The 288,358-nt window shown below is 41.2% G+C and overlaps 3 protein-coding genes, 2 long non-coding RNA genes and 1 other non-coding gene across 11 annotated transcripts; 3 read left to right on the forward strand and 3 right to left on the reverse strand.

Moving 5' to 3' along the window:
• Nucleotides 1–62,020: 62,020 nt before the first annotated feature.
• LOC138931505 (uncharacterized) lies at nucleotides 62,021–70,410 on the reverse strand. The gene is made up of 5 exons (XM_070292324.1): nucleotides 69,262–70,410; nucleotides 66,239–66,608; nucleotides 64,651–64,868; nucleotides 64,360–64,533; nucleotides 62,021–63,522 (listed from the first exon to the last, which is right to left on the reverse strand). The coding sequence occupies exon 1, from the start codon at nucleotides 70,408–70,410 to the stop codon at nucleotides 69,727–69,729; it is 684 nt and encodes a 227-aa protein (XP_070148425.1). The 3' UTR covers nucleotides 62,021–63,522; nucleotides 64,360–64,533; nucleotides 64,651–64,868; nucleotides 66,239–66,608; nucleotides 69,262–69,726.
• Nucleotides 70,202–169,141, forward strand: ZDHHC17 (zinc finger DHHC-type palmitoyltransferase 17). Of its 2 annotated transcripts, XM_069584076.1 has the most exons (17): nucleotides 70,202–70,501; nucleotides 96,285–96,388; nucleotides 99,315–99,437; nucleotides 120,772–120,849; nucleotides 121,415–121,559; nucleotides 126,588–126,652; nucleotides 127,302–127,464; nucleotides 134,274–134,399; nucleotides 149,427–149,569; nucleotides 150,927–151,027; nucleotides 155,854–155,978; nucleotides 157,270–157,332; nucleotides 159,858–159,951; nucleotides 161,026–161,109; nucleotides 162,303–162,460; nucleotides 163,436–163,530; nucleotides 166,313–169,141. In XM_069584076.1, the coding sequence occupies exons 1-17, from the start codon at nucleotides 70,409–70,411 to the stop codon at nucleotides 166,449–166,451; spliced, it is 1,899 nt and encodes a 632-aa protein (XP_069440177.1). In that variant the 5' UTR covers nucleotides 70,202–70,408; the 3' UTR covers nucleotides 166,452–169,141. The 2 variants fall into 2 exon arrangements, with proteins under 2 accessions (XP_069440177.1, XP_069440179.1); XM_069584078.1 differs by lacking the exon at nucleotides 161,026–161,109.
• On the reverse strand, nucleotides 83,297–83,368 carry TRNAH-GUG (transfer RNA histidin (anticodon GUG)). Its single transcript has one exon. It is a non-coding gene; the product is annotated as a tRNA-His (tRNA).
• Nucleotides 169,142–174,872: 5,731 nt separating the features above from the next.
• Nucleotides 174,873–195,610, reverse strand: CSRP2 (cysteine and glycine rich protein 2). Of its 5 annotated transcripts, XM_069584081.1 has the most exons (8): nucleotides 195,428–195,495; nucleotides 194,745–194,883; nucleotides 188,522–188,621; nucleotides 184,113–184,225; nucleotides 181,301–181,469; nucleotides 176,988–177,117; nucleotides 176,243–176,336; nucleotides 174,873–175,180 (listed from the first exon to the last, which is right to left on the reverse strand). In XM_069584081.1, the coding sequence occupies exons 4-8, from the start codon at nucleotides 184,222–184,224 to the stop codon at nucleotides 175,104–175,106; spliced, it is 582 nt and encodes a 193-aa protein (XP_069440182.1). In that variant the 5' UTR covers nucleotide 184,225; nucleotides 188,522–188,621; nucleotides 194,745–194,883; nucleotides 195,428–195,495; the 3' UTR covers nucleotides 174,873–175,103. The 5 variants fall into 5 exon arrangements, with proteins under 5 accessions (XP_069440182.1, XP_069440181.1, XP_069440180.1 ...); XM_069584080.1 differs by lacking the exon at nucleotides 188,522–188,621 and having other exon boundaries at nucleotides 195,428–195,496; XM_069584079.1 differs by lacking the exons at nucleotides 188,522–188,621; nucleotides 194,745–194,883 and having other exon boundaries at nucleotides 195,428–195,610.
• LOC138437212 (uncharacterized) lies at nucleotides 194,678–201,694 on the forward strand. The gene is made up of 2 exons (XR_011255823.1): nucleotides 194,678–195,143; nucleotides 199,268–201,694. It is a non-coding gene; the product is annotated as an uncharacterized lncRNA (long non-coding RNA).
• An 873-nt stretch (nucleotides 201,695–202,567) lies between these two features.
• On the forward strand, nucleotides 202,568–217,113 carry LOC138931515 (uncharacterized). The gene is made up of 2 exons (XR_011446588.1): nucleotides 202,568–203,150; nucleotides 208,780–217,113. It is a non-coding gene; the product is annotated as an uncharacterized lncRNA (long non-coding RNA).
• Nucleotides 217,114–288,358: the final 71,245 nt, after the last annotated feature.

The raw sequence follows: 288,358 nt of genomic DNA on the forward strand, positions 1-288,358 counted from the left end.
TTCACTCGCCTCCAGTTGCACAAGTGAGACCTGGGTAGCATTCTCCTAGCTGAGTGGGACTTCATAGCCAGCGCAGGCAGTGAGGCTATAGAGTGCTTGGACCTGAAGACTGTAATTCCTGTACGCATATGTATATGTATATGTATATGTATATGTGTGTGTGTACAAATATATACATATGTATACATACAGATACATATATAATGTTGGGAGACCCGGGTTCAATCCCTGGATCTGGAAGATCCCTTGGAGAGGGCATGGCAGCCCACTCCAGTATTCTTGTCTTGAGAATCCCCATAGAGGTGCCTGGTGGCTACAGTCCATGGGGTCGCGAAGAGTCGGACACGACTGAGCAACCAAGCACAAGACAGCCTATATATACATTTTTGTATTGCTGCACTTGTTGCTTGTGTGATTGTAGTTCCCTGACCAGGGATGGAACCTACATAAAAAGGCAGTTTTAGCCACTGGACTGCAAGCAAAGTCTAGCCCTGTGATTCTGAATCTCATAAGAAATGATCAGGAGTCCAAGCTGTGCTCCCTCAAACCAGATCCAATCTTTTTGTCTGAAAAAAAAAAAAAAATCCTTCCATCTCTTTAGCTTTCTCGGGCAAAGTATAATTTTCAAAAATTTAAAAATTCATCTTCCATACATAGAATAGACATGTCAAAGATTTACTCAAATCATTAACAAAAGAAACACTAAGATGGTAATGCTGATTTAAAGAGCATTTGAGTCAATGAGTATTTAAAAACATTAGAAAAAAGAATTTTGGAATAAGATTTGTTAGAATAGATATAAAACTGGTTAATAGCCTACAAGGCAATAAAACCATAGATGTGAGATAATCCTTCCTCTAGATAGAAATCATTTACATCTCTCCTAGAGGGGAAAAAAAGCTATAGGTTTAGATGCAATTTCCCAGAATCTGGGATTTTAATCAATACTAGATGGTGAATGAAAAGTGTATTCCCTTAGAGGCTTAAATAATCCTTGGGTGGCCTGTTAAAGGTTAGCAATGAAAAGACATGCTGCCTTTCCTTTGCTTTATTTCTAAGTTTTGGATATTTTTTTTTTCTTAATGCCTCATTTTAAAAATTTTAAAGTAGCCCAGGTGCAGGGATTTAGCATCCTAGGCTATGTAACTCAACTGCATAAGATAACTAATTTCTTGACACATCTGCTCTAAGGCTGCGATAACCTACTTCACAAGAATGCCGGTCGTGGTTAAGGTATCGTTCCAAGTGTCGCGGAGCGGTGCCAGAACGACACAGACGTGATCCCGCTGGCATGTCAACATTTTCCCTTTAAATCTTGTTGGAAAGAGACACTTTTGGAGATTGTACTCAGCTGGAACAAATGTTACCACTGAGCCTGGCCCCAAGTAAAGATGAGAGCATTTGTTGAGTTTGGAGAAGTTGGGAGGGGCCGGATCACCCAGGTCCTTAATCACCATAGTAGGGCGTTTGGATTTTGTTCAAAGTGCAGCTGGAAACTGAGGAAGGGTCTGAGGCAGGAGGAGGAGTGTAGTGAAGACTTGAGTTTTTAAAGGCTCATTCGTGTGGTTTTCCTTACGTCCTGCAGCTTGTTCATCATAGAATCCCAAATGCAGCCCGGCGTCTTGTATGCAAAGGATTACAGTAGATTGCTTCAGCTAGGAGGCTGAGTAGTTAAAGGGTAACGTTAAGCTGTAGGTTCAAACACCATGGAGGTCAGTTATCTTGGGGGCCGTTTCAGGGTCACAGATGGCTACTTTGTAATCGTGACAGTTGTAGTAACACCATCTATTTGTTTTGCAAATACCTTTTACCAGAGTGAAGTCTGGATAATTCTGTTTATAATCCAGTATAAATCTGTCATCACTGCTAGAGATTAATTGCAAAGAAATATGCACTGTGGTTCATCAGTTATCACTGTTGTAATATCACTGTTACATAAAAGAAGATAACATATGTTTAGGGAATTTTACTGCTAGTAAGTATGAAGCTTAAAAGATGATTATATTGAGAACTATCAATGGAATAGTCTGTTTATATAAAACAAACCAATCTGGTTTTTTTTTTTTTTTTGAAAGGAACACTTCCAGGAATTAACTACTCCTCCAAGAAAGTGCGAGCATAGAGTTTTGGTTAAGAACATGACCCTGGAGCCAAAAACACACCTGACTTTTACTCCCAACATTGCCTCTCGTTAACTGTGCTCTCTTGGGTGAGGTATTTCTTCAATTCTGATTTTTGGAAAATAATACCCACGTCTGGAGCTGTTGTGAGGATCGAATGAAATTCTGTCTTTCCTTGAGTCTTCTCAGCATCGAAACTCTTTCTGTCACAGATGTTCCTGCTTAGGAATTTGGGTTGGGACAAAGATGTGCCCTATAAGTGATGGAAGTGCTCAGAACTTGGTACCCTGGGTTTCCTTGCAGCAAGAGCATAAGCATCAACCTTGGGTGTCATCACTCAGCTGTAGTTCGGGTTTGGTGCCGGAGCAAACGGCATGGGCGGGGAGGGGCTGGGAGATCTCTCTGGGGGCACCACAGCAGTGGCCGCGGTTGCAGCGGTGGGTTTTGATCCGGCAGCGACTGTGTGTGGGAGCGCCGGCTGCAGGAAAGCTGGCTCCAGGAAGTGGCGTCAGCGCAAACCGAACCATCTAGTGCTTTGCCACAGTGACAGCAGGTCCTCATCAGCCCACTTCCGTGGTATGACTCCTAGAAATTCACCCAAAAACCCGATTCTTCAAGTTTTCAGGCAATTCTGTGAGCAACTAATAATGCTTGATTAAACTCTTTGGTAGAGTAATCCATCCAGAGTTAGCTCCAGTTCCTGGCTACCAAGAACTGTGGTTGGTTTACATTCTACACCTGTCCTCAGTACGGTGATTAGCAGAGAGTACACAACAAACAGGGCTATTTGTAGCAGTTAGGGGCTTCCCTGGTGGCCCAGGCGGTAAAGAATCTGCCTGTAACGTGGAGACCCAGGTTCGATCCCTGTGTCAGGAAGATCCCCCTGGAGAAGGGAATGGCAACCTGCTCCAGGATTCTTGCCTGGAGAATTCCATGGACAGAGGAGCCTGGCAGGCTACAGTAATGGGGTCACAAAGAGTCGGACACGACTGAGTAACTAACAGTTCCACTTTCTCATCAGCAGTGTGCTATGTTATAATGAAGTTTTAGTGATTTTGCTCCACACTTAAGAGATGTATTTAATATTGCCTTTATTGGTATATCTTTTTGAAATGATCTATATTCTGAATTATATCTTGATGACTCTAACACTCTTTACTAGACTATAAGCTTCTTGAAGGCAGAGATTGTCTTGTTCAGAACTGGATTATTTTCTGGCACAGTGCTTAGCACAGGCAAACTCTTAGTAAATATTTGCGGAGGAGGTACCTCATGAGCTTATCAATAAAACAGAGGTACCATCGCAGGGTTCTCAGGATACCAATGCTGAAGCTGAAACTCCAATCCTTCGGCCACCTGATGCAAAAGCTGACTCACTGGAAAAGACCCTGATGCTGGGAAAGATTGAAGGCAGGAGGAGAAGGGGACGACAGAGGATGAGAGGGTTGGATGGCATCACTGACTCAATGGACATGATTTTGAGCAAACTCTGCGAGATGGTGAAGGACAGAGAGGCCTGGCATGCTGTGTTTCATGGGGTTACGAAGAGTTGAACATGACTGAGCCACCACTGAACAACCACCATCTCAGGGATTGGACATATCTCTAGGTGGCATTATCTCAGCGAGACAGTTTAATCTAGGATTCTTTCTCAACTCTAGGAACTCAAAATTGCACTTAGCTGAAGTCGATTATGCTCTTGGATGTAGACTCAAACTAAACAAACTCACGAGACTGATGCATAAACCATATTTATTTCCACTAAGAAATAGAACTGAAATTCTGCTCACATATTCATTTAGTGCATTTTAAGCATTCACCGTGTGTCAGGTATTGCTCTATCTTTGTATAAACAGTGAATAAAACAGACAAGAGGGCTTCCCTGGTGGTCTAGTGGTTAAGAATCCGCCTGCCAATGCAGGGGCCCCAGGTCCAGTCCCTGGTCTGTGGGGATCCCACACGCTGTGGAACAGCTAAGCCTGGGAACCACACCTGTTGGCGCCCAAGCCCCCTAGAGCCTGTGCTCTGCAGCAAGAGAAGCCACAGCGATGAGAGGCCCGTGACCACGGCCAGAGAGGAGCCCTGCTCGCTGGAGCTAGAGAACGTTCTCAAGCAGCAACCAAGACCCAGCACAGATGAAAACAAATAAACTTTCTTTAAAAAAAAAAAAACCAACGCCATTCTCCCATATCATCCCGCCCTCGCCCTCTCCCACAGAGTCCAAAAGACTGTTCAATACACCTGTGTCTCTTTTGCTGTTTCGCATACAGGGTTATCGTTACCTCCTTTCTAAATTCCATATGTATGTGTTAGTACACTGTATTGGTGTTTTTCTTTCTGGCTTACTTCACTCTGTATAATCGGCTCCAGTTTCATCCATCTCATTAGAACTGATTCAAATGTATTCTTTTTAATGGCTGAGTAATACTCCATTGTGTATATGTACCACAGCTTTCTTGTCCATTCATCTGCTGATGGACATCTAGGTTGCTTCCATGTCCTGGCTACTATAGATAGTGCTGAGATATGAATCGCCAGTCCAGGTTTGATGCGTGAGACAGGGTGCTTGGGGCTGGTGCACTCAGATGACCCAGAGGGATAGGATGGGGAGGGAGGTGGGAGGGGGGTTCAGGATGGGGGACACATGTACACTCATGGTGGATTTAAGTCAATGTATGGCAAAACCAATACAATATTGTAAAGTAAAATAAATTAATTAAATGTAAAAAAAACAGACAAGAATATTGCTGTCACGCAATTTGCACAACTATGTCCACAAATAGATACATAGTTGTGGATAGCGGTAACTGTTATAAAGAAAAACAGAGGCTAAAAGGACAAAAATTGTTAGGAGGGAGTGTATGCTGTTTTAAACTGGATAAAGGGAAGGAGTCCCTCAGGATGGGACATTTCAACAGAAACCTAAATGAAGTGGGGGGGAGAAAATGCCAGAAATAGGAAGTATTATATTTAAAGACTCTGAGACAGAGATAATCTTGGGAGTGTGTTAGGCAGCCTCTGAGATGGTTCTCAATGATCTCCAGCCAGTGGTATTCAGTTTTATGAAATTCCCTGGGCTGAACGTGTAACTAGATTCTAACAAGCAGAATGTCACAGAGGTGATGGAACATCACTGCCAATATTAGATTGCAAGGAACAGCGGTTTTTTCTGGCTCTCGTTGTCTCCCTATGCAAAAAAGAGTGAATATGGGAGGCCTAAGATGACTATCTCTAGAAAGGCCAGCTTGTGAGACTGGCCCTTGGCTGGCATCTGGGCACTTGGCTGGTAAACATTTCCCTCCAAGGATGTAAAACTTTCCTTAATTGATAAGGGGTGCTCCCTACACCTAGACTGTTTTTGTAAATAATATGTTTATGCTGAACTCCTGCCTTCCTCCTGGGAGACTGGGATTTTAGTAGACCCTAAGCAGAAGGTGCTTGTGTGACCAAGCCCGTAAAATCTCTGGGTGCTGGATCTTTAGTGGGCTTCTCCAGGCAGAAACGCTGCACAGACACTCTGATACATGGCCTTTGCTGAGAGAAGAGGGGAGCCGTGGGGTCCCCTGGGAGAGGGTGAGCACATAAGGCTCTCATATGGGTTCCCCAGACTCTGTGCCTTTTCCCTGTATGACCTGGCTGTGTGTCCTCAGAATCTCGGTGTCAGTGCAACCGCACGCACGCCTCATTTCGTTGCACTTTGTCTCATTGTGCTTTATTCTACTGCACTCTGCACATAATGCAGTTTTTAAAAACAAATCGAAGGTTTGTAGCCAACCCGTGTCGAGCGAGTCCATTGGTGCCTCTCTCCCAACAGCACGTGCTCACCTCCTATCCCTGTGTCTCAGTTTGGTAATCTTGCAACGCTTCAAACCTTTTCACTATGATTATATTTGTTATGGTGATCTCTGACCAGTGGTCTTTGATGTTACTGTCATAATTGTGTTGGGGATGCCAAAAAACCGTGCCCACATAAGATGGCAAATGTAACCAATAAATGCTGTGTATATTCAGACTGCACCGCCAGCCACTGTTCCTCTGTCTCTCCCCCCCTCTTCAGGCCTCCCTATTCCATGAGAGTATTCAACAGCAGTATTGAAATTAGGCCACTAATAACCCGACAACAGCCTCTAAATGTTCAAGTGAAAGGAAGTGTACACATCTCTTCACTTTAAATCAAAAGCTAAAAATGATTAAACTTAGTGAGGAAGACACAGTCAAAGCCAAGAGGCTGAAAGCTAGGCTTCCTGCACCAAACAGTTAGGCAAGCTGTGAACGCAAAGGAGAAGTTCTTTTAAGAAGTTAAAACTGCTGCTCCAGTGAAGTTACAAATGATAAGAAAATGGAACAGTCTTATCGCTGATATGAAGAAAGCTTTAGTGGTCTGGATAAAAAAAGTCAAAACAGCCACAACATCCCCTTAAGCCAAAGCCTACTTCAGAGTAAGGTCCTAACTCTCTTCAGTTCCGTGTAGGCTGAGAGGGGTGAGGAAGCTACACAAGAAAAGCCTGAAGCCAGTAGAGGTTGATTCTTGAGGTTTAAGGAAAGCCACTGTCTCCGTAACATAGAAGTACAAGGTGAAGCAAGTGCTGATGTAGAAGCTGCAGCAAGTTATCCAGAAGATCTAGCCAAGATCATTCATGAAGGTGGTTACACTAAACAACATATTTTACATGTGGACAAAACAGTCTTGTATCAGAGGATGAGGCCATCTAGGACTCTCACAGGTAGAGAGAAGTCAGTGACTAACACTGCAGCGTCAAAGGACAGACTGAGGCTCGTGCAGCCGGTGACTTCAAATTGAAGCCAGTGCTCATTTGCCATTCCCCAAATCCTAGGGCCCCGAAGAACTGTGCCAAGACCACTGCGCTTGTTCTCTGTAAATGCAGCAACAGAGCTGGGTGATCGCACATCTGTTTACAACATGATTTACTGAAAACTTTAAGTCCACTCTTGCGACCTACTGGGTAGGAAAGAAAAAAGATTCCTTTCAAAATATTGTTGCTTATTGACAATGAACCTTTTCACACAAGAGCTGCAAAGGAGATGGTGAGATTACTGTTGAAAGGGAAAGTCACTCAGTTGTGTCTGACTCTTTGTGACCCCGCGGACTATGTAGTCCAGGGAATCCTCCAGGCCAGAATACTGGAGTGAGTAGCCTTTGCCTTCTCCAGGGGATCTTCCCAATCCAAGGATCAAACTGGAGTCTCCAGCAATGCAGGTGGATTCTTTACCCTCTGAGCCACCAGGGAACCCCGGACTACAGTATAGTGTAAACATAACTTTTATATGCACTGGGAAACCAAAAGATCAGTGTGACTCACTTGACTGTGGTGAACCAAGTCCACAGCATCTCCGAGTAGATGGTGAGTCTTATGAGCACTTCGAGCTTATCTCTGAATGTGGGGGTGGTCTTGGAGATCCCCAGCACCCTCACACCAATGAAGAAAGCTACCACAAGCTGTCCTATGGAGGTCCTTGTGACAAGGAGCTGAGGGAGGCCCCTGGCCTATGGTCAGCAAGGAGGAGCTGAGACTTTTGGTCCCGCAGCCTGTAAGGAACAGAGGTCCACCCGAGTGAGCCTGGAGCAAACCCTCCCTGAGCTGAGTCTTCGTTTCCTTCTCCAGAGGATCTCTCTGACCCAGGGATTGAACTGGCAGCTCCTGCCTTGCAGACGAATTCTTTACTGCTGAACCACCAGGGAAGCACATGAGTTGAGCCTTCTGATGAAGATCCCATCATGGCCAACATCTTGACTGCAGCCTTGTGAAAGACCTTGAGCCAGAGGCACAACCTAAACTCTATTTGGGTTCCTGGCCTACTGAAACTATCAGATAATAAATGCTTGTTGGGAATCCCCTGGTGGTCCAGTGGTTAGGACTTGGTGCTTTCAATGCTGGGTCCCGGGTTCAATCCTTGGTTGGGGAACTAAGATTCTGCAGGCTGTGCAGAACAGTCACAAAATAGGAAAATTTGCTGTTTTTAGCCTTTAGGTTTTGGGGCTTCCCTGGTGGCTCAGACAGTAAAGAATCTTCCAGCAATGCAGGAAACCCAGGTTCAATCCCTGGGTTGGGAAGATCCCCTGGAAAAAGGAGTGGCTTCCCACTTCAGAATTCCAGACAGAGAATTCCACGGACAGAGTAACCTGGCGGGCTTTAGTCCGTGGTGTTGCAAAGAGTCAGACACGACTGAGCGACTAAGTGCATGGGCATGCATGCGTGCACTAGATAGCTAGTACATCCGGTATGGCTGGGAGACAGGGAGCAGGGAGAGTGTGGTAGGTGATGCCTCAGGGAAGGAGGCAGGCCTCAGACCACACAGGGCACTCTGGTCCATGGTGGGGATTTAGGATTCTATTCCATTGGAGGATTTGGGACGGGGAAATCTGATCAGCGCACTGTGTCCTGCCTGCCAGTGCTTTTCCACCTTGGCTGCATTTTGGAATCACCAAGGTGCTCTTTAGAAAAACCTGCGGCGAGCCCCACCCTCAGAGATTCTGGCTCAGTGGGCCTCAGGAGAGGCTCCAGTCTCACTATTTTTCAAACGCTCCGGAGGGAATTCTGATGGACAGCTTGTGCTGAGAACCAGGTATGCTTTAGGGCAGCAAGGCTATGTGGGAAGCCAGTGAGGATCACTTGCTAAGTAGGGAATCAGAACAAAGGGAGTGAGTTGCACACTTTTTTTTTTGTCTTTATTGAATTTGTTGCAATATTGCTTCTGTTGTTTATGCTCTGGTTTTTTGGCCAGGAGGCACATGGGATTTAGCTCCCTGACCAGGGATGGAACCTGCACACCCTGCATTGCAAGGGGAAGTCTTCGCAGCTGTACTGCCAGGGAACTCCCACGTATTTCAAATGTCTCATTATTGATGCATATTAGGTAGAGCTGGTGTGTCTAGAATAACACTCTCTCTTCTGCTCAGTGCTGGAGAAGGGGCCACAGTTGCTCAGCCCTTGAATTGTCCCTTCCTGTGAGAGCTGTCATCCATCTGTTCTGTCCACATGAAGCATATTGTGGATTAGGCTTCAGGTTTAAGACTTCCCTGGTGGCTCAGACGATAAACTGTCTGCCTACAATGCAGGAGACCCAGCTTCGATCCCTGGGTTGGGAAGATCTCCTGGAGAAGGAAATGGCAACCCACTCCAGTACTCTTGCCTGGAAAATTCCGTGGACTGAGGAGCCTGGTAGGCTACAGTCCGTGGGGTCGCAAAGAGTCGGACACGACTGAGCGACTTCAATGCCAATGTCAAAGAGACCAATTCAACATAGCAAAAGTAAATTGACATGACAAAGAGTTTTTTTGTCTTTCTGTTGAAGACGAAGACAAAAGAAGAGAAAGGAACTTTTCATGCTACCTGGCCCCACTCTAAAAAGAATGGATCTAATAATCTGTATTATATGGCTCTGTAATTGATGTGTATATAAGAGAACACATTAGGAGACATGTCAAGATGATCCACTGGCTTCTTAAAACTCATCCCCCATAGTGAGAAGCCCAAATATTAACACACCAAGTCAAACAAGACAGAAAACCACTTCCATGGAGCTATAGCAATTTTGGATTTTTATGTTTCTCATAGTTTCTGTCAGTTATCCTTTATATTGGACTTCCCAGGTGGCGCTAGTGGTAAAGAATCCACCTGCCAATGCAGGAGACTTGAGAGACACGGGTTCAATCCCTGGGTCAGGAAGATCTCCTGGAGAAGGAAATGGCAACTCCCTCCAGTATTCTTGCCTGGGAAATCCCAAGGACAGACAAGCTTGGTGTGCTACAGTCCACAGGGTCACAAAGAGTTGCACACGACTGCAGCAAATCAGCACACACCCTTTATATTCTTGGCTAAAGAATCTTAAGTTCCGATCAGGACAATAACAATCTTGATGAAAATATAATTAAAAATTTAAATGAAATTTTATTTAATTGAAATGTAAAACCTTGATTTATAATGTTTCATATTAAAAACCTATGGCAAGGATTCCCAGGTAGCTCAGGGGTAAAGAGTCCGTCTGCCAATGTAGGGGACGCTGGTTCGATCCCTGATCCAGGAAGGTCTACATGCCGTGGAGGAACTAAGCCTGCGGGTCACAGCTATTGAGTCTGCACTCCAGAGCCCGGGAACCACAGCTACTGAGCCCACACGCGTAGCTCCTGGAGTCCACACACCCAAGTCTGAGCTCTGCAACAAGAGAAGCCCAGAAAAGGCCGCACAGCAATGAAGTCCTCACACAGCCAACAATAATAGACTTTTAGGCTTTTTGAGGTAGGGATGAAGAGAATTATGTTTGCTTCTCTCCCCTGTTTGTTGGGGGCCTGAACAGAAAGGGGGTTCACTTGGGAGAAAGTGTTGACAGCATTTGTAGGACCAGAGAGAATGCTCTTATACACACGTTAAAAAGAAACAAAGATGACAAGTTCAAAAGCATTAAACCCCAAATCATTTGTTCAGTCAATTCATTCAGCATTGAGTGTACTGTATTAACATGCCAGCACTGTTCTTGATGCTACGCTATAGCAGTGAAGAGTTTGCACAGGGTTCTTCACCTTTCTCTGCACGGAGTGTGTGTGTGTGTGTGTGTGTGATAATAAAAGTCAGGTGGTAATAAATGCCATTATGATAACCAAACAAGATGGCGTGACTGCGAGGTGGGACTGGAAGGGTAGGGGACGGCCACTGTCAGTTGAGTGGCCTGTCAGATATCAGACTTACCCAGAAAGCAACTGTTTGACCCAGAGAACCTTAATAATTTTTTTTTTTAACTAATTGCCAATCTTGGATATTTGGGAGATTTCACATAAAAACCAGATTTTTATATTCTCTTGAAAAATCAAAAGATATAATTAGGCTGAGTGGGTATTTCTGCGTGGCAATAGTGTTCCTTTCAACAGACACTGTTTTTTCCTTCATAAGCCCTCCTTTTTCGACAGAGCTGCTGCTCCTATTGGTATTACTTATCTGTTTCTGAATTCTGAGGAATTTTCAACCGCTGGGCTAGTCAAAGAACAGGGGTCAAAATGTGCCATGGAATGGATCCAAGTCATTTAGAAATAGCATATATTCATTTATTCTCTTTATGTCTTTTATTACACTTTCCTATCGAATTACTGTGTGACTTCTCCCCTGATTGGACCCAGACGGACACAAAATGAGATGTTGATACCTATGGGAAAAAATACAAAACCCACTTGCACAACTACAGTGAGAAGATCGATCACAAACTGGTTAATAGCTGTCATCAGTTTAACAGTATTTAAAATTAGCCCTTGTTCAACAAAATGTATATGCCTTGAGAAGCTTATAGCTCATACATGAAAGAAACTTGATTGAGGTTTTCCCAAATTTGACAGCAGTCCTAAAAATTTATACATATAATTTACAAATTAATGTATAAATATCACTAATAAAGAATTATAAAACTGAAAGAAACTTTTAAAACTATAATAAAAATAAACTTTGCTCAACTATGTTTGGAGAGAGATCAAATTACTTCTCACTTCTCTCCAATTGAAAAAGTATGAAATATTATATGAAGAGATGATTAAATAGTGTGCAGTCAAAAAAGGTATGATAGAATAACAGGTGCATCAAGCAGATAACTAAAATTAGTAAGAATATTATATTTTTTGTATAATATTTGCAGTATTTTTCAGCTTTTAAAAGCTTATAATGTGTTGTGGTATCCTTTCTCATTAAAAGTAGGCATTTGCTAACATTTTATTCATAATTGTGTATTCTTTTGCTTAAAGAACATCCCCCAGTTGTATAAGGTTGTCCACAAGCCTACATTAGCTCCAGCTTGCCCACTGCCCCCCGCAGTCTGTGTGCTCAGAGGATGCTTATCCCCACTCCCTTGAGAAATTTTATTGATAAGGTGATTTGTATCTATGAATAAATAGTATAGAACAGAAGGAAAAAGCTGACCTCTAGTCTTGTTTTTCCTTTTTTTGAGGATGACTGCTTTACAGCATTGTGTTAGTCTCTGCTAACAACACAGTGAGTCAGCTCTGTGTTCACACGTATGCCCTCCCCCCGAGCCTCCCTCCCCCGATCCTACCTATGACCTCTAGTGCTGATGAATTTTAGTTCCCAGTTTCTAAGATCCTAAAGACTTCCTCCCTGTGAAAGTGTCCTCACCAAAAGTAAAAGAGGAAAGTCAGGTAAATTCTGCCAGATGCCAGGCAGTCCAGCTTTTGCACACAAATGTTAAACGCTGGAGGGGCTAAGCCGGCGCCGGGCTTTACATGCAGTGTGGTTCCATGATGGGGTGACTGTACGCCTCACACCCCTACAAAGGTCAGAACAAACATTTTCAAAGTCTCAGAATCCCGATTTTTTTGATGCCTGAAATTTGAGACATCGGAAGATGTCATCATCAAAGAGACAAAGCTTTTATTTCTGCAATGAATATTAAAGCAACAGGTAAGAAGACGCAGATTACTCTCAGGGAATGTAGCCTATTAACTCTAGTTTGAAAATGACAAATAACTACAACTGTATTCTTTTCTTTACAGCTTTTTAACTTTGCTGAGAAATAAATGACAAATACAATAGTGTATATGCAAAGTCTACAGTGTGATGATTTGATGTACATTGACATTGTGGAGCAGTTACCAAGATCAAGATAAGCAACATAGCTGTCACCTCATGTAGTTAAAGCAATTAAGTGTGTGTGTGTGTGTGTGTGTGTGTGTGTGTGTGTGGTGAAATGATTAAAATCTACTCTCAGTAACTTTCAAGTATACAGAAGCATATTAAATGCCATAGTCATCATGCTGCTGCTGGTGCTGCTAAGTCGCATCAGTTGTGTCTGACTCTGTGCGACCCCATAGACGGCAGCCCACCAGGCTCCCCCATCCCTGGGATTCTCCAGGCAAGCACACTGGAGTGGGTTGCCATTTCCTTCTCCAATGCATGAGTGAAGAGTGAAAGTGAAGTTGCTCAGTCGTGTCTGACTTTGAGATCCCATGGACTGCAGCCCACCAGGCTCCTCCGTCCCTTCTTTTCATAACAAAATTTGTTTTGAACTGTCAGCTCATTTCCTACTCCCTGCAGCCCTGGCAAACAGCATCCTAATTCTATGTTTCTATGAAATCAGTGTTTGATTGAGGGGAGAAAAAGGAAGGATCAGGGAGTCTCTTTTCTGTGTCCAAAGGGCCAGTGAGGACATTGGAGCTGATCCATTTCTTCATCCAAGTTCTGCCTGAAGTCTGGTTGGGGAAGCCTGCTAAAGTACAGGGAACATTTTTAATAAGAAAAGAATGCATATGTGTATTCATTATGAATAGAAATAGCCATAAATATGCAAAGGGAGAAAGAAATCCATTAGGAAATGCTTATTGCCAATCCTCTAAGGAACATGAGATGGAAAATTCTAATGAGCTTACCATAAAACTTCCCTGGCTCAGAGATGTGACTTTTCTGAGTTCCTTCATATTTCATTGTATCTCTGGTAAAGGTAAGAAGATCTCTCTACTCTTTGTTCGTTATTTCTATTTGCAAGGAAGTAAATTGGTTGCATTTTCTTTTGAGAGACTGCAGTGTTGTTTTCTAATTGTCATTCTTGAGAAAAGACATGTAACTTGTCCCTTTATATTTGACAACTGTTTTCTTGTGGAGAACAGATACTTATGGAGAAAACGTCTAATCCTGAGATAGCAAATAAACCTCTCATTTCTGTAATTATGGAAATATTCCAAGCTACAATATTCACGTCTTGTACTGTCACTGTACTTTCTGAGACAAAGTTTTGCATAAGTAATAAAGACAGAGGGCCAATCCCTCAGTAATAAATTTTTATCTGACTGTGAGTATCATTTTATGGCTGAAAAGGCTTGCAGTAATCGTCCAGTTTAAGCTCAAAGAGATGGAGGCCCATGAAAGTCTAAATATTTATCCATTGGTAGCAAAACTGAAATTAGAACTAACTTAATCGATTCCTAGCCCAGGGGTTTTTTCCATCACCCCAAGTTACTTCATGTATTTGCCTCATTGTTCAAAAGACCATGATGGTTGCTGCTCTTGTTGTTGTTGGGTAGGTAGGTCACGTCCGACTCTTTGTGACCCCATGGACTGTCGAGTGCCAGTCTCCTAAGTCCTCCACTATCTCCCACTTGCTCCGATTCACATCCATTGAGGTGCTGATCCAACCTAACCATCTCACCCTCTGCTGCCCCTTCTCCTTTTGCCTTCAATTCTTCCCAACGTCAGGGTGTCACAAGTGGCCTGCAGATGGCGACTCATTGCAGGCAGACAGAAGTTTGAGTTTTGTGTCTTGGGTCAGTACAACTTAGTCTGACAAGATGATGTTAACTATCCAACACCCCCTTTTCATCTTTTACTCAACCATTTAGTGTGCCAAAACTATTTGTGAGGTCTTCATTATCTTCAGTCAACTCCCAGGTGTCCTTTTCATTTGTTTGTCTTTTAGCTTTTAAAATCTTACACCTAGAAATGGAAAGCAGGATCAGCATGGAAGCCAGAGTGTTATAGAAACAATAAAAACTGCAGACGGAGAGCACTGACTTTAGACTGTCTCCAGAGGATGGTCTGTATTTGCATCAACAATGTCCACCTTTTTTTTTTTGGTTGTTTACTGGGGAGAGGTTGAGTTTGGCAAAGTCCTTCATCTTGAGCATGTTCAGTAATGATTTGATTGACTACAGTAAGTGGCAGTGGAAGATGCTAAAAGGCCTTCTTTCCCACATGCAAGTACCCAGTGGATAAATGTATAGGTTGCGTTCTGCTCAAGGGGATCAGGCCTGACAGGTTGCAAATGAAAGTGAAAGTCGCCAGTCACATCTGTCTCTTTGTGACCCCTTGGGCTATACAGTCCATGGAATGCTCCAGGCCAGAAGACTGGAGTGGGTAGCCTTTCCCTTCTCTGGGGAATCTTCCTAAGCCAGGGATGGAACCCAGGTCTCCCGCGTTGCAGGTGGATTCTTTGCCAGCTGAGCCACCAGGGAAGCCCGTGCGAATGGAGGCTGACACCAACTCTGTGCTCTTGTCACCAAGCTCTATGCCCTGGAGGGACTGCAGCAGCTGAGAGAAGAGACATCAAAGTTTCTCCAAGGCTCAGTATTAGCCTTCATTTTAGTATCGTCCTGATTCTGTAGGCTCCTGTGTAAGAGTGAATACTTCCAGGACCAGATTGCTATACACAAAACATTGAAGAAACCAAGAAACATACTGAATCACAATATGTATCCCCCTGCAAACCTAATCCCCAAACATGTCTCATTTATTATTCACTCTTTTTTTTTTTTTTTTGCCACATCATGTGGCATGCAGAGTCTTAGATCCCCTACCAGGGATAGAACTCATGCACCCTGCATTCGGGACATGGAGTCTTAACCACTGGACTGCCAAATAAGCCCCTTTTTATATTCATTATTTATTGGTTTAAACTAAATATCAAAGAGTTCATATAAGGCAGTAACCACATTTGTATAATGAGGAAAGATCTTTCAGTCAAAAATCAGGTCTTAATTATGGAAATCATATGAGTAAAATATTATTAATGTAATGAGTGTGGGGAAACCTTTGATTCTGGTTCATATTTTATGTGACACCAAAGAAATCATGCTGAAAACAAGAGAGAAGAAATGCTCTAGACGTAGTCAGTCCTTCAGCCGCTGGTCAACTATCTTGCATCACCAGAGAACCCATACCCAATTAATCATATACGTATGCAACAAATATGGAAATATGAGGATTTAATGGAATGAGAGATTGCCCATTGGGATTAAGATCTTTTAGGAGATTTTTAGATTAGGAAAAAGAACCCTAATGCTTTTCTAATTGCATTTTGATTTTACCCAGCAACATGCCACTCAGTGGTGATTGGTTGAAACACTGAAGATTTTGTTTTTCCTAATGCCTGTTGCCCTAGAGCGTAAACCCTTGCCTTTTCTTCTGTTGTTCTCTATGGCTGGAAATCTTTCCCCGTCTCTACAACCTAAAATCTCAGCTGTCAGTTCCTCTAACCAGCTGTCTTTGACTCTTCTAAAATGAGTTAATCAGTGTCTCTAATCCTACCTTCACACTGTATTCATGAGTATGCTTTAGCTCTTGGCAATGTAAAAATTAACAAACAGAAATCTCAATTACAGTAGATTTCAGAGAGCAGAAGAGGGAGCTCCCATCACCTACGGTGACAGCAGAGCCCAACAGAAGAAACACTTCCTCTTCCTGCCTGGTAAGAGATCAGCCAATGAGAAATGGCCACAGCTCAGCCAAGGAAAAGCCACCGCACTTCAAAGTGTAAATTCCTCCAACGGACTGTTTCCTGTAGCTCACCCGACTTCCTTTTCCCCTTTACAAAGGAGTCCTCCCCTCTGTGCTAGAAGGGATTTGCATATGGCTCACCATGACTGCAGATGCCCAAATTGCAATTGTTTGTTGATCCTGAAAAAACTCATTTTTGCTGGAGAAATAAGTGGCAGTCTATTTTGTTTTAGATCAAAGCACTATAGCGGTTTGTTTATGACTTGCTACCTACGAGATTATGAATTTTCATTGTTGTTGGATGAATGGATGCTTTGGCAGTGCTAAGAGAAAATATTTTCATGTAGTTTGATGTTTTCGGAAATGTTGGTAGCTAAAATAAAAAATAAGAGAGTAAATTAGTATCTTTTTGGTTGTGCTCATACTATATGAAGAAACTATAGAGAAAAATATTAGTGTGGGGAGGGCAGTCTGTAGGACTGAGCTCTTAACCTGTGAATGATGCCATCTCCAGGTATACAGTGTCAGAACTGAGCTGAATTACAGGACACCAGGCTGATGTTTGAGAATTGCTTGGCAGTGCTGGGAATACCCCAGGCATTGGAATGTGAGGCAGAATCCTTTGTGAAAATCAAAGTTACAACATGTGTTACAACAGGGAAATGTGTGGAACTTAGAGAAGATAAAGGGACATTGTTGAAAACTGAAGCAAAATCTAATGAGATTTTATAAGGATATCATCATTAGGACTTAGTACCTAACAGTCTTCATTTTGAACTGTAGTATTGGAAAAGACTCTTGAGAGTCCCTTGGACTGCAAGATCAAACCAGTCAAGCCTACAGACAATCAACCCTGAATACTCATTGGAAGGACTGATGCTGAAGCTGAAACCCCAATACTTTGGCCACCTGATGTGAAGAGCTGACTCATTAGAGAAGACCCTGATGCTGGGAAAGATTGAAGGCAGGAGAAGGGGACAATAGAGGATGAGATGGTTGGATGGCATCACTAACTTAATGGACATGAGTTTGAGCAGGCTCTGGGAGTTGGTGATGGACAGGGAGGCCTGGCGTGCTACAGTCCATGGGGTTGCAAACAGTCGGACACAACTGAGTGACTGAACTGAATATTCTTAATTAATATGTAAATTGTCAGAGTGAAAATGGCATTATTGTATATTTGCCCACATCACGGCACAAAATTTTAGGGATCAATAAATTAGATAAACTTAACAAGATTTATGGGCTTCCTTGGTGGCTCCGACAGTAAAGAATCCGCCTGCGATGCAGGAGACCGGGGTTCGATCCCTGAGTTGGGAAGATCCTCTGGAGAAGGGAATGGCTACCCACTCCAGTATTCTTGACTGGACAACTCCATGGACAGAGGAGCCTGGAGGGCTACAGCCATGGGGTCGCAAAGAGTCAGGCATGACTGAGTGATTAACACTTTCAACAAAATTCTAAATGTTTTATCAATTAAGGTTTAAAGGCGGCTTTACAACATGAAAGCTTTCCAACTTTCTGCAAGATGTAATGCACTATTAAAGTACCCAAAAAAAGGAAAGTAATGGGAAAAGACATGGACAACATCATCGAAGAAGAACAATTAATTTTAAAAGCTTGAAGAAATAAACGTAGCACTTCTCTGTAAGCAAACTGCATGTAAAGGAAAAGTCATGGACTCTATTTGACCTGCTGCTGCTGCTGCTAAGTCACTTCAGTCATGTCCGACTCTGTGCGACCCCAGAGATGGCAGCCCACCAGGCTCCCCATCCCTGGGATTCTCCAGGCAAGAACACTGGAGTGGGTTGCCATTTCCTTCTCCAATGCATGAAAGTGAAAAGTGAAAGTGAAGTCGCTCAGTCGTCTCTGACTCCTAGCGACCCCATGGACTGCAGCTTACCAGGCTCCTACATCCATGGGATTTTCCAGGCAAGCGTACTGGAGTGGGGTGCCATTGCCTTCTCCGCTATTTGACCTAGATGTAACTTTTACATGAGAAAGAAAGCACAGTTATCCGCAAACTAAACGTCTAGTTTCCTTTTGAGAATAAGTTGAGAGAAATCATGTCGTAGATGAGACCAGTTGTGACAGGCAGGCTGGCTGGGCATTTAGCTAGACAACATTTCTCAGTCTCTTTTGCACTTAGATGTAGCTGGTGACTGAGTTCTAGCCGGTAACTGAGTTGAGGTGAGGCATACCTCCAGGACTGGCCCATAAGACTTTCTCATGTCCTTTTCCCTTCTGGCTTGATGGAGGTGAACACGGCAGCCTCGGAAGACGTGAGCTGAAGATGAAGGAGCCACACGATGGGCTAGCAATTAGAGGAGGGCCCTCTGTCATCAGGAACACTTATTCTGGACTTCCGTGTGCAAGAAATAAATGTCCATTGTGTTTGAGTACATTTTGAGGTTTGTTATGGCAGCTAGTGTTACCTTAGCCAATACAACAGGGGTCTGTAAATTATTTCTTAGTGATGTTGGCACACTTAAACCTGGGTTAACCTAATGCCTCCCCCACAAAAACCACTGCCATAGCCTGCCTTTATGCTGCCCTTCAATACAATCCATCCCCAGTATGCATACAGGTCTCTGGTAAGAGTGTATTGAATAGGGTATGTAATGCCATGAGCTCTTGCACCTCAATTCCTTATCTATTAAATGAGGATCATAAGCCTTACCCTGTGGGCTGCCCAGGTGGCACCGTTGGTAAGGAGTCCACCTGCCAAAGCAGGAGACACAGGAGACACGGGTTCAATCCCTGGGTCAGGAAATGGCAATGCACCCCAGTATTCTTGCCTAGGAAATCCCATGGACAGAGGAGCCTGGTGGGCTACAGTCCATGCGGTCGCAAAGAGTTGGCTGTGCTGAGCTCATGCATGTGTCCACAGCTCACCAGGGCGCTGTCCTAGGCAGAGTAAACATTCCACTGGGGACAGATGCATTCAGATACAGGAAGCTGATCTCTTCTAGGACCAAGATGGTTCACCAGACATAACCCTTACCTCAGAGACTGCTGTGAAGATTAAGAGGTGGTATATGAAAATCTCTCAGCGGTGTTTAATATTTAATGTTAGCTCTTATTAAGATCTTCTGGGGGGAAATGTTTTTGTACTTGTGTGTTTCCCCCTTTTCTTTTTGTATTTCTCCTTTCAGATTCTCCTCTTTTTAGATTCCACATTAGAGTCTCTGTGAATTATCTCTCAGGGAACTCCACGTGTTCGTGCCAAACACAGGCTGTGTGTGCGTCCATCCTCTCGTGCTAGTCCAAGAGACATCTCCCAAGCTCTCTAGGCCTTCCTCCAATCCCAGCAAAAGGAATGGTCTTGATTCAGCTGAAGCATCAAGTTCCATTGGTGCTTAGATCCACAGCTCCAGAAATGAATATAGAATGAATTAGGGCTCAATCCCTGGGTCAGGGAGGTCCCCGGGGAAGGGAATGGCAACCTGCTCCAGTCATGTTGCCTAGAGAATTCCATGGACAGAGGAGCCTGGTGGGCTGTAGTCCATGGGGTTGCAAAGAGTCAGATGGAATTTGTCGATGAACACTTTAACTTGCAACCTAGTGGTGGTTACTGAGGCTTTGGTAAGTAGGCGTTATAGGATACCAGATTTGGGATGTCTTGCTGTCTCCACCTGGAAGACTGCCATTCATAAATATCCAATTTCATCCTCAGTGACCTCAACCTCAAAATACCTAATTTTGGTTTTTTAAAAAAATAGCTACTACCAACTGAATATTAGCTGTGAGTCACGAACTGCTATAACAATTTTGAGATTTTCTTTATTGCTTGAGATAAACGGGAGTGTTTCCTAGCATTCTTGGTCTACATCACTGCTATTGATCCAGGTGTTTAGGTCAAAATCCTGAAGGCATCCTAGATTTCTTCAGTTCAGTTCAGTTCAGTTCAGTTCAGTCGCTCAGTCGTGTCCAACTCTTTGCGACCCCATGAGTCGTAGCATGCCAGGCCTCCCTGTCCATCACCATCTCCCGGAGGTCACTCAGACTCACATCCATCGAGTCGGTGATGCCATCCAGCCATCTCATCCTCTGTCGTCCCCTTCTCCTCCTGCCCCCAATCCCTCCCAGCATCAGAATCTTTTCCAATGAGTCAACTCTTCGCATGAGGTGGCTAAAGTACTGGAGTTTCAGCTTTAGCGTCATTACTTCCAAAGAAATCCCAGGGCTGATCTTCTTTAGAATGGACTGGTTGGATCTCCTTGCAGTCCAAGGGACTCTCAAGAGTCTTCTCCAACACCACAGTTCACAAGCATCAATTCTTCAGCACTCAGTTTTCTTCACAGTCCAACTCTCACATCCATACATGACCACAGGAAAAACCATAGCCTTGACTAGACGGACCTTAGTCGGCAAAGTAATGTCTCTTCTTTTGAATATGCTATCTAGGTTGGTCATAACTTTTCTTCCAAGGAGTAAGTGTCTTTTAATTTCATGGCTACAGTCACCATCTGCAGTGATTTTGGAGCCCAAAATAATAAAGTCTGACACTGTTTCCACTGTTTTCCCATCTATTTCCCATGAAATGATGGGACCGGATGCCATGATCTTCGTTTTCTGAATGTTGAGCTTTAAGCCAACTTTTTCACTCTCCTCTTTCACTTTCATCAAGAGGCTTTTTAGTTCCTCTTCACTTTCTGCCATAAGGGTGGTGTCATCTGCATATATGAGGTTATTGATATTTCTCCCAGCAATCTTGATTCCAGCTTGTGCTTCTTCCAGTCCAGCGTTTCTCATGATGTTCTCTGTATGTAAGTTAAATAAGCAGGGTGACAGTATCAGTCCTTTTCCTATTTGGAACCAGTCTGTTGTTCCATGTCCAGTTCTAACAGTTGCTTCCTAACCTGCATATAGGTTTCTCAAGAGGCAGGTCAGGTGGTCTGGTATTCCCATGTCTTTCAGAATTTTCCACAGTTTATTGTGATCCACACAGTCAAAGGCTTTGGCATAGTCAATAAAGCAGAAATAGATGTTTTTCTGGAACTCTCTTGCTTTTTCCATGATCCAGTGGATGTTGGCAATTTGATCTCTGGTTCTTCTGCCTTTTCTAAAACCAGCTTGAACATCTGGAAGTTCACAGTTCATGTATTGCTGAAGCCTGGCTTGGAGAATTTTCAGCATTACTTTACTAGCGTGTGAGATGAGTGCAATTGTGCAGTAGCTTGAGCACTCTTTGGCATTGCCTTTCTTTGGGATTGGAATGAAAACTGACCTTTTCTGGTCCTGTGGCCACTGCTGAGTTTTCCAAATTTGCTGGCAAATTGAGTGCAGCACTTTCATAGCATCATCTTTCAGGATTTGAAATAGCTCAACTGGAATTCCATCACCTCCACTAGCTTTGTTCATAGTGATGCTTTAGAGTCCTTACTTTTATTATACCTTATATCCAGCAGCAAATCCTATAAGCTCTACTTACAAAATATATAATTTCACTGTTTCTTACTTTTTCACAGTCACCACTCTAGTCTAAGGCTTTGTGTATATCTCTTACCTAAGCTACTGCTATAACCCTTAACACTGCTTCTTCCATTTGCCCCCTAGAGTGCATGTTTATACATGTCTTTATTTTTGGATGCACAGGTTGTCGTTGCTGGGCCTGGGCTTTCTCAGGTTGCGGCGAGCGCGTGAGGGTCACTCTTAGCTGTTCTGCACGGGCTTCCCATTGCAGTGCCTTCTGCTGTCGCAGGGCACAGGCTCTGGGCAAGAGGGCTCTGTAGTTGCAGCAACATAGGCGCGCTTAGGCGCTCAGTGGCACGTGAAATCTTCCCATGCAGGGACGCAACCCGTGTCCCCTGTACTGGCGGAGGGATTCCGCCCCACTGCACCACCAAGGAGGTCCCCCAGTCTCTTTCGAATTGAGTAAAGAGCGTCTGTTTCCTGTGACTGGTACATGTCCCTGCGTGCGTACATGCTCAGTCATGACTGACTCTGCCATCCTATGGACTGTAGCCCGCCAGGCTCCCCTGTCCTTGGGATTCTCCAGGCAAGAATATTGGAGTGGGTTGCCGTGCCCTTCTCCCCTGCATCTCTTATGTCTCCTGCTTTGGCGGCAGGTTCTTTACCACTGTGCCAACCTGGGAAGCCTGCTGCTGCCAAGTCGCATCAGTAGTGTCTGACTCTGTGCGACCCCATAGACGGCAGCCCACCAGGCTCCCCTGTCCCTGGGATTCTCCAGGCGAGAACACTGGAGTGGGTTGCCATTTCCTTCTCCAATGCATGAGAGTGAAAAGTGAAAGTGAAGTCACTCAGTCGTGTCCGACTCTGCGACCCCATGGACTGTAGTCTACCAGGCTCCGCCGTCCATGGGATTTTCCAGGCAAGAGTACTGGAGTGGGGTGCCATCGCCTTCTCCTTGGGAAGCCTGATACACTTCTAATCACATTTAATATCAGTCTTAACAAGGTCCTTATAAAACTTAACAAAGTCCTTGACAAGGCCCACAAGCCTGGATGATCTGAGCTGGAGCGACCTTCGCTGACTCTTCTGAGGTCACACAGCATTTGTGCACTGCGCTCTTCCTTGACCTCACTGAGCCTGGCCCTACTTCCGGCTTTTGTGTCTGCTGTTCTTATTTCCCTAGACCTGTGGCCCGGCTCATTCACTTTTGTCCATGTCTCTACTCCAATACTGCTTCTTCAGAGAGATCTTCTCTGACTGCCTACCTAAAATAGTACTCTCGGTCACTCTGATTCCTTTATTTTCCTTCATCTTTCTTCATTATACTTAATATCTATCATTTTAATATATATTTGGTTAAAGTGCATCATTGCAAAATAAACTCTCCGTTTTGTTAATTCTCTATCCTCAGACAGTCAGACAAGTCTCAGCACATAGCAGGTGCTTCATATGTACTTTTTCAATGGATCCCCATTTGAAATACAATTTCAGATACAATTTGAAACCTTATAGTATCTCTCTGGGAGTTGCTCTAGCCTGGTGGGATGATTCCAGCTCTGTCATCAGACAAATCTGGGCTCAAATACTGAACTTACCTCTTACTGCTCAATCTGATTCCTTGTCCATAAAATCAAAACAACAACAACAAAAAAACCGCACAAAATCTTCCTTGCCAAAATTAGTGACTGTTGGAGATAATACATGTAAAGAACCTGGCACAAGTTATGAAACATAACCAAAGAACAACCAAACCACCACAGGAAAGCAAGAATCTATCTCTTCCCCATCTTGGACTGCACGGAGATCAAACCAGTCCATCCTAAAGGAAATCAGCCCTGAATATTCACTGGAAGGACTGATGCTGAAGCTGAAGCTCCAGTACTTTGGCCACCTGATGCACTCAAAACAGCTTTATAAAGATAAGACATTTGCATTTAGACTGAGAAGCTTCATTATTGTCTTCTCTCATAATGAAGGCAAATTAGTCAAAACAGCTTTGTTTTGGGAGCTTGCTATTCTGATGCTTTGTGCTAACTTTAGTTACTGTCTTTCTTAAATAATGTTGACTTGCTAACACTCGATAGTTTCTAGGGTGCAGGGCAATAGGCATTTTGTATATTCTGATAGAAGTATTAATATAAATGGAAACAATCTTCTTGGGAGCTGCTTGGCTTTAGAGAGTTCTTGAAAAGTTCATATTTTGATTTCAGTAATTCCACTTACAGGAACATACTCAAGGGAAATAATCAAGGTCCGTGTAACTAAGTCTTGTCTATAGTGATACAAATAACTTCTCTCTGGTTGGCCGAAAACCATATTCTTCCCAACTACCCAACCTCTCCAACCCTCCCATTCCTATCAGTTCAGTTCAGTCTCTCAGTCATGTCTGACTCTTTGTGACCCCATGGACTGCAGCACGCCAGGCTTCCCTGTCCATCACCAACTCCCAGAGCTTACTCAAACTCATGTCCATTGAGTCGGTGATGCCATCCAACCATCTCTTCCTCTGTCACCCCCTTCTCCTGCCTTCAATCTTTCCCAGCATCAGGGTCTATTCCAAGGAGTCAGTTCTTTGCATCAGGGGGCCAAAGTATTGGAGTTTCAGCTTCAACATCAGTCCTTCCAATGAATATTCAGGACTGATTTCCTTTAGGACTGACTGGTTTGATCTCAAGGGTCTCTCAAGAGTCTTCCCCAACACCACGGTTCAAAAGCATCAATTCTTCAGTGCTCAGCTTTCTTTATAGTCCAACTCTCACATCCATACATGACTACTGGAAAAACCATAGTGAAGAAGGTTGAGCGCTGAAGAATTGATGCTTTGAACTGTGGTGTTGGAGAAGACTCTTGAGAGTCCCTTGCACTGCAAGGAGATCCAACCAGTCCATTCTGAAGGAGATCAACCCTGGGATTTCTTTGGAAGGAATGATGCTAAAGCTGAAGCTCCAGTACTTTGGCCACCTCATGCGAAGAGCTGACCCATTGGAAAAGACTTTGATGCTGGGAGGGATTGGGGGCAGGAGAAGAAGGGGATGACCGAGATGGCTGGACGGCATCACTGATTCAATGGACGCGAGTCTGAGTGAACTCCGGGAGTTGGTAATGGACAGGGAGGCCTGGCATGCTGCAGTTCATGGGGTCACAAAGAGTCAGACACGACTGAGCGACTGAACTGAACTGAACTGAACTTGATATCCCTATGGATAAAGCAAATTTTGCAGTCTTTTGTTAAATTCACTTCAATATTCTTTTACTTCGTAAAAATGTCTGGTTCTCTGACTTCAGATTGGTTGTAACTTTTTTATAATTTCCTCATTAAAAACATGTAATAATCTTTGACATCTCATCAGTTTGTATCTATATGAGAGTCTTGACTTTACCTTTTTTTGAAAATGATTCTTAACAACTAGATAAGCTTTTGAAAGATGGAAGTTCTATATTTTCTAGTTTCACTTTCTCACTTTCAAATTATCCATTTAAATCTATCTTCTGCACTGCACCCCAAACCAATATACAAATATCTTGCACTCATCAATGCTATAGTGAAACCATTCTGAACAAGATCAATCAGAGCGAATGCTTTTCAGTCTCATCTTGCTGTAATTTACTGCATCGATAGTGTTAAATCCAAGTGATATTTACTCAGGGGAAGGACAAAGGCTCTATCTCATGGCCTTATTTATGCAACCCGAACTCTTCCAACCATAGAAGTTCCTGACTATGGTTTCAGTATTTTATAGAATTCTTTCTTTCTTCTTCCTTTTTAAATCCTGGAGGACGAAGCCAGAATGAAACAGTGCAGATGTCTGTACAATCACAAGGGTCCTTGTTTCTGTGTCTGTAAAAGTGCCTCATCCTGGTAAGGAGAACTGCCCCAGCTATGCAGGTGTCAACCCTAAAATTTTATACTTCTGAAAAATAATGTAGTCTTTCCCCCATAACCTTTTACAATTTTGTAAAAAAATTCTGTTAGTTTTAATGCCCTTTTTTCAGACAAAACAGTGCTTCCCTGGTGGTTCAATTGGTAAAGAATCTGCTCACAATGCGGGAGACCCAGGTTTGATCAGGAAGATCCCCTGGAGAAGGGAATAGCTACCTGCTCCAGTATTCTTGCCTGGAGAATTCCAAGGACAGAGGAGCCTGGCGGTCTATGATCCATGGAGTCACAGTCAGACACAATTGAGCAACATTTTTTTTTTTTTAGATGAAATATCCCAGAGCTTAGTATTCAGATTTCTTCACTATCTATATTCACTCAGTGTAAGCAGATAAGGTAGGGGCCCCTGAAGAAAAAGAATCAGACATAGATTTCTCGATATATGAGAAACCATTTTTGGCCTAAACCTTGTTGTGATCTAAGCCTGCCACAATGTTTACACTTAAACAGATCTCAATAGTAATCATCCTCAGGGAGTAAAAGAAAAAAAAATTATCACACAACAAGTAACAATAGCAAAGGTAAAAAATCAGTTGTAAGCTCCCAGATTGGTTTCAGTAGTGAAGATTAGCCTGAAGCACTTTCTTTAGCTGATCTGCAGGAGTTAATCCTTCTCAGGAATTCAACCACCAGGTCAACAGGAACCTAACCTGATGAACTTTTCTGACCTTCCTGGCTTCAATCAGCTAAAGCCCTGTTGACCTTTGCCCCAAATTAATGCTGAATTCTTCTCCGCTCAAGCCCCCTCACGAATGTGCACGTTCAGTTCAGTTCAGTTGCTCAGTCATGTCCGACTCTTTGTGATCCCATGCACTGCAGCACACCAGGCTTCCCTGTCCATCACCAACTCTTGGAGCTTACTCAAACTCGTCTCCATTGAATCGGTGATGCCATCCAATCATCTCGTCCTCTGTTGGCCCCTTCTCCTCCCACCTTAAATCTTTCTCAGCGTCAGGGTATTTTCCTTGAAGAAGTCAGTTCTTCGCATCAGGTGGCCAAAGTATTGGAGTTTTAGCTTCACCATCAGTCCTTCCAATGAATATTCAGGACTGATCTCCTTTAGGATGGACTGGTTCGATCTCCTTGCAGTCCAAGGGACTCTCAAGAGTCTTCTCCAACACCACAGTTCAAAAGCATCAATTCTCCGGCGCTCAGCTTTCTTTATAGTCCAACTCTCACATCCATACACAACTACTGAAAAAACCATAGCTTTGACTAGATGGACCTTTGCTGGCAAAGTAACAGCTCTGCTTTTTAATATGCTGTCTAGGTTGGTTATAACTTTTCTTCCAAGGAGTAAGCTTCTTTTAATTTCATGGCTGCAGTCACCATCTGCACTGATTTTCGAGCCCCAAAATTAAAATCTCTGACTGTTTCCACGGTTTCCCCATCTATTTTCCATGAAGTGATGGGACCAGATGCCATGATCTTCGTTTTCTGAATGTTGAGTTTTAAGCCAACTTTTTCAGTCTCTCCTTTCACTTTCATCCAGAGGCTCTTTAGTTCTTCTTTGCTTTCTTCCATAAGGGTGGTGTCATCTGCATATCTGAGATTATTAATATTTCTCCCAGCAATCTTGATTCCAGCCTGTGCTTCATCCAGTCCAGCGTTTCTCATTGCTCAGGTCAAAACCATCTTCATCTCCACTCTCACACCTTTCTCTTACATTCAGTCCATCAGCACATCTTGCTGGCGCTAACCTCAAAGTGTGTCAAGACTCACACCACACCTCAGCGCTGCCATCACCCTGTTTCAAGCTTCCACTGTCTCTTGCCTCTAGCCAGCTAATCTCTTCACTTTTGTACTTTCCTCCTACATCTATTCTCAACACAGCGGTGAGGACAATCTTTATTAAAAAAAACAAGTCAGATCATGCGATCCCTTTGCTCAAAATCCTGTGAGGACTGTCCATCTCTTTCAGAGTTAAAGTCAGAGCCCTTAGGCTTTCAGGCCGCATGTAATCTGCCCTGATCTCCCAGTAGAATCTGAACCTCCCCTCTCACTTCCTCTTCCTGATCTCTCCTGCCTCCTTGCTTGCCACTTAGTATAATACTAAGCACACTCTCACTTAGAGGTGTTTGCACCCCTGATCTCTCTGGAAGCTCTGTGCTCAGGCATCTGCCTGGCTTTCTCTCTACCTTCTTCCAGGCCTTTGTTCAGATACCATTTCTCATTGAAACCTTCCTTGACCTTCATTTCTCACGGAAACCTTCCTTTCTCATTGAAACCTTCCTTGTAATTATATAAATTACAGCTGCCCCCAAGCTCTACTTTCTGGCCTCTCTGTCTTATCCTTTGCTTTTCATTTCTTCATAGTACTTATTAACATCACCTGACATTCCATGTATTTTACTATTTACTTTCTATCTCTCCCAGGGAAGGCTATTTACAATACAAAGTTGGCTATGCTTCTCTCACTGAAAGGCAGCATAACCTTATGTTTATGATTCCAGGTTCTAGAGTCAGACTGCCTGGACTGAGTACTGGGTCTATCACTCAAGATTCTGTGCCTCTTTGCTGTTATTGTTTTAGTTGTGTCCGGCTCTTTTGTGACCCCATGGACTGTAGCGTGCCAGACTCCTCTGTCCATGGGGTTTTCCAGGCAAGAATACTGGAGTGGGCTGTCATTTCCTTCTCCAGGAGATCTTCCTGACCCAGGGATCGAACTCATGACTCCTGCATTGCAGGGGGGTTCTTTAGCACTGAGCCACCAGGGAAACCTCCCCTTGCTCACCTATAAAATGAGGATAGTAAAAGTACGTTTCTCACAGCCTTGTAATAAGTTTGAAATAGGACAATTGCATATAAAGTGCTTAGAACAGTGCCTGGCACAGGGAAAATGTACAAATGATAATTAATAATAAAATTAATGATAAAAATGATAAATAATGATAAACCCTGCCTTGGTTCCACGGCATGAAGGATAGGGCAGAGATTTGGCAGTGTTTCCTTTTTGTTTCCCTTTTTATTCTTTTCAAGTGGCTGGTATTAATTTGGTAATTAGGGTGGATAAGTGCGTATTGACTCGAACAGCTTCATCCACCCTTAATACTTGGGCTCTAGTGTCTAGAGACTTTTCACACAGAAATGTGGCTTCCCTGCTCCTTGGGGCAAATGGCAGAACACAGCTAACAGCAGCTCCTGAGTTTTATACACTTACAATCCAGGCAATGAGAGGTGGCCTTAAATCTTTGGGGTCTCCAGTTCATTGGCCCATTAGCCCAACACAGGCCAGATGTCCACCCCCAGTCTAATCAATTATTGCGTAGACATGGAGCCGTGAAGACATAAAGGCATGGAGTCATCATGGGGCAGCTCCTACTGGCATAATAGGGATGAAATGGGCAGAAGCAATTTCTGAAATAAAGGAAAGAGGAGAAAGAAATGTCACAGGTATCCACTGCAATGGTACGATATTATGGTGGAAAATACTTGAAGTTTTCCAGTGTTTATCAGATTTCATTCAAATTTGGCAAGATGTACCCATAACAGTTTTGTATATTTCAACTTCTTCAAATATACCCCTTAGCATGAGTATTCTAATTTCTTGAATGTTTTGCAGGTCAAATCCTGCTCTTTGAGAAAGATATACAACTGATTCAATAAGTTGGGTTTTTTGTTTGTTTATTTTTTCTCTTTATTCCTTTCTTCTGTATTAAGATTAGATGAAAACTGAAGCTACATCAGTAATTGTATGATTTGGAAGCTGATGTTTCTATATATTTTCGCTAATTAATGAACTTTAAAAATCTGAATTTTGGGTAAATATAAATTAAGATTTACTAATACCTTTATGAGTCCATGCATTTGATGTCCAAGCCAGCTGGGCAAGTGTTGCAAAAGTATTGCAATTAAACAAAAACAAAAGTCAAACTACTTTCTCCCCTCTTAGAAAGTTTATAGACAATAAGTTATACTATTATATATATTATATGTTTCACCTTGCTCAACATGTACTTGTGTGTTCCTCCAAAAAGACTACCAGACTGGGAGTTATCAGTCTCAGGATCTGGAAGCTACACTCTGTGACACTAGACAAGTTCCAATTGCTCTGGCTTCAGTTTTGTTTGTAAAATAAATTGATTCGAATAAGTCTAAGGGTCCTCCTGACTTCAAAAATCTCATTTTACTAATGGTAGATCTCAGAGCAGGTGGGTAAACACTTATTTACAGGACTAATCTTACTCTAAAAGCATGAGAGTAAAAATAGGAAAGAATCTTGAACTCCAAGATACAAACTGTTATCAAAGCAGAACTCAGTTCATTTGAAGTCGCTGCAGTTGGGAGAACAGTGCCTTAGCAGAATCCAGAGAGAGCCATCAGAGAAGGATTATACAGGATCTGGAAGGTCTGCAGGGCTGCCCAGGTGGCTCAGGGGGAGAGAACCAGCCTACCATACCACAAACACAGAGGAGTGGGTTTGATCCGAGCGTCGGGAAAATCCTTTGGAGGGGAAAATGGCAAGCCACGCCAGTATTTTTGCCTGGGAAGCCCCGTGGACAGAGCTTCCTGGCACACTTGGAGTTGCAAGTAGACACGACTGAGCACAAGCACACACGGGGCTCTGGACTCAAGGGATTATGGCTTGTGTTTCAATGTGGGCGGCAGATTGCGATTGGGCTATTTTGTGAAATAAAACTTTAGGTTTGGTGGGCACAGTGAGGTGAGATGAGTCTTCATAAATAAACGATGGTTTGATGAGGGAGACTGTTGTCTCAGATAAACTGATTTGCAGTGATTTCCTGAAGCAAACAGCGGAGTTGTTTATTGACTTATGGTTTTATCTTCTCTGAGCAAAGTTTCCTGGAACAAGTATCTGTCATGTTGACACAGGTGGTCTCAGTTTTTAGTTATATCATACTGATGCAGGTGGCCGCAGCTCTCAGGAACTTTGTAAGTTGATGAACAAAGTAGCTGGTAACAGAGAAATGTTTGATGAAAACTCTACTCCTGGCTCTTGAGTTTCATATTCATGTGTTCAACTTCCTCCTTGACAGTTCTTCTTGAATGTATTATATAGTTCTCAAATTCCATGCAAAATAAATAAACTGCAAAGAAACCTCTCCTTGATATTCCTCATTTCAAGAAATGGCATCACTACTTACACAGCTCGGTCAAAACCCGAGGGGCCTCGTTTGTCCTCATACCTCCCACGTAAGTCTTGTTGGTTGGAACTCCGGAATACGTACCAAATTCAACCACTTAAAATCATCAGTGTTACAACTAATGCAAGCCATCATTATGTCTGGCCCAGGCACAGATTCATTACATAAAATGTCATGCCAGTCCTTCCTTTTACAAGAAATACGCATGTTGATTCCCATGTCAGGGGCCCTTGTACTCGTCTCTCCTGTGGAGACCACTGTTCCTCCAGACTTTCCCATAGCTCCTTTTCACTGATGAGATCCTTATTATTGGGAGCCTTTATTTCCTTAGAGATGACTTTTCTGAATCACCCTAACTAAAGTTGTCCTCTCCCTGCCGATTCACATTGCCATATTTTAATTATTTATTTTATTTGCCATATCCTTCTCCAGGGGATCTTCCCGACCCAGGGATTGAACCCAGGTCTCCCGCATTGTAGGCAGCTGCTTTACCATCTGAGCCATCAGGGAAGTCTATTTATTTTATAGTAGTTAGCAATTTCTGAAACTTTATTTTTCTACACTTTGTTTCCTATTTCTTGTCTGTCTGTATCCACTGAACATAAATTCCATCAGAGTAGAGATCCTACCTCCTAGATACCAGGCCTTGTATGCCCACTACCTTGAACAGAACTTGGCATATAGTAGAGTCTCAAGAAATAATTTAAAACGATTCAGGAAAACATTTCCAGCAAAAGAACAGATGAATAAATGGAAGTATGTATTAATATATTAATTATTTTAAAAGTAATGATCATTTAGTGATAATATAGTCAAAGATGCTAAGTGTGTAATTGCTCTGCATTAATAGTGTAACATATTTAGTTAGTCTCATCACTTAAATTATGTTTGTCTCCACGTTTCATTCAGTGAATCCCAATGTTAAGCAATGACATTTGTTTCGTGATAGAACTGAGTACCATCTGATTCATAATTGGTATTTTTACTAGACTACTTAAACAGGCAAGAAAAGGAGAACGGTTAGTGATGAGAGGTTCAGAGAACATCTGAATGGCTAAGTAGCGCAGAGCTAAAATCAAAATCACTAGGAAAGCTTGACTTAAAACTTAAAAACTTCTCTGACTTAATAGTACTCATGTGTTTCTTTATGGAGTAGCTAAACGTTAAAACAACTTTCTGGGGTTTTGCAAATATATTTAAAATGCTATTTCTTTATATCATAATAGCAAAATTAAATTAAATAGCAAAGTTCATTAAAAACAAAATATACTAATTTTTAAATATACTCTATTCATGAAACATAAGGAAAGCTGGTTTTCACTTGATGGGGAGGGGGTAGGTTTAAGGCAATACTCTGGGAAGTAACCCCCAGCTATGGTCTAATGTTACTGAGTTACATGAGTCAAAAAGCATTGTATCATAGTATGAGGAAGCAAATGTTAGTGTGAGCTTAGGAAATAATAATAAAGATGAGTCTGAAAGAGCTGATGGAGAATTCTGGAAACTTGTCTACTTCATAGATGCTTCCATAGATTGAGAGCATATGTTTTAAACCACAAAATCAGACCAGAAACTCCTTAACAAATATGAATTGAGCATCTACTCTCTACCTGGCACTGAGCTGGTGATGAAAACATTAAAATTAACGGGGTGGGGGGAAAGCTATATTCCTTGCCTTTCAAGTTTGTGTGTGTGTGTTCAGTCGCTAAGTTGTGTCAGACTCTGCGGCCCCATGGACTGTAGCCTGCCAGGCTCCCCTGTCCATGGGATTTCCCAGGAAAGACTACTGGAGCAGACTGCCAAAATTTCCTTCTCCAGGGGATCTTCCCGACCCCCATATCCATCCCTCATCACCTGTGTCTCCTGCATTGTCTGGTGGGTTCTTTACCACTGAGCCACCTGGGAAGTTCCCTTCAAATTCTTATTAAGTGACCTACAGAGATGAAGATATAAATGGGGTCCAAGTCACCTAAGGCTCTTGTCCCAACCTCAGAGGTTTGCACTCTATTCTGAAGACAACGAAAAGCTGTTGGAGGATTTAAGTGGCAGAGTGGTACAACTAGCTTTCCATTTTACAAAGAATAATAGATCTGTCAAAATTTTAGAGGATGTTTGTGGTTAGGAGGTTGGTAGTGGAGGTTAGAGGCAAAGAAAGGGAGAAACCCTTTAGAAGACTGCAGCAGCAAACCAAGCAAAAAGTTAAAGGTGGCCTTTAACTAAGGTAGCTGCACTAGAGATGGAGAAAGACAGGCCAAAATCCTACTCAGTTCAGTTCAGTTCAGTCGCTCAGTCGTGTTCAACTCTTTGTGACCCCATGAATCGTAGCACGCCAGGCCTCTCTGTTCATCAACATCTCCCCGAGTTCACTCAGACTCACATCCATCAAGTCCATGATGCCATCCAGCCATCTCATCCTCTGTCATCCTCTTCTCCTCCTGCCCCCAATCCCTCCCAGCATCAGAGTCTTTTCCAATGAGTCAACTCTTCTCATGAGGTGGCCAAAGTACTGGAGTTTCAGCTTCAGTATCATTCCCTCCAAAGAAATCCCAGGGCTGATGTCCTTCAGAATGGACTGGTTGGATCTCCTTGCAGTCCAAGGGACTCTCAAGAGTCTTCTCCAACACCACAGTCCAAAAGCATCAATTCTTTGGCGCTCAGCCTTCTTCACAGTCCAACTCTCACATCCATACATGACTACTGGAAAAAACATAGCCTTGACTAGACGGACCTTAGTCATCAAAGTAATGTCTCTGCTTTTGAATATGCTATCTAGGTTGGTCATAACTTTTCTTCCAAGGAGTAAGCATCTTTTACTTTCATGGCTGCATTCACCATCTGCAGTGATTTTGGAGCCCCCCAAAATAAAGTCTGACACTGTTTCCACTGTTTCCCTATCTATTTCCCATGAAGTGATGGGACCAGATGCCATGATCTTCATTTTCTGAATGTTGATCTTTAAGCCAACTTTTCCACTCTCCTCTTTCACTTTCATCAAGAGAGCTTTTTAGCTCCTCTTCACTTTCTGCCATAAGGGTGGTGTCTGAGGTTCTTGCTATTTCTCCCGGCAATCTTGATTCCAGCTTGTGTTTCTTCCAGTCCAGCATTTCTCATGATGTACTCTGCATAGAAGTTAAATAAGCAGGGTGACAATATACAGACTTGACGTACTCCTCTTCCTATTTGGAACCAGTCTGTTGTTCCATGTCCAGTTCTAACAGTTGCTTCCTGACCTGCATACAGATTTCTCAAGAGGCAGGTTAGGTGTTCTGGTATTCCCATGTCTTTCAGAATTTTCCACAGTTTATTGTGATCCACACAGTCAAAGGCTTTGACATAGTCAATAAAGCAGAAATAGATGTTTTTCTGGAATTCTCTTGCTTTTTCCATGATCCAGAGGATGTTGGCAATTTGATCTCTGGTTCCTCTGCCTTTTCGAAAACCAGCTTGAACATCAGGGAGTTCATGGTTCACGTGTTGCTGAAGCGTGGCTTGGAGAATTTTGAGCATTATTTTACTAGCATGTGAGATGAGTGCAATTGTGTGGTAGTTTGAGCATTCTTTGGCATTGCCTTTTTTGGGGATTGGAATGAAAACTGACCTTTTCCAGTCCTGTGGCCACTGCTGAGTTTTCCAAATTTGCTGGCATATTGAGTGCAGCACTTTCACAGCATCATGTTTCAGGATTTGAAACAGGATATGGAATTAACAGTGTTACCCATTGCCAACGGGTTGGTGACTTCTCAGTGGGTCCTTTGCCCAGAGTTGCAATTATCAAGTAAAAAAAGCAAAAACCAGTTTCAGAATGAAAGAGCAGAAGCTTCGTTCCTTCATCAGGGAATGAAGAAGGGAGAGCTCATACTAGAAAAACACCTCTTCCCCAAGATGAGAGGAATAAGGGACTTTTAAGAGATAGGGGGAGGCAGACAAGTTATCAGCATTCTAGAAAAGGGGCAGAGAGTTCCAGGGGCAGAGGAAGTCCACTGGGGCGGGTGCAGCCTTCCATGCTTCTCCATACACGGCAGGATCTGCGCCTAGCCATCTATACGAATCCTCGCCTTTGGCAGAGATCTTAGCATAGTGATGAAGCAAAGGCAGATTTCAGCACCTTCAGGGCTCATCTGTACAGGTGTTCCTGCGGTCAAGTCAGAACCAGTCCAGGTCAGTTGACCACAGCATATCTCTTAAGGTACAGCTGTGAAACATCGTTGACAACTACCAGGAGCCTTGGAAACACATACATAGATAAATCAAGCCAGACCCTTTAGCTCGCAGGGGCTGGTATGGGTGACAGAGTAACTCAGTGAATGGTTTCATAAAAGAAAGTGCAGAAATACAGAAAGGAAGGAGTCAGGGTTGAGACTGGTTTGACAAAGAGAAAATGAAAAGCTTGTCAAAAAGATATGTTTTATTTTATTTTTTTGAAGTTTTATACCATGTATGTTTTTGATGTAATGTTTATTCCAAACAAGCATTTTAAAGAAATCTCGATTGTATTAATTTTTTCCCCCAAATTTACTACTGTAAATTGTGTTTGAGATTAGAAGTCAGCAAACAGTGAGAAGGGAACTTTTCTTAATTACAAGCTTCCTTATCATTCTATTTAAGATTTTGGAGTAAATTAATGAACATGTTTACAAAAAGACTGGTAAAGCTACCTGTATTTTATGTTTGTACACCAAGTAAACTCTTTGTGGTTGGCAAATACTTAATTCTCAAGATTTTAAAAAATGCTCTGGAAAAAAAAATGCTCTGAATGTGAGTCATAGGTAGTAGTGATGAGGCCATGCACACTGGTTTATACAGACAAACTCGAAATTATTCATATTAGAAATCTCTTTAAATTATCATATTCTAAGACATGATATGTCTCAGATGACCATTATATCTACTACTGCAGGCAGGAATCCCTTTGAACAAATGGAGTAGCCATCATGGTCAATGAAAGAGTCCAAAATGCAGTACTTGGATGCAGTCTCAAAAATGACAGAATGATCTCCATTTATTTCCAAGGCAGACCATTCAATATCATGGTTATCCAAGTCTATGCCTGAACCAGTAATGCTGAAGAAGCTGAAGTTGAACAGTTCTATGAAGACCTATAAGACCTTTTAGAACTAACACCCCAAAAAGATGTCCTTTTCATTATAGGGGACTGGAATGCAAAAGTAGGAAGTCAAGAAACACCTGGAGTAACAGGCAAATTTGGCCTTGGAATACAGAATGAAGCAGGGCAAAGGCTAATAGAGCTTTTTCAAGAGAATGCACTGGTCATAGCAAACACCCTCTTCCAACAAGAGAAGACTCCACACATGAACATCACCAGATGGTCAACACCCAAATCAGATTGGTTATATTCTTTGCAGCCAAAGATGGAGAAGCTCTATACAGTCAACAAAAACAAGACCAGGAGCTGACTGTGGCTCAGATCATGAACTACTTATTGCCAAATTCAGACTTAAATTGAAGAAAGTGGGGAAAACCACTAGACTGTTCAGGTATGACCTGAATCAAATCCCTTACGATTATACAGTGGAAGTGAGAAATAGATTTAAGGGATTAGATCTGATAGACAGAGTGCCTGATGAACTATGGACAGAGGTTTGTGACATTGTACAGGAGACAGGGATCAGGACCATCCCCATGGAAAAGAAATGCAAAAAAGCAAAATGGCTGTCTGGGGAGGCCTTACAAATAGCTGTGAAAAGAAGAGAAGCAAAAAGCAAAGGAGAAAAGGAAAGATATACCCATTTGAATGCAGAGTCCCAAAGAATAGCAAGAAGAGATAAGAAAGCCTTCCTCAGGGATCAGTGCAAAGAAATAGAGGAAAACAACAGAATGAGAAAGACTAGAGATCTCTTCAAGAAGATTAGAGATACCAAGGGAATATTTCATGCAAAGGTGAGCTCAGTAAAGGACAGAAATGGTATGGACCTAACAGAAGCAGAAGATATTCAGAAGAGGTGGGAAGAACACACAGAAGAACTGTGCAAAAAAGATCTTCACAACCCGGATAAGCATGATGGTGTGATCACACACTCAGAGCCAGACATTCTGGAATACGAAGTCAAGTGGGCCTTAGAAAGCATCAGTACAAACAAAGCTAGTGGAGGTGATGGAATTCCAGTTGAGCTATTTCAAATCCTAAAAGATGATGCTGTGAAAGTGATGCACTCAATATGCCAGCAAATTTGGAAAACTCAGGAGTGGCCACAGGATTGGAAAAGGTCAGTTTTCATTCCAATCCCCAAAAAAGGCAATGCCAAAGAATGCTCAATTGCACTCATCTCAAACGCTAGTAAAGTGCCGGGGGCCAGCATGAGGAACTCCGCCCATGGCAAAGGTCATGAGGAAGGAGGCTTGGCATACGCAAAGGCGTGATCAAGCCTCAGGAAACCCCCTGTTCCCGAGCATCTAACCCCCAAACCAGAGTCTGTTTTATGCTCTCATGTACACCTCTGACTTTACGGGGGGCTCTCCCCCATAACCGTTTCTCTCGGAGGAGTAAACTTGCAGCTCCAAGGCAATAAAAATTTCTGGGCGTGACAAGAGTGTTTCAGCTTACAGACTGCTCTGAAGGTTATCTAGCCCGCCTGTATAGGTTCGTCCGGCCACATGTGATTGTTTACAGCCTCCCAATCTGAGAGGCATGAGATGTTTTAGACTTACTAAAGGCAAATTCTTTTGGGGAGTTAGAAATTATTAGTATAGTGGGTTGGTTAGGAATTATATTGGTGAAGGGTTTTTCATTTGTTGTGTCAATAATTGCTGCTAATTCCCTGCTCTGGGTGGGACAAGGATGTCTCAGGTCAAACCTCTCTGCTGACTAGCTTGTGTGACAGGATTATCCATACTCCTGCCACTACGCACATGATTGTTTACTACCTCTTAACCAAAACAGCACAGAGAGTTTTGGAGTATTTTGAGAGTCTTAATTAGCATAGGGCTTTTTCTTCTTGTTGAATCAATGATTGCCGCCAGGCCTCCATATCCTTAGGCACCTGGGAATATATTAATCAATGTACTTGGAATATAGTAAAGGAAATATAGTAGTTTTTGTTGTTAGCAATACTAGACTTTTTGAGTTAATGGATTTTCTCTTTTGTAATAGATCACTGTACTTTGTTATTAATCACTGTGTCCTTGCTATGTAAAAATGTAACTTTATCACTATCTTAAGACTAAATAGATCTTAAGGGGAGCACTGGTGAAAGAATTTTCATTTGTTGGGCTGATGTTTGCTGCTAAATCTCCATATTCCCTGCCCTTATAATGAATATAACTAGCATATAGGAAGAAATAAGTATTAACCTTTAAGCATATAGGAGAAATAAGTATTAACCTTTAAGACTAATCATGTTAACCTTGGGTTAAATAAATTCCTTTCTTGATTGTAACTCACTACACCCTCACCCTATAGGAATGTAACTTTATTTGGAGGGTGGTGCCTGGTTTAAGAAAAAACACCCTTGGAAAAATAAGTTTTTGGTTATCAGAAAGAAAGGATCATAAAATCCCTAAGACCCTTTTATTGGAAGCACCTGATTTTGATAAAAGTCAGGACTTCTGACCCCCACATGACTCTGTGTTCATCCCTATATGTAACAAAAGGTATATAAGCAAACCCCAAAATAAAGAAATCAGATCAGTTTCCAGAAAGACTGATACCCCCATATCGGTCTTTCTTGCTCCTCGTTTTTCTGGCTGAATTCCCATCTGGAGCATGGATGCTATTCCACGTAGACCAAGTTATTCAGCCTCTCTTTCTCCACTAATCTTCCAGTTACACTATCCGTTTCTACTCTGTCTCTATATCTGTAATTAAATATGTATTTTTCCAAAGACGCCGACTCCATCCCCACCTTCGAATTCCCTGGATCCACCAGGGCTGGACCCTGGCAGTAAAGTAATGCTCAAAATTCTCCCCAGGCTTCAGCAATACGTGAACCTTGAACTTCCAGATGTTCAAGCTGGTTTTAGAAAAGGCAGAGGAACCAGAGATCAAATTGCCAACATCCACTGGATCATAGAAAAAGCAAGAGAGTTCCAGAAAAACATCTACTTCTGCTTTATTGACTATGCCAAAGCATTTGACTGTGTGGATCACAACAAACTATGGAAAATTCTGAAAGAGATGGGAATACCAGACCATGTGACCGGCCTCTTGAGAAATCTGTATGCAGGTCAGGAAGCAAAAGTTAGAACTGGACATGGAACAACAGACTGGTTCCAAATCAGGAAAGGAATACGTCAAGGCTGTATATTGTCACCCTGCTTATTTAACTTATATGCAGAGTACATCATGAGAAACACTAGGCTGGAAGAAGCACAAGCTGGAATCAAGATTGCCAGGAGAACTATCAATAACCTCAGATATGCAGATGACACCACCCTTATGACAGAAAGCGAACAAGAACTAAAGAGCCTCTTGATGAAAGTGAAAGAGGAGAGTGAAAAGGTTGGCTTAAAGCTCAACATTCAGAAAACGAAGATCATGGCATCTGGTCGCATCACTTCATGGGAAATAGATGGGGAAACAGTGGAAACAGTGTCAGACTTTATTTTGGGGGCTCCAAAATCACTGCAGATGGTGATTCCAGCCATGAGATTAAAAGATGCTTACTCCTTGGAAGGAAAGTTATGACCAACCTAGATAGCTTATTAAAAAGCAGAGACGTTACTTTGCCAACAAAGGTCCGTCTAGTCAAGGCTATGGTTTTTCCAGTGGTCATGTATGGATGTGAGAGTTGGACTGTGAAGAAAGCTGAGCGCTGAAGAACTGATGCTTGTGAACTGTGGTGTTGGAGAAGACTCTTGAGAGTCCTTTGGACTGCAAGGAGATCCCACCAGTCCATCCTAAAGGAAATCTGTCCTGAACATTCATTGGAAGGACTGATGTTAAAGCTGAAGCTCCAATACCTTGGCCACTTGATGTGAAGAACTGACTCATCTGAAAAGACCCTGATGCTGGGAAAGATTGAAGACAGGAGGAGAAGGGGACAACGGAGGATGAGATGGCTGGATGGCATCACCGACTCAATGGACATGAGTTTGAGCACACTCCGGGAGTTGGTGACGGACAGGGAGGCCTGGCGTGCTGCAGCCCATGGGGTTGCAAACAGTCAGACACGACTGAGCGACTGACCTGAAGAACATAATCTTCATATTTGCATTGTGTGCATGCATGTCCAACCCTTTGTGCTGCTGTGGACTATAGCCTGCCAGGCTCCTCTGTCCATGAGATCCCCAGGGAAGAATGCTGGAGTTGGTTGCCATGGCCTCCTGCAGGATCTTCCTGATCCGGGGATTGAACCCATGTCTCTTAAGTCTCCTGCATTGGCAGGCGGGTTCTTTACCACTAGTGCCAGCAGGAAGCCCTGAGACTGAGCCACTGAACTGAACTGAACTGAAGGAGTTGCCTTCCTTATGGATGTTGGCATGTCCAAAATCTGCAGTATGGGCCGACAGGCTCGAGACCCAGGAGAGAGGATGGTGCACATAAAGCCTAAGGACAGTCTGTTGGAGAATTTTCTCTTGCTCAGGGAGGCTAGTCTTTTTGTTCTATTCAGGCCTTCAGCTGATTGGATGAGACCCTCCCACATTATGGAAGGTAATCTGTGTTCATGCATGTAAACATTAATTGCATTCAAAAACACTCTCCAATTTGACACATAAAATTAACCATCACAACAGAGTTCAGGGATTAGGATTTGGACATTTTGGTGCATGGCAATTATTCTGCCTACCAGAAGTGTCTCTCTTGATATCCACATTCTGACCTGTGTGCTAACTACTTAATCTCTGAAAACAAGCTATCCCAGTCTCTGCTTATAAGGAACTCACATTTGCAGAAGAGGACATATAAATTGATAAGTACAATACATAGAGTAGGTGTAATGATACAGCTATGCACAGTATGTCGTGGTGATACAGAAGAGAGGCATGCAGTTCAGCTTGGGGGTGGGAAGTGCAGGTGGAGAAGGTGGGGGTAACGAAGAAAGCTTTCTAAAAGGGACGATGTTTAAGCTGAATTGTTAAAAATATGTGGGAGTTTAAAAAGGGAAAAGGCGTTGCAGGCAGAGGAGGCAACCTGAGCACAGAGAAGTAACGATTCCACTGATTCTATCCTCAACTAGTAACTTTCCCATTTTAATTTGTAATAACTTGAAATTCTTTTTTCTGTAAGGAAAGAGCATGTTGTCCAGAGAACTCAAGGCCCCAGCTCTCCTGGAAATCATATTTCTAAGTGTAAATGAATACAGTGGCATTTAGCTGTGAATACATGTCTTTGTGGTGTGGTGGGCATTACTGGATACTGACTAAACCACCATCTGGCCTCTGTTTCCTCCTAACAAATCCAATTTTAGTTCAGAGAGGTGGTGGCAGTATACTCAGGGAAGGTGAGTCCCTCCGTAGTCCCAGGGGACAATTCGTGAGTGTTCTAACTCAGTGGGAATATCCATTCCTTTTTGTTGTGATTGCTTTAAGGAAGTCATATGACATAGCTGTGGCCACTGAGGAACAAAAGAGAAAAGAGAAGTTAGATGGGGCACTTCTGGAAAAGATTTTCCTTCCTCACGGAAAGAGAGATACATGAGAGCAGCTCTTAGCTCTTCTATCTTGCTTGCTTTTTGACTTTGTTGTTTGAGACTGTGAGGGTTGGAGCTGAGGCAGCTATTTTGTTACCATGAAGAACACGTTAGGACATACCAGACATGCCAACAGCAAGATGAAGAGAGCCTGGAACCTAAGTGACATCACTGAGCAGCTGGACTAAAGGTGCTGGATGGAGGCCAGATCAGACTGCATGCTGGGTGCCTTTTAGAGGTTGTCTTGCAGGATATTCAAACTGCGCTATCTAGATTTATGCCTTCTACATTATTTATGAAAGAATATTTGTCTTTGTAGCTTTTCATAGTCTAATGGGCCAGACTCCAGGAGAATGTAAGGAAACGAAAGAGAAGTCCATCCTGAGAGAAGATTTATTTATTTCAAACAGTTTCTAAGGCCTTTCTATAAAGGACTAAGCTTTGTACTTATAAAGTGAGAGAAATCACCTCACCTAACGTTCTATCTGCCTTTCTCCTCCAATTTTTGGAACTCTCTTGTTCTGATCATTTCTTAGATATTAAGGAAACTCTTTTGCTTGTAGAATTCTTGTACATGACCGTTATATTAGAAAGATTTCAACTGTATACAAAATTGCTGTTTTTAAGGACATACAGAGATGTTTAAATTTAGAAACAATATGGTTCATTCTTCCTTTTGATCATAAATTTTGATTTATATTTCTGCACAACAAATGACATCTTCCCTGAGAGTCTCTAAAAAGTATGAGGTTTATGTACACACATCTTTACAATCATGAATTTCACTGGTGTGAGTTAACACATTGACAAATAGAGAATAAATAAAAGAACTAGAGAATATATTTCAAACTAAAACGAGTATTCCATTCGGCACCTCTTGTTATTTTTTAAACTGTTTTACTACCGTTAAAGTACAGTAAGTGGGCTGAGCTGTTACTGTGCATGCTTGCATTACGTATTGATTTATAGCACATGTAAGTAGCAATTATCCTCACTGCTGTGAAGTGCTTGTGCTCTGCTCACTCGACATGCAAACACTTCAAATTACAGTACATTAAGATGTCAATGACAAAAGGGAACATTCTAAAAATAAACTGATTTTTAAGCATTTGATAAAATGACTAACTCTTTCTTTGCCAGGGAGCACATAGTCCACATTTCTTCAGATGCTTCTTAGAAACTCCTGTGAAACAAAGAGACACACTTCTAATTATTCTTCCTTGGTGGGTTAGTTTCAAGAAATAGCGTCTCCCTGATTCTTTGGCATTCGTTATTGTAGAGTTAGACTTGCTTTACAGACAAGGATAAAACTTGGATAACAAGGACAAATGAATGTATACGTTGCTGATTTTCCTGACAACCTTTTCATTTCCATGTCTGGTTAAAGCCAGACATTGATCTCATATCTTTAAGCAGAAACTTCGTGATTCCCAGTTCTCATTCATGATATGAAGTAAACGTTCAAAAAGCACCACTTCTATGTGTCCACAGTGTCACTTTACCATGGCTTTGCCCCCATGATAGCACATTTTCTCTGAAGTGTCTGTGTATGAGTAAAACATTTCACTACCATTTTTAGAGTCTTCTGAAGCCTAATAGATTTGACAAAACACTCCCTTTTCTGGATGACTTATGAAAATATTGTTTAAGGCAAGCCTGATCCCTGCTGAGCTCAACGTTTTGGATTACCTTACTCAGAGAAGAGCTTTAGGAATTTGTTCTTTCAACAAATATTTATTGAGTGTCTGTGATGGGATGGATACTAGAGCTACATCAATGACCAAGACTAAGCTGGTTCTCTGTTTTGCATTTCAGACAAGGAGGGGACAATTTCAGACAATTTCAGCCTGGAGGGGAGGGGATGGGGATGAGCCATGTGTAAGGGAAAGAAAACAACTTGTGTTAACTAAGGGCCTCTGTGCCAGCTCATGTACTGATTACTATCCATGTATGCTCACACATAGTTTCCTCACGGAAACTCTATGCAGAATGTATTTTTATAATTATCCACATTTCACCAATGATACACTGGGACTTAGAGGAATTTCTAACTTGCCAAGACTGAAGAGCTTATTTATAAGCAGCAGAGCTAGGAATTCAACCCCAGCTTCCCTGAATTCAAACTCTTCCACTCAAACACTATGCCAAAATGCCTCTCTATAATCTCGAGGGGATATCTACCAATAAAAGAAAACAGACTTTGTTTTTTCTTACTTGAAAATAAGATGTTTCCTTCATATTTGAGTTGACGTACTTTCTCTATGCACGTGGCAACCTGATTGGCTGTCTTTGGGCTTAAGTGTTATTCTGTCTCACTGTTAGCAAGTGGGTTGTCATTTTAAAATAAGCCAACCAGAGAGGCCTCTGGTATGCAGATGAGATACATGCATACATATAAAATTATACACACACATACACATTTAGTGTGTGTGTGTAACTGGTGGCTCAGATGGTAAAGAATCTGCCTAAAATGTGGGAGACCCAGGTTCAATCCCTGGGTCAGGAAGATCCCCTGGAGAAGGAAATGGCAGCCCACTCCAGTATTCTTGCCTGGAGAATCCCATGGACAGAGGAGCCTGGCGGGCTACAGTCGATAGGGTTGCAAAGAGTCAGACACAACTTCGGAAAATGTCAACAGTATGTGTAAATGAAAGGAGAAGTTTTGAAAAGATATAAAAACAAACAAAAAATCAAATGAAATGCTAGAAGTGAAAAATCTGATGTAAATTACAAAGAACAAAGGCAATCTGGAGATTGCCTTTAAGTGGAGAAAATAGTCACTGAACTTGAAGACATTTAGGTCACTAGACATCACTCAAATGAAAACACAAAAAGAAAAGAGAGATTAAAATAAAAAAACATTACAACAACTAAGTCCTATGGAACAATACCAATTATCTAAAACATATAACTGGAGCCCAAGAAAGAGAGATGAGAAAGTAGAATAATTTCTAATAAATTTTCCAAAAAATTTAAAAGACATCAGCTTATAGAACCAAGAAACTCAGTAAACTACAAGCAACATAAATACAAAGAAAACACATATATGTATATTATAGTCTAACTACAGACATCTTGGAATGTGAAGTCAAATGGGCCTTAGAAAGCATCACTATGAACAAAGCTAGTGGAGGTTATGGAATTCCAGTTGAGCTGTTTCAAATCTTGGAAGATGATGCTGTGAAAGTGCTGCACTCAATATGCCAGCAAATTTGGAAAACCCAGCAGTGGCCACAGGACTGGAAAAGGTCAGTTTTCATTCCAATCCCAAAGAAAGGAAATGCCAAAGAATGCTCAAACTACCACACAATTGCACTCATCTCACGTGCTAGTAAAGTAATGCTCAAAATTCTCCAAGCCACGCTTCAGCAATACGTGAACTGTGAACTCCCTGATGTTCAAGCTGGTTTTAGAAAAAGCAGAGGAACCAGAGATCAAACTGCCAACATCCGCTGGATCATGGAAAAAGCAAGAGAGTTCCAGAAAAACATCTATTTCTGCTTTATTGACTATGCCAAAGCCTTTGACTGTGTGGATCATAATAAACTGTGGAAAATTCTGAAAGAGATGGGACTACCAGACTACCTAACCTGCTTCTTGAGAAATCTGTATTGAAGCAACAGTTAGAACTGGACATGAAACAACAGACTGGTTCCAAATAGGAAGAGGAGTACGTCAAGGCTGTATATTGTTACTCTGCTTATTTAACTTCTATGCAGAGAACATCATGAGAAACGCTGGACTGGAAGAAGCACAAACTGGAATCAAGATTGCCGGGAGAAATATCAATAACCTCAGATATGCAGATGACACCACCCTTATGGCAGAAAGTGAAGAGGAACTAAAAAGCCTCTTAATGAAAGTGAAAGAGGAGAGCAAAAAAGTTGGCTTAAAGCTCAACATTCAGAAAACAAAGATCATGGCATCTGGTCCCATCACTTCATGGGAAATAGATGGGGAAACAGTAGAAACAGTGTCAGACTTCATATTTTGGGGCTCCAAAATCACTACAGATGGTGACTGCAGCCATGAAATTAAAAGACGCTTACTCTTTGGAAGAAAAGTTATGACCAACCTAGATAGTATATTCAAAAGCAGAGACATTACTTTGCCGACTAAGGTCCGTCTCGTCAAGGCTTTGGTTTTTCCTGTGGTCATGTATGGATGTGAGAGTTGGACTGTGAAGAAAGTTGAGCGCCGAAGAATTGATGCTTTTGAACTGTGGTGCTGGAGAAGACTCTTGAGAGTCCCTTGGGCTGCAAGGAAATCCAACCAGTCCATTCTGAAGGAGATCAACCCTGGGATTTCTTTGGAAGGAATGATGCTAAAGCTGAAACTCCAATACTTTGGCCACCTCATGCGAAGAGTTGACTCATTGGAAAAGACTCTGATGCTGGGAGGGATTGGGGGCAGGAGGAGAAGGGGACGACCGAGGATGAGATGGCTGGATGGCATCACGGACTCGATGTATGTGAGTCTGAGTGAAGTCTGGGAGATGGTGATGGACAGGGAGGCCTGGCGTGCTGCGATTCATGGGGTCACAAAGAGTCGGACACGACTGAGCGACTGAACTGAACTGACAGTATTTTTTAAGTGCTTAAAGAGAAAAAGTCACCCAGATGATTTTTTAAAAAGAAATACAAAGTAAAAACATTTTTAGATAGAAGATGAGAGAATTTGCTGACAACTGATCTAAACTACAAGAAATAGTAAAATAAATTCTTTTGTCTAATTGGAAATAATATCAGATAAAAGCCAGACCAGCAGGAAAGCTTATTATATTAAAAAAATTTTTCCTTACTTTATATATGTATATATAAAATGTATACTTCATAGATAGATAGATACAAATTATAGTAACTTGCAAAAACTGCCAAGAAAATATTATGGAAAATAGGGTCCCATTTCTAAGGACAAGAAATAGCCACACAGTAAATTTACAAAATGGCTTCCCTGGTTCCGTGGTTAAAACTCTGCCTACCAGTGCAGGAGATTTGGGTTCACTCCTGAGTCAAGAAGATCCCCTGGAGGAGGAAATGGCAATCCACTCCAGTTTGCCTGGAACCGTGCCTGGAAAATTCCACGGATGTAAGAGCCCCGCAGGCTACAGTCCATGGAGTCACGAAAGAGTCAAACACAACTTAGCAACTAAACAACAATAACAATTTACAGAATGCTAGGAAGAGTGGTATGGAGTCATTATGAATGCAACTTGGGTGTTGAGGGAGCACCCTCAGCCCAGAACCCTGAATTCCAGAAAGGATTGGCTCAAACCCTCCATTTGCAAGCCTTAAGTTCTTCTATGCTCCGCATGGTAGCGTCTATCTCTTTACTTCTGCTGTGACAATGACTCAAGCTGGGCCATTGCCCACACTCTCTGTTCCTCTCTCCCATTCCAAAATTACCTTGTACAAAAGGCTGTATCCAGCAACAGAAATTTTACTGAAGATAGGAGGCTGCATATCCCACTTCAAAAAACTGAAAATTTAGACCATTCCTGCTCTGAAATGTTCCTTGTGTATCCTGCTGCCAAGGTTTTCTCACTGGCGTCCTCACCCATGTACCACTCAGCCTTCCACCATCACGTAAGCTTCTCTCTTTGTCCTGACACCTTTCTCATCCTTTTCTATTTTCTTTTCTGTTCTCTCTCAAGAGCTGAATCAAAATTTTCTGATGTTCTCATGCAGACAAGCTTAACCACTTTTCTCATTGCTTTGACTCCTGTCCAATCTCACATTCATCCCAGAACAGCTTTGTTGCATAACTCCAGGGGCCCCACTTACTTTGTCGTCCATGTAAATGGCGTTCCCTAAAGTTGTGCAGTGCAGGGCAGAGCAGCAGTATGTGGCAGCCCGACCTTCACTTTATTAAGGTAGTTTCTTAACCAAAGGCTGTTCTGGTGTCAGCTGTTTCGCTAATAATCTCCCACCTACATTACATAAAAGACCTACAAAATTTTTTCAGAAGATTGAACAAGTGGAAAGCTATGCTATACACTGGATGGGAAGTCTAATGTAAAAATGTCCAAGTGTCATCAGTTCTAATTAAGATATCAACAGGTTCTTCCTTTTTTGAAATATGACATAATGTTTATGCATTTGAATAACTGAACAGGAGAGAAGAGCAAAACAATTAATCTTCTGGAAACAATGAGAACAAACATTAGACCCTATAATGATTCACTAACACGTGTAACTGTCATCTGTATAGTCACCAAATTAGCCAGTTTCCCATAGAGATAACTGGTTACTTTTGTGGACATCATAGCTCAGTTGGTAAAGAATCTGCCTGCAATACAGGAGACCCCGGTTCAATTCCTGCGTCGGGAAGTTCCCCTGGAGAAGGGATAGGCTACCCAGGCAGTCCAGTAGTCTTGGGCTTCCCTTGTGGTTCAGCCAGTAAAGAATCTGCCTGCAATGAAGGAGACCTGGGTTCAACCTGGGAAGATTCCCTGGAGAAAGGAAAGTCTACTGGAGAATTCCATGGACCCAAAGAGTTGGATGCAACTGAGCGACTTCACTTACTTAACTTTGTGGACATCCAAAGCATCTCTTTTCCCTTCTTTCAATAACGTCTTCCCCTTCTTCAGCTACAGGTCATCACCACCCAACTATGCATCCCATATGGTTTTGTGAAGCTGCCAATCATAGGACCCCACTCCCTGGCCTAACAGTGGACACAGGCAGGACCAAGCAGAGTGTAATATCTTCTTGACCATGATGGTTGGTCCAGGGATAGGTAAGTGAGTCAAGCCACTTGGAATTTTCCCTGGAAACATTCAAAATGAAGCTGAAAAAATCTCTCCTCTTCTGGGAAAGATAACTGGGATGATATAAGCTCCAAACTGCTGGCAGACAGGCTTTTCTGCCAGTGGAAAAAAAGCCCATCTGTTATAGGAGAGAACGAAGCCAAGTAGAAGTAAGTCAACATGAGCGGCGGAGTGAACAAGAAAGAAAATCCTGATGGTACTGACTCCCAGTTTGAATTTGTGAAGCTCCAGAACCTATCTGGTTCCTGAAGGTCTTCTGTCAAATCTCAACATTTTCCTAGTATATTTCTAACAACATATTTCTAATAATACAGACATAGCTATAGAGATATAACTGTGGGGAATATTTGGCCTTCCTCTGCCCACCTCTCTCCTGGTTACCCCACCCAGAGGAGGAAAGGAAGAGATACCACCCCGATTAGTTAGGACCCCAGACACATTGAGGATTATGACTTATTATTGGATGATTTCACTGTTAGCTAGGGATGGCGATTACGGTGGGGATGGCATGGTGGTGACAAGAGGGCTCATCTTTGTAATAAGAGCACAGCAGTAGCACTGCTCCTGGGTGTGCCGGAAAGTGCCCGGATGTTCTGAAGTTATCCTAGTTATGATTTTCCTCTGCAGGCGAGGTGGGGCTCAGTGTCTGGGAAAGGAGATGGTATAGCACTCATAGCTGGTATGGAATAATAGAATCCGAGCAGACAAACTGCATGAGTTATTCTACACAAACTCTAAGGGAGTTTTACAAAGTGTAGAACTCCCCTTTCCTGGGAACACTGGGACTTCTTACTGGGGAAGAATCTGGGCATTCTATCTTAGCTTTAAGCTGAATCCAGTTGCATATTTCTCAGGGTTATCATTGAACTCAGGTGACGTGTGTGCATTCAGTTGTGTCCGACTCTTTGTAACCCCAAGGATTGTAGCCCACCAGGCTCCTCTGTCCATGGAATGTTCCAGGCAAAACTATTGGAGTGGGTTGCCATTTCCTACTCTAGGGATCTTCCTGACCCAGGGATCTCTTGCATGGGTCTCCTACATTGGCAAGCAGATTCTTTACCACTGCACCGTCTGGGAAGCCCGTCTCCTAGGTTATGCAAGGATAAGACCTCCCAAGTGTGCCCCTCTGTTGAGAGCATCCCATTCTAAGTCTTCCTTTTCTGCCATCCTCTCATTCATGTCACCTGACCTTTCTCCCCTCTCCTTTAGGGAGCCACTCTCTCCTGAGTCTTTCTTCTGTCTTGGATATTTATTCACTGATTCATCTATTTATTCAAATCTATATTTAATAAGTACCTACCATGTGTCAATTATTGTTCCAGTTGTTCCCAGGTGCTTTTAGGTTGGTAGGAAGACAGACATGGAATCACTTTAATACATAATTGTTAAACCCAGCCCCATTTAGAAAGGCCATGATCTGGTTGGCCTAGCAACCTTGTCTCAGTACCTTAGTGTTTCTTACCTTTTCTTTCCTGTGGTACTTACCAAGTTCCCTCTCAGGGGTGTCATCAGTTCAGTTCAGTCACTCAGTCGTGTCCGACTCTTTGTGACCCCATGAGCTACAGCACGCCAGGCCTCCCTGTCCATCACCAACTCCGGGAGTCTACTTAAATTCATGTCCGTTGAGTCGGTGATGCCATCCAACCATCTCATCCTCTGTCATCCCCTTCTCCTCTTGCCCTCAATTTTTCCCAGCATCAGGGTCTTTTCCAATGAAAGACCTCTCGCATCAGGTGGCGAAAGTATTGGGGTTTCAGCTTCAACATCAGGCCTACCAGTGAACACCCAGGACTGATCTCCTTTAGGATGGACTGGCTGGATCTCCTTGAAGTCCAAGGGACTCTCAAGAGTCTTCTCCAACACCACAGTTCAAAACCATCAATTCTTCAGTGCTTAGATTTCTTTATAGTCCAACTCTCACCTCCATACATGACCACTGGAAAAACCATAGCCTTGACTAGATGCACCTTTGTTGGCAAAGTAATGTCTCTGCTTTTTAATATGCTGTCTAGGTTGATCATAACTTTCCTTCCAAGAAGTAAGCATCTTTTAATTTCACAGCTGCAATCATCATCTGCAGTGATTTTGGAGCCCTGAAAAATAAAGTCAGCCACTGTTTTCACTGTTTCCCCATCTATTTCCCATGAACTGATGGGACCAGATGCCATGATCTTAGTTTTCTGAATGTTGAGCTTTAAGCCAACTTTTTCACTTTCATCAAGAGGCTCTTTAGTTCTTCTTTGCTTTCTGACACAAGGGTGGTGTCATCTGCATATTTGAGGTTATTGATATTTCTCCCAGCAATCTTGATTCCAGCTTGTGCTTCTTCCAGTCCAGCATTTCTCACGATGTACTCTGCATATAAGTTAAATAAGTAAGGTAACAATATACAGCCTTGACACACTCCTTTCCCTCTTTGGGACCAGTCTGTTGTTCCGTGTCCAGTTCTAACTGTTGCTTCCTGACCTGCATATAGGTTTCTCAAGAGGCAGGTCAGGTGGTCTGGTATTCCCATCTCTTTCAGAATTTCCCACAGTTTATTGTGATCCACAGAGTCAAAGGCTTTGGCATAGACAATAAAGGAGTGTCACAGGGACACTTAATTCAGTCTTCTAGTCAGAGGCAAATTCTAGTAACTCAAACACTTCTCATATCTCTGCTTAGAAAGCAAAGGAAGAACAATTGTCCACAACTATAACATAGTGCCTTCCTCTATAGACGCACCATAACACCAGAACCCTGGCCATAATTCTACGGAACCTGGCTTTCTCTAGGGCAAGGATAGGAAGTTGGGAGAATTCAGCAATGCTGATCTTGTGTTCAAGCTGGTTTTAGAGAAGGCAGAAAAAACAGAGATCAAATTGCCAACATCTTCTGGATCATCAAATAGCAAGAGAGTTCCAAAAAAACATCTATTTCTTCTTTATTGACTATGTCAAAGCCTTTGACTGTGTGGATCACAATAAACTGTGGAAAATTCTGAAAGACATGGGAATACCAGACCACCTGACCTGCCTCTTGAGAAACCTATATGCAAGCCAGGAAGCAACAGTTAGACCTGGACATGGAACAACAGATTGATTCCAAATAGGAAGAGGAGTACGTCAAGGCTGTATATTGTCACCCTGCTTATTTAACTTATATGCAGAGTACGTCATGAGAAACAGTGGGCTGGATGAAGCACAAGCTGGAATCAAGATTGTTGGGAGAAATATCAATAATCTCAGATATGCAGATGACACCACCCTTATGGCAGAAAGCAAAGAAGAACTAAAGAGCCTCTTGATGAAAGTGAAAGAGGAGAGTGAAAGAGGAGAGTGAAAAAGTTGGCTTAAAGCCTAAGATTCAGAAAACGAAGATCATGGCATCCAGTCCCATCACTTCAAGGAAAGTAGATGGGGAAACAGAGGAAACAGTGGCTGACTTTATTTTGGGGGGCTCCAAAATCACTGCAGATGATGATTGCAGCCATGAAATTAAAAGACTCTTACTCCTTGGAAGGAAAGTTATGACCAACCTAGACAACATATTAAAAAGCAGAGACATTACTTTGCCAACAAAGGTCCATCTAGTCAAGGCTATGGTTTTTTCAGTAGTCATGTATGGATGTGAGAGTTGGACTGTGAAGAAGGCTGAGCACCAAAGAATTGATGGTTTTGAACTGTGGTGTTGGAGAAGACTCTTGAGAGTCCCTTGGACTGCAAGGAGATCCAACCAGTCCATCCTGAAGGAGACCAGTCCTGGGGGTTCATTGGAAGGACTGATGTTGAAGCTGAAACTCCAATACTTTGGCTATCTGATGCAAGAGCTGACTCATTGGAAAAGACTCTGATGCTGGGAAAGATTGAAGGTGGGAGGAGAAGGGGACGACAGAGGATGAGGTGATTGGATGGCATCACCGACTCAATGGACCTGAGTTTGAGTAAACTCCGGGAGTTGGTGATGGACAGGGAGGCCTGGCATGCTGCGATCCATGGGGTCGCAAAGAGTCCAACACGATTGAGCGACCTAACTGAACTGAACTGCTCTTGCAAAATAATTCCTACTGCCCTATCAGAGATAGCAATGGCAGGGTGATAGGAAGACACGTGAACTTGAAGATAAATGATATCAGTGACTACTGCTGGCTGTTGAGAGTATAATTCCATGCAATAAAGTTGCTCTCATAAAACTGAATTCAGCAGTTCATTTATATTAGTACTATTAAATCTTTGGGTTTCCCTGGTGGCTTGGTAGTAGAGAATCCACCTGCCAGTGTAGGAGACATCAGTTTAATCCCTGGGTCAGGAAGATTCCCCTGGAGAAGGAAATGGCAACCCATTCCAGTATTATTGCCTGGGAAATCCCATGGACGGAGTGGTTTGGCGGGCTACAGTCCACAAGGTGGCAAAAGAATAAGACACAACTTAGCAACTGAACACATATAATCTGTATAGATTAAAAAATGCCTAATCTTTAAATTTAAGTTTCATATGCTTTTATTTACTTTCCTCTAATACTTCAATTGATTATCATCCTAAAATACCACCTGCTCTGACAGTGGCAAAGAGGCATGGTTTAATTACTGTTTAATTTTATAGCACAGTTTAATTGTAGTTTCACAGTTTAATCCATCGTTTTATGGATTGTGCAGTAATGGAAAATTGTGACTGAATTTAAATATATATGTTTTATTATAAAAGTAGTATATGCTTGTTGGACAAATAGAAAGAGTCGACAAATAAAAAGAAATCATCCTATTCTTTGTTCTCCAATCCCACTTCCCGGAAGTTACACCATTTGATATGTGTCGTTCCAGGGGTTTAAGCATGTACAGTTGTTTCCCACAATGAGCTTATGCCTGTACACACACACTCTCTTATCCTTACCTTCTTTCTAACAATCTGTCCATGTCATACAGATATTTCATAGTATGGATGTGCTGTAATGCATTTAACTAATAATATTTATCTATTGAAATACAATTAAAATACAATTTCACTATTACAACCACTGCTACAAGTAACTCTAATATATATTCTTGCATGCTTATGTATCTACAAGGCTGTTGCTGCTGCTAAGTCACTTCAGTCGTGTCCAACTCTGTGCGACCCCAGAGACGGCAGCCCACCAGGCTCCCCCGTCCCCGGGATTTTCCAGGCAAGAACGCTGGAGTGGGTTGCCATTTCCTTCTCCAATGCATGAAAGTGAAAAGTGAAAGTGAAGTCACTCAGTTGTGCCCAACTCGTAGCGACCCCATGAAGTGCAGCCTACCAGGCTCCTCTGTCCATGGGATTTTCCAGGCAAGAGTACTGGAGTGGGGTGCCATTGCCTTTTCTGATCCACAAGGCAAATTTCTAGAAATGGAATTGCTGGGTCAAAGAGTAGATGTACTTGATATTTAGACAGATACCATGAAAATGCCATCTAAAAAGGCTAGGCTAGCCTGAGCTCTTACAAAGAGCATGTGTCTATGAGCATGTGCTTTAAATCTTTGTCAATCTGGTAGTGAAACATGATAAAATGTTGTTATTTCACTATGCACTGCTTTAATCACGAATGAGATCTAGCACTTCTCATGTATTTATTAACAATTTGTTTTTCTTTTTCTCTGACTTCTATTCTTTTTGAGACTGAATCTTTATATTGCAGACGATTTCCAAGAAAGAGTGCACATGTTATTGAGTTTCATATTTAAAAAGCCTGAAAATTTTAAAGCTTATTATTAAAATTAGAATTATACGGGTGCCAGGGTCATGTATAATAACATGATGATTTTGGTTTGAGGAAAAGCTCCCCAGTCCATCTGGATCTTCACACTGCATCGGTTTACTTGCATCCACCAGACCCAGGAATGATAGCCTCAGACATTCACATCCTCTTTAAAAAGCTGCACAATGATGCTTTTATGGTTTACTGTAACTATTAGGCTCAAAAATATGAGCCGTAGAGGATGGGCTGGCTCAGGGCCAAAAGCACAGAAAACAGTTTTTTGGACGTTATGTAAGATGGAGGTAAGAAACAGCGTGATTATGCCACGTGTGAAATTAAAAGGAGGGATTGGCCCGGATCTCAAGTGCAACTGGGAGAGACACAGGAGGCAGTAGGCAAATGCAAAGGAGAAAGTCACCAGCGCTGGTGTGGGTTCCAGCACTGTTGCCACACAAAGATTAAGCGAAGGACCTATTTACTTTTGTTTCAATTCAAGGTAGGTATATCTCCAACATAGGGAATCCCCGAGTAGGACAAACCAGCTGCTTTCATTTTAGCTTGTTTGGTGGTGGTGAGTTTTGATTCCAAGTGCAGGAGCCTGACTCAAACTGCTGCTGCTGCTGCTGCTAAGTCACTTCAGTCGTGTCCGACTCTTCGCGACCCCATGGACTGCAGCCCACCAGGTTCCTCTGTCCATGGGAGTTTCCAGGCAAGAATACTGGAGTGGGGTGCCATTGCCTTCTCCGTGACTCAAATAAGTTTGGGCTAGTTCGGGCTAAAAGAATTCCTGGGTTTATGTAAAAGAAAGTTGAGGGATTAACCATTTTTAAGCATCAGTGAGTTCAGGGCTTACTCTAGAAGGCTATTGGAGAAGGAAATGGCAACTCACTCCAGTATTCTTGCCTGGGAAACCCCATGGACAGAGGAACGTGGTGGGCTACAGTCCATGGGGTTGCAAAGAGTGAGACACGAATAAGCAGCTAAAAAACAACACCTAGAGGGCTATATCTTATCCTCCAACTCTTGCCTGCTGTTCTCTGCTTAGGTTCCTTCTCAGGCGGGCTCTCCCCGAGTATAAGGTAGAAGAGATGGCGGCAGCAGTATTGGGCTTCACTAGAAAGCACCTCAGAGGACAGTGGCAGCCACTCCAGTGCTCTTGCCCGGAAAATCCCAAGGACGGAGGAGCCTGGTCAGTTGCAGCCCATGGGGTTGCTGAGAGTCGGACACGACTGAGCGACTTCACTTTCACTTTTCACTTTCATGCATTGGAGAAGGAAATGGCACCCCACTCCAGTGTTTCTTGCCTGAAGAATCCCAGAGACGGGGGAGCCTAGTGGGAGGCTGTCTATGGGGTCACACAGAGTCGGACACGACTGAAGCGACTTAGCAGCAACAGCAGCAGAAAGCACCTAACGAGGCCAGGTGACTTCCTAAGTACTGAGAATATAAAGACGGATAAGACATCATCCCTATTCTTTTATTTCACTCAATAAAAATTTATTATTAAGGTCATTTCCAGAGAATTCACCTCTATCTTGTTTACTTAAACTAATTCATTTTCTTGGAGGATTTTTGTTTTCTACTACATAGAACCATTACAGTACATTCCAGAATATACTTAACTTTTTATGTTTTCACAAAAGCATATTTCCCAGTTTATTTCATTTGCACTTGCCCAATAATGCATGTTTTAAAGTTAGATTTAGAAAAGGCAGAGGAGCCAGAGGTCAAATTGCCAACATCTGTTGGATCATCGAAAAAGCAACAGAGTCCCAGAAAAACATCTACTTCTGCTTTATGGATTACGCCAAAGCCTTTGACAGTGTGGGTCACAACAAACTGTGGAAAATTCTGAAAGAGATGGGAATACCAGACCATCTGACCTGCCTCTTGAGATATCTGTATGCAGGTCAGGAAGCAACAGTTAGAACTGGACATGAAACAACAGACTGGTTCCAAATCAGGAAAGGAGTACATCAAGGCTATATATTGTCACCTTGCTTATTTAACTTATATGCAAAGTACATCATGAGAAACACTGGACTGGATGAAGCACAAGCTGGAATCAAGATTGCCAGGAGAAATATCAATAACCTCAGATATGCAGATGACACCACCCTTATGGCAGAAAGTGAAGAAGAACTAAAGAGCCTCTTGATGAAAGTGAAAGAGGAGAGTGAAAAAGTTGGCTTAAAACTCAACATTCAGAAAACGAAGATCATGGCATCTGGTCCCATCACTTCATGGGAAATAGATGGAGAAACAATGAAAACAGTGAGAGACTTTATTTTTTTGGGCTCCAAAATCACTGCAGATGGTGACTGCAGCCATGAAATTAAAAGACGCTTACTCCTTGGAAGAAAAGCTATGACCAACCTAGCCAGCATATTAAAAAGCAGAGATATTACTTTGCAAACAAAGGTCCGCCTAGTTAAAGCTATGGTTTTTCCAGTGGTCATGTATGGATGTGAGAGTTGGACTGTGAAGAAGGCTGAGCGCCAAAGAATTGATGCTTTTGAACTGTGGTGTTGGAGAAGACTCTTGAGAGTCCCTTGGACTGCAAGGAGATCCAACCAGTCCATTCTAAAGGAGATCAGTCCTGGGTGTTCATTGGAAGGACTGATGCTAAAGCTGAAACTCCAATACTTTGGCCACCTCATGCGAAGAGTTGACTCATTGGAAAAGGCCCTGATGCTGGGAGGGATTGGGGGCAGGAGGAGAAGGGGACGACAGAGGATGAGATGGCTGGGTGGCATCACCGACTCGATGGACGTGAGTTTGAGTGAACTTCGGGAGTTGGTGATGGATAGGGAGGCCTGGTGTGCTGTTATTTATGGGGTTGCAAAGAGTCGGACACGACTGAGCGACTGAACTGAACTGAATCCTAACTGGCTGTTAATTTAATATGCATTTTTTTCATATTTATATACTTTTACTTTTTTAGAGCAATTTTAGGTTCACAGCAAAATGAAGGAGAAGGTACAGAGATTTCCCATAAATCTCCTGTGCTCATACATTATAGTCTCCCTCATTACCACCATCCCTCTTTAGGATGGTATACTTGTTACAACTGACGAAGCTACATTGACATACATCACCACCCAAAGTCCACAGTTTGCACTGCTGTTCATTCTTGGTAGTGTACAGTCTATGGGTTGGACAAATGTTAATGACATGTATCCACTGTGATAGTATCAGAGAGTATTTTCAATGCCTTAAAAATTCTCGAGGCTTTGCCGATTTTTTTCTCACCTGTACCCATCCCACAAGCCTGAGCAACCACTGATCTTTTTATTGTCTCCATAGTTTTGCTTTTTTTAGAATGTCATATAGTTAGAATCTTACAATATGTAGCCTTTTAAAATTAGCTTCTTTCACTTAGTAATATGCATATAAGTTTCCCTAATGTCTTTTAATGGCTTGTTAGCTCATTTCTTTTTAGCACTGAATAGTATTCCATTGTCTGTATGTATACAAGTTGTCCATTTCCTACTGCAGGACATCTTGCTTGCTTCTAAGTTTTGGCAATTATGAATGGTTTCTGTAAACACCCATATGAAGGGTTTTATGCGTAGACATAAATTTTCAACTCTTTTGGATAACTACCAGCAAGCATGATTGCTGGATCTTATGGTAAGGGTATCATTCATTTTGGAAAAAATGGCCAAACTATTTTCCAAAGTGACTGTGCCATTTTGTATTCCCACCAGCAAGGTATGAGAGTGCCTACTCCTCCACATCACTGCTGGCATTAGGTGATGTCAGTGTTCACGATTTTGACCATTCTAATAAGTATATAGTGAAATCACATCCTTGTTGTAATTTGCACTTCCCTAACGACATATGATGTGGAGCAGCTTTTCATAAGTATATTTGTCATCTGTATATCTTCTTGGGTAATGTGTCTATTCAGATCTGTGGCCTATTTTTAAATCATGTTATTTGTTTTCTTGTTGAATTTTAAGAGTTCTTGGTTTAATTTGGGTAATAGTCTTTGAACAGATGTGTCTTTTGCTAATATTTCTTCCTAGTCTGATGCTGGTATTCTCATATTTATGACATTACTTTTCACAGAGCAGAAGTTTTTTAATTTTAATAATTTTGGCTTATCCATTATTTCTTTAATGTATCATCCTTTGGTGGTGTATTTAAAAAGTCATCAGCATAAGAAAGGTCATCTAAGTTTTCTCTGTGCTATCTTCTAGAAGTTTTTATAGTTTCCATTCAGATCTGTCATCCATTTTCAGTTAAATTTTGTGAAGAGTATAAGGTCTATGTCTAGATTCACTATTATTTTTGTACATGTGGATATCCAGTTGTTCCAGTACCATTTGTTGAAAACCCTTTTTTTACTCTGTTGTAATGCCTTTGCTCATTTGTCAGATAAATCAACTATATACTTCTGGCTCTGTTTCTGAGCTTTCTATTTTGTTCCATTGATCTACTTGTCTAGCCTTTCACCAGTAACATTGTCTTGACTACTATAGCTTTATAGTTAGTCTTAAATTGGGTAGTGTCATTCTTGACCTTTGTACTTTTCTTTCAATATTGTATTGACTATTTTATCTTTTGTCTCTCCATATATACTTCAGAATCATTTTGTCAACATTCAGAAAATAACTGATGCTGAAGCTGAAGCTCCAATACTTTTGTTACCTGATGCAATAAGTCAACTCATTGGAAAAGACCCTGATGCTGGGAAAGATTGAAAGCAGGAGGAAAGGGCGGGTGACAGAGGATAAGATGGTTGGATGGCATCATTGACTCAATGGACATGAGTTTGAGCAAACTCTGGGAGATAGTGAAGCGCAAGGAAGCCTGGAGTGCTGCAGTCCATGGGGTGACAAAGAGTCGGATGTAACTTAGCGAATGAACATCAACACAAATGACTTTCTGGGATTTTGATTGGGATTGCATTGGATTTATATATCAATTTGGGAAAAACAATATTGAGTCTTCCTACCTAGGAGCATGAAATCTTTTCCCATTTATTTAGTTCTTTAATTTTGTTCTTCAGAGGGTTGCCATTTTCCTAATATAGGACTTGCACATATTTGTTATGTTTATGCCTAGTTATTTGTTATGTTTATGCCTAGTTATTTCATGTTTGTAAACAGCACTGTGTTTTGAATTTCAAATTCTACTTGTTTCACTGCAGGCATATAGGAAGGCAACTGATTCATGTGTATTAATCTTGTGTCCTGCAACCTTGTTATAATCAGTTATTAGCTCCAGGAGGTTTCTTTTTGTAAAATCTCTGACAATCATGCCATCTGCAAACAAAGACAGTTTAATTTCTTCCTTCCCAAGATGTACACATTTTAGTTCATTTTCTTGTTTTATGGAATTAGCCAGTATCTCCAATATAGCGTTGCAAAGGAGCAATAAGAGGGGATATCTTTCCCTTATTTCTGATTTTAGTGTGAAAGCTTCTAGTTTCTCACCACTAAGTATGATGTTATCTATATCATACTTTTTTTTTAGTTTTTAAAATCAAGTTGAGGAAGTTCTCCCTTTATTGCTAATTTACTGAGAGTTTTTATGTTGAATGGGTATTGGATTTCGTCAAGTGCCTCTTCCTCATTTATTGATATGATCTTATTTCTCTTTTTTAGCCTTTTGATGTGATGGATTATGTTAATTGACTTCCATTGAATCACCTGAGTGGTTGGGATAATTCCCACTTGGTTGTAGGGCATACTTCTTTTTATACATTGTTGGATTCAATTTGCTAGTATTTTGTTGAGAATTTTGGCACTGGCATTCATGAGAGAAATTGCTCTGAATCCTTCCGTTCTTGTGTTAATAACATCTTTGTCTTATCCTGATATTAGAGTAATGCTAGTGAATTAGAACTAGAATGAGTTAGGAAGTATTTTTTCTGCTTCTGTCCTCTAAAAAAGATTGTAGAGAATCAGTGTAACTTTCTCCTTAAATGTTAGGTCAAGGTACACTTTTAAAGTACAGTTTGAAACCCTAAAGACTCTACCAGAAAATTACTAGAGCTAATCAATGAATATAGTAAAGTTGCAGGATATAAAATCAACACACAGAAATCCTTTGCATTCCTATGCACTAACAATGAGAAAACAGAAAGAGAAATTAAGGAAACAATTCCATTCACCATTGCAACAAAAGAATAAAATACTATTCTACCTAAAAATATATCTACCTAAAGAAACAAAAGACCTATATATAGAAAACTATAAAACACTGATGAAAGAAATCAAAGAGGACACAAATACATGGAGAAATATACCGTGTTCATGGATCAAAAGAATCAATATAGTGAAAATGAGTATACTACCCAAAGCAATCTACAGATTCAATGCAATCCCTATCAAGCTACCAACTGTATTTTTCAGAGAACTAGAACAAATAATTTCACAATTTGTATGGAAATACAAAAAACCTCAAATAGCCAAAGCAGTCTTGAGAAAGAAGAATGGAACTGGAGGAATCAACCTGCCTGACTTCAGGCTCTACTACAAAGCCACAGTCATCAAGACAGTATGGTACTGGCACAAAGATAGAAATATAGATCAATGGAACTAAATAGAAAGCCCAGAGATGAATCCACACACCTATGAACACCTTATCTTTGACAAAGGAGGCAAGAATATACAATGGAGAAAAGATAATCTCTTTAACAACTGGTGCTAGGAAAACTGGTCAACCACTTGTAAAAGAATGAAACTAGATCACTTTCTAACACCATACACAAAAATAAACTCAAAATGGATTAAAGATCTAAACATAAGACTAGAAACTATAAAACTCCTAGAGGAAAACATAGGAAAAACACTCTCCGACATAAACCACAGCAGAATCCTCTATGACCCACCTCCCAGAATACTGGAAATAAAAGCGAAAATAAATGGGACTTAATTAAAATTAAAAGCTTCTGCAAAACAAAGGAAACTATAAGCAAGGTGAAAAGACAGCCTTCAGAATGGGATAAAATAATAGCAAACAAAGCAACGGACAAAGAATTAATCTCAAAAATATACAAGCAACTTATGCAGCTCAATTCCAGAAAAATAAACGACCCAATCAAAAAGTGGGCCAAAGAACTAAACAGACATTTCTCCAAGGAAGACATACAGATGGCTAACAAACATATGAAAAGATGCTCAACATCACTCATTATCAGAGAAATGCAAATCAAAACCACAATGAGGTACCATTTCATGCCAGTCAGAATGGCTGCTATTCAAAAGTCAACAAGCAATAAATGCTGGAAAGGGTGTGGAGAAAAGGGAACCCTCTTACACTGTTGGTGGGAATGCAAACTAGTACAGCCACTACGGAGAATAGTGTGGAGGCTCCTTAAAAAACTGGAAATAGAACTGCCATAAGACCCAGCAATCCCACTGCTGGGCATACACACCGAGGAAACCAGAATTGAAAGAGACACATGTACTCCCAATGTTCATCACAGCACTGTTTATATAATAGCCAGGACATGGAAGCAACCTAGATGTCCATCGGCAGACAAATGGATAAGAAAGCTGTGGTACATATACACAATGGAATATTACTCAGCCATTAAAAAGAATACATTTGAATCAGTTCTAATGAGGTGGATGAAACTGGAGCCTATTATACAGAGTGAAGTAAGCCAGAAAGAAAAATACTAATACAGTATACTAAATATATATGGAATACAGTATACTCATATATATGGAATTTAGAAAGATGGTAATGATAACCCTGTATGTGAGACAGCAAAAGAGACACAGATGTATAGAGCGGTTTTTTGGACTCTGTGGGAGAGGTGGAGGGTGGGATGATGTGGGAGAATGGCACTGAACCATATAAGTTATCACATGTGAAACTAATCGCCAGTCCAGGTTTGATGCAGGGTGCTCGGGGCTGGTGCAGCGGGATGACCCAGAGGGATGGGATGGGGAGGGGGGTTCAGGATGGGGAACACATGTACACCCATGGCAGATTCATGTCAATGTATGGCAAAACCAATACAATATTGTAAAGTAAAATAATTAAATAATTAATTAAAAAAAAAAAGTACAGTTTGCATTTGTAAGTTATGTGGTAGCTTATGGTGAAGCAGCTTGAATCCTAAGCACGGTGTCTGGAATTATCATGATGGGGAAAGGAAATGCTGGATCACATAGAAACCCACCTTTGCTTTGTTTCAGAGCACTCCTTTGCTGATTTCTATTGATACAACATTTACTGAAAACCTAGTACATGACAGCAAGCATTGCTCTAGGTGCTTGATAATTAATTAGTTAATTACACATGCACATTTATACACATATATACATATACGTCAGAGAAGGCAATGGCACCCCACTCTTGTATTCTTGCCTGGAAAATCCCATGGATGGAGAAGCCTGGTGGGCTGCAGTCCATGGGGTCGCGAAGAGTCAGACACAACTGACTGACTTCACTTTCATGCACTGGAGAAGGAAATGGCAACCCACTCCAGTGTTCTCGCCTGGAGAATCCCAGGGACAGGGGAGCCTGGTGGGCTGCCATCTCTGGGGTGGCACAGAGTCAGACACGACTGAAGCAACTTAGCAGCAGCAGCATACATATATGTGAATAAATAAGTGTCTACCATTTGTTTAAAATTAAAATTCTTTGTTTTGACATAATTTAAGATCTTTGCTGTGGTAACTGAACACAAAATTGCTACATATCCTTTACCCAGATTCCCCAAACATTAACATTTTATTATTTTCTCCTTGAGACTTTGTCATAACATTCCATTATACTTAAATATTTCAGCATAAATTTCCTAAAACCAAGAACATTTTTTTATATAATCATAAGGCAATGGTTAAAATCAGGAAGGTAACATTGATACAAAAGTACTGTCTACTATACAGATTGTATTCAAATTTTGCCAGTTGTTCCAGCAGCAACATATGTTGTCTGCTAATGCAACGTAAGATTCTGGGTCACATATTGCATTCAATTTTTATTTAACTCAGAATAATTCCTCACTCTTCCTTTGTCCTTTATGACAGTGACATTTTCAAGGAGTACAGGCCGCATATTTTGTAGAATGTCCCTCACTTTGGGTTTGTCAGATGTTTCTGCTTCATGATTAGATTCAGGATATGACTTTTGGTAGGAATATCACAGGAGTGACATTGGCTTCTCAGTGCATCATTTCAGGAGACACACAATACCAATTTATCCCATGTTCCTATTTTTAAAGTACTTAGCATCTAGCATTTGTGACAGGACACAGAGAAATAATCCTGGTATAGTCTGATCATCACAATAAGTCAGATGGACATGAATGTAGACACATTCATTCATCCTTCATACTTGCTTGGCTTACCACTTTGCTCCAGCCATTTCTGCTGGAGCCAACTCTGCTCTGCCACGGTCTGTGTCAAGTGCTTGGGACATCTCTTGCTACTGCAGTAGGAACTCTCTGCCGCCACCACCTGGGATGCCTACAGAAGCCCAGCCAGCTATTTTAGCACAGGCACAGACTGGGGGGTGGAAGGAGCTGACACTGAAGGGTAGAGCCAGAGAATCCATCATCAGCTCCTGCACGTCAGGCACTCCTGACAATTCCGAGGGACAATGTACACAGCTCTCCAAAGGCTCTCATCAGGACAAAGCTCCAGGCACCCAGAGTGACGACCAGCTCAAAACCTATGCCTGCAGACAACAGAAAGACATGGGGACGGGGGCTGGGGTGGGGGAGGGAGAGGGTTGGATGCTCTGAGAGAGTGGCACTGACATATATACAGTGCCATGTGCAAAATCACACATAGAAAGTCAAACGTTTGTCTATGAACCAAGTAAGGATGGCCCTTGAACGGCCTGAAGACAATGGCAGTTGTAAGACCTGTAGATTGACTTATTTTTGTTAAGGACTCATGAAGACTTTCTGCCCAGGTGGCACAGTGTTTAAGAATCTGCCTGCCAGTGCAAGAGACTCAAGAGTCATGGGTTCGATGCCTGGGTTGGGAAGATCCCCTGGAGAAGGAAACGGTAACCAGCTCCAGTATTCTTGCCTGGAAAATTCCATGGACAGAGGAGCCTAGTGGGCTACATGAGCATACATGCAGGGCAGGGCATGAAGACGTAAAGAAAGGATAGACTCATGTTACCAACACTTTACTCCAGGCAGGCTATGAAAATCAGAAAGCCTCCAAGGCGGTACTTAAAGGGATGCTTATTTTTTGTATCCACAAAGCAAACTGTGCTGATAATCAGATCCAGGACTGAGTTGGAAGGACACAGAGCTACACAGAAGGCTGAATATACTGTCTCGACAAGTTTTCTATGCTAAAGGCAGGGCCCTATAAGGGGAAAAAGTAGAATCCTGAGACTCTGAACAGTAGCATTTCGGTGAGCAAGCCTGAGAAATTGTCAAAATGTCTTATGAAATCTGTGTTGGTACAAATAGCTTCCTCTGCTTTGCTTAAGAATAGCCTCCCTTTTCTGAAGACCCTAGAGTAAACCTGTATGAAGCAACAGGCACAGAAACAAAGATCTGTAAGACCTGGTTAACATTTATTTACCTGAAGGAACAGAGGAGTGAATCCTGAAACTGCCAGATCAGGGAAGGCAAAGAAGGACAGCAGAGAACTCACTGAGGTTGAAAACCATCTGGAGTTTCACGATGTGGCAGGACACATGAGCTAAGTCTAATATATTGCTAGGATGGCTCCTTAGACCTTGGATAGGGTGAAGACCTATAGGAAATGAAGGACAGACTCTAGAAGTGCCTTGACTGCCTTGAGGAAGGTGTCTGAAGGCTCAGAGAGGTTAGAATGTAAGAAAAATTTATAATATTATCCCTGAGAACTCACCATCTGACTGTGTTCTCTGTAAGAGTCCGGTGGCTGCACCCACCTCAAACGCAGTAAGAAAGTCAGTGGTGAGGATACCATTGACATCTCCAAGAAGCCCAGTGGCAGTTATCCATTACAGGTGACAGTGAAGAGATGCTGCTGCGGGACTGGGTTCCTTAACATTATCTGGATTGACAGGAATCCAAAACAGCGGAGGCCTGGTGGTAGCACTTAACCTACAGAAGGAAAGTGGACACAATTGTGATAATGGGCTGCAAGGCCAGAATGACCACAGAATATCTTCATCCACAGAGCTCTGTAATAATGACTAATGGACCCTCAGTCAGTTAGTTCAGTCAGTTGTGTCCGACTCTTTGCAACCCCATGAATTGCAGCACGCCAGGCCTCCCTGTCCATCACCATCTCCCAGAGTTCACTCAGACTCACGTCCATCGAGTCAGTGATGCCATCCAGCCATCTCATCCTCTGTCGTCCCCTTCTCCTCCTGCCCCCAGTCCCTCCCAGCATCAGAGTCTTTTCCAATGAGTCAACTCTTTGCATGAGGTGGCCAAAGTGCTGGAGCTTCAGCTTCAGTATCATTCCCTCCAAAGAAATCCCAGGGCTGATCTCCTTCAGAATGGACTGGCTGGATCTCCTTGCAGTCCAAGGGACTCTCAAGAGTCTTCTCCAACACCACAGTTCAAAAGCATCAGTTCTTTGGCGCTCAGCTTTCTTCATAGTCCACGCATACATGACCACTGGAAAAACCATAGCCTTGACTAGACAGACCTTTGTTGGCAAAGTAATGTCTCTGCTTTTGAATATGCTATCTAGGTTGGTCATAACTTTTCTTCCAAGGAGTAAGCGTCTTTTAATTTCATGGCTACAGTCACCATCTGCAATGATTTTGGAGCCCCCCAAAATAAAGTCTACTGTTTCCCCATCTATTTCCCATGAAGTGATGGGACCAGATGCCATGATCTTTGTTTTCTGAATGTTGAGCTTTAAGCCAGCTTTTTCACTCTCCTCTTTCACTTTCATCAAGACCCTAGTGAGTCTCAAAGCAAGTTAAAGAGCATCCACTAGGGCGTTACTTGATCTGTATGTGTAATCACAAAAAAAGTCAACAGCTGGTTAACATTTCCTACTGTCGGGGATCTTCCCAGCCCAGGAATGGAACCTGTGTCTCCTGCATTGGCAGGCAGATTCTCTACTGCTGAGCTGCCAAGGAAGCCCATATACTTACTGAGAATTATTTTAATTTTATTTAACCTAGGATAAACTAGATGACTTCTCAAAGTCCTTTAAAGGTTAAAGTTATTAGTCAAGAACTAGAGTCATCATTTATCACCATCAGGATTTTTCTTTTTTCCCCCAAACTGGGATCCCTGGACTACGCTGAGAAAGTCCTGAACTCTCTAATATTTATGCAAACTCGTGTGTATGTATGTTTGGAAATCTGTAGTTCCCACTGTCTTCTCATAATTGACTAATCTAAAGGCAAGTATCACAAAAGTTGAATTTGAGATGAATCTCAGGGGATGAAATTAGGAAAAAAGTCTTGCAGTGAATGAGGTAACCAATCGTAGAAATAACCCAAACTTACCAATGAGGGCTGGAGGTGTCAGGGAACTCTCAGGTTCCCAAATCTGAGAACAGTCTCTAGAACAGCGGTTCCCAATCTTTTTGGCACCAGGGTCCAGTTTCGTGGAAGACAATTTTTCCACCGACCAGGGTAGGGGGGATGATTCAAGCACATGACATTTATTGTGCCCTTTACTTCTATTATTATTACATCAGCTCCATCTCAGATCATCAGGCATTAGATTAGAGATTGGGGACCCCTGCTCTAGTATCTAATTATATTAGCAGATCAAAAGCTGAGTGAGGATGGAGGAAAACTTTCAGCTGTGGGGGATTTCTGAAATGTCCAGATGGTCAGTTAAAACTGCACTACAGATTTTCTCCCTTAGTACCTGTTAAAAAAAAAAAAAGGTCTAGAAAATTCACCAATTTAGCAATCAAAAAATGAAAGTGGCATATCCTAAAGTTAAAAAGAGAGAGAGAGAAATAAAAAATAGACGGGACACAAAGGAGCGTAATATTCTGAAACAAAGCAGAGAAGAATGAATGAGCTTACTTCTTAACTGTGCCCTTTCATCCACCTACCTAACTCAAGCTACACTGATAAAGATAGCAAATATCTGAGATTCACACTAATTGGCAGAGAAACCAACCTAGTTTGGTTTTGTGTTTCATTTTGTGACTGTACATTACTAGAAATAGCTGCAAGAAAGTCTGGTGAGGTAGAGAAAGTGAACCACGGAGCTGAGGTTTACAACGAAAGTGAAAGTTCCAGGACTTTAAGATGGGGAGACAATCTGACGTCTCAGGGCATTTCCTTATGGGGAAGAGATAAGAGATATGAGCTAGAATAAACTTTCAGCAAAGATAAAATAACCCAGGTTTTCTCATGCAGGCTGTACTTTGCCTCAACAGGGCTTTTGTCTCCACCACCATTTCCTCAAGGAAAGGAAAAAGTAAACAAAAGAAGAAATACTCTGTCCTCAAATAGGAACTAAGAGTAGAAACGAAGCTGGACTCAGATATGTAGGGAAGAAAGTAAAGACGACAGAAACAGGATTCAAACCCAGGTGGTCTGACTAGCCTGGGAAATCTGGAGAGAAGAATGTTTCCTAAATAATATAAATCAGCTGAACCAACTTTAGCTCAATTTCTAACTCTCAGTCTGATTCTTAGGTATAAATAAGTCAATGAGAGAGGAGCCCCGAGTTGCTGATCTAATACCTTGCAAGCGTGTTTGCGTGTGTGCCAAGTTTCTTGTGTCTGACTCTTTGGTGACCCCATGGACTGGAGCCCGCCAGGCTCCTCTGTCCATGGAATTCTCCAGGCAAGAATACTGGAGTGGGTTGCCATGCCTTCCCCAGGGGATCTTTGCTACCCAGGGATCGAACCTGCAGCTCCTGCAGCTCCTGCGTTACAGGCAGGTTCTTTACCGCTGAGCCACCGTGGAAGCCTGATCTGATACCTTAGGGGACATAAACTAATCAGGATACATCCATGCAGCGATGGGCCAGGAGCTTGGGGAAGAGGTCAGCGGCAGCACTGCCAGGGAGCATTGTGAAAGCAGCCCGGTCACAGTCTGGGCCTGTAAGTTACCACACATCCAAACTGTCCTAATGAAAATCCTCATGTGTGTGTGTGTGTTAAGTTATTCAGCCGCATCCGATGCTTTGGGACCCCATGGACTGTAGCCCACCAGGCTCCTCAGTCCTTGGAATTCCCCAGGCAGGAATACTGGAGCAGGTTGTCATTTCCTTCTCCAGGGGATCTCCCAGATCCAGGGATCAAACTCACATCTCCTGTGTTGCAGGCAGAGTCTCAGACTCACATCTCCTGTGTTGCAGGCAGAGTCTTTACCGTCTGAGCCACCAGGGAAGCCCTCATGTAAGTTTGCTTTTTTAATATCCTTCTGAACAGGAAACCTGGCAGGGGTCCAGCATAGTGAATCAGAGCACCATTAGCACTGAGGTAACTGGGACCTGGGACTCTCTACCAGATTGCTTGCATTTGTACCTGGACAAAAGTCTCCTCGAGCAGCAGGATATAAACCATAAGGGGCTAAAATTAACTACACGTGCAGCTAGGGCAACTGTCAAAAATAAGACACAAACAGGGCATAAACCAACTGCCATTTTGGTGGTGTGGGGAGCAGAGTATTTTGTATCATCCCTACACACAGTACCACCAAGGGGGTGAGCAGACCACCTAAACACCCCATCCCCCAGCCATCCCACCAATCAGCCCAACACTTACTCCATTTAAGGAACCAGCCTGATCTCCTAGAAGAGCAAGGGCACCTGTTACTTGAATTCACTTCCTCCTGCTGTGAGTCCCGATAAAGCTTTGCCTGAAGCCTGGCCTCTTATCAATTTCCATTTATTAAAGGGTCCAAGAACTCTAGTCAGTAACTGCACCGCATCCCCAAGTTAAACACATGTCAAATTTCACAGACTCCTTTCCTTCTCTAATTCGATCTTATCTACACCAATGGGACAAGATGAAAACTGAATTGTTGTAGCGAAAATTATTTCTGTCCATGTGAAAATGTGTCTGAAAGCAGTTTGGAGCACCGAAAGCAGGACCCTAATTCTGTTTAACTCTGCATAATGGGTGGAGGAGTCAGAACCAAAATTTTTGGTTTGGGCCAGGATCAAAAGAATGAAAATCAGCTCAGACCAAAATGAGAAAAAGCAACTGTGCTGGGAGAACAGACACTGATAAAACCAGCCACAAAGTTAACAGAGATGCCATTTCCCCCCCACCCCCACCCCCAGCCATGCAGCGTCTGTAAAATGCTATTTTCACCCCGCTCTGAGCGATACTTTTCTCTTGCCAATGATGCCCAGACACTTTGCTTTTTTATTACTATACTACCCAATTACTAAGCCGCCCTCTCCCACTGACAGCATCCAATCCCCGGTTACCCCTCTTTTCCAAATCCCGCCTCAGAAACAGCGTCCAATCCAGAACCGATCCCCGCTCATCCAGACCCTACAGACCTCCTCTGGCGGGAACCTAAACCTCACAGAAGATGCTTTCTCCTACCTTTCTGAGCGGTATCCAAGCTTCCTTGGAGTGCCCTCCCTCCTGATTACAAATAAATCTGATACTGTCGGATTGCAGGCTTCTTCCTGATTTGGCTTTAACACAAAACAGGTTAGTATCAGGATCCCTATGAAATAATGCTTGTTGCTAAATCGTTCTCTGAGTAGTTTAGATTTTCGATTTTTAATAGCTAATAAATAAATACTTTCTATAACGGTGCCATCAGCACATTTCTAAAACCCAATCCCCGCTACCAACCATGGAGCCCTGATATCCGTTAAAAAAAATGTATTTTCCTCTGGTTCGCATTTCAGCGAATTCAGCTTAAATAACTTCAGTTCTGAATTCCTGGATTACATTAAAATGTAGCAGAAGGGGGCGTGCGGATTTTGAGGGCGTTCATTTTAAATGTGGTTATTCGTAATTTAAGACAGGGCAGTTTGGGATCATCTTAAAAAGGCTTCTTCAGGAAGAAATCCCAAGCTTTATCCGTGTTTTCCGGGGTCCCCCCGGAGGCATAAACTGCGGGACGATCTTTCTGAGGGCGGAGGAAGGGGTGCGTTTTTCTTTTTCCAGGAGCGATGCACATCTGGATTCAAGCCTGAGCGTCCCAAAGCTAGTACGCGGAGCGGGGTGATGGCTGCACCCCAGGTCGCTGAGGACGGGCCCCGGGGGTCTCGGATCGGGGCAGCGGGATTTGCTGGCGTGGGCTGTCCCGACTGCCCGGGCCCCCGAGTCCCGGCTGCACGGCTCCGAGCCCTGCCCTCGTGGCTGCGCCGCCGCAAGGTTTTCCACGTGAAGGACCGGGTTACCCCCTCGCTGGGCGGCCGAATCCCCCCGGCAGCCAGAGGCGCACGGCTGCGGGAGGCCAGGGCCCGCCCCCGCGCGGCGGCGCCCACGCCCAGAGCCTCGGGCCCGCCGGCCCCGGCGCAGTGCAGCAGAGCGCGCTCCCGCGCGGGCCGGCCCCACACGCGCGCGCGCGCGCAGGGCCCCGCGCGCTCCGAGGGGGAGGGGGCAGAGGGGGCGGCACGGGGGGAAGGGGAGGAGGCGGCGGCGACCGCGTCGCCTCCGGCGGGGCTCGCGCTCGCCCTCGCGCTCGCCCTCCGCCTCGCCCGAGCCCCGCGAGGGTGAAACGCTTTCTCCCGGCATGCAGCGGGAGGAGGGATTTAACACCAAGATGGCGGACGGCCCGGATGAGTACGAGAGCGAAGCGGGCTGCGTGCCCCTTCTCCATCCAGAGGTGAGGAGCGGCTCCGGGCGCAGTCCTCGGCCCGCGGTCCCCCCGGCCCTTCGCCCCCGGCCGCGCGGCTGGGCGGCGGCCTGCGCGTGTGGGGTAGTGGAGCGTGCCGGAGTTGGGGAGGGCGGGCAGGCAGGTCCAGGCCCGAGCGGGCTGTGAGCGGATAACGGGGGAGGAGATAGCGGGGCGGGCCCGGCCGGGGCGTGCTCCGGGACGCCGGCCCCGGCTGTGCCTGGAGGGCAGGGGTGGAGGTGTTGACGGGTCTCCGCTGGCGCTGCGCTCCTCGCCGGTCCGCTGGAGACCGGGCCCTGGTGCTGGTTTGGAACCGCAGCTTGAGCGCCTAGTTCTGCTCCAGCCTCCCCGCGGGGGTGGGGGGAGAAGGAAGCGCGTTTGGTTTTGATTTCTTCAGTTTCCCTTCACCAGAGTGAACGACCGTGTCTGTTCCTCCCATTTGGCTCTCTGGAGATGTGTAGGGTATGAACACAGTTTCTTGGCCAAAGTGATGTCCTTCGTGTTGTGCCATAGGCAGCACCTCGGGGCACCTTGTGTCGGATGTCCGTATTTTAGCGTTTATCCTTAAACGATTAAAAAGAGAGGTCGAAACTTTTGGGAATAGACCCACGCTCACAGTAGCTTGTCTAAGTATCTTGTTTTTAAGGGGGACAGGAGCCAGAAAAGGATAGTGCAACACGTTTTCCCATCACATGAGTGTCTTCCCTGGAAGTAAACAGCGCTCCGCTCCAGGATCAGTAGCATTCTGTACGTGTTTACTTCTTAGTTCATAACTGAGGGAGTGCTCATTCAGGCCTGGAAGCGATTCTTGATGCCTCCCGGTGTTAAATGGTCCACAGTGATGTGCGGAGGGCAGCAGCAAAGCTTCCTGAAAAACTCGTACAGTTTTTATGAGCCTTGTAAGGGATGAAGACAATCTCTGTGTTGTGGTAGGGTGAACAAACATGGAAGCCTCTAACTGGTTAGCATGTATTAGAATGATTCTGTTTATTTCTGCAGTTGAGATTATACCCGGTGTACTGTTTGTTGTTTAGTGGTTAAGTCGGTACAAACTTTTTTGCAGCCCTTTGTACTGTAGACCGCCAGGCTTCTCTGGCCATGGGATTCTTCAGGCAAGAATACTGGAGTGGGTTGCCATCCCCGTTCTCCAGGGGATCTTCCCCCACCTAGAGATCGACCCACGTCTCCTGCATTGGCAGGTGGATTCTTTACCACTGAGCCAGGAGGGAAGCCCATAGCATGCTTATATTACTTAGTAAAATATAAATACAAGCACTTACCCATGTTATATACTAATACTCGTCACCTTCTCATTTGTCACTTTGACTTATCAAAAACAGTGGCACAGTTCCTTAGGCGCATACCTGGGCCACTCTAAGTGAAAAGGCTACTCTGGATTTCTAACAAACAGAGCTGTACAATAAAACTAAACGTTCTTTTTTGACCAAATGGTAAAAAAATTCTCAGAATTGGCATTGGAGATTTCTCTCTTTTAGTTCACGCTTCAGGCCCTAAAACTGTATCAAGAAATAGACAAAGTTTTCAGAAGACGCGCTGAAAATGTTGCTAAGGAATATTTCTAATCACCTATTCCTGTGAAAGTATTTTTAAATACATAAATACTGATTCTGTGTATTTTAACATAACTTTTCTCTCTTCATAAACTTTTGCTTTGTGAAGTACTTCATTGTTTGGTACTTTAGGAATAATTTCAACAGGCGACTAATCCAGAGATTGCTTGGTGTGATGGAATGGCCTGTAGGCTTGAAATTCAGAGACCAGGCTTCAGGTTACCATTTGATAAACTCTTAACTAGAAAATCAACTGCCTCATCAGTGAAAGTGAAAGTTGAAATACATGACAGTTACCATTCCTTTTTACTTGGCAAACATGGGGTTCGCTTAGTTCAGATATTTTGAGTCTTAAGCTCATAACTGTTAATACCGGAGCTATGCATTTTTCCTGTGGTTAGTTTTGCACTCACAGCTGGTATGCGAAGAGCTGACACATTGGAAAAGACCCTGATGCTGGGAAAGACTGTAGGCAAAAGAAGAAGGGGGCGACAGAGGATGAGGTGGTTGAATGGCACCACCCACTCAATGGGCATGAGTCTGAGCAAACTCCAGAAGGTAGTGAAGGACGGGGAAGCTTGGCATGCTGCAGTTCATGGGGTTATAAAGAGTTGGACATGACTTAGGGACTAAACAGTAGACCTGGGATAATTCTGTGTTTGTTCTTGGGCAAGCTACTTCTCTGAGTTTTAGGTTCATGATTTTTAATAATGGGATGAAGAAATATAAGCTATAATAAGGATTAAGTGAGATAATGTATCCTTTTTTGTTGGTAAAGTAAGCAGTGTCTTCATTCTTCCTTGGAAAGAAACTGAACAAACCTTTATTTGCTTTGGTGAGCAAATAGGATAATAGTAGCTTTAACTTGCTTAGCATGGACTTTTGGCTAGACAAACTTGGGTTCCAATTCTGGATTTGTAGTAATGAGCCAAGTGACCTGAGACAGGTTCTTAGCCTCTTAAAGCCTCAGTTTGTTCATCAGAAAATGGAAATGCTGCCTAGTTCATTTGGCTTTAAGGGATCAGGTTGTGTTGAGCTTTGTTGAGCTTGAAGAACTGGCACATTGTAGCTGCTCAGCTAATGTTTCTCCTTTCTCCAACCAGAAGGAGAATGGTGTTATATATTTATTTTGATTTTGATAAATGGTTTAGAAACTTGTTTGGGTTTTAATTTAATGGAATAGGATCTTGCAGGAACAAGTTTATTTTACTTTTTATGTTCAAATTTAGCACTGTGTCACAAAAATTGTTTCTCACTATTTGTTGAATAGATCATTTGTGAGGTAAAGACATTATCTATTCCTTAAATCTGTTAATATGCAGACTGCTCACTGTTAAAACCTTTCTTAGGGGATTATGTAACTAGATGAACAATGAACCCTCCTTTTTAGAAGTATTTGCTGTGAGAGAACCTTACTTTTCAGTTAATTAAATAATCCATTCATTTAGTAAGTCATTTAATTATCTGTTTATCTTGAGACTTCAGGATATTTGTGATAAAGTCAGTGTGAAACAGTATAGGCTACTGGTTAAAAGCCAAGACTAGTGACAAATGGAAAATCTAGATTCTGCCTCTTACTATCATCATGGTCAAATTACATTTTATGCTTTTGTGAAATTAGGTTCATAGTACCTACCTCTAAGTAGAATAACGTTTATAAAGCAGTCATGGCAGATCTAGGCACATAGACTGCTGACCAAATCTAAAGGGCCTTGGGCCCTGACATAAAGTGAGTACTGATGCTGTTGACTTTTGTTTTCTGATGAGATAGACTTTTAATGGAAAAAATTAGAGGCTATTTGGAAAAAGATAAACTGATTATCAGGGGAATTAGGCTGCTAATCCCAGCTTTTCTCCTTTAGGCCAGTAGACATTTGAATTATACTTTGTTTCTTTGCTTTTAAGATGAAGAGGCTAGACTGTGTGCTGTCTTCAGATTTCCTCAGACTTCAATGTTCTGATGTATGCTGCAAGTTTTCGAGGTTGATGGGCTTGATCATCTCTCCGCTAGATGCACAGCTCTGTGCTAGGTTTTATGGGTGAAAATGTAATGGATAGCTTCTGCTGTCCAGAAGTTAATGACCTAGTTGGGAAGATAGGCGAAACCAAGTAACTGCTGAAAGGAGAAGTGTAGTCAGTAAGTTTGGATTCCCGTTATCTAGACTGGTTAGAAGTAAAACTTAAGTGGATGGATACCATGTGTTGGTCTCTAGATCCAGCTGACTTGCTGTCTGTCACCAGCCTTCCGTCTCACTTGCTAATACATCCTCAGTAAGCCACCCCTGCTCTTTCATATAATGAGGCCATGATACTCCCTTCAGAGTATCATTATTAGGCTCTCCGTTTGAGCAAGAGCTGACTTAGAGCTTTGAACTGGATTGCCTAGATGATGTAGAACTTTCATCTCTTGATTGCTTCCTTTTTTTTCCCCTCAATTTCAAAACTTCGATTACTGCCTTTTCTCTAGTGTCTCATTTTTTTTAATGCTGTTTTTTTGCTTCACATTACATTTGTGTATATTTGTGTCTCATTTTACACAAATGTAATGTGAAGCAAAAAAAGTTAGCATTAAAAAAAATTGAGACACTAGAGAAACGGCAGTAATCGAAGTTTTGAAATTGAGGGGAAAAAAAAGGAAGCAATCAAGAGATGAAAGTTCTACATCATCTAGGCAATCCAGTTCAAAGCTCTAAGTCAGCTCTTGCTCAAACGGAGAGCCGTTATAATTGCCTCACGTTACATTTGTGTATATTTGTGTCTCATTTTTGGAGAAGGCGATGGCACCCCACTCCAGTACTCTTGCCTGGAAAATCCCGTGGATGGAGGAGCCTGGTGGGCTGCAGTCCATGGGATCGCAGAGAGTCGGACGCGACTGAGCGACTTCACTTTCACTTTTCACTTTCATGCATTGGAGAGGGAAATGGCAACCCACTCCAGTGTTCTTGCCTGGAGAATCCCAGGGACGGGGGAGCCTGGTGGGCTGCCATCTATAGGGTCACACAGAGTCGGACACGACTGAAGCGACTTAGCAGCAGCAGTGTTTCATTTTTTCTTTGTTTAGAGTATTAAACTGAAGTACTGAAAATTGCTTTTCTTTTTCTAATAGGTTGCTGGCACGTTCTTTCCCTTCAAAACAGGTCTTTCTGTCAGTCTTTAGGATCTGATCCCTTTTTTTATTCAACAAAAATTCAGCTATAGGCCATATACTTATAATTTAGATTTAAAAATACTATACCTCAAGCATAGTAACCACTGATTCAATATATATAAAATGAAAATGCAATTAATCGGTGACCTCATGAACTGTGGCAAAGCCAAAATTGAAAATTACTGATCTGTAGAACAAAAAAATTACATTTGATTGTGAGAAGGGCCATCTTACTGTTTTGATCACTGTTTTTGTTTAATTTGTGAGACTTACCCACAAAATTTTTATTAAGAGTGGACTGTTCAGTAGGTACATATAGGAGTGTATAGGTTGCAAGTGGTTCCGTTCAAATCCTAGTTTTCCACTTGCTACCCATGTGACTCTGGGCAAGTTCCAGAGTACTGTGTTCCAGTTTCCCAGACTAAAATGGGGACATAATAGCCCCTATATCATGAAGTTGCTGTGAAAATTAAATGAGAAAACGTATGTAAAGTTCTGTGTCTGGCACTTGGTAACACAATGCATGTTAGCTGTTAATGTTGTGATAAGTTAGTAATGTCCCAGGCAAGAGTAGTATTCATGTATTAGATATTGAGACAACTGACTAAGTAGCTAAGATAAAGAAAATTGGTTGTCTGGGGTTTGAAGAGAGGATGGGCAGGCAGCTTTTTATTATAAACATTTGCTTGCACTATTTAATTTTCTTAAGGGCTTCCCATTCTTTCATAGCTCAGTTGGTAAAGAATCTACCTGCAATCCAGGGGTCCTGGGTTTGATCCTTGGGTTGGGAAGATCTCCTGGAGAAGGAAATGGCAACCCATTCCAATATTCTTGCCTGGAGAATCCCATGGACAGAGGAGCCTGGCAGGCTACAGTCCATGGGCTCAAAAGGAGTTAGACATGACTTAGCAACTAAACCAACACCAAAGGCTTCTCAGGTGGCTCAATAGTAAAGAATCTGCCTGCCAAGCAGGGGACATGGGCTTCAGTCCCTGGGTTGGGAAGATCCCCTATAAAAGGAAATGGCAACCCACTCCAGTATTCTTGCTGGGAAATCCCATGGACAGAGGAGCATGGTGGGCTATAGTCCATGGGGTCACAAAAGAGCTGGACATGACTTAGTGACTAAACAACAGTTTTCTTAAAGATGTGTGCTTTGATCTAAGAGTGTTTATTGAAAAGCTAAGTATGGTCTTCATGCTTTGATAGGCCACAGAGTAAGTCATTATAAAATAACAAAAGATGAATTGGTGGCCTTCAGGTCCCTCTGGAGAGATGAAGGTGCACCTGTGTGTGTGTATTTTGTTAACATTTTTAAATGCATTGTGGACCTCCTTTCCTCTAGAGAGTATCTTTAAGGGTGTCTTAGGGTTGGTTAGTCAGTTAAGGCATCTTGATGTAGTGTGCCTTTAACAGAACTCCCAACAGGCATGTAATGCTTAAGGATGTTATGATTAGATTCTGTTACAGATAGGTAATTTAAGAATAAAATATCAAATAGATTAAACTGTGGAATTTGAAAAATTGATTGAAGGCAGTATTTGTATTTACAAAATATGCAGGTAAAATTCTCACCCAGTGCAATAACTATACATTTGTAGGATGATACTGTTAAATTCTCCTTAGCTATAAGCAGCTAATTTGAAAGTAGAGTGAAACTTGAGCTTTCTGTGAGATATTATGAAAAACTTAATTTCCTGAATTATAGAGGGTTAACAAAATATTTTTTGTTTTAGTCTCAGTTGTTGAAGATTTGTCAAGTGAGTTACTTTGACTTTTTAGGGTTAATACATATTAAATATGATAGAATCTTTCTTTGATAAATCAGAATATTATAGTGTCTTAGGCTCATTTTTCTGATTATCAACAATTATTGTTGAGATGGAAACAGTAGGGATGAGTATACCTGCAGGGTTTTTTTGTATATATATCAGATAACTTATGTTTTTTTCTCAGTTGTTTTATACTAGGAACAATCAACTGAGAAATAATAACTAATGGTTGAGAAGTTACTGTACCCTCGTTCAGTTTTTTAGAATAACTTTCTAATTATGAACATCTATTAATTTATGGAAGATTTGCTGAAGGATGAACCAGATTGGTGGCCAGAACTATTCTCATTCTCGTGAAGATAAATGAATGGATGAGTGAGTGAGTGAAGGAACACACTGTTCTGTGCCTGAAGGAGTTGCTTGTCGTGTTAGTTAGAGTCCTTGGACTGCGAATGTCACCAGCCTTCTTAAAATCTCCTTGGGCAAGAAAGGGGGTTTCCTCATTCACAGAGCCCACACGTGGGCTGGGCTCAAGGGTAGCTGGAACGTGAGCCGAGGATGTCACCAAGACGGTCTTCTCTCTCGTCTCATCCCTGCCTTTCAGCTTCATTTTCTCCTTATGCAGAGTAGGTTCTGTGTTCTCTGCAGTGGGGACATGGATGCCAGCATCATGTCTACAACCTCGGCTGACCATCAGAGAGGGACTGCATGTCTTTCCTCCTTCCACGCTGGAAAGGGGAAGCAGGGCCTCCTGACTTAGTTTGTGTGCCCACTCCTGTGACCACGGGAGAGAGCGTAAACTTGGCCAAGGTTTCTTGCTTGGAATCGGAGGAGGAAGAGTTTCCTTTAAGAAGGAGTGCTGCAGGGAAACTGTTTCTGTGCTCTGCACGCTTAATGTGAAGAACTGTCTCTTTGCTTCGTTCCAGTCTTCTCGTTTTCTACGTACTTCGGGACTCTAATTACACTGCACTCATTGTTAACAGGAAATGTTCTAGTTGAGCTACTGAATAGCATTCTGCATGAATAATCCAGACTATGACTGGGAAACATTCTCTGTAAAGGCCGGATAGAAAGTATTTTCAAGTTTGTGGACCGTGTAGTCTCTGGAGCAGCGACTCAGCTCAGTGGTGATTGTATGGAAGCAGTTGTAGGCAATATGGGATTGAATGAGTGTGCTGTGTTTCAATAAAACTTTATATATAAACTTAGGTGCTGGGCCAGATTTGAATTATAGGCTCTATTTGCCAGCCCCGATCTAGATAATATGTAAGAACTCCAAGAAATTTATGTTAAAATATATAGTTCAGTGCATTAAACCGCATTCACTGCTGGTATGCAATAATTTCATCTCCCATCAGCCCGGGAGATGGGTTGGGTAAAATAAGAATGTATGTGTCTGTGTGTGTGTGTTTATTAGAACCTTATGGAGGACTTATGCTTCCATATACACATTTCAAAGTTTCTAATTTAGTATTTGGGTTTGTGGTATGTATGTTTTGAAAAACTTTCAGAGGTGATACTGTAAACAGTCCCATACTTTATCCTACCCTCTCTGATACACACTTGATATGTGGGAAAAGTTTTATTGTTTGTTTTTCTTTTTTGCACAAGAAGGAAGAAGGATGCTAATTTGAGATTTAAGGTATAAGGCATTGTATTGTGTGCTTTTTTTGTTATTTCCTCAGTCTTCTGATAATCACAAGTGTAATTGCTAACAGTTATCAAATTATAACTGTGAGCTGGCCACTGTCCTAAGCAGTTTTGCATATATGTTCATTCATTTAATTCCCACACCTTCTTACAAAGGAGAGGATCGAGGCATAGAGAGGGTAACTTGGTGGTAAGTAGCAGAACTGAACTTGAATTCAGGGCTTCCCTGGTGGCTCAGAGGTTAAAGTGTCTGCCTGCAATGCAGGAGACCTGGGTTCCTCTCTGGGTTGGGAAGATCCCCTAGAGAAGGAAATGGCAACCCACTCCAGCATTCTTGCATGGAGAATCCCATGGACAGAGGACCCTGGTGGACTAGAGTCCACGGGGTCACAAAGAGTTGGACACGACTGAGTGACTTCACTTTCACTTTTAAGCTGCTTAAATCCAGTTGCCCCTTTAGTATTGTGCAGCAGCTTGTGATAGTGATGATACAGTTGATTTAATAGCTGGCTGTGATAGCAAATATCCTTGATATTATAAAAAATTTTTTTAATAGATTAATTTTTAGAATAGTTTCCGGTTCGCAGCAACATAGAGCAGAAAGTACAGAGAATTCCCATATACCAGGGGTCAACAACTTGCACTGGAGGTGGCATGTTTGTTACAGTCATTGAACCTGCATTGACCCATCATTATCATCCAAAATCTGTACTTTACTTCCGGTTCTCTTCTAGGTTTTAATATGGGTTTTGACAAATGAATAATGACATGTATCTACTATTACAGTATCATACAGAATAGTTCCATTACCCTAAAAATGCTCTGTGTTCTGTCTACTCATCCCTCTCTCTCTCTGCTAACTCTGGCAACCTCTGATCTTTTTGCTGTTTCCATAGTTATCCCTTTATCATAATGTCATGTACAGTTGATCCTTGAACACATGGGCTTGAACTTTGTGAATCTACTTACGCATGGATTTTTTTTCAGTATTAAATACTACAGTACCATGTGCATCTTGTGTGTGCATCACAAGCTGGAATCAAGATTTCTGGGAGAAATATCAACCTCAGATATGCAGATAATGCTACCCTAATGGCAAAAAGCAAAGAGAGATTAAACAACTTCTTGATGAAGGTGGAAGAGGAGAGTGAAAAAGCTGGCTTAAAACTCAACATTCAGAGACTTAAGATCATGGCATCCGGTGCCTTCACTTCATGGCAAAATGCATGGGGAAACAGTGGAAACAGCGGTAGATATTATTTTCCTGGTCTCCAAAATCACTGCAGATGGTGACCACATCTATGATGTTAAAAGACTCTTGCTCCTTGGAAGAAAAACTGTGACAAAACTAGACAGTGTATTAAAAAGCAGAGACATTACTTTGTTGACAAAGGTCCGTCTAGTCAAAACTGTGGTTTTTCCAGTAGTCATGTACAGATGTGAGAGTTGGGCCATAAAGAAGGTTGAGCACTGAAGAATTGATGCTTTCGAACTGTGGTGCTGGAGAAGACTCTTGGAGAGTCCCTTGGACAGCAAGGAGATCAAACCAGTCAATCCTAAAGGAAATCAATCCTGAATATTAACTGGAAGGACTGATGCTGAAGCTGAAGCTCCAATACTTCGGCCCTCTGATCGAATAGCCAACCATTGGAAAAGACCCTGATGCTAGGAAAGATGGAGGGCAGGAGAAGGGGTAACAGAATTGAGATGGTTGGATGGCATCATCAACTCAATGGACATGAGTTTGAGGAAAGTCTGGGAGATGGTGATGGACAGGGCAGCTTGGTATGTTGTAGTCCACTGGGTGGCAGAGTCAGACATGATTTAATGACTGAACAGTGGACAACAATGTGCATATTACAGTCAACAGTGTCTTTGATTCTGAGGAATCCTACCTCTAAGTAAAGTTTAGAGTAGCACGTGGCACGGAGTTAGGTGTTACTTGTTTTACGGTCTTCCCTTTCTTTCTGCTGTTCAGGATTATGAGAGAGAGAATTGTTCAGTGTTGTTGAATCTGTTTGTGCCTTGGAGATTTTATCTCCCTGCACTGTAATTATAAATATGCATTAGTCTTCATTCATAATTCTGTAATTTTTATAACCATGAATAAAATGTAGACATTATTTTCTAAGGAAGTTTTGCTTTCGATTTAACACTTGATATAATATTTGTTATTTTCTTACTTGTCTCCTTTTTCCTGAGGATAACTGAATGTTATTGCTTAGTTGCAGAGTCCAACTCTGCAATCCCGTGGACTGTAGCCCACCCGGTTCCTTTGACTGTGGGATTTCCCAGGCAAGAATACTGAAGTGGGTTGCCGTTCCCTCCTCCAGCGGACCTCCCTGACTCTGTACCCGTGACTTTTACATCTCCTGCGTCGGCAGATGGACTCTTTACCTCTGCGCTCCCCAGGAAACCCTACTGGTATCATACAGTGCTATAAAATTCACACTTTTTTCTGAAGACACGTTTGCCATAGTTTCATCTTAGCACATAATGACCTTTCCCATTATAAAGTGTCTAGATCTGCCTTATCCATTCTGGCAGCCACCAATGGCCTGTGGCTATTTAAACTGATTAAAATGAGTAAAATAAAAATTTGAGTTTTTCAGTTATATTAGTCACATTTTCAGTGTTTTATTAGCCATGTGTGGCTAGTGACTACTATTATAGATAGCACAGAAATATAGAATGTATCAGTAATTGCAGAAAGTTCTGTGGGACAACACTGGTCTGTATAGTTTTTGTTTTAATTTATATCCTTTAAAGCTGTTTTTTTTAACCACATAGCTATTTTTATTGAGGCATATTGTATTTATAAATTACACATTTTAAACGTTTTAAGTTAATGATTTTCTTTGAATTAAAAAATTTTTACGTGGACATAATTATAGATTCACATGTCGTTGCAAGAAAAAATGCAGAGAGATTCTGTGTACCCTTTTATATAGGTTTTTCAAATGGTAACACCTTGCAAAATTATCATATCGAATCCGAGAAGTTGATATAGAATCATTGAAGTTACAGGATATTTTTATCACCAGAAAGATCTTTCATATTGCCTTTGTATACCCATACCAACCTATTCTCCCATTTCTATAATTTTGTAATGTAAAGAATGTTTTTTAAATGAAATCCCTGTGAGACTGGCTTTTTTCATTTAGCATAACAGTTTGGAGATTCATCCAGGTTTTAGCATGTATCAGTAGTTCATTGCTTCTTACTGGGTAGGATGTGGATATACATCCGCATTGTTTCCAGTTTGGGGTTATTATAAATAAAGCTGCTTTAAGTGTTTGTGTAAAGATCCCGTGTAAACGTTGAGTTTTTCATTTCCCTAGGATAAATACGTAAGAGTACTGTTACTGGGCCATATGATAGTTGTATGTTAAAATTTTTAAGAAACTGTCAGACTGTTTTCTGGAGTGGCTGTACGTTTTACATTCCAACCAACTCAGTGGTGTATGAGTAATCTGATCTCTCTGCCTCCTTTCCAGCATTTGGTGTGGTCACTTTTTAATTTTAGCCCATTTTAATAGGTATGTGATGGTAAGTCATTATGTTGTTAATTTACGTTTCCCTAACAGCTAACGATGCTGACTTTGTTTTCAAAGTGCTTATTTGCCATCTGTATCTTCCTGAGTTAAGTATTTCTTTGTGTGAGTTTGCTAGAGCCACCATGACAAAATATCACGTATGAAATGTCCTAAATGATGGGAATTTATTTTCTCCTTTATTTAGTTCTGGAAGCAAGGAATCCAGGAACAAGGTTGGCAGGTGTGGTTTCTTCTGAGGTGTCACTCTGCTTAGCAGATGGCAGCCCTCTTGCTGTGTCCCCCGCGTGTCTGTTTCTGAGTGTATACGTATCTCTGGTGTCGGCATGTCCAGATTTTCTCCCTGGAGTAGGAAATACCTATTCCAGTATCCTCCCTGGAGAGTCTCATGGGCAGCGGAGCCTGGCATGTCCGTGGGATCATGGACAGAGGAGCCTACAGTTCACGGTATCGCAGAGTCGGGTGCGACTGACGGGACGCCAGTCACGCTGGATTAGGGCCCGCCTTGATGACGTCATTTTAACTTGACCTGTTCGGGCTTCCGCAGATGGATTTGGGGGGACACAGTTCAGCCGTAACAGTGTCCCTTTCCAGTTTTTTTAAAATTGTTTTACTGTTGAGTTTTGAGAAGTTTGTTTTTTGTTTTTAATACCCTAGGCCCTAGTCTTTTGTTACGGTTTGCAAATATTTTTTCTCAGCCTGAAGCTTGTTTGTGAAAGTTGATTAAACTTGACAGTGGAAGTCACTCAGTCGTGTCCGACTCTTTGTGACCCCATGGACTGTAGCCCACGAGGGATTCTCCAGGCAAGAATACTGGAGTGGGTTGCCATTCCCTTCTCCAGGGGATCTGCCTGACCCAGGCATTGCAACCGTGGTCTCCTGCATTGCAGGCAGATCCTTTACCATCTGAACCGCCAGGGTAGCCATAACTGGGTCTTTCTGAGACCATGAAGTGAAAGTGAAAGTGAAGTCGCTCAGTCGTGTCCGACTCTTTGCGACCTCATGGACTGTAGCCTACGAGGCTCCTCCGTCCATGGGATTTTCCAGGCAAGAGTACTGGAGTGGGTTGCCGCTTCCTTCTCTAGGGGATCTTCCCAACCCAGGGATCGAACCCAGGTCTCCTGCATCACAAGCAGACGCTTTACCATCTGAGCCACCAGGGAAGACTCACTGAGACCATATATATATTTAAATTCTGATTAATTTCAGTTTATAAATTTTTCCTTTTATGGATTGTGCTTTTGATGTTAAGTTCTCTTTGCCTAGCAATAGATCCAAGAGTTTTTTTTTTTTTTTCCTTTTTCTTGTTCAGACAGTTTATGGTTTTACTTGTAACATTTATGTTTAAGTTCAGGATCAATTTTGAGTTTTTTTTTGTATGAAATGTGAAAATTAGGTTGAACATTCCCACCCTCCCCTGCCCCCCCGCCACGCCCCATAAATGTCCAGCTGCTCTAGCACCATTTATTGAAAAGTTTATCATCCTTCCATTGAATTGCTTTTATGTTATTGTCAGAAATCAGGAGAGCATATTTGTATGTTTTCATTTCTGGGTTCTGGATCCTGTTTCATTGATGTATGTGTCTGTCTGTCACCCAGCACTACACAGTCTTGATTGTTGGAGCTAGGCACTAGGTCTTGAACAGGCTGCTGCTTTGTGCAGTTCCTTTTTTAATTTTTGAAATTATCTTAGCTGTTTTAGCTGCCTTGCCATATAAATTTTGGGTATGCACTCAGTGGTGTCCGGCTCGCTGCGACCCCATAGACTGTAGCCCACCAGGCTCCTCTGTCCATGGGGTTTTCCTGGCAGGAATACCGGAGTGGGTTGCTGTTTCCTCCTCCAGGGAATCTTCCCAACTCAGAGACTCCCACCTGGGAAGCCCTGCATATAAGTTTTATTAATAGAATAGTGTTATATATACATACAGAACATCTTGCTGGGATTTTGATAGAACTTGCCTTAAATTTATCTATCCGTGTGGGGGAAATTGACGTCTTAACCGTTTCTAGTCTTCCAGTCCATAAATATGGTACGTCTGCCTATTTATTTAGATCTTCTTTGATTTCTCATCAGTGTTCTGTGTTTTTTAGTACAGAAGTACTGCATATGTTCGTCTACGATAATTTCTGTCCTCTCATGCCCACTTCCGGCGTCTCTCCAGCAGTTCTCTGTTCCTACTTCTACCTCATCAGTTTCTGACTCTACCAGATCATTTCTGCTAGCAGTCATTTCACCCATCCTAAAAAAAATCTGAAAACCCAAACTGTGTTTTCCTTTGATTCCACTTCTTTTCTGCCTACTGCCCTACTTCTTTGCTGTTCCTTGTATCAAAACTCCAAAGATTTGCCTGTACTTGCTGTCCCTCTTTCCTTCCATCTTCTCCTTAATCAGTTGTGGTCTGGTGTGTGCCCCTACCTTGTCAAAGTAACAGGAAATCTATATTGCTACATCCAGTGGTTGACTTGGTGACTATTCAGCAGGATCGATATTCTAGATGAATTTTTTTTCAGTTTGCTTCAGGGAAATGCAGATGAAAACAAGATACAATTTCTTACCCATCAGATTCCTCCAAAATTAACCTGGTCAGTCTAAGTATAGTGTAGTCACGTGGTAATTCCAGTCTTAAGTTTTTGAGGAATCTCCATACTATTTTCCATAAGTGATTGTTTCAGTTTACAGTCCCATCAACAGTGTGCAAGGGTCTCCTTTTTTCCCATCGTCTCCGACGTTTGTTATATCTTGTCTTTTTAATAGTAGTCATTTTAAGAGAAAATGTAAAGGGAAGAGTATAAAATAAATGAATACTGTGATTACAGACGACATAAAGATATATAAATATTTGGGCAAATAAAGATTATATAGCACTGTTGAAGGAAGTTTACAAAATTAGGTTATATTAAAAGCTGCTGCTGCTAAGTCGCTTCAGTCGTGTCTGACTCTGTGCGACCCCATAGATGGCAGCCTACTAGGCTCCCCCGTCCCTGGGGTTCTCCAGGCAAGAACACTGGAGTGGGTTGCCATTTCCTTCTCCAATGCATGGAAGTGAAAAGTGAAAGTGAAGTCGCTCAGTCGTGTCCAACTCTTCATGACCCCATGGACTGCAGCCCACCAGGCTCCTCTGTCCATGGGATTCTCCAGGCGAGAGTGCTGGAGTGGGGTGCCATTGCCTTCTCTGCATTAAAAGCTAACACATTTTAAAAACACATGAAAGTGAAAGAAAGTCAGAGTTGCTCAGTTGTGTCTGACTCTTTGCGACCCCATAGATTATACAGTCTGTGGAATTCTCAAGGCCAGAATACTGGAGTGGGTAGCCTTTTTCCCTTCTCCAGGGGATCTTCCCATCCCAGGGATTGAACCCAGGTCTCCCACATTGCAGGTGATTCTTTACCAGCTGAGCCAACAAGGAAAGCCCAAGAATACTGGAGCAGGTAGCATATCCCTTCCCCAGCAGATCTTCTTGACCCAGGAATTGAACCAGGGTCTCCTGCATTGTAGGCGGATTCTTTACCAGCTGAGCTATGAGGAAAGCCCTAAAACAAAACACATACTCATCAGGGTCATCAAGAATAAGGAAAGTTTGAGAGATTGTCATACCCAAGAACAGCCTAGGGAGCCGTGACAACTTTAATGTGACACCCTAGACAGAATCCTGGGACAGAAAAAGGACATTGCCTAAAAATTAAGACAATCTGAATAAAATATGGACCTCAATTAATGGTAATGTTGATTGAATTAGAACAACTGTACCATAGTAATGTTAGGTGTTAGTAATAGTGGAAACTGGGTGTGTGGAAGAAATATGGGGACTCTTCGTTGGTTTTGTAAATCTTAAACTATCCTAAATAAAAATCCTAAAAATAAAGTTGCTTTTTTTTAAGAGAGGGAGAAAAATACACGTATAGGCATTTGTTTATCAAATGTCTGTGGAAGGAAAAAAATGCAGATTTATGTATATTGTCATATACATGTGTTTAAATATAGATTAATGCTAGAAGGAAATGAAGTGAAAATCAGCTTTTTATAGAAGCTGATAAATATTCTCCTCGTGTAAAATCTGTTGGAAGCAAGCAAAGCAAGTTTGAGACAGTGGTGGTTCTGCAGCGTAAAGAGAACTTAAACCTCCAGTTGGTCTGTTTTCAAAAGTGAAAGTCGTTTTCTCTTAACCGGGGGTCAGGGGCCACAGCGGATCACACTATGTAAGAGGCCTCTAACTGAAGAATTGATGTGAGCTCTTTCCATTGTACTACCAAATCATTTTTGTCCAGTCTTCCCTTAAAGAGGGTGCATCAAATGGATGAGTGAGAAATTCTGTCTTGAGTGGCACTGTTAATTAGATATATTTTTAGAAGAAAGTTATTTTATAATTTTGTGGTGGCTATTACTTTTCTTTATCCTTCACTGTTCACTTGTTTGTATGTTTTATGCTTGTGCTGTCCTTTCATTGTTTAATCTTTTAAAAAAAATCCTTATGATACTCCTAGAATTTCGTTCATCACTACCTAGGTTCTAAGAAGGTCTCACATTTGGCTCATCAGTTTTGGTTAGGCGTTAAAAATAAGTCAATTATGCATAGAGATGTTCTTTCCTTGGTGCTTCTTGTCAGTAACCCTCGGTATTGTTCTATACATCTTATAGAAATAAATTTGAGCAGCTCCAGATTATATAATTAAATACAGTTGGCTTCTTGATTCAGGTCACCCCGTTACGGTGACACCCGACAGCAGACATTTGCACAGTGCAGCTCATCAGCGTACAGTGAAGCCCTGGCGTTCGCACATGGTGAGGCCCTGCTGGTTTCCTAGTGCACCCACGTATATGAGTTAGTGCCCCAAAGGCAGGCAGGGAACACGCGTGTTGTAGGTAACATGTATGTGCCGTAGGAGTTCATTGAATTGATTCTCTGCTCCAGTTCTCTCTCTCTCTTTCTCTCTCTTAGTTTGGAAATACATTGATAGTAACTGAGAATTATAGTGTCTTTTCATAGTGTATTTGCCATTGTGTTTTGCCCTCTTTGAATTATCTTCGTATTCTTTGCCCATTTTTCAAATGTGTTGTTACTTATGCTTTTCTCAGAGCTTTTTTTTTTAACCATTAGAACGATTATTACTGATATTCTTACATTTAAATCTTTAATCCGATTGGAAGTTGTCTAATGTGAGGAATGAGATGGAAATCTTAGAGGAGGACTCCTTAGGCAGACTGAGGCCTGGTCCTGAGGCCTGATCGCCACTTATCTGGGAAGCCTGGGGAGTTGGTCTGCAGCTCCCCTGGTCTTGCATTGATCACTCAGGAAAGCCCTAGAGCTCTTTTGAACAAGTTACTGCTTGGACCTGGTAAGCAGCAAACACATGGTCGTGTGTCCAGGATGGGAGCGTCCAGAAGGGCAGCGAGACGCCCTGCGAACAGGCGGGTGCGTGCTTCTCTCACTCGGAGAGTGGTGTCGCCATCTCCCTGGGTGTTCTCAGGGAGTATGTTCCTGACCGGGAAGCTTCCCCCTGGGAGCATGCTGCTCTGAATTCTGCTTTGTGTGGCACTGCCTTTTCAGACAGGTTTCAGCATCATCTGCCATTAAACAGACTATATCCTTGGCTGTATTTGTTGGCGTTTTCCTGTCACAGACATCACCGTTTTGTGTTGGAGCTTGTTGAATTTCTTTTTTAAAAATCCTAAATGGCTGGTTTGTCCGCTTATACCATTTACTCAGTCAGATGTTCTAGGGGATCCCAGGTGGCACAGTAGTGAAGAATCTGCCTGCCGTTGCAGAAGACACGAGAGACATGGGTTCGGTCCCTGGGTTGGGAAGATCCCCTTGAGAAGGAAATAGCGACCCAATCCAGTATTCTTGCCCAGAAAATTCCGTGAACAGAGGAGCCTAATGGGATCGCAAAGAGTTGGGGATGACTGAGCGTGCATGCACAACCGTTTGCTGAATAACACGCCTTTCCTTCCTGATCCCAGGTCTCACTCTTCCAGCTTTCCCCACTGCCCTGGTACTGCAGCGCTCCTAGTTTCCACTGGCTTGCTTTCTGATCTGTTGTAATTAATGATAGGACAAGTCCCTGCCCTTACGTTCTTTCTGAGCATTCCTGAACTTACTCTTTGCATGTTCATTCTTTCAGAGACGCTCTACCATTGAACCAGTTCTGGGAGCACCTTTTCTTAAAGAGCACTTATAAAAGCATCTGTATCTGGGGGGTGATAAAGTACTGTGCCACAGAGGATTCTTTGGTCAGTGCTGCCTCCATCTGTCTTTTAAATGAATTTAATAGGTCTAGCATTCTTTAAAAGTTAACTAGATTGCACACACTTAATAATTCGTTTGTTAGCTATCCACCCAGGCATGTGGATAAACACATATTATGGAGTCTGTTGTACAGTGTCACGAACCTCCATCCATAGTTCCTCCGGCACTCTATCAGATCTGATCCCTTGAATCTGTTTGTCACTTCCATTGTATAATCATAAGGGGTTTGATTTAGGTCGTATCTGAATGGTCTGGTGGTTTTCCCTACTTTCTTCAGTTTGAGTCTGAATTTGGCAATAAGGAGTTCATGATCTGAGCCACAGTCAGCTCCTGGTCTTGTTTTTGCTGACTGTATAGAGCTTCTCCATCTTTGGCTGCAAAGAATATAATCAATCTGATTTCGGTGTTGACTATCTGGTGATGTCCATGTGTAGCGTCTTCTCTTGTGTTATTGGAAGAGGGTGTTTGCTATGACCAGTGCATTCTCTCGGCAAAACTCTGTTAGCCTTTGACCTGCTTTGTTTTATACTCCAAGGCCAAATTTGCCTGTTACTCCAGATGTCTCTTGACTTCCTACTTCTGCATTCCAGTCCCCTATAATGAAAAGGACATCTTTTGGGGGTGTTATTTCTAGAAGATCTTGTACGTCTTCATAGAACTGTTCAGTTTCAGCTCCTTCAGCATTACTGGTCGGGGCATAGGCTTGGATTGCTGTGATATTGAATGGTTTGCCTTGGAAACGAACAGAGATCATTCTGTTGTTTTTGAGATTGCGTCCAATTTCTGCATTTTGGACTCTTTTGTTGACAATGAAGAATTGAACGTGGAACAACAGACTTGTTCCAGATTGGGAAAGGAGTACATCAAGGCTGTGTATTGTCACCATGCTTATTTAACTTATATGCAGAGTACATCACGAGAAATGCTGAGCTGGAAGAAGTACAAGCTGGAATCAAGATTGCTGGTAGAAATATCAATAACCTCAGATATGCAGATGACACCACCCTTACGGCAGAAAGTGAAGAAGAACTAAAGAGCCTCTTGATGAAAGTGAAAGAGGAGAGTGAAAAAGCTGGCTTAAAACTCAACATTCAGAAAACTAATATCATGGCATCTGGTCCCATCACTTCATGGCAGATAGATGGGGAAACAATGGAAACAGTGACAGGCATTATTTTTGGGGCTCCAAAATCACTGCAGATGGTGACTGCAGGCATGAAATTAAAAGATGCTTGCTCCTTGGAAGAAAAGCTATGACCAACCTAGACAGCATATTAAAAAGCAGAGACATTACTTTGTTGATAAAGGTCCGTCTAGTCAAAGCTATGGTTTTTCCAGTAGTCATATATGGATGTGAGAGTTGGACTGTAAAGAAATCTGAGCAGTGAAGAATTGATACTTTTGAACTGTGGTGTTGGAGAAGACTCTTGAGAGTCCCTTGGACAGCAAGGAGATTCAGCCAGTCAATCCTAAAGGAAATCAGTCCTGGATATTCATTGGAAGGACTGATGTTGAAGCTGAAACTCCAATACTTTGGCCACCTGATGTGTAGAACTGACTCCTTGGAAAAGACCCTGATCCTGGGGAAGATAGAAGGCAGGAGGAAAAGGGGATGACAGAGGATGAGATGGTTGGATGGTACCACCAGCTCAATGGACATGAATTTGAGTAAACTCTGGGAATTGGTGATGGACGGGGAAGCCTGGCGTGCTGCAGTCCATGGGGTCGCAAAGAGTCAGACATGACTGAGCGACTGAACTGAACAGATGGAGCCTATTGGGGCTTCCCATGTGGCTTAGTGGTAAAGAATTCACTTGCCACTGCAGGATACTCCGGTTCATTCCCTGGGTCAGGAAGATCCCTTGGAGAAGGAAATGGCAACCCATTCCCCTATTCTTGCCTGGATAATCCCACGGACAGAGGCGCCGGGTGGATTATAATCCATGGGGTTGCAAAGAGTCAGACCCAGCTGAGCATGCACATGTGGAGTCCTGTCGTCTTGATGTGCAGGCTGGTGTCTGTTATATCCTACTGATTTCTCTTAGCAGCAGTGTATGGCAGCTGAGCTTGTCACAGTTCTCGTTCCTGTCAGCTCTTTCAGCAGCAAGGTTTGGAGATGCTTTCTCTCCTGCCAGTTCTGTTCAGCAGTCCTAGGACTATAAAAAACCTTTGTCTGTCAATTTAGGTACCTTTAAGACTCTTTTTAGTGTCTGTAATTGCTTTATTCCAATATGTAAAATAATTTCATTGTGTGTTAGCCTTAGAAGGGATCTTGGAGGACTTCTGATCTAGTTTTTTTAAAAGCAGCTGAATCTTTTTTTATTAAAGACATACTATGTAAATTCCCATATATCTAAAGAGGCTAAATAATAAAGTGCTTTGTTTAAGAAGGGAGTGAGTTGAGTGGAGCTGAACCCATCGCGCTCTTGGGTGCCCTGGTGTGGTCCTTGAGGGCCCTCGGTGAACTCTGGGCTCATCTCACTCACTTGCTGTCTCTGCTGACAAGGGACCTGAGCCCTGCCGTAGTTAATTGCCTTGCTGGGCTGCAGCCTAGATAGGAGAGTGGCAGGCTTTCAGTTCAGCAGTCTCCCAGTCAAGGGCTTTTTTGTTATACTGTGCTGCTTCTAGCGGAGTAAGTGTGCTCTCAAAAGCTGCGATGACCCACGTGTGTATTCTGAAATCAGTACTACTTTCCTTGGCAGAGAAACCAATTAAATTCCTTCTTGGTTTTCATTCAAATCAAGGAAAAATTATAAGATTCTAAAGTGTTATTAAATATCTGTATGTTGAAAATTTATCTGATATATAATAACACATTTATAATTAAAAATTAATATTATCTATACATTTATAATCAAGATTGCCATGAGAAATATCAATAACCTCAGATGTACAGATGACACCACCCTTATGGCCGAAAGTGAAGGGGGACTAAAAAGCCTCTTGATGAAAGTGAAAGGGGAGAGTGAAAAAGTTGGCTTAAAGCTCAACATTCAGAAAACTAAGATCATGGCATCTGGTCCCATCAGTTCATGGGAAATAGATGGGGAAACAGTGGAAACAGTATCAGACTTTATGTTTTGGGGCTCGAAAATCACTGCAGATGGTGACTGCAGCCATGAAATTAAAAGACGCTTACTCCTTGGAAGAAAAGTTATGACCAACCTAGATAGCATATTCAAAAGCAGAGACATTACTTTGCCAACAAAGGTCCGTCTAGTCAAGGCTATGGTTTTTCCAGTGGGCATGTATGGATGTGAGATTTGTACTGTGAAGAAGGCTGAGGGCCAGAAAATTGATGCTTTTGAACTGTGGTGTTGGAGAAGACTCTTGAGAGTCCCTTGGACTGCAAGGAGCTCCAACCAGTCCATTCTGAAGGAGATTAGCCCTGGGTGTTCTTTGGAAGGACTGATGCTGAAGCTGAAACTTCAGTTCTTTGGCCACTTCATGCAAAGAGTTGACTCATTGGAAAAGACTCTGATGCTGGGAGGGATTGGGGGCCGGAGGAGAAGGGGACGACAGAGGATGAGATGGCTGGATGGCATCACTGACTCGATCGATGTGAGTCTGAGTGAACTCCGGGAGTTGGTGATGGGCAGGGAGGCCTGGCGTGCTGCGATTCATGGGGTCGCAAAGAGTCAGACACGACTGAGCGACTGAACTAAACTGATACATTTATGGGTGATATTTGTTTACGTTAGCATATTATTTTTTATTTTATATTTTTAAAGTTTAAAAATCACAGCTGTTGCTCCTGGACCTAGTGATAGTGGTGTTTATCTTGATAGAGGACGTTGTCATGTCAGATTGGCAGGGTACTAGTTCCAGAAATGAGTCAGTTTCCAGTGTGATTTAAAATGAGAAAAATAATTTAAATTCTATATTATTACTTTTTTTTTTTTTTTAAGTAAAACAGGTTGGAGAGTTGGTTGAACACCCTTTCCTCTACCTCTTTAGTGGGAGTAGCTCTACCTCTTAAGAATTGCTCTAGGGATATATGTAAAACCATCTTTGAAAAAATCTTATTTCCTTTACTAAAAAGTAGGAAATTAAATAAAAATCAGATAACTATGATAAAACAAATACTGGTTACAGGTTTAACTTTTAAATGTTACTGGAAAAAAGTCTGATTTCTGGTATATTAGAATATCACATTTGGCACTGTCAGTGGGATAAAATGGACAGAAGATAAACTGAGAATACAGTTTAATCATATATAAAAACAGGTCTCTGGGGTTTTTATAAAAATGAAATTAAAATCACATGAAAGTATTACAGTAGTAAGCCTTAAAAAGATATTTATTTTATTTAATGAATATTTGTTATTTGCCTGTAAAAGAACATGTTTGTCCTTAGTAAGAGAAAGAACAGCAGTTTGCCCTAGCAGATTTTCATGTGTACATAGGTTTTAAAGTTATATTATTACTTTTTGGTCCTTGTGTTGTCTGTCTTTAGGTCTTAGCTTAGCTCTTGCTTCTACTCTCTGCCTTTGCATCTCATCTCCTTTGTCCTTCCACTCTGGTTTGTAGAGGCCTGGAGAGCATCAGACCTTGCTGGGTGTGTGCATCTTGCTTGGCGATGCTGATCCAAGCCGCCGTGGTTGGTTGCTGCTCAGGCGCTAAGTTGTGTCCCCCTCTGTGACCTTAAGCAACCGTAAGCGACACAACTTAGCGACTGAACCGTGAACTGTAAAGCACGCCAGGCTCCTCTGTCCTCCACTGACTCCTCGAGTTTGCTCAGATTCGTGTCCATTCAGTTGGTGGTGCTATCTAACCCATCGTATCCTCTGCCACCCCCTTCTCCTTTTGCCTTCAATCTTTCCCAGCGTCAGGGGCTTTTCCAGTGAGTTGGCTCTTCATATCAAGTGGCCAAAGTATTGGAGCTTCAGCAACAGTCCTTCCAATGAATATTCAGGGTTGATTTCCTTTAGGATTGACTGGTTCTATCTCCTTGCAGTCCAAGGGACTCTCAAGAGTCTTTTCCAGCACCGCAGTTTGAAAGCATCAGTTCGGCACTCAGCCTCCGTAATGGTCCAAGACTCATATCCCTACATGACTGCTGGAAAAATCATAGCTTTGACTATACCAACCTCTGTCGGCAAAGTGATGTCTCTGCTTTTTAATATGCTGTCTAGGTTTGTCATAGCTTTCCTTCCAGGCAGCAAGCGTCTTTTAATTTCATGGCTGCAGTCACCGTGTGCAGTGATTTTGGAGCCCAAGAAAATAAAATGCTACCAGTTTTCCCCCATCTGTTTGCCGTGAAGTGATGAGACTGGATGGCTTGGTCTTAGATTTTTGCATGTTGAGCTTTAAGCCAGCTTTTTCACACTCTTCTTTCACCCTCATCAGGAGGCTCTTTAGTTCCTCTTTGCTTTCTGACATCAGAGTGGTATTATCTGCATATCTGAGATTGTTGATATTTCTCCTGGGAAGTCTTGATTCCAGCTTGTGATTCATCTGGCTTGTGATACAGCTTGATGTTCTTGGTTCACATACTGCTGAAGTTTAGCTTGAGGGATTTTGAGCATAACCTTGCTAGCTTGTGCAGTGAGTACAATTGTATGGTAGTTTGAATGTTGTTTGGCATTTCCTTCCCTTGGGATTGGAATGAAAACTGATCTTTTCCAGTCCTGTGGCCACAGCTGATTTTTCCAGATTTGGTGACCAGTTTGAACACAGCAGTTTAACAGCAGAACCCCGTGGACAGTGTCAAAGAGCCGCAGTGGAGCCTGGTACAAAGGAACAGCAGTGAGCAATACTACTAGTGATGTCTGTATTTAAAAGTTTGATGTGTGGGTAGTCTTTTTTTGATTTTTAAAAGATAATTCATTCTGATTTTTAAGATTTTGATTATGGAATATTTGACACCCTCTTAAACTTTGCACTGGCCTTACCCTGTCCTGGCTTGTGGGTCCCAGTACACTGTAGAGGGTTTTGTTTCTTGCAGGCTTTCAGTACATGTTTTGTTGAATGTATTGTCCTGTTCTGCTTGTAAACTATGGCCGGGTTTTATTTTCCTTCAGATGTCTTACACTCCTATAGAACAGTCAAATTCAGAAGTTTAAAAAGTTTAAAAAAGTTTAAAAAGTTTAAAAAGTTATTTTCCCTGTGGTAGGGGAGAATAATACAAAAATATTTAGAAAAAAGGAAAATCAGTGTTACTGATCCGAGAAGTGTCTTTGTCTTATCTTGTGTCACTGGATATAGAGCACCGAGAAGTTGAGAACTGGAATTCAGTGGAGAAATTGAATAGAAAAGGTTAAAAAAAATTAAACCGGTTAAGTCATGTATTGGTTAGCTCCACCAGTTATTCAGACTGTTGCTTACACCCAGCATCGTGTACCTGCGTGTGTTCACATTTAACCAGTTGTACTTTAATGGAGTCCAAAAACAATCTCTCAAAAAAAAAAAAAATCACTTAATAAACTGTATGTAGTATGTATGTTGTGGATCTTGGCTTAAGACTGATGTCTATCTTCTTTTTCTGCAAATATGTATTTGTGATTGTTATGGTTGTATTTTAATATTGGTGATAGCATTTTCTTAAGGAACTAAGCTTTCTTTGTTGAAAGGTTATGTTAAGCAGAATTTAGTTTTGTGAAACTTTTAAATTTTTTGTTGTTGAAAATATTCAGTAATATTATTGATACTCTTCTAAATGTATGGCCCAGACAAATCAGTTTTGGAATTTTTCACAAGTTGAATGGCTAAAGTGAGCTGAAGATAATAGCCTTTTTTCCTCCAATGAACTACCATTAAATTTGTATTACTAAATTTCAGTGGCCAAGAAAAAATGAATTATTCTAAGGATTTAATTCTTTCCAAATATCTTGTTATACCTTATCTTTTCATTTGCATGTGTGTGCACCTATAAGAGAAAAATATCAGAATCATAGAGATTTGAATGGATGATAGAGCCAAATGTGCTCAATTTTTCTGTTTTCATATAGAAGTAATTGGATCTTAGTGCTGTATGCTGAAGAAATTGACTATGCATAGCAAATTTTGTATTTTAAATAGAAAGTTGCACATAGTATATAAGCTTTAAATGGATATATTGATAATATTCTATAAGGCTGTTTAAATTTTTATTTAAAAATTAGTTTCTTTAAGGATGTTGACATTTTAGGATTGCTTAAGTGAATTTATAGGTGGTGTGGTAGTAAAGAATCTGCCTGTCAAAGCAGGAGGTGCAGGAGACAAGGGTTCAATCCCTGCAACAGAAGGAGCCCCTGGAGTAGGAACTGGCAGCCCACTCCAGTATTCTTGCCTGGAAAATCCCATGGACAGAGGCGCCTAATGGCCTACTGTCTGGGGTCACAAAGAGTCAGACATGACTAAGTGACTGAGTGCTCCCGCTTTTCTGTCTTCACCTGCTAGATGCTTAACAAGCTCTCAGCATGAAGGAGTATAAGGAAAGGCGATATCTGAGATTAATAAAATACTGTCCTGGCTTCCTTTTTTAGGACCTTAGTTTTTATTTGGCAGGTGATGAAAGTTTTGATGTAGAGCTGGAGGTTATGCTGGAATAATAGAAAAATTGGTCAGAGAGAGTGAGAGTTGATTTAATGAAGAAGTAGAGTTCTGTGGAGGTAAAGATAAATTGCAGTGACTAATTTGTCACTAATTTAAAGTCTTACAGCTGTTTATTTAGAGTTTGTGTAAGGGGTATATCTGTTTGAACATGCTTTTTCTCTGAAGAGTATGGACTTCAGCATAAAGTTAATATTTTAAATTATGAACATTCTTCAAACAGCACAGAAGCAGTAGTAAAATACTGAAGTATTTTCTGTACTTTTCTCATTTCTTCTGTGTAATTTTTTTTTCTTTAACAGGAAATCAAACCTCAGAGCCATTATAACCATGGATATGGTGAACCCCTGGGACGGAAAACTCATATTGACGATTATAGCACATGGGACATAGTTAAGGCAACACAGTAAGTTTTTTGTTGGAGTTGTCTTCTTCTTTGACATCTGTTTCTGGGTGAGGTCCAGTTGATAAGCCTTTCAAGTAGACTTTTCCAAGGAACCACCATGTAGTTGAAGTAATGACTCCTCATTGGGAATGAGGCTTTGTGAGAACTCCTGTCCTGTTCTGCTCACTGTGATACCAGTACCAGGAATATAACATTTTTTTCAAGGTTGCTGGAAGCAGAGGATGGGACTGTGGTATTTTTTAAAGATTTTTGTTTATTTATTATTTCTAGCCTTGCCAGGTCTTCGTTGCTGGGTGAGGGCTTTCTCTAGTTGTGACAGTGGGGGGTCCTCTCTGCCTGTGACAGTGGGGGGTCCTCTCTAGCTGTGGCGGTGGGGTCCTGTCTAGCTGTGACAGGTGGGGGGTCCTCTCTGGCTGTGACCGTGGGGGGTCCTCTCTGGCTGTGACCGTGGGGGGTCCTCTCTGCCTGTGGCAGGTGGGGGTCCTCTCTGGCTGTGACCGTGGGGGTTCTCTCTGCCTGTGACAGGTGGGGGGTCCTCTCTAGCTGTGACCGTGGGGGTCCTCTCTGGCTGTGGCAGGTGGGGGGTCCTCTCTGGCTGTGACCGTGGGGGGTCCTGTCTAGCTGTGACCGTGGGGGTCCTCTCTGGCTGTGGCAGGTGGGGGGTCCTCTCTGGCTGTGACCGTGGGGGGTCCTCTCTGGCTGTGGCAGGTGGGGGGTCCTCTCTGGCTGTGACCGTGGGGGGTTCTCTCTGGCTGTGACAGTGGGCATCCTCTGGCTGGGGTCCCCGGCTTCTCATCATGGTGGTGCCTCTTGCTGTGTAGCGCAGGCACTGGAGCCTGCAGTCTTCAGGAGTTGTGGGCCATGGGCGTCGTTGCCCTGCAGCACGTGGGATCTTCCCAGACCAGGGATTGAACCCCTGTCCCGTGTATTGGCAGGCTGTTTCTTACCATTGGACCGCCAGGGAAGTGTGGGAGTATGGTATTTTAAAGTCCTCTGTTCTTCCTGAAAGTCTTCCTGTTTTTCTTGACCAAAGATACCTTCGGTAGCTGAAAGTGTTGTTAACTGTTTTCCCCCTAGATTCTGAAAAATTTGATGTTGTTTAGTTGCTGAGTCGTTTCTGACTCTTGTGATGCCATAGATGGTAGCCCACGAGGCTCCTCTGTCCACAGGATTTTTCAGGCAAAAATACTGGAGTGGGTTGCCATCTCCTTCTCCAGGGGATCTTCCCGACCCAGGGATTGAACCCGCATCCCCTGCATTACAGGTGGATTCTTTACCAGTGAGAAGAACTGTTTGGAAAAGCCCCAAACGTTGATAGCGCCAGTTTTTTCATTGCTTTCATGGAGAGGCAAACTCCCTGAAGTCCTCAGTCCACTGCCACCCTGCCTCACACAGTCAGAAAGCAAAGCACACCCTGCTGGCTCTCTTCACCAGGCCAGTTACACTGCTCTGCATTAACTCTTCCTTTCAAACCTTGCTGCTATTAATATATTCTTTCTCTCCTTTGTCATTAACCTCACACTCTAATGCATGCTTTCCACCAGCAAACGTACTCCAGCATCTCTCCTCTTAAGGAAAAAACCTCCTTTCTTTATTCCTCAAATACCCTCTATGTGTGCGGTCTATGATTTCTACCTTTTAAAACATTTATTTAAATTTTGAAATGTTTTAATCCTCCAGATAAATATAGAGAAGAATATAACTGTCAGATTAAGCAGGTGCTAACATTTTGCTGTAATGCTGCAGGTTGCTCAGCATCCTTTTTTCCTTCTCTCCCCAAGGAAACTTCTCTTGAAATTACTATGAATCATTCTCATGAACATTCCTGTGTGTGTGTGTGTGTGTGTGTGTGTCTGTGTGTCTGTGTGTGTGTGTGTGTGTGTACATACGCAGCACGGAGCCAGCACGGAGCCAGGGTAGGCGAGCATTAAAGCAGTGAAGACTGGTAAATGTTAGTGAAGATCAGTTGCTTTCTCTGTTAACTGTGATGTGGATGTAGTTTTAATATTTGCTGCAAATGTTCGATTGTTGTGTCACCTTTCCCCCAGCCTCACCCTGTGGTATGCCTTCCCCATTTTGGAGGCCATTCTGATTAATATGGTCAAAGCTCATTTAAGTTTGTTTTGTGTCACATATTTCCAAGGATCCAGTATTTTGTTTTGGATAAAGTTGATGGTTTTTGAGACTCCATGTGGATTCTTGGTGATTTGTTGTATTATTCTTTGATTTTTGCTTATGCATAAACATTTCCATGTTTTAGCATTTTGAGAAATATATATGCAGTCACACAGTGACCTAAACAGAAAGAGAGGAAAAGGTTAAGCTCTGTGCATGCATCTTTCTTCTTTATTAAATTAACTTCTTTTCTCAAGCTCTTCTAGTAAACTTTCTCTTATGTCTCATTGACTTAAACTCACAAGACCCACCCTACTTCCCACTTGCACACTTTTTTAAAATTTGCCTTTAGGAATACCAAAGCTAAATTTCTAAATAAAGTATCTTACAGGTGTAAGACATCCTTTTTTTTGATGTTGTTCTAAATCAATGATAAATTCTTTGTTATTGCTTCTTTATGACAATATTTTAACATGATTGTATGTATTTTTAATAAGCTGCCTTCAGTGTTTTGTGGAATAGTGGTGATGTTAGTAAAAACAAACAACTGATAGATATTTTTATTTATAGTGTCCTGTTCTCTCCTACTTTATGAGTTATTGCATTCTTAGAGAAGAGAAATTAAAAATTATAAAACGGGTTAGTAAAAGCTGTTGGAATATTGATATTTCTAAAGTAACACTTTATATTGAGAAAGCCTTTTTAGTTTCCAGGTATCAAAATGGAGCATCAGTTTCTTCTAGAAATGTTATTTTCAGCTTTAAATTTCTTGTCAAATAGTGTTAACAATCACGTTTTCCTTCTTTTTAAGATATGGAATTTATGAACGCTGCCGAGAATTGGTGGAAGCAGGTTATGATGTAAGGCAGCCAGACAAAGAGAATGTTACACTCCTTCACTGGGCTGCCATCAATAACAGAATAGACTTAGTCAAGTAAGTGTTTCTTTATTTTTAAGTAATTATTTGTTACTACAAAATTATTGAGAATAATTATAAAATATATAATTTCTAAAATTCATAGCTTTTAAAATGTAGTTTCTGTATACTTTTTTTTTGAGAAAAAATTGTTTTTAATGTATGTCGAATGTTTATTATGTGATGGATATGTTGCTTAGTGCTTTTCTGTGTGTATTTTAGATCTTAATTCTTGAAATAACCTATGTGGAAAATAACAATTTTTACTACTGTCCTAATGATTTGGAAACTGATGCATAAAGAGGTTAAATATACTACCAAGTGACATTTGGCTGTTAAAGGTTGGCGTCTGGACTTCTAACTGAGGCAGTCTAACCTGTAGCTCACATTCTAAATATGAATGCTATGGAGAAAAGGAATGAGGCGTTACAAAGATAGTAGGTAATAACCTAACTTCATATCAGCATAAATGAAGAATACCTTATATACTCAGTATACATTATTTTTATTACTTATTTTTCTGCTTGTTCAGTAATAATAAGATAAGAGTCAGAATGATAATGAAGTCTTAGTAAATGTGGCTTAATAGTCTCTGGCAGTTTGGGCCTAAGATCTTTAGATAGAGACATGAACCTGAAATGAACTGCTTGCAGGTGTGCCTTTCAAGCGCAACATGCAGAGTCTAGAGATAAATAGGATGTTAATATCAAGTAAAAGAATTTGCCCTTAGAGTACTAAAAAAAGGTTAAGCAAGTAGTAATTAAAGCGTTGAACTCCGTGAATCACATTCTTCTGGAGAGCATGTTTCCATCTTATTTGCTCTTTTCCCCCTTCTTAAACCTTTAACTTTTCCTCTGCCTGCATGGGGTCTCTTGATGTCTAAATTCTGTTATTGTTTGTCAGAAAATGTTTTCATTTCATCTTCATTTGTGAAGGATATTTTCAGATGGCATAGAAATTTAGGTTGGCCATTTTTGTTTTATTTTTGTTGTTTACTCATTGAGAGCATCATTCCACTGTTTTCTGGCTTCTGTTACTAGTGATAAATCAGTCCAAGTATTACACTTTTAAAGGCTTTGCTTTTTTTTTTCTGACTGCTTTTTTTTTTTCTTTCTGGTTTTCTGCAATTTCGTGATGACATTTCTAAGTGTGGATTTCTGTTATTTACTCTGAGATTGCAAGAAATTCTTGATTCTGTGGATTGATGTTTTCATCGGTTCTGGAAAATCTCAGTCATTATTTCTTCAAACAGGGCTTCCCAGGTGGCACTAGTGGTAAAGAACCCACTTGCAAGTGCAAGAGACACAAAAGACACGGGTTCGATCCCTGAGTCGGGAAGATTCCCTGGAGGAGGAAATGGCAACCCACTCCAGTATTCTTGCCTGGAGAATTCCATGGACAGAGAAGCCTGGTGGGCTACAGTCCGTGGGGTCACGAGGAGTTGGGACATGACTGATGTGACTTCCCATGTATGCATTTCTTCAAACACTGCTTCTGCCCCGTTCTCTTTTTGTCTCTTCCTAGAACGCCAGTTAAACGCATGTCTGGCCTTTTCATCGTATACAGTGTCTCTTAACCTCTCCTCTGTGTGCACCATCCTTTTTTCTCTGCTTCGTTCTGGAAACTTCTTCTGACTTACCTTCCGGTTCTTTTGTGCTCTATGTGTTGTCTGCTGTTAAATCTATTCGGTGACTTTCTAATTTTGTTTTTTAGTTCTAGAATTTTAATTTTCTTTTAGCTTGTATTATTTGATTCTTTTGTTGCTGAAATTTTCCATCTTGTCTTACATACTTAAAAATATAGTTATATATAATCTGTCTGAGAAGACAGCATTGGGAGCCCATGTGGGTCTGTATCTGTTGTATTATTCTTTTGTGTGCCTGTTTTATCTTTGAATGTGTACTAGATATTATGTTTGAAAACTTAGTTGTGGAATAATTTGAGGCCTGGTGGTTCAGTGGGTAAAGCGTCTGCCTCCAATGCAGGAGACCCAGGTTCGATCCCTGGGTTGGGAAGATCCCCTGGAGAAGGAAATGGCAACCTACTCCAGTACTCTTGCCTGGAAAATCCTATGGACTGAGAAGGCTGGTAGTCTACTATCCATAGGGTCGCAAAGAGTTGGACACAACTGAGCGACTTCACTTCAAGGTGAGAAAATACCATTTGTTTTTATTAAGCCCAACTTTAAGGCTTTAGATTTTCTGGAGCACTTAGGTGGCTGACGACTATGCTAGAGCAAGGTTTAATTCTGGTTCTTAACTACTTCTATAGTTACGCTTTTGGGGTCCCAACCCTTCTTTTGCTTTGTCTGCTGAGGTTGCCTCTGGGCCAAGTCTCCTGCCTCAGCAAATTGTCTCTAGGGCAGATGGTGCCCAAGCAGTTTTCTAACTTTTCCCAGTTTTAACCTTCTCCTGAATCTTAATCTCCTGGTAAAGGTGAATGCTCTTAATCTTAGGTTTTATTTTTAGGAAATATTTCTTATATTTTGTTGAGCTTTTTAAAGTTTTCTTTGAGTTGGTTCAAATTACCTAGCCTTCTGTAGGCTCTGTATTTTTAAAAAATTACTGTTATTTTAATCACAATCAGTTCAGTTCAGTCGCTCAGTCGTGTCCGACTCTTGTGACCCCATGAACTGCAGCACACCAGGCCTCCCGGTCCATCACCAACTTCCAGAGTCCACCCAAACCCATGTGCATTGAGTCGGTGATGCCATCCAACCATCTCATCCTCTGTTGCCCTTTTCTCCTGCCCCCACTCCCTCCCAGCACCAGGGTCTTTTCAAATGAGTCAGCTTTTCCCATCAGGTGGCCCAAGTATTGGAGTTTCAGCTTCAACATCAGCCCTTCCAATGAACACCAGGACTGATCTCCTTTAGGATGGACTGGTTGGATCTCCTTGCAGTCCAAGGGACTCTCAAGAGTCTTCTTCAACATCACAGTTCAAAAGCATCAATTCTTCGGTGCTCAGCCTTCTTCACAGTCCAACTCTCACATCCATACATGACCACTGGAAAAACCATAGCCTTGACTAGATGGACCTTTGTTGGCACAGTAACGTCTCTGCTTTTTAATATGCTGTCTAGGTTGGTCATAACTTCCTTCCAAGGAGCAAGTCTTTTAATTTCATGGCTGCATCACCATCTGCAGGGATTTTGGAGCCCCCAAAATAAAATCTGACACTGTTTCCCCATCTATTTGCCATGAAGTGATGGGACCAGATGCCATGATCTTAGTTAAGCAATTAAAAAAATTAAATAGTACTTAAAGTCTTATGATGAAAACAGCAGCCCCTCCCTACCCTTTAGTTCTATACCCCAGAGGTAACTATTTTCAATACTTCAGATGTTTCTTTCATTATTGTATTTTATATTTTTATGTTGTTACTTTTATGTAGAAAGTTATCTTCTTTACAAAGATGATAGCAAATGCTTTTCAGCTTTCTTCATTTAATTTTTGTTTCTTGAAGATTTTCATATCAGTACAACTAGAGCTACATCATTCTCTCTAAAATGCTGCATCATGTTCAATTGTATGGGCTTTATTTAATGGTTTACCTGTTGGTGAACGTTTAGATTGATTTTAGTGTTTTTACTATTTCATACAGTGTTGTAATTAATACCTTCTTCAGGTAGCATTTTGCTTGTGTTTGTATACATCTGTAGAATTCTTATGAGAAGGAAACTTGGGAGGATGGATTTTAGTAAATACTGCCAACTTTTGTGCTGTTTCTTGGCTTATCAGTTATTTTATTTTGACTTTCCGTTTGGGGATAGCCAGATGTCCTAGAACACCTCACTGCTAATACTTCTTCATCTATCTGCTGTTACGGTTTTAGTTAAATTACTGTGTAAAGTTTAAACTGTTGTGCATATGTAAATTCTCACTGATAAGCCCAGAAGTGTTCAGTGATGTTTTTTTTTCTTGTAGAATTTTTATTTTTTTCTGAAGTAATAGTTGCTTTCCCCCCTCATTTGTTTAACTTTCTGTATATCATAACTGATTGTTCCATACTCTTAAATAGAACTGTAAAAACCATCTGTGTGTACAAACAGTATCACATAATTTATCGGCTCCTTTTTTGGTGGAGTGGAAAGGATAAAATCATTTCTGAATTTCTCCATCTTTCTGTTCTAGCAAAGACTGTTTGCTCTTGAGAGCTGCGTGCAACCATCGTCTTGAGACGCACCTTTGCATGCATTCTGAGATGTCCCTTTGCTCCATTGTGGGTCTCAGTTTCCTGCATCTCAGATGCTTCTATCTGTTGGTTTACTCTCTGCTCTTAGTAGATAACTAAACTTTCTGATAACTTTCTGAGAGAAAGAGAGTCCTTGGGAGGAAAATGTTTTGAAGTTACTATCTCTTATGACCTTAAACCTTATTGGTTGGTTGGCTGAGCATAGACTTCTAGATTGAACTTAATTTTCTCAGAATTTTAAAGCATTACTTGATTATGTTTTTGCTTCAGGTGTTCCAGTTGAGATATGTTTGATCTTATTCTGCTGATCAAAAAGTCACATTTGTCTTGTGTAAAAATAAATAAACTCTAAAATGAGAAGTGCAGACAGAAAGTCTTGATATTGCTGTTGCCTGCCTCGATTGTTCACCACTTATGGACAAGTGAGGTTACAGAATAAAGTCAGTAATTATCGAGTGGGTTAATAATTATAGTGTCTGTGTATATTATATCTTCAGGGGGGTAAAATTAATTTCTTACAATACATAGTCTAGCAACTTACTTTCCTAAAACAAACATAATTGTGAGTAAATACTGTTTTCAATAGCAAGTAGTATTCATAGCCTCAAGATTTTTACTTTTGAGTCTAGAATTACACGCTACATTAAAGCTAGAGCATGTTACTATTTCATGGATGCTAGCAGAAGACGCACAATTCTGGTAGAGACAGAGGCCTTTATTATCCATAGTGCAGCAAATAGCATGAGCATCTTATTTGCATAGCTCCCTCTTGCTCCCTAGGTTCTGTGGGAGCAGCTTGATGTGGTTCAGAGCGATGTAGCACTCACAGTGGATTTTCACTGTTTTATTTTGTTTTTAAGCAATATTTAAGATTTATTTTGCTTTATAACAAGAAAGTGTATTTATTTCTTCTTTACTCAGAAAACAGAAATATGAGACATTGACACTAATTCAAAATTGCGTCTCTTTCAGATACTCCAGTTTGATCATTGATCACACACTGACTTTGTAGATCATACATAGATGTAATGTTTTCAGTCTGGAAAGTCTAGGCGTGACTACAGGGTCTGTAACAAGACAAATGAAATGCAACTAAATATGAAAAAAAAGACAAACATAAGCCAGCTATTAGACAGCTTGAGTCAGGATATTAGAAAAATATTCTAATGCTTTATTTTTTAAGATATAAATTGTCTGTTTATTTAAATTTATTTGTTTTTAATTGAAGGATAATTATAATATTGTGTTGGTTTCTGCCATGTATCAACATGAATCAGCCATAGGTATACGTATGTCCCCTCCCTCTTGAACCTCCATCCTACTTCACACCTGGTCCCGCCCCTCTAGACTGTCACAGAGTACCACGTTGAGTTCCCTGAGCCATGCGGCAAATTCCCACTGGCTCTCTATTTCACATATGGTAGTGAGCTGTCCTCCCCTCCTGGGTCTACAAGTCTGTCCTCTCTGTGTGTCCATTGCTGCCCTGCAGGTAGGCTCATCAGTACAACATGTCTAGATCCACTATATCTGCATTAATGTATGATACTTGTTTTTCTCCTGACTGACTTCACTAGGTGTAATAGACTCTCAGTTCATCCACCTCATTAGCACTGACTCAAATGTGTTCCTTTCATGGCTGAGTAACATTCCATTGTATGCATGTACCACAGCTGCTCTATCCATTCATCTGTCAGTGGGCATCTAGGTTGCTTCCATGTCCTAGTTATTGTAAATAGTGCTGCAATGAACACTGGGGTACATGTGTCTTCTTCAGTTACGGTTTTCTCAGGGTATATGCCCAGTAATGGGATTGTTGGGTCATATGGTAGTTTTGGAGAAGGCAATGGCAACCCACTCCAGTACTCTTGCCTGGAGAATCCCATGGAGGGAGGAGCCTGGTAGGCTGCAGTCCATGGGGTCGCAAAGAATCGGACACGACTGAGCAACTTCACTTTCACTTTTCACGGTAGTTTTATTCCTAGTTTTTTTTAAAGAAACACCATACTGTCTTCCATAGTGGCTATATCAGTGTACATTTTCACGGGCAGTGCAAGAAGGTTCCCTTTTCTCCACAGTCCCTCCAGCATTTATTGTTTGCAGATTTTTTGATGATGGCCATTCTGACTGGTAGGTGATACCTCATTATAGTTTTGATTTTCATTTCTCTAATAATGAGCAGTGTTGTGTATCTTTTCACATGTTTATTAGCCATTTGTATTTCTTCTTTGGAGAAATGTCTGCTTAGGTCTTTTCCCCACTGTTTGATTGGAATGTTTGCTTTTCTGGTATTGAGTTGCATGAGCTGCTTGTATATTTTGGAAATTAATCCTTTGTCAGTTGTTTCAGTTGCTATTATTTTTTCCCATTCTGAGGGTTTGTTTTTTTTTTTTCATCTTGTTTATACTTTCCTTTGCTGTGCAAAAGCTTTTAAGTTTAATTAGATTATAGTTGTTTATTTTTGTTCTTATTTCCATTACTCTAGGAGGTGGGTCATAGAGGCACTTGCTTTGATTTATGTCATTGCGTGTTCTGCCTATGTTTTCCTCTAAGAGTTTTATAGTTTCTGGTCTTACATTTAGGTCTTTAGTCCATTTTGAGTTTATCTGTGTGTGTGCTGTTAGGGAGTGCTCTGATTTCATTCTTTTACACGTAGCTGTCCAGTTTTCCCATCGCCACTCACTGAAGATAGTTTTCTCCATTGTATATTCTTGCCTCCTTTGCCAAAGATAAGGTGGCTGTAGTTGCATAGATTATCTCTGGGCTTTCTGTTTTGTTCCATTGGTCTATATTTCTGTTTTTGTGCCAGTACCATACTATTTTGATGACTAGCTTTGTAGTGTAGTCTACAGTCAGAACAGTTGATTCCTCCAGCTCCATTCTTCTTTTACAAGATTGCTTTGGCTATTTGGGGTCTTTTGTGTTTCCATACGAACTGTGAAATTTTTTGTTCTAGTTCTGTGAAAAATGCCGTTTGTAATTTGATAGGGATCTCATTGAATCTGTGGATTGCTTTTGGTAGTGTAATCATTTTCACAGTATTGATTCTTTCAACCCAGGAACATGGACTATCTCTCCATCTGTTTATGTTGTCTTTGATTTCTTCCATCAGGTAGGTTTATTCTTGGGTTTTTGTTGTGGTGGTGGTGGTTGTTGTTGCAGTGGTAAATGGGATTGATCCTTGATCTCTCTGATTTTTAGTTGTTAATGTATAGGAATGCTAGTGATTTCTGTGTATTGATTTTGTATCATGTGACTTTACTAGAGCATATTAGCTCTATCAGTTTTCTGATAGCATCTTTAGGGTTTTCTGTGTAGAGTATCATATCACCTGCAAACAGTGAGTTTTACTTCTTTTCCAATCTGGATTCCTTTTATTTCTTTTCTTTTCTGATGGCCATGGCTAGGACTTCCAAAACTATGTTGAATAATAGTGGCAAGAGTGGGCACCCCTTTTGTTCCTTGTCTTAGATGAAATGCTCTCAGTTTTTTACCATTGAAAATGTTTGCTGTGGGTTTATCATTTATGGCCTTTATTATGTTGAGGTAGGTCCCCTCTATGGCCATTTTTTTTAGAGAAAGTTTTTATCATAAATGGGCACTGAATTTTGTCAAAAGCTTTTTCTGCGTCTATTGAGATTATCACATGGTTCTTGTCTTCCAGTTTATTGATATGGTGTATCACATTGATTGACTTGTGTATATTGAATCCTTGCATCCCTTGGATAAACCCAGCGTGGTCAAGGTATATGATCTTTTTAATGTGTCGATGGATTCTGTTTGCTAGAATTTCACTGAGGATTTTTGCATTTGTGTTCATCAGTGATATTGGTCTGTAATTTTCTTTGTCATATCTTTATCTGTTTTGGTGTCAGGGTGATGGTGGCCTTGTAGAATAAATTTGGAAGTGTTCCTGCCTCTGCGGTTTTTCGGAAGAGCTTGCAAAGCATAGGCATTAGGTCTTCTCTAAATGTTTGATAGAATTTGCCTTTGAAACCATCTGGCCCTAGGCTTTTGGTTTTTTTCGGAGATTTTTTACCACAGTTTTGATTATGATTTCCTTGTGATTAGCTTGTTCATAGTCTCAATTTCTTGCTGGTTCAGTCTTGGAAGATTGAACTTTTCTAAGAATCTGTGCATTTCTTCTAGGTTGTCCATTTTATTGGCATGTACTTCCTCTTACGATCTTTCGAATTTCTGCATTGTCTGTTGTAACCTCTCCGTTTTCTTCGCTAATTTTGTTGATTTGATTCTTCTCCCTTTTTTTCTTGATGAGTATGGCTAATGGTTTGTCAGTTTTGTTTATCTTCTCAAAGAACCAGCTTTCAGTTTTTTTGGTTTTCCTACTGTTTCCTTCACTCCTTTTTCATTTATTTCTGCTCTGATCTTTGTGGTTTCTTTCCCTCTGCTAACTTCACGGATTGTTGGTCTTCCTTTTCTAGTTGTTTTAGCTGTAAAGTGAGGTGGTCTATTCGGTATTTTTGTTTCCTGCGGTGGGATTGTGTTGCTATAAACGTCCCTCTTAGAACTGTTCTTGCTGCATCCCGTAGGTTTTAAGTTGTGTTTTCGTTGTCATTTGTTTCTGGGAATTTTTTGATTGCCCTTTTTATTTCTTCAGTAATCTGGTGGTTATTTAGAAACATTGTTTAACCTCCATGTGTTTGTGTTTTTTGAAGTTTTTTTTTCCTGTAATTGATAACTAGTCACATAACATTGTGGTCAGAGCAGATGCTTGGTACAATTTCAGTTGTCTTAAATTTACTTAGGCTTGACTTGTGACCCAGGATGTGGTTTATCCTAGAGAAGTTCCATGTGCGCTTGAGAAGAAAGTGGTACTCTTCTGCATTTGGATGGAATGTCCTGAAGATATCAGTAAGGTCTCTCTGGTCTCGTGTGTCCTTTGAGACTTGTGTTTCCTCATTCACTTGCTGCTTTGACGATCTGTCCATTGGTGTGAGTGGGTGTGAATGTCTCCAGCTGTCACTGGCGTGCTGTCAGTCTCCCCTTTCACGTCTGTTAGTGCTTGCCTCGTGGACTGAGGTGCTCCGGTGTTGGGTGCATAGATATTTACGGTTGTTACGTCTTCCTCTTGGATTGATGCCTCGATCGTTATGTAGCGTCCTTCGTTGTCTCTTGTTATGCTCTTTGTCTATTTTGTCAAATACGAGGATTGCTGCTCTGGCTGTCTTTTGATTTCCACTTGCATGGGATATCTTTTTCCATCCTCTTACTTTCAGCCTGTGTGTATCTCTAGCTCTGAAGTGAGTCTCTTATAAGCCGCATATATGTGGGTCTTGTTTTTGTACCCATTCAGCCAGTCTGTGTCTTTTGGTTGGAGCATTTAATCTATTTACATTCAAAGTTGATATGTAGTCCCTTTTGACAGTTTCTTGTTTCCAATTTGTGTTTGTAGGTCTTTTCCTTCTCTTGTGTTTCCTGCCTACAGAAGTTCCTTTAACATTTGCTGTAAAGCTGGTTTGGTGGTGCTAGATCCTCAGCTCTTGCTTTTGTGTGAAGCCTTTGACTTCTCCATCAGTTTTGAATGAGATCCTTGCCAGGTAGAGCAATCTTGGTTGTAGATTTTTTTCCCTTTCAGTACTTGAAGTATATCCTGCCATTCCCTTGACCTGCAGGGTTTCTGCAAAGATCAGCTGTCAATTGTATGAAAATGATTAACAGCTTTCTTTGTGTGTTACTTTGTATATTTCCTTTGTGTGTTACTTTTCCCTTGCTGCTTTTAGATCTCTCTCTTTGTATTCAATCTTTGTTAGATTGATTAGTATGTGTCTTGGCGCGTTTCTCCTTGGGTTATCCTGTTTTGGGAGGACTCTGCTTCTTGGATTTGATCGATGGTTTTCTTTTCCACACTAGGGAGGTTTTTAACTGTAATCTCTCCAGTTTTCTCGGATCCTTTCTTTTTCCCTTCTTCTGGGACCCCTATAGTTTGAATGTTGGTGCGTTTGATATTATCACAGAGGTTTCTGGGACAGTCTTCAGCTCTTCTCATTCTTTTTCTCTATTCTGCTCTCAGTAGTTGTTTCCAATATTCTGCCTTCCCGCTCATTTGTCTGTTCTTTGCCTGTCACTCTGCCATTGGTTCCTTCTAGAGTGTTTTTATGTGCATTGATTGTGTCTCTTTCTGTTTATTCTTTGCTTTCTCTCGGTCTTTGTTAATGTGTTAATTGACTCTTGGATTTTCTCCATTCTGTTTTCTAAGTTTGGGACCATCTTGGCTATCATTACTCTGAGTTCTTTTTCAGGTAGTTTGCCTGTTTCCTCTTCGTTTGTTTGGAATTATAAGTTTTTAACTTGTTGCTTCGCTTGTGCAGTATTTCCCTTTTTATTTTTTCTCACTTACTGTGTTTGGGGTCTCCTTCTCTCAGGCCTTAGGGCCGTATCCCTCCTTCTTTTTGGTTTCTGCCCATGGTGGGTTAGGTTGATCCAGTTGTTTGCATAGGCTACAGGTTGGGAGGACTTGTCTTTGCATTCTGGTTGGAGGAGGTGAGCTTTTTTCCCTCCAGTGAGCAGGGCTGTGTGAGGTGGTGTGTTTTAGGGTGTCTGTGGGAAGTCTGTCTGCCGATGGTTGAGTTTGTGTTTTTGTCTTGTTAGTTGTTTGGGTGAGGTGTCCTGTGCCGGGGGCTGCCAGACCTTGCATACAGGTGGAGACCTTTGTGGGAGGTCTCACAAATTAACACTCTTGCGGCTAGGAGCTCTCTGGCAGTCTAGGGTCTTGGACTCAGAGGTCCCATTCCAGAGGCTCAGGCCTGATCTCTGCTTGGGGAACCAAGATTCCACGAGTTGTTTGTTATGGCATGAAAGGGGATTACAACAAAAGACAAAACAAGAAACAAAGGAAAAAACCCAGACAAATGGGAAATACAGAATCAGACAAATAAAAGCAAAGACAAAGGAACATTCACAGACACACACATAAAATTAAAACAGCCCAAGGAAAAGGAGGTAGAAGAGAGTAGCCCAGTGACCAATGGAAGTAAAACATGGCATTGACCAGTTACAAACAAAACTAAAAACAAGACCAAAGCAGAGTGCCAACGGGGGAATAAAGCAGTGAAAACAAAGCAGACTAACAGACATGGTGAAATAGAGAAAGGAGGGCAAGAAGAAACCCGCAGAACCAGGAAAGGCCAGTGAGTAGCTTCAGCTCAGTTCAGTTGCTCAGTCGTGTCTGACTCTTTGCGACCCCACGAACTGCAGCACGCCAGGCTTCCCTGTCCATCACCATCTCCCAGAGTCCACCCAAACCCATGTCCATTGAGTCGGTGATGCCATCCAACCATCTCATCCTCTGTCGTCCCCTTTTCCTCCTGCCCTCAATCATTCCCAGCATCAGGGTCTTTTCAAATGAGTTAGTTCTTCCCATCAGGGGGCCAACGTATTGGAGCTTGAGCATCAGTCCTTCCAGTGAATATTCAGGACTGATTTCATTTAGGATGCACTGGTTGGATCTGCTTGTTGTCCAAGGGACCCTCAAGAGTCTTCTCCAGCATCACAGTTCAAAAGCATCAGTTCTTTAGCACTCAGCCATCTTTATAGTCCAACTCTCACATCCATACATGACTACTGGAAAAACCATAGCTTTGACTAGATGGACCTTTGTTGGCAAAATAATATCTCTACTTTTTAATATGCTATCTAGGTTGGTCATAACTTTTCTTCCAGGGAGCAACCTTCTTTTAATTTCATGGCTGCAGTCACCATTTGCAGTGATTTTTGGAGCCCCCCCAAAATAACATTTGTCACTGTTTCCCTTGTTTCCCCATCTATTTGCCATGAAGTGATGGGACCAGATGCCGTGATCTTAGTTTTCTGAATGTTGAGTTTTAAGCTAACTTTTTCACTCTCCTCTTTCACTTTCATCAAGAGGCTCTTTACTTTGCTTTCTGCCATAAGGTTGTTGTCATCTGCATATCTGAGGTTATTGATATTTCTCCCGGCAGTCTTGATTCATGCTTGTGCTTCATCCAGCCCAGCGTTTCTCATGATGTACTCTGCATATAAGTTAAATGAGCAGGGTGACAATATGCAGCCTTGATGTATTCCTTTCCCGATTTGGGACTACTCTGTTCTACCATGTCCTGTTCTAACTGTTGCTTCCTGACCTGCATAGAGATTTCTCAGGAGGCAGGTCAAGTGGTCTGGTATTCCCATCTCTTGAAGAATTTTCCACACTTTTGTGGTGATCCACACAGTCAGAGGCTTTGGCATAGTCAATAAAGCAGAAGTAGTTGTTTTTCTGGAACTCTCTTGCTTTTTTGATGGTCCAGCGGATATTGGCAATTTGCTCCCTGGTTCCTCTGCCTTTTCTAAATCCAGCTTGAACATCTGAAAGTTCACAGTTCACATACTGTGGAAGCCTGGCTTGGATAATTTTGAGTATTACTCTGCTAGTGTGTGAGATGCGTGCAATTGTGCAGTAGTTTGAGCATTCTTTGGCATTGCCTTTCTTTGGGATTGGAATGAAAACTGACCTTTTCCAGTCCTGTGGCCACTGCTGAGTTTTCCAAATTTGCTGGCATATTGAGTGCAGCACTTTCACAGCATCATCTTATAGGATTTGAAATAGCTCAACTGGAATTCCATCACCTCCACTAGCTTTGTTCACAGTGATGTTTCCTAAGGCCCACATGACTTTGCATTCCAGGATGTCTGGCTCTAGGTGAGTGATCACACCATTGTGATTATCTGGGTTGTGAAGTTCTTTTTTGTATAGTTCTTCAGTGTATTCTTGCCACCGCTACTTAATATCTTCTGCTTCTGTTAGGTCCATACCATTTCTGTCCTTTATTGAGCCCGTCTTTGCATTAAATGTTCCCTTGGTATCTCTAAATTTTCTTAAGGAGATCTGTAGTCTTTCCCATTCTATTGTTTTCCTCTATTTCTTTGCATTGATCACTGAGGAGGGCTTTCTTATCTCTCCTTGCTATTCTTTGGAACTCTGCATTCAAATGGGTTATATTTTTCCTTTTCTCCTTTGCCTTCCGCTTCTCTTCTCTTCACAGCTATTTGTAAGGCCTCCTCAGGCAACCATTTTGCCTTTTTGCATTTCTTTTTCTTGGGGATGGTCTTGATCACTGCCTCCTGTACAGTGTCACGAACCTCCACCCACAGTTCATCAGGCCGTCTGTCTGTCAGGTCTAGGGCCTGGAATCTGCCTCCGTCCACAGTTCATCAGGCCGTCTGTCTGTCAGGTCTAGGGCCCGGGATCTACCTCCGTCCACAGTTCATCAGGCCGTCTGTCTGTCAGGTCTAGGGCCTGGAATCTGCCTCCGTCCACAGTTCATCAGGCCGTCTGTCTGTCAGGTCTAAGCCCTGGGATCTACTTCTCACTTCTAGTGTGTCATTGTGAGGGATTTGATTTAGGTCATACCTGAATGGTCTAGTGGTTTTCCCTGCTCTCTTCAATTACATCTGAATTTGGCAATAAGTTCATGATCCGAGCCACAGTAGAGGTAGAAGCGTATAAAGGAAATAAAAGTCTGATTAAAATAAAAAAGTTCTCGAAAGCTTAAATAGATGTAATAAGAAATCAACAGTCATAGCAACAGAAGAAAAAAATCCAGAACCAGCTTCAGAATGATAGTGTTTTTCTCGCATCTCAGCTGTCAGCGTTCTTTCCCTTGCCGTTAGTCACAGTCCATATCCCCCTCCGTAGGTTGCCTTCCGAAACTAGGCTGGTCGCTGTACCTGCTGTGGGGACAGCTCAGACCCTCATTTGGCCCTGCTCCTGCGTGTTCTTGCCTCCAGTGTCCACAGCTGCCAGAGCTAGGTGGTTTTCTTTTGGGGGAGCTCTCATTATCCTTTTACATGTTCCGTAGATACAGAGTCTGCCTTGTTGGTCGTGTGGATTTAACCTCAGCTTGTACAGCTGGTAGAAATGTTTTTGTTACTCTTCCTCGGCTACACTGCCTCTGGAGTTCAGCTGTGTGTGTGGGTCATCCACAGGCGTTTGCTCCTGAGACTGCTCTTTGGGACTGGGGTCTGCCTCAGAGAGGACCGGTGTGGAGGTGGTGCAGCTGCTTGGATTGCAGCGCCAGGCATGCAGCGGAGCTGGCGGCCATGGGCACAGGATTTACGGCACTGTTAGGGATTTTTCTAGCCTCTGGCAGCTCTGCTCCTGTGAGGATTGAGTGTGGAGCTGGTGCAGCTGCTTGGATTGTGGGAACCCTGGCAGTGCCAAGTGGCCAGCCAGCTTCCTCTGTCCATGGAATTCCCTAGGCAAGGATACTGGAGTGGGTTGCCATGCCCTTCTCTAGGGGATCTTCCCAGCCCAGAGACTGAACCCAGGTCTCCTGCACTGTGGGCAGATTCTTTACCATCTGAGTCACCAGGAAGGCCCTATTAATCTTTTTTTGTAGCTTCTGGCAGCTGTTGTTCAAAAAGTTTCACTGGCTCATCCTTTTCTGTTGCTTGGCACAGCTGACGCTCAAAAGACCCCCTCGGCTGGGATCCTTTTGTTTGCTCTGCAGATCAGGCACTCAAAGATCCACCCTCTCTGGGGTCTTTCACCATTGGTCAGCCGCCAGCACAGGTGTGTAGGAAAAGAGAGGCTGCAGTTTTGGCCCACACCCTGTGCATGACTCAGCAGTATTGCCTTGCCTCCACGGCTGCCCGGTTTTCCTCCAAAGGTATTACCCCCTGTGATCTCCCTTATGCCGCCTCCGGCTGTCTAAGTGCAGTCAGCCGCAGACCTCACCTAGCACTGCTCTGCAGTCCGCACACTCCAGTCTCAGCTGCCACCCGTTCCAGGAGACGCATGCTTGTCTGGGGTATGTAGGGCTGCGGCAAGGATTGTCTGTGTGGCTCTTACTCCATTCGCTGTCACAGGCCAGCTGCTGCACTCTTCCGTCAGCCTCACATGCCTCCCTTCTGTCTGAAACAGTTGGTCTGATGTGGGGGTCTGCCCCCTGCTTCAGTTCCCCAACCCTTGGATGGAGGTCCAGTCCTGCTCACTCTCTCCTTTTTCCCTTCCTTCCTTCATCTTACTGAATTTTGTGTGAAAGGAATCTATCTGTTCCTTTCCAGTGGGCAGGGACTCCTGTCCACTCTCAGCTGGTATTCTGAGAGATCTTGTGCATCTGAAGATGTTTTCCTGGTGCACCTGTGGAGAGAGACGCACGCCCCTGTGCGCCTACTCCTCCACCATCTTCTCTCTCATCCCCCCTTTTCCCCTGGTGTTCTTATTTTTGATTGAGAGACTAACACAGAGAGCGTAGCTTTGTCAGCAACAGTGTGACTACCAAGAATTTAGATGCTCGCTTTTGGAAACGATTTCAAATGCAGATATAATTTTGTTCAAATATTTGCAGCAGATAAGGGACTTGTGTCTGGAACACACACAGAATTTTCACAACTCAGGGATAAGCCCCATTTAAAAATGGGCCAATGATTTTGAAGGTATTTCTCAAAAGAAAATTTACAAAAGGTCAGTAAACTAATGAAAAGTTACTCAGCATCATTAGTTGCCAAGGAAATGTAAAACTATAACCATGGTGGGTACCACTTCACACCCGCTAGGATGAGTATAATAAAGAAGATGGACAGTAAGCCTCAGCAGGAATGTGGAAAAATGGGAATCTCAAACATTGCTGATGAGAATGTAAAGGGGGCAGTCAGTTTGGAGAAAAAGAACTTTAGAGCAATTATTTTACTTTACATGTATGCAGGGGCGCTGAAAAGCTATGTCCACACAAAGTTTTTAAGCAAATGTTCCTAACAGTGTTCTCCATAATAGCCAAAAAGTAGAAGCACCGCAAATGTTCATCAGCGAATGGCGGATAAACAAAACGTGTGGTCTCTCCACATGGTGGAATATTACTCATCTGAGTAAAGCACTGACACGTGCTGCAATGTGGATAGACCTTGAGCGCGTGCTCAGTGAAATAAGCCAAACACAAAAGGCCATTGGTGCGCGATTCTGTTATAAAAATCCAGAATAAGCAAGTAAAAGAACTGAACGTGGACTGCTGACTGCCAGGGGCTGGGCACGGGGAGGAGGGTAGAGAGAGATACTCACGGGTTTCTTTCAAGATGGTGGAAATTTTCTGGAACTGAACAGAGCTGATGGTTAAGTACTAAACATCAGTGAGCGGACTGTGGAAATAAAAGATGAACTGCTCCTCCCATTAGTCACCGGCTTCTTCATTCATCAGGATCGCAAAGAACATCTGGATCCACCCTGAGCAAGTCAGGAGTCAGTGGGCTGTGCTGTGGGGTCACGTCTCAGGCCCCCTGTGGGAGCAGGTCCTGGCAGGTAGGGCAGCTGGGGACACAGCAGGTGAAGCGACTTAGGTGCCATCTCCATGTGATTCAGTGTGAGAACAGTAGGTTCCTCCTCAAACTCTCAGGGCACCAAACTGGCACCACATTGTACAATTTCTCTCGTTTTAACTCTGGGAGGTAGTGAAGGACAGGGAAGCCTGGTGCACTGAAGTCTGTGGCATGGCCAAGACTGAGATCCAACGTAGTGACTGAGTGAAGATCAACAGTCTCTTAACTCGAGAATCAATCTAAAGCAGCTACAAAAGTGACCTTCTAGAAGTGAGTCAGATTTCCCACGCACTGGCTGAAACAAGCCAGATGACTCTGGTTTGGATGGAAGGTGATATGTGGTAACAGATTTCTGTAGAACCTTCCTCTCTCTGTCTGTAAAGCTCACCTGAGATGGCTGTGACAGTGATGCGGGAGAACAAGGAGAGCCCGCTTCTCACCAGACTCCTGAACGTATCAGTAATCAGCTGTACGGGAAATATAAGGAAGTAAAGTTGGCTGTTCTTGTGAATTGTTCAAAGAAGTGCTTGGGTGTGAAGCTCCGCAGCGTGTGCTGGGAGAAGGCCCTGTTGCCCGGGACCACTGCAGGATGTAGGCCTCCGTGCCTAGCCCACGTGTACGGTCCAGCTGTCTACCCAGTCCCCCTCCCCACCACAGCATCTATGCACAAGTGTCCGCACCAGGCTGCAGGCCGTGGCTTCTCGGCTGCGCCCACTCGATCAGTGCCCCCAAGCCTGGCTAGGCTTGGCCCCAGTGGCCGCGGGCCCCACCTGCTCACGGTCTAGGAGCGCCGGGCGGTGCCTGCGGGGGAGACCACTCGGCAGCCAAGGCGTGCGCACCAGGGTTGGAGTTGTGGGGCTGCTGGCTGGGTGTGCTGGCCCGTGGATCCTGCCGCTGCTCGGCTTGCCGCGCGGTCTCTGGTCTGCTCCGCTCCCTCCTCTTGTCATTGCTTTCATAGTATGTGGAAAATCCCATGGACAGAGGAGCCTGGTGGGCTGCAGTCCATGGGGTCGCTAAGAGTCGGGCACGACGGAGCGACTTCCTTTCACTTTTCACTTTCATGCACTGGAGAAGGAAATGGCAACCCACTCCGTTGTTCTTGCCTGGGGAATCCCAGGGACAGAGGAGCCTAGTGGGCTGCTGTCTGTGGGGTCACACAGAGTCGGACATGACTGAAGCGACTTAGCAGCAGCAGGAAGCAAGGTTTTTGTTCCAGAGGGAGACATTACCTCATCCTCACGGTTGCTTGATGCACGCACAGCTCTCAGAAACGTCTTATGTGAAGAGTGGTTAGGACCTTGCAGTCTTCTCGTATGCTCAGCAAGACACAGGGAGCACCAGAGACCAATGGAGAAGTGTCTTACGTTCCATCAGGACGTGTTAAAGAAACTTACTGCAAGCAAAGTAGTTGGGTCACTGTCATGATGATAAGATTAAAGTAAGTATAATTTGGAAAGGAGGAGACCTTCACCTAACCTGGATTTCTCATATTTCTAAGGTTTTCAAGTGGAAGTCTTTGAACTGTTCCTTAAACTTTATCCAGATAAAATGAACTAGGAAGGTTTAGTGCAGGTTTTTGCCTTTAGCAGTCTCCTGTTACCTCAAGATTCTTCATTAACAACAGATGATAATGCTTAGAGTCTCTGATTTCAGTTTGATTTCAAGTCAAGGTGTTGGTAATGAGTGTGGGGCTTTGTTAAAAAACGTGCAGCTTATAAATTCTGAGAATACCCTGTGTGTGTGGCTTACTCTTGTCTGGCAACATGTAAGTTTTTATTCTCTATCCTCCACTTTGTGAAAGTTTACATCAGTGTACATTGATATGGTCCTTTTATAGCTGTTGTATTTTGGGGAGATTTTTAAGTTTATCTTCTAATCCTTCTTTTGAATTTCTAATTTTATCTATTGTGTTTTCAATTTGGAGCATTCTTTGTTGATCTCTACTTCTCACCCCACTTTAAAAAAATGTTTTGTTCTTACATCAGAAGTATCATATTTTATTTTGGGGGGGATATTAATCATTTGTTGCTCGGTCGCTCAGTTGTGTGCAACTCTTTGCGACTCTGTGGACTGCAGCACAGCAGGCTTCCCTGTCCTTCACCATCTCCTGGAGCTCGCTCAGATTCGTGTCCATCGAGTCAGTGGCGCCATCCAACCATTTCGTCCTCTGTCATCCCCTTCTCCTCCTGCCTTCAGTCTTTCCCAGCAGCAGTCTCTTTTTTAAGGTTTTCTTCTCTGTGTATTATTTATTTGGAGCTTCTGTTTACTTTGGTCTCCTTCCATATTTGCAGTTTTCTTCAATTATCTGATCATGTTTGACCGTTCATACTTAGGAGAGACATAACAGACCTGATTAGAAGTTGTGGAACTTAGAGAGTTCACAGCAGGAACCTCCCAAATGTCCCTTCAGCATGTAAACTTTCAGTGCTGCATTTTCAGTGTCTCCTGTGTTTCTGTGATGTAATTCCTCGAGTCCCTAAACTTCTCTGGTAAAGATGCGCTGAATACACCTTTTGGCAAATACTGAATGGCTGCATGTTAAAATCAGCAGGAGCATGAGAAGTTTAAGGACACTAGAATCAGTCTAATTTTAATAGAGTTTCAGTTATCACTTCACTTCAGTTATCACCGTAATATTGAAAATTTGGATAGTCGCATTTTAAGAATACATCACACAAAGAAAACTAGTATAGTCTTGTTGGCTGGCTGATTGCTTCCATGCCACTAAAATGCCTGTGTGTGTCTGTGTTAGTTGCTTAGGCGTGTCCCCCTCTTTGCAGCTCCGTTGGCTGTAGCCTGCCAGGCTCCTCTGTCCATGGAATTCTCTAGACAAGAATACTGGAGTGGGCTGCCATTTCCTCCTCCAGGCGTCTTCCTAACCTAGGGATCAGATCTGGGTCTTCTGCACTGCAGACAGATCTTTACTGTCTGAGCCACCAGGAAAGCCCAAAATGCCTGCTGGTGCTGCTGCTGAGTCGCTTCAGTCGTGTCCGACTCTGTGTGACCTCATGGACTGCAGCCCACCAGGCTCCTCTGTCCATGGAATTCTCCAGGAAAGAGCACTGAAGTGGGGTGCCATTGCCTTCTCTGCAAAATGCCTATGGTGATGCTAAATAAATAATTACTTTCGGTGAGAATATAAGTTGGAAAACAACAATTTTTCAGCAACTTACATTGACTTGGAACCGCTGTTTCTGTTTACAGTCCAGCTTCTTGCCTCTTCCTTTTGTTGTAACTCTTGCCTTTAATCCCTTAACCTTTCTAGGGTTTTAAAACATATTCTGGCTTGCTTCTCATTGGTGTTTCTGAAGACATTTGGGTTTTAGCTCTTTGCTTTTCCTCTTTCAGATATCTGTTGCTATCTCTTGTTCACTGATACTCTCTTCTCAAACCTAGAGATCATTAGTACCTGGAAATACATATCTTGATAATAACCTTCTTATAGTATTGCAAGGAGGCTTAGGTTTAACAGTAATAATTATAAGATTTCAGAATTTTGGAGCTTTGAACAAAGATCTTCAAGCTACAAAGAATAACATAAAAATATGGTGTTTTTCTTCCAGAAGTTTACACAATGAAAAAGATGATAGAAGTTATTAGCATGCAGAAAAAAAGTTCCCCTATCCTTGTGAAAAAAAAGTTGTACTCTAGAACTTGGGAAATCACTCTTTGCCATAGTCCTAGCATGAATTTGAAATGTGAGTAAAAATACCTCTCAGGGATACAGCTATATTAACTATAGAGAAGGCAATAAAATTGCTTTTAAAAAACCTCTCTAGTTGGAATTTGTAAGAAAATATTTCCTGTCAAAGCAGTTCTTTGGCAGTGCTGTACTTCTCGTTGGGCTCAAAAAAACCCATTTTTAATTATTACATTGAAGTCTGCTGAGTATCTCAAGAAACAGTTTAGGAGTATTTGAATATTTGTGTTCAGACTGTCTGATATTTTGGACTGAAAATATGTTAGTCTGGAAATACTTTTAAGTCACTTCAAGCTATTCTATATGATAAGAGTGGAATTGGGCCCATCATTGCATAATGCCTTAAAAGCACCAACTTAAGTATACAAAGAAGGAAATTTCTGAATCAGGCTCATAAGTATGAATGTATTAGATGTGTAGGACTGTGAGCTTTAAGAGTGAATGCATTAGTGACCTGGAAGAGTAATCGCTTAGAACAGCTTAAAGAACCCCTGTCAAATACTTGCCATCAAATGCCTTGAAATCATTTGTATTCAAGATTCATTGCATTAATCAGTTTGAAAGCAAGCATTATATAAACAGCTAGGTCCTGTTCATTTCAGAGAATATCAAGATGTTACAACATTTAATTTGGTGAGCAATGAGGGTGCTCTTTCTTTTTAAAGCAGCATAACTTTAAAAGCATCACAAATAAGGCATCATGAAAAACCTCTGTGTTACACTTCACAGTTTAGAAAACTCCTTCACATACACTGTTTGATTTAACCCACAGTAATCTTGTGAGGAAGGTAAAACTGAGCTTCTGCCCATGGTGGGTCAAGCGTCTGGCCTGCTCTACAACTGCTGTGCTTCCCAGACTTCCGCCTGATCCTGCTGTAGGATCCAAATCTTGTGGCTCGGACTGCTTGCTTTCTTATATGATGGTGGTTTGGCTTTGCTGTTCTTTTTTGTAATTAAAAACATTGTTTTCCTTTTACTTCTGAAACAAACAAGACAGATACATTTCATGTAAAGTTCTTCTAATATATTTTAAAACCTCACAGAAGACTGTTTATTGTCAGAGGCGTGAACTAGCATGAGACCTAAAATAAAGAATTATTTCTTTACTTTTTGTATAATTTCTTAAAATTGAACATGGAAATTGTCTCAATTATTTAAAATTTTGTCTTATAGATACTATATTTCGAAAGGTGCTATTGTGGATCAACTTGGAGGAGACCTAAATTCAACCCCATTGCACTGGGCCACAAGGTTTACATTTACTTCTGGACTTTTTTCCTCTTTTAGCAACTTTTTAAAAGAATGATATGCTGAAATGAATGGGAGAACTTGTTGTGCTGGTAGCTAATATCAATAATGTACTCACTTATTGCTGTCCAGGGTTACTTGTGTTGAAAGCAAAGTTTATTGTCCGAAGTGTCCTTTGGGAATTAACCATGCTGATGTTAATCCAGCTAATTTTAAGATGGGGTTAAATTTTGGAATACTTTTGCAGTCTATATATGTTTATAGTGAAAGAAGTGTCTAGTTCATGGGACAATTAAGGTCATATTGGAATAGGATTAATAGAATATGGTAACTATTTAATACATATTTAAAGAAGTTATGAGTATAAAATTTCAAAGACTTTTATACCAGTTAAGACTTAAGAACATAAAATCCTAAATGTGTCCTGACGTATATTTGTTTTAAAATAACATAAAATAAGGTTTTTCTTATCTCTTCTACCATTACCCTATTTTTAAAAAAGATCATTCCAGAGTTTCCTGTTGGAAATAGCTTTATCTATGTAAGTGTTTATTCTTTTGTGTTTTAGACAAGGCCATCTGTCTATGGTTGTGCAACTAATGAAATATGGTGCAGATCCTTCGTTAATTGATGGAGAAGGATGTAGCTGTATTCATTTGGCTGCTCAGTTTGGACATACCTCAATTGTTGCTTATCTCATAGCAAAAGGACAGGTAAAAAAAATCACAATGGGGTAGATTTTAATCAAACTTGCTTCACGGTTTGAATACCTAAGATCATTGGTGTTGAGAAGTGTAACAGTCTAGTGATGTTAAAATAGTACTTTCTGATGAATGAAGAGAGTAAATAAATGAGCTGTTTATTATAGTTAACATAAAAATACAAAAACTAGTTATTATCCAGATAGTGATTCGTTAAGTTGGGTTTTTTATTTCCAGTAGTGGTGGACATGAATTCCAGAAAGTAAGGGGGACAATTTAGGTTGTCTGTTTTTTCCCCTTAATTATACCCTTTGAACATATTATCTGAATTCATGTAAACTGTTTTGAACATATTACTGGTTGTTTTCTATATTAAGTCCCTCTCAAGGGGGATACATTCCTCTCTCATTTTCTCTGTTTCTGATGTATAAAATACTGCTGCTTACATGTCAGAAGAATTCTCATGATTTAAGTGGTTCTTCCTAATTACTCCTGAATATGTAGTGACTATAATCATATTAAATATTATCAGTTTATGTGTACCATGATTTTCTAATAGCAACTGTATTCTGTTAAAAGTTATATCACTTAATTTTTCTTTCATGAGATTTTTTTCTAGTTGTACTTAAACATTAGTTTTTTTAGCTAAGGATCTTATCATAAAAGTAAGATAAATGATTTTAATTCGGTGTTGTTAAAATATATTTGTTATTTTAATGTAAAACATTAGATTCAGGATTTGAGTAGTATTTATTTTATGAATACTTTGAGGTATTTGCTGTTGACAGCGGCAGTCAGTGATGGCTGTGTTGTGCACTATTGCTAAGAAAAGGAGGCGGAGGCTGGTTAATTGTTGAAAGGAGGAGTTTTATCATCTGTTGCTGTGTTAAAGACTACCCCCTAAGTCTGATGGTTTTAGAACAGCACCCACCATTATATTTCACAGTTCTCTGGGTTAACTGGGCTTGGCTGGGTGGTTCTTCTTGTGATGATGGCAGGGGGGACATCTATACGGGCTCTGCTGGGCTGGAGAATGGCTCACTTGCATACCTTGTATCTTGATAGGAATGGCCAGAAGGCTGGGCTCACTTGGGATACCAGACAGCTAGGCCTCTCTCTTTCTCTCCATGCAGTCCCAGAATTTCTCCTTCTCCACAATACCCCTCCATGCGCTCTCTCTAGCAGGGAAACTTGGTGGTGCAGAGCTCACCAGAGAGCAAAAGCAGAAGCTGCCTGACTTTTTAAAGGTTTTGAACCAGCATGGCAACATTTCTGCTCAATTCTGTCAATTAAACCAAGTAACAGGGCCAACCTGTGTTCATTGTGGGAACACAGAGGTTTGCACACCCTAAGAGGAGGTTTACTGGAAGCTGCCTTTGGAGACCAGCTACCAGGAGGGATCACTTTTGCTCTCCTGCAGCTCCTTCTCGACTGGGGACAAGAGCAGTAGATGGCGCTGTTGCACATGACATGGTCTTCCGTGGCCTTCTCTATTGCAGACATAAGTTTACGATGCATGTTCACCTTTTTCCTTCCTGTTTTTAAGTGGGTAGGAATAGTGGAGTAAAGTTTTGACTCTTTTTGTTAATTTATTGATTTTTGAGGTGTAATCATTTTAACTCTGGCATAGTATGTAGGCTATAAAATTCTTAAAGGATAGAGTTTTTTGTCACAGTAACTTTTGTGCAGTAAATACATGATGATGTTAATGAGTGTCTGACAGATAATTCGTTTTCTTTTTCGTGAGTAATTTTTTTTTCCTGCTTACAAAAGTAACATACTTACTGTAAAGTATTCAAACATAATAGAAAAGTATGGCTTAGAGAATGAAATCTCACCTTCCTTTACTTCCTCACCCCCACTGAGATCTCTTCCTCTAATGGTTTACTATATATTTTTCCAGAATTTGTCAATGTATATGCTAAAATATTATAGAAAGAAACCCCTCTAATGTGCATTCCATTGTACTTTGAGTGGGTTCCAGAGTCCTTCTCTGGCCTATTGAACTGCGTGTGGTCAGCCCTGGAAACCTGTGGTCTCATCTTCTGTCCTCTCTCCCTCCCTCACTGCTTTTACCACACCTGTCTTGCAGTTTGCTGAACAGCTGTGATAAGTTTTGTCACAAGGCTTTTGTGCCTGCTCTTCTCCTGCTTGGTATTTCTTTTCTCAGTCACACAGTTCGCTCTCCTTTTCCCTCTCACTTTAATCAGATGTTTGCTCAGTTTTGATTAGTTCTGATTAGTTCCCGATTATAAGCAGTAATAAAATTATTGAATTTCTAATTCCTTCTTATTCTTCTCCGCCTTATTTTGTCATCAGTCAGTGGTACTGTTTTTCTTACTGTTAACTTTGTTCTGATAAATATGACTTGATTTTTCGGCTCTGAATAATACTCTTTGGCTCCTAGCTATTACAGGGTAGACACTCATCATGCTTTCTTTTCAGCCTTTTCCCGCCCCCACCCCCCATTTTTTATTAATTGTGCCAAACTGACATTCTTAGAACACAGAGCATCTCCATTCGGTCTGTCATTCCACTCATCACAATCGTTTCATCCTAGTTATACTGGTAAATATACTCAGTGCTCACTACCAAGTCTTTTGAATGATTTTCAGGGGAAAATGCTAAGTAATGGAGCCCTGTTGATCATGGAATTCCCATAACCTTTTGATCTGGGCTTGTTAATTCTTCCTAATAGAGAATACTCATACGTCCAGGCTGAACTTGGAAAAGAAGTACCAAGTTTTAAATCCTGACCCAAAGAGAGAAAAGGTTGATTTTCATTTTTCTTTTAGTACTCTAGAGGTGTGGCATAGTTTCACATTTTTTATTTATTAACATTTTTAATACTGTCACTTTTTAAAAACGATACTGCAGAGGCTTACGACTAAGAAGGAAGAAGATACTTCAGCATGAGAATTTACATGTTTGTTTTAATTGGGCATCAGATTTAGTTGAGCTTTCTTGAAACCAGGGCAGTGAAGGAAGTAAGATAAGTGACAGTGCTCAGCTCTCATGTAAGAAACAAGGAAGTTTGTCATTTCTTCAGAGAAGTTTTTTTTAAGATTTTTATTGGGAAAAAACAACATGTATAATGTAAATATTGAGTGAGGTTACATGAAATATTCCCAACAACACCTAGAATAAATTTAGAAATGGATTTGTAGTAATAAGGCACAACATTTAACTATAGTTTTCATGAGACAGACGAAAACTAGTGATGTCCAAGGAGGATATGTTATCATTTGTCTCGGCTCTTTTTCTCTTTACCTCAATATATTTGGACGTTGGAGACATACTCCCATCAGTGAGAGTGGCTTGCAGAGAACTGCACGTAGAGTTATGAAGCGTTCTAACAGTGCACGCACTGTGACTGCGTTCTCTCCGCTGGGCGGTGGGTTAGACAACATATGTTGGATAACATCTGCAGGTTTGATGTGGTCCAGGAATAGGAGATGGGGACGGGATGAAGGGGAAACAATTTTTATTGAATGTCTGTTATAGGATTAGGTTGCCTTACACACATCATTCCATTTAATCATCAGGGATCTTATGAAGCCATTATTTGTATTCACATTTGTAGATGGGAAAGCTGAGGTTCAGAGAATTATAGTAATTTTGCCAATTTTACAGTTAGTAAGTGATGGAGCTAGGAATTCAAAATCATGTCTGTCTTGTTCTAACACCCATGCCTTTCCCAAGCCTAGAAGAGTAGATAGATAAACTTGTCTTTTCATTTAACAGATGGTTTTTGATTATTCTCCGTGCCCCGAAAAGTAGATACACAGATGATTTTAAAACAATTTTGATCTTTAAAGAAGTCCTGTTCTAGTTAATGAGACAGATGCTTCAGGTACATAGCAGAATCAAGCCAAATTGATTGCTGGAGTGGGTCAAGAAAGAATTTTAGGGAAGTGAAATGAATAGAGTCTCTGATACATTAGCATGTCTTAAAAGAAGCTTTAGATAACTTGAGAAGAGTTTGGGTTGAATAGGTTGTAGTTTTAATTCTAATTTGCTAAAAAGAAAAAAAAAAAGAATTAAGCAAAAGGGAGAAAAAAATAGAGTACCAAGGAAAGCAAAAAGCTGGGTAGGAGAGAAAAAGTAATCATGGTTTCTACATAACTTTGTTGGGAATAGTATTCATATATATTTATAATAATGTAAGCATCAAATATTTACAGAACCTGAATTATTATCTCTTCAGAGGAAGGACTAGGAAAGGTGCATGCCTGTGATGGGCCAGTGAGAAGAGAGAGAACATGCCATTTTACATGCTGAGGTTGTGTAAAATATGGATGTTGAGGATAATGCCTGAAACTGAAAAATCAAAAAGTGCCAATTCAGGTTTTTTATTTTAAGTATGTGGGAGTAAAAAGCACAATAAATAATGAGTTTTTAAAAAATGAAAATGGTAGGGACTAAGACAAAGGATTGCTTTATTACCTTGCTTTTTCACCACAGACTTTGTCGAGATAGTTAATTCTAAAAATATTTATGCATAGTGATATAGTGATAAGAAGCATTTTAAAACAAGGAACAAATTCAGTAAATTTTAGTAGATTCAGAACATTTGACTCTTTTAAAATTTATTGAATTTATTCTGTGTTTTAAAATGTCTAGAAATAAACAGGGTTTTATTATTCCCTCATATCATGAATTAATATAAATAAGTTTTTCAGAGACAGAAGTCATTTATTTAATCTGTCCATTGTGGGTGAAAGATCAAGGGTAGGTCAAGATCTTTAAAAGGCTGAGTGAAGCATCTTAAAAGAGAAAACTATAAATAGAAGTTAATTAAATATTAAATACGTTTTTATTTATAAATAAGTAACACATATCCATATTAATTTGAATATTTAATATTAATAAATATTGAATAGTTTTACTTTAAAGTTAAGAAAGGAAAAGTTTCATAAATCAACCTTGACTGAGTGGTGTCCTCATGTCGGCTTCTTTTGTGATGTGTAAATTACGTTTTTCTAAGTACATGTGGTAGGGACTTAGACATTTTTACTGTCTGACTTTTTACTCTATCAGGATGTAGATATGATGGATCAGAATGGGATGACGCCTTTAATGTGGGCAGCTTATAGAACACATAGGTATGTAACCATTATGAAATACTTATTCAGATCATTTTCAGCATGATAAAATGTAAAACAAGTGATGAGAAAAAGCAATTAATGTTATACTTATTAGTATTTAAAATTCTTACCATGAATACGTAGTATATAACACAGATTATCCTTTTGGGTATTTTGAGTCTTTATGTTTACCTTTATGTTGGCAATTGTAGTGCCCTTAAGGTAGTCTTAAGCAGTTTCCAAGAATGGAAGATGCTACCTTCTTATTAAAAGTATAACTCATTTTTTATATGACTGGCATATTGGCAAGTTTAACATTAATAAGTTGCCTTAAATCATTTTTGGAACAATCTAGATTTAAATTTAAAATTTTAATTGTTTAAGTATTTAAATACTAACGACATTAACTCCATGATGTAGAATATAAACATCAGGACCAAGTGTGCTCTCTCTTGGAACTAGTTTACTTTACGTTCTGTCATGTAGAACATACTTAATTCTTCATGTTAAAAATGTTGTCTCATTACTCATTATAAAGTTGTCGAAAATAGGTTAGAATAGAAGTGTTCCAAGATGGAATATAACCACAATCAGTTTAGTGTCTGTAATGATTTCTATAATTGAAATTAGGGTTGTTGTTGTTGTTGTGTTTTTTTTTCCTTTTCAGTGTGGATCCAACTAGATTGCTTTTAACATTCAATGTTTCAGTTAACCTTGGTGACAAGTATCACAAAAACACTGCTCTGCATTGGGCAGTACTAGCAGGGAATACCACAGTCATTAGTCTTCTTCTGGAAGCTGGAGCTAATGTTGATGCCCAGAATATCAAGGTAAAAATAGCCTTTATTGATTGTGCTTTGTGAAATGTGATTACCAAGATTGGAATTCTTTAATAAAACTTAGGTTTTTTAATAGACTGTCAGAGGTGGAAGAAACTTACTTACTCTCAACCCTTTGCTTCCATGCAAGAATTTGTTTTGAAAAACTAATTTATTTATTTTCGTCTTTTAGTATTGAAGTATTTTTCAGATTTTGGTGACCTTTTCATTAGTGAATTCTTACTGACTTTTATCTCTTTATAGATGAATAGATAGTTTTCTGATTTCTTTAAGAAGATTATTGCACTAAGATCCCACATGTGGCACCACGTAACCTAAGTAAATAATATCATTGCAGAGAATCACAGATTTTTATCCCAAGTATGCATAATAACTTTGAGTAATTTCTTGACTTGGTCATTAATTATCTTATTTTTATAAAGGTCTAATTATCTTATTTTTATAAAGGTCAAGACCTTTACATTTGATAATCACCTCTGTGATATTTGTAGGAGAATTTCTCTCCCCTAAATGCTAGAGTAATCCAAGAAAAATGTACCCCCAAAATACAAAATGTTAACATTTACACTCTGAGCATTTTAGAAATTTATAGACATTTTTATGAATACCTGCAAGAAAATTCTGTTGATAATCTTAAATTTTGGTTAACCATTCTCAGTGTTAAAGCTTGTCTTTTAGCAACAGACTTTTTCTGTGAAATGACTTTAAAATTTTAAACATCTTTTAATAATGTGCCTTCTTAAATAACTTTGTACTTATTAACAAATGTTGTTTAATTTTGACTATAAACCATAGTATTTTCTTAGTCATGCCTCTTAAATTTCTAAGGAATATATGCTATTTAAATATTAAAGGAATTTGAAATGCATAATAATCTAAAATGGCAATCAAAAAGTTGGTTATCTCCTGCTGGATCAGGGCATCTTTTTATGTAGCAGTGAATAGTTCTTTCTCTGTTTGATTACTCTGAGAAGATTAAACTACTAAAATAAAATAGCTTAGACTAATTTATTTACGGTTACAACCAATTTTTAGAAATGAGTCTCTAACTGAAAGTACTTAGTTAAAAGTTAATATCAAATATCTTATTGGAAACACTAAGAAATTGAGAAAAGCATGTATTTTCTTTTACCTTTTTTCAATTTCAAGTCTTTTTGTCTCTACCGAAAGTGATCAGAATGGTCTAGTTACCTGCTGGTATATTTATGGAAAGAGGACAGTCAATTTACCCTCATGTCTGACGTGTGATGAGCACTCCTTTAAATTTTGTTGACCGAATGAAGATTCTTGTCTTGAGCTTCACCCCTAGGCTGGTTTTCATGACTGTGGTGGCATACTTCTCTGCCACTTCTGAAATCATAGAGAGAAATTTTTGCTTTTCCGAACATTCTAAAGTAGGAAGTTCTGAAAAATTCGTAACATTGTAATCAGTAAATTAGGCTGATCCCAAGGCCTGAAGAAAAAGAAGGGAGGAGTTTGACTAACCCTAACCAGTGTCCCTATGAGAAAGAATTAACGAGATGACCTTATGTTTTATGATCTGAATTGCTTTAGAGTGTGATTTTTCTTCTCTTAGCTACTGGATAGCCATTCCTAAAGTGAGTCATGCCTCAGGAATACATTTCCAGTATTTAGTGTTATATTTTAACCAGTTTCACCATGGCAAATAGTGTATGTCCACAGACTTTGCAAGAATCATATAGATATGTTGAAATTACAGTAGAACCAAAGAATTATGACAAAGTGACGGCACAGTTTTATAATGTGAAACTAGTAGTATGTATTTTCAGAGCATTTAAAATGATCTTTTCTTAGCATATAAAAGTATAGATAACTTTTCATGAACTTCAGTCATGAACTTTTAAGTATTTGAGATGTGGTTTGTAAGTTTAATGTCCTTTCATCTTGTACTCAAAATTAACCATTGTATAAACTTTGATAAGCTTTTGGCTTCCCACGCAGCTCAGTGATTAAGAGTCTGACTGCCAGTGCGGGAGACTGGTGGGCTGCCATCCACGGGGTCACAAAGAGTCAGACATGACCGAGTGACTAACGCTTTCACTTTCATACAGCTCCCAGGTGTAGAACATAATGATTTGACATGTGTACACCTTGCGAAATGACCAACATGTCCAGTAAACATCTATCACCATCACAGTGACAAATTTCTTTTTTCCTGTGGTGTAAACCCCTCAAGATTTGGGCTTCCCAGGTGGACATCGTGGTAAAGAACCTGCCTGTCAGTGCAGTGCACCTAAGAGACACGGGTTTGATCCCTGGGTCAAGAAGATCCCTTGAAGGTGCGGCAGGGTGGGGGGATGGCAACCCGCTCCAATATTCTTGCCTAGAGAATCCCATGGACAGGGGAGCCTGGGTTGCAAAGAGTTGGACACAGCTAGAGTGACTTAGCATGCAGATGATGCAAACCCTCAAGGTACTCACTCTTAGTGACTTCTGAGTATGCACTAGTATTGGTAACTGTGGGCTTCACTGGGGGCTCAGTTGTGAACAGCCTGCCTGCCAGTGCAGGAGATGTGACTTCCCGTCCCCGGGTGGGGAAGATCCCCTGGGGGAGGAAGTGGCAACCCCTCCAGTATTCTTGCCTGGAGAATCCCACGGGCAGAGGAGCCTGGCGGGCTGCAGTCCATGCAGCTGCACAAGAGTTGGGCCTGATTGAGCAGCTAGGTAACAGCAGTTCTTACTATAGTGTCGTGCATTATATCCTCGTGACTTCTGTTTTTTAGAACTGGCCGTTTATACCCTGGACTCCCTTCGCTATTCTCCCCAACTTCCCACACTGTCTCCCCTTGGCACTCAGCCGTGTGTTCTCTGTATTTATGAGCTTGCGTTTTGTTGATGCTTTGTTTTTAGATTCCGCATGTAAGTGGTGTCATAAGGTGTTTGTCATTCTTCTGACTTATTTGAAGTGACACTGGTTTTAAAGGAAGTAAAGTCTAAGGAGTTGCTTCAGTTGCTCAGGGAGCATTTATACTTTCAGAGTAAAAGCAGTCTTTTTAACCACACTGGTTAAAAAATAGATTTTTGTTTAAAACTGTAATTTTAATGTGATTAAAAGGGTGAAATAAGTATCAAATACCTTTTCTACTGGAATCTGGCATTCCTAATATGCTGAAGTCTAGTCACCTTCTAGTGGAGAGCGTTCATTCATCCAACAAATGTTTGTTCAATGCTGGGCAGTCAGTGCTTAAGACAGACAAAGTCCCTATTCTCTCAGAAAATTACACTGTATTAAGGAAATAGATGATAAGAAAATTAACAAACACACCCACAGAGGCAAACGTGGTCATGATGAGGGAGGGCTAAGGGGGCTGTATCAGGTGAGAGTGATTCGTGAATGTCTCTGAGACAGGGATCAGTTAGATACATGAGAAAATACTTTACATGTGGAGGAACCCACAAGTGTGAGGTCCAAGGCCAGGAATAAGCTTGTCATGTTAGAGGTGTAGAAATGACAGCTTTGACCAAGCAAGAGTCACTGAGAGAGATAGGTACCAGGCCATGATAAAGTACTTTAACTGTATTCGCAGTCATGAGAAGTAGTTGGAAAGATTTTTGTGGCATTGTTACGTAATCTTAGTGTTTAAAATATTTTTAAAAAATTGCTTTGTTATTTGGAGAATATATTGAAGAATTAAGAAAGTGAAAGGGGATGTATTAAGATCAGTTTGGTTCTTGTAATAAATCAGGCAAGTGATAATGTTACTTTTGCCTGAGATTGAAGTGATGGAGAAAAATGAATGATTTGGGAAATGATAATTTAGAGCAGAAAAGAAAAGGTAAATTAAAAATGAAGGTGAAAGAAAAAATATCAATGATTCAGTTTTGGTTTGAATAACTGAGTGTCTTGTGATATATGTTGAAATTGTGAAAATGGAAGGAACTAAGCTTTTTTGGGGCAACAGGACTTGGTTCTGTTTTAGTCATATATAATTTGAGATGGTACCTTTTAGCTTTGTGGAATGTCACATAGCTATGTGAAAAATTCGTTAAATAAAAAAAAAAAAACCCAACCTAGATTGTTTGTCCTGGAATTTGATGGATTAAGTTGATTTATAGCTGTGTATTTTTCCTTTTTTTCATTTTAAGCCTTAAGAAAGTCTGGTGATAAACATGAATTGTACCAAGATGGAGCCTGTAAATCTGGATATGGCTTTAATAGCTAATAAAAGTTACATTTGTCAAAGAATATGAAAAATTATACTTTGTGTTATAGTATTTAACTATTGATTATTTCTTCTAAAATAGCTATTTCCTAAATAAAATTAAGCATAAATTTCTTAGGAATCTGTCTTTATATCCTTGTAAATTAGTTATTTGAGTGTTTCAGTTCTTTTAATATATAAACAAATGATTCTTTTATCAAAATAATAACTTATTTTGGAGACATTATTAAATGATAGATAACTTTAAAATGACTAATTTTATCCTTAGAAGGATTAGGAATGACCATATACCCTCAATTAGAGGTTCTTAATCTGAGGCCCACCAGTGGATTTTGGTTAAGGGGTAGGTCCTTGAGCTCTAATATTGTTAATGAATAAAGTATCAGCATTTTTCTGGCGAGGAAGTCGCCAGACGTTCATCAGACATGCCTTAAAAGAGTTTAAAAACCATGTCCCTAATTAATGGTGACAAAGAATAAATCTTCTGAGGTGGTAATAATAGTGGGAGAGGGTGATTTGAGATACTTAGACTTTAAGAAAAATGGCCTATGCAGTAATCCCTTTTCATGGTAGCATCTCATTTGTGGATTTAAAATATATATTTCACCTCCTTACACATGTTTTTGGTTGATAAATTCAGATGAATTGAGTTTGGGGAGGGCAATTAATCTTGAGTGCTGCCTATATATTTATAATTTTTTCTTTCTAAAATTATCAAAGGACATAATTTTTAGCTTGTGCAAAATGTAAAATTCCTGAGCTTTGTTAATTAATATATTGAAAGACTTTTGTATGGTTTCTTGAAAAGAACTAAGAAACTATTTTCAGAAAATAGTTTTCATTACCTCTTAGGTACCCGACCTTGATGGTCTCCAAAGAAGAGCTTTCCGTAGATTTAATAATGAAATTCAACCTCACTTAGGCAGAAAGTGGTCTTGCACCTTCCATAGTGTTTATCTCACCAAAACCCCTGAAGGTCTTCTCTTACTAGTCAGTTACATGCTCTAATACTCCATGATTCTTGTTACTGCTCATGTTATCACTTGCTGTTTTGGCTGACACATGGAGTGTTCAAATGTAGACTTGACCTGGAACCTTGGTTTTAGAATTTTTAAAATTAATTGCTTGTTTGTTTTGCCAGCTGAATAAATGAACTGTGCAAAAATAGTCAGACGACTAGAGGAGCAGTTGAAAGGCTTCTTAAAGCACCCTCCATCTTTTTATCTAGGCGATCCTTAGGTGTCACATGGCCCTCTAGTGGAGGGGATGCTCAGCTGGACCGAGGCAGCCGCAGGATATGCTCTGGGAGTTGTTGCCCAAGGGAGTGCTTTTATTCAGGTAATCTTTCAGTTTGGATTAATTAGCTGGTTCTGACAACCTAGGTGATAGAATTTTGGAATAGGTAGGGGGACATTTTAAAGTAAATATCCCTGTTTGTGGAGGATTCACCTAAGTTAGCCCATTTCTTATTAAATACTATTGATCTTTTTATTAAAGGATTGCTTAGGCTTTTTGTTTTTATAGTTGTGTTGCTCTTGCTGTTGCTCTTGGTGGTAGTGGTGTGTTTATTTTGTTGTTTGATTCTTTATTTTTCAGTGTTTTTTAAAAATTGAATAAACTGTATTCCATATTTGATTAATAATTATCCCTCACAAGTAAGGCACCCAGGCCTCCTTATTTCTTTATTTTCATCCAGTTTTTAAAAATAAAATTTCAGTACTTTTTCCCATTTTTAAAGTAATTTTGAATATTCATCCTTAATTCTTAAAATCTTGGCAAACAAAATTATTTTTTTCTTTTTAAGGAAGTAGATAAAAGTGGAGACTATGAAATAGAATAAAAATGTAGGTATATAACTACCAAAAGGAGAAATATGATTTTTAATTAATAAAGGCATAAAGAAGCATAAATTTAGAATTGGGGACACTCATTTCTTGTTTCTTCCTTTAAAATGTTCTAGTTTTGGTCATTTATACTTCCTGGCATTCTTTTTCTTGCAAGTAAAGGGAGCTTCAAGTCTCTAACATGAGTTTAACTCTTTTGTTACTGCCCTAGTTCTCTTGGAAGTTTCTGGATGGGTGAATGAATCTAGCATGATCAAGAATACCAACATAATAGTAGAAGAAGTGGCAGTTTTCTCTTTTTCTCCTCTCTCCTCTTCTCTAGACTTCTTTCGGCACTAAAATTAAACAGAGAGGTTTCTGGCAGTTTGGTATTATAGCAGGATGGTTTGTAGCAATTACTGTTCCTAATGAAACCCTTAAAGAATTTAGAATAACTGTATAAACTTAGTGATAGCCTCTGATCCAGCAGGTGCTAAAATACCTACTTTTTGATTACTCTCTAAAATAAGTAAAAATGCAAGCCAGAAATAGTCTATAGAATAGGATGTGTAAATATATTTTCTGAATGTACCTTAAGTGGAAAAGCATAAGTAATATATAATTTAGAGTCTTTTAGTAATTGACTTTGCCAAATGTAGAAACAATGTTAATGAATTAATAGTGCTGTCCGTTTATCTTTGTGGAAGTGCTTTAATTTTAGCTAGTCACTAAAATATTCTGCTTTTTCTTTTTCTCTTTTTTTAATGTGAATTTCTTCTGTTTATATCATCAGGGCGAATCAGCACTTGATTTGGCAAAGCAGAGAAAGAATGTGTGGATGATCAACCATCTGCAAGAGGCACGGCAAGCAAAGGGATACGACAATCCATCCTTCCTTAGAAAGCTGAAAGCTGATAGGGTGAGTCCGTGACTGAAGGCTTTCAACAGAGAGTCTTTTTGAGTAAGATTCATAAGTGTATTTTCTCAGCGTGTGTATGGGCTTTAGTCTTGGCACTGGCCAGTGCAGTGTTTTAAAGTATTATTTCACCCAGCTAAATAAAGGTAGAGACCAAAGTTTAAGAAGGATGGGTATATATGAGATTGTTTAGATGCCTGTTCACTACTAACATAAACTTTAATTCAGCTGGCCTTTGTCAAGTTTTTATAGAGAGATAATAAAACTTTTCCTTTTAAGTGTATTTGTTAGTATAATAATAATAACTTGTGAAAAATCTTAGTCCTTATGTATTTTGAAACTACTTACATCTCTATAGTTAATTTAAGCTTTCCATTCTTTTGTAATATGTTGTCACTTTCATTGAGAGAGAGAAACTTATTATTCTATTCTGTATAGAAAGCTCATTTTAAATCTTCCATAAAATCTTCAGTTTTAAACTGTGTGATTTTTGCCTTAGTTGCCTAATTGTATGATTTCAAAACTAAGAACATTTTCCCCAAAAGAAGGATCTGTATTCCTTAAAAATTTATTTCCTTAAAAGGGAAGACTAGCTGACTGATAGTTTTTGGTATATCTGAATAATTGATGAGACATTTGCTGACTTGTCAGTAATCACAAGTTGAATGGCATTACGCCTTGGGCATCATATATGTCTTATTCAGGCGGTTCTAATGGTGATACTTTTATATAAAGTTAACACTGATCTATCTGTTACCAAAACAAAATAAGTTTGGGGTAAAGGGAAACAGATTTGAAAGCATGCCTCATTGATATGTAGGATTTACATAGGATTTAAACTTCCTTAATGTCCTAATGAGCTGAAAAGTCCATTGGTCCATTACTTAGACATCAGAAGAATTAGATTTGTAGTTTATAAACTTGGCCATTTTCAGCCCCATATATGAGTCTGAGAAGCAGTTTTTGCATGTCATATCATCTTTTCATTTTACTATTTAGATATGATATTAAAAATAGTTAATTATTTATTGAGTGGGCCCCAAAGTTTCTTCTGGTTTTTCCATACAGTGTTATGGAAACTTTTAAACAAACTTTTTGGCCACCCCAATACTCTGATGTTGCTCTGTCCTCCAGGATTTAGAGCAGTTTTGCTCAACAGAGTAAAAAATGGCTAATTTCTCATAATAACTAGGCCACTAATAAAAATGTCTTTTGTTACTCTGGAACGTCTCATTATCTTTGTGCTTTCATTTGCTTAGTGAAGTTTTAGATGTTTACAAAATTATTTATTATAGCAGTAATGAACTATAATCAGGGTTATGTGTTTGAATACAGTTTCTTTTAAGAAGAGAGCTGCATTAAAAAGTTCTGCACAATTTTATTAACATTTGTGTATATTACTGTGATCAGTTCAGAAGTTGTATATTCCTGGTTTTTTTGTTTAAGCTTTTTGCATTAGTAGCTTTAAAAATACTATGTAATCTAAAGCAATCACTAGATAAAAATTCATGATTTCATTAACTGGGGCTTTGTGAAATTAAGTATTTGCATTTGTATAGACTATTCTCTTTCCATCTCACATTAGAAAAATTTAAATTATGAACATGACTGGATTTGCTAGTCTGTGAAGTATGTTCTGTATTTAAAACTAAACAAGAAAACGCCCAAGACTCAATAGCTTTTTACTAAAAATAAGTCAGCCCAAAAGGAAAAAAAATTATTTTTGGACACTGATTGTAGACAGATATGAAAGGAATCTTGATGAGTTATAAGGAAATCTCTAAATTAGTGTTTCTCAACATTTAAAAACCCAGGATCCCTTCTGTTAGCAGTGAAAATCTCACAAGGATTACTCTCTAATGTTTTTTATTAATTATGTGAAAATAAATCTGGGAAGATGGAGTAGATGTATTTTTCCCTATTCCTTCTTGCCAAGTACAACTAAAGAACCTGGATATTATGTACAAAACAAATATAGGAAGACTGAGGATGGAGAGAAGAAGGCAGAGAGTTAGGGAGCTAAGGATCCAAAGAGTAACGTGGTGGTGAGTTCCCTCGTTTTTCTTTTTTTGCTTCATATTTTCCAGAAGAGGAACTGACAAGGCCAACAACCCAGAATCATGAATGGGTACAGACTAAAACAGCTCCCCCAAAAGCTTGCCCTTAACCCAAAGACCACAAAAGAGACCGCATATTTGGCAAGGTAGAAACTTTTAGAAAATAAATTTCTGCTACAGCCAGAAACAACAGAAAAAACTGTGGACCCACCCTGACTCGTGCCAGCAAAGACCTAGCTTTCCAGCCTTACCATGCTACAGCGATGTGCCCCAGCTTCTCTCCTGGGGTGGGGTCAGGGAAGGTTGGGTAGAGAGCCGGGGTTTTCGTCCACACACGCTGTCGGTGAGCTCCCTTCCCCTGCTGTGTTAGTGGCGATCATGTAGGAAACAGGAATGGGGCACTCCTAGCCAGGGAGGTCACCAGTGAGGGGCACTGGGGACTTGGGAGCCCCACCTCTGCCCATCAGTAATGAGGAAGCCTCTCCTCAGTGTCAGTGAAGGCCCGCTTGGCAGCCTGGACTTCACCTCACCTGCCAGTAATGAGAAGGTATCCCTCTGCCTGCATCAGAGGAATCCACACGAAAGGTTTAAATATGATCCAGTGTCTCATAATACCCCAAATGTCTAGGTTTCAAAAAGAAGTTGTTCATCAAAACAAGAATCAAGAAGATCCGACTGAATGAAAAGAGAATCATTAGATGCCAGTGTAATATCAAAGATGTTAGAATTATGTGACAAAAGATTTTAAAACAATCATCATAAAAAGCCTTCAGTGAATACTTATGAACACACTTGAAACAAGTGAAAAATAGAGGCTTAGTGAAGAAATAGAAATATAGAAATAGACTGTAAATAAGAACCAAATGGAAATTGTAAAACTGAAAAATAAAATAACCAAAAAAATTTTAAAAGTCAGTGGATGAGTTCGACAGCAGAAGAGAAGAGAAAAGAATCAATGACCTTGAAGACAACAAAAGGAAATAAACGATGAAAACAAACAGAAAAGAACCTTAGGGGCCTGTGGTTATAACAGTATATCTAACATTGATATGATTGGGGTTCCAGAAGAAAAGAGGGTGGGGCTGAAAACATGCTCAAAGATATAATGGCCAAAAAATCCCCAAATTTTGCAAAAGACAGACTTGTAGGTTAACAAGTAGAACAAACCCTGAACAGATTAAACTCAATAAAATCCAGACTGAATGTATCATAGTGACACTTCTGGAAGCTAAAGACCAAAAAATAAAAATCTTAAACACCCCTAACCAGTAGGGATAAAACCATTCAGTAATAGTGGATTTCTGTTCAGCTGCTGCATTTTCCGAATGCCACATGGAAAGAACTATCAATTCAGAATCCTATATCCAGTGAAAATATGTTTCAGGAGTGAAGGAGAACACCACGTTTTTAGATAAAAGAAAAGTCAGAATTTGTAGACAGCTCAAACTACCGCACAGTTGCACTTATCTCACATGCTAGTAAAGTAATGCTCAAAATTCTCCAAGCCAGGGTTGAGCAATACGTGAACTGGGAACTTCCAGATGTTCAAGCTGGTTTTAGAAAAGGCAGAGGAACCAGAGATCAAATTGCCAACATCCGCTGGATCATTGAAAAAGCAAGAGAGTTCCAGAAAAACATCTATTTCTGATTTATTGACTATGCCAAAGCCTCTGACTGTGTGGATCACAATAAACTGTGGAAAATTCTTCAAGAGGTGGGAATACCAGACCACCTGACCTGCCTCTGGAGTACGTCAAGGTTGTATATTGTTACCCTGCTTATTTAACTTATATACAGAGTACATCATGAGAAACGCTGGACTGGAAGAAGCACAAGCTGGAATCAAGATTGTGGAGAAATATCAATAACCTCAGATATGCAGATGACACCACCCTTATGGCAGAAAGTGAAGAGGAACTCAAAAGCCTCTTAATGAAAGTGAAAGAGGAGAGTGAAAAAGTTGGCTTAAAGCTCAACATTCAGAAAACGAAGACAGCATCTGGTCCCATCACTTCATGGGAAATAGATGAGGAAACAGTGGAAATAGTGTCAGACTTTATTTTGGGGGCTCCAAAATCACTGCAGATGGTGATTGCAGCCATGAAATTAAAAGACGCTTACTCCTTGGAAGAAAAGTTCTGACCAACCTAGATAGCATATTGAAAAACAGAGACATTACTTTGCCAACAAAGGTACATCTAGACAAGGGTATGGTTTTTCCTGTGGTCATGTATGGATGTGAGAGTTGGACTGTGAAGAAAGCTGAGCACTGAAGAATTGATGCTTTTGAACTGTGGTGTTGGAGAAGACTCTTGAGAGTCCCTTGGACTGCAAGGAGATCCAACCAGTCCATTCTGAAGGAGATCAGCCCTGGGATTTCTTTGGAAGGAATGATGCTAAAGCTGAAACTCCAGTACTTTGGCCACCTCATGCGAAGAGTTGACTCATTGGAAAAGACTCTGATGCTGGGAGGGACTGGGGGCAGGAGGAGAAGGGGACGACAGAGGATGAGATGGCTGGATGGCATCACGGACTCGATGGACATGAGTCTGAGTGAACTCTGGGAGTTGGTGATGGACAGGGAGGCCTGGCGTGCTGCGATTCATGGGGTCGCAAGGAATCGGACACGACTGAGCGACTGAACTGAACTGAGTCCTGCCCTGAAAGTGGCTAAGAGGCGTTCTTTAGACAGACGGGAAGTGATAAAGGAAAGACTCTTGGAACATAATGTCAAGTAAGCAAAACTGCAGGCAGATGCAGTAGACTTCCTTCTGATTCTGCATCTTCCAAACTATGTGGCAGTCGAAACAAGCATCGCAGTATTGTTTGCTGTGGATCTGAATGCATGTAGAAAACAGTTTTGAGACAGCTTATGTTGTAGACAGGTAGGGACAGAGAGAGAATAATGGAGGTAAGGTTTCCACACTTCACTTAGATTGGTGAAATGATGACAGCAGTATACTGTCCAGTTCAGTTCAGTTGGCTTAAAGCTCAACATTCATAAGACGAAGATCATGGCATCCGGTCCCATCACTTCATGGGAAGTAGGTGGGGAAACAGTAGAAACAGTGTCAGACTTTATTATTTTGGGCTCCAAAATCACTGCAGATGGTGACTGCAGCCAGTATACTGTGATAAGTTATATTTATATTGTACTTAGAGTAGCCACTAAAAAAGGTCTTCAAAGAGATATAAATTCTGAAAAGCTTTTAAAGATAGTTATGAAAAGTTTATCAGTAACTCACAAGAAGATAGGAAAAAGAAAACAGAACCAAAAACAGAACAAATGGAAAACAAAACGTTAAATTATAGATTTATATCCTAACATATTGGAGAAGGCAATGGCACCCCACCCCAGTACTCTTGCCTGGAAAATTCCAAGGACAGAGGAGCCTGGTGGGCTGCAGTCCATGCTAAGAGTCAGACACGACTGAGCGACTTCACTTTCACTTTTCACTTTAATGCATTGAAGAAGGAAATGGCAACCCACTCTAGTGTTCTTGCCTAGAGAATCCCAGGGATGGCGGAGCCTGATGGGCTGCTGTCTATGGGGTCACACAGAGTCGAACACGACTGAAGCAGCTTAGCAGCAGCAGCATCCTAACTTATCAGTAGTTAGAGTAACTGTTTGTGTGCTAAGTCGCTTTAGTCACGTCCGACTCTCTGCGACCCTCTGGACTGAAGCTCTCCTCTGCCTGTGGGGTTCTCCGGGCAAGAATCCTGGAGTGGGTTGCCGTGTCCTCCTCCAGGGGATATTCCTGACCCAGGGATTGAACCCTTATCTCTAAGTCTCTTGTATTGGCAGACAGGTTCTTTACTACCACTAGTGCCACTCGGAAAGCCCAGAATAACTATAAATGGTCTAAATATACCAATTAAAAGACCGATATCGGCAGTGTGGATTATCCATGACTCAACTATATGCTGTCTGTAAGAAACTCACTTCACCTACAAGAATATTGAAAAGTTACTTGTATGGGCAAGTAGCAGAATAGAAATGACGTATGATTCCAAAAGCAGGCAAAGACAGTACAAAAAGGAAAACTCCAGGTATATCTCATTTTATTGCGCTTCACAGATATTGCTTTCTTTTTTTTAACAAGTGAAGTTTTGTGGCAGGCGGCATCAAGTAAGTCTTGTTGGTGCCAGTTTCAACAGCATTTGCTTATTTCATGTCTCCATGTCACATTTTGGTAATTCTTGCAGTATTTCAAACCCTCCACCAGCAAAAAGATTATGACTTGATGAAGGCTCAGGTGATGGTCAGCACTTTTTAGCAATTTTTTAGCAATATTTTTAAATTAAAAGATACGCTTTTTTTTGACATAAAGGTATTAATACACTATAGTATAGTATAAACATAACTTTTTTGTTGTTATTTTTCTATTTTCTTTTTTTATTATTTTTTACTTTACTTTTAAAATTGAAATATAGTTGATGTCCAATATTACGTCAGTTTCAGATGTACTGCGTAGTGACTTGACATTTGTATACATTATGAAATGATCACCACATTAAGTCTAGTAGCCATTTTTCCTGTATACATTTGTTATAATATTACTGACCGTATTCCTTACGCTGTTTTCCATTTGTTCTGTTTTTGGTTCTGTTTTCTTTTTCCTATCTTCTTGTGAGTTACTGATAAACTTTTCATAACTATCTATAAAAGCTTTTCAGAATTTATATCTCTTTGAATACCTTTTCTGGTGGTTACTCTAAGTACAATATAACATCCTATGGCTTATTAGTTTTATAATCGGAGGTTCGTACCTCTTAATCTCTTCCAGCCGCAGCCCCTTCCCCTCCGGTATCTCTGTGTCTGTTTTAGTTTTGTTTGTATTTTTAGATATCCCATGTAAGTGAGACCACGTGGTAGTAATATTTGTCTTTCTCTGATTTAGTCCACCTAGCATAATACCTCTCAGTCCATCCGTGTTGTCACAAATAGCAAGACTCCACTCTTCAGTGGCTGAGTAATATTCCATCATATGTATAGATCACACCTTCTGTATCCATTCATACCTCAGTGGGCACTTACGTTCCTTTTATATCATGGCTACAGTAAATAATACTGCAGTGAACACTGAGGTGTAAATATGTTTTCTGTTTAGTCCTTTTGTTTTCTTTGGGTAGATACCCAGAAGTGATATTTCTGGGACGTGCGGCAGTTCTGGTTTTAACTTTTTGCGGACCCTCCATAGTGCCTGTACCGATTTACAGTTACACCAGTAGTGGGCAAGGATTTCCTTTTCTCCACATCCTCACCAGCGTTTGTTTTTTCTCATCTCCTTTGCTGATGCCCACTCTTGCAGGTCTGAGGTGGCACCCTCTGCTGGTTTTGACTTGGGTTTCACCGATTAGTGGCGGGTGTGTCCGTTTTGGTGCCAGTGCTATGCTTTGTTGATTATTGTACCTGTGTGGTATAATGTGAAATCAAGGAATGTGATATTTTGGCTTTGTTCTTCTTTCTCAAGATTGCTTTGGCTATTCAGGTCATTTGTGTTTCCATACAAATTGTAGAATTGCTTGTTTTAGTTCTGTGAAAAGTGCCATTGGTATTCTGATAAGGACCACACTGGATCTGTAAATTGCCTTGGGTAGTACGGTCACTTACAATATCAGTTCTTCTAGTCTGTGAGAATGGTATGTTTTTGCATCTGTTGTGCCGTCTTCAGTTTCTTTTACCAATGTCTTAACAGTTTTATACTCAGTTTATACTGTTTTCAGAGTATAAATCTTCTACCTCTTTGGTTAGGCTTATTACTAGGTATTGAATTCTTTCTGATGTACTTGTAGATGGGATTGCTTTCTTAATTTCTCCTCATTGTTGGTTATTAGTGTGTGAACCAGCAGAGTTCAGTTTATTAGTCTCATGTCTTGTAACTGCTCAGTCCACCTGTTAGTGCTAATAGACTTTTGTGATGTCGTATGCATAGTGTCATGTCACCTGCAAACATCGGCCGTTTTACTTCTTCCTTTCCAATCTGGATTCTTCTTTTCTTTTTCTTGTCTCACCGCTGTGGAGGAGTGTGCATCTTTGTCTTGTTCCTGACCTTAGAGGAAATGCTTTCAACTTCTTGCTATTGAGTATGATGTTACCTGTGGGTTTGTCATATATGGCCTTTTTTATATTGAGATAGGTTTCCTCTATACCCACTTTTGTTGAGATTTTTATCATAAATGAATGTTGAATTTTGTCAAAAACTTTTTATGTATCTCTTGAGATAATCATATGATTTTTATTCTTCAGTTTGTTATTGTAGTATGTCATACTGATTGGTTGGCTGTTTGGGTGGCCCCAGGCAGTGGTAGGGGCAGTGCTTGCGGTGTGCTGCCTGGATGGAGGGTGGGGCCAGGTTCTGGGGACCAATAGGCTAGAGGGAGGATTCTAAAATGCTTCTTTCCAACCCTAATGTTAGTGAAAGTGAAAGTTGCTCAGTTGTGTCCAACTCTTTGTGACCCCTTGGACAATACAGTCCATGGAATTCTCCAGGCCAGAATACTGGAGTGGGCAGCCTTTCCCTTCTCCAGGGGATCTTCCCAACCCAGGGATTGAACCCAGGTCTCCCACATTGGAGGTGGATTCTTTACCAGCTGAGCCTCCAGAGAAACCTAGTGTTATTAGGGTAAAAGAAGTTCCCCAAAAGAGCTGCCACCAATTTCTGTATATGTAGGGGTCTTTTATTTGCTTTCTGCCGCTCCAGAGGACTCTTCAAGCTTAGCTAGTAGATCTATTCCAGGCTTCTAACTGTTGCCTCTTTGTGCTCGTACTTTGGAGCATCTGAATTTTGCCAGTGTCCTTTAAAACAGAATCTCTGTTTCCTGTGGACCTCCAGCTCTCCTGAAATGGGTCCTGCTGGTTTTCAAAGCCAGATGTGTGGAAGCTTTTCTTCCTAGTATAGGAGGACCCTTGGCTGGGGAGCCCCACATAGGGCTTAAACCACTTCTTCCTTGGGGAAGACCTCTGGGATTGTGATACTCCTTCCATTTGTAAGTCCACTGATCCTGGAGATGTGAGCTCTGGTTATACTGTGTTCACCCCTTCCTGCCATCTCATTGTGGTTCCACCTTTATTTCTTTAGTTGTGAAAAATCTTTTCTGCTAGTCTTCAGGTTATTTTCCTAGAGAGTTGCTCTGTAAATGGTTGTAAAGTAACTTGTATGCTGAAAAAATTTTAAATGCCAATGAAAGAAATCAAGGATGATCTAAGTAAGTGGGGAAACTTACTGTGTTCATGAATTGGAAGATTCAATGTAGTAAATGTATCAGTTGTTCTCAAATCCTGGGAAGATTTTTGTCTTTTTCTTTTTCTTTTTTTTTGTATAGCCAAAACTTACTTGGACTTAGAATACCTAAAACAATTTTGAAAAAGAAGAATCACTGTCTGCAGTTTTAACACGTGCTATATATATAGCTTCAGTAGTCAAGACTCTGTAGTATTTCTGGAGAAATAAAATAACCAGTGAGACAGAATAGAGAGCCTAGAATTAGAATCATGAAGATGTGCCCACAGATGTTTGACAGATGTATAAAAACGGTTCAGTGGAGGAAACATAGCCTTTTCAGCAATTGATATTGGAGCATCTGGACATGCATAGGCAAAAAAATAAACCTCTACTCAGACCTCATACTGCATTAGTAAACTAACTCACAGCTGTTGAAGACTTAAATGTGAAATGTAAAACCTAAAAATCTAGGGCTATGCAGAGATCTGATATAAAAAGCATGATCCATAAAGGTAAAAATTGATCATTCAGATTTGAATCAAAATTAAAACTTATGTTCTGTGAAAGACTCTGTTATTAAAATGAAAATGAAGACTACAGACTGGGATAAAGAATTTACAAGCCACATATCCAACAAAGGGACTAGTTTCCAAGATATATTAAGAGCTTTCAAAACTCAAAAGTGTAAAATCAAATAATCCAATTAGAAAATAGTTTAAAGAAGAGACATTTTTACCAAAAAAGGTATAAAAGTAACAGGCACATGAAAAAATCTTCAACATCGTTTTAGTCATTTGGGAAATTCAAATTGAAACTGCAGTGACTTACTGTTACATACCTATCTGAATAGCTGCAGTAAAAAGTTACCGCACCGCCAGATGCTGATGAGGGTGCTGAGAGACTCAGACATCGCTGGCAGACACGTAAAGCAATACAGCACCCTGGAGGGCAGTTCGGAACACGTAGTTCCATACAACCCAGAAATCATACTCTTAAGCGTTTATCCCAGAAAAGGAAAACTGACGTCCACACACAGATTTGTATGTGAATGTTCATAGCGTTCATACTCATGTATTCATAATATTAGTTCATATATTCATAACAGACCCCAAATGGAAAGAACCCCAAAGTCCTTCAGTGGGTGAATGATTAAACAAACACACACATTCATTCTGTGAAATATTCCTCAGCAATAAAAAGGAATGAACTAATGGTCTGTGTAGTAACCCAGTGAATACCCAGAAAATTATGAATGAAAAGCCAAGCTGTCACTGTTTGCAGGTGACATTATACTATATGTGGAAAATTCTAATGATGCCAGTGGAAAACTGCTAGTGCTCATCAATGAATTTGATAAGGTTACTGGATGCAAATCTAATATATAGAAATCTGTTGCATTTCTATACACTATCAATGAAATATCAAAATGGGAAATTAAGGAAACAATCTCATTTACCATTGCATCAAAAAGAATAAAGTACCTAGGAATAAACCTATCTAAGGAGATAAAACACCTGTACTCTTCAAAAAAACTATAAGCTACTAGTAAGAGAAATTGAAGATGATACAAACAGATGGAAAGGTATATGATGTTCTTGATTTGAAATAATCGATATTGTTAAAATGACCATACTACCCAAGGCAGATTCAGCACAATCACTATCAAATTACTGATGGCATTTTTCTTTGACCTAGAACAAAAAATTTTACAATTTCTTTGGAAACACAAAAGACCTGGAATAGCCAAAACAATCTTGAGAAAGGAAAAGGGGAACTGGGAGAATCATGCTCCCTGACTTCTGACTCTACTACAAAGCTATGGTAATCAAAACAGTATGGTACTGGCACAGAAGCAGATGTATATGGCTCAGTGGAATAGGACAGAAAGCCCAGCAAGAAGCCCATGCAGTTAGGGTCAGTTATCTACAACAAAGGAAGCCGAAATATACAATGAAAATAAGGCAGTCCCTTTGAGAAGTGGGTGCTGGGAAAACTTGACAGCTTCATGTGAAAGAATGAAATTAGAGCTTTCTCTAACACCGTGTATAAAAATAAGCTCAAAATAGATTAAAGACCTAAACGTAGAACTGGATACTGTGAAGCTCCTAGAGGAAAACAAGCAGAACACTCTTTGACAGAAATCATGGTAATATTTTTCAGATCCATCTCTAAAGAGTAATGGAAATAAAAACAAAAAGAAACAAATGGGACCTAATTAAACTTAAAAGCTTCTGCAAAGGAAAGCATAAACAAAACAGACAACCTGCAGGATGGGAGAAAATATTTGTAAATGATGTTGCCATCAAGGGATTAATTTCTAAAATAAAAAGCTCATAATAGCTTACTATAAAAAAAGAAAACCCGATCAAAAAAATGGGTGAAAGACCTAAAGAGACATTCCTCCAAAGAAGACATACAGGTGGCCATGAGAAGATGCTCATTATCACTTATTATTAGAGAAATGCAAATCCAAACTACCATGAGGTGCCACCTCACCCCGGTCAGTATGTGTTTGCATATTCACAGATTGGCAGCAGAGCACCGGTCGCCTAATCCTGCTCCCACCAATGTTCCTCTTTCTCCTGCGTGCTCAGTCATGTCCAGTTCTTGGTGACCCTGTGGAACCTGTAGCCCAGCAGGTCCTTCTGTCCATGGAATTTTCCAGGCAAGAATATGAAACAGGTTGCCATTTCCTCCTCCAGGGGATCTTCCCAACCCAGGGATTGAACCCATCTCTCTTGCATCTCCTGCATTGGCAGGTGGATTCTTTGCCACCATTAGTCCCACCCGGGAAGCCTGCTAATCAGAATGGGCATCATTAAAATGTCTACAGATAATATATGCTGGAGAGATTGTGGAGAAAAGGGAACTCTCCTGTGCTTTTGGTGGGAATGTAAATTGGTGCAGTCACTATGGGGAACAGTATGGAGGCTCCTTAAAAAACTGAAAGTAGTTACCATATGATCAAGCAGTCCCACTCCTGGGCATGTATCCAGATAAAACTCTCTTTCAAAAAGACACATACACCCCAGTTTTCATAGCAGCGCTGTTTATAATAGCCAAGACATGGAAGCAGCCTAAATGAGGGAAAGGGAAGTCGCTCAGTCGTGTCCGACTCTCTGCGACCCCGTGGACTGCAGCCTAAGAGGCTCCTCTGTCCATGGGGTTTTCCAGGCGAGAATACTGGAGTGGGCTGCCATTTCCTTCTCCAGGGGGTCTTCCCGACCCGGGGATCAAACCCAGGTGTCCTGCATTGCAGACAGACGCTTTACCATCTGAGCCACCAGGGAAGTCTAAATAAGATAAGGATGGTATATATACAGAGTGGAATGTTACTCAGCCATAAAAAATGAACTAATGCCATTTGCTGCAGCATGGATGAAGCTAGAAACCATATTAAGCCAGAGAAAGACAAATATATAATATCACTTATGTGTGGGATCTTAAAAGCTGACATAAATGCATGTCTTTACCAAATGGAAATAGACTCACAGACATGGAAAGAAGCATGGTGACCAGAAAGGATGAGAGGGGTGGGGGAGATAAGCTCCATCTGTGCACTACTGTGTATGAAATAGATAAGCAACAGGGGCCTACTGTGTAGCAGCACAGGGAAATGTATTCAGTGTCTCGTAATAATCTATAATGGGAAAGAATCTGAAAAAGAAGGTATACGAACATTCCTTTATATGTATGACTGAAATTACTTTGCTGTACACTTGAAGCTAATTTAACAGTGTAAATTAACTGTACATCAGTTTTTAAAATAGATTAAAAATTGTAATTATTTAAAAACAAAAAGTGTAATTAAAGAACTGAATTGAATCTGGGTGGTAGATTCACTTCAAAATCCCTTCAAATTTACTACATATTTGAAAAATTCTGTAATTAAATATAAAATTTTCTGTATCTATAAAAGCAGCATATCACCATTACATCTTTACAATATTGTAATATGTGTGTTAAATGACAGCTTGAAAAACATCCAGGAATCACACACGTAGGTTTTTAACTGGGTGAAATGAGCCAGTGTTCACACAAAAAATTATAGGTCAATGTTTCTGATGGCTTTATTTACAATCAGAAACTGGGAACAAGCATAGTCTCTCAGCTGGGAAGTGGATAGGCAGACTGTGTTAAATTCTTAATGGAATACTACTCAGCCTTCAAAAGGACCTTACTACTGATACACGAAACAAATGGATGAATGTCAGATGCGTCACCTAAGTGAAAGAAACCAGATTTAAAAGACTGCATTAAGTGTGACCCCTTTCATGTGACATGCATGCAAAGGAAAAAGTCAGAGGACAGATAGCAGACTAGTGTTTGCCAGGGCTGTGCCTCGTGGCACAGGGTGTTTGCGGGCTTGATGGGGCTGTGCTGTGTCTTGATATTCACGCTTGTTACACAACTGTGTATATTCATCAAAACTCAGAGGTATACACAAAAAAGGGTGAATTTCACTGTATATAAATTGTGTCTTAATTTTTAATAAGGATGAAAATGTGCCCATTGCTGGGGGGAAACAAATGTCTTGACTAAAAACAAGCCAGATTAAAGATAATTTTAGAAAACACCTTTTCAAATGCCCCACGCTCACCTTCTCTCCCACCAGTATCTGCCCTTACTCATATACTCTTCTCAGTTACACGCTCTCTCATGTCTTGATACAAAATCCACACATAATAGAGATGAAAAAGAAATTGGAATGATGATATTTCACAACAGCATAAAATTAAACTCTGAAGTTGATGTGTTTAATTATTAGTCTAAGTTAAAATTACACAATTAGTTCAGTATATGAATTACAGTGACTGAGTTGGGGAAAACAGTCATTTATATGAAAAAAGTGTTTATTTCATTAGAAGCCAGTGGTATGAAAGGGTGCTAAAAAGGTCTGATATAATCTTGGCCTTCAAAAAGGTAAGTATTCAATGAGGAGAGTGATGTTTACACTGAGCTTTGTTAAGTCACAATTGGAGTGTCTTATATAATTTTGTCCTTTAACATAACTCAAGACTTAATAGCTGCCTATAAACCTGTGAAGGGTTGTTACGTAGAAGAGGCAGGAGACTGTGCGTTGCTCCAAAGATACGGTTGTAATAGCTGTTAGAAGGAAGCAGGCAGGTTTTGTACTTAGGAGTATTTCTAACAGTTAGACCAGTACAAAAATGAAATGGTACTGCAGCTGAAGTTTTAAGCACTGTACTTTGACACATGTTCAGAGGCACATCATCTCTATTCTGTGATCTCTGGGACTCTAAATAAAGTTGATTTTATTCTCTTACTTTGGTATTTTAATATACTATTTACACGTATCATTCAAAGTACCCTCTCCGGGTTACACACACCGTTCTCCTTCTCTGATGCAGCTGTTAGGCCTCCAGTCATTCTGTCGCCTTCGTCTCCTTCGATGTCAATGCACTCGTTAAAATCGGCTGTTATTTTCATGAATGGTTTTTGGCCCATCCACATGTTAGCAGGTGGTACCTGCTGTCTTCTGTATCTGACTGTCTAAACCCACTCTTATAGCTCGTGTTCTCATTTTCCACAACTTTAACCAAGTACTTTTAAATTGCTTATTTAATACCTCTTCCTAGAAAACAGACTAGCACCTTGAATACTTTCTGCACATAGTAGGTATATTTGATAATTTCACCTCTGCTGTGTGTTTTCACAAAGGTAACAGTGATTCACATTGAGGTTACTTGAAACATGAAAACTTTTTTTTTTTTTCCCCTGTCCAGGAATTTCGGCAGAAAGTAATGCTGGGAACTCCTTTCCTAGTTATTTGGCTGGTTGGGTTTATAGCAGACCTAAATATTGATTCTTGGCTCATTAAAGGGCTAATGTATGGTGGTGTTTGGGCTACAGTACAGTTTCTTTCAAAGTAAGTGTGTTGTTTTTAACTGTATTTTTAACCAGACAGGTAAAAGTCATAATTTGCACCTGGCTATGTAAAATTAATGTATATTTAGAACACTGCCTTTATGTAACATGTTTGATCTTAATGTAATGTGAAAGAATTTTTGGCAAATTTATATCTGACATCTTTAACATTTTTAACATCGTTGTGAAAAATGACTGTAAAGGTACTTTTAGTGACTAAGTCTAACATTTTTAAGGCTAAAACACAGTTTTAAAACTTTTCAATAGACATGAACGTGAGTTTGTTGAACTCTGAATGTAATATATTGCTTATTTCTGGATAAGTACAATGCCTGAGCTTACCTTTCCATAGAAATTAAGTTTTCTCTGGCCATAGGCAGTATGCAAGAAAGAGGTTTAGTTTTAGCTCAAGGGAACATCTAAGCATTTGAAGAGTCTAAGCATATGAAGTGGGCTCGGTTGTTTTTTAAGATTTTCTCCTTTGTTCTCTAAACATTGTGTGTGTTCTGTTTGCTTCTTATCCTTAGTTCCTATTGCCCTAAAGTTTGTCCCAACAAACTAGAAGTTATTTATGGTCCAGAATTTCCCACCTAATTTCCATTCCTTTAGTACTTTGTTTTCACCAGAATTTCACAAGAGAGATCTGAAAATAATTCACCGAGATGAGAGTGAATGGTAGGGCGCCAGTGTGGTAACTCTCAGGAGGAAACCTAACCTTATTTTAGTGTTGACTTTCACCAAGAGGTGTGAGTAAGAATTCACCAGTTCTGCCTTCTTAGCATACATGGATGGTTGCTAAGCATACACAGTCCTGCTTAGTGTTTAATAAAATTTATCAGCGTTTATTTTTTCCTGAATTCTAAATGCCGTAAATAATGATCTTTAATCCCTCCAACCTAGCTGGTTCATTCTCTTTGAAAAGATGTACTGAAAGCTTAGTGGGAATGTGTAGGTAAGGAGAAATAATGATGCAGTGAAAAACTTGGGGATTGCTTTGCCTCATTTGTTAAAATTATAACATGCTTTTGGTGAGTAGCAAGCTGGATGACAGAGTTACTATATATGCTAAAGTGGGTTTTTTATTTAAAAGAATAGGAATACAATGAAATTCTAAAGTTGGAACGTATATATAATATAATTCTCATTCTTGATGAATTAGCTTCAGACTTGAGTCATTCAGCTGTGCATTCATGTGTTACTGATCACTGTGGAAAACAGCCTTCATATCTAAGCATCCTGAATTTCTGGGTTTTGTTAAAAAGTTTACTATGCGGAATAGATGTAATTTTCATTTAAATAAATAGTCATTTTTACAATGAAATATAGAGTTCACATTTTATAAAACTTGTGTCTTACAGATCCTTTTTTGATCATTCAATGCATAGTGCATTGCCCCTTGGAATATATTTGGCAACCAAATTTTGGATGTATGTGACATGGTTCTTCTGGTTTTGGAATGATATCCTTTGGTTATAAAGGTTTTATCTAAAACAATTTTTGTTTGTTTAAACAAATGTTTAATAATTTAACATAGCTGAGCTACTCACTATATACTAGAATAAAACAGTTTTATTAGAAAAATAAGTATGAACTAATGTATTTTTAAATGTTTCATATTTAATAAATTGCTTTTCAAAGCTGCTTTTAATAACATCAGTAGTAATAAAATATTGATAAAAGTGACCATTAATTGAGTTTTTAAAGGGCATTTTCCTAAATACTTTGTGTTCCATTTACTACACATCCTATTACGTTTATATTGTTGTCTCCATTTTACAGATGAGAAAACTTAGGTTTAAGTAGGTTAATCTGTTATTTTTTCTCAAGATCACACAGCTAGTCTCTGATAAAGTAGAGCAGAAGCACACGTCTGTCTGATTCTCTAAGACACGCTGCCCCTTTGGACTGAGCTGTGATTTTCGTGTCTCAGTGTCATTTTCTCTGCACCTTTTCTTACTGTCGCACTTATTACTGTTCTGCTGTGATAGGTAACAGTTAATTTTCTCTTTTGCTTATGAAAAGCCTTTAGTGGTGTATCTTCAGATGTTTGCTAAGTTCAGCAAATTATTTCGATGTACTATTTTTTTTCGATGTACTTTTTAAAGGTAGTATAATTTGACATTGTAAATTTGTGCATGTGTGTACATCTAAGAAATAAGGACAGTGTCAGCTTTCGATGTTTTAATAGAAACAATCAGTAAGGCAGTATGTTTTATTATAATAAAGGTACATGTTTGATGTCTTAAATCATTCTTCAAAACATTACTGTCAATATAAAAAGTATATGATATTTTAAATGGTATGCAGTATTCAGTGACTTAACTGTTCTGAACAATATTAATTATTACTGATACCTGATTTCGCTTCATAGTCTTGCATATTATAATATTGCATTCTTTTTTGTTAAGTTGTCCTGTGTATTACTAGACAAAAACAGAATATGCTTATTTCTTTGTGAAACTGAGCCGCAGAATTTTAACTGTGCTTCTGAGTCTTAATTATCACAGCATTATAGGATTACTTTTTAAAATACTTTCTTAGCATAGGGTCTACTGCAATTTTTTCACTTGCAGTTTTTACCAGCTCATTCTGGGCCTGTATTATACTTTGATATAAAAATTGTTCTTCAGAGATTTATTAAGCATTAGAATTCTCTTATTGGATTATTTAATGAGTAAAACGTAACTGCTCATTTTCAGTACCTCATCTATTTTAAATTTATAAAAAGCACTGACCTCTGAAATGACTAGTATTCCAGACATATTTTCTAACTTGGCTTCCTAAATCGGACAGTAAGTTTAATGTTCCCCCCCCAAAAAAAAAAAAATCCAGTCCACATCTCAAAATATTTTAGACTGTTGCTGTACTGTTAATCTGTTTGCATTTAAGTAGAGAAAAGCAGGATAATTAGTAAATTACAAATAGTGAAAACTTTACGCCAGAGAGTTTCATATAGTCCATATATCAGCTTTTGCTGAGGAACTTCAGATGGCACTTAAGCTCTATACTTGGAGACCATTTTAAACAGCACAGTCACCAACAAAAAGCACACAGATGCTGAACAAGAAGGCAAAGTATTGCCGTGTTTAGCTCAACTGGAAATGTGTGCATAAGGCAACTCATGTTTATTGTTACTTTGCACAGAGTCACAAATGACTGCAGAAGCATTCTAAATATTGGTTTTGGGGTTACAAATAAATTTTAGTTAGTAGACATGAGGGTCAACTGTATATAAGTTATTTTAATTTCTCATATGTTACTCAGCTTCAGTGTTTTTGTGGTGATAATGAGTCTTATATTGATATAAACCATTTGTTATAATAAATAAACAAATTCTACTATTTGATATATAGTTCTTCAGATATATTATGTTACTTGGTTCTCAGAACAGTTCTTTGAGATTAAAAAAAAAAACATACGAATCATAATGCTGTTTTCTAACTGAGTGAAAAATTGAGGTTCATAGAAGTTGTATGCCTTGCTCAAAGTTACATAGCCAGGTAATTATTGAGAGTCTGGTATAGAGCCCAGTTCTTTGACCTGATACAGTATATCTTCAAATGCCCTATATTATACACTGACCATAATTTTTACAAGGAAATAATAAGAGATCAGATCAAAGGTTTATTTACAGAGAAGTTTATCATTGTACCATTTATAGAGAAAAAATGGAAATAACTTGAATAGGAGGATAGATTTATCAGTTATCCGACATGTGGTAGACAATAAAATATCCGTTAAAATGCTTTTCTAAGACTTAGTGATGTGGTGTCATACTTATAACAAAAAATACTAAATTGTATTTACAGAAAGATTCCGATTATAGAATGTGTGAGTGATGAGAGCTGGAAGTGAGCACATGCAGTGGTAGCTGTGGTTATTTCTGGTAGCGATTTGCTTGCACTTTTACTTGAAAATTTTGCTCATACTTCTGTAATTATCATACAGCTCTAAAATTCACTGTCGTAAGTGATGTAGTCTACTGTTTGCTGTGTTGACAAAGCTTTCGAAATAGGTTGTTAGGAATTCTGTATCTAAAACTAAATCAGTTTTCAATCAGGTCTTGAGCTTCTTAAATCAGAGGTGGATGTGATCATTGTTCCCATAATAGTCAATGACTCACAATATTCTGTAGAGTACTTTGGAGAGGCAGGATAGCATATGTAGTAAGAGCCTCGGTTTTATTACCAGCTTCATCTCAAATCCGTTCTTTAATCTTAGACTGCTTGCTTAGCCTCTGCCTTGGTTTTGTCATGGGGATGGCAGGAAGCTTTATCATTGGGTTTTTGTGCAGCCTAAATGGCGTGTGGCTTCCCAGGTGAGTCAGGAGACGTGGGTTTAATCCCTGTGTCGGGAAGGTCCCCTGGAGAAGGAAATGGGAGCCCACGGGGAATCCCACGGACAGAGGAGCCTGGCAGGCTCTAGTTCATGGGGTTGTGAAGAGTCAGACATGACTGAGCAGCTGAACAACAAGAACCTGATTGATACATTTATTACATATGTTAGCACTTTTTGAAACTGTTATAATAAAGATTTTGCACTGAAAAATGCCACCATTCAGCATTCTTGGCACATAACATTTACCCAGCTTTATTCGTAAGCTTTATTTATTTTTTATTTTATTCTGGCTGTTGAAAGAGCTGGAAATCTGGCTTTCTGCGTATTCTGTGCTGGCTGTTCCCATGGATTTTGGAGAATGAGGATGGTGAAAGGTGGACGTAAACGGGACTGGAGCAAGAGAATCACTTTTGTGCGTGGCAGCTGATAGTAACTACTCTCCTTTCTTCTTCCTTTTTGTTCCTCCTGTGTTTTAAGTGGCTGGGTAGTGTTTTGGTATTTACCAAACAAAGGCAGGTTTGTTTCATTCACGAAACTGTTCTTTCTCAACCTGTGCTTCCATGAGAAACGTAAGGAGTGTGTATACATGATAATGTCTAAAAATCTTGCAGAATATTTATATGATACTCTTTTTTAACAGGAGAAAAGCATACACTTTCTTTTTGGTTGTATCCTGCAGTCTGTGGGATCTTAGTTTCCCCACCAGGGACTGAACCCAGGCCTTTGGCAAAGAGAGTTTGGAGTCCTGGACTACCAGGGAATTCCTAGCATATATGTTTTACTAAATCTTTTCTTTTTTTTTTAACGTGTACTTAGTGAAAGTGAAAGTCACTCAGTCGTGTCCGACTCTTGCGACCCCGTGGACTGTAGCCCGCCAGGCTCCTCTGTCCATGGGATTCTCCAGGCCAGAATGCTGGAGTGGGGTGCCATTTCCTTCTCCATGTACTTAGGGGCCTTCAGAAATAATGAAGACCTAACAAATGAACAGAGTAGGAATCTTCATGCCTTTTAGACCAATAGTACATTTGTGAAGAATAACAAGAGAAAGATTTGGGCTGAGGCAGTCAGTTGGTGGGGGTGTGGCCCGCAGACGTGTGGGAGGACGGATGGACGTGAACGGTTAGTGCAGTCAGTGTGTGAACAGAGATCCCTGTCATCAGCGTCCATCCCAGACTTCTGTGAGGGGCCTTTCCTTTCTTCCTTGGTACAAGGACGGCACCATTCTCACGGGCAATTTCGTGGACAGCTTTTGCCTTGGAAATCTTGGAAATGGAGTGTTTTGTGCCTCAAAAATGTGTTGCTCTAGCAACATTGCTTTATTTTTCCCAGTGTTATTGAAAATAGTCTTTGATTCTTCACTTAACATTTATAAGTGCCTGGTACATTTATTATGTTTTTATTAGGAAGGAAAATGTAACCAAAGAAAGTATTTCTGTTTTAAGCAAGTTTATAAATACTTTTTCTAAAATTAAAGTCAACTTGAATGTGGGCAAAAATGGCAATGAAGAGAATGTAAAAACAATCTTTTAAATATATGGGTATGATATCTAAGTGTTTGGTAGATTTTAATGAATATAGATAAAATAATATGCTGATTACTTTGGACATGAGAAGTCCCTCATTTTTGTCAAAAGAAGTAATGGTCATTTAAAAATAATGTATTCACTGACTTTAAAAACGTGTCAGATAAACTTACCCTACATGATTTAGGATTTGTAAGCAATTGACATTTTTGGTTTTTGCGTTTACTTATGAGCACAATGGAAAATGTGTTTGTTGTGATGTAATAGACTAGCATGTGCAGATGGAATTCATTTTGATGTAATAAACCATCTTGTACTTTTTTCTAGGTTTCTTTCTATGTGTGATAAAATCTTACAGATTATAAATTTACCTATAGTAATAACTAGTTTTCATCGCTTCTTTAGATTCCTTAACGTTAGGCACATCTCAATTTTCTATTTATCCATCTTCCATTCCTTGCCAACAGTATTGCACTTTTCTACAATTTTGGAAAATCTTGGAAATCAGATCCAGGGATTATTAAAGCCACAGAAGAACAAAAGAAAAAGGTAGCAAGATACAATCTAACTAGTTACATGTGTTTTATTGCCAGATTATCAGTATTTTTAGCAGATACGAGAGTAAAGAAACTGGGAATTTCAAACCAATCTGAGATTATGTATATAGTTGGTGCTCTTGAAATGCCTGTCCTTAGACTTCTGTGACATGTTAAAATGACATTTTAATATTTAACGTTTCTCTCCTTTCTAAGGATTATGATTGTTTTGAGGGACTAATACAGTATTTTAAACATCTCTGTAAAGCTTCAGCAAATAAATTTGCATTCGTTAAATAAATGTTTGTTAAAAGACCATGTAAACTAGAAGGCCAGAAAACTGGTTGATAGTATAGATAAATTGTTCTAATAGCTGACATATTTGTATATGTGATCCAGGGCACCCGTCATCTATGTCTCAGGTACTTAAGGGAAGCCAAATTTATAATCCAAAGAGGTCATGTTAAGTGGAGAAATAGACCAGAGGCAGTTAAATTATTTTAAGAGTCATTTGACCCAGTCCCTGAGAACAGAGCAAATCCTGATGCGTCTTTCTATCCGCAGTCGACTAAAGCACGGGCAGGCTCTTGCAGTCTGCCCCTCTCTGTGCTGCACGAAGCACGCTGCGCTTACGCGCCGGTATTCTTCGGACATTTACTGCCAGTTGATTTGCCAGGTTTTCTTAAGGCATAATCTAGCTCTGAAGAGTCGACTCTCTTTTGGATTCAGGTTTACATTTATCCCTTAATCATCAAAACCCATGCAGACTAGTTCTTACATAATTTAGTTTTATTCCTGTAACTTAAGTTTAGGGTTGCTTTATTCATATATCCAAGAAATAAAATTTCTGTATTCAAATTACAGTAAAATAACAGAAGTAAGTGAAATTTATTATTTTCAGCTGAAAACCTTGGTTAATTAAAAATAAATGTGTGTTTCTTGACATTCATATAAATATTGAGTATAGTTGGTTTTCAGAGTTTTCGTTTCAGGTGTACAGCACAATGATTTAGTTGTGTATAACTGAATCACTGAGTTTTATATATGTAATCTGAGAAATAATATATTTATTATTATTACATAATAACATAAAATATAATTATAATAATATAAAATAATACATTCTTTCTCAGATTCTTTTCCCTTATAGTTTATTACAAAATACTGAGTAGAGTTCCCTGTGCCCATGCAGTAGGTCCTTGTTGGTCATCTGTATTTAGTAGTGTGTGTTGATACTCATTTCGATGGAACAGTAGCTGATGAATATTGTTCTGTTTTGAATGAAGTGTTTTTTTAATTCACAGACAATAGTTGAACTTGCAGAGACAGGAAGTCTGGACCTCAGCATATTCTGCAGTACCTGTTTGGTAGTATTTTTTTCTCTATTCTTCCCTCCCTCCTTTCCCTCAGCAGTGGCATAGCATAGAGAGTTTGGGAAACCAGGACAGTGTCTTTCACTGAGCACATTTCATGATCCCCCAGCCAGAAGGCTTTTAGATCATGGGACAGGAGGACAGGTGGTGAAAAGATATCTTCTTCCCAGTGTTCTTGTCCCCCCTGATGTTATACCGTAACTGCATTTCCGATTCACTGTTGCCATTCATTTGTATCCATTCTTTTTTTCTCAGAATGTAATTCAACAGAAAACTAATAAAGTATTTAAAATCAAGTTTACTGATTGCCTAATATGCTGTTATCCTAGTTTCTTATGTTTAAAGGCCATGATGGGAAATAGGTAATCTTTAAGACAACATCAGGGCAGTTATCCATCTGTGTTAGAGTGTTTATGCAAATTAGAGCACTCTTTTATCATTGTCAGTAAAAGTTGTCATATTCAGCCAGGTCGTAGATAATACGGTTTTGTGTTTTAGTGATTTTCTGCTTGATTTTTGTAATTAGTTCTTGTGGGAAATGTATGGACTGCCACAGTGTTTCTGTGGCATACAGTGTTCCTTTATAAACCATGTTTCTCTGTACGGAAATGGAAGTATCCCCAAATCATTGCTTGAAACTATATGTTCTTTTATGCCTTTAAGTTACACACTACAAGTGAACTAACATCTTAACAATAATAGTGAAATAATCGACTTAGCTGAGGATTCTGGAATGAGTTTTTGAAACTAAGCTCTAGTTCTAAAGATTCTTTTAAGTTTGACTTACATTCTTTGACAAACAGTTACGATTTTGGATTCTCACTATATATACTGCTTTATTTTGGGTAACAACTTTAGAGTACTGATTCTTTTGTATTTTAAAGCATGCTTTAAAAAGATTTTTGTTTCTGTGCTTTACAGTGGGTAATTTGCAGAATTGTATTCTTAATGTTTAGAACATTTTTATATTCTACTATTCTATGAACATATTATTCTGTTCCACAAAGTCAAGTATACATTGCTGATGTTTTTGCCATATGGCAAACAGATTCTTTTATATAGAGTTGCTCAGTACAGTTTCATTATTAAGTAGATATCTGATGGCAAGAACAAGACTACCTTTGTCATTATAGCATAAATGTTTTCATTATGTATTATGTTACGGTAAGCTGTAGTTCTGGATAGATAATTTGGTATTGTAAAATCAAGAGCATGTTGTACTATAAAATGAGTCAGATTGACAGAGGTATTTGTAACTACATGGATCTCCTTCACTTTGACAAATAGGTAAGAAGACAGATGTAAATCAGAATTTCCTAACAATGAATTGTTGGTGTCAGCTTTTGTGCAGAGTTCCTTCATACCTGTTGCTCAAAGAGGAGACTTAGCTGAGAGTTGCAAGTTAGGGTAGAAGTTGTTTGATATATCCTACTTCTTTCTGCTGATAGATTTAGTCTCACATCTGTGGTGAAGAATGACTTAGCCTTTTCTTGGGTCCACAGATTATTTTAGCCCATGTAAGAGCCACATGATGCACCTATGCCTTCTTCTCAGTACCCTCAGAATCATGTATAACCTTATGTAAAGTTTTGGGGAAATGACAGTGCTTTTATTGAACCACCAATGAAGGGTATTTTGAAATTTGCTTCTAGCAAGTGTTATTACTCTAGCTCTTGTCATGTATCCAGCATTGGGACTAACAGCTCTTTGAAGATCACTAATGAGTTCTTATATTCACTTGACCGCTTTAGAGTAATGGAGAGAAAAGCATTTCACAAGATTTGAAACAGAAGGCATCATGAAAATGAATTCTTTATTGCCTGTCGAGAGCTGTATATTATTTTTTGTTTTTTAGAACAAACAGGGACTGCCTAAACTTCACCAGCATGTTGTGTTTTCTTAGATAATGGTCTTGCAGTTCAGCAGGGAGAAGTGCTGTACCTTAATCTGAGATCTGAGGAGGCTCTGAAAGATGCGTGCACTTACTGGGTGTTTTTTTGTGTGTGTGCTAGATATGTTAACTCTGGGAAGACATTAATGATTTGAATTTTAAAAGCTGCTTTTATTAACTTCTAACGACCTTCCTATTACTAAGGAACAGTTTCATTTTATTAAGCAACAAGCAGTATCATTCACTGTGATAGATTTTCATTAAGAACCCAAAAGAGTGATATTTGAGGAATTTAAGGGTTATGAATTAAATATAGTACCATTCATTGCAATAACAGATTGGTATTTGTTTCTTATTTTTGTAAATTGATGGTTCTGCCCCACCTTAGGAGTTTCTATTTGTTTGTTTGTTTCTTTGACTGTCCACACAGCAAGTTTATATTTTAGTTGTAGCCTTCTTTTTCATCTGTGTTGTTGCAGTTGACATTTTATTAATCAAGAATGATTTTTGATTGGATCTATTCTTTTGGAAACCTTGTTTTTTTTCATAACTGTATTTTGAGAAAATGTTCAGCTTTTCTGTCTTAGGTACAGTGCCTTTTGTAATCTTTTGACATGCCTGTTGACAGATACGGAAACCAGTAAGGTCCAAACACTGTGGTGTGTGCAACCGCTGTATAGCGAAATTCGACCATCATTGCCCATGGGTGGGTAACTGTGTAGGTAAGTTTTATTAGTAATTTCTAAGTATATTGTTCATTTATATTGCTCCATGGGGTCGCTAAGAGTTGGACACGACTGAGCGACTTCACTTTCACTCTTCACTTTCATGCATTGGAGAAGGAAATGGCAACCCACTCCAGTGTTCTTGCCTGGAGAATCCCAGGGACGGGGGAGCCTGGTGGGCTGCTGTCTGTGGGGTCGCACAGAGTCGGACACGACTGAAGCGACTTAGCAGCAGCAGCAGGTAACTAATGGAGTACAATATTAAAGTAGATGTAGAAGCTTCATTCTTGCACCATGCAACACTCCTCGTTCCCCTAGTTATTTCCTTGTTGGCGGTACATCAGCTCAGTTGTGAGAGAGGGGAAAAGACATCATAAAATCGTTGTCTAGGAAAGACTGATATAATTTCTTTATCAGTTCTCTCTGGTGCCTCCTCTTTCTTGTTTTCTCCATTGGACAGCAGTGAAATCAGTCAAGAGGCAGGTTGTGTTGTCTTTTAGTTAAACTAGAAAAAGTAAGACAATTAAAAATTGCTACAAAATTGTTATGTACAGAGGCAGAGCAAAATGACGGATAAGAACTCTGCATACGTCAGTGTTGAGAATGGCCCAGTCTAGGGAAGTGGACTGAGGGCCTGAGAGATGGCCATGGGGATTTTATGAGGGACAGCTGGGAGATGCTACAAAGGCTGCATGACTTCTGGGGAGAAACCTTTAAAAAGTCTGGTTATAGAGTTCATAAAAGTAAAGATAAGATAGGGCTTTTTAAACCTCAAAACACACAGTGGAATCAAAGCTCAATATTGTGGTATTTTTGGTTCATTAAGACTTTTGACTTTAGAATGCATTTCACTGCAGTCACTACATCTGTGTGTGTAATTGTAAGCCTTCTTTTATTTAAAGACTTTCATTAAAACAACTGTTTTCTTGACAGTCATCTTATAAATAACGTATGTGATTACTGTCCAATGTGTATCTCACTTTTCATGGCATTTCCCCACCCCAGCCGCCTCTAGGTATGTGTCTGGTTGTGTTTTCTTAGCTGGAAAAATTGCTCTGTTTTGTTGTCTAGGTGCAGGCAACCATAGATACTTTATGGGCTACCTGTTCTTCTTGCTTTTTATGATCTGCTGGATGATTTATGGTTGTGTTTCTTGTGAGTACAATTAGTACCTTTTATCTTCTTAAAGCAAATGCTTGCAAACTTATGCTTCACCATGTTAACAAAAAATACGATAATGACAAATGTCTTTTAACTGAGGCAGTTCACTACAATGAAAAAATAGATACAGAACTATCAAACATATTCAGTAGAGTATAAGCAACAGAATTATCAGTTAATTATCTTGTAATAGGTTTTGAAAAGCTTCTGGGTAAAATACAGCAAGATTTTTCACGTTGCATGCTCGCTTCACTTTAGTAGTTTGTAAATTTTGTGATTATGCTAGTCGCTCTTTCTTATCAAACAGCTGGGAAAATATAGTTGAAGTTCAGTTTTCACAGAACTTGAAATATTTTGAAGAGTAAGGTATAATTATTGTCTATTGGAGAATATTTAAAAGGTTAAAAATAAGTTGTCATTCACTGATCATATGGTTTAGTATTTTAGAAGAAATAATAGGCTTTTATTGCACTGAGAACATAATTTGGAAATAATTTGAATGAAAATATTAGTTACTGTCCTTCAGGGCTCATTGGTACTTAGCATGAAGACATATTAGATGTTGACTTGAAAATAAGTCTTGGATGATGTCCTAGTCTTCCTGCTCCCACAGATATTAAGAATAATCTTCATTATTATTAATACTGTAATGAAAAAGGAGGCTAGTTCCTCAAATAGAGATGAACAGAGAGAGAAAGTTTTGGTCGGAGACCTTTACCCTAATCTCTGGCAGTCCAGCACCCCTAAGAAAGAGCATGGTCCAGCAACAACATTGGTTCTTTCATGGCGGCAGCTCTCTGAGTAAACTTTGCTTTGGAAAAAGCTCTCCTCCCCAAGGTGACCTTGTATTATATGCCTTCCCTCCAAAGAAGTCTCACATGTATATTATCATCTCATCTTTGTATAAAGGACATGTTTTTATGTATTCTATGTGTGCAATACCAGTCAGATAAAAACTGTTGTTACAGGACAGGTTGGTTTGTTTTGAAGGTTGGCTGCTGCTTTCTGTTCCTTATGTTTTTTCACTAGGGGATAAGGGAATTATTTATGAGTGCAAAAATACTTGCATTGAAAGTCACCAGCTAAATTCTTAGGTCATGTTTTCTAAGTGGTACCTGCTACAAAATCACCCACAAGGGGCTCGGATGATTATCGAGTAAATCTGAGTGCTTCTGCTCTGATTTTAGACTGGGGACTGCACTGTGAGACCAGCTACACCAAGGATGGGTTCTGGACATACATCACTCAAATCGCCACCTGTTCACCTTGGATGTTTTGGATGTTCCTGAACAGTGTTTTCCATTTCATGTGGGTGGCTGTGTTACTCATGTGTCAGATGTATCAGGTATGTGCAAATGAGTTTTCTTTAGTATGCAGAGAACTCTTAAAAACTCACTCCTTGCTTGAAAGATAACAGTGTGTCCTCTTTATGACCACTTCTCCTTCCCAATAGCTAAGATTCTTCAAGAGCTAAAAGCTTGAGTTGGCTGTGCCTCTCTTCTCCCCTCTGTCTCTCCTCCTCGCCTCCCTCTCCTTACATGAGGAGCTTTTGGCTTTCAGCACTACTCTTAACGGAGCTCATTGTTTCTGTCTTTGCTGATTTACAGGCATCCAATTGGATATAACTGTGGTCTTAGATTAATGGTGCCATTAGTTTTGTAAGTGTTTTAATAGTAATATTTTATTACCTGCAAATATCAGTATTTATTAAGAGGGTTTTTTAACTTAATTTTTAAAGTTAATTTAATTGACTTTTTCTTAATTTAATTAAGAGAACTGATACATATGGATTTTCTCTGTGTGTGCTGTGTGTGCCCAATCATATCTGACTCTGCAACCCCATGGACTGTAGCCCACCAGGTTACTTTACCCATGGAATTTGCCAGGCAAGAGTACTGGAGTGGGTAGCCGTTTCCTTCTTCAGAGGATCTTCCTGACCAGGGTTCAAACCTGCATCTCTTGCGTCTCCTGCATTGGCAGGCAGATTCTTTACCACTGAGCCACCTGGGAAGCCCTTTCCTTTTAATTAGGATTTTTAAAAAATCTCCTGCTTAAAGGGCCCGATGGAGTAGTAATATGTCCATAATGTCCATCTCTCCACATACACAATGCCGAGTAACCTGTTTAAAAATTATTTCCCTGTTTAGCCACTTTTCATAGAGACAGATGATCTCTTGTACACTAGCTTGATGTTTCTTGATGGAAAACCAAAAACAGACTTCATCATCTTTTTTCTCCACCCTAATCCTGAGAATTAATTTTAATTCATTTTATATTAAATATTCAGAGATTTAATGGTTTAATTTCTTTTGCCTCTCAGATATCATGTTTAGGTATTACTACAAACGAAAGAATGAATGCCAGGAGATACAAGCACTTTAAAGTCACAACAACATCTATTGAAAGTCCATTCAAGTACGTACATTTTTGTGGGTTTAATATTTTCTCTTGAAGTTCCTTCAAGAAGTTCCTTACTAACTAAACTAAGCAAATATCTAATGAGTACATCAAAGGGAAGTATTTTCTTTTAAAGTGGCAATAAGATATGAAACAGGGAATATTTCTTTTACTTAGCCATGTATAAAATAGCTTGTAAAACGTAAATACCAAGATTTCACTTTTCCCTTTAATTATGATTCAAACTTTATTGACCTACTGATGTTTAGTATTTGTTCTTTAACGTTTCCATCACTCTATAAATTTTCATTGAAAAATGAATGGATCAAGAAAATTGAAATAAGATTTTAAAAAATACAATTGCTTGAAATTCATTCTTTGGGGAAATTTCTTAGAGTCTCAGGCAGCTACTTTTTGCTTCAGATTTCTTATTATTTGTAACTATTTATTTGTTTGTTTGCCTGTACTGGATCTCAGTTGCAGTACTCAGGATCTTTAGTTGCACCGTGTAAACTCTTAGTTGCAGCATGTGGGACCTAGTTCCCTGATGTGGGACCTAGTTCCCTGACCAGGGATCGAACCCAGGTCCCCTGCATTGGGAGTGTGTATTCTTAGCCACTGGACCACCAGGGAAGTCCCGGATTACTTATTTTATTTGCTGTTTGAATGACATAAAGATTTCCACACACCTAATTTTTCTTTTTTCTTTTTACCTTTAATTGACATACAACATTATGTTGGTTTGAAGTGTACAACATGATGGCTTGATGCTTGTATACATTACAGAGTGATCACCATTAAAATCTAGTTAACCTCTGTCACCATGAATAGCTGGAAAATTTTTTCTTGTCGTGAGAACTTTCACGATCTGTTCCCATGGCGGTTTTCACACGTGCAGTGCAATGTAGCCTGCCGTCTCCATGCTGCACGCTGCGTCCCAGGACTCCCTTGTTTGGAACCGGGAGTTTGTATGTTCTGAGCCTCCTTCACCCGTTTGCCTGCCCCACTCCCAGCCTCTGGCCTCCCCAGTCTGTTCTCTGTCTCTGAGCTCCGGTTTGTTTATATTCAGAGTAAGTGCGATAGTGTCGTATTGGTCTGACTGACTCCACGTAGGGTGCCCTCACGGTCCATCCATGTTATTGCCAGTGGCTGGATTTCCTTTTTCTTTACAGTGGCTGGATTTTGTTTCATTGCATGTGTGTGTGTCACATTTTTTAAAAAATCCATTCATCCATCGATGGATACTTAAGACTGTTACCATATCTTGACTGTTGTAAATAATGCTGCAGGGAACACGTGGGTGCATCCATCTTTTCAAGCTAGTGTTTTCAGTTTCTTTGGATAAATACCCAGAAGTGGAATTGCTGAATCATATGGTGGTCCTATTTTTAATTTTTGAGGAACCTCCATACTGGTTTCCGCAGCAGCTGCACTGAGTTATGTTCCCACCAGCAGTGCACAGGGTTCTCTGTATCCTCCGCAACACTTGCTTGTCCTGTCTTTTTGATAATAACCATTCTAACAAGTATGTGGCAGTGTGGTCTCGTGGTGGTTTTGATTCGCATTTCCCTGACAATTAGTGTAATGTTGAATGTCTTCTCGTGTCTCTTGGCCATCAGTCTATTCAGATTATCTGTTTTTACTTGGATTATTTGCTTTTTTTCTTTTGAGTTGTATGAGTTCTTTATGCAATTTGGATATCAACCTGCAAATATGTGATCTGAAGATATTTTCTCCCATTCAGTAGGTTGCCTTTTCATTTTGTTGATGGTTTCCTTTGCTGGGCAGAACCTTTTTTAGTTTAATGTCTCATTTATTTTTGCTTTTGTTACCTTTGCTGTTGGTGTCAGATTCAAAAATTCATCACCAAGACTAATGTCAAGGAGCTTACCATCTCTGTTTCCTGGTTTCAGTTCATAAATTCAAGTCTAACCCATTTGAGTTCATTTCTGTATATACTGTAAGATAGTGGTTCAGCTTAGTTCTTTTGCATGTGACTGTTCAGTTTTGCCAACACCATTTATTGAGGAGATTGTACTATTCTTTTACTTATATATGTATATATTTGGAAAGCTGCATTCAGTTTGGAGTTAAACAGTAGTTTCCTAATAATATGAAATATTTAAAACTTTGAGTTTTACTCAAACAAATTGTCTGCTACCTTCGAGCTTTTGTGGTGCCGTTAATTGTTGCATGCTTTTGGAAAGCACGCAGATCTTTAAAAGAAAAAGTAATAGAGTCAGTTGAACAGTTTTGAGAATTCTCCCACTGGCATAATAATTACATAAGGTGTGAAACTGACTGCTTTTCCAAAGGTATTCTTGAGGTTTCTAAAATTGCAGGAACTTCCCTTGACATTTCTTTTTTTAATTTGTTACTCTTAGGGTACACTGTCACATTCATGCTATTTATATTTATTTTTTCTTTTACTTTCTCAATTTTGGATATAGTTTGTTTCCTTGCTACCAGTCAAGGAAAGGTTTTAGCAAAAATTTTATTTTACATAGGAATGAGAGATGGATGTTTGAATAACTTTAAAATATAATAGTGTAACCCATGGTATAAGCACAGGAGAAAATCAGTGTTGTCAGAGCTTTGAAGAAACATGAATGCATAAATATCTTGTAGAGTTATAAGCAGATTCTTTCTGACAAAAAAATCTGAGTATTTAAGTTTGGAAACAATATATTTAACATAAAATTATGTTAAACTCATATTAAGTTACTGTACTAATAGACTTTTTTTCTTTTTCTGTTTTCTGTTTGTTTCTCTGTTTTGTTTTTTTGCGGGGGGTGCTTAGCCATGGATGTGTAAGGAATATTATAGACTTCTTTGAATTTCGATGCTGTGGCCTCTTTCGTCCTGTTATCGTGGACTGGACCAGGCAGTATACAATAGAATATGACCAAATATCAGGATCTGGGTACCAGCTCGTGTAGCACCATCTTTATCCTTTGAAGCATATTGCTGAGTGGTGCCTGAAAATTGTGTCTGTCCGTGTCTCTCTCACACTCGAATCCACATCCTTTGAACAAATAGCATGCTATATGTAGGGCTAACAGTGAACTTTACCGTCTTTTTTTCAACATTTTTGTTAACAAAGGTAAACATGGACAGAACACACTGCCACTTCTGGGAAGAATAAAGATCTTAACAAGAATTTTAATGGTTCTTAATGTGGGAATTCACAACATATGCAGCTTTTTGGTTTTGTTCTCATAACATTTTTCATGAGGAAAGAATGAACTTATTCTGTTGACAGACATGGTTTACTGATGAGAAATGTTCGAGTCTAGCTAAAACTAAATTTATGGTATACAGCTAAATTTTATAATGCAATCTACTATTAGTATTGCATTCAATTCCAAGAGAGTTGTCTTAAATTGATTCAGACTAGTATTACATACGTGTTAGAATGTACATGTAAATACTGTGATGAAAATCATGTGGTTTTATTAGGGATCTACTGTAATGTGTCTTCAGAGGCACAGGAAAATAATGTTCACCAAAAAAATGTGCTAACAATATTTTATTGCTATCAGCTGTTGAAGTGCTGATGTATTTCTAGTTCAGTGAAATAATTTGCTCTTCAGGTTTTATGGTCTGATAATAAAGCACTTGCATGAGTATAGTAAGTCATGTTATTTTGTTCAACTTAAAAGCCCTACTAAGTGCATGATGCACCTCATAGAATGTATACTAGCACACACTATCCAGTAAAGCGTAAATTAGAATTTAATTTGATGTGCAGATAGTCCAATTTTTAAGAGTTGAGCTATTTTCAAGTTAATGCAAAATTCTCAGTGATAGAGATAAACGGATATACTGCAAAAATAAATTGTGGACAAAATAATGGGAGTCTAGCTAAAGATGGAGCATGATTTCTGTACATAATAGACATGTGAATACAAGAAAAGCTAATGGTATATTCTGGTTTTTTAAAAATGACCTGTCAGAATTTTATCTCTACGACTGTTTCAGTTTTCCCAGCGTTGAATGTTTTGAAATTTGTTAATGCTGTCTGAAACAGTTTCAGAAAGATTTTCTAATTGTTGAACATGATGCACTGATCAATTTTTGTTGCATTTCCATACCTTCATGGTGAACTGTTAGTCACTGCTTCCACAAATGCTGTTTACAGAGTGAGACTTGGTGGAGTCCTTTTTAAGTGCTGTCACAAACTGTGGTTCAGGCAACCTGTGGGAAGTGTGTGAGAGGGGATAGGCCAGCGGAGAGTGGGAAAAGGGCGGCCAGACTGACGACAGGCCCTAGACCAGTGTAAAGATTGTGTATCTGTATATAAATAAGTTATCGCATAGTTTTCTCCTGTGTCTCTATGTGTTAGTGTATTTAAAGCTGCTCATTTCATTTTATCCAACCGAAAAGAAAAGGGAGACATCTAATGAGCTTCTAGTGGTGTTCGATGTTGCTGTTAATAGGCATTATACCCTGCAAGTTCACTGCATGTCTGATGCTTGGTAAAAGTAGTATTCTCTGTAAAATGCAGATTACAGCTATTAAAGCAGTCTAGTGGTAAACCCGCCCCTTGCCTTAGTAAGAGGAGCAGCGAAACTGTATATAGTTGACGTTCAGTATTTCCAAGTACCATTTTTATATAGTAGTCTCTTTGACCATAAGTCATGCATCAAAAAGATTACTTAGTGTATGTGAGCGTTTTGATATTAGAAAATTGGCATACACGCTTTATTTTTGAAAAGGGAAGAGATGGGTGTGGGGTGGCAACAGCATTGTGCCGTTTTGTCATAGAATGTACAAAACTGGTTATCTTTACAAATGTCTCTGCTAGTTTTGACTACTAATCGGGGGAAATTTTAGATGATTTTTAAATTCAAAGTTATTTATAAAAGGCTAGAATTTGTTTTAATTTTTTGTATTTTGAGCCACTTCACATGAAGACTCAGTTGCAATTTTTATCGAAACATTTTTTATTAACAGTCAAATACAGTGGCGGTTTTCTCAGAGTTTGAATGAGAGTGTTGTTACCATGTTCTTTCTTTATGGTACAATATTCTTTTAAGTGCGAAAGAAATGTCTTTCAGTTAAATAGAAAAAAAAACTGTAGATGTATACATGGAAAATATTAGCAATGTTAATGCTTTAGCACTAAACCATCTCATAGCACCAGTGAAATCTGTAACTCAGAAATGGTCGAATGGTCAGGAGCCAACTATGCAGCAGTGTCCCTTCAGATGACTTTATAGGTCTTACGTGTGGAACCAGTTTAACCCCATTCTAAAGTTGTGAATAAGGGTGACCCTTTGAGGAATAGTTCACATCAGCTTAATTGGATACTTTTAGCAAATAGGAACTTACTTCTCAGCTCTAAACATGAATTACTCCTTTGGAATCTTTTCCTTATTTCTGTTGTTCCCAGGAATTTATTTGAAATATTAATAGGCATAAAACAGCATCATTATTGTACTTAAGCTATGAATATTTTAATTTTATATTCTTTATTTATAACTGTGCCAAGTATTATTTTGCTACTTAACGTGTTATTCTGTGGAAAGAAAAACCTGTAAAGTGTTTAATAAATTAGCTCTCCTTACATAAATTAAATCTGTCAAAATTTTGTAAAATATTAATCAGAATAAATATTGACTCTTAAGTGTGTGTGTGTGTTTGTTATTTTGCTCAGTTCACTTCAAAAGATTGAGAACTGCTGATACTGGTATCTGTGATATGAAACCATTATTCTGTATGTTTATATGTGGGTCAGCTAGGAATCAAGTGGCAACACTAGAAATTGGCAAAAGTAGTAGAGGGTAGTATTGATAAGACAAACAACTTTCACTCTGTGCATGTGTGTATATGTGCGTGTTTGTAATAATTATTTTAAAATAAGAGTATATTTTTCTTTAAGATTTTAGATTCCATAGAGTTAACTAGGATTTTCAGGAACTGTATGAATCCCCAAGATTCAAACATAAGTGTGTCTAAAGACTCTAGTAAAATATTGGAAACCTATGAAACATTGCTCTCAGTTACTTGAGAAACTGCGTGACAAGGAAAGCTTTATTTGGGAATTTACAAAGCAAAGATTATGGAGGAATCCTTTCCTGTTGATCACATGATTGTTTATAGTTTAATTGAGAACCGAGTGGTATTAAACAAATAGATTGGCCTAATACTCATTTCATAATTATTTTACTGTATTGAAAGTAATGCCTCCAGAGCTATTAGAACTCAAGTAACAATATTTTAAACAAGTACAAATACAAAAGGAAATTGTACGGTAAGCCCTCCCCTTTCACTCTGGTTAGGTCCTTTTCTCTCTGTTATCTTCTTGAGTGGATCCCCTGGTCCTTCCCAGATTGGTAGCTTGCGCCTGTGATGTGAATGCCTGCTTCTAAGAGTTTATGGAGATAATTGGAAACAAGTACATACCAGGGCAAGAAATCTTAGCTTCAAGTCAGAAAGTAAACCTTAAATTTTATCAAATTTTTGGTATAAGAGTTTTAAATATCTTTATGTGGCTTTTAAAATAGAAAAATCTGTAATTCCAAGTGGAAACTTCAAAATGTCCCTTGATCTAGGTCAGCTATGTCACCAACTCAAGGAAATCATATGTGTCTCTTAGAAAAGTTTTTGCCTTTGAATTGAAGTATGAATGTTTTGCTTAGATAAATTTTACCAGAATATATCTGTCTGGAGATAACAGACTGGTATTGGGAAATGCTTTTTTAAAAAATCGATATCTTTATTTTAATTGGAGGCTAATTACTGTGCAGTATTGTGGTGGTTTCGCCACACATCGACATGAGTCGGCCACGGGTGCACTCGTGTCCGCCGTCCTGAACCCGCCTCCCGCCCCCTGAACCCGCCTCCCGCCCCCCGCCCCAGCCCGTCCCTCGGGGCTGTCCCAGAGCGCCAGCCCTGGGCGCCCTGCCTCGTGCACCGACTCGCACTGGCCATCTGCTTCACATGGTGGTATGCGTGCGCCAGTGCTGTTCCCTCAGAGCGGCCCGCCCTCGGCGTGGCGGAGGCTTTCTAATGCACGGCAGTGTCTCTAGTACCAAGTAAGCAAGGGGCTGTTCCCATCCAAAGCATTAGGAAGCCTCATTGTTACGAATGCTGTTTCTTGGATCTGTAGTTTTACAGTTTTCATCAAGTTTGGAAAATTTTCAGGCATCATTTCAAATATTGTCCTTCCCCCCGCTTTCAGCAGACTGCAGTTACACACATATTGGGCCATTTGAGATTGTCCTCGGGCGCAGTGATGACTCTTATTAAAGTTCTCTTACGTTCACTTAAGTTCTTTCCTGCACTGTCTAGTCCGTCATCAGGGCTATCCAGTGTGTTTTTTTATCTGCTCCATTATAGTTTTCACCTACAGTGCTTTATTTGAACCATTTTTACATCATCTGTATTACTACTTAATGCTTTCAAAATAGAATACTGTTAGTTAGCTGTTTTAATATTGTTATCTGCTAATTATCACAGTGTATATCAGGTCTCAGTTGGTTCTGATAGATTTTATTTTTCATCATTATGGACTATTTTCCTGCTTCTTTGCATGCTTGGTAAATTTAACATTATTACTATTTTAGAACTTTTATGTTGGGGTATAGCCAGCTAACTGTGTTGTGATGGTCAGGTAGATACACAAGTATCCATTCTCCCCGAAACTTCCCCCCACATAACACTGAGCAGAGTTCTCTCTGCTATACTGTACAGTAGGACCTCCTTGCTGGTCATCCACTTTAAATATAGCAGTGTGTACATGGTGATCCTGAACTCCCTAACTATCCCTTCCTCCCACCCCCAGCAACTATAAGTTCCTTCTCTAAATCTATGAGTCTGTTTCTGTTTTGTAAATTTGAATCACTTCTTTTTAGATTCTGCATATAAAGCATATCGTATGATATTTTTCCTTCTCTGACTTTCTCCACTCACTATGACAGCCTCTAGGTCCATCCATGTTGCTGCAAATGCCTGCTAATTTTTGACTGGATGCCAGACACTAGAAACTGAGTACTGGGTATTTTTATTCCTGTAGAAATTCCAGAGCGTTGCTCTGGGATGCAGTTATTTGGAAACGTTAATCCTTTCACGTTTTGCTGATGAGCAGGGTTGTTTAAGGCAGGACCAGAGCAGTGTTCAGTTTAGGGTTAATCGGTCCCCGTTTCTGAAGCAAGACCTGTGTGTTCCATAGGGTTCCATGAGTCACGCTTCCCGATCTCACGGGTGAGAGCAGGCACTATCCTCAGCTCTGCATGAGCACCAGACGCTGTTCTGTCTAAGTCTTTGAGATGGTTTTTCCAGGCTCTTGAGTAGTTACCTCACACGCATGTTCAGTCCAGAACGCAGCTGGAGACTTCACGTCGGGGGCCAGGCGGGACTTCACGAACTCCTGGGCTTCTTGCTCTGTGCAGCTCTCTCCAGGCCCTCCCGCTCTAGCCGCCTTGCTCCCTCTGCACCCTCAGCTCTGTCTCCTCAACTTGGGGTGCCCTTCAGCTCCCTCATTCTTCCCCCTCCTTGCACTATAGCCCAGAAGCTCTCAAAAGAGTAATAAGCTTGCTAATCTCAAGGCTGACCTCATTTTCCCCTTCACTATCCTTTGTTGCCAATTGTCAGTTCTCAAAATCATATTTTTTTCATGTAATTTGTCTTTGATTGTTTGAGGTGAGGTGAATCTGGTTCCTGTCAATCTCAACTTGACCATAAGTCTGAGCTAATGTATTTTTAAATTTTTTAAATTTCCTAATATGGAAAGTAATGACAGATTTAATTGTCATAAACAAAAGCTCTTTGCAGGGGGGTGGGAGTGGGGGGCTCAGTAATTGAAGAATGTAAAGAGGTCCTGGGGTCAGAAAGTTGGAGAACCAGTGGTCCAAACCATCATTTCCCAGTATTGTTCCTTGAGATGTTAGTGGTTCCATGACCAGTTAATTCCATACAAGGCTTTCTTCAAGTTAAAACAGACTTCTCACCTCAAGATCTCAATGCCGATGTGCACTGTGAATCTAAAGGAACACAGGTATAGACAGAGATGGCTGCAACGCTCCCTAAACTTGATTGATGATGGAAACTTCTTAGGGATTGCACTTGGGTCTCATGCATTGCAGGCAGATTCTTTACCATCTGGGGCCATCAGGGAAGCCCTTCAGAACTGGAGTTGTCAGATGTACCAAACCGCCACAGGGCCCTGAGAATATCCCAGGTGGGCCAGTTTGAAAACAGAAATATTGATGTTTACCATGCAACACTTCAGTATCACATTTGGATTAATTTGGGACTACCCTACTGCTCTGCTTCCAAATGATGAAAGTGATGTCTCAGAACAGAGCCTGCTCAAAGCCAGACTGCTGTTTCTACTCCTGGAACGACTGGAACCTTTATAGTTGCAGTAGCTGTTTTGCCATGGCTCCCAATTTTAGAATAAACTTAATTCTGAATGGGGAGGGGGGTGGTCTAAACTTTAAATTTCAAATTATCAGGTGCCTGACAACTTCGTGTATTTTCCCCTTGAATATCTGTTAGCATCTGCAGTAGTTTGGGAAACAGTAGGATGGGGAATGTTGGCTCTGTGGTAAGTTAAATTCCGATTATCTATAGCACTGAAAAGTTTAGTGGCTTAAAAAGGCATTTTTGTTCACAGATCTGCAATTTAGTCAGAACTCAACAGGAATAACTCACTTTGCACCAGTTGGTATCCACAGGGATGGTTCAAAAAACTGGGCACTGGAGCAGTCTGCAAGCTGTTGGTGATACTGTCTGACGAGGGAGATCTTAGCTGAGGTTATGGCTGTAACACCTACATGTGGCCTCCCCGCCAAGAGTAAGCATTTCAAGAGAAAGAGGCAGGTAGCTGTGTTGTCTTTTCTAGCCTAGTCTGGTCCATTATATATACTGTTAAAAACGAGATACTAAAGTTGGGTAATTAGACTGCCATCTTTTGATGGAGCTGTCAAAAGAATTTGTACACATTTGAAGCTGCCACAGAATGATTTCAGTTCATTACCTAAGTCTTCTTCATAACCCTATGTCCTTGTTTTAATTTTTACTTCTTACTTCGTTGTGGCTGTGCCGGGTCTTCGTTGCTGTGCAGACTTTCTCTAATTGCGGCAGGCAGGGACTGCTTGTTGCGCAGCACAGGCTCTCCACAAGCAGGCTTCAGTGGTTGCAGCACGCAGGCTTTGGAGCACGGGCTCAGCAGTTGTGGTGCATGGGCCTCATCCTGAGGCATGTGGGATTTCCCACAGGGCTCAAACCCATGTTCCCTATGCTGGCAGGCAGGTTCTTGACCACGGGACCACCAGGGAAACCTGTTCCTTAATGCTGATTAACTTCCCCAGCCGGCTGTCCCCTTTCTCACAGTGAAACCTAACTTACGAAACATGCAGTATTCAAGGCTGTGATGTAAACAGTCATGAGTTGTTTTCACCTGGTACACCCTCAACTAGCCTTTTCCCGCCAAGTTTCTGACTTTTTTCCTTTTCTTGAGGTTATGTAAGATTAAGGTATATTCACACACTAGGCTGGTTCAATTTTATAATTACACATTACTGAACAATTTCACACCCTGCTCCTGAAAAATAAAGGGTTGATTGAGTCTTTGATAATGAACTAAAAGTTTCTGGAGAAATTAATGAAAATATACCACATATAGTCTAATATTCATTTTCTCCCTGAGCCAGCTGAATGTGCCAGGACAATGTAACATTCTTTGCCGATTTTGCAGAACTGAAATTTGCAAGATATTCGCCCATTTCCTGGATTAGTAATTCACCATCTATCAGATGAGAGTGGGGAGTCTTAAAGTCACACTAAGCCTCAGATTCTGTAGTTGTCTATAGGTAGCTGTTTGTAATGACCTAGATAAACCCAAGGGATTTCTAAGTGTTTTGATAACAGTGTGCCCACCCTGGGTCGGTGTGCCTTTCTGAGAAGCTTGTTCAGAAGGCTTCTATGGCCTCACTCCTAGAGGTCCTGCTTCTGTGCGGCCTAGGAACCTGCCTTCCAATACTCTCAGGGCACCGGTGCAGGTTGTCTAGGAGCCACGTTTTAGGAGACTGCATCCAACAGCAGAAGTGCGCCCACTGAGCTTGAGAGGGGCGGGCAGGCAGGCAGTCTGCGCTGCTAAATGCCAGCTCTGAGGCACTGGCATGGTGGGCCTGTTGCCTAGCAACCCTCACTTAGGGCACACTTGCCGCTCAGAGAGCCATCTTCTTCAACAGCTGTAATGCAGAGACTAACCTGGTGAGTCACCCACGTGATGGGGTAGGTAGATGCTCTTTAACCAATAAAAATGCAGGTGGGGACCCACTGGTTAGTTTTACGCTAGCCAACATCACAGCACTCCTCCAAAAGGTACTGAAAGACACTGAATACCCAAATCAAGCTGAAGTTTTATTTAAAATGTAAAAGAAATAGTTCTTAAAATACTGATGAATAAAGTGAAAAGATGTAGTGCTCTCTTCCTACTAGTCAGCCAGCCTATCCAAGTACAAGGCAACATACAGTACTTCCGTACTGTAGAATTTCACAGTAGTTGAGTGTTAGATTACCTATGCCTAGATTATGTAGAGACTCGGTGTGTGATCTTTCTCGGTTCTGGGTTTGCACCTCTACTGAGCATGAACAAGGGCCCCCGCTCCTTGGCCATAGCCAAATCCCTTGGGCCCAAAGTTCTTCGCGTAGCATCCTACAAAAAGAAAAGGGAAGAATTAGTGCAAGTCCATTAAGCTTTGCTAGTGTGACGTGACTGAAGCGACTTAGCAGCAACAGCACTGCTTAAGACCCATGTATCAACAAACCTCTGTAATAGAAACCTGCTACGTATGCCTTACAGTAACTACCTTAAAGCTGCAAATTTAAGTCTTGAGTGTTCTAGTTCCCTAGGTTTAGCTCATGGTCTCAACTGACTTGCAAGTTGGGACCAGACTAGTTATGTATGTGTCTATTACCTTCATATATTCATATGTTTTGCTTAAAACATTTAAGTTGAAAGAAAACTGTTGTTTATGTAGAGGTGTTTTTAATGGCCGGGAACTTAACTTACTGTGTCCTCAAGAATGTTCTGTGGTTTTCTGTCATCTGTAAGCATCTCTGCTGCTGCTGCTAAGTCGCTTCAGTCGTGTCTGACTCTGTGCGACCCCAGAGACGGCAGCCCACCAGGCTCCCTGGTCCCTGGGATTCTCCAGGCAAGAACACTGGAGTGGGTTGCCATTTCCTTCTCCAATGCATGAAAGTGAAAAAAAGTGAAAGTGAAGTCGCTCAGTCGTGTCCTACTCTGTGACCCTGTGGACTGTAGCCCAACAGGCTCCTCAGTCCATGGGATTCTCCAGGCAAGAATCCTGCAGTGGGTTGCCATTTCCTTCTCCAGGGGATATTCCTGACCCAAGGATCAAACCCAGGTCTCCCACACTGGAGTCAGACGCTTTAACCTCTGAGCCGCCATGGGATTTCCCAGGCCCTGGGATGGGCTCCCCATCCATGGGATTTCCCAGGCCATGGGATGGGCTCCCCCATCCATGGGATTTCCCAGGCCATGGGACGGGCTCCCCCATCCATGGGATTCCCCAGGCCAGAGCATTGGAGTGGGGTGCCACTACCATCTCTAGATCTTTTCACATACCCAGTGGCCCTATCCCCCACCTTTCCCCCATTTTTAGAGTATTTTATCCCCCCTCCTGGTGACATTTCCTTCACTAATAGCCAGTACAGGATATTCATATGGACAGCAATAACTGAAGTTACATTATACCTTTACAATAGATTTCACCTTCTTTCTCAGTCAGAGTTGTTGACTCAAGACTCTTCCCACACTTAGCACATCGGAAACAGTTTTTGTGCCAGGGCTAGAAGAGAAGAATGAGTAAGTTTAGGTGCTGGAAGATCAGCCCCACATGGGCTCCTGACTGCTGTGGGTGAGCCCCAACCAGGCTAAGCCCAGACCCTCCACATGCTCGGCTGCCTGCGGAGGCACTCAGTTCAAACTTCATCCACAGCAGACATGGAGCGGGAGCTGTGCCACAGAAGGGCCATTTCCCGAAGAGCTGTCCGAAGGCCCGCCACAGGCGCAGTGGACTCCCTTAAAGACCACCTCCCCTGTGGTTGAGAACACTGCAGCTTAAAGAGGAAACGTGCTCGGGCAACGCTTCCAAACTGCCGTAGCATCAGGTGCCCTGATACTTCCTTTCTTGGTTTCCCCCTTTCACCACACTGAAAAACCTGTGGAGTCCAGGTTTGTTAAAAGTCTTGCTTTATTCGTTAACACCTTCATAAGTGCCCCCCTCCCCCTATGAAAACAAGTTTCTGTTAAACATAGATGTGATCTGTCAAACAAGGGGATCACTCCAAAAAATTAATGATTCAGATGGAAATCTGATTAAGAAAAAGTTTAGTTCAAGGCATTTATTTATAAGGCAGAGCGCCTGAGTGGGCCTTGAAGGGACCTGGGGGAGAGAGGGAGCAGAGAGCAGGCTTACTAACTCTAGACAGCACCTCACCTTTCCAGCTCCAATGATCTTCTCGGCAGCGTATACAGAATCCCCACATCTGGAACACTTCTCAGCACCTCCGTATTTCTGAGCAAATTTAGAAGTGTTTGGATTTGTTGTCGGCCTGTGAGGTTGAACACTGTGGAAGGGGGAAGGAACTAGGTAAGATTTCCCAAAAGGTTCTCAGAAGTCACAAGGCAGACACAACAGAACTCTGGGACGTAACTGCTTTCCTGTCCTTGGCTGGAGGCCTCCACAGGCCAGGACAGGGCAAAGAAGAAAGAAAGCTCAGGGGCTAGCCAGTTATTATCTTAATCTATTTATGGGCTCATTATTGTTACCAAAAGTCAGACAAGGCTTAAGTATCTGTCCCTCTGAGTCTATCAACTCATCAGAATTCATGGAATCCTCAGCACTAAACACTTAGGCCACCTACCATAGCATGTATGTGCACCCCACATTCGTATTATTATTGGTCATATAACATTGGAGTTAACAGCTAGCTTCTTCACAAAAAATAGAAAATATCAGTGGTAGTTTAAGCAGTCAAGTTTCTGCATATAGGCAGAATTATGAAAATTAAGTATGTTTTATGGATTATTTAATTCCCCAGTATATTGGGGGAAAGTATAAATAACTTACTTTCTTCATGGGAAAATACTTCAGAAAGTTGGCTTATTACTATGTGATCGGTGTATCTTTTACTTTTTCTCTGTATAGAGTGCTGTTTTTGTCACTATTTACAGGTCACTAGATAAAACCTTATTTTCCTTGTTCTGTAATTTTTTTCCACTCATTATATAGATGCACCTGCACATAGAACACCATTCTGGGCTCTGAACAGATTTAAAGGCTACTCTAAAACCTTACAAACAGGTTGAGCAGATAAGACAACAGTTAGCATTCAGCAAAGGGTAGCTAAGTGTCAGTTTTCCCACCTAGAAAAACAATCTTGTCCTAGTTATATTTTTACTAAGTAACTTACATATATGTTTTAAGTGAAATGTTTACTGAGAAATACCACCTTTTCTTAAGACAATTTATTCAAACTTCACATGTATTAATATCTTCATCTCCAAGTTTCCTACATTTCCACCTCCCTAAATTGTTTCATGCACAGAATTTCTTGAATCACGTTTGATGTGGCCACTGGAAATTTTATTCTAAGCAACAAATACCAATTCACAGTACTAATTCACAGGACTGAACTGTCCGTAAATGGGCATATTTTTACAACTCCACAACCCACTGTATCTATATATTCAGGCCTCTATCCACAAGTTGTGCATCCACAGATTGATCCAACTCAGAGTGAAAATGCTCAAGAAAAAAATTCCAGGAAGTTCCAAAAAGTAAAACCTGAATTTACCACATACCACCAAGGAAATGGCAACCCACTCCAGTGTTCTTGCCTGGAGAATCCCAGGGATGGAGGAGCCTGGTGGGCTGCCGTCTGTGGGGTTGCACAGAGTCGGACATGACTGAAGTGACTTAGCAGTAGCAGCAGCAGCTATTTACATAGCGCTTACATTGTAATAGGTGTTATAAGTCATCAAGAGGTGACTTAAAAGTACCTGGGAGGATATGTGTAGGTGACATGCAAATGCTACCCCATTTTGTGTAAGATCTGAGCATTCTCGGGTTTTAGTATCCGTAAGGGTGCTGGAACCAATCCCCTGCAGATACCAAAGGACATCCCCACCTACTTTGTGATCTTTAAAAGCTATTCACAATATCCAACACTTGTAGTTACATGTTCTCCAAGAAAAATTTCCAGATCTGCTAGTCCTACTGAGAAGAATTTGATATGAACTATCTTCCACCTTCCTTCCAACAACCTCAGAAGGGAAAGTTGCTTAGTCGTGTCCAACTCTTTGCAACCCCATGGACTGTGACCCACCTCTGTCCATGGGATTCTCCAGGCAAGAATACTGGACTGGGTTGCCATGCCCTTCTCTAGGGGATCTTCCTGACTCAGGGATCAAATCTGGGTCTCCCACATTGCAGGCAGTTTTTTTTTTTTTTTTTTTTTTTAACCCATCTGAGTCACCAGGGAACTAACTTCAGAAGGTATGGTTAATTGTTACCTTGAATGTCAGATGAGGAAACATGGGCTTATGTGTTGAATAACCTGCTGAAGGGCCAGAGTATTAGTAAATTGGTGAGCCTGAACTAAAAAAATGCAGGTCTGCCCAATGAACCGGAGAAGGCAGTGGCACCCCACTCCAGCACTCTTGCCTGGAAAATCCCGTGGATGGAGGAGCCTGGTGGGCCGCAGTCCATGGGGTCGCTGAGAGTCGCACACCACTGAGCGACTTCACTTTCCCTTTTCACTTTCATGCACTGGAGAAGGAAATGGCAGCCCACTCCAGTGTTCTTGCCTGGAGAATCTCAGGGGCGGGGGAGCCCGGTGGGCTGCCGTCTCTGGGGTCGCAGAGTCGGACACGACTGAGGTGACTCAGCAGCTGCAGCCCAATGAACATGTCCCTGCCCCCGAGTGCTGCCTCGTCAAGAAGTTCTCCCAGAGCCGTGTGCCCCACACCTGCTGCGCTGACTACGTGGGGGCCTTCCAGACCCCACAGGTGCTCCCAGAGTGCAGTCACTGAGAGAGGCTTCCAGAAAAGGAAAGCCTACACCTGGTCCTGCTGGATGCGTGGCACAGGGCCAGGCTAACACAGGGAAGAGGGGAGGGCACAGATAACACAGGCCAGCTTGGAACATCGGCCAGTTACTGGAGGATGTGGGAAGAGCAGACACAGAGGAGGGGCCGCTGGTCCTTGTGGCTTTACCACTGTGGCCACAGACACTGACTCACTTTGGGGTCATGGATGAGCTCTGTTTAGGGGGCAGCTGGACAGATCTGTGCCTGAAATAAAATCTTGGGGAACAAGAGTGGATTTTAACAAGTTGGAAAAGAAGAGCAGAACAAGAACAGTGAATGTTAACGAAGTCAGGTAAGCTGGCCTTCCTTCAAGTGACGGCATGCAGCAGTGAATGAGTCAGTCCTGGTACAACTGACGCCCAGCAAGGCGCCATGGCGCAGAGAGGAGCAGAAACGAGAGAGGCGGGCTTTGACGCAGAAAGGAGCAAGGCGCCATGGCTCAGAGAGGAGCAGAAACGAGAGAGGCGGGCTTCGACGCGGAAAGGAGCAAGGCGCCATGCCTCAGAGAGGAGCAGAAACGAGAGAGGTGGGCTTCGATGCAGAAAGGAGCAAGGCGCCATGCCTCAGAGAGGAGCAGAAACGAGAGAGGTGGGCTTCGATGCAGAAAGGAGCACAGGTTTGGGGCCAAGAGGACAAATGTTCAGATCCTGGCTCTGCTACTTACCTGTGTGAACTGAGCCTTAGTGCCCTGCCTATAAAACAGGGACAAAGTACCTAAACTTAGAATTACTATGAAGATTATACAGAATGAACATAAATGTTCAGCAGACATTATTTCAGGCATACCACAATGCCTTGTGCTTAAGATTATAAGCTTTGGAGTTACACTGGTCCAGGCTCTGCAGTTAACTAGCAGTGTGACTTTAGGCAAATCACTTAATTCTGTCTTACTTTCTTCCTGAGTAAGATGGGAAGCCCTACTTCATAGGACTGTGAGAAGTATATGAGTTACCATATATTATTGCATAGTGTCCATTCTAGAGTAAGGGCACAATTAATGGCCTTGTCCAAGGGAAAGGCCATCTTACAGGATTATTATACCACTTTTGGCTTCTTCAGTATAAAAATGGATGTGAAAAATATGAAGTTCAATTGAAGGAATTATTGGGTCAACAAGAGGAATAAGTTTCATGTGAAGAAATTCGTCTCAACATGAATCACTAAAATTTAGTGGATTTATTAGCACTTGGCTTACTTGGGTACTGACACCTTTAATAGCAACTCACAGAATCAAACACAGGAAATAATTTCCAGTTTTAAGTAAGCTAAAAAAAAAAGTCATTTCTTGGTGAGGAAGCACTCTAGCCTGGAGGGAGTGACTGAGGAATTGTCACCTACTGCGTAACTGCGCAGGAGAAACGCATCTCCTGATTGTGACACTATCTGACATCTGTGAAGTGCTGTGGAAGCGGCACTAGCTTTTGAGAATATCATGACTCCTTGATACATGCTATAAACCAGGACTGGGAATCATAGAATCATCAATAGAACTTTTCGAGGTCCCAAACTGTCCATTATTTCAAGCTTAAAGAACAGCAGTAAATCTGAGTCATTGTCTTTGATTATCTTAAGCTAAAAACCTGGAAACCCCCAGGTCCCGCTGCTCATCAAGCCACAGGACTCGCCATGCTCCTCTCTGCTGGTCAGAGTCCTGACTCACCTCTCGGGCTTGATGCCCAGCCTCTCGCCCCGGTCCATGTTGAGCGTGCCTGCGCCCTGGCCGTACCCGTAGCCTTTTGGCCCGTACTTCTTTCCGTAGCAGGATTTGCAGTAGATCTCTTCATCATGAATTGCCACTGTTGTACTATCTAAATTCTTCCTGCAAACCACTGAGGGGGAAAAAGTTAGACTTAAAAAATGTGCCAAAGATGCCTTTTTCCTTAGAACAGTGATAGCGCTGACACAAAACTTAGAAAAGGGAAAGGACAGGCTCTCATTTCCTATTTCATCCTCTGCTTCCCAAAAGCCACCCAACGGCCTCTGGACTGCTCAGTTATCTGTGAGAGCGATCTGCCTTCCTCCACCTATGTGATGGTTTGCATTAGAGATACATTAGAATGTTAACATCCTGAAGCCTCAAACTTTGTGGCAGGATCTGCCTCTCAGGCAGGAGGGAGAGAGGTTTCAGAGGTGACTGTGATACGGTGCACAAAAGCACCAGAGCTAGCGCTTTGGGCCCAGGCCTTTGCTCCTAGCCATCAACACTCAGTCTTCATCCCCTTCATCCAAGGATTGTTAAAGAACAAAAGGGCAGGAGTGCCTCGGCAGGGGGCGGGGGCTGCCTCTGCAGCTCCTCCTCCCCCCAAAGCACAAAACTGAAAACAGTTTTAAAATCCAGAATTCTAGTTTTCATCACTAGTCTGGAAGGGAAAAAACAGTCTTCTCGCATCTCACCACCAGCTTCTCCAGCAGTGATAAGTAATGTCTGAAAATCGTCAAGTGGTTTCAAGTCTCCCTTCAGTCCCCAAAGGGGAACACATTCTTTCTTGATGGATTTCTTACCACAAGACATTTCCACGTATCCCACTTCATAAAACTGCCAAATGTCATCAGGTTTTATCCAGACATTATTTCACTTTCTAAAACTGCAATTAAGCTGGAGAAAAAAACAAACTGTGAGAAAGCTCACTGGTAGCACAACTGGGCAGCAGGAAAGCCCGCCCTGGTGCGATAGAGGAGGGGGTCCCCCCCCTTTAAAGGAGAGATGGAAAGAGGAGGGACAGAGAGGCAGGGAGACGTGACCAGCTGGCTGCTTCAGAGCAGAGCTGGATGGTGAAGTCTCTGTTTTCTTAGACTGAGGTCTCTGGTAGGACAGAATGACATCATCCTCTTTGAACCTTGATGCTGAGGCTCCAGTACTGACATACCTGTGTCTGCCTAAAGGTTGAGTGAACCTAAAATTGTACACTGCTGAAGAACAAACACCCTTCACAGAATACACAGAAAAAAACTGTTTAAACACGTATCTATGAACCAGAACAAGTTTAAATATATGAAATTTTTACTGCAGAACCACCCCCTCCCCCTAAGGCCTCATCTGCATTCTATGCAGTAAAATTTGAGGTCTACAAACTCCTCTAAATTATTTCTTTAAAAGGCTTTGGTCAGCAGAGGCAAATATTAGGAAAGAGTAATAAAAATGACCAGTAATGACCTTGACATTTAATAAACACTGGCTTGATCATGGTGTAGACCTCGTGGCTTAACCTAGAGGAAACTGAGAACAGTTTTTCAAGTGTCTGCATTTGCTCTCTGTTCTTACACTCTCTCGGTACAAAGCTGTGGAAAAATTAGATTCCTTGAAAAGAAAATTAACTTCTAAGAGAAGAAACGGTTAAATCAAATCTGAGAAATGCTAGCTGCTGTGGAGGCGTGCAGAGTAAACACGTGCTGTGTTTGTATTCTTTGTAGCTGCAGCTCTGTCGTCTGTCTCTGCCTGCCTGCAAAGCAGCTGCTGCATAAAAAGGTCCAGATGCCTTCAGTGTTGGTGCCTGGAAGGAAAAGGATGACTAAAATTTGTGAGGGAGCTCTTTCTGGTTATCCCTTAGTGTAACTAATTTCTTTAAAAAAACATACCGAACTCCTAACAGTGGTTTTCACTGCACAGTGCTCTAGAGACGGCAGATAAGCTGCACAGATGGGAGGGCTCCTCATGTGACAAGCCCTTCATTAAAGAAAATGTCACATGAATCAAGCTGATTAACGTCGAGCTTTCTGAAGCAGCTACTCCCCTGTTTTAAGACGAAGACTTGGTGGTCCTCAGAAGGAGTCTGCAGCGTGGTGGGGGGGGCTTCTCTCCTATCCTCTTTTTCTCCTTATCAGGTACTGCTCCTCCATGGAACAGTCGGGGATGTGCTGTTTCACGGGCTACTTCCTGTCTCCATCAGACACTCTGCTCATTCTCCATCCAGAAACAACAGGAATTCCCCACAAACTCTATGGTATTCTCATTTCCTTAGTTCCTTTCCCTCAAATTTAGGACATCAATAACAAGAGAGAACTGTAAATATTCACTCTCAGAGAAGTCAGGATCTGAGCTAGACATGGGAATTTCAGCAGCTAACATGGTGAGAATCCGGCCAGTAGGTTTCAAAGAGGAGGAGCTCAGCCAGGACGAGAAAGCCAGAGCGCACGGGGATCGGAGCCAAGCCCCGGGGATGTGCCAGGGACTGTGCTGGGCGCCAAAGCACAGACACCTGCGCACTCTGGGTGCAGCAGGGGAGGCAGACGTGACAACTGATAACGTGCATGGAGTTATCATGCACGAATGGAGGGGAAGTGCTGTGGGGACGCAGGGCTGAGTGTCTGGCTCGCTGTCCTTGCTGGGAGGCTGGGTGCATGCACTGTCCAGGAGGACAGACAGGCGGAAACCACTGGGACTGCTGGTGTCAGCTTTGTTAACAGAAGCAGCCGCTTCCCGAAGTAGGTGAATGGAAGCTCCCACACGCGAGTCCGAGCTCAGGGCGACTCACTGCACAGAAAGCAGCAGCGGTGGAAGCTCCGGCCGTCACACTGCACCTCCTCGGCGTGGTACACGGTCCTCCCACAGGCCCCGCACTTGTTGCCACCTCCCCAGACAGGCATCCTGTGGAAGAGAGCATCTTTAGGACAGGCCCCTACCCGGCGAGATGCCGCACAGGTTCCCCGGAGGGCTGTTTAGACCCGGGGGACAGCGTTCATTTCTCTATAACCTGCCCTGACCACACCTTTCAAAGACGGGCGGGTCCGCCAACATAACCTCATCTTGCCTCCCAAATTACAGCTCTTTCACTAGGAAACGGGGTTGTCACAAACAGGATTTTTTCCTGCTACAGGACAAAGGACGAGGCAACAGTGCAGGCCGCCAGGCACAAAACAAACCGCCACCCGCATCCACAGGCTTTCAGAAAGCAGTGTAGGGAGCAGAAAGGCAGACGCGCCACCAGCACAGCCAGCTGCAATGAACTGTTTGAAAACTCAGCTGAGGGGCAGAGCTTGTTGCTACATGTTTACTTCACTGTAACACTGCCACACTCTTAACCACTTAACATACACAAGCTATGACACACTTTCTAGGGAGGAAGCAAGTGCTGAGTGGCCCGGCAACATTAAGCTGTGTACGTTCAGTAAAGTTACAGGAGGTCACAGCGTAAATAGTTATCTGCCTAGCACAACTGCTCGGGTGGAGCCTGGCTGTAACCACAACAGACCTCCATCCAGATGCCGACCATATCAGCTGCTATCCTCTGGTCCAGCCAACAGCTGGCTGTCCCTCTCTGATGGGCCTGGCTGTCCATACAAAATGTTGCCCAGTCCCCTTCCTAGTGAAGTGAATTGCTCGTTGAGTGTGTCAGAAAAACCTCTTAAGTAGTGTGGCCTGATGGGGCTTCCCAGGTGACTCAGTGGCAAAGAATCCAACCTGCCAAAGCAAGAGGCTCCGGAGACCTGGGTTCAATCCCTGGGTCAGGAAGATCCCCTGGGGGAGGAAATGGTAGCCCACCCCAGTGTTCTTGCCTGGGCAGTCCCATGGACAGAGGAGCCTGGCAGCGTCACACAGAGTCAGACACGACTGAGCAACTGAGCATGCACGCAGTGTGACGAGGTGGTAGAGCAGCTGGAAGCTGAAATCCTCAGCTGTCTCGCTATGATGTAGGGCAGCATGTTCTCATCTCTCTCTCAATGGGTTGGTCTACTTGGACCCAGTCTAAAATGCCTAGTTCTGAATGGCCAGCCTGCTCGAGTGCCTTTGCCAGTTACAGTTGTCCTGTAAAGACAGCATGTTATGTCAGCCCTGCAGTACCTCCAACACAGTATCTAAAAACACAGTATAAGAATCCCTTCGGCTTCCACCGTCATTTCCAGACTTCCCTTCAGTCAGTGGCATTTGCAGCCCTTGTCTGTTGCGTCCCCTTGGATGAGCGGCTTGCCTCTGTAGGAAGTATTCATAGCTGGCTAAGAAAGCTGGGACATCCTGACTAACTCAAATCTGGCTAGAAAAAGAAGAGACAGGGACAGCCTCTTAAGCAAAATGCTGAAGAATCTTCAGTCTTAAGATTAAAAAGGAGGGTGGAGAAAATTCCCATCCCACTTACCATCCTACACCATTTAGACCATCCAGAACATGAGGCTTCCTGGACATTGAGATGAGGTCTTTCCACAAGAAAGCCTGACAGAATTAATCACCGTGTTGGGCACCCTGCTGGTACCCAGCCTTCTCTGGCCTCTCTTCTGGGAATACTTTCCCCAGATTCTCTCCAGGGAAGCAGCCATCTCTTTCTTGGCACATGTGCTTTAAGAGACTTACTAAGATGCAGTTTCCTGGAGACAGTGCACGGTGCTTGCTACCAATCCAAGACAACATGCAGGTAAGCGTTTAGAAAGCTTTCCCCAGTTTTATGCCACAACGGTCAAGAGCATAACCAGTGGGCTCATCTTGTCAGACAGAGGACAGTCAGATGGTCAGTCTCTATTTGGAAATTAAAGAGAACAGTCCTTTACCACAGACGGTTTCAGAAGCACTGGGTTAGAGGGGTTTGACTCTACCCTCCACTCCAGGGTTGGACATGCGACTCGTCATACCGGTCATCACTGCATCCCCTGTGGTGACTGGTTTAGGACCAGGCACAGGACCCCAGGCCAGTTCAATGGAAGTGAAACCTGGTCTTTGGTTTACAATTAACTGGGCAAATGCAGTTTGGGGCGTTGCTAGCAGCTGTCTGCAAGAAAACTTAAGAATGAAGCCAGTATGGAGGAAAACAGAGAAACTAGATGCTTTTCAGCTTCACCTCGTTGCATCCCATGCTCTTCACTTACATGAGCCAATAAATTCCCTTTGGGAGATAGAGCCCCTGGTCCCAGAAATAAACAGCAGCAGCAACAAACAGACACACCAAGGCCTGACTGATGGGACCAGTTATCACTATACTATTGGCCTCAACTTGCAGAAAGCCTATTTCCCTTGTTCAGGCAGGAACAGATTAATTCCTGGGGTCCACGCGTGTTCCCAGGCTCCTGTGAAGGCATCGCATAGGATCGATACCCAGCACCAATGGGATGTATCTGCATAGGAGTTCAGTAGCTGCATAAATCTCTCATTCCCGTCCCTGCAGACGGGTGCTCCATTGTTTACATGCACAGTGAAACCTGAGCCCGGCTGCAGAACTTGATACAGAACTGGGCTCCAACAGCCTGCCCTGGCTTAAGCTCGGAGCTGAGTTAACGTAATGACCTTGCCCCATGGCTCCAAAGTTACCTGCATTCTGGAATGCTCACAGATACAACAGACATCTGCTGGAAGTAACCCCATGATTCTGAGGAATCCAAACACCAAAGACAGCCTTGTAGGTAATGATGCTGTAGTGAGTTAAAATGGGATCCCAGACATCAACAGCCTGGCTGGCTTTTAAAATGCATTATCATCAAGGCCCTTCTCATCATATTCGAAAGTGTCATGGTACCGCCAACCTGTATCATATTTACTTTGGAGCAATCACCTGTCAGGAGCCAGACTTCTATCAAGACTAACACTGTTCTGGGTTTTCTTTGAATAGCATTTAAAAATACATCAAAACTAACTCATCACTCTATGTTTCTCTCTACTGTAGAGCAACTTGGGACTTTTAAAAAGGAAGAATATCCTCCCTTTTCTTATGCAATTCAGGGTTACTTAAATTCACTTCTTGTAAGTTAAGTCTGATTCCTACAGTACACACCATGCCAGTCAAATGTTAAGTAGTCATCTTGTGGGGAAATACCTATCCAGTAGCTATTCAGCTTAGCATTTTAAGAACTTCTTCCTTTGGGGGTGGGGACCACAGTTCTGTCTTCCCCCCACATCTACCAGAGTATTTGGCTTATGTTAAAATACTTAATTTGTATTGTTTTAAAAGAATCCTTCCGTTTTCAATTTGTACACTTCCCGATTCGATGTTATGAAGACGGCATAGCACTGCCCTACTTTTCTCCGTCACATTCTTGGATTCTCAGCACAATTTTCAAATCATTAGCTTTTTAAAAGTTGCACTCAGCTTAAAGGCTTTGCTCAGGGTTTCTGAATAACGCTCCCTGTGGGCCAGGCTAATAGGGCATCCGCAGAGAGATCCAGTTGGATTTATGTTTATTGGTTAAGCTGGAGAGTGGGTAGCTGGGTGTTTCTTAGTTTCGTACGTCTGAAATATTTTGTAATGGGAGGAAAGAAGGAGGGAAAAGAAGGAAGGGAGAGATGAAGGAAAACACTGATTTAGACAGACCTGAGTTAATTTCACTATTACCATGGTTGTGCAATTTTTGGCTTCCTTAGATGCAAAAGGAAGGGGGAAGGAAGGTAACCCTCTCTACCTCACAGAGATATTGTGAAGATAAAACACAAATACATAAATTTCTTGGCAGATATCTAGTAACTGGCAGCTTGAAGATGGGGGAGCATCTCACACTGTCCACCCTGCCAGCAGTCTTCCTAGAGGAACCCCCCTGACCAGCACCCACAGGACACAGCTCAGAGCAACAGCCAGTAAAGGAAAGAGTTACCTGATCAGCCCCTCAAAAACCTTCTTCTGGGACGTTACAGTGCACCACAAGTAAATGACAGTTGGCACTCATGGGGACTATGAAATGAAGTTCGAGTTTACACCTTTTGGGTGTACCCTTCTGCACATTTGCTAAGTTTGGCAGAGGGAAACGGGACCATCTTTCATTTCTGTCACTCTTGGCACTGCTATGCATAGATTAAAACACACACATACACACCCAAAGCTTCATTTTCCTACAAGCCCCTGGCTGCACTGCTCCACAGCAGCTGACATTAATCACAGCAGGCTGGATTTGCACTGAGCAGTCTGCATGCCTTTCCCTGATCCTGTGCATTAATTTACAGAATGGTAAGAAAATCCCCCGTTACACACACCTTGCAAAAGAGGCCACACTTGGGCTAATTCAGGTTTTTCATCTTGTTCTTTGGTTCTCATTACCGGAAAGAGTTCCAGCGCTAGGATTTATCCACTGTGCTGGATGAAAAAAAAAAACTTGATTTTCATCCAAACACCTATGTGCAGTTTCTCTTTGCTGCTTCTCGCTAGTCTAAAGGCACCACACCCAGAATCCATAACACTTAGCCCAAGAAGAAACTTACTGTCTAAATCTGAGTCACCTTGTGGTAAAGTTAGCTCATTCTCTAGATAGCCAGTGGCCACAGGGATCATTCTCCCAACCTGTGCTGCGCTAACTGCCTTATTTTAGGATCTGAATGATGTAAACCCATGAATTTCAAGTCTCCATGTCACCACTTGCAATTTAAGTTAATTGCTCTGATGCCGAGTGAATTGTTCATAAACCTAGATTCTAAATGCTTCCAGAAGATCTGCCATTTTACGACTACATGCAGGTCTTTGTTATTATACTAGAATCTTTGTTAGCATACTGTAATAACTTCCCAAGAGGAGAATCTTCTATAAACCAGTTTCATTTTGAGCCACATCTAGACAGGGTCACTTGTTAAAGAATATGTAACTGTCCCCAATTACAGTGGTTTTTAAAGAGGCCAGAGTTTGAGAGCTGTAAATAATTGGGAATTAAGCTTCACAAGCATTCATGTATGAATGCCCATTCTAAAATTTTCTTCTTCGACCCAAACTACCTTCTATGTCCCTTATCTGAGTGAGACTGCATCTGAGTGACAGGCTCCGTGTTCCATTGGGCATCTTCTACCAAAGCCAGATCCTCAAGCTAGCCTTCAGGAGAGCTCAGCCTCAGGGTGAACTAAGAAAATGGATTTTGCAGTCAACAGTCTCACTTCCCTCATATGCAAAATGAGGATAGCAATGCCTTTCATATAGTGTTGTTAAGAGAATCAGATGAGAAAATGTCCTTCTAGTCAGCATCTAATTATTGGTAGCCTTTACCACTGGTATTTAGCCATGTTCAGTCTTTGTTATCAATACTCATCTCCTACCCATCTCAGAGTCCATCCATTCCTTCATTATACCCCTAATCTCTCTCAAACATCAGGAAAGCTGACTTCCCTCCCTCATCCAATTAACTCCTGACTTCATTTCTGAATCTCAAGTAATTCTTCCAGCACAGGAGCAGCTGATAAAGACTGGAATGCTGCACTGTTTATGCAGCTCTCCTGCAGACCCATTAACTCAGCATCCTAGAAGCCTTATCCTGGGTTGGGAGTGGAGGGTAAAAGGGTGAAGGAAGAGTGTCAGTTTCTCAGGGAGTTCTACTTTGGTGGTAGACAAGTAACAGCAAAGTAATATAACCCAAAGCCCAGACGCATCCCTGATAGAGGGATGCCAGGATAGTTTCATCTTGTTCACTGATACGGGTTCCTGCAACTATGTCGAAGAAAGATTCCGGAGATCAGTCAAGGTTCTGAATTCAAGATTATTATTTAATGTCTGCCACAGAAATCGCAGGGCACATGCCGCCTCTACGTCATTCCTGGAGGAAGAGAAAGTGTGGGACTCAGAATCAGACACTTGTAAGCTTGAAAGTCGGTGATCAGCTCTGCTATCTTAACCAAGTTCCTGACCCCTGAGCCTCTATGTCTTCAGCTACAACTTGGAAATGGATGAGCAGTCTCTCATAGGACGACTGTTAAGGACTTAACGAGATATTAATAACATTCGTAAAGTTCCTGGCAGAGAGCCTGTGCTCCATAAACATGGGCCTCCTTTTCCTTCAGGAGGATCAGTGGGCCTGAAATATGGTTACCAAATGTTCCAGGGTTAAGTGACTTGCTCAGACCAGTGACCTCCAAAGATGCAAATCTAGGTTCAACCACTCATGTCTGACTCCAGAACCACAAGCTGTCCCCCAAACTCTAGTATCTGATTTAAGGGTGGAGAACATTCAGATCACTGGAGCATGAACTGTAACTTACACCCAGGAATGCCTTCCATTCTGCCCAGTGTCTTCATCCAGCCAACTGGCAGTTAGTTAAGTGTCCTCTCTGCTAATCTCACACCCAGACGGCTGCTCTCAACCAAAAAGTACTCTCCCACTCCTCTGTGCCCCCCAAGTCCATCCTCCTCCTGAGGGAAACTGCCCTTCTGTCTAACAAGCACTCCTATGTTCACCTCACGCTCACCATTCATTACTAACTCTATATCTTGTTGCCACTCATGTCTTCAACCCAGAGGACAGCAAAATCCTTGACACAGATTTGGAGACTAGCTGCCAATCACCCATTAGAATACACCCACGCTCAACTCGGTCACTCTGACCTCCGTCTGCCAGACCTCCATCTGTCCATAATCTGTGCCAATGACAAGATATTTAATTACTCAGACAATTTAATGTTTGCGTGGTTTTTACATACAGTCAGACTGAGATCCATCTGCCAAGACTACTGTTTATTTGCCAAAAGATCTTAGGTTGGTTATCTAATCCGCTCATTTTCTCATTTTAAAAATGGAGATACTGCTTATTTATATCATAAGGCAGTTTTGAGGTTGGACGATATGTGTAAAGCACTTAGAGTAATGTCTGCCATGTGATAAGTAACAATAATTAGAAATAGTTATTTCTAACTATTCTAAAGGTTGGGGGTTCCCAGGTGGTAAAGAACCTGCCTGCCAGTGCAGGATGCAGGAAACACGGGTTCAGTCCCTGGGTGGGGAAGATTCCCTGGAGAAGGGAATGGCTACCCACTCCAGGATTCTTGCCTGGAAAATTCCATGGACAGAGGAGTCTAGTGGGGTCACAGAGTTGGACGTGACTGAGTGAGAAAAATCAATCAAATGTAAAGCTTACTATACTTATGTTAAGTAGTTTACTTATTATATTAACTTAATTCTTGTAACAGCTGAGGATTATCATTATCCTCATTGTATGAGTGGGAAAGCTGAGGCATAGATTATTAAGTGGCTCATAACTGTGAAACCAAAACTTACCAATTCAACGTAAAAATACCAATGAAATTCAAATAGACTGTATTCAGTTTATTTGACTGATGTTTCACTGAAAGTAAACCACTGCTAGCACACAAAACAGTAGTGACTGACGTGGGCCTATCAGTACCAGTTCTTTTTTTTTTTTAATTTTTTTAGATTTATTATTTTTATTAAAAAAATTTTTATTGGGAGTATAATTGGTTTACAACGTTATATTACTTTCTGCTGTAGAACAAAGGGAATTAGTCATAGATGTATACATATAGACAGATCTATCTCCTCCCCCTCCCACCTGCCTAGGTCCAGAGCACCCAGCTGAGGCCCCTGTGCTATACAGCAGCTTCCCACTAGCTATCTGTTTGATACGTGGAAGTGTATATATGTCAATGCTACACTCTCAACAAGTTCTTTTTAAATTGGGTGTTTTCTGTCCTGCTGTGGGAGGGGTGAGGATTTGATTCTGTTTTTCTCTTCTGGAAAAGAAGCCACAATGAAACCTTACTGGGAAGACATCCGGCGGAAATGCGTTCAACGGTATGTGCCGTCTTCTTGCTGGTCAAGGACAATTAGTAGTAGTGTTGGCACAATGAGATGAGCAACAAAGGAACCTGATGTCCTTTGTGAATGGTTTACAATACACATTTTTTGGTTCTTCCTCTAAGACTTACATTAAAATGTTCAACAATCAGAACTTGTGCCTGCCTCCTCCACAGTCCATTTTGAGAAAACTCCCCTAAGTCAAGGTTCTTAACCTGAGGTCCACAGATTCCCTGAAATTCTGGGGATTGGTGAACTTAGTACCATGTACTTTATTTTATGTACTTAAAAAGTTTGAGAAGGGGTCCAGAGGCTTCACTAGACTGCCAGTTCCATGACACAAAAAAGTTGGGTAGTACCATCCTAAGTAATCGAGACCCCAGGTGCAGGGAACCCCATCCAAGAGAACACAAGGGATGCCAGGCAAAACCAACCCAGGAAATGACACAGTTGAGGAAACCTGCAAAAGAGAAGAAAGCTGGGCTCCAAGCAAGGCCCAGGCAATACTGTCGAAGTCAGCACTCTCCCAGAGAAGGCTTTCGCTGATAGCCATTTCCCCCTGTGTTTAAGTACAGAATAGTACAAGGAACAGCATACCTTCTGAGAACCCCTGCAAGGTAAGGGCTATTACACCCATTTTATAAGATGAAGTAACAGACCCAAGAGTAAACTAACTTGCCTAAGGTCATCAAAGCAGTGGGTGCTGAAGCTGGGATGTGCATTTGGGCCCAACCGGTCAGTCCTGCCCTTCTCACCGTGCTATGCCTCCCCTCCTGCAGTGGGCGTGCTCACCCCGCTCATCTGATTTACCTGATTTTTGATAGAGAAGAAAAATCAGAGGCCCAAACCTCCACATTCAGTGGCACTGAGGTTTCTCAAGCTCTTCATGTATTACTGCCAACCTTTACTCTATGCCATCGCTCTTGCTGTTTTAATGTAAAATAAGAGTTTCCTCAAAATCCAAGTGAGTTGGCGGTTTCATCAGGACAGACCTCCAAAGGGTATGGCTTTCAGCTCAGTATTTGGCACATACCAGTATCAGTCAGTATTTGTGAATACATTTAGAGGAATCCATTAAAAAAATTCAAGATAGAAACTGTAGCTCCAAGCTGCTAATACTTACATGGCTTGAGTCCAATTATATCTTTGTTCTCTATAATTGCAATCTTACTCAAACTTTCATTCATTCATTCAGCTAACCAGTACTGGTTCTGGTCCAACAGTGTTTAAGATATCCAAGCAAAGTTCTGTGAATTTCAAAGACTCGTGAGATGCAGACCCTGTCTCTACCTAACTTCATTCTGAAAGAGAAAGTGAAGTCGCTCAGTCGTGTCCGACTCTTTGCGACCCCATGGACTGTAGCCTATCAGGCTCCTCCGTCCATGGGATTTTCCAGGCAAGAGTGCTGGAGTAAAGGAAACTAGAATTCAGAGTAGAAAGAACCTTGAGAAATACTGGTAAAGTATCAGAGGCAATCAATTTTAGAGGGCAACGACCAATGAGATAGTGGGGGGAGACCACAGAGGACTTCGTAATATTTGTTCTAGTTTGGTATGCAGTTTTTAAAGTATGACTTATATACATACAGTTTTAAAGTATGTCAGTCTGTTACCTTCTGAGATAGTCTGTGGAGTGTGTTTCTCTAAATACTCCACTTCTTACCTAATACTTTCTCAGTGAATTCTTTCTGAGATGAGGCATCAGGAACCTGAGTTTCATTAAGTCCTGAGACTAGTAACTAAGGCCCTCCCACCCGGGTGGAGATGGAATAATGATGTTGACCGTCCCCTCCCCACCCCAGCCTCGCCCCCAACTTCAACAGATTAAGGCTTGGACTCTGTTGACCTCTGTCCCAATTCTATGCTGAATTCTCCTTTGCTCAAACCCCTTCATGAATATGCATGTGCCCTTAGCTCAAAACTTCCCCAGTTTTGCTCTTGGGGAGACACTTTTGCTGTTGGGGAGACACTGCTTTAGGAGAGTATTCTTCTTCCTTGCTACAAGTAACAATAAACCTTTATTTTTCTCTGTGTCTCTCTGTCTCTCTCTCTCACACACACACACACACACACAGAGTATGTGAAATTTACCCTTTTAGAATCTATTGCTCAGCTTCTCTCTCTCTCTCACACACACACACACACACATACAGGGTATGTGAAATTTACCCTTTTAGAATCTATTGCCCAGCTTCTTTCTCTCTCTCACACACACAGTATGTGAATTTTACCCTTTTAGAATCTATTGCCCAGCTCTTTCCCGAAAATCTGAGTCAAATTATAGCCAACTCTGTGGCTGTTCTATTTGAATTCTTGGCATTTTTATAAGTAGAGCTTTAAAACAGGTTAATTAGAAAAGTTAAGAATTATAGAGGCCATTTTTACTCCCCGAGTTAAAAAATTACCCAAAATAAAAAGTATAAAATGAAAATGAAAAACAAGTCTGGTCTCTGGACCGCAAATAAAGCAGCTTAAACATCTTGAGTAACCATTTAAACAGATAGCGTTCTACAAAAGTCCAGGCTGGGAGGTGGGGGTGGGGCAGACGTGGGTGTCTCCTAACTCAGAAAAGCCCCCTCCCCCCTCCCCCCTCCCCCCTGGGGGCTGCCTACGTGGAGTTTTGGAACCGCGGTTGTGATTTTCAGAACCTGTCGCAGAATTTACAACTAAGCATTCTTGCTTTCCCGGTTTGTACCTGAATTGTAGAAAGTTCCGGAAAAAGCTGGGACTGATCGATATGACGTTTCACTCCTGTTCCTTCAACATTTAAGGTTCGGCGCTCGGTGGGCAGAGGCCGCCGAACAACAGGGCTACAGGAGCTCTGTACTCTTCCTCTGCAACAGAGGAAGCATTCTGGGTTCAACCGGCTATGGGAGCCCCCTGCTCACCCCCCAGGGCTCCGAACCAGCCCCTGGGAAGGTCGCTCTCAGCGCACAGCACACTCGGGGCACAGGAGACCCCAGGACTCGGATTCCGCCCTCCCCTCCGCGGAGAGAGAATGCGCCACTGGAGGAGCGGGCCCAAGACTACTAAAAGGCGGATTAGCAGCCACGCGAAACTCTCGACCCTACCTCTCTCTCTCCCGGAAAAACCGGTATGGAGATAACGCACCATTATTTCTCTGCCCAGGGGACCCGGGATACGAGAGCAGGGCTCGGGCGGCCGCGGGGACCAGGGCAGGTGTGTGGAGGGGGATGGTGGGGATCGGGGCGCAGGAGTGAGGAGGATGAAGGGGGTACCAAATGGGGATCGCCATGGAAACATCAGAGGAGGTGGGAGGGGCGCCCGCAGGGCGGCCTGAGGATTCCGGGGGGCTAAGGGGGACCCCCACCCCCAACATCGGCGGAACACCCCCATCGCCTTACTCCGGTTACTCACTCAAATCGGAAGGGGGACCACGCTGAGCGCTCGAGAACAGGTCACAGAAACAGCAGCGGGAGTCTGGCAACCGGGCGGGGAGCGCCGGTACCTTTTAAAGCCCCCGTGGGCGTGGCCTCTGTGCACCCCGCCCCCACCCCGGTGCGCCCCGCCCCGCCGCACCGGTACCTCTTAAAATACAGTGGGTGTGGCCTATGTGCGCCCCGCCCCACCGGGCACCTTTTAAGGCCCCGTGGGCGTGGTCTATGTGCGCCCCGCCCCCGCCCCGCCGCGCCGAGCGGCCTCCAGGGTACAATGCTAGGACTTTGGGGCGTCTGGAGGGAGGGCTGCGCGCGGCGGGGCTCCGCGGTGAGGCCGGAGAGACAAAGGCAGAATCCCGCCTTTTCCTACTGCTTCCCGCGCGCCCGGCGTCCCCCGCCGTACTGGGACCGCTCCGGCCGGTTTCCTCTTCGCCCTAGCCGCTGAAGCCCGGGGTTTCCTGAGGCGCTCAGGAGTTGGGAAAAGGAGACCCCCTCGCCCTGACGCGAGGCCGGACGGCGGGACGGTCCCGTCGGGAAACAGCTCTTGCGACGTGACCTTCCCTTCAGGACGGAGCACTCCAAGGTCGAGGAGTTTCCAGCAGTAGAAAATCGGCCAGATCGGGGGTTTCCACCACCCCCTCCCTTGCCTTATCCTCATAAGTAAACTCAAAGTGATCAACTTCCCCTGTGGACAAGTATCCTCTGGCCCAATTTCCAGCTTCTGGGAATTCGCGCAGCCTTCCTGTTCTTAAAGAGCAAAATTTCTCATCTAGACTAAATAAATGACGTTACAGAAAACGCCTCAGTACCCAAATGTTTTGGTTTTCTCACCACTGGGGTAACGGTTGCACACACTGCTGTGGGGGCTGGGGGGCAAACCCAGCCAGAAACCCCGGGCGCCAAAGGACCCTGCTGTGTCGGTGTCAGAAAACCCCAGGCGACCTGATACCTGACCGTACAGTCTGTTTTATTGTTTCCGGTGGAAAGAAAAATAAACAATGGCGTCTCTACCTTGTTCAGAGTTCTAGGCCTGCTAGTGACCTCTGTGCCAGCAGCCGTGATCCCTGAGAGTTGGTGTTTGGGAAAGTGGAGAACTCCAAGAGGCAGTGACCAAGGCTTTCCCTCAAGTCACAAATGCAATAGCCTCCTCTAGTGCAAAGCTTCTCCAGCTCCACACTGTAGATATTTGGGGTTGCATGATTCGTAGCTATGGGGGCTTGCTGCACATTGTAGAATGTCTCCACCGACAAGCCAATAACACCCTTCCTTACACACTGTAATAATCAAAAAGTCCCCAGACAGTGGTAAATGCCCTCTTGGGAAGGGGGCAGAGGGCATTGTTTGAGAAAACCACCCTGGTATATATCTGCATGTCAAAGTGCAGAAGTGGCTTATAGTATTGTTTTATTTTATATGCTGGGACCAATCCAGGATAAACCCATTAAAACAGCAGCGTTATTCTCTGTCCACCCAGTACTGTGCAAAAACGCATAGTGGTGATTGACATCTCCTGATACTGTCTTGGGAGTCTGGAAGTATTCCTGCCTGCTGTGAGTGTTGCTAAATATGGTCAGCCCCTATTTTCATGACATCATCTAATGTAACAGTGACTTGACTCCTGGGGCCAACATGAAAAATCTGTTTTTCAGATTCTATATACCCTTTAGCTCTGCTGCTTACAGTATTTATTTTTTCTTGCGTTGGTTTATGTCGTGTTTCTAACTGAATGAAGCCATCAGTGAATTTTGATACCACACTGGTTTTCAGTAAATTGTCCTTTCTCAATTCTTTTGGGTTCTTTTTGTTACCTCCAGGCCTGAGCTGTTTGCTTTCTGATATGCTCATGTCATCCCTAAACTTGTCAGTTACCTCCTAGCATTTGAAGCTGGGGGCTTCTTTGACAGCTCAGCTCCTAAAGAATCCACCTGCAATGCAGGAGACCTGGGCTCGATGTTGGGAAGCTCCCCTGGAGAAGGGAAAGGCTACCCACTCCAGTATTCTGGCCTGGAGAATTCCGCAGACTTTATAGTCCACGGGGTCGCAAAGAGTTGGACACGACTGAGCGATTTTCACTTTGCTTTCTGACCTTAAAAAGTATTTCTGCTATCTATGTATTTGTCTGAGTGTATTTACAGTGAGTTTGGGGATCAAGTGCAACATTTGATTTTTAATCTATATTTGTACTGAACTATCCACATTTTAAAAATATTTTATTTCTCTTATATTAAACATTTCCTTAAACTGTTGACTCTTTTCAATATAAGTTTTAGGAAATTCTTTCCATTTATTTAGACAGAGTGGCACAAAGGAAAGAGTGTGAGCTTCAGAAACAGACGTGGTTTCAACATACAGCTCTGACACCTAGTAACTTGGTGAGCTTGACCGAGTACTTGTCTTCTCTGTGTCTGTTTCTTTACCTGTCAAATGATGATAGTACACACCTTGTAGCATTGTTGGGAGAGTTATATCAGATGATGTATGTAAAATGCCAAGTATAGCATGTGGCACCTGGTGAACATTCGGTAAATGATGATAGTTATGTGAAGTAAGGATATCTTGATGTCCTCTTCTGCCTTCAGAAAGAAATAGAAGCCAGGCTTTGCTTCTCATTCATCTTATGTTGCCCATGAAGGGTTTGGTAGTAAGAAAGTATGAAGTGTTTTCCAAAACCATTAAGAGACTGCCAGTAGAAAGTAAATTGTCAGCCTGGGAAAGAGCGAGTGGGAGAAATGTGCCCTCACGGAGAATAGGCTTTTCTTAATTTCCATATGGTCCTAGTCTGCTGACTCCTTCCGCCTGACTATAAGAGGCAAAATTGAAGGTTAAATGTATCCAGCAGGGTGTTTCTTTTTCTCAGGAAAGGCACATTATACTTGTATAAAAGCTCCTTCAGTCTCTGGAACCCATTAACCAATTTTGAATCAAAGTCCTTTATCAAGGTCGCTGTCCTAAGGCAAGTTGAACCTAGGTTGCCTTTCTTCATGACCTTGTGCTTCAAGGTCAGATTTTTCAAATATTTTTATTCTTTTTATTTTATGCTACTCTTTCTTAACAAAACTCTGAGCCAGATGAGTGTGTGAATATAAACATAAGGCTTTATTTTTTTTTTTAAGGCAAGGATTCCTTCCCAGAAGCCAGCTAGGTAGAAAGGAATCTTTTAGCATTTATTAAATAAAGGAAAAAATATAGACATTTTCTCATTTTGCTTATCTACATGCTTAATAATAAAAAAGAAGCAGATGTTCCCATCTCATTTTGTTGCCAAGATTTAAAAGCCATGGTAAGAATTAAAAATTACCCATACTCAAAAATTACCCCAATACTCTGTGAGGCACTGTCTGGCAGAGACTAAATAATGTAAGATTTATACACTTAAAATCTGAAAGGTAGATTAAAATATCATTTTTGACATTTACCATATTTGCTTTTTTTAGAACTTGCTTCAAACTCCCCCTTTCTTTAATTTGGTTATTTCTTAACCTTTTCCTTGATGAATACTACAGTATTTCCCTTCAGAGCTATTACCTTCTGTTGCAGCATTATTTAGGTTTTCTTTTCTGCAAGAGCATTCTTGCTTTTCTAGCTCTGCTTGTGTGTGTGTGCATGCGTGTGTGTGTGTGTGCACGCTCAGTCAGGTCTGACTCTTTGCCACTCCGTGGACTGTAGTTCACCAGGCTCCTCTGGTTTAGACTTTCTTACTGCAGCAGAGTTTTTCTGGCTCTTCTAGTATGAAAAATACCATTAACTTTAGCCTTTGAGTCTGTCCATTTCAACCATCTTAACCCCTTAGATGTCCCATTATAGTGTTCTCCTCTTTCAGGTGGTGACATCACCTTCTCCCTCATTCTAATTCCCGTTTACCAGCCAGCACCGCCTGAGCCTTCCTCCACTTTGCCTCGAATCACCATATTTTCCCCCATGTTTATACTTGAGCACCGAAGAATTGTTGCTTTTAAACTGTGGTGTTGGAGAAGACTCTTGAGAGTCCCTTGGACTGCAAGATCCAACCAGTCCATTCTGAAGGAGATCAGCCCTGGGATTTCTCTGGAAGGAATGATGTTAAAGCTGAAACTCCAGTACTTTGGCCACCTCATGCAAAGAGTTGACTCATTGGAAAAGACTCTGATGCTGGGAGGGATTGAGGGCAGGAGGAGAAGGGGACGACAGATGGCATCACCGACTCGATGGACGTGAGTCTGAGTGAACTCCGGGAGTTGGTGATGGACAGGGAGGCCTGGCGTGCTGCGATTCACGGGGTCGCAAAGAGTTGGACACGACTGAGCGACTGAACAGAATCTCAGAAGAACAGGTGCTTCTCCCACCTAATCAAGAATAGCCATTCTGCCTGAGCTTTTCATTCTTTGGCATGCTTATATTACTTTGCTCTTCAATTTCTCTATTTCTACTGCTTCCTTCCCTTTCCATCAATAATGACAAAAATGCTCTCTACTCCATTTTTAAAAGTTGACAGAAACTTCCCTGAGTTTTGTAGTAGGTTTTGGTGGCTGTCTCACTAGCAGTCATTCCCCTTTACCCAGAGGCCCAGGTTTCTGTTTGGAGGTCCCTGTGCTTTCAGGAAACGGCCTCCATAGCCCTGACTTGGGGTGGAGCTCTGGAACCAATCTAAGCCTTCCAACCCCTGGTTTGCATGGCAAGTCACGTGACCTCAGCCCATCCAGTCAGAGGGAGCCTCTGAACTCTGTTGGGATGTTGAGAGGGAGCCATGCTCTTCAGTCTGGAAAGCTCTATGCACATACATGGGGCCTAGAGTTTCTACAGTCTTATTTTGCTGGTAGGAAACCAGCCTGAGGATGATTCAACATAAAGAGAATCAGAAATAGAGCCAGAGCTCTGAACAAACGACTCACAAAGTTTGTCTACCTGCAGGGTCTTTCCATTTAGGGAACAAATAAATTCCCATTGATGTTTATTTCACTTTGAGGTGGGACTTCTGTAACTTGCAGTTAAGACTCTCAACTGATTGTGGTGGTTTTAAACTATGTCCACATATTCTTTGATTTTTCATTCGGTGGCATTTAATTTCCCCTCTCCTTGAGTGTGGTGGTTTTAGTGACTCACTTCCAGAAAATAGCATAAAGTCTATGATTCTCAGCCTACATCCAAAAAGGCGTTGTAATTTCCTCCTATGTCCTACCACTCCTGTCCCTCTCTCTCTGCATCTCTGTCTCTGTCAGATGGATCATTGCTCTGTGGAAGCCAGCAGCCATGTCAGGAGGACACGCAAGCTGCCCGTGGAGGGCCCACATGGTGCAGAACAGAGGCCTACCGCCAACAGACTCCAAGGAGTTGAAGCCTTTTGCCAACAAAAACAGGAGTGAGCTTGGAAGGAGATTCTACAGTCTGTCAAGCTTGAAATGACTCCAGCCCTTGTTGCAACTTTGACAGCACCCTCTTGAGAGACCCTGAGCCTCTCACTGTGGTCACGGAGAGTCCCTGATTGCCAAACCAGTTACCATCTTTCAGTGCTTACCCTGTTTGACCTCTTGGTTATGAGACAATGTTGAATGAATATGTGATTGTGTGTACACTCACAGAATGGAATTTTCCAAGAAAGGTCACGGTTCTAAAGTTTCACACAAATGTTAACGTCTGTCTTAAGAGCCTGTTTTGGTGGAAATGGGAATGAATTCTCAAAGCCACAACCACTAGGAAACCTATTTCTTTCTCCCCAAAAGAATTATCTCATGCTTGATAAGAAATACTAGATAATTTCAGGAAAATAAAATGTGTATATATCTATGTATATATTCCAACTTTCATAAAACTTTTTCTCTTGCTACAGATTGTATAAAAGTAAGTGTATATTTATCCAGTAAATTTCAACAAAAAGTTTTAGAATCTGCAGTGGTGCTTACCAAAGTATTTTGATTTTTTTCCCTTCTGTTCAGAAAAAGACTAAGTAGAAAATTAGTCTAGTTTGGGATTTAAGAATCAGCATTCGGGTATATATTTCATTTCAAATATCATTAATCAAGATTTCCATATGTATTTTTATCATTGAATAAAGCTTTAGAGAAAGCCTCATAAAAACGTCCAGCTAAAACGTCATATATATGTACATACGTAATGCTTCTCTGGGAAATGATGTAAGGAAAGTTAACAGGATTTTGGAAACAATGCACAACACTATAATTGATCGGCGCTTAATTACTTACTTACAGCATATGCCTGCCAGGACTTCTGTGTAACCTGCACGTAAGGGATTAAATGTCATTTGTAAAATGAACCGTTTCTTGCAAAACAAAAATTGTCATGTTCCTGCAACTCTCACCTCGTAAGAAAAATGTTGAGCTATAGAAAAAAGGTTAATACCTAAAAACACCCCAACTCCTATAAATTCTATATTTATATGTCTATAGGGAAAGCTGACTTAGCTTTTACTTTAAATATTATTGACTCACACCATTCCAAAGATTGTTGGAATACCTAATTTCCATTCCTAATTCTTAAATAATGTCATATGTTCAAAGACTCAAGCTTTGCTTTATTTGTCCCTGTATTCACTTAGTGGAAGACTTGTAAGGCTGCAGCAGAAACAAACTCCACTGACCTATTAATGGGTGGGTTTGAGCTCAGATATGTATGTTTATATGGACTCAAGAAACCATCTAAATCCTTTGTAAAATGGCAGTGGGCTACCCTGGAGTGATCTTACTCTTCTGTTCAAATTCAGCTATAAAATCATAAGTAGGAAAGGGCCAACATATACTCCATTGGCTGGTCTTCAGGTTAGCAGCATATATTTCAACCCAATAAAAATAACTATTTATTGTGTGTGCTCAGTCACTCATTCATGTCCAACTCTTTGTGACACTTCCAGGCTCCTCTGTCCCTTTTGTCCCAGGCAAAAATACTGGAGTGGTTTGCCATTTCCTCCTCCAGGGGATCTTCCCAACCCAGGGATGGAACTGGAGTCTCCTGCATTGGCAGGTGGATTTTTACCACTGAGCCACCTGAGAATGTCCCTTACATGTCAAACATTACAGAAATATTTCTTCTGGTCCAAAGAACAGCCTTGTAAAAGTCATTATCTTTCTTTGCACTTTGCAATTAAGTAAAGTGAGAGACTTGTGGAAATTGAATAACTTTTCCCACAGTCACATAGCTAGTAAGCAGCAGAGCTGGGATTCAAATCCAGTCTGGATCTGAAGCTCTTTCTATTACCAAAGGGAGCCTTTCGACAATGATTCTTTGCTGTCATAAGAGAAGAGTGAAAAGAAGCGTCCCTCTTTGACAGCATTACAGACCACTAGCTCCCTGGGAGCAAGTCTTCATTCATACAAACCAAACAGAACCCTCTGTTGCCTGAGGAGATGCTCCACCCCATAGCCAACTGCAATGAAGTCTACAGTGTTGGGTCATGGCACCATGACTACGTCAGCAGGTCTTCACCCAGGGGAGCAGCTCTGGGGATGGGCCTGCCCTGGGGGATGGAGGTGGATGGAAAGAAGAGGCAACACATTAAAAAGACATCACACTGTGGCTCTTTCTTGGGCTAAAGCCTCCCAGATGATGAATGAGTGTGGTATGCAACACGAAACACTGAAGTTTAACTTGGAGCACTGCCATTTTTGTCCATCTTCTCATTGGGACGCAAGCATGGAGTAAATTCCTTATATGGAATGAGGATAAGGAGATTTACATGTGGTCTTGCCTCCACCGCTCTCCATCTGGGGAAACGGGTGAGTTATTTAACTTCTTTGAGTATATTTTCCTAAGTCTAATTGATTGCTCGGTTCCCACTGAGCTCTAGAATTCTCTGATTCTTCTAGTGGCAGTTATAGAATATTTCTTGACTTGTATTTTCTGACGTGAAAAGGCGTTCACAGGTATTCATTAGGGTTCTTAGTTGCAGACCACAGAATTTCTGAGAGGAGCAGGGTTGCAAGTGTTGCTACAGAGCCCAGAACAATAGCTGAGCCCAGCACAGTGTGAAAGGAGACGCGGTGTCTGCCCATGCTCACCTCTCAATGGCTCTCATCCTAGAGACTGACACTAAACTTTCCGTCTCAGCTACCAGTAGATCTGCCATCCCTGAGCATGATCATCACCTCATGTCACTCACTTGCCTTCCAAATCTGGCTCAGGGAATGCATCTTCCATCTGGGTTTGGTGGAAACTCAGTTATGTGTGGAAGCCAGGCTGCAAGGGAGTCTTGGAAATGTTTGGCTTTCTAGCATTTGGGCTTCTCAGGTGGTACAGTGGTAAAGAATCCGCCTGCAATGTGGGAGACCCAGGTTTGATCCTTGGGTAAAGATCCTCTGGAGAAGGGAATGGCTACCCACTCCAGCGTTCTTGCCTGGAGAATCTCATGGACAGAGGAGCCTGGCGGGCTACAGCCCATGGGGTCACAAGCAGTCGGACACGACTGAGTGACTAACAGTGCTATTACTACTAGTCTCTGGAGGATGGAAGGCTGTGTTAGAACTTGAGTGGGTGTCGAGTGAGCTTGTGTGTAGTACCTGGCTCGGCCTGTTACATGACTGAGTGCGAAAAGAGGAGAAAAAAGCATGCACATACCATGAGCCCTTTAAATAGCTATGGCAAAAATACCACACCAAAAAGTCTGAAGCGGTATGCACCAAAGTTTTGGTAGTATTTTGCTTTGATCAGAAATATTACTGTGTTTTTACTGACTTTTCATTTCTCTGAATTGGCTGATATTTCTACCAAGAATGAGTACTTCTTGTGTTTTTTCTTAAAAGAATGATGCTTACTGTTTATATTCTTTTGATTCTATGTGACATAGAGGTGGTATCCTTTTTGTGTCCTGTAGATATGGGTCTTCAGGATACTGACCACTGAATTAGACCTGGGAGATGACTTTGAAAGGCATGTAAATCATTATTCAAAATTAGGTCATGTTATCAAATTCCTAGCTAACTGAACATTTGTTAATGAAGATTCAAGTTCAGTTCAGTTCAGTTGCTCAGTCGTGTCTGACTCTTATGCGACCCCATGAATCACACCACACCAGGCCTCCCTGTCCATCACCAACTCCCAGAGTTCACTCAGACTCACATCCATCGAGTCAGTGATGCCATCCAGCCATCTCATCCTCTGTCGTCCCCTTTTTCTCCTGCCCCCAATCCCCCCCAGCATCAGAGTCTTTTCCAGTGAGTCAAATTTGCATGAGGTGGCCAAAGTACTGGAGTTTCAGCTTTAGCATCATTCCTTCCAAAGAACACCCAGGGCTGATCTCCTTTTAAATGCACTGGCTGGATATCCTAGCAGTCCAAGGGACTCTCAGGAGTCTTCTCCAACACCACAGTTCAAAAGCATCAATTCTTTGTTGCTTGGCTTTCTTCACAGTCCAACTCTCACATCCATTCATGACAACTGGAAAAACCATAGCCTTGACTAGACAGAACCTTGTTGGCAAAGTAATGTCTCTGCTTTTGAATAGTCTATCGAGGTTGGTCATAAGTTTCCTTCCAAGGAGTAAGCGTCTTTTGATTTCATGGCTGCAATCACCATGTGCAGTGATTTTGGAGCCCCCCAAAATAAAGTCTGACACTGTTTCCACTGTTTCCCCATCTATTTCCCATGAAGTGATGGGACCAGATGCCATGATCTTCATTTTCTGAATGTTGAGCTTTAAGCCAACTTTTTCACTCTCCTCTTTCACTTTCATCAAGAGGCTTTTTAGTTCCTCTGCACTTTCTGCCATAAGGGTGGTATCATCTGCATGTCTGAGGTTATTGATATTTCTCCCGGCAATCTTGATTCCAGCTTGTGCTTCTTCCAGCCCCGCGTTTCTCATGATGTACTCTGCATAGATGTTAAATTAGCAGGGTGACAATATACAGCCTTGATGTACTCCTTTTCCTATTTGGAACCAGTCTGTTGTTCCATGTCCAGTTCTAACTGTTGCTTCCTGACCTGCATACAGGTTTCTCAAGAGGCAGGTCAGGTGGTCTGGTATTCCCACCTCTTTCAGAATTTTCCACAATTTATTGTGATCCACACAGTCGAAGGCTTTGGCACAGTCAATAAAGCAGAAATAGATGTTTTTCTGGAACTCTCTTGCTTTTTCTATGATCCAGTGGATGTTGGCAATTTGACCTCTTGTTCCTCTGCCTTTTCTAAATCCAGCTTGAACATCTGGAAGTTCAAGGTTCATGTGTTGCTGAAGGAAGCCTGGCTTGGAAAATTTTGAGCATTACTTTACTAGCATGTGAGATGAGTGCAATTGTGTGGTAGTTTGGGCATTCTTTGGCATTGCCTTTCTTTGGGATTGGAATGAAAACTGACCATTTCCTGTCCTGTGGCCACTGGTGAGTTTTCCAAATTTGCTGGCATATTGAGTGCAGCACTTTCACAGCATCATCTTTCAGGATTTGAAATAGCTCCACTGGAATTCCATCACCTCCACTAGCTTTGTTAGTAGTGATGCTTTCTAAGGCCCACTTGACTTCGCATTCCAGGATGTCTGGCTCTAGGTGAGTGATCATACCATCGTGATTTTCTGGGTTGTGAAGTTCTTTTTTGTACAGTTCTTCTGTGTATTCTTGCCACCTCTTCTTAATATCTTCTGCTTCTGTTAGGTCCATACCATTTCTGTCCTTTATCAAGCCCATCTTTGCATGAAATGTTTCCTTGGTATCTCTAATTTTCTTGAAGAGATCTCTAGTCTTTCCCATTCTGTTGTTTTCCTCTATTTCTTTGCATTGATCACTGAGGAAGTCTTTCTTATCTCTCCTTGCTATTATTTGAACTCTGCATTCAGATGCTTATATTTTTCCTTTTCTTCTTTGCTTTTCGCCTCTCTTCTCTTCACAGTTATTTGTAAGGCCTCCCCAGACAGACATTTTGCTTTTATGCATTTCTTTTCCATGGGGATGGTCTTGATCCCTGTCTCCTGTACAGTGTCATGAACCTCCGTCCATAGTTCATCAGGCACTCTATCTATCAGATCTAGTCCCTTGACTCTATTCCTCACTTCCACTGTATAATCATAAGGGATTTGATTTAGGTCATACCTGAATGGTCTAGCGATTTTCCCTGCTTTCTTCAATTTAAGTCTGAATTTGGTAATAAGGAGTTCATGATCTGAGCCACAGTCAGCTCCTGGTCTTGTTTTTGCTGACTGTAGAGCTTCTCCATCTTTGGCTGCAAAGAATATAATCAATCTGATTTTGGTGTTGACCATCTGGTGATGTTCATGTGTAGAGTCTTCTCTTGTGTTGTTGGAACAGGGTGTTTGCTATGACCAATGTGTTCTCTTGGCAAAACTCTATGAGCCTTTGCCCTGCTTCATTCTGTACTCCAGGGCCAAATTTGCCTGTTACTCCAGGTGTTTCTTGACTTCCTACTTTTGCGTTCCAGTCCCCTAAAATGAAAAGGACATCTTTTTTGGGTGTTAGTTCTAAAAGGCCTTGTAGATCTTCATAGAACCGTTCAACTTCAGCTTCTTCAGCGTTACTGGTTGGGGCATAGACTTGGATTACCGTGATATTGAATGGTTTGCCTTGGAAACAAACAGAGATCATTCTGTCGTTTTTGAGATTGCATCCAAGTACTGCATTTTGGACTCTTTTGTTGACCATGATGGCTACTCCATTTCTTCTAAGGGATTCCTGCCCGCAGTAGTAGATATAATGGTCATCTGAGTTAAATTCACCCACTGCAGTCCATTTTAGTTCGCTGATTCCTAGAATGTCGATGTTCACCCTTGCCATCTCCTGTTTGACCACTTCCAATTTGCCTTGATTCATGGACCTAACATTCCAGTTTCCTATGCAATATTGCTCTTTACAGCATCGGATCTTGCTTCTATCACCAGTCACATCCACAACTGGGTATTGTTTTTGCTTTGGGTCCATCCCTTCATTCTTTCTGGAGTTATTTCTCCACTGATCTCCAGTAGCATATTGGGCACCTACTGACCTGGGGAGTTCCTCTTTCAGTATCCTATCATTTTGCCTTTTCATACTATTCATGGGGTTCTCAAGACAAGAATACTGAAGTGGTTTGCCATTCCCTTCCCCAGTGGACCACATTCTGTCAGACCTCTCCACCATGACCCGCCCATCTTAGGTGGCCCCACAGGGCATGGCTTAGCTTCATTGAGTTAGACAAGGCTGTGGTTCCTGTGATTAGATTGACTAGTTTTCTGTGATTATGGTTTCAGTGTGTCTTCCCTCTGATGCCCTCTTGCAACATCTACCGTCTTACTTGGGTTTCTCTTACTTTGGACGTGGGGTATCTCTTCACAGCTACTCCAGCAAAGTGCAGCCACTGCTCCTTACTTTGGATGAGGGGTATCTCCTCACCACTTCCCCTCCTGACCTTGAACATGAAATAGCTCCTCTAGGCCCTCCTGCACCCGTGTAGCCACCCTCCTTGGATGTGGGGGTTGTTCCTCTCAGCCACCGCCCCTCAAAGACAATATAATAATGATGGGAAATCAAAAGTAGGATCTCAAGAAGGTTTATCATTTGGAGTTTTTTTTTTTTTGTCCTCATATCACACTGTCATTGCCATTTTTCATTGCCATGTATCGTATCTTTCATTGCCATTCTGCAAATGATAATTTTTCTTACGAAGTGATATCTTCATAAGAAGATATCACTTTATAGGAACATATCACTTGATAAGAACACTGCATTGCTGTAGAACCTTGCATTATTGTTATCTGTGCATTAACAAGAACACAGTGTTGTTAACAAGCAAAGATAAATGTGAACTGCAAATCTTTTGCACGAGGACCCCACAGCTGTATATATAGAAATGGTGGCAAGAGTATGGAAGATAAAATTGAGAAAGGTAGTGGACATTGGACCATGTGGGTTTCTGAATGCTCTGTTAAGCAATACAGAGAATGACCTGGTTGTCCAGTGGTTAGGACTCTGAGCTTCCACTGCAGGGAGTTCAGGGTCAGATCCGAGGTCAGGGAATTAAGATCCCACAAGCCATATGGTACAGCCAAAAAAAAAAAAAAAATCAGACTCAATTCAAATCTTATCCCTTTATTTCCCTCAATGGATGCTGAGTTTTTTCAATCAGTAAATGTTAAAATATACTCAATATAAAACTCAAAGCCCAAATTTGACCTTAAAACAATAATTATAAGATTTTAAAAGCAGTAACTGTGATTCATAAAAACTTGCTTAAATAATTTCATTGATTAAATGCCACAGAGAATGCTGTGAACTATTTAGGTGTTAGATATCTACAGTGCTTGTCTTCTAAAAATACTCAGTTTGATTTAATGTAGTTAATCTAGTTTTTTAAAAACACTTTCTGTATGCAAGACACTTTGTTAGCCTGTGGGAGATACAGTATTTAAAGGTCTCTGTTCTCAAACAGTTTTGCAGGTTACGAGAGCCAAGACAGTCACAAAACCTCACAGTAAAGAGCATAGTATGAGATAACACTACAATACAGGAACACAGGGCCCAGGTGGGGAGCTGTTACTTCTCCAGCATTCTGGCCCGCCAAGCAAGTGGACACAGCAGCGTTCTCCAGGTTTGGAGAAGGTTCCCGACTAAAGACACACTGCTACCAGCAGTCGGAAATCCACTTGTCAACACTGAAGGTGAAACACGAGGTGTGTGGGTAAGGATCCCCAGCATCTTCTAGGAGGTTAATTCTGAGGGTGGAGGGATGCAGGAGTCTTGCTACCTGAGGGGGGGATGTGTGCTTCAGCTGAGCCTTAAAGAGGTAGGGCATCTACAGATGTGGGCAGGGAAGAGTCAGAGCATAAACCTCGACAAGGCAAAGTTCAGGGTACTTTAATAACTCATTGGTATAACTCTCTCCTATTTGTTTTTGTCCTCTGACACTATTTCTTATTTTCATTACTGCCTAGTATTTCATTGTGTTAACTCTTTGCTTCACTCAGCTCTCTGTATTTAAATACCTAAGTTGTTTTCAAGCTTTATTATAAGGGATACTCATTTAATCAATTAAAGTATATTCCACAAATACAGTGATGGATCAAATATCTTCCCTTACAGAGTTGACATGTTAGTGAGGGAGCCTGTAGGAACACAGCTGTGGTCAATCAGCCAGGCTGCAGTATCCAAACGTCCTCCACCCTTGAGGTTCCTGCAGGCAGGGCACTGGTTTCTTTATACTTAAAACTCCTGTAACTATCATACCACCTAGTCCTTAGTACTGGTAACGTTGGTTAAGTTAATGGAGAAAAGCCCTAAGTAGAGTATGAAAGGGGTAAGAGGAACGTGAATTTAAGTTTTTATGAAAGAACCATTGTGATTAGCAGCATTTTTTTTTTCCCCTCTACAACTTTCTTTATGTCCTGAGGCATGAAATTTATTTCTCAGGCTTCTGTAGGGTCTTTAGCATAGGATGAAACATATTCCATTTCCTTGAGATATAGTCAGCTAAGGTCATATCTCCCTTACTGACATAATGTACAGAATAAAATTCCTCTTTAAATTCTAGAAGCCAACTTCATTATGTATGAGTGTCTTCACCTCCTGTGGCTTCACAGAAACACCTGCCCAGGCTTTTTGGCTTTCTCTTGAGTTATATTCCAGTCAGCAATTGTTTCTGTAACATTTTATCTTGCTAGGTTTTTTCTCTCATTAAAGTGACTCAGGAATCGTTCTTGTTGGTTTCCGAGTAGGTTACAGGATGAGCTTATTTGCATACAGAGCTAAGTCCCCAACAAATTTAGGAGATGGCCTTTATCCCCAACCTTCTATTTCATTGCTAAGATGCCCTTTTTAATATCACTTCCAGCACTCCCAACTCCTTTTTTTTTTCTCTTTCACCAAAATTTTGCCTTTTTTTTCAGGGTCATTTTCACAAAGCAAACAAATTTTTATTACTACAGAAGCTACTGAGTGATGAGCAGCAAAGCAAATTAGGGTATGGATTATGGGCAGTGGGTTGGGTTCATTCATTAGCTGAGTGACTCACTTCCTGGGAATGGACACTTACTCCAGCAGAACCACAAATTATTACAGCAATGAAATATCTTCTGACAAATAGCTAACATTAATAATAAACTTACAAAAGCCAAGGGTCTGCTCCAGTATTTCCCAAACTAGCTTCCAAGGAGCAATAAAGTTTCTCAAGTTACTAATACATGTTTTGCAAAATAAACGACTCTGTGGTCAAATCAGTTTGGAAAACACTTCTTATTCTTATCTTCCCCTTGGAAGGTTCATAAAATACATTAACATGTTATAGGTCCCTAACCTTATTTGACTATAAACATCTTTCACACACAGCACCTATTAACAGCTCAAATGAAGAATGACCAATGTGTGTGTGCTCAGTCGTGTCTGACTCTTTGGGACCCCGTAGACTGTAGCCTGCTAGGCTCCTCTGTCCATGAGATTTCCCAGGCAAGAATACCAGAGTGGGTAGCCATTTTCTTCTCCAGGAAATCTTCCCAACCCAGGGATCAAACCCCTGTCGCTTTTGTCTCCTGCCCTGGCAGGCAGATTCTTCACCACTGTACCACCTAAGTAGAAATGGTCTAAGAAATATCACTTGGGAAAGATTCACCTACATGGTTTCTATGGAGTTGATTACCTGGATTTACCATATAAAAGGGCACAAACAGGTTTGTAGTTCTTGTACATGTCTTCCAATGGATTCAAACACTGTATAAGGACCTTGATTGCATTTCTGTGACTGACAGGTTTTGTTTTGATTATCAGTGTGATTTACATCGTATTGCTGATTTGTAGATAAACATCATCTGGGATTTAGCTGAACAGTATAACACAGCTGTTCTCAAAGCGTGATCTCTGAACCAGAGTTTCAGGATTATCGGAGAATTTGTTAGAGATGCGAATTCTCAGGTCCCATACCTACTGATCTAGGAGCTCAAGGGGAGGGTCCAACAATCTGTGTTTTAACGCGTATTTTAATGTGCTCGATTGCTCAGTCATGTCTGACTCTTTGTGACCCTAATGGACTGTAGCCCGCCAGGCTCCTCTGTCACAGGAATTCTCCAGGCAAGAATACTGGAGTGGTTTGCCATTCCTTTCTTCAGGGGATCTTCCCCACCAAGGGATCAAACCCATGTCTCTTATGTCTCCTGCATCTTAACCACTGTGCCCTGTGTTTTAATAAGCCTACCAGTTAACGCTTGCATACAGAAGTTTGAGAATCACCAGTTTCACACAGTTTGAAACTTCTGCTTTCACCTTATAACATGGAACGGGGACCGGATTTATCTATCCTCTTACCTGAAAAAAAAAAAAAAAAGGAAAGACTGGACAAAATGCATGAAACAATGGTTTTCAGACATTGGACATCAGGCAGCTCAGGACGTCATCCTGGGAAGTGGAAAACAAATAAAATGATCCCTACAACTGTTCCGGCTTAGCATGGAGAGAGAGTTTCTCGGTGAAAGGAAGAGGAGGGACCCCAGGAAGGGCCTGCTTCTCTCACTGAATAATGGAGATGGAGTTGAGAGTCCAGGGAGACCAAGGTGCCTAGGACTTTCCTAGCAGAACAGCAGATAAGAGAAAACTACACAGAAAGAAAAGTCTAGAGAACTGCAGATGCTCCTCCTGAAATCTTCAGCTGAATACTGACCAAAGCAAGAGTGTGAGGGAAAAAATCAGTAGAACATTGGTGAGCTTCAGGACAACCTTGAGTGATCAAATACAATACTGAGAGTCCCTGAAAGAGGAGGGCAGAAAGAATATTTTAAAATATTCACCAGAAATTTTCCAAATTTCATGAAAACTATGAATCTATAAATCCAAGAAATTCAACAAACTCAAAGAATAAGAAACATGAAAACTTTACCAAGGCATATTGTAATCAAATTATTTGAAATTAACGCTGATGAAAAACATCTTAAAAGCAGAGGGGACACAAAAGGATGAATGATCACAGATTTCTTATGGAAAGCAATGCAAGCCACAAGATGGTGGATCGACATCTTTAAAGTACCGAAAGAAAAAAAAAATCTGCCAAGCTAGAATTCAAAAACAAACAAACAAACAAATCTTTCGAAAAGGAAGGTTAAATAAAGTTACTTTCAGGCATATAAACGCTGAAAGAGTTCATCACAGCAGACTTGAACCAAAAGAAATGTTAAAAAACTTCTTCAAACAGAAGGAAAATGATACTAAAAGGAAATCTGGAGCTACTTGAAGGAATGAAGAGCTCTAGAAACAGTACCTAGGTAAGTAGAAAAGACCATTTTTTCCTTACTTTGAAAATCTGTCTAAAAGATCATCAGTTGCTTGACAAGAAAACAGTGCAATGTATTATAGGGCTTATAAAGTAAGTAGAAGTAACTTTATGACAACAGCATACACAGAGGTGGGAAAAGGAAGTGTCCTATTGCACGGTTTTTATACTCTGAAGCGGTGCGTTATTACTTGAAAGTTGACTGTAATAGACATATACTGTAAACCCTAAAGCAACAAAAGGAAATAACCTTAACAAACTCCCAAAGGAAATAAAATGGAACCATGAAAACACTCAACCCCAAAGAAAGTAGAAAAATATGTTTTAAAAAAGGAACAAAGAATAGATAAGTCAACTAGATTGCGAGATGATAGACTTAAACCCATCCATATCTGTAAACACTTGGGCAAATAAACCAAGTTTTTTTGCCCCCTGTACTCTTCAGCAAATAAACAAGTTAACTTTTTATCCCCTATTAGCATTGAATTTCTTTCCAAAAGCAGTGCAGTGAAAGATTAGAAACTTGAACTAATCATAACAGCAAAATGATCTTGGCAGCGCTTCCTCTTCTGACTTAGCGTATCACAGAAAGATGACTAACAAGTTCAGCCAAGAGACACTGAGCTGAAGGCACTTTTCATTTCTTTCTTCTCAGAGCGCTTACATAACTCAGATCGCTAGAGCGTAGCAACCCAGGCACAGAGTATTCAAAAAGGGATTTCTTTCTTCCAAGCCTGGGGCTTAGCAACACTATTAAAAGTACTCTCCTTTGTCTGCCTGAGACCCAAGGACACTCGCAGACCTTTCGGGCCACTCCTGTTGGGTCCTTGGTGTTGCTCCTTTGCCGTCCACTGTTGGGGGATTGCCTGGATATGGCCCTTGGGCTCATCCCGTGTCCTGCTCCCTCATCAGAACACTCTTGCTGCGTTTCAGTTCTACCTTCCCCAGGCTTGTCCTGTCCCATGATGAGTTCCTTTCCAGAACACTGTCTCACCTGCTGAACGCGTTCACTTAGTTCATTCGTGTTCATTCTTTAGATCTTAATCCATAAATCCTCCACTGTGTCCTCTACCTGCTTTCCAGATTCTTGACACAGTTTGAAATTACGTACTGTGGAATGTGATTATTTGGATGGCAGAGATAGAAGACAAGGCATGAAAAGTGCTCATATTCGCTTCTTCAGCTGAAAATAGCCCAATCTTTTCATCGCTAATGGGTTCATCCCTCCCCCCATCCCCCACTTTGTAATGGTATCCTGACCTTTATTATGCAGATGAGGGTGATCAGTGGAGAGAAAACTTGAGAAACAGGTAAGCCTGGAAGATCTAGGCTGGGGGTGGAAAGTACTAGAGGAGAGGGGAAAGTGGATCCAGACAAAGCTAGCTGAGGCTGGAAAACTGAGGGATGGGTTGCAGGGCTGCCGAGAGGCAGTGGGGTGATGTTGGATATGAGACACAGGGAGAGGGGAGGGAAAAGGGATCGTCAGGGTGTGCGGCAGGACTGCGAATCGACTCACACTGGGCAAGCTTTAATAGGCACCAGGCAACCCACTCCAGTGTTCTTGCCTGGAGAATCCCAGGGACAGCGGAGCCTAGTGGGCTGCCATCGATGGGGTCGCACAGAGTTGGACATGACTGAAGCAACTTAGCAGCAGCAGCAGTAAGGATAGAAGCCACTTTTGGTGGAATTTTGGCTGCTGTGTTTGTCCCCAGGAGTAGGACGGCACATGGAGATTCGACTGGATGGGAAACTGCCGTGGAGCGTGGCTAGAGGGCTTTGGCCGCCAGGGTGCAGACTCCCTGGGGTAAGGCAGCCCCACTTTCCGCACGGGCCTGACCCACCTTCCCTCTCTCACGGTGCAGCCCAGCCCCACCTCTAAGGCCTCACGTGTGACGCTGGTGTCACACCCCACGTGCCCTGACCAGGAGCCAGTTAGGGAAGGTGGCCTAGTGAGCTTCATGCCCAGGGTATTTGTTGCAAGAGGAGAAACACTCTTCTTTTTTACTGGTGGATTTCAGTGTGAGGATGAAACCAAACATAGGTAAAAGCAGGGCTGAAATAAGGGGAGGTACCAGGTACCAGTCTATTTTATGAGCCCCTATACCAACCCCACCTCAACTAGCCTTTGGTTTGTATATTACATGAATCAATAAACACCTTTTTTTTGCTTATGCCAGTGTGAGTTGGGTTTTTGGCTACTTGGAGTCAAAAGGGTTCTAAATTATATAATATTTGACTTGTATTACATCTGATTCAGGCCTATCTCCATGACTAAAGTTCACAGGGACAGAGTTTGTGTCTTTTTTGTTGTTGTTGTTGTTATCTATTCTATTCCCAACCTTGTACAGTGTCTGGAATGTTTGTTGCATAAACCATTCTTTAAATGCCTCCTGTTTAAACACATTGCTTTGTGACTGGTTATTGTCTGTTTCCCTGCTAAATTTTAAACTCTCTGAGGACCAGGAATTTTATTTGTTTCACTTGTCTTGAGCTCCCAGCCTAATGCACAAGGCTTGGAATATATTAGGTACTTCATGAATATTGGCAGAGTGAATGAACAAAATATAGGGAAAATATGAAGTCAAACCAGAGTAAGGCCCATCATGAAAAGGCCGATTTACTCTGGTTTTAGAAATTGATTTCCCGGATATAAGTATTGAATGCCTATGAAGTGAAACCTTGATACTTATGACAGATTTGGAAAGCTCGGACTGAATCAATCTAACTAATATTCTTTCTTCTCCCTTATTTTATATCATCAGAAGAAATGATGACTTTTGTCTTGCTAAACCATTATGTTTCTGTGACCTAAGAAGGCCTAAGCAGATGTATAAGACTTAAAAAAAAAAAAAAAAGTGGTTAATATATGATTATCATGTAATTTATACATTTGTAGTATCTGGAGGAAAACAACTGGTCACTAAGGTAGTTACAATATCAGACATTAAGGCAAAAATTCAAGCTTCATCAGCTCTTCTAGATCATTTGAAATTCTAAATAATAAAAGACAAAGCCATAACTATTCACTAAAGGCCCTAGAAAGCCCACAAGGGATTCCAGTCCCCACACATGGACCCATAGAAGCAATAAGTCTATTCTGAGAACAGGAAGAAAACTTTTTCATCATTTCCTCTCCCTGTATGATTCAACAAAGAAAATGGAGTTTTCTGGAAAGAAACCTGGGCGGTGTGAGTTCCCTAAGCTGTCTTTAGTGATGGGGAGAAAAGGCTGCGATTCCAGGAAGACAGGGTTTGGGCCCGGCCATCTTTTTGTCAGGGCAGTGCTGGTGAACAAGCTCCTGATATGTATGTCTTTTCACCAGCAATAAACCCAAACCTCTGAACCAGAGAACAATAGAGGACAAAACTTTGCTAGTTTGTGATACTTTTCTCTCATCTGTGTTTCCCCCTTGTTAAATGAAATGGCCCATTAGGTTCATAAATTTGAGCACACCATGCACAAAATCTCAGATTTCTTAGGTTGATTTTATCAACTAAGTAATGCAGAATGTTCTTAGAGATCACAGGAGTCAACCTGCATTCTAATGTGCTCTAGAGAATAAAAAAAATTTAAAACAAGAACTTCAGCTTTAATGAACTCATGATTAGAAACAGGTTTGAAAGAAACAATTAATATTCATTGTGGGGCTTCCCTGGTGGCCCAGTGGTAAAGAATCTGCCTGCCAGTCCAGGGAACACACATTTAATCCCTAACCTGGAGAGATCCTACATGTCGCAGTGGAACTAAGTCTGTGCTCTGCAACTACTGAGCCTCTGTTCCAGAACCTGGGAGCTGAAATGCTGGAGCAACAAAGATCCAGCACAGGCATAAATAAATAAGTGAAATCATAAAAAAGATATTCACTGTGGTGAGTTAATAGCGAAAAAGGACTGAACTCAGAAAGAAAGCATTTTCCTTCTTTATGTTGATTTTAGAGTGAGGATTTGAGAATTCATACAACATGGAGAGAAGTCAGTGCTTCTTGACATCCGGACAAAAGAAATGAGTGGCATTCAGCTACATCCAGCTTGATTCTTCCTCCACAGGAATCAGTTATGAATCTGTAAAGTAACTCTTTTGGCTAGGCAACAGGAAAAGTGTGTTGAGATTAGATCAATAGTGCAGTGATGTAGTGGATAGCCTACTATAGTATTATAGTATAAATACCCACTCTAGAGTATACCTCTTCATAATGGTATTTACTATAATGGGATTTTATTTCTACTATTAAACTGATAGAGTATTGATTATTTTAATATTACTTTATTTCCTAAATAGCTAGTATGACATGAATACATAGTATTTGAACCAGATATGTCATAGGTAAAGAATGGAAAAGAAATGCAAAAAAGCAAAATGGCTGTCTGGGGAGGCCTTACAAATAGCTGTGAAAAGAAGAGAAGAAGAGAAGCGAAAGCAAAGGAGAAATGGAAAGATATAAACATCTGAATGTAGAGTTCCAAAGAATAGCAAGGAAAGATAAGAAAGCCTTCCTCAGCAATAAATGCAAAGAAATAGAGGAAAACAACAGAATGGGAAAGACTAGAGATCTCTTCAAGAAAATGAGAGATACCAAGGGAACATTTCATGCAAAGATGGGCTCGATAAAGGACAGAAATTGTATGGACCTAACAGAAGCAGAAGATATTAAGAAGAGGTGGCAAGAGTACACAGAAGAACTGTACAAAAAAGATCTTCATGACCCAGATAATCACAATGGTGTGATCACTCACCTAGGGCCAGACATCCTGGAATGTGAAGTCAAGTGGGCCTTAGAAAGCATCACTACGAACAAAGCTAGTGGAGGTGATGGAATTCCAATTGAGCTGTTTCAAATCCTGAAAGATGATGCTGTGAAAGTCCTGCACTCAGTATGCCAGCAAATTTGGAAAACTCAGCAGTGGCCACAGGACAGGAAAAGGTCAGTTTTCATTCCAATCCCAAAGAAGGGCAATGCCGAAGAATGCTCAAACTACTGCACAGCTGCACTCATCTCACACACTAGTAAAGTAATGCTCAAAATTCTCCAAGCCAGGCTTGAGCGATACGTGAACCATGAACTTCCAGATGTTCAAGCTGGTTTTATAAAAGGCAGAGGAACCAGAAATCAAATTGCCAACATCCACTGGATCATAGAAAAAGCAAGAGAGTTCCAGAAAAACATTTATTTCTGCTTTATTGACTATGCCAAAGCCTTTGACTGTGTGGATCACAATGAACTGTGGAAAATTCTTCAAGAGGTGGGAATACCAGACCACCTGACCTGCCTTTTGAGAAACCTATATGCAGGTCAGGAAGCAACAGTTAGAACTGGACATGGAACAACAGACTGGTTCCAAATAAGAAAAGGAGTATGTCAAGGCTGTATATTGTCACCCTGCTTATTTAACTTATATGCTTATTTAACTTAACATCATGAGAAATGCTGGGCGGGAAGAAGCACAAACTGGAATCAAGATTGCCGGGAGAAATATCAAGAACCTCAGACATGCAGATGACACCACCCTTATGGCAGAAAGTGAAGAGGAACTCAAAAGCCTCTTGATGAAAGTGAAAGAGGAGAGTGAAAAGTTTGGCTTAAAGCTCAACATTCAGAAAATGAAGATCATTTCATCTGGTCCCATCACTTCATGGGAAATAGATAGGGAAAGAGTGGAAACAGTGTCAGACTTTATTTTTGGGGGCTCCAAAATCACTGCAGATGGTGACTGCAGCCATGAAATTAAAAGACGCTTACTCCTTGGAAGAAAAGTTATGACCAACCTAGGTAGAATATTCAAAAGCAGAGACATTATTTTGCCAACAAAGGTCCGTCTAGTCAAGGCTATGGTCTTTCCAGTGGTCATGTATGGATGTGAGAGTTGGACTGTGAAGAAAGCTGAGCACCAAAGAATCGATGCTTTTGAACTGTGGTGTTGGAGAAGACTCTTGAGAGTCCCTTGGACTGCAAGGAGATCCAACTAGTCCATTCTAAAGGAGATCAGCCCTGGGTGTTCTTTGGAAGGAATGATCCTAAAGCTGAAATTCCAGTACTTTGGCCACCTCATGTGAAGAGTTGACTCACTGGAAAAGACTGTGATGCTGGGAGGGATTGGGGGCAGGAGAAAAAGGGGACGACAGAGGATGAGATGGCTGGATGGCATCACTGACTCGATGGACGCGAGTCTGAGTGAACTCTGGGAGATGGTGATGGACAGGGAGGCCTGGCATGCTGCGATTCATGGGGTCGCAAAGAGTCGGACACGACTGAGCGACTGAACTGATACCATAGGTGTTCATTAAGAATTGAAATAAAAGGGTAAAATGTTGATTCATTTAAGCAAGTATTTTCTTTATTTTTCCTTTCTTTGTATATTGAGGTGTAGCTGATTTACACTGTCATGTTAGTTTCAGGTATCTAGCACAGTGATTCAGTTATACACATATATATTCTTTTTCAGATTCTTTTCCTGTATAGATTATTACGAAGTATTGAGGTGAGTTCCCTGTGCTATGTATCAGGCCCTTGTTGACTATCTGTTTTGTATCTACTAATGTGTATATTTGTTCATCCCAACCTCCTAATTTATACCTCTTCCCCTTCCTCTTTGGTAATCATAAGTTTGTTTTCTCTGTCTCTGGGTCTATTTCTGTTTTGTATCTTTTTTTTAGATTCTACATACAAGTGATATATTTTCTTTCTCTTTCTGCCTTACTTCACTTAGTATGCTAATTTCTATGTCCAACCATGGGGCTGCAAATGGCAATATTTCATTCTTTCGTGCTGCAGTCCATGGGGTTGCAAAGAGTCAGACATGACTGAGTGACTGAACTGAACTGAACAGCTAAGTAAAATTCCATTTTATATATATTCCATATATATACAGGCTTCCCAGGTGGCACTAGTGGTAAAGAACCTGCCTGCCAATTCAGGAGACTTAAGAGATGCAGGTTCAATCCCTGGGTTGGGAAGATCCCCTGGAGGAGGGCATGGCAACCCTCTCCAGTATTCTTGCCTGGAGAATCCCATGGACAGAGGAGCCTGGTGGGCTACGGTCCATAGGGTCACAAAGAGTTGGACACGACTGAAGTGACTTAGCATGCACCACATCATCTTTCTTTTCCTCTGTTAGTAGACGTTTCATGTCTTCAGTTCAGTTCAGTTCAGTCGCTCAGTCGTATCTGACTCTTTGCGACCCCATGAATCGCAGCACGCCAGGCCTCCCTGTCCATCAGCAACTCCCGGAGCTCACTCAGACTCGCGTCCATCGAGTCAGTGATGCCATCCAGCCATCTCATCCTCTGTCATCCCCTTCTCCTCCTGCCCCCAATCCCTCCCAGCATCAGAGTCTTTTCCAATGAGTCAACCCTTCACATGAGGTGGCCAAAGTACTGGAGTTTCAGTTTTAGCATCATTCCTTCCAAAGAACACCCAGGACTGATCTCCTTTAGAATGGACTGGTTGGATCTCCTTGCAGTCCAAGGGACTCTCAAGAATCTTGAGTCATGTCCAACTCTCCTGTTAAGAAATGGCATCTCTGTTTCTTCTTGAATCTGATGGGGGAAGTGACCCTATGTGACTTGTGAGGCTTCCACCTAGTGTTCCAACCACCTTGTTCAAAGAAGGCAGGCCACACAGAGAGGCTATGTGTGGGTGCTCCAGACCACAGCTTTGGCCGACATCCTAGCCAACGGCCATAAGCAATGGGCCATGTGAATGAAGAAAGATAGAAGGTGACTCCAGTACCCAAAATTGTCAGGCTGCATGAAAAACAAGCTCCAACAGGGAACTTGCCCCTTGAGTTGAGTAAATCTTGAGAATTATGAGAGTTAATAATCGTAAAATGATTGCTGTTCTCCTGAGCTACTAAGCTTTAGGAGGACACATAGTGCAACAATAGACAACTGGAAGCAAACAGAATGAAGTTCTCTTCAGTTCCCTCGGTCAGCTTTTGTGGTGTAAGATTTCTCAGCATTCTCTTTGTGGGAGGTTTCTTCCTGATCACATACCATCAAATCTTAGAAAGAGGAGTCAAGACTGAATGACTGAACTGCTAACTACATAATTAGCAATCCACAATCATCATGTCTCCCAGGGCGATCAAGACTGTTGGGAAAACTACAAAAGCCTGACAAAATTGGAGGAATAGTTTAAAGAAAAAAGCTAGCATATCAAAAAATGAGTTACAAACAATTTGAAAAATATAGTATCATTTTTGGTGTAATTTATTTTCCCTGTACTTAACTGAGCTCATTGAGGGAATGGATTTTTGTCTGTTTTTTTTTTCCATAATATACACTTAAAGATCCACATGGATAAAGCTATGGTTTTTCTAGTAGTCATGTATGGATGAGAGTTGGGTCATAAAGAAGACTGAACACCGAAGAACTGATGCTTTCAATTGTGGTGCTGGAGAAGACTCTTGAGAGTCCTTGGACTGCAAGATCAAACCAATCAATCCTAAGTGAAATCAACCCTGAATACTCATTGGAAGGACTGATGCTGAAGCTCCAATACTTTGGCTGCCTGATGTGAAGAGCTGACTCACTGGAAAAGATGCTGATGAAAGATTGAAGGCAAAAGGAAGAGAGGGCAGCAGAGGATGAGATGGTTGGATGGCATCACTGATTCAATGGACATGAATTTGGGCAAACTCCAGGAGATGGTGATGGACAGGGAGGCCTGGCATGCTGCAGTCCATATGGTTGCAAAGAGTTGGACACGACTCAGCAACTGAACAACAACAAAGCCTAGAATGGTGCGTGGCACAAAGGCTCAATAAAAATGTGTTGAATGAATAAATGAATGTAAACATATCTGGCAGAATAAAAGCAAACTGTACTTCTGACAGAATTCTGTGTGGTTTTTCTTTTTTGTTTCTTCTTTGTTTTTCCAAAATTCACTACCACAATTATGGATTGCACGTAAAAGATCATAATGTTCTATTTTAGAAATAATAAAAGCTTTCAAATACCTACATATAAGCATACAGTCAAATATTTATCTAAGCAAAATATCCCCTTAGGGGAAAAAAATTCATTATCAAAAAAATCTCACAAGAAGGCTTTGCATTATGTGGGCAGGTCTAGTAATAAATACAGACTTCTTTAGTTACTATTTGGGTGCTCTACAAAGTATCATGGAAAGAGACTTCTGTCAAGGGTTGAATAAATTATTCCACTTATTTTTCTGTCATATTATGATCTCTTTATTTAGGCCAGCTGGGATTCCTTTTGTCTGCCAATTTAAAAACATCAGATCAGCAAGTTATACCAAAAAAGGCCCTAAGAGAAAGTCTCTTTCCACTACGTTTGTTCAGTTTTAGTATGGAAAACAGATTTCAGTTTGCTTGCCAAGTCTGATTGACTGTACTGGTGATTACCTATTATGCTGTGTGGAGAAGGATCCTGAGGGTATGCTTAGCAATGTCTGCCGTGGATCAGGTATAGAGGAGAAGGGGCTTGATTGTCCTGTCAGCGAAACGACTTGGTTGGTTACTGTTATGGAACCCAACTTGTATCAGGACCTACTTCTTTATAAGCTCTTGGGCCTAATTAACTCCTCAGGATGAGTTCAAAATGAGCCAGGCAGAACAATGCTCCCCAAAGAGGTCTACCTCCTAACCCCGAGTAACAGTCGGTAATTTGGGTAACAGTCACTTTTGACTGAACGGAGCTAGAAAATGACTGCTGGTTGCAACCTATCTGGCAATCTAGTTGGACATCTCTTTCCATAGTGCACTGCTATGTGAATGTTATGTTACATGGCAAAGGGGCAGATGGAATAAATCACTAATCAGCTAGCCTTCAAATAGGGAATGGACTGTGAATTATATCCAGGTGGGCCCATTCTAATCACAAGCGTCCTTCAAAGCTTGTGGGAGACAGAGGAGACAGAGCAGGAGCTGCGGCTCTGGAAATGAGAACCAGAGCATCGGCAGCACTGCGAAGGACCCTGCTTCACCTGGTCAGCTTTGAAAGAGCAGAAAGGGAGCCAAGAGCGAAGGAGAGCGGACTCAAGAAACTGGAAAAGACAAGGCAAAAGAGGCCCCTCTTGAGTTCCAGAAAGTAATGCGCCTGCCAGCACCTTGCTCTTAAACAGGTGGGATCCATGTCCTCTTTCTAACTGTAGAGAAGAAAAAATAATTTTTCTCCTAACTTTCTGAGAGTTCTTGACTGAGACCTCCTTTATTAAAAGACATTAACAGGAGAAAAACAAGCAGAAGTTTATTAACATGTATACCTCAGGAGATGGGTTTCCCAGTTGGCACTAGTGGTAAAGAACCTGTCTGCCAATACACGGGAGATGTGGGTTCGATCCCCGGGTTGGGAAGATCTCCTGGAGAAGGGCATGGCAACCCACTCCAGTGTTCCTGCCTGAAAAATCCCATGGACAGAGGAGCCTGGCAGACTACAGTCCATAGCATTGGACAGAGTCGGATATGACTGAACTCACTTCAGTCAGTTCAGTCGCTCAGTCATGGCCAACTCTTTGCCACCCCTCGGACTATAGCACACCAGGCTTGCCTGTCCATCACCAGCTCCCAGAGCTTGCTCAAACTTGTGTCCATCCAGTCAGTGATGCCATCCAACCATCTCATCCTCTGTCATCCCCTTCTCCTCCCACCTTCAATCTTTCCCAGCATCAGGGTCTTTTCCAATGAGTCAGTTCTTCACATCAGGTGGCCAAAGTATTATTGGAGTTTCAGCTTCAGCATCAGTCCTCCCAGTGAACATTCAGGACTGATTTCCTTTAGGATGGACTGGTTGGATCTCCTTGCAGTCCAAGGGACTCTCAAGAGTCTTCTTCCAACACCACAGTTCAAAAGCATCAATTCTTCGGAGCTCAGCTTTTCTTTTCTAGTCCAACTCACATCCATACATGGCTACTGGAAAAACCATAGCTTTGACTCGATGGACCTTTATTGGCAAAGTAATGTCTCTGCTTTTTAATATGCTGTCTAGGTTGGTCATAGCTTTTCTTCCAAGAAGCAAGTGTCTTTTAATTTCATGGCTGTAGTCACCATCTACAGTGATTTTGGAGCCCCCCCCCCCCCCAAATAAAATCTCTCCTTGTTTCACTATCTATACACCATGAAGTGATGGGACTGGATGTGATGATCTTAGTTTTCTGAATGTTGAGCTTTAAGCCAACTTTTTTGCTCTCCTCTTCCACTTTCATCAAGAAGCTCTTTAGTTCTTCACTTTCTGCCATAAGGGTGGTGTCATCTGTGTATCTGAGGTTATTGATATTTCTCCAGGCAATCTTGATTTCAGTTTGTGCTTCATCCAGCCCGGCATTTTGCATGATATACTCTGCATATAAGTTGAATAAGCAGGGTGACAACATACAGCCTTGATGTACTCCATTCCCAATTTGGAACCAGTCTTGTTCCATGTCCAGTTCTAACTGTTGCTTCTTGACCTGCATACAGATTTCTCAGGTGGCAGGTAAGGTGGCAGGTAATGAAGTGACTTAGCATGCACATATCTCAGAAGATAGCCAGGAAAATGAGTAATTAAAAGAGGTAACTTTACGATTCAGGATTAAATACCATTTTAATAGGGAAAGGGGAGGTGGGATGTATACCTCCTGCTGCTGCTAAGTCGCTTCAGTCGTGTCCGACTCTTTGCGACCCCACGGACTGCATCCTACCAGGCTCCTCTGTCCATGGGATTTTCCAGGCAAGAGTACTGGAGTGGGGTGCCATTGCCTTCTCTGTATACCTCCTAGGGGAGAGCAAAGAATTCTTATGAAAGATAAATAGGCCCTTGGGAGTACAGTTGGGAGACAGGGCATTTTGTGACAAAGTCTGTCTGGGTATGATGTTGGCCACTAGTCTCCTCCCCGGCTAAGGAAACTCTTGAGGAGGGGAATTTATAACCGTTGAGTTCCTTTAGGAGGTTCTGTCTTTAGGCAGATAAGGGGAGATCAGAAAAAGCCTCTCCCTGCCTTTGCTGTTTTGCAAGTGCCTACAACTCAAAATAATCACTGGGCCAAAGTAGCATATCTGGGGGAGGCATATCCTGCTACTTTTCATAACATCCAGGACTGTGACATGAATTTGTGTTGTATAAGACACCAAGTTCCTGGTAATTTGTTACAGCTGCAGCAAAAAAGTCATACACAAAATATGGGTTAGTCTGCCTTTGACAAGGAAAATGCGGATCCACAACCCCTTTCCCCATCTCCTGACTCACTGGTTGTCTGGACACCACCTTACAACTCATGGCCAGTTTCCTCTAAGAACTTTAGGGTCAAGTCTCTCCACTTAATATGTTGCATTCAGTTGTGTGAGAAGCACACGGGTTTTATCATTGCTGTTAAATGATCAGTTTAATTTCCCTTTCTTGCAAATAATTCTTGTCTATCCAGTAAGACCACATTCACTGAACAGTTGTAGAGCAATACAAAATTTGAAATTGCTGTGCTTTGTAATATAAGGGAGGAGAGATTTACACTAGCTAGAATTATTGGCAATGGCTTTGGGGAACAACTAAAATCACTAATATTGAATTTTTAAAAATAGTTACTATTTATTAAGAACCAAATATTACTTCACATACATGATCTCATTTATCTTTAGGACAACCTTCAAAAGAAGGAACTACTGTTTCCATTTTACAAATGGGGATAGCAAGGCTCAGTTCAGGAATTAACTTGTCAGAGTTTTGGGAGGGCTGTGGAAATTCTTTGATGGATCAGATAGTTCCTTTGGGGTAAAACGATTTGCCCTGTGGCTGGCTGTTCTCTCAAATCCTGAGCTTAGCGACATATTGCACCTTTTTGGAGGAGCTGCCTCTCCCTTCAGCTTTGGGAATATGCAGATGATTTTATTTTCAACAAATAAGACTGGCTTTATGAAGCAGCAGCACTAAGATTTAATTATAGCCAAAGCAATGGCTACACATTTTAGAAGCACCTGGGAAACTTTAAAATCCCAATGTCTAGGCCACAGTGCACGCCAATTAAATCCTAAGCTGTTGGAGTGGAGTTAGACTTTTTTTTTCTTTTAAAGCATCCAAGGTGATTCCAAGTTTAGGAGCTCCTGATCTACAACCAGGGACTTAATTTGTGGTACTGATAGCCCCACCACATAACTGGTTTACAATATGCAATATTCGATTACATAAGCACACCCTTAAAAAAAAAAAACTAGTTTATTATGCTCTATCACTATAAAATGAGTTCCTCCAAGTTAGAAGCTTAATAAAATCAGGTTCTCTTATCTGCAGATTCATTTGAATGGATTTCTGATTTTGGTGAAATTTGCTAATTTTTTTTTTAGTATATATATTTTCCATTCACAATTGTAATGCCTTTGTTCTGTTTACACAAAGCAAAGGCATTCTCTATTTACGTCACTGAAATATGTTTAAATAAAGTCTGTCTTCCTAGTCTTTTACTATTAAGGTGGTCATATTATATTGACATTAAGACAAAAACTCAGAAGCAGGAAAACCTTTTAAACTGTAGTGTAAATAAAGGAAATCCAAACAAAGACACTATCCTCCTCATGGTCTGGGGTAAAAAATTCACAAGTCAACGGGGCCAGGCAGGAAATCTAAATAAATAAGATGGACTCAGGTTTTTAAAGAGAGAGCAGGAGAGAGAGAGAGAAAGCAAGGAGAGAGGAGAGAACGTGGGGTAGAGACTTTCCCCAGCAGAGAAAAGAGGGGAGAGAACAGAACTTTGGATATCCATTGTTGCCGCATGTTTCAATTTTTTGAGAAACTAGAAATCAGGCCTTTTGAAATGTGTGTGTGTATATCTAATTTAGTATCTGCTCAAGAAAGTTTAAATTCTATGTTGAAGGACAGGTTGTAAGAACGAGCAAAGGGATGAGAACCTGGGGAAAAAAACCAAGTTCATTATCTATTTGAGGAAAACTGGTGAAATTATTTACTTAGGAGGTTTTGAAGAGAGCGGACATTTTAATAAATACTTTTGTCTCCTGCTTTATTCTAGTCCTTGTCAAACTCAAAACAGACATTCCTTTTCCCCTCCTTTTATTATTTGGTAAGCACGTGCAGACCAAATCGACTTTCTTTGACCTCTCCGCTGCCCCCCCAACCCCCCTTCCATTTTCCCTCCTTGGTGTCAGACGCTTTCAATTGCTTGTGATAACAGACTGGCTCCAGTTGACTAGTTCTGAGGAGGACAGAGATGAGGCCGTCACCTGTGATCCACAGTGCCTAGAAGCATGAAGACTTTTTTTTTTTTTTTAATTCACTAGCCATCGAGTTTCAAAAAACCCGCCAATTTCTCAGCGAACACACTGCCTTTTCCTTTTAGCTCCACCCTCTGTTCATTTCCCTAGGGTTAATGGTGAGCTCTTAATTCCATAAAATAAGAGACCGTCAAAAAGGTCGGTTTATTTCAGCCCTTTCTGTTGTAAAGATGGCTACCGAAGGTGAAAAGACAGGGGCGATAGTAGTTATCATTTCTAACATCTCGGAATTGGATAGCCGTAAGAACAGAGCTGGACACGCACTTCTTGCTCCGTAGGCGGGTGGCTCCGCCCAGGCCCGGAGCTACCCGGGCAGGCGGGCAGCCTCCCCCTCGGGTTCTGGTCTCCGCACCCGAAGCTCCTCCCAGGGACACTCCTTACAGCTTACGGGGCCTTTCCAAATTTGGGCCTTTGAACAGTACTGTGCAATAGGCGGGGTAAAGTTTATGATTCCATTTTATAAATGATTAGGTGGCCAAAGTTTCAAAATATATTCAAGGTCAAGTAGCTAGAAGCTAGAATTTTCTATCTTGTTCAGGATCTTTTTGAGGTAGAGAGTGCCCAAGCCAGTTCCATTTCTTGGGACTCCCAATATCTTTAAAAATGGAGAAATGTCCAAGATCACATTTAGTTTTAAACGTTTACAGTTAGCAAGCCATTTTTAACATGATTCCCCACCCCCAAAGGTGACTGTAAGTATAAGCTATCTTGGAGGTAGTGGCTAATGTCTACATTTCAGACTTAGCCCTCTCTCTCTCCTGAATAGTGTAAGCTTTTCTTATGTTGCAGGCCTTGGGCTCTGGAGTGGAGTAGGACCCAGAAAATCCTACTCAAGTGGAGCTTAGCGTCTTAATAGGGAGAAGGAGCAACAAACAGAGAATCATGATAATCTGAGATAAATACTCAGTGGTATGACGGATATGAAGACCGAGCAATGAATTTGCAGCAACAAGGAGGGACCTCGAGATTGTCATACTAAGTGAAGTAAGTCAGACAAAGATGGAGAAATGGCATATGACATCCCTTATATGTGAAATGTAAAAGGGAAGGATACAGATGGACTTATCAAACAGAAAGAGACTCACAGACTTTGAAAAGGAACACATGGTTGCCAGGGGGAAGGGATGATTATGGACTTCGGGAAGGTCATGCACATTGCTATATTTGAAATGGATAACCAACAAAGACTCATTGTATAGCGTATGAAACTCTGCTCAATGTTATGTGCCAGCCTGGATGGGAGGGGGCTTTGGGGGAGAATGGATACATGTATATGTATGGCTGAGTCCCTTCACTGTTCACCTGAAACGAGCTCAATATTGTTAGTTGACTGTATGCCAGTACAAAATCATTTTGTGGTAAAAAAAAAAAAAAACAAAACCTAAAAAAACAGGGCAATGGGATAAAGAGAAATTCAGTTCAGTTCAGTCGCTCAGTCGTGTCCGACTCTTTGTGACCCCATGAATCGCAGCACGATTCATGTCCATTACCAACTCCCAGAGTTCACCCAAACTCATGTGCATTGAGTGGGGATGCCATCCAGCCATCTCATCCTCTGTCGTCCCCTTTTCCTCCTGCCCCCAATCCCTCCCAGCATCAGAGTCTTTTCCAATGAGTCAACTCTTTGCATGAGGTGGCCAAAGTATTGGAGTTTCAGCTTCAGCTTTTTTATAGTGGCTTCGTTAATTTTTAAAATACATAGGATTTTAAAAATTGAAGTATAGTTAATTTACAATGTTGTGTTAATTTCAGGTGTATGGCAAGTGATTCAGTTACATGTATATAGTCTTCAGATTATTTTCCATTAAAGGTTATCACAAGATTTTGAATACAGTTTCCTGTGCTATAGAGTAGGTCCTTGTTGTTTATCTATTTTATGCATAGTAGTGTGTATCTGTTAATCCCAAACTCCTAATTTCTCCCTCTCTTCCCCTGCAACATAACACTTATTAATTTTTGGCTAGACAGAGATTTCTGGTAACCATGAACTGGTTAACAGTCATTAATTTTAGTTCTTTTTTGCGTTATTTCTAACAAAGTCCACTAATGAGGATTCTGTCCTTTTATTATTCATTATAGCCTTAAATGAAGGATTTTTTAAGATTTTCCCCTGCTCGTTACCTCTGACTTTTTCCAGACAACATTCCAGAATCTTAGATCATAATGAAAACTGGAAGAAATGATATGTCTCCCTGTAAACACCCCATTGTTTTCAAGACATTTTCACACTCAGTTTTTTTAAAAGCACCATGCAATGGGCAGAGGAGGGATTATTGCCCTATTTTACAAATGCTTAAATGGACTCTTTCAAAATATAAAATATATACAAGGCTACATAACTGTGTCCCAGAAACAAAGCTTGCACAGTTCCGCTTAGGTTCTACAGATTCTCTAGAAAGAAACTTGGCTATAAAGGTTGAAGAGATGGCTTGGGAAAACTCATCTGATTTTAAAATTCAAGATATTTTTGTCATGCTTATCACAATTTACCCAAATAACTTGAAGAATTTTTTGTGTTTGTATTTTAGTGTTTTCAAAATCATGAAGCTATTTTTAAACAATTTGGTATTTATTTTGGATTCTAATCCAGAGTGTGTTCACTACTGCAGTTTTCCTTCCACTGGTCAGCTACTTCTGTGTTAGCTGTTTATCATGACTGCACTCAGTTTAGGAGAGATTTGAGGAGGACAACTCAGTAATTACTGGTATTTTTGCTATTTAGCGTTTGACAGATACCTTTTAAAGAATGCTTCAGGAGATAATACTACTGATGATCACTCCACTGAAATTATAGTCTTTGTTAAATCACAGGAAAACCATTCTCTCTTTCTCTTTTTCAACATAAAGCAGCTCTTCTAGGTGCTGGAATGTATAATTTAAGGCTCTGACTACTACTTTTTATTTTTCCAAAGCACTTTCACATATGTTATCTCTATATAATCCTGTGAGTGGGGAGACTATCTTAGCTACAATTCCTCCAGTTTTCAGATTAGGAAAAAAAGAGGCTACATTTTCCCTGTGTCATGTAGACAATTAGTGGCTGACCAAGAACCCTAAGTCCCACTTGGCCTATCAACCGTGCTTTCCGTGTGTTGACATAATGGAAGAGTGATGGTTACAGTTAACCATCTAGCATTTTAACATTTGAGGAAAATAACAGTCTGTATTGCTTCCTTCTCTGCCAGCTACCAGCTCCTTTCCATCTTGATCCATAAGAAAAATTCCTTGAATCTTAGATCTTAGGAACTCCTCTTTGAATTAAAACATTGGCTCCTTTCTCATCAGAGTCCTTGTTGCTATAGTATGTATTTGCTTCTTGGTTTACCTTTAATTTAGCTCTCAAGTAAGACTTTTCCTCTGATTTTGTTTTGTTTTATGTATTTAACTCATGTTGCCAATTAACAAGGCATTTATAGGTAGGGACTGTATTTTTCCATGTGCATTCTTTTTTTTTTTTTAATGTGCATTCTTGAATCCAACCATTAGTCCTATTTCTTTTTCAAGGTATTGAGCTTGACTTCGTAAGATGTATGTTTAAAGAAATACTTTTTCTTTCCTTCATGCTTCTCATCAGTTAGTCGTCTTCTCCTACCAGAAGGACAGGCAGCAAGGACCACTGCCAGATGCCGGATTCTGTTTACATGCCACACTTAATTTTCTTCATAGTGAAAGGATGTCTTTACATTTCAAATTAATGTCCAGATTCAAATGGTGAAGTTTCAAATGACTATTAGCAGGACCAGCTGCATTATTTGTAGAGTCCAGTGCTGAATGAAAATGTGGGTCTCTTTGTTCAAAAAGGAGGGGCAGTGCCATTAAAGGTACTAAAATATGAAGTTTTCTTTAAAAAGATTTTATTATTATAAAGCATAATAATGGTAATAATGATGCATGAGTAACAACATAAACTTATAAATTGCAAAAAATATTTTTTGGTGTCAAATTTTACATGTTAAAACAGTGCATTATTTTTTTCAGATTTTTCAAAATTTACCTATTTTTACCACATTTACTTCAGATTGTTTAAATAAATAGAAAATGGCAAGTAAAGTAGCAGCCCCTTTTATATCTCTTTCCAGTAATTCTCCTCCACCTCAGATGTGAAGGGTGTTTGAGTTTGGTGTTTGTTGTTGTCATGTTTTTTTATATTTTGATGATGTCTTTATAAACTTAAAAGGTTGTGAAGAATTTTTTGTAGGTGTTCATATTTCAAATTAACTGTTCAGTTATTAAATTTTTAAAAATGTAGTCTTTGAAATTTCTCAACTGTAATGGTGTGCTTTTTAATTTCTGTTTTTAGTTCTTTTAGTTTTTGTTTTATTCCCTTTGAAGCTTTGTCATCAGTGCATGCTATTATGTTTTCTGAAAGACTTGATTCTCTTTTTTTTATGATGCAGCAATCCTATTTTTCTTTATAATACTTCTTGTTTTGAAGTCTGCCTTGTCTGATGTTAATATAACCAGTTCTGTTTTATCTTAGTATTTTCATGTTTTATTTTCCTTCATCCTTTTATCTTTAACCTATCTGTGTCTTTATACGTAAAGTAGGTTTCCCATAGCAATCATATAGTAGGATCTTGTGTTTTCTGCGGTGTGACAGTCTTTGTCTTTTAACTGGAATATTTAGCACCATTTACATGCAATTATTGAAATGAAAGTGAAAGCGTTAGTCGCTAAGTCCTGTCCAACTCTTTGAGACCCCATGGACTGTAGCCCACCAGGCTACTGTGTCCATAGGTTCTCCAGGCAAGAATGCTGGAGTGGGTTGCCAATTCCTTCTCCAAGGAACCTTCCTGATCCAGGGATCGAACCCACATCTCTTGCATTGCAGATGGATTCTTTAGCATTGAGCCACCAGTCATTATTGATATTTATATCTTATATATATATTATATAAGTTTTTAAAACTTTATAAATTATAAAGGTATTTATATCTTGCTATTTGGTTTCTATTTTTTACATTTGTTAAAACCATACTTTATTAATGTAATATCTTGATTGCTCATACAATTTTCCTGGCTCAGTGTCCTGCAAATTCAGTTGATTACCAAAATTTATACTTCTAATGTATTTTAAAGTGATGTCGATCATTTGTGGCAGATAATTTTAATACTGTGAAGGATCTTTCTGCTGATACAACTGTTACTGGAGCTGTTAAAAGTATTTTATAGAAAGTGACAACAGTGGGATGAGTTTCTGATAAATTACCCTGATATAAATTTTAGTATACCTGCAGCTGATGTACTAATTTATCTAAAAAAAAATCTTTAGAATAATTTATCAAAAAAATAAACTTCATACAAATCAGTTTTATGTAAGTCTGAATTTAGTTTTAAATGTAAATTTAAATGGCATTTTAATTTTTCCTCTGGGATTTCTTATAACTTGTAGAGGTCATCCAATAAACCAAAAGGGACTTTATGATCTGTGTATCACTGAAAAATATTCATTTATTAATTCTGTGGTATATCTTTGACTACAAGATGAAAAATAATTTTAAAATTGGTTTCCTTTTCCTTGTTAATATTTGGTTCAGCCAAAGCTTCATAGAAAAATAGTGACTTTTTTCATTGAATGACAATTTTTGAGTTTTATGTCCATTTCTAAGCCTGTAGGTATTTGCTTTGGAGTATTGAAGAGTTTTCAAACCAGAGTTTCTAAACTCTTGAGTGTGGGCAAGTATGATCTCAGTGCCTCAGGGAGAGTTACATGGCAAAGGGGCAGATAGAATAAATCACTAATCAGCTAGCCTTCAAATAGGGAGAGTTAGTACTTGTGCAAGCGGGGCAAGGATGGGCTCTGGACGGACAGACAAGCGGGCTTCCACTGCAGGACCTGGTGCTGCCTCTATCCGTTACTGACCAGGGTTCTTGGCCTCCTTAATCAATAGAAATTGATAAGATGCTAGGCAGGAAATTCAAACCAAGTTTTATTGGGGCTCCTGCTGTAGCGGAGGGCGGTGGGGAGCAAGAACGAGAAACAAGTCCCTTTTGTTGCTTGCTCCCTGACTGGGGGCGGACTGCTGGTTCCCGCACATGAGGTGAGCAGGGGGTCGGGCCCGAAGAGTGACTTAGGGGGTTGCCCACCCCTTTCATGGTGGTGTGCTGGGGGAGGGGGGTGTGCATGAGCAGTACCCTGCTTTTGCTCCCGACTCTTCAGAAGTGGCAGTTGGGCTTTTGGTCTTCTCATATCTTGTTGTCCATGATTTGCCTCAACTTGCATGCATGTAGTTATTTTTAGTCCCTTATAGTTTCTTTGTCTTTTGTTGCTAGAGGAGACATGCGTCCAGGTACAAGCAGTGCTGCAAAGGGTCCTGGGTCCCAGCCTGTCTCACATCCAAAGCCTCTTCTCCTGTGGCTGTTGCAGTGTCAGTCTGGGCCAGGTGCCAGCCCAATCCCCTCCTTGGGCCTGGTGGCCCCCAACACTGCTCTGTGTGCCTGCTGCCAGCCATGCCCATGCATCTGAGGCCTTTTGTGTGGGGGCCGCTGCTGGACCATAACTGCTTGCAGGCTTTACTCTGCTCACACACCACTGTCCCATCAGACTTTTCGATAGAACACAAGTGCAAAAAGAAAAAAGAATTTTAAGACAGCAGAACAGAACATTAAACCAAGTGCAGGCCTCTGTAGGGCTTCCCTTTTAGCTCAGTTGGTAAAGAATCTGTCTGTAATGAAGGAGACTGGGGTTCAATCCCTGGGTTGGGAAGATCCCTAGGAGAAAGAAATGGCAACCCACTCCAGTACTCCTGCCTGGAGAATCCCATGAACAGAGGAGCCTGGCTGGCCACAGTCCATGGGGTCGCAAGAGTTGGACACGACTTAGCGAGTACACCACCTCCACAGGCCTGTGTAAATGGACAGATGATATGCCCATGAGGCCAGGTGGACAATTAGGTCTTTCCAGGCAATTGCTCCAACCCTAAAATCAGAGATTAGGAAGCTAGAAATCGTCAGTGTCCACTGCCTCTGCCTGGCTTTGTGGCCTTGTCCTACATCAGCCCCACCCATTCTCTTCTCCAGACCTACCCCTCTAAAGCTTACAGGCCTCAGTCTTGGACACCACCTCCCCTTGCCTATCTGCTAGCACTCCTGGCGTTGAGGCTATCAACCCTGTTTATCAGTTAATCCTGTGTATTGACTTTCCTCTGTTGCCATTTCATGAACTCTTATTTATTTCACTGTTTTTTTTTTTTTTTTTTGCCCTTCATTCCTGATGCCTGGCATCACTTGGCAAATAAATTATCTGCATGCTTGGCTTTGCCTCAGGCTCTGCTTTCAAGAGAACCCAGACTCTAACAATCAGAACAGTGCAGCTTAGAGATGGGATTTTTGATCAGGCTAATTTTACTCACCTGATGGTTAACTAGACCTCCAACCATGTGGGTAGCCCCATTTTCAGACACCAACATTCATTCATTCAACAAATACTCATTGAGTACTTAACTTACTCTGTAACAGGCATAGAATAGAAGGAAACAAAACACACCGATTTCTGCCTTTTGTGTTGCTCGTATGAAAAGTGTTATGGAGAGAAAAAAGCAGGGGAGGAAACTGTGAATACAGAAGGTTTAATTTAAATAGGGCATCAGGAACAACCTCGCTTGAACAGACTTGAAGTTTGGAGGGAGCCATGTAGAAACGTGAGAAGAGGATTCCAATCAGAGCCTAGGACAAATGCAAAGCCCTGGGGTGATAAAGAGCTGAGTCTGGTTTGGAAGCAACTCAGAACCAGCCTGGCTGGAGGGCAGCGGTCAAGGACAGATGGATAGGAGACGAGGTAGAGAAGCAAGGCCAAACTGAGTAGGACCTTGAGAGCTTCCCTGGTGGCTCAGACGGTAAAGCGTCTGCCTACAATGCAGGGGACCTGGGTTCAATCCCTGGGTCAGGAAGATCTCCTGGAGAAGGAAATGGCACCCCGCTCCAGTATTCTTGCCTGGAAAATCCCATGGATGGAGGAACCTGGTAGGCTACAGTCCATGGAGTTGCAAAGAGTCGGACACGACTAAGTGACTTCACTTTCACTTTCTTGGTGTTTACAAGGGAAACACTGACAGATTTTCTGCAAAAGAGTGACTTGATCTGCTTGATTTCCAGAGGCAACAGAATCTTGCCTATAGAAAGCTGTCCAACTGGACTGAATTCCATCCTGTGAGCACTGGTGGAAAGGTTTGGACCTGGAAGACTTGAATACATGCAAAATCATTCTTCCCTTAGCAAATTAAAGTTAGCAGTAGCATATACAACTGGGTACCACAAACTTAAACAGTTTTCCTAGTTCTTTCTCCTGGCTCTCAAAAAAATTTTAATAGAACTTTCTAATTTTTTTGATCTGATGAGCTGTTTAAACTTTACTACTAACTTTGGTACGATACTCTTTGATTTCTTGTTTAAAAATGCCTCCTGAAATATATTTTTATTCAGCAATAAATATGAATTACATACACTATTGTCTTTATTCAAAAGAGGTCTTTTGTTTACTGGTAGAAATACTTTACATCAATCACTGCCTACATTCTTTGAAGACTAGCTTATGATGTTGTACACATAATCATTCTCATTGTTTGAAAATGCATAGTTTCCACCCATTTGAATCTGCATTTTGACTTTCTTTCCTTTGTTTTACAATCAAAAATATCGTTTTCTTGTTAGTGAAGTATGCAAGTATCTAAGAGGTAGGACATGAATATAACATGGAATTTTATATAAAATCAATTATTCTTTGCTGTAATGAAGTCAGAATGGCATTAAAGTAGCTTTCCAGGTCTTTAGTCAATAGTGGTCTCCTTCAAAATTTTGAAGATCATTTGAAACAAAGTCACTGAATCATCAGAGAAGACATCTTTCCCAAAACAGTAAATAAGTGCTGACCACAAGCGATGGACAGATATTTGTGCCCTGGAAGGCACAGTTCAACTTGTATGAAGATTCTTTCCCAAAACACCCCACTCCCACCTACCCCTTCCCAACTTTCTCTTCCTCCTTCTTTTGTTACAGTCTGCTCCCTTCCTCCAAACCACCCACCCTTAAAAGACTGCCAGGTTGTATCTGGGCAGAGAACACGGTCTAGACATCGTCTAGATGACAGGCTATACAAATCGTTTCAGTTGCCTATGTTCTTTCACCTTAAGCCTCGTCTAAATGCTAGTGACACATTCCCCAGTGCCCAGAGCATGTTTCTACAAGAGCAAAATGTTCTCCTTGCTTGGCCAGGTTAATGGCCTGTGAAATCTGCAGTGCAAAATCCTTTAAAAGGGGTATAAAATTAACTCATCCTCTTGCACAATTATATTTCAGTGTAGCAGTCGAAAATGCATTTTACTGTTAGGGTTACTGCTGTCAACTCCATGAGGGCAGGGATAAAAGTGTTTGCTTTTCTTCCCCTGGTAATAAATGAAATGCAGAGTCAGCACTCAATAATTAATTCTTTTTAAATTATTTAACTGAAGGATAATGACTTTACAATATTGTGATGGTTTTTGCCATACATCAACATAAATCAGCCACAGGTCCTGAACCCTCCTCCCGCCTCTCTTCACCCTACCCCTCCGGGCCAGAGCACTCAATAAATAAGTCTTAAATAAGCAAAGAACAAACTTTATATAGAGCACTGGAGTACTTTTAAGATACTCGGTTTATTAAAAACCTGCCTGAAAGGAACGAAGTGATTTAGAAATAGATGTTAAGAAGTGGTTGACTCTGTTGGCTAACATCTGTCAAAAAGAACAAATTAGTACCATGCCATGCTCAGTCACTCAGTCGTGCCTGACTCTTTGCGACCCTGTAGACTGTAGCCTGCCAGTCTCCTCTATTCATGGGATTCTGCAGGCAAGAATACTGGAGTGGGTTGCCATTTCTTCCTCCAGGGGATCTTCCCAACCCAGGGATCCATCCCAGGTCTTTTGAATGGGTAGGCAGATTCTTTACCACTAAGAGTGAAGTCGCTCAGTCATGTCCGACTCTTTGCCACCCCATGGACTATAGCCTACCAGGCTCCTTCCTCCATGGGATTCTCCAGGCAAGAGTACTGGAGTGGGTTGCCATTTCCTTCTCCAAGGGATCTTCCTGACCCAGGGATCGAAGCCAGGTCCCCCCGCATTCCAGGCAGACTCTTTAACCTCTGAGCCACTAGGGAAGGCCCTCTGTACCACTAAACCAGCTGGGAAACTCAATCTGCCCAAACCTGAATAGTCAATTTTGGCAAATGGGCTGTAGTATTCAGGTACATTGAATAATACTGAATCATTAAATGCAGTGGATTGAATTTTTGTTACATGGAGGAATATTTGACAATCAACTCATCTTGGTGAGCTCATAGTGTGGGAGTCCCATTTAAAACACAACATAACATCGTGATGTAGTTCATCACATACTATTTTATTTCTTTGCCCCAGCACAGCCATTCACCATGCCGCTCTAACTGCACTTTAAGTTTGATTAACTTGCTACTCATCATGCCTACTTCAGCAGAGAGATGTGATTCCAGCTTAGCCTACTAGAGCAGCTTGTTGCCTGGGCTATAGTTTGCTGGGTTAGGGATAGGCTCCTGAACCAATCAGAGACAATAAAATATAATAAGACATCTACTGAGACCCTGGAGAGGGGACCCTTCCCCTTTCACTCCAGAACGTTGTTATCAGGGTACTGGCTCTAGCTGTGCCGCCGTGTGAGGGGAGAGTCTGACGGTAATTAACGTGGAGGAGAGCGGAACTGACAGAGAAGCAAGGTTGAATTTGGGTCATGGAAGTGTAACCTCCCAGGTGGCTCAGTGGTAAAAGATCTGCCTGCCAGTGCAGGAGATGCAGGAGACATGGGTTCCGTCCCTGGGTTGGTAAGATCCCTGGAGAAGGAAATGGCAACCTCCTCCAGTGTTCTTGCCTGGAGGATCCCATGGTTGGAGAAGCCTGGCAGGCCACAGTCCATGGGGCTGCAAAGAGATGGACAGGACTGAGTGGCTGAGCAATATAACTTTTACTCCTGAGGAGTCTTTACCTAGAACCATGCCTCTCTTTGGACTTTACCATGATATGAACCAATAAACTCAATACTTATTAGAGTCAGTTTATGTCGGGTTTTTGATCATTTATAGACAAAAGTGTTAAGACTAATACATATGGTTGGGGGAAAAAGTCTACTGAATCCTTTTTTAAATTCCTAATATACTTGTGCCCTTTTTTTCTTTTTTTTTTTTTTTTGTCCCCTGATCAAAGTTGCCAGGATTTTGTTATTTCTGTTTTCTTAGCTTTTCAAAAATTACTGGCTTTTGGTTTTGTGTGTGTGATTTGCTGGTATTCTTTGTTTCCTGTTTTAATTATATTCTTATATTCTTATTTTTATTTCCTTTCTTGTGCTTCTTTTGGCCTTTCTTTTGGTCAAAGCTTCTCTTTTGTGCCTTTTTTCCATTTGCTGTGTTTACAGCGTTAATTTTCAGTCATTTGTCTTTTCTAGTCCATGCATTTAACTGTGCAGATAACTAAGTATTTTAACTGCATCACATATGTTTTAATATATGACATTTTCATGTTATACAGTTTTAAAATGTTTTATAATTTCTATTTGACTTATACTTCTTGATCCACAGATATTTTACCATTATATTTTACAATTTCCAAATGCAGGTATTTTGGGAAGTTATATTTTTGTTAGTATGTTCTATTTTTAATGACTTGTGAATAGGCTATCTGAGTATTATGCTGATTTTTGGAGTAGTATTGAGATTTGCTTTGTGACTTAGTATAAGGTCAGATTTTATAATATTTCATAGGTTTGGAAAATTGTGCTCAAGATTCATATGTATATTTCCATTAGACCAAGTTTCATCATCATTTTGTTTAAATTCTTGATATTCTTACTACCAATATACTTTATAAATTGCTGAGAGAGGGATGTTAATGTCATCCACTATGATTATAGGTTTGTAAATTTCTTTTTATAGTTTTGTCACTATTTTAAACATACATTTTAGCTATGTTGCTAACTAACAACATGTTCAGGATTGTTATTTTTTAGGTGAACTGTTTGTCATTATAATAGTATGTATTTCTTAATGTCTTTTCTAATTCCCTTTCTCTGAATTTTTCTGTGTCCTTTGCATTTAAATATTTTCTTTTGTCGATAACATATGTTTAAAAACAATTAAAAGTTTTATCTATTAATGGTCTAATCATTAAAGGAAAGATCAAAGAATATATAACTGAAAAACTAACATAGGAGAAAAATGGAATAATGAAAAGACTTGATTAATTCAAGAGAAGTGAGGAATAAAGAAACAAAGGACAAATAGGACAAATGGGAAACAGAGCATGATGAGAAATTTGAACCCAAAATCAATAATTTTAATAACTTGTAATTCACATTCCGAGTAAAAGAGAAAGACTGTCAGAGTGAATTTAAAAAACCCAACTATATTCTCTGGATTCTTTTTTATCAAGTGAGATCACCAGGGAGCTCAATTTGGACCGTCTTACTCTAGTCTATAAAATGCTTGCTTTCTGCAGAGCTATAATATTATGCTGTCTGTTTGCAATGTTGGTTGATATAAGAAATGACCATATAAGGAATTTTTCTGTATTATCTGTAGACCCCCTGATTAAAGACCTGACATGCTATGTGGTTCAGTGTCTCATATAAGATTTCAGGTAATAAATCCCTCCTAGAAAATGTTTGGTTTCTTGACAGACCACAGACTTTCTCTTATTGGAGTTATATAAAATATTTTCCTGTCTCATGTGCAGTAACTTAAGGGTAAATCTTATGATTATTTTTAGTGATGATCCTTAGTGTTGACTTGAAATAAAATTGTTTATTCCTTCCAGTTAACAAGCACAAATTGAATGAGGACTAAGCCTGTTTGGAGAGAAAGGAAACAAATGATGCAAAGATTTTTAAAAATGGTAATGGCAGACATATGAACAAAATAGTCACGTGATAATGAGGTCAGTGCTGTGATAGATGTATGGGTAAAGCCTTAGGGGACTTAGGTGGAAATCATTATTTTCCCTGGAGTGGGAGACCTGTGAAGCCTTCACACAGAAGGTGACCTCTGAAGTAGGACTTTGAGCAAAAAGAAGATTTTATCTGAAGGAGAAAAACATAGAGGAGTGCAGTGCTGTCCAGCAATGCGTGCCACATATGCAAATGTTCTGGTAGCCACATTAAGAAAGTAAAAAGAAACCGACAAAGTTAATTTTAATCATATGTCTTATTTAATCCAAGGTATCCACTAAATTATTACTTTCCACTATACTATCAACATGCAATAACTTTTAATAAAACATTATTAATGAGAGATTTGCCATTACCTTTTGATATAAAATACTTGGAATTCAGTATGCATTTTACATGTATAATACATCTTAATTTTGACTAAGCATTTTTCATGTGCTTTCTAGCTACACGTGGCTAGTGGGTACCACACTGGATAGTGTAAGACTAAAACATTTTCAAAGACAGGAAGCAGATGTCTGAGAAATAAATAAACTGATGTGGTTAGAGCATGGTGTGTGTGTGTGTATGTATACATGCACACGTGAGTGTGTGTTTTGGGAGGGAGTGGTGAATTGAAAAAGGAACCAGAAAGCTAAATTGGAGCAAGAATATGAAATATGTTTGACTTGATGACATTGGAACCATTGACAGTTTTCTGCAAAAGAATGACATTTTCACATCTGTATTGTAAAACTCTAATTCTGGAGGCAGTGCGAGAAACAGATTTAAGAAGGGATGGAGACTGGAGGCCAATTAAGGGACACAACTGATGTTCATGCAAGAGACGATAGAACTTGGTTCTGCAGTTTTCAGATGGTTGAGGAAAGGATCGGAAAGATGTTTTCCAGTTAGTGTGAACAAGACTTGGTACTCATTGGATGTGGGGAATGAGAGTGAGTGAAAATGATGTTAGGTTTAAGTGTGTGCAATAGTGTGAATACTATTAAGTGAGAGAGAATTAAAAGCAAAAGCAAATTTGTGCAAGGGCAGTAATTAGTTTGACCCATTTTGTGCATACTGAGTTGAGATTTGCAGTAGGCGTTTGAATACCCTGAGCAGTACACTGTTCAGTGGGAAACTCTCCATCATAAGACTACCTGGCTGGCATGTAAACCTAGTACAGTTTTCATCATAAGTGCAAATTTTTTGAACCGACCAGATTATTTTAATTATCTCATGTGGAAGAATGAACATGTTAAAATTTCCAAGAAAATATTGAAAGAATAGAAGCATATTGAAGAATAAGTGTAGGAGAATATCTTGGCCAGATAATAAGATAGGTATGTGTTAAAATATATTCAAACTGCCATAATCAAACTGTATAAAATAGGCACAAGAAAAGACAGTGTCTAAAAACATAAGGGACACTCAAATGAGACCAAAACCAGAATTTAGAAGTGTCTATTTATACAGGCGTATGCCAGGAAAGGGGATCAATAGGGAGGCTGAGGTCCTTTGGTGACAAAGCAAGGAAGGGTGGGGGAAGAAATACGCTAACCTCTCTCTCCTTTTGATCTGTGATCTTCTACCAGGGCCCCATCCAGGTCAAAGCTGATTTAAAATCAGGAAGTAGGGGGCTGGGTGGTACGAATCCTAGGGGTCAGTTTCCTAGGTTGCAGTGTTGGGCAGAGAAGAATCTGAGGGAGTAAATAAGGCCCTCTAGCACACATGGAAAATTAATATATGATATCTGGCATTTCAGTTCATTGGCGGTAGGGGAAGATTGTAACCACTGGAAGAAAATGATTGGATTGCATAGTTTAAAAAAATAAATTTAGTTAGATTAAAGATCTAAATGTTAAAAATAGGATTCTATAAATCTGGTTGGGGAAGCCCTTGCTAAGCAGGAGGGGAAACAATTTTTTATAAAAGGGATTATTTGCTTATATATATATGTGTGTGTGTGTGTGCTTATATACATATATATAACAAGTTTACGTATGTATATGTGAATTTCATATTTATGTATATAATAAGTTCTGAATGCGAAAGTTATTATAGGCAGGTCAAATGTCACCTCTTCTTTGATTATTTTCATTGCTGCATATTGTATGTTTGTTGTTGTTCAGTTGCTCAGTCGTGTCTGACTCTTTGCAACCCTGAGGACTGCAGCACACCAGGCTTCCCTGTCCTTCAGATTTCCTGGATCTTGCTCAAACTCATGTCCATTGAATTGGTGATCCATCCAACCATCTTGTCCTCCATCCCCTTCTCCTCCTGCCCTCAGTCTTTCCCAACATCAGGGTCTTTTCCGATGAGTCAGCTCTTTTCATCAGGTGGCCAAAGTATTGGAGTTTCAGCTTCAGCATCAGTCCTTCCAATCAATATTCAGGATTGATTTCCTTTAGGATTGACTGGTTTGATCTCTTCGCAGCCCAAGGGGCTCTCAAGAGTCTTCTCCAGTCCCACAGTTCAAAAGCATCAATTCTTCAGCACTCAGCCTTCTTTATAGTCCAACTCTCACATCTATACATGAATATTGGAAAAACCATAGCTTTGACTATACGGACCTTTGTTGGCGAAGTAATGTCTCTGCTTTTCAATATGCTGTCTAGGTTAGTCATTACTTTTCTTCCAAGGAGCAAGAGTCTTCTAATTTCATGGCTGCAGTAACCATCTGCAGTGATTTCGGAGCCCCCAAAATAAAGTCTGACACTGTTTTCCATTTTTTCCCCATATATTTGTCATGAAGTGATGGGACTGGATGCCATGATCTTAGTTTTTTGAATGTTGAGTTTTAAGCCAGCTGTATATACCTTTGATTAATATTAATTGCACATAATTATAACTAGTTGTGTAGCAAGCTCTCCAACATGAGATTTTGCTGTTCATTCTTGGGAGTCAGACTGTGTGATGATCCTGTGGGACGGGCAGATCTTCCAGACACGTGTTTATATAAGGGACAGAGGACCATTCTGGGAGAAAACTCAGCTTAAGGAAGGAAAACCAAGAATAACAAATTGTGCTATATAATAGTCTTGGTTCTTACAAAGCAGGTCATCTTGACCTGATGTCTGTATGCTGATTCTTCCTCTTCCTTCTCACCTCCAGACCCATGTTCTGAATTGAATTCTGGGGCTGGGATTCTACTCTGCCAGTAGAAAGCACTAGAGGGAGATAGGGATGTGAAAGGAGAGAAGAGGGGTTGCTCCAGTTTGCCCTCTGTTCTGTGCTCTAATACTAATACCTCACCCAGGCATAACATCTGAGTACCAGTCTCTCTCAGAAGTGCCAGAAGCAGTAGGGTGACACCCTTCCTCAAAGGTTGAAGGGTCTTTGAGGGTCTCTCAGCTCTGAGGGTCTCCTCCAAGCTCCTAGGCTATAAGAACCCCACACTTTTCCTATTTCCCCAGGGCACAGCTGATGGCAGATTTCTGCAGGTACTGCTCTGTTCCCTTGGGGTCCTCTTTTGTTTTTTGGTTCTCCAGTACCTGTTTAACTAATTCCCTATTATACATTCTGTTAAAATCACTAATACGGCTGCTGTTTTCCTACTGGAGTCCGACTGATCCACACTCCCCCTCAGTTCTCCATGAACCTACACATGAATCTGAGAGGATGGAAGTGAAAAATGCAAAGACAGTTTTCTGCAAGAACAGTAGTGTTTGTATCCCTCCTAGAGAGACTGGCACAAGAATGAACTTGTTCTCTGCTTTTGACCACAGCATCTTCCCCAGAGTCTCCTGCAGGAGAATTCTCTGTGAGACTTTGTGGAATCACTATGAATTTTTAGAGGTTAATACAGCAGTCAAGGCTATGGTTTTCCCAGCGGTCATGTATGGATGTGAGAGTTGGACTGTGAAGAAGGCTGAGTGCCGAAGAACTGATGCTTTTGAACTGTGGTGTTGGAGAAGACTCTTGAGAGTCTCTTGGACTGCAAGGAGATCCAACCAGTCCATTCTGAAGGAGATCAGCCCTGGGATTTCTTTGGAAGGAATGATGCTAAAGCTGAAACTCCAGTACTTTGGCCACCTCATGCGAAGAGTTGACTCATTGGAAAAGACTCTGATGCTGGGAGGGATTGGGGGCAGGAGGAGAAGGGGACGACAGAGGATGAGATGGCTGGATGGCATCACGGACTCAATGGACGTGAGTCTGAGTGAACTCCGGGAGTTGGTGATGGACAGGGAGGCCTGGCGTGCTGCGATTCACGGGGTCGCAAAGAGTCGGACACGACCGAGCGACTGAACTGAACCAGTGGAGAAGGTCAGGGCTGGAGGAGACAAAAATCTGGCTGATATCCAGGCAGGTAGAGGCTAGAGTAGGTTAGGTCAGTGAAACAAGGGAGGTGGGGCTTTGGTTAACTGGAGAACCATCACCTTGTCAGTAAGGGACAACAACTACTCAGTTGCAGCCTATCACTGCCGCTTAGGGGCTCAGGGTCTGGATCACCATCATTTTCAGGAAGGCTCAAAGCCGATACTTTTAGGTAAAATTAGTTAGCGTGTGTGCTAAGTTGCTTCAGTTGTGTCCATCTTTTTGTGTCCATCTTTTTGTGGAGGGCCTATGGATTGTAGCCCGCCGGGCTCCTCTGTCCATGGGGATTCTCCAGGCAAGAATGGAATGGGTTGCCGTGCTCTCCTCCAAGGGATCTTCCCAGCCCAGGGATCAAACCTGTGTCTCTTATGTCTCCTGCACTCACAGGTGGGGTCTTTACTACTAGAGCCACCTGGGAAGCCCAAATCAGTTAGCAACTAATTTATATTTTAAAAAGGTAACTGTGCAGGTCAAATATTACACATGTCAAGCAGTATCTTTATATCCTTACAGACTATTGGTCACTATTTCTAAAATCTTTAGGAGCTGATAAGATTTATTCATGAGACTTGTGGGGGCCTTAGGGATACTTAACGATTTGGGGAGATGTCTTTTGCAAGGCACTTGGTTCTTAAAATTGCACGTGGGTGAGAACCAGTGACACACAATTTGTATTTAATCACGCAACTTCTTTCTTATACGGTGAGCTCCCTGGAGGGCAAGGATTATGTCTAATTCATCCTTGTGACACACAATTTGTATTTAATCACGCAACTTCTTTCTTATATGGTGAGCTCCCTGGAGGGCAAGGATTATGTCTAATTCATCCTTGTATTTTTAGCCCTTGGCATAATTCCTGGAATATAGTAGGTGTTCAATAAATTTTGATGAATGGATGAGTGAGCTACTTACAAAAAAACTAGTGTAATGGAAAAACACCAGCTGGAAATTAGACTAAAGTTCTACCCCTGGGGTTGCCATTAGCTGTGTGACTTTGAGAAACCACTTAACTCATCCAAAATTAATTCTCATCCATAAGTGGAGATACTAATACCTAACCTTCCAAGGTTTTCTTTTCTTTTCTTTTTTTTTTATAATTTGTTTAAAAGCTCTCTTCCCAGATATTTTATTGTGTATTTTCAATTTAATAAGATAATAAATGTGAAAGTGCTTTGTGGTGGTGTTAACTAAGAAAGTGGGTTGGGGAGGGGTCCAAGTGTTTTGTCTTCCTTCAGTAGCTGTGAATCTATAGTACAACTGGGACTAAAACCTTGAGACAAAAACTCCTGGTTCAGTGATAGCTTGCCTGTCAGAGCCGACAGTAAATAATATATTGTAAAAAAATTCTCTTACTAAATTAAACTGCATTTTCCCCAAAATGATTGCCCTGGTGAACATTTACACACCATTCAATGAGGAAAAGCTTCCATGTTACCACATTTGCACAGCTCAAATTTTTAAAGTGTATTTGAAAGGATATATTTTTTATTAAATTTCCTTTTCTGGAATATCTAACGTTATGATTTGAGAAAATAGCCCTCTTATGAAATGTGCTTTTTGGACTCCTTCCCAGAAGCCACTTACTTTTCCTATCCTCATATTATTTGAAGTAATGGAACCAGTGCTTTCATGGAACGCCAGGACTTAATGTGCTCGAGGTGTTTATGTGATGGAATGGGCTCTGGATGCTACCAGAGAGAAAGCCGCTTCCTCCTCATTCCTTCACGGCTAACTTTCTGTTGCCTCTACCCAAGGCCCCCGCAGCGTCTCCAGTCACTATTAGAGCCCCAAGGCCCCTCTGCCTTTTATTTCTCCCTTGTGCCTGCACTTGGCTGTCACTCAATCTTCAGCCAAATGTGAGTTTCATCCAGTGACAAGGGAGCAAAGGTTAATTTACTACAGAGTGTACAGATTCCAGGAAAACAAGCTTCATGGAGTTAGACTGATTATAAATACATATGTTTGCCATCCAATTAATTCACTTTGACCTAACTAGGTATAATCATTAGGCTTTTAAAGAAAACTTCTATTGTACTTCTGACCTATAGATTTTGGACTTGTCAAGTCTCCACAATTGTGGGAGTTAATTCCATAAAATAAACATATCTGTATCTATAAATTAGATATGTACAGATTATAGTTATAGAGATATACTATACATATACAGATGTTGATATATATATATATAAAACCAACTATATATATAGAATTATATATATAAGCCAACTATATATATATAATTATCAGGACACATCCTGTTTGCTCTATATATCTGTATGTAGGTATCCACATCTCCACACACACACATATATCACATTGGCTGTATTTTTCTGGAGAATCCTAATATAAAATCATAAAAGAAAAATATATAGTTAAATTTCATCAAAGTGAAAACTTTTACTCTTTGAAAGATGCCATGAAGGAAATGAAAGTCGTGACACAGAAAGGCTTACGTCGCACACACAAATGTGTACACACACACACAAAATGACAACCGACTCCAGTATTCTTGCCTGGAAAATCCAATGGACACAAAAGCCTGGTGGGCTACATTCCATAGGTTCACAAAGAGTTGGACAAGACTGAGTACCCGTGCATGCATGCATCTACATTAAAGGGACCCATATTCAGAATATATGAAGCATCTTAAGACTCAGTAATAAGGCAGTAATAAATGACCAAGATCTGAACAAGCACTTCGCAAAGGACGCATGTGAATGACCAATAAGCGCGTCAAAAGATAGTCAACATTAACAAGAAAAGGAGGAGAAAACAGATGATGTAAAGCCAGACACTAGTTAAAGCGGTGGGGACAGGTTTTACCAGGCAATGCTATTGCAGAAGGGGAGAGTCCAGTGTGACGTGAAGTCAGCGCTGGCTTGTGCAGAGGTGCTGGGCATTTTAAAGGGAGTATGAGGAAGCAGGTGGGGGGGGGAAGCAGTATGGGCTTGAGCAGGTCAGGGAGGGAGGAATTGATGAAGAGCAGAAAGAGGGGTTCATTGACAGGACCAGGCCGTCTGACTTGGTTAGTCAGCCCTTACCCAGAGGAGGCTTGTCGTATCTTTACTGCAGGAGGCAGCGGTGTTGATGGGAGTCAGGACCCAGTGAAGCTGGGCCCAGTCCTCCTGTGGGGACTGGGAGCAAGATATGAGTTGTCCCCTTACATGTTTGCCTGTTAAAGAAATGACTTTTGGGTCCTAGAGAGAACAGTTTTAGGTGGTAGATTTATATCCCAAAGCATAGAGAAAGGATTTGTTGTTGCAAAGTTTCTAAAGAAACTTCTCTAAGAGATGATTCAGAGGCCTGTCTGCCCATCTCCATGTTAAGGGGGGCAGTGGTCATCCTAGGGATGAGACGCTGGAAACTAGGCTAGTGTTCTCTCAGGGGTCTTAGTGTGGGGTGGGCAAGGTTGTTTGTGCGAGGAGTCTGCTGTCATTTTAGGGCAAAGATGAGTGCTCAGAGAACACACTAGAGTGTGTTCAAGGAGACAGTCTTTACCGTTAGTCGTTAGGAAAATGTGAACTAGCGCGATGATGAGATAGCATCGCATATCTAGAATTGCTTTAAAAGAAAAAATGACAATAGCAAGTGTTAAGGATGTGGGGCAAGGGTTGCCATGGGGAATAAGAAGTGGTACAAATTCTTTGGAAAACAGTTGGATAGTTTCTTGTAAAGTTAAGCATATAGTTACCATATTACTGAGAAATTTTGATTCTGTATATTTACCCAAGAAAAATGCCTGTCAAAAAATAAACAGTAAACAAACTGCATATATCCATGCAGTGGAATCGTACTCAACATTAAAATGGAGCAAACTACAAATACCACAGAAAGATGAATCTCAAAATCATTACCTGGAAGAGCCAGTTGAAACAAATTATGTACTATGATTTTTATATATAAAATTTACAACATGCATTGGGCTTCCCTGGTGTCTCACACGGTAAGGAATCCACCTGCAATCAGGAGACCCAGGTTCGATCCCTGTATTAGGAAGATCCTCTGGAGAAGGGAATGGCAACCTACTCCAGTATTCTTGCCTAGAGAATTCTAGGAACGGAGGAGCCTGGCAAGCTATGGTCCAAGTAGTTACAAAGAGTCAGACACAACTGAAGGATTAACTCTCTCACAAAGTGCAAACCAACCTATGATAACAGAAAGGAGAGGGGAAAGGAGTGCCTGGGGAAAGGAGTGGAGGGAGGGATAAATTTCAGAGAAGCAAGAAGAAACTTGTGGAGGTGATAGAAATATTGAGTATCTTGGTTGGGATGATAGTTTCCTTTGAAAACTCATAAAATCATACATTTAAAATATATTCAGTTTATTGCATGTAAAGTGTTAGAACTTAAAAGGCTAAATGGCCATTGATGGAAATATATATTTAGCACGTTTATTAAACTGAGGGACAAGAAAGAATTTTGCCTGTAATTGTGGTATCTAGATCACAAATTGCAAACATTTTCTATAAAGAGCGGGATAGCATATATTTTAGGCAGACCACATGACACTTCTGTAGCAATTTTTTTCTTTCCTTGCCTCTCTTCTTTCTTCCTTTATCCCTTCCTTCTTTCCTTTCAACACTTTAAAAAGGTGAAAACCATTCATAGCTTTCAGACCACACAAAACAAGCTGTAGACAAGATTTATTTCAGCCCAAGAGGGCCAATACAATCCTCATTTATTCATACTTCATTTAATTTTAATATTGAATTTTAAAAATGGACTCACCTTCAAGGTCTTTTTGGGTAAGTGACAATACATTTGGAAGGCTGATGAGGCAGATGGGCCTCATCTTACTGCTGGGTGGAATCTCACTTTTGGGGAGCTGAAGTCAATTTCCACACAGTAAGCCAGGGCCACCAGACTTTAACTGGAATGTTCCACTTTAAGGAAGATATAATACATTGGGAAGGAAGTATAAATAGCAACCCACTCCAATATTCTTGCCTGGAAATTTCCATGGACGGAGGAGCCAGGTGGGCTACTGTTCAGTTCAGTTCATTTCAGTCGCTCAGTCATGTCCGACTCTTTGTGACCCCATGAACTGCAGCACGCCAGGCCTCCCTGTCCATCACCAACTACTGTTCAAGGGGTCTCAAAGAGTCAGACACAACTGAGTAAACATAATGTTACTATAGCACCTTTCTGCTGAAGAAGGATGGTCATTTTTCAGCGTGTTTGTATTTCTCCTAAGGAGTCTGTGAATTTTGTGGGGCAGGAAATAATCAACATTTTAAAGATTTTATAGCTGACCAAACCAAATTTACTTATTTTATCTTCACAGTGAACTCTAGCCTTGGTATGCTTAAAACCTGATTGTCACCCCAGAACCTTCTTATTCCGCTTTCCTGGTGGCTCAGACAGTAAAGTATCTATCTGCCTTCGATGTGGGAGACCTGGGATCGATCCTTTAAATAATCTGAACTTTCTTCACAGTGAAATGCATTTTTATTCATTAAATGAATTTGTAGGCAAGCAAAATTTATAGATATTTTATATTAAATCCTGACGGTATTTGAACTACAGGAAGTAGGTCTCGAGCACTCTTTTGCACTGTCTCTGTCACCAGAAAGATTTTCAGTGTGAAATTCTGTAGCCCATGTAAAACATATACAGTGTACTTTATTAACAAACACGGTATAATACTTTATGCTCACCTTTTCCTCGTGATTTATTTATTTAGTTTTGCTTTTTATTTACTTATTTTCATTTGGAGTATAACTGCTTTACAATGTGTTAGTTTCTTATGCTCACCTTACTTTTAATAAAAGAAGAAAACAATCATGCAAAATATCTTTCATTTTCCCTATAAAAGTTCAGATACCATCTTTAATATGTTTTAAACCAGTTCTTTAAAATTAGTAAATAATGGAATCAGAATTCATTTTCTTTAATTTGAAAATTAAAGAAAACGAAAATGCTTAAAAGGCAATTTTTCATCCTAGAAAATTTGTATTCATAGATAATGAAGAGAATGTTTAGAAAGTTATACAAGAAATTACATATCCTCAATAGAATAAACTACTAGATATATTTATATGCAAACCCAGTGTAGCTTTGTGTTATTGTATGGCAGAAACCAACACAACATTGTAAAGCAATTTCCCTACAATTAAAAAGGTAAATGAAAAAAAAAAAAACAACCCAGTGTTCTTATCTATCATCTCCCTTTGATTAAAATATGAAAATCAAAATCACATGTTGGAAGAGTGAGTTACATTGCTTGCTGTTTTCTTGATGTAATTTCTTGGGCACGTACATAAGCTAGGGATAATTTATCTAGTTTATGCAGAATAGTATTTTCCTAAGTAAGTTTATACAGTTTCAGCAGGAACTCATTTTGGGCTAACTACTGCTGCTGCTAAGTCGCTTCAGTCATGTCCAACTCTGTGCTACCCCAGAGACGGCAGCCCACCAGGCTCCACCGTCCCTGGGATTTTCCAGGCAAGAACAGTGGAGTGGGTTGCCATTTCCTTCTCCAATGCATGAAAGTGAAAAGTGAAAGTGAAATCGCTTAGTCATGTCCGACTCAGCGACCCCATGGACTGCAGCCTACCAAGCTCCTCTGTCCATGGGATTTTCCAGGCAGGAGTACTGGAGTGGGGTGCCATTGCCTTCTCCATGGGCTAACTGCACTGGTTAACAAATCATTAGAGAGAATTCACTTTGTGATAGATGTAATTAATAATCAAGACTTTCAGACTCATTCTGTAAAGTCTTTTATATTAAATTACTCACATTTCTAAAGCAATAGGAATCAAATTAGCAGTAATCAAATTACTCACATTTCTAAAGCATATATATATTTGCAGGAAATATAAATTGTATTGAGGAGAAATATCTTGGAAGCTAATGGCCCCTTTTAAAATGGTTTTGCACTTTTCTCTGACTTGCAGGGTAATTTGCTGCAGAAATTGGGTTAAGCTACTGGAAATGTGTGTGTGTGTGTGTGGTGATTTAATTCAGAAGAGAACAAAATGGGAAAAATGGCAAATACTGAAAAAATTTGAAAGAAGTTTCTGAGTTTAAATTTTATTAGGAAAGAACAAAAGGAAAAATGTACTGCAAGATATTTATTGGGGCATGCTTTGAAGAATCTTGTGGTTTTATAATCCTTTCTTTCAAAATATATATTTTAGAGCCTCCTAGGAAAGCTGATTCTTCAAAATGCATTAATAGATGCATCCCACCTTATGGAAAATTGGTGTAGAGCACCAATTTTATCTGCAGAGCAGGTAAGGGGTACCTTTCTTGATAAGGGTTGATTCATCTCTCTCAGAACTTGGTTGGTCCTATGAAAATTTATAAGACATTCTGTTGTGAATTCTGATATCTCTTGTGTGTTAAGCTAAAGACAAAAAGGCTGCCTAGTAAAATCAGATAGGTTTCCCTGGTAGCTCATATGGTAAGGAATCTGCCTGCAATGCAGGAGAACCAGGTTTGGTCCATGGGCTGGGAAGATCCCCTGGAGAAGGAAATGGCTACCCACTCCAGTATCCTTGCCTGGAAAATCTGTGGACAGAGGAGCCTGGCGGGCTACAGTCCTTGGATCACAGTGAGTTGGAGACGGCTGAATGACTAAGCACAAAAATCAATGATAAATGTACAAACCACATTGTATAAATGTCCACATGCACAAATGGGAAATCCTAGCATTCCAGATCTGTTATCACCCTCTGTGCTCTAGACGGTCTGAGACCCACCTCTGGTGGCTTTGTCCAGTGCTGGTGGCAGCATGTCAGATTTCCAGGCAGCATAGCAAGGCATGTGACATGCTGCTGAATTTGCTTCTTGATGTAAAGATACCAAGGGCATCCAGGAAAACTCTGTTCTTGCAGGCAGTGTCTTCCCATGGCTTGGGGCCTCCGGGAAACAGGCAGCCAGTATCACTGGTACTGTTTCAAGATACCCAGATGTCAAGTTATCTTAGAGTACACATACACACATTCACATTACATGCAAATTAAAGAGAGAAACCTTTCCCATCACCTCATCATGATGGAATTAGATAATGAAGGCAGACTTGATTATTTACCATAGTTTTTAATTAGGCCAGAGAAGAAATAATTGTCGGTTCAAATTTTAATGCAAGCATTATGTCTATAAGTTTAACAAAACAAAAACAACGCAGAACCTTGAACCAGATATCCTCATGCTCAGATGACAACCGAACAAAATGAGAGCTAATTTCAGCACGTGCACTAGTAATCCAGAACCATTAGTAGGCATAAAAATTTCTACATCACAATTCCCTCATGCAGAGCAAAATCTTACAGACAATGGACCCTAAGAGCCATCTGTGGGAAGCTTAGAACCTTGGCACTCAAGGTCTTCAGACTGCCTAGAAGGGAGAGTGCCACCAACATATTTGTCGTTTTGACTCAAATATCTTGTTTCTTTATTTGCAATTTTAAACATACTGTGGTATTTCACATTATCCACACAAATGTCAAGGCTTCTAAACTTTAAAAAAATCATACTCCAAAGGAAAGAATAACAATAGGAAGTAAATTCTAAGACGGCTTTGAGAAAGACAAGGAATAAATCATCCCGCCCCCGGTACATATTTTCCAGTACATGACTGGTAATTTTTTTAATAACACAAGAGATAATACAGGCATTGGCAGTTTTGACAAATGTCTTCAGAGTCTGCCATGGAGTCAACTGGATAAAGATGTGTATGTGGGGAGTTTCCATGTAGTTTTCTTAAGATCAGAGATATTTCCTGTCTCCATTCATTCATCCAATTCAGAGTATGACTCAACTTTGCTTAAGGTGTAGCACATTTAATACATATAATCAAACACAGCTAAACTCAGTGCTGTTACACTGAGTATAAAATTTGTTGTTGTTGTTGTTTAGTTGCTAAGTCATGTCCAACTCTATTGTGACCATATGGACTGTAGCCCACCAGACTCTTCTGTCCATGGGATCTCCTAGGCAAGAATGCTGGAGTGGGTTGCCAATTTCTTTCTCCAGAATATCTTTCCTACCCAGGGTTTGAACCCATGTGTCCTGCATTGCTGGTAGATTCTTTACCACTGAGCCACCCAGGAAGCTGAGTATAAAATTAAGAACACTAAAGGACCTCTCATTGCTTGCTACTGTATTTTAGAATTAGTTTAAAAAGAAAACCTCAGCAACTCAGGAGCATGGCCGACAAGGTGCCGCGATTTGCGATGCTCACCTCGCCTTCCGCGCCTCCTTCCCTGCGCTGCAGCGACACTGGCTTGCTGTCAACAGAACGCACGAAGCTTGTTCTCACCTCAGCGCTCTTGTTCTTGCTGCTCCTCCTTTCCCGTAATCTTTATGTGATCGGCGGGCTTTCATCGTCTAGTGCTCAGCTCAGAAACTGCTTCCCAGAGAGGCTTTCTTGCCACCATAGCTGAAGCAGCTAGCCCCCCTGTCAGCGCCATCCAATCAACCCAGTTTTATCTCCTATGTAGCACTTTCCATGATCTGAAATGATTTCCTCTTTAGACACTTATTAGTGTCTAGCTCCAGCCTGCCTACCTGAACTTCTTCAGTATAAGCCTCATGAAGGGAAGGACTTTTCTATCTCATCACGTTGACCCCAGGACCTAAATAAATGGCCTAGTGCAGAGTGGAAATAGGATAGTTGAGTGAGTTGAGACTAAATGAGTTAGGACAGCTTTTAAAGCATTAAATGGTTTCAGAGTCACTTCTATCTCTCATTCATCAGACTACACAGTCTTTCTCTAGGCCCTAACCCTAAGTAATTTGTCAGCCTGCGTTAGTCAGGGTGAGAGTTGAACTTACCCTTGTAAGAGTAACAGATCTCTAACAGTTACAGGAGAGAACCTCTATAACCTCGGTGGCTCACAGCATGAGTTTCTTTCTTGCTCTCACCACACTGCAGTGTGTATTTCTGGCTGATTGACATTCGTGTGCTTAGCTGGGGACCTGGGTTGCTTCCATCTTGGGGCTCTACCTACCTCTAGAAATCCTGTCTTCATTCAGTTCACAGGTGGGGATGCAGACTGGAGAGAAGATGGACATTCATCTCAACAATTTCATCCACAAAGTGCTACCTGTCACCTTGCTCTTGTTCCATTGGCCAAGTTCCACCATATAGATCACATGTAACTGCCAGAGACACCAGGGAAAGGAATGGAGCTATAAGCCAGGAGAACAGGAAATAGACTTTGATGAATGCTGTTAAAACTAAGTCAACAAGGAGTCTATTGGACTGAGGTGGCACTCATGGCCCTCAAAGGCAACAGAAATCTAAGCCTGTAAATGCCCCAAGATTATGAAATCAAAACACAAAGGACAACCACTCACAAACAGCCAACTCAGCTTTAGCTATAGTCAATCAAATCATTTCCTATCTTTGCTTACATATTGTCTCTGTTGAAGGCTTCCCCTTGATCCTGTCTGTGGAGCTGTCCTAACCACTTGCGGTTTGGCATTGAGATTCTAGTCAATTTTTGTTTAATAGAGTCTAAAAAAATTTAATACGCCTTCACTTCAGTTCATTCGCTCAGTCGTGTCCAACTCTTTGTGACCCCATGAATTGCAGCACGCCAGGGCTCCCTGTCCATCACCAACTCCCGGAGTTCACTCAGACTCACGTCCATCGAGTCGGTGATGCCATCCAGCCATCTCATCCTCTGTCGTCCCCTCCTCCTCCTGCCCCCAATCTCTCCCAGCATCAGTCTTTTCCAATGAGTCAACTCTTTGCATGAGGTGGCCAAAGTACTGGAGTTTCAGTTTATCCTTTAAAACACACGCAGCATAATCTTTAAGGAAAGACTATCCTCTTGCCTGCATCTTTAGTTATGGTCGGTCCAAACTCTTTTTAAAGAACCAGAGCCTTCCTTTTGGGTTCACCTCTGGTTGTAGGTACTGATTCAATCAGTTGGTGTTCCTCTCAGACGAATCCCCTATGTTCCTGAAATCTTGTTTGCTTTTATTTTCTTTTACCAGGTGGTGTTCTTGATGTACTTATTAAATTTTTATTTTACTGCCTGTGAGCATCTGATACTGGTTTTCTTAGTCTCGGCCCACTTTCCCTTGGTCGTAGATTCCTCTAATAGCTTGTGCCTTCCATCTATATTTTTCATACCCCTGACTCCTCACATCATGTCTGCATTAGCTTTGTACAGCTCTATCACCCCTCTCATCCTCTGCGTTAGATCATTTGCATTCAGCTCACTCCTCTTTGCAATCTCTCCACTGGGAAAACTTTCCATACACTTCGTGTTAACTGCATCACCCTTCCCCCTAAGAAGTCTAGACGGTACTTTAAAACTCCCTTTTATGTGCTAGCATCATCTTTATGACAACTGATTATCACATTCTGGGTAGTTTCTTATAGCCATTTATCAAAGCCTGCTTTTATAATAGTCTTGTTGTGGTAAAGGGGCTTGAGTAATTCAGTGAAGCTATGCAGGGCCATCCAAGATGGATGGGTCATGGTGAGGAGTTCTGACAAAATGTGATCTTCTGGAGGAGGAAATGGCAACCCACTCCAGTATGCTTGCTGTGAGAACCCCATGAACAGCATGAAAAAGCAAAAAGATATGACACCAGAAGATAAGCCCCGCAGGTCAAGAAGTGTCCAAAATGCCACTGGGGAAAAGTGAAGGTCAATTACTAATAGCTCCAGAGATAATGACGAGGCTGGGACAAAGCAGAAGCCATGCTCAGTTGTAGATGTGTCTGGTGGTGAAAGTAAAGTCCAATGCTGTAAAGAACAATATTGCATAGGAAACTGGGATGTTAGGCCAATAAACCAAGGCAAGTTGGATGTGGTCAAGCAGCAGATGGCAAGAGCAAACATCTACATCTTAGGAATCAGTGAACTAAAATGGATGGGAATGGATGAATTTGATTCAGATGACCATTACATCTACTACTGTGGGCAAGAGTTCCTTAGAGGAAATGGAGCAGCCCTTATAGTCAACAAAAGAGTCTGAAATGCAGTACTTGGGTGCAATCTCAAAAATAACAGAATGATCTCAGTTCATTTCCAAGGCAAACCATTCAGTATCACAGTAAACCAAGTCTGTGCCCCAACCAGTGATGCAAAAAGGCTGAAGTTGACTGGTTCTGTGAACAACTGCAAGACCTTCTAGAACTAACACCCAAAAAAGATGTCATTTTCATCATAGGGGACTAGAATGCCAAGGTAGGAAGTTAAGAGATACCTGGAGTGACAGGCAAGTTTGACCCTGGACTGCAAAATGAAGCAAGGCAAAGGCTAAGAGAGTTTTATCAAGAGAACACACTGATCATAGCAAACACCCTTTTCCTACAACTCAAGAGATGGCTCTACACATGGACATCACCAGAAGGTCAATACTGAAATTAGACTGATTATGTTCTTTGAGCCAAAGATGGAGAAGCTCTATAGAGTCAGCAAAAACAAGACCTGGAGCTGATTGTGGCTCAGATCATGAACTCCTTATTGCAAAATTCAGACTTATATAGAAGAAAGTAGGGAAAGCCACTAGACCATTCAGGTATGACCTAAATCACATCTGCTATGATTATACAGTGCAGGTGGCAAACAGATTCAAGGGATTAAGACTGGTAGACAGAGTGACTGAAGAATTATGGACAGAGATTCATAACATTGTACAGGAAGCAGAGACCAAAACCATCCTGAAAGAAAAGGAATGCAAGAAGGCAAAGTGGCTGTCTGAGAAGACTTTACAAACAGCTGAGAAAAAAGAGAAGAAAAAGGCAAGGGAGAGAAAGAAAGATAATACCCAGCCAAATACAGAATTCCAGAGACTAACAAGAAGAGATAAGGATGCCTTCATAAATGAACAATACAAAGAAATAGAGGAAAACAACAGAATGAGAAAGACTAGAGATCTCCTCAAGAAAATTAGAGACACCAAGGGAACATTTCATACAAAGATGGGCTCAATAAAGGATAGAATTGGTATGGACCTAACAGAAGCAAAAGATATTCAGAAGTGGTAAGAATGCACAGAAGAACTGTACAAAAAGGCCTTAAAGACCTGGATAACCACAATGGTGTGGTCATTCACCTAGAGCTGGACATCCTGGAGTGCAAAGTCAAATGGGCCTTAGGAATCATTACTATGAACAAAGCTAGGGCAGGTGATGGAATTCTAGCAGAGTTGTTTAAAGTCCTAAAAGATAATGCTGTTCAAATGCTGCCCTCCATATATCAGCAAATTTGGAAAACTCAACTCAATTTTAAATTGTACTGTATGTGGCTTCTTGAAGTCTTCCCTTGAGACTTCATGTGGCCACGGGACTGGAAAAGGCCAGTTTTCATTCCAATCCCAAAGAAAGGCAATGCCAAAGAATGCTCAAACTACCATATATTTGTGCTCATTTCACATTCTAGCAAAGTTTTGCTCAAAATCCTTCATGCTAGGCTTCAGCAGTATGTGAACTGAGAACTTCCAGATGTACAAGCTGGGTTTTGAAGAGGAAGAGGAATCAGAAATCAAATTGCTAACATTTTTTGGATCATGGAGAAAACAAGGGAGTTTCAGGAAAACATCTACTTCTTCTTCATGGACTACACTAAAGTCTTTGAGTGTGTGGATCACAACAAACTGTGGAAAATTCTTAAGGAGATGGGAGTACCAGACTACTTTACCTGTCTCCTGAGAAACCTGTATGCAGATCAAGAAGTAACATTTAGAACCGGACATGGAACAACAGATTGGTTCCAAATTGGGAAAGGAGTATGCCAAGGCTGTATATTGTCACTCTGCTTATTTAACTTATATGTAGAGTACATCATGTGAAATGCTGGGCTGGATGAATCACAAGCTGGAATCAAGATTGCCCCCCAAAATATCAACAGCTTCAGATATGGAGATGGTACCACTCTAATGGCAGAAAGTGAAAAGGAACTAAAGAGCCTCTTAATAAAGGTGAAAGACAAGAGTGAAAAACTGGCTTAAACCTCAACATTCAGAAAATGAAGATCATGGCATCTGGTCCCATCACTTCATGGCAAATAGTTGGGGGAAATGTGGGAAGAGTAACAGACTTTATTTTCTTGGGCTCCAAAATCACTGCAGATGGTGACTGCAGCCATGAAATTAAAAGATGCTTGCTCCTTGGAAGAAAAGCTATGACAAACCCAGACAGCATATTGAAAAGCAGACTTTGCTTTGCTGACAGAGGTGCATATAGTCAAAGTTATGGTTTTTCCAGTAGTCGTGTATGGATGTGAGAATTGGACCATAAAGAAGGCTGAGCACTGAAGAATTGATGCTTTCAAATTGTGGTGTTGGAGAAGACTCGTGAGGGTCCCTTGGAATGCAAGGAGATCTAACCAGTCAATCCTAAAGGAAATCAACCTTGAATATTCATTGGAAGGACTGATGCTGAAGCTGAAGCTCCAGTAGTTTGGCCACCTAATGTGAAGATCTTGCTTATTGGAAAAGCCCCTGATGCTGCAAAATATTGAAGAAGGGGAAGGAGACAGCAGAGGATGAGATAGTTGGATAGCATCACCGGCCCAATGGACATGAATTTGAGCAAACCTGGGGAGATAGTGGAGAAAAGGAGCCTGGTAGGCTACAGTACACGAATCTATTTTGAAGATTAATTAAAATAAGAGTGCTTAGTATATAGTAGTTTCTCAATAAATATTAGTAGATTTATTAGGATAAATCTGCTGCCCTCATTTATTATTTCTATTCATAGATGGGATCAGTAATATAAGGCCTGGCAAGATGGAACAAATGACTAATTTGACATTATGATGGTGTGTAGTCTCTGAATGAAAGTTTTGCTTTGCAAATGAGTAGTCAAGACTTAGGAGCTGGTTTGGTTCCTGAAGTCTGCAATCTGACAGTAGCAGACTAGGGAAAACCCAAGCCCACAAGCATAGGTCTGCCCAGGCTGTGCACCGCCCAACTCAAGGGGTTGTCGTTCCCACAGCCAGTGATGTGAATGATACTTCTGGAAGCCGTTCAGTGAAACAGTCCTGGGGAACTTGGATTTGGTTGAAACAATTTTCATGATATCCTCCGCTACAATTCAATGAGATAAGATTTAGGGTATGCCAGTCCCTGGTGGCTCAGAGGTTAAAACGTCTGCCTGCAATGCAGGAGACCTGGGTTCGATCCCTGGGTCGGGAAGATGCCCTGGAGAAGGAAATGGCAACCTACTCCAGTATTCTTGCCTGGAGAATCCCATGGACGGAGGAGCCTGGTGGGCTACAGTCCATGGGGTCGCAAAGAGTTGGACACGACTGAGCGACTTCACTTTCACTTTCACGTTCTTTAAATTACTCAAACTCTACTTAATTATATTTGCTTGTTTTAGAAATATAAAACATGATGGTAACAGAATCAATCATAAATGTTATTTGATTAAATTCAATTATTTTTCAAATATAGAACAGGCTGTCAAGTTAATACAAACTCATTGATCAAGTGGAAGAGAAAATTAGAGCATTTTTGTTCTTGATAATTCTTATTTGATAATCTTTGAAAGCAAGACATAGAATGGTTGATTTGCATTAGTCTGGTTCTACAAATGAAAGGTATTTTTCTCTTGTTTGTTTTTTCTAACTTACTCCTCAGTTGAGGCTCCCCTATAGCATAGACATGATTTCCCAGACCTACTTAGACAAACACCATAAGCGAATATGTTTCAGATTTAGAGATATTTGTAAACTGAAGTATCATGGGAAAAGTGAGAGAGTCAATTCCTAGGCAGGTTGATGAGAAGTCTGGGGATCCCCAAGGAGAGAGGGGTCTGGAATTCTCAAGGGGGAGGAAAGGACAAACTTTTTTTTTTCTCTACATTCCTTAGTCTTAGTCACATAAAACTTTTTTTTTTTTAAATCTTTAGGCCTCAAACTGATGATTACACAACAAACCAGTTTTAACTCTGTACTAAGGATTATATAACAGTGTATCCTGCTTGAGGACAGTTTCTCCTTCCTGAAAACCCTCTGGCTAATCCTGTTATCTGAAAAATGTAAATTATGGGAGTTGGTCTAGTAAGATCTTTACAACCTCCAGACATTCTTTTGATTCATTGTAATAACTAATTAAAAAGTATATAACTCCATTGCTAATACTAGTGAGGGGGCACTCTTTCTGCCTGCTTCTGATGTCTATGTCAGAAGATTTCTCTATCTCTTTTATACTTTAATAAACTCTGGCCCCGGATTGAATTCTTCTCCTTTGGAGGCCAAGAATCCTGGCGTCTTTTGTGGTTTAGCAGCAACCTTTCATCCTGGCAGCTCAGCCGGGATTCTTCAGAAGAAGATAAGGATGCTTGGAGCTCTAGTTCTTTGTTCTCCTAGTAAACATGTTTTCTGCTGTACTTTTTGGAGAAGGAAATGGCAATCCACTCCAGCACTCTTGCCGGGAAAATCCCATGGATGGAGGAGCCTGATAGGCTACAGTCCATGGGGTCGCAGAGAGTCGGATACAACTGAGCGACTTCACTTTACTAACTCTACGGTGTGCTTCTGTGAATGAATGACACGCCCTGCGTGAAGCAGTTGAGCAGCCCTGCTCTGCGGTTCCGTGGTGATGTCATACGGCTTATGGCAGAAACCTGTTGGGGTTTATACTGACCTGCCAATGCCAAGTGGCACCCAGTGTCTCCTTCGGGGACCAACCAGAAATCGGCAAAGCGTGAGGCCCGAACTCTCCTTTCTCGGTCAAACTTTCCGGGCTCTTTGACCGTGTCATAACTTCTTGGGAATTAGAACTACTAACCTGTCGAATCATAGACTTTCAAGGGACTTGTGATCTATGTTGTTGCTGTGTACTGTTACTTAGGTCCCAAACTTGGATTGGCAGGTAGCCTAGCCTCGCTAGGAGTCGAAAGTTCAGAAGCTAGATGCTCAAGAGCATCTCGGAGGTGAAAGGTTACTCAGATTGGAAGTACAATGAGTTTCCTCCTTTGGCAATGCAGGCTCTTAGTGGACCAGAGGAGAATTTCCAGTGTTTTGTCCCAACTCCTTAGATACTCTTTCTGTGGAATCTGTGGGAATGAAATGGAAGGACTGGCCCTAATAACTCGAGGACAAAAATGACTGTTTCCTCCCTGGCCAGCCCTTCACCATCTCTTTTGCTATTGCTTATACTGGTGTGGTGACGCTTGGAAGGAACATCTCAGTTCTATGTTTGTCCCAGTCTCACTGTGCTCAGGAATATGCTCACGGCCGTGCACAGGCACTCAGGTGGTGAATGTTTCCCACAGTGGTCTTAGCTTGGGAGGCATTCCGGAGGGGTTACTCTGACTGCACCCTGGGTGGCATCAGAGGCGAGCAAGGTTTTACTGGTGAGGAGCTGGACATCAGTTTGGGATGCCATCAGGCCCGCCCCTGGTGCATTCCCACCCCATCTCAGTGCTAGAACCGGGAGGGACAAGTACAGCGCCTGCGTCGGTGAGGGACAGGAAGGAAAGCTTCCGTGTAAAGTCTGTCTACACCTCCATCTAGAGCAAGGAGGGACGCCTCCGGTAGAAAGATGGCGCTGGTCGCTTTTTTCCCTCTCTTACAGATGGGAGCTAACAATTCCAGGCCACGGTATCCATTGGAGGACGGCGAACAGTGGCCAGTTGCCACTGCCAATTATAATACTGTTTTACAATTAGACTGGTTCTGTAGAAAACAAAGGAAATGGGTAGAAGCAGCATATATGTCATCCTTTTTCTCTCTGCAAGATATGCCAGGCTTATGTCCTAAGGGTATAGATTTGGGCGTGAAAACTTCAGCTCCCCCCTGTCCTACTTTGCCCCTGTATCCGGGGCTCCAAACTGAGCAAACTGGAAGTCAGAGAACCCCCCACAAGAAGGGTTGCCTTGGTCTCAGTAAAAACGCAAGCTGAGATTTAAACAGCCCAAGTAGAGGTCCAAACAACCCCATCTCAGTATGACCTCAGACTGCTCTGGTTTCAATAGAAACTCAGACCATCGAAATAAGAGAAGCTCAGACAGCAAAAACTAAGGGTGAAATAAAGGTTGAGATGGAGGACAGGAAACAAGAGATAAAGAAGAGCGGGTTTCTCCAATCTATGCCTGGGATCATGTGTGCAGAGCAGCCAGGGAGGCTGAGAGCTACACAAGCTGTTGCCTCTTCATGAAGTACCCACCAGGAGAAATAATCAGTCTAGGAGAGTTAATAGGCCCTTTTCTTATCACAAAGTACAACGAATCAGGGAAGATCTGGGAGACTATTTAGAGGACCCAGAAAAATATATTAGAGCTTTTAAAGGCATTACTCTGCTTTATGACCTTACTTGGAAGGATGTGATGTATATCTTGGGACAAATGCTGACTCCCGACTCAAAGACTCGAGTTTTGGGGAAAGCTGTTGCTTATGGAGATGAATGGCTTGGTAATGAATCAGTAGGAAAGAGAGAGAACAAGATAGCTGCCCTCCCCACTGGGAAACTATTAAACCAGGCTGGGACTACAACACGGCTAAAGGAGGATGGGATCAGAGTCATTTTGTCAGATGTATTCTTGAAGGACTCAGGCAAGCAGGTGCTAGGACTTTAAACTATGCCGAATTGGCAAACATAGAACAGGAGAAGGAAGCTCCTGGTAAATTCCTAGATAGACTGAAAGAAACCCTTCGCAGATTGGCTGAGATTGATCCCAAAAGTGAAGAGGGAAGAATGATCTTAAAAGATAGATTTCTCACTCAGTTGGCTCCAGATATCCGCCATAAGCTATTAAAACAGGCGTATCAGACAGTCCATTATGGCAGGGAATATGAGGGAAAGGCAGAAAAAGACAAAGGAACAGGCGGAAGCTCTCACAGTGGCTATGAGAGCCGTTCTTAAACAGCCCGAGAAAAATGCCCAGAGGGACCTGCGTGAAAAGAGATGGGCTTGCTATTACTGTGGGAAGGAGGGGCACCTGAGGCGGGATTGCCCTCAGGCATCTAAGCCGCCCCGGCTCCATGTCCAGTCTGCAAGGGACCACACTGGAGGAGAGACTGTCCCCAGAGGCATAGCTTTTGGGGGTCAGACTCTCAAGACAACCGGGACTGAAGGTGCCTGAGGGTCCCCACACAAGCTCCCATCCTAATTACACCTGAGGAACCCCAGGTATTAATAACTGTGGGGGGCCAATCCGTCCCCCTTCTGATGTCTATGTCAGGAGATTTCTCTATCTCTTTTTTACTTTAATAAAACTTTATTACACAAAAGCTCTCAGCGATCAGGCCTCATCTCTGGCCCCGGATTGAGTTCTCCAGAGGCCAAGAATCCCAGCATCTTTTGTGGTTTAGCAGCAACCTTTCAAAAGGCAGCCTGTTATTTGAAATGGTAAGTTCTCATCAGAGTAACTGGTATGGACTTATATAGTTACTGTCCCTGCCACCGTGTGGTTATGAATGTTTTACACATTTTTTATTTAATCCAAAGAAAACAAATTACGACCGTTCCCTCCTGCATAGTCTATTAGGGGAGCAGATGTAACTGCTCAGAGGCAAGATCGTTAGGGAGCCATTGCCTCTGTTACCAAACTGAAGGGACTGGGTTCTTGGGGCTTCCTACTTAAGGCCCCTAATTACATTTACCAAAGAAAATCTTTTTTAAGAAAAAAATATGACTGCTGCTTTATTGGCAAAGGTTTAGAAGAAACTATCTAAGAGTCTATTAAAGATGAAGGCAGAATGATTAAATGTCATTTAGTATGATTCTTTCACTTCTTTAGCTGCCAGGGTTTGTTTGTTTGTTTGCTTTTTGGCACAGGGGAAGGGTTCCTGTTTTAATTTTCTCAGTCCAACAGAAATGAACGTGCTGCTACTAAAGCCGGCTTTGCTATCTGTCTCATCCTTCAGTGTTTTTACAACCCCCAGGTATCTGACTCTGTCTTTCATATTCAATTTAACCAGAGAAGAAATACCATGAAGATGGCCTTGTTAACCTCTTATGTTATCAAAAAGAAAAGGTCTCATCCCTTAGTGCAGCCCCTCTATTGTCCACATTTTTATTAGGAACGAAAACTTCTTTTCTTTAGCTTGGATTTACGTGTGTTCTGGCCTAACTTAACCAAGCTCTCTTCATTTTCTAAATAGGAACTTCATGCACATTAAAGGAATGACAAATCTGATTCAGGTGATTTGCATAAATTAGACATTTTTATTATTTTTCGAGGGCTTATCTCTACAAAAGAGGACCTATAAATTTGGATGCTAATTAAGCCAGGATTACCTTTGTTAATGAACATAAGCACATATTAAGCTTTCTAATGAAGGAGAGGGTACACACTTCTGGGCGAAGACACTATGCTATAGGTGCTGAAAGAAATCAAAACTGTGATAGTTCCCAACAGAAGATGGCTCGTTTATATTAAGAATATTTTTGTCAGGCTAATTGTTTTTGGATCAATTAAAGCAAGAAAACAGGTGACCTCTTTCCTTTGGAGAAAGAGATTTGAAAGGAAAAGAATGTCTCCTGTTGCTGAAATAAAAGTAACGTGAGTAGCTCATCCCAAGGAGAAACAACTCTGCATTTTTAATTGGCTCCTGATTACATTGGTCTTGCTCTTCAACTGGCCTTAATTTAGATATATTTTCCTCTGTATTTCTTCAGCCCCTGTAATGGGTTCTTAGTACATTTGGTTGTCTGCATTTTTTTTTTAAGATTTGTTTTTCATTGGAGACTGTTTTTAAATGTGTTTATTGAACTGATTATAATATTGCTTCTGTTTTATGTTTTTTGCTTTTGCTACCTGGTATATAGCTCCCTGACCAGAGACTGAACCCTCACCCTTTGCACTGGAAGACAAAGTCTTAACTATTGGACCATCAGGGATTTTATTCTCTGTATTTTTTGTGTATAAAAACATTTCTTATTTTGGAGCATAGTTAATTAACTACGCTGTGTTAGTTTCGGGTGTACAGGAAAGTGATTCACCCACATGTTATATATCCGCATGTATCTATTCTTTTTCAAATTCTTTCCCCATTGAGGTTATTATGGAATATTGAGTGGCACTCTGGGTACTATACTGTAAGTCCTTGTTGGTTATCTGTTTTAAATATAGTGGTGTGTGCATGTCAGTCCCAGACTCTCATTCTTTCCCTTCCTGCCCCACCCTAGCTCTCTGCAATTTATTGATGCTAAAGACAGATGAGGAAAACTTGAAGCAGGTCAAAACAAAGTCATTCAAGAAAATTACAAGGTCTAAAAAGAGAGTGCATGGCCAGCCTGAACAGGATTCTGAAGAAAGTAAATTTTTCTCAGGGTTCAATCTTCTGTCTCTGTAGGACTTTTCCTTTTTCTTCTTTTGCTTTCCCTGCATGCCCATGTTTCATCTTCTATTTTTCTTTTACATTCTTCCTAAGGTATCTCCTGTTTATCCTCCCTAAATTCTCAGGGTGGGCCTGCTCTAACTAGGAATGCCCTGTGCTCTGAACAATCCCCCATCTCTTTCCATCCATCAGACCTACTTGTTTGTGGTCCAGGGTTAGCTCAGGACCAGACCTGTGGATGCGAAGAACAGAGTAAGAGGAAACATTGGCTAGAAGGAAACAGAGTTTCTTTCCTTAAAGCAGCAGCATGTTGGTTTAGTCTCATGTTCAAGTTCTGCCTATAACCCTTTCCAGATATTGAGTGGAGTCATTTCAATTTCCATGGCTTCAGTTTCTGTCTCCATAAAATGGGGCTCATTAAGAAATTCGAAGGAGACCATGTAAGAGCAAATATTTGAGGGTTTGCTATATCTGTCACTGTATGAGTGTGCTATATAAGTTAATGCAGCATCTCATGGACTACAGGGCACGTTACTATGCTAGTTAGTAGATGAAGAAGACACGTGGAGATGTTGATTAATAGAAGCCATCATCTCTCTTGCTTGGAATATAGCAATAGATTGAATGACCTCCCTTTCTTTCCCCCTTCTTTCTGCTCAGTCTATTCTAGAACACCACAGGCAAAGTGATCCTGTTAAGACTTGATTTAGATCTGGTTCTTCCTCTGCTCAGAATCTTCTGGTGGCTTCCCATCTTACCCAGAGCAAAAGCCCAAGTCCACCCTGTATGCGAGGTCCTGGTGACTGGCTTGCCTCTCTTTATCTTGCTAATCCCCATTGGTTACACTGCTTCCTTGCACCCTCTCATCCTCCCACCTTAGGAGCCATCCTGCTGGCTCCTTCCTCTGCCTGAATATTTCTCGGCCAATTATCACCATGGGCTCCTTCACATTCTTTTCTCAAAAACCACCTTCTCCTCACTCACCTTATCTAAAATGACAGCCTTGTACCTTCAAGACTTTTTATCTCCCTTCTCTGCTTATACTTTCCCTTTGAGCACCTATCATAGTCTAAAATTCTTGTTCATTCTCTCTCTCCCCACTAGCTCGTGAGTTCCCTGAGATAAGGAGGGACTTCTGTTGTGTTTGTTGCTGTGTCTTTAGCTGCAAAGTATGGCTCAGTAAATACTGGCTGAATGAATGTGCTAACTTTCACCCCTGGGTCGTACAACCAGTAACAGATAAGACTTGATCTCAGGCTGACATCAAAACCTTAACCATGAAACTTCATTGCTTTTCAAACTGTAAAATACTAAGTAACTGATAAATCTCTTGGGTCATTTAGGAGATAATGGTGGGGTATGGGAAGAACTCATGTTCCACTTGCCTAAGCTGAGAGTCTGGGTGGATTTGATTGCCTGTCCAGATAGCTCAGTGGTAAAGAATCTGCCTGCCCATGCAGGAGCTATAGGAGATGCAGGTTTCAATCCTTGGGTCAGGAAGCTCGCCTGGAGGAGGAAATGGCAGCGCACTCAAGTATTCTTGCCCAGAGAATCCCATGGACAGAGGAGCCTGGCGGGCTACAGTCCACAGAGGTGCAAAAGAGTCAGACAGAACTGAGTGACTGAGATGCATGCTATCACCAAATCACTGGTTGGGAGAGTAGGGCTCACAAAAAGGCAGACTGAGGTTCCCTCTAACCACTGTTTTTCCCTCATATCTCTCCTGTCCAGTCACATATGGAGTGGCTTAGGTAAAGTCTAGTCTGGGAGAAGACCAGACTTTGAGTCATAGTTGCTATGACAAGATCAGGGCAATTATAGCTGCCACTCCCTGCTGCGTGTGCTGCTATTCCATTGTTCTTTCTCTCCCTTCCCTGCCTTTTACTTTCCCTTTCATCCGGTTTTCCCAGTTCCACAACTGTTCTGTAGCCTGAGGTTGGCACTCCTGGTTTTTGCCTTGCTGTGTTGGTAGCATCCAAATGAGGAGACTGTTGATCCAGTCTGGACCAGTTGAGTTCAGTTCAGTTCAGTCCCTCAGTCCTGTCTGACTCTTTGCGACCCCATGAATCACAGCACGCCAGGCCTCCCTGTCCATCACCAACTCCCGGAGTTCACTCAGACTCACATCCATCGAGTCAGTGATGCCATCCAGCCATCTCATCCTCTGTCGTCCCCTTCTCCTCCTGCCCCCAATCCCCCCCAGCATCAGAGTCTTTTCCAATGAGTCAACTCTTCGCATGAGGTGGCCAAAGTACTGGAGTTTCAGCTTTAGCATCATTCCTTCCAAAGAAATCCCAGGGCTGATCTCCTTCAGAATGGACTGGTTGGATCTCCTTGCAGTCCAGGGACTCTCAAGCCTCCCTAAATCCTTCCCAGCTCTGAAATTATGTATCTGAAATCTAAAGTACTTGTGCAATAATAAAATGCTGTGTTCACATTACGTCCCAAACTCAGAGACTGAAACCAAGGGACAAAAGAAAATTAAAAGACCAGGCATTGGTCTAGAGGTGGAACAGATTAAAGGTTGTATAGGGCCAGTTGTGTCTTTTTCCACCATTGGGTGGTCTGCTCCCTACTAGTCTTATTTAGAACCCAGAAGCACTCAGTCAATAGCCTGTTCTTATTCTCAGGGATTTCCTACTGCAAAGTTGCTTTGGGTCTCACAGTTCACTCACAAAGCATTTTCTCTCAGGCTTGAGTTATCTTATGAGGGCTCTTTTCCCAGCCTGGTACAGATGGAGCCATGCACCTGACTTCAGCTGTTCACCCTCCTGGGTCTCTGCTTGCCTAGTAGACATTTTTGGTCTAGTTCTAGCAGTTCAACAGTTTGTAAACTATTAACTGCAACTATATTAAAGTTTTAAGAAATAATTCCTAGGATTCCAACAAAGGGTTTCTTTATAACTGCTACAAGAATAGTAATTTTTGGAGGGGGGAGAAACTGTAGATATTTTAGGAAATCCACTTTAGAAAATTTTAGGGAAACGTTAGAGGTGTAACAGCAGGCAAAAAACTTATGGCATGTCCATTTGCTTTTCAAAACCTTCAGTTCACTCAGTGTATTTTTAACATCAAGGAATAAACAACCTGCTCTCATCTTAAAGAGTGGGAGGCCCCTTCCTTTGTGACCTTCTGGTTTTGCTTTTAGTCCCCCTCCGTGAAAACTCCCATTACAGCCAGAGAAGACTGGTGGCTTTGACATTCCAGAAGCCTTGCTCCATATGAGAATGGTGTCAATGGTGTTCAGCAGCCTTGAAGTGAGGTCCTGCTGATCTTGGTGTTGGTCCAGGATCACTCATATTGCAGACTGTTCTTCGGATATTACTTTTTTCCGTTGCTTGTAGGCACCTCTGATTGCTTTCTTAACTTCTTAGAAACTAATTTTCTATAAGAACAGAAGAGGAATACGATGATACATTCTCACTTGCAGTTGAGTCGTGACTGGAACCAGGAAAGAGAGAAATTGCGGTGAAAGCAATAGTTAACAGGTTTAAAACTTACAACACCGCAGGCACTACAGCAAAGTACTTATTGTTGTTGTTTTTGTTGTTCAGTCACTAAGTCGTGTCTGATTCTTTGTGACCCCCACAAACTGCAGCTCACCAGGTTCCTCTGTCCTCCGTTATCTCCCTGAGTTTGCTCAAACTCATGTCCATTGAGTTGGTGATGCCATCCAACCATCTCATCCCCTGCTGCCTCCTTCTTGTTTTGCCTTCAATCTTTCTCAGCATCAGGGTCTTTTCCAATGAGTCAGTTCTTTGCATCAGGTGGCCAAAGTGTTGGAACTTCAGCTTCAGCATCAGTCCTTCCAAAGAATATTCAGGATTGATTTCCTTTAGGATTGACTGGTTTGATCTTGCAGTCCAAGGGACTCACAAGGGTCTTCTCCAACACTACAGTCCAAAAGTATCAATTCTTTGGTGCTCAGCTTTCTTTATAGTCCAACTTTCACATCCATACATGACTACTGGAAAAACCAGTAGACAGAACTTGTTGGCAAAGTAATGTCTCTGCTTTTTAATATGCTGTCTAGATTTGTCATAGCTTTTCTTCCAAGAAGCAAGTGTCTTTTAATTTCATGGCTATAGTCACCATCCACTGTGATTTTGGAGCCCAAGTAAAGCAAATCTATCACTGCTTCCACTTTTTCCCCTTCTATTTGCCATGAAGTGATGGGACCAGAGGCCATGATCTTAGTGTTTTGAATGTTGAGTTTTAAGCCAGCTTTTTTCACTCTCCTCTTTCATCTTCATCAAGAGGTTCTTGAGTTCCTTGTCACTTTTTGCCATTAGAGTGGTATCATTTGCACATCTGAGGTTATTGATATTTCTCCCAGAAATCTTGATTTCAGCTTGTGCTTCATCCAGCCTGGCATTTTGCATGATCTACACTGCATATGAGTAGAATAAGCAGGGTGATAATATACAGCCTTGGCATACTCCTTTCCCAATTTGGAACCAGTCTATTGTTTTGTATAATGTTCTAACTGTTGCTTCTTGACCTGCATACAGGTTTCTCAGGAGACAGGTAACGTGATCTGGTATTACCACATCTTTAAGAATTCTCCACAGTCTGTTGTGATTCACACAGGCAAAGGCTTTAGTGTGGTCAGTGAAGTAGAAGTAGATGTTTTTCTGGAATTCCCTTGCTTTCCCTATGATCAGTGAATTTTGGCAATTTGATCTCTTGTTTCTCTGCCTTTTCTAAACCCAACTTGTACATCTGGAAGTTCTTGGTTCATGTAATCTAGTTTGAAGGATTTTAAGCATAATCTTACTAGCATGCAAAATGAACACAATTGTCTGGTAGTTGAACATTCTTTGGCATTGCCCTTCTCTGGGATTGGAATGAAAACTGAGATTTTCCAGTCCTGTGGCCACTGAGGAGTTTTCCAAATTTGCTGACATATTGAGTGCAGCTCTGTAAGTGGGCTTACAGATGAGAAACTTGTCTTACAGATGAGAAAACTGAGAGCCAGAGATTTTTGTTTTGATTTTTAAAATACAGTTGATTTACAATATTTCAGGCAAAATGATTCTCAAATTGTTTTCAATTATAGCCTATCCCAAGATATTCAATACAGTTCCCTGCACTATACAGTAGGTTCTTGTTGTTTATCTGTTTTATATGTAACAGTGTGTATCTGTTAATCCTAAATCTCCAATTCATTCTCCCCCTTCCCTCCTTGGTAACCAAACATTTGTTTTCTGTATCTGTGAGTCTATTTCTGCTTTATAAATAAGCTCATAGGTATCATTTTTTAGATTCCACATATAAGTGATATCACATGCTGTTTGTTTTTCTCTGTCTGACTTACTTCACTTAGTATGACAATCTCTGGGTCCATACATGTTTCTGCAGATGAGCCAGAGATGTTAAGTACATCCTCTAAGGTCACCCAGATAGTTAGTGATGTAGCTTCCTTTCACCTAACAAAAAACTGTGTGTGTGTGTGTGTTTTCCCTTTCCTATATTGAGCAACAAACCTTCCTTTTGGCTTCTGGTTATCTGTTATGGAATTTCAGGGAAATTCCTGTCTAAGGAATTTTTTCTCTCAGCCTTGTTTGTATCCACCTTCTTCCTATTTTTCTCCACTCTTCCTTTTCCTCCCCCACAGGCCACAACCACATAGTACAGTGGAAAGAGAAAGGATTTTGGAAACCGGCAAACATTCAATCTTCACGATGCAACTTTCCAAAGATAAGACTTGAGGCAAAAACTTCAGTCCTTTGAGCCCTAATTCCTCATATTAAAAAAAAAAGACCAAACAAGCTCTTTCATAGAGTAGTTGCAATGATCAAATATGATAATGCATGTGAAACTTGAATATTCTGGCCCTTATTAAGTCACCTAAAGTTTCTACTTTGTGTAGTGTTCCATTTAATAGGAGGTATATCCATTTCCAAAAGCCCTAAGAAATAACACAAATCATTGTGTATGTCTAAAAAAGAAAGGTGCAGTCTCCTTATTCAACATTGATCAAAGCTTCCTAAAAATTCTCTTCTTGCCCGAGTTACAGTTTACAGGGCAGCTACCCCAATCCTGGCCAAAATTATTAGTTCTTCCTCATTTTGCTCTCTTCCTAATTTCCCAGCCCCTGTCCAGCAGGTTGACTGTTCCGTTATCTAAAGTTTGATTGAAGCATTGCCTCAAACTATTTCTAAAGCAGGTTTGCTGGGACAAATACATGCAAAAGCAAAAATATTCCCTTTTTTCTCTCCCTCCCCATTTCCCCCCAATTCATCTCTTCCTACTCTGTTATCTCTAACAGCTTTTTTTTTTCCTTTTAGTCTTATATTTTATGGTTCAGTTCAGTTCAGTTCAGTCTCTCAGTCGTGTCCGACTCTTTGCGACCCCATGAATTGCAGCACGCCAGGCCTCCCTGTCCATCACCATCTCCCGGAGTTCACTCAGACTCACGTCCATCGAGTCAGTGATGCCATCCAACCATCTCATCCTCTGTCGTCCCCTTCTCCTCCTGCCCCCAATCCCTCCCAGCATCAGAGTCTTTTCCAATGAGTCAACTCTTCGCATGAGGTGGCCAAAGTACTGGAGCTTCAGCTTTAGCATCATTTCTTCCAAAGAAATCCCAGGGTTGATCTCCTTCAGAATGGACTGGTTGGATCTCCTTGCAGTCCAAGGGACTCTCGAGAGTCTTCTCCAACGTCTAATATTCAGATAGACTATGAGCATTGATTTAGTTAGGAATGCTTTAGGCTGCAAGAGGCAGGAAATTTGACACTGAGTGGCTTAAAAAGAAGTTGTTTTCTTACGTGCAGAATGTCAAGATAAAAGAAACCAGCTGTTGGCCTTGATTTAGCAGCTGATCCTTTTGCAGAGCCAAAGTCTCTGCTCAGCTAAGTCTTTCATCTCATCAAGAAAGCTTTCCCAGAATTTGAGCCAACATTTTTGTATATGTTGTTAAACTATATCAAATGGCAACACCAAGCTTCAGGAAGCCTGGGAGCTGAGAAACTTCACAGGAGAGGGGAATCCAAAGAAAGGGGGTTGGGATCAGGTCTCATGTCTGCCATGCTCCTTAAAGACAGAAAAAATCCTGTTCAATCCTTCTTTGCTTTACCTAGTGCCACTTCTGCAACATAGAAAGTGTCAGTCACTCAGTCGCGTCCGACTCTTTGTGACCCCATGGACTGTAGCCCATCAGGCTCCTCTGTCCGTGGAATTCTCCAGGCAAGGATACTGAAGTGGGTTGCCATTCTCTTCAGGTGATCTTCCCGACCCAGGGATTGAACCTTGGTCTGTTGCATTGCAGGCAGCTTCTTTACCATCTGAGCCACCTGGAAAGCCCTGGAACATAGAAAGCGCTCAATAAATTTCTGTTAAATTGATGAATTTATGAATAAATAAATAAACGAATGGATGAATGCCTTTTCAGCTGCCAAAGCATGTGAGGCTTTAGGAAGAATCACTTAAAAGAATTAAGCATATTTGATTTACAATGTTGATTGACATTGATTTACAATGTCAGTTTCTGATATACAGCAAAATGATTCAGATTATTTTCCATTAGTTTATTACAAGATAGAGTATAGTTCCCTGGGCTATGTAGTAAGATCTTGTTTCTTATATATGGTAGTTTGTATCTGCTAATCCCAAACTGCTAATCCCAAACAAAGTAGTTTGCATCTGCTAATCCCTTGGACTGCAAGGAGATCCAACCAGTCCATTCTGAAGGAGATAAGCCCTGGGATTTCTTTGGAAGGAATGATGCTAAAGCTGAAACTCCAGTACTTTGGCCACCTCATGCGAAGAGTTGTCTCATTGGAAAAGACTCTGATGCTGGGAGGGATTGAGGGCAGGAGAAGAAGGGGACGACAGAGGATGAGATGGCTGGATGGCATCACTGACTCGATGGATGTGAGTCTGAGTGAACTCCGGCAGTTGGTGATGGACAGGGAGGCCTGGCGTGCTGTGATTCATGGGGTCACAAAGAGTTGGACACAATTGAGTGACTGACCTGAACTGAACTGAATCCCAAACTCCTAATTTATCCCCTCCCCCTAAAATTTGGTAACTATAAGTTATGAGTCTGTTTCTGTTTTTTAAATAAGTTCACTTGTATCATATTTTAGATTCCACATAATATCATATCATTTGGTATTTGTCTTTCTCTTTCTGACTTCATTTAGTATGATCATTTGTAGGTCCATTCATGTTGCTGGAAATGGCTTTATTTCATTCTTTTTTATGACTGAGTAGTATTCCACTATACATACTGTATCTCCTTTATCCATTTATCTTTTGATGGACATTTGGGTTGCTTTCATATCTTGGCTATTGTATAAAGTGCTGTTAAGAACATTGGGAGGTGTATCTTTTTGAATTAGAGATTTCTCTGAATATGTCCACAAGACTGGGATTGCTGAATCATATGGTAACTCTATTTTTAATTTTTAAAGGAACCTCTATACTATCTTCCATTGTGGCTGCACTAATTTACATCCCCACCAATGTGTAGGAGGGTTTAGAGAGTACTCTTTACAAGACTGGCTGGAGTTAGACTGCAGTGTAAAAAATTTTCCATGCCGAAATCAGGAGAAAATGGTTTAAATAGTCTAGACTCTGATTTTTAGAAATTCTTTAGAAGGTTTAGAAAGTGTTGAACTAAAACAATCAGATATTTCTCCAACAAAGATAGGTACATTCAGCGTCAGCAGAAAATTACAACTCAGGGTCTGTAACTATGGAGAGGCACTTGCAAGGGAAAGAGGCCACTTATATAGAAGGGACAAGGAAGTTTGGAGAGCTATAGTATGCAAAACATCCATGAATTCTTATTGGCTGAGTCCTTGTCGCGAGAGAAGAGGAATCTGTCTTCTTCCCATTGGGCTCTGCTGTCTTCCTGGGGCATGAGAGCTCCCCCTTCTGGTCTCAGGATTCTATCTGATTGAACTTCCACGGACAGAGGAGCCTGGCAGGCTACAGTCCATGGGATCACAAAGAGTTGGACATGACTGAGTAACTAACACTCGTGTCTGTTAAGTTTTTACAAAAGGCTCAAAGCGATCCTGAGTTTTGTTAGTTATATGATCTTTGTATAGTTATACTGCTACAGGATAAGAGTAATATATTTCTAGAGAAATTTGGAGGAATTGATGATCTGAACTGGATACAATTATGGCTTTCTTTCGTGTGCTTCATCTAAAGACTTATTTGCTTTTTAAGCTAAAAGTTTTAAAGTCATAGAACTGATGATAGGCTGGGAGAAGTTTACCGCACAGTGAAGACCTGAGTAGTAATGTCCGCATGAAGTCAGTCCCATTTGGCTTTATTCAGTGATAAAGAGAAAAGTCTCTTTATGAATGGCATTGAAACATGTATACTATCATGTAAGAATCGAATCGCCAGTCTATGTCCGATGCAGGATACAGCATGCTTGGGGCTGGTGCAAGGTGATGACCCAGAGAGATGTTATGGGGAGGGAGGTGGGAGGGGGGTTCATGTTTGGGAACGCATGTACACCCGTGGTGGATTCATGTCAATGTATGGCAAAACCAATACAGTATTGTAAAGTAAAATAAAGTAAAAATAAAAATTAAAAAAAAAAGAAAAGTCTCTTTATGCATGAGGGTTGCCCTTTTTAGAAGCATACAAGCACACTTTTCAGGAACTAGCTTCATTCCCAGCTCTGTTCCATGTCGTCTTTGCTTTCTCTTCATTTCTTTTCCTCTCACTTTATTATATGTATCTCTATGAGCTTTCTTAAATCCATCATGAGTAAGGCAGGATATAAACACAAGTCAGTGACCATGCATAGTACTATTTTTTATGACCATTTCTGAAATGAGCTGTAATGATTTGTATTTTTAGTTAAGCCTATTCAGAACAGGCACAAGACTTAATAGAACTGACATCAAAGGGAATTCAAAGTGTTAAAGATTTCACTCGAAAATATATCCGGGCTTCTTTGAAATGTGACATATTGTGAGTTCAATGGTGGTTTGTAATGTAATGCCAAGCTGTGAGTTTAGGCACCTCATATGGTGTTCATATTTATGGCAGGCAAATCTGTTGTTTTCATGATTGCCAAACCACCCTCCCCCATTACTCACCCTAATGTTCCTTGGGTGATTAAAAATGTATGATTATTTCATTTGAATTTTTGCCTTCAATTAAGTATATAGGAAAAGAAGAAAACTTTTCGCAGGATTGATTGGGGTCTATGAAACAGATGTGAAATAAACATTGCTTTTAATTACTGTTTGTTAGATAAGAAATTAATCTAGCCATGCCTTATTTTAAAAGAGTTAGTCTTGGGAGCACTTCTTTACTTGGTGTACATTCTCAGTCTGCGTTGTGGAGTGAGTAGCACTGAAAGCTTAACAGGTGGCTTAGCTAGCGATAGATGCGCAAAGGAAGAGAATTATTACAACAGCTTAACTGCTTGCAGATGTCCTGGGTATGGAAATACATGCTGCCTGTGTCTCTTAGTACCGCCTAGGCCTTTAATCTGCAGTGATTTTTTTATCCTTGACAGGACTGTCTGTAAGTAAATCCAACTGACTTTTAAATTTATGGTGGAGAATTTCAACTGGAGGGAGGGAAATCTGTCCAGAGAGGAAGAAAATGGGAATTGATACAAAAAGAATAAATTGTCTTTTAATTTTTATTTAGTGGATCTAAGGGAGTGGGGTTGAAAAGTTGAGTGAAGAGGAAGTAAAATCAGAATTCTCTGTTTCTTCATAGAATTGCTCTGGAAACTGCATTTAAATCTAGCTCCAATTTAAGCATCAGTCTTTGAGTATCATAATCTTGCTGTCAAATGAGATTTACCAGTGTCATTTTTCAAAGGACGCTTGTAAAGCTTTATTTTAGAGTAGTTGGTGAAGCTGTTGGGACTTCTCTTCTTTATTGACTCTAGCCCCAGAGTGTTAGAAATTGTATGACAGTACAAAATACCCTGCCTCACATCACAGAGGAATATGAATTCTATAAACCATTAAAATACTGATAAAAACCCCTAATGGAGTTATAACTCTAGGTAATCACCTTCAATGGTTAACATCACAGAGGGGCAATAGAAAATTATGTGACTCCTATTGGAAGTTTATAATATCACCCATGATGTATTTTTGGTGAAATAAAAATCAGTCTTATTAGATCAAGCTTTAGGTCTAACTAACAGTTTATAGTGAATAAAGGGGATAAAGAGATGTATAAAAAGACACCACAGGAATTTATTCACTGAAATCCAGAATGTGAAAAACTCTATGGGACAAACAATCTGGTTTCTTCGACAAACAAATTGCCAAGAAAAAAAAGAGAAGGAAGCTACAGATGAAAAGAGACTTACCGTGAATATCATACAAAAACATTATGAACCTCCTTGTTTGGAATCTGATTTAAAGACACCAACTGTATTTTTTTAATGGATATAATTGGAGAACTCTGAATGCTGACTGATTATTTAATAATGTTCAATAAATATTAGTGATTTTAACATGCATTAAGACTGAATGTTATAAGTCCTTACCTTTTAATGTATAGTGGTAGTGGCGGTTTAGTTGCTAAGTTATGTCCGAGTCTTATGACTCCATGGAGTCCACCAGGCTCCTCTGTCCATGAGATTTCCCAGGCAAGAATACTGGAGCGAGTTGCCATTCCTTTCTCCAAGGGATCTTCCTGACCCAAGGATTGAACCCGAGTCTCCTGCTTTACAAGTGGACTATCAACTGAGCCACCAGGGAAGACTTTAATGTCTAGAATTTGCTTCAACATAATTAGGGCAGGGGGAGATGGGTGGTTTAAATGAAAGAAGATTGGCCATGAGCTGATAACTAGTGCAACTTTGTGATGCACTGGGTACGGGGGATTCATGGTACTCTTCTTCTGCACTTGTGTTGGAATTTTCCAAAACCAAATGTAAACAAAGAACCTAAAGTTAAAAATCACTACAGCACAAACACACACACAAATACACACACCTTCCAAGATCTCAGATTCTATTCTGACAATTTCAAGCCTTGACATGGAGTACTCTTTACCTCAAAGCTTTTCTTAATGTCTTCTCCAAAGCTGACTGTATTATCTGGCCTTGGTTTGTATCCTGGTAGTCGTCTGTGCCGACTCCTCCTGTTGCTGTCATCAAGTTGTAATTGCTTAGTCACCTGGGGAGTGGAATGACATGTACATGTTTTAGCAATTGTATTTATTTTTGACTGTGCTGAGTCTTCGTTGCTGTGTTGGCTGCTGTCTAGTTGAAGTGCACAGGTTTCTCAGGCAGGGCCTTCTCTGGCTGCAGGGCACAGACTCTAGGGCTTCAGTAGTGGCAGCACACGGGCTTAGTAGTCCTGACTCCCTGCCCTGGAGCACAGGCTCGGTAGTTGTGGTGCGTGGGCTTAGTAGTCCTGACTCCCCAGCCCTGGAGCGCAGGCTCGGTAGTTGTGGTGCATGGACTTAGTAGTCCTGACTCCCTGCCCTGGAGCACAGGCTCGGTAGTTGTGGTGTATAGACTTAGTTGCTCTGTGGCACGTGGGATCTTCCCAGATCAAGGGGTAGAATCTGAGTCTCCTGCATTGGCAAGGGAGCCAGCAGGGAAGCCCCTGGAATAATACTTTTGAATAAGCTTTCTGTTTCCCATCTCTGTTCTTACCCCTTGGCCTTTACCCTACTCAGCCGGCTTAAGTATCTTTTGTCTATGGCCTCAAGGAAGGGGTGGTAGAGGAGACACAGAGACAAAAAAGAAGTGATGGTTGACCTTTGAGCTTCAAAGCCTGGGCATCAGAGATAGGAGGACCTGCGGAGACATCATAGATAAAGATGCGATGGGTCAGAGAAGAACTAACTCGTAGCTAGGACTCCCTTGCTGGAATATGGGATGAGATGCAGGGAACAGAGCCTAGTGGGAGTAGAGACTGATGGGGTCCAAGATGATATACCAGGTCTGGAGGGTTCCAGACAAGCCTGGAGTCTGTCTCCAGAGAGAGCTTGCCCACATCTGACCATCCTCTAGAGTGAGCACTGTTTGGCACCAGCACCAGGGAGCTATGTGAGAAGGCCCAGTCTCATGCCAGTGTGGACTGTACATTACCTGTGCTATCCTCCTCTTCGGTGCTGGGTCCCCTGGCATGGGGGACAGGATGGAGATCAGTTCAGTCGCTCAGTTGTGTCCAACTCTGTGTGACCCCATGGACTGCAGCACGCCAGGCCTCCCTGTCCATCACCAACTCCCAGAGTTTACTCAAACTCATGTCCAGTGAGTCAGTGAGGCCATCCAACCATCTCATCCTCTGTCGTCCCCTTCTCCTGACTTCATTCTTTGCCAGCATCAAGGTCTTTTCTGATGAGTTGGTTCTTCTCATCAGGTGGCCAAAGTACGGAGCTTCAGCCTCAGCATCAGTCCTTCCAAAGAATATTCAGGACTGATTTCTTTTAGGATTGATTGGTTTGATCTCCTTGAAGTCCAAGGGAGTCTCAAGAGTCTTCTCCAACACCACAGTTCAGAAGCATCAATTCTTCGGTGCTTGGCTTTCTTTGTAGTCCAACTCTCACATCCATACATGACTACTGGAAAAACCATAGCGTTGATTATATGACCCTTTGTCGGCAAAGTAATGTCTTTTCTTTTTAATATGCTGTCTAGGTTTGTCATAGCATAAGATGGAGATGGAGGGAATATAACCTGGAGGGAAGCAGACAGGTGGGATCTGGGATGGTGGGATATGCCTGGGTTGTAAACAGAGTCAGAATTAAAACCAAGAAGGGACAAACAAGAACCACAGTATCACCCTTATTATTGACCAATCCTATTGAAAATGTAGAATATGGGTTATAGAAACCCAGATGAGGTAGACATACCTTCTCTCCTTGCTGGCAGTGCTGGAGGAAGGGCAGGCTCTTGCTCTGGGAGATGAGGGGTGTCCCGGGAGGTTATTGGAGGCTCCCACTGCTCATCTTGGTAAGCAGGTTTGCTCTCGAGAGGAAAAAGGGAAATGGTATGAGCATGCCCAGTATGTTCTTCCCAAACTTACCAGGTACAGAAATGCCTATGTTTACCTTTCCTACAAAACTGGGCTGGAGAGCCAGCAGAGTTATGTTAGTTGTGCTGCTCTAGACAGTAAAGGAAAGCCAGAGATGACGAAGAGGCCGTCCCCTCTCACAGTCAGCAATCAGCACACCACCTAGCGATTATCTGACAGAAGATAGCCATCTGCACAAAACTTTGCTCAGTACCCAATCAACTGGTCCAAGAGGGCTAACCAGCATCTCAAAAATCCCAGAACCCTTGGAGACGCTACAGTGGAGAGTGTGAAGATCACTGCCCAAGGGGTCAGTGGTGGCTGTAGCTGGAAAGCTGAACTCTCAGTTACCCTTGAAAGTGGTAAATTCATTTCTGTCTTTGTGTGTGTATGTATGTATCTGTGTGTGCCTTCACCAAAAGTGTCTAATGTTTTTGAGGGCAAAGATTAGACTTTATTTAAAATTGTATTAGTGTCTATAATGTAAATATAAATAAATACTGAATTCCCTTACAGTGATATTTTATTAATGTTCTTTTTACCAATTAAACAAATATCTTGGCTACTGAGAGCAAATCCACTTGTCTTCTGAATTAACGCCACAATTATGGCCCCACGTACACTCACTTCTAGGTTACCATCTAGTTTAATTCCATAAGTTAGCCTTTGAAACAGTTACTGTCTTGTAGTGTTAAGGATGACTTCATTCTCTCCAGGAATTGAAATATTATTTATAAATTTATAAATTAAATTTATAGCATTCAGTTAATGGATGCTATAAATTTATCAGTACTTTTTCCCTTTCCTGCCCACGATCTATGGAAATTGAATTGTGTTCTCAGAATGTTTCTAAATCAACAGTATCACCCAATAAATCATAACTATTCATGTCATTTCTTGAATTGATAAAGAATTTTATCAACTTAGAAAAATACTGTGCTCAACTACCCAATTTTATAGGTGATCTCTGCTTTCTAAAATTGTTTCCTTTTCAAGTTGTACAAAACCTCACATATTATTTCATCTTGCAGTGATGTTTATCAATTATTGGCCACTCAGACCAATACCTCTTCCCACTTACACACTGATGGTATTTAGGGAAATTAATTCACTCCATCGTGTTTTGGACTGGTGCTAAATGTAGATATTTGCCATGCCATTATGGACTCTGAGGTGATTTCTGGAGGCTCCTTCTATTGAATCCTTTTTCCTTATTATTCAGGAACTACCTAGTAGCTGTAGGCCTATGACAGTATCAGGGTTTCATGCAGCTTTAAGTCTTGAGTAGAATTATGCCAGGTTGGAAGAGATTGTTGGAGCTGTTATATGCCAATGGTACAATCTGGGCACAGTTGACAGCAGTTTCAACTGCAAAGACCTTCTGGAGTCACTTGGTTTCATTCACTTCAAGGCTGTTTTATCATTTCCTTCTTCCAGTTTGTGGTTCCCCCATATCCTGTTAATTAATCCTTCCCTTTGTGTTTATGTTTGCCAAGGCGGTTTCTGTTGCTTGCTGCCATAGAAGCTTAACTAACTTAGCTTAAGTGAAAGCAGCATGAGGTGGAAGGAACACTGAGTTAAGGGTCATGGGATATGAGCTATAGTTGTGGCTTTGCAACTCACTTGCTTTGAGACTTAGGAGGAAAAGCCATTTACTCTCTTTAGACTTCAGTTTCCTCATCTGTGAAGATAATAGGATAATATTAAAGGTTCAGTTTTTTAAAATATAGGTTCACAAATCATGTTGTTACTGGTTAGGGACCACTATCAGGAAATAACAACACAACATTCTAATTAAAGTAAGAACTTTTTTTTTTTTTAATGGCTTTACTTAAAAAAAAATAAACTATTTATATTTTTAATTACAAAAGGAAATAATTTAATACATACTTGTGAAAAGTTTAGAAGACACAGACAACTAAGAAAGTATAATGAGAAATCACTTAACACCATAGTAAAAATGAAGCCCTCATCTCAAGTGACAAAGTTTTGTCAAGTGAAAAAAATTTTTTTTTTTAAGTGAAAAGATTTTAATTGCTTTTCTCTCACTACAAAATTAGGACATTGGTATTAATATTTAACTATATAGAACTTGTAATGAAATACTAAACCAACAAATAATGTATAAGATAGGTTGCTAGTGGGAACCTGCTCCCTAAAATAAAAACTTTTATGGAAGTTTCACTTGATATTTCAACATACGAGGTGCTATGAGTATGTCAAATACATTAATCCTTGACTGAGCACTCACTCCGTAGCTCGTCTCTTGGGTGGGGTGACCAAGTATTGGAACAGATTTCTACAACAGAGAGTAAAGAGTAAAGGGGCATGTGACTGCAGGTTCTTGGAAAATATTAACTCAGTTCTTTGGGTGTATTTATGAAAGAGCCAGCCTCAAAGATGATTGATAGCGTTGGTTTCAGGTCCAGAGAGTAGGAAATGCTGACACATTACATTAAAATGAAGCCCATTCAGCACATGTTGGCTGTGGGGAATGAGTCCTTCTTTCAGAGGGCTTGAGTCTGTTGTAAATTTGAGATATGTATATACAATCTCTGGTTTGGGAGTGGTTATCACTGAGCGTTGCCTGCTATTTCTAGGCTCCTTCTTATCTCTGGTTTCATCAGATTTGGGTTAGCACTTTCGGTGACCTGTGGATGGCACAAATACTGACTTTCAATTACTTCAGAGTTCAGATTCAGACTTCGTGGTTGTTATACTTGGCCTGTACAGTCCAATGCTGTAGAAACACAGCATCCAAAGGACATCTGACAGTTTTCCAGATACTTCAAATGATTTCTACAGTCAACTTGGATGCTATTAGATCCTTGCAAAATCTGCTTTGAGGTCATAATATACAATCTGTGTGTCGTTTGCTTGACTACCGAGATCAAAGCACATCCAGTTCATCTGGCCTCATATAGACACTTAGTCTCTTAGAACTGATGGACCACTTGGTTCAGAGTCTTTTCTAAGACATTTGCTTCAACCAAGCAGATGATCTTTCACTTCTCAGATTCTTGCAATGGTTTTCCCTCTCATTCAGATGAAAAAGTTGTAGAATAGCCTGTAAGACCTCCCATGATCTGGTCCTGTTCTTGCCTTTCTTCACCTCCTTCTGTCTTCCCAGGTTCACTCCATTCTAGTCACATCAGTTATCTTGTTCTTTGACTCTTGACTGTCTCAGGGACCTTGCCTTGCTGGCGGAAAGAGGCCTCTAGCACCCTCCAAATTCTCCGAAGGAGTTCTTCTCTACTACTAGAGTCCACCACCAAGCCACGCCAACAGACACTGCATCCTGCCGCCGTGTGAACCAGACGGTTTGGTCTGATGGTGGGTGGTAGGCTGGATGGTTGCCAGAACGTTGGTTACTGGAGTCTTTGTGCCAAATTTGACTATTATTCACCCAAGCCAGCCCCATACCAGTTTGCTGTGCTGTAGCTGGGCCACCATGTGTACTGGTACTATCCCAATAGGGTAGAGTATAGCATTGCTGCCCACAAACGGTAGTAACTAATATTCACTGAGCACTTACTATGTGCTAAGAACTTTGTTCACTTAATACTCATAACAGCTCTGTGAGGTGGGCACTATAATTATCCACATTTTATAGGTGGTCAGGACTGAGTCTTTGAAAGGGTTAACTTGTTTATACAGGTAACAAATATAGAGACTGGATTTTATCCAAGCTGTTATGACACCACCCTTATGGCAAAAAAGTGAAGAAAGACTAAAGAGCCTCTTGATGAAAGTGAAAGAGGAGAGTGAAAATGTTGGCGTAAAGCTCAGCATTCAGAAAACAAAGATCTTGGCATCCAGTCCCATCACTTCATGGCAAATAGATGGGGAAACAGTGGAAACAAAGGCTGACTTTATCTTTTTGACATCCAAAATCACTGCAGATGGTGATTGCAGCCATGAAATTAAAAGATGCGTACTCTTTGGAAGGGAAGTTATGACCAACATAGGCAACATATTAAAAAGCAGAGACATTACTTTGTCAACAAAGGTATGTCTAGTCAAGGCTATGGTTTTTCCAGTGGTCATGTATGGATGTGAGAGTTGGACTGTGAAGAAAGCTGAGTGCCGAAGAATTGATGCTTTTGAACTGTGGTGTTGGAGAAGACTCTTGAGAGTCCCTTGGACTGCAAGGAGATCCAACCAGTCCATCCTAAAGGAGATCAGTCCTGGATGTTCATTGGAAGGACTGATGCTGAAGCTCCAATACTTTGGCCACGTGAAGTGAAGAGCTAACTCATTTGAAAAGACAGTGATGCTGGGAAAGATTGAGAGCAGGAGGAGAAGGGGATGACAGAGGATGAGATGGCTGGATGGCACCCCTGACTCAATGGACATGTGTCCAGGAGTTGGTGATGGACAGGAAGGCCTGGCGTGCTGCAGTTCATGGGGTCGCAAGAATCAGATACAACTGAGCGACTGAACTGAACATGATTCCAGAAGTCATGAACTTAATGGCTCTAGAATCAACTCATGATGTTGGGTTCAAGTGGGAAAGAGCTCTTTCTCTCGCCATTTTGTCACTTTAAGCCCAATATATTCATATCATTTTCATTTTTAAAAATAGAACGATAATTTCTACAGTTTTCACTTACTGAATCAGAATGCATCTGTGAGGCTCTGGGCTAAAATCAGCATCAGAACTAACCAGGTAATGATTAGACTTGATGTCACATGTAGCAAAATGCAGACAAGCTTGCCTGTATGTATGATCTAAATGAAAAAAATGGTGACGATTCATTAAGAGATGATTCGTGGTTAGAATAGGAACAAAGGTGAAATCAGCTCCCTAGGGTCTCCCTCTTAGCAATACTCCCCCCAACCCCACCAAAGTAAAGCTAAAACGCCTTCAGTTGGTTCAGGCACTCAGTTGTGTCCCGCTCTGCTACCCCATGACCGCAGCACGCCGGGCCTCCCTGATAATCACCACTCCCGGAGTCCACCCAAACTCATGTCCGTTGAGTTGGTGATGCCATCCAACCACCTCATCCTCTGTCGTCCCCTTCTTCTCCTGCCTTCAATCTTTCCCAGCACCAGGGTCTTTTCAAATGAGTCAGCTCTTTGCATCAGGTGGCCAAAGTATTGAATTTCAGTTTCAGCATCAGTCCTTCCAATGAAACCCAGGACTGATCTCCTTTAGGATGGACTGGCTGGATCTCCTTGCAGTCCAAGGGACTCTCAAGAGTCTTCTCCAACACCACAGTGCAAAAGCATCAATTCTTCAGTGCTCAGCTTTCTTCACAGTCCAACTCTCACATCCATACATGATTACTGGAAAAACCATAGCCTTGACTAGATAGACCTTTGTTCGCCAAGTAATAGCTCTGCTTTTTAATATGCTGTCTTTCCTTCCAAGAGTAAGCATCTTTTAATTTCAAGGCTGCAATCACCATCTGCAGTGATTTTGGAGGCCAAAAAAATAAAGTCAGCCACTGTTTCTACTGTTTCCTAAATATTTGCCATGAAGTGATGGGACTGGATGCCATGATCTTAGTTTTCTGAATGTTGAGATTTAAGCCAACATTTTCACTCTCCTCTTTCACTTTCATCAAGAGGCTCATCAGCTCTTCTTCACTTTCTGCCATAAGGGTGGTCTCATCTGCATATCTGAGGTTATTGCTATTTCTCCCGGCAATCTTGATTCCAGCTTGTGCTTCTTCCAGCCCAGCGTTTCTCATGATGTTCTCTGCATAGAAGTTAAATAAGCAGGGTGACAATATATAGCCTTGATATACTCCTTTTCCTATTTGGAACCAATCTGTTGTTCCATGTCCAGTTCTAACTGTTGCTTCCTGACCTGCATATAGGTTTCTCAAGAGGCAAGTCTGGTGGTCTGGTATTCCCATCTCTTGAAGAATTTTCCACAGTTTATTGTGATCCACACAGTCAAAGGCTTTGGAATAGTCAATAAAGCAGAAATAGATGTTCTTCTGAAACTCTCTTGCTTTTTTGATGGTCCAGTGGATGTTGGCAATTTGATCTCTGGTTCCTCTGCCTTTTCTAAAACCAGCTTGAACATCTGGAAGTTCATGTTTCATATATTGCTGAAGCCTAACTTGGAGAATTTTGAGCATTACTTTACTAGCATATGCGATGAGTGCAATTGTGTGGTAGTTTGAGCATTCTTTGGCATTGACTTTCTTAGGGATTAGAATGAAAACTGACCTTTTCTGGTCCTGTGGCTACTGCTGAGTTTTCCAAATTTGCTGGCATATTGAGTGCAGCACTTTCGCAGCATCATCCTTTAGGATTTGAAATAGCTCAACTGGAATTCCATGACCTCCACTAGCTTTGTTTGTAGTGATGCTTTCTAAGGCCCACTTGACTTCACTTCTAGGATGTCAGGCTCTAGGTGAGTGATCATACCATCGTGATTATCTGGGTCATGAAGATCTTTTTTGTACAGTTCTTCTGTGTATTCTTTCTACCTCTTCTTAATAGCTTCTGCTTCTGTTAGGTCCATACCATTTCTGTCCTTTATTGAGCCCATCTTTGCATGAAATGTTCCCTTGGTATCTCTAATTTTATTGAAGAGATCTCTAGTCTTTCCCATTCTGTTGTTTTCCTCTATTTCTTTGCTTTGATCGCTGAGGAAGGCTTTCTTATCTCTCCTTGCTATTCTTTGGAACTCTGCATTCAGATGCTTATATCTTTCCTTTTCTCCTTGGCTTTTCACTTCTCTTCTTTTCACAGCTATTTCTAAGGCCTCCTCTGATAGCCATTTTGCCTTTTTGCATTCTTTTCCTTGGGGATGGTCTTGATCCCTGTCTCCTGTACAATGTCACAAACCTCTGTCCATAGTTTATCAGGTACTCTCTCAGATCTAGTCCCTTAAATCCATTTCTCACCTCCACTGTATAATCACAAAGGATTTGATTTAGGTCATATCTGACTGGTCTAGTGGTTTTCTCCACTTTCTTCAATTTAAGTCTGAATTTGGCAATAAGGAGCTCATGATCTGAGCCACAGTCAGCCCCTGGTCTTGTTTTTGTTGACTGTATAGAGCTTCTCCACCTTTGGCTGAAAAGAATATAATCAGTCTGATTTCAGTTTTGGCCATCTGGTGATGTCCATGTGTAGAGTCTCCTCTTGTGTTGTTGGAAGAGCTTGTTTGCTATGACCAGTGCGTTCTCTTGGCAAAACTCTATCAGTCTTTGCCCTGCTTCATCCTGGACTCCAAAGGCCAAATTTTCCTGTTACCCCAGGTGTTTCTTGACTTCCTCCTTTTGCATTCCAGTCCCCTATAATGAAAAGGACATCTTTTTTGGGTGTTAGTTCTAGAAGATCTTGTAGTCTTCATAGAACCGTTTGAAGATAACACCTTTACTTTCGTCATTTTGTTGGTTTTTCATTTTGGACTCCCTGGTGTGATTTCTTTTGAAGAAAGTGTTCTGGTATTCTAAAAAAAAAAAAAATAATAAAAAAGATGAAAATCCCAAATCCAGAGAGCTATTATTAATATTCCTTCCTCTTCCCTTTGTGGGTTGGGCGTGCTGGGGGCCAGGGAAGAATAATTCAGTCTCTGGCCTCATGGGGATTCTGTCAACAGGAGAGTATATTTTGACAAGGATGAACACAGAGGCTCAGTTCCCTCCGCCTTCTGGACAGAGGTGAACTTTCTGGCAAGCATGCCTTTGTAATGTTTTTTTTTAGGTTCCTCTTTTGAAGTACCGGGGTAAACAAAACCCTCCTTTAAATTCTTTCTATTGTCTTTCATTGTTTCTATTTTCTCTGTGGATAAAAATAAAGATGATAAACAAACCCTAGCTATCAGAAAGAGCTAGTTTAAAAACCTCAAGTTACCTTCACACAGAGCAGTGGTGTGGTTTATTGGGGCCACATGAAATTCTGATTTTCCAAAGGGGTTGTGACTCAGTGTGAAGCTTCCCCAGGCCTTGTAGACTTCAGGTGGTACAGTGGGTGAGGAATTCTGTTGCAACAGCCGCTGTGCTTTCAAAACTGTGAGAGCCATATTTCCTTAGGATTCCCATAAGCCTTCTTTCCCATCCCCATATTAGCAATGAAAATTATACTTAAAGAGGAAGAAATTATATGCAGATATAAAATGAAAGTGAAATGATTTTATCACCTGGCTAAGTACTTCTCCAGCTGAGTGATTTATGAGTCCAGAATAAAATGCAGTGATGCAAGTGTGTGTAAATACTTATTTACATTTTTAGATAATGAGTTCAACAGGTGCCTTGTGAGTGTTGCATAAAATGTTGACATTAGAAAAAAGAACTCTCAGCATATTTCAGAACATAAACCACTGGGAAGAGTTTGCTCACCCTTCGTTTGTTACAGGAGTAACAGAAAAATTATTTCATAATAATGTATTCTGTTCCCACGGTTGGATTGTAGTGCATAGGTTAGTTACTGAAATGATCTTTTTATGGTTACAAGCTGATACCCAGTAATTATCAGGCCAATAGTTTCTTTCTTTTTTTTTTTTTAACACTATCTTTCTATTCCATAGCCTGTTTTTCCTTCAAAGAGGTAGAAAATGAATTTCTCAGTGCCTGGCTCTGTAACAACTCACAGTAAACTCTAGAAATGTTTGCTGAATAAATAAATGAATGGAGGCATTTCACAGTACTGTGAAAATGAGCAGGTGGGAGCATTTATTTGAAGGTTATTACTTCATTACTTTTGAAATAGAATTCTATTTTCTGAGTTTGGCGACCTTTCAAAACTCTGGATAAATACAGAAATTCTCACACTTGATTCCCACTGATTGTTAAATTTATGGAAGGAACAAGTTATTTAGACAGGAACCATAAACCTCCTGAGGTTTAAACTTAGAGATAAAACTGAAGGAGGTCAGGGCAAATGTGCAAGGTCTGACTTGCTATATAAGTTTTTACGTCTGTCCATTTTGAAGTGTGTTTATTTTTGATTTAGGTTAACCCTTGAAGGACCCTAAGGTGCCCCCAAAGGGGGCTGAATCCTTCTCCCTACTTTCTGTAAAAAATGACCACTTTGAAATAGGAGCCCAGCTGGAGAATTTATCCCTCCCTGCAGACGTCTATTTCTGGAACACAGCTCTTTAAAAGATTATGTCTCTAAGAGGGGACCAGACGGCTGATAATATTTCTGACTTCAAAATATGTCA

Source organism: Ovis canadensis, chromosome 3 (genome assembly GCF_042477335.2).
Source record: "Ovis canadensis isolate MfBH-ARS-UI-01 breed Bighorn chromosome 3, ARS-UI_OviCan_v2, whole genome shotgun sequence".
Lineage (NCBI taxonomy): Eukaryota > Metazoa > Chordata > Mammalia > Artiodactyla > Bovidae > Ovis > Ovis canadensis.

Excerpts from the sequence above, each read along its gene's own strand:
- LOC138931505 (XM_070292324.1), bottom strand. The coding sequence starts at position 70,410 with ATGCCGGGAGAAAGCGTTTCACCCTCGCGGGGCTCGGGCGAGGCGGAG.
- ZDHHC17 (XM_069584076.1), top strand. The coding sequence starts at position 70,409 with ATGCAGCGGGAGGAGGGATTTAACACCAAGATGGCGGACGGCCCGGAT. Across the intron at positions 121,560-126,587 it reads ATCTCATAGCAAAAGGACAG|GATGTAGATATGATGGATCA; the intron begins GTAAAAAAAATC and ends TTACTCTATCAG. Across the intron at positions 162,461-163,435 it reads TCATGTGTCAGATGTATCAG|ATATCATGTTTAGGTATTAC; the intron begins GTATGTGCAAAT and ends TTTGCCTCTCAG.
- CSRP2 (XM_069584079.1), bottom strand. The coding sequence starts at position 184,224 with ATGCCTGTCTGGGGAGGTGGCAACAAGTGCGGGGCCTGTGGGAGGACC. Across the intron at positions 177,118-181,300 it reads CTGGGCATCAAGCCCGAGAG|TGTTCAACCTCACAGGCCGA; the intron begins GTGAGTCAGGAC and ends CCCCTTCCACAG. Across the intron at positions 176,337-176,987 it reads AGATCATTGGAGCTGGAAAG|CCCTGGCACAAAAACTGTTT; the intron begins GTGAGGTGCTGT and ends CTTCTCTTCTAG.